At 39.2% G+C, this 288358-nt stretch overlaps 8 protein-coding genes across 10 annotated transcripts; 4 read left to right on the forward strand and 4 right to left on the reverse strand.

The window, feature by feature from the left end:
* Positions 1 to 21809: 21809 nt before the first annotated feature.
* On the reverse strand, positions 21810 to 36757 carry OPN3 (opsin 3). The gene is made up of 4 exons (XM_058802518.1): positions 36383 to 36757; positions 26270 to 26589; positions 25074 to 25325; positions 21810 to 22571 (listed from the first exon to the last, which is right to left on the reverse strand). Exons 1-4 carry the CDS (start codon positions 36732 to 36734, stop codon positions 22302 to 22304), a joined length of 1194 nt encoding a protein of 397 aa, XP_058658501.1. The 5' UTR covers positions 36735 to 36757; the 3' UTR covers positions 21810 to 22301.
* A 7703-nt stretch (positions 36758 to 44460) lies between these two features.
* On the forward strand, positions 44461 to 101784 carry WDR64 (WD repeat domain 64). The gene is given in 29 exon segments (XM_058802522.1): positions 44461 to 44611; positions 45294 to 45424; positions 48237 to 48330; positions 48903 to 49006; positions 51539 to 51568; positions 53807 to 53914; positions 55510 to 55724; positions 56248 to 56382; positions 59062 to 59141; positions 65352 to 65491; positions 75754 to 75855; positions 78518 to 78644; positions 80644 to 80792; positions 81818 to 81941; positions 83255 to 83424; positions 85203 to 85379; positions 86323 to 86453; positions 87722 to 87799; positions 89481 to 89571; positions 91059 to 91095; positions 92426 to 92559; positions 93937 to 94042; positions 95587 to 95648; positions 96051 to 96160; positions 96955 to 97140; positions 100629 to 100722; positions 101368 to 101442; positions 101621 to 101735; positions 101738 to 101784. Coding segments are annotated over 29 exon segments (3303 nt in total).
* Positions 101785 to 104830: 3046 nt separating this feature from the next.
* LOC131556189 (uncharacterized) lies at positions 104831 to 107663 on the reverse strand. The gene is made up of 2 exons (XM_058802644.1): positions 107595 to 107663; positions 104831 to 106143 (listed from the first exon to the last, which is right to left on the reverse strand). The coding sequence occupies exon 2, from the start codon at positions 106124 to 106126 to the stop codon at positions 105281 to 105283; it is 846 nt and encodes a 281-aa protein (XP_058658627.1). The 5' UTR covers positions 106127 to 106143; positions 107595 to 107663; the 3' UTR covers positions 104831 to 105280.
* Positions 107664 to 111014: 3351 nt separating this feature from the next.
* EXO1 (exonuclease 1) lies at positions 111015 to 129792 on the forward strand. The gene is made up of 14 exons (XM_058802087.1): positions 111015 to 111405; positions 113736 to 113855; positions 114764 to 114887; positions 115640 to 115777; positions 115996 to 116208; positions 117545 to 117732; positions 118563 to 118659; positions 119239 to 119455; positions 120359 to 120614; positions 122147 to 122600; positions 123125 to 123226; positions 126329 to 126522; positions 128363 to 129378; positions 129714 to 129792. Exons 1-13 carry the CDS (start codon positions 111245 to 111247, stop codon positions 128502 to 128504), a joined length of 2406 nt encoding a protein of 801 aa, XP_058658070.1. The 5' UTR covers positions 111015 to 111244; the 3' UTR covers positions 128505 to 129378; positions 129714 to 129792.
* A 16662-nt stretch (positions 129793 to 146454) lies between these two features.
* On the reverse strand, positions 146455 to 148985 carry MAP1LC3C (microtubule associated protein 1 light chain 3 gamma). Of its 2 annotated transcripts, none has more exons than XM_058802186.1 (4): positions 148890 to 148985; positions 148189 to 148244; positions 147964 to 148070; positions 146455 to 147002 (listed from the first exon to the last, which is right to left on the reverse strand). In XM_058802186.1, the coding sequence occupies exons 1-4, from the start codon at positions 148912 to 148914 to the stop codon at positions 146792 to 146794; spliced, it is 399 nt and encodes a 132-aa protein (XP_058658169.1). In that variant the 5' UTR covers positions 148915 to 148985; the 3' UTR covers positions 146455 to 146791. The 2 variants fall into 2 exon arrangements, with proteins under 2 accessions (XP_058658169.1, XP_058658167.1); XM_058802184.1 differs by lacking the exon at positions 148890 to 148985 and adding an exon at positions 148332 to 148562.
* Positions 148986 to 171751: 22766 nt separating this feature from the next.
* PPIL4 (peptidylprolyl isomerase like 4) lies at positions 171752 to 190210 on the forward strand. 2 transcript variants are annotated; one of them, XM_058802258.1, is made up of 13 exons: positions 171752 to 171841; positions 172330 to 172397; positions 172485 to 172549; positions 174356 to 174473; positions 176194 to 176336; positions 176662 to 176758; positions 178180 to 178296; positions 179184 to 179308; positions 181431 to 181497; positions 182358 to 182469; positions 183982 to 184098; positions 184701 to 184864; positions 189941 to 190210. In XM_058802258.1, exons 1-13 carry the CDS (start codon positions 171772 to 171774, stop codon positions 190154 to 190156), a joined length of 1479 nt encoding a protein of 492 aa, XP_058658241.1. In that variant the 5' UTR covers positions 171752 to 171771; the 3' UTR covers positions 190157 to 190210. The 2 variants fall into 2 exon arrangements, with proteins under 2 accessions (XP_058658241.1, XP_058658242.1); XM_058802259.1 differs by having other exon boundaries at positions 183982 to 184078; positions 184726 to 184864.
* A 10488-nt stretch (positions 190211 to 200698) lies between these two features.
* Positions 200699 to 209244, forward strand: ZC3H12D (zinc finger CCCH-type containing 12D). Its single transcript, XM_058802668.1, has 5 exons — positions 200699 to 201075; positions 205466 to 205605; positions 206594 to 206828; positions 207455 to 207561; positions 208229 to 209244. The coding sequence occupies exons 1-5, from the start codon at positions 200705 to 200707 to the stop codon at positions 209242 to 209244; spliced, it is 1869 nt and encodes a 622-aa protein (XP_058658651.1). The 5' UTR covers positions 200699 to 200704.
* A 16060-nt stretch (positions 209245 to 225304) lies between these two features.
* Positions 225305 to 285818, reverse strand: TAB2 (TGF-beta activated kinase 1 (MAP3K7) binding protein 2). Its single transcript, XM_058801308.1, has 7 exons — positions 285642 to 285818; positions 245038 to 245227; positions 238266 to 239778; positions 231508 to 231668; positions 230788 to 230881; positions 229461 to 229541; positions 225305 to 227265 (listed from the first exon to the last, which is right to left on the reverse strand). Exons 2-7 carry the CDS (start codon positions 245137 to 245139, stop codon positions 227120 to 227122), a joined length of 2097 nt encoding a protein of 698 aa, XP_058657291.1. The 5' UTR covers positions 245140 to 245227; positions 285642 to 285818; the 3' UTR covers positions 225305 to 227119.
* Between the last annotated feature and the right edge of the window lie 2540 nt (positions 285819 to 288358).

Genomic DNA, 288358 nt, shown 5'->3' on the forward strand with positions numbered 1-288358 from the left:
TGTTGTCACTGGTGACTGTGGGCCCAATGATTAATCATTTTGCACCAGTCCCTTGTGTTCCTGACCACCCCCACAGGACCTATTCAGCCACACTTGTCTTAGTTTGCAGAACCCAAAGCATTAATTCTGAAATCTATAATGTAGTTTTTAAAATTCTTACTATAATATGAAAAAAGTGATTAGAGAAAAGTCTTAATTCAGAAAGAAAGGAATAATAGCTGTAAGTGTCAGGAGACCCAATTTCTTTCTCCAGTTTCTGACTGGAGTTAAGTTAAACTTACCACTGGGTTCCCAGGAATGAGACATATCAGAGAACACATTTCAGAAAGCACATTATCATTTTCTGTAGCACTGAGCAAGCATACCTTTCCATGCCAGTGGGACATCAAGTTTGTTTGGAAAAAAGACATGTAATGCACTTTGCTTTCACATTGCTTTCTGTCTTTAACTTCCCCCTTCTGGCTCCTTGGACCAGACTATTGATCATTCTGCATTCTGGAAACTAGAAACAAACATGTTTCAGGAGCTGCCTTTAGGTTTGTATGAATGCCAGTATGTCTCCAAGTGACCTTCTGTAGAGCAGTCAAACACTGTATTTGCTGCCAGATGCTCTAAGAGTTGCGTTTGTTCATGACACAATGTGGCTGAAGTAAACATGAATAATTTCAGTCAAGCACCATGCATCCTTTAAGTCTTGAAGGAGTATTTCTCACACTGATTTCTGAGGCTCATTAGTACTGATTCCTTCCTCCACAATGGTTGGAGGGTGTCTGAGCCAATATTTATAGGGAATAATATTATCCTTCATCAACTGAAAAAGTGGATAAAGCTGTCTTCAAGTATTGTTCTATCACTTGTCTGCCAGTTTTCCTATTCAGCTACATTTTTTTTTTACTTCAACATCTTTTTTTGAGTCTGACATTGCTTTTCCTTGCACAGCACTTCAGTTCTATATCCACGAGTAGTTGGAACAAGGGTGGTCCTTTTAAAGTTATCATCCATGCAATGGAAATATATTTACAATATGTATACAGACATACTATTATCTTCACAAGTTCTGCCTGAAGGGTAAGAGATCGATACAGAATTGATTGCTTGAAAATGTTTACGCTAGAGTGATCTTCAAACAAACTACCCAGGGCTTAGAAATAAAACAAACAAATCCCATTTGCTGTACCACTGCATCCTCTAATCGGGAGCAGAAGAGAAGGCAGAACTGTTAGAGACAGCCCTCAGTGGTGTGATGAAGTAAATCATTCATTGGGGATTGCGTTTCTTGTTAATTACAAAAATTACTCAGAATACAAGTTATTCCCCAAAACAGGGAAGTAATTACTCTCTTCTGTGAGTAGATGTACCTAAACAGTACAATTTTTCTTCCATAAATATAGATGCTTGAAAGCTGTATGTTCACATTTACTATTATAGAAGCGTGGAATAATTCAAGTTGGAAAGGGTCTTTAAATGTCATCTAGGCTAACATCTGCTGAAATCATCAGGAGCAATCTGACTCAAGATAGACCCCAGAGCAGGCTACAGGAATTGCCATGTAGAAACTCTTATCCCTCTCCTATGGCTACATGCAGGTTAATTAGAGTCTAAATAAGTGCAGAATGAGGCTGGATGACAATGTCTTTGCTAATTTCTGTGTATCCAGAGATACTTTGACTGTATAGAAGGAGAGCAGTGAGCATATCCCTGCCCACAGGGACATGCAATCAAACTGCAGAATTGCTTTCAACAATCATCTGTAAGAATACAACAACTTAGCTCTGTCACCCACTCAAAACTGCACAGAAAAAAGCATCTGTGCAGATACACAGAACATTCTTAATTGCTATTAAAAATGTTCCAATAATCAATCAAATGCAGGACTACATATATATAAAATTGTAGCTCTCATGAGTTCAAAATAAAGCCAAAAAAAAAAAAGACAAATAAAAGAAGAAACAGTCCCTGTTTGGAAATTTAGTCAGGAATTGTACTTTACATCTGTAAATTGCTTTCTGCTCTTTTTTTTTTTTTTTAAGTCTGTAATATTCTGTATTTTTAAGGTTAATAGTCATAATTTATTTACGAAGATGTGGGAAAGGATTTTTTCTTCTTGTTTATCACCCACAAAAATGTGCTGTGCAGTCCATTTATCAGTCTTTACATGTGCTTTTCCATCATCTTCAAGAACTATGAATCATTCCCCACCCCAAACTCCCATTTCTGATGCCCCACTAAATAAAATCTCAAAAGGTCATGTAACAAACCAATCAGTCCTTAAATGAAAACCATCCATGCATGTGCAGCCCTTCATAAACGAAATACTTATAAAATCATACTGATTGTTTTGTTCTTACAGCTTATTTTCGAGGTGCTAATGTTTGGTGCTTACAATATTACTGATAATAGTATAATAAGTGACACACATTTCAATGCAGTAATTTTATTTTGTCAGTATGATTTCTTCTCCATATTTGTGTCTCACCTCTAGAACTACCTCCAAATACTAACAGAATTTTTGTGTAACGAAATAATCATCTACATAACTTTAACATTTTAAGAACAGACAGGCCAAGACTGAAGATATCAAATTCAGCAGCAAAATTATTTCTAAAAAGTCTAACTTTTCAAGCCTTCCAAATAAGTCCTATCACAACTGATTAAATAAATTAAAAGGCTCTAAAGTTCTGAATAATATTTTTTAATATAGAAAATACAAATGCTCTGTTTACCACCATAAATTGTTGAATGAAAAGAATTAAATGACTGCTGTCTTTCCCTCTTTTCAGTCGTTAGGCTGTTAAATAAGGAAAAAAAAATCATATTTACTATAGCAAGATTTCTCAATTATGAACCCTTTGAAGATACTTAGGGATAGATAATTCCCCCAGCAGAAGGCTTAAAACTGTGTTTAAGATAGGGTTCCAGAGACAGCAAGAATTCCGATTATTATATATTCCTCATCTGGTTTTAAGGCTTTTTTTCCCCCATCTTACCTGTTAGCTGTGATGAAGAGAATAAGCAGCCTACATTCAACTTTCTCATGCAGATCTTATGTGAACAAATTTGAATAATACAAAAATTGTCCAATTTTGTGAGATTCAGGGATGATCAGTTACTCCCAGGAAGACAGTATCCCTTGTGAAAGTGTCACCGTTAGAACTGCCCTAGGAATACCCTTTTTAAAGGAAGAAGCAAAATATTCAATCTCAGTTGGGCTCTATTTTAAATAAATTTATTTCTTTTACAGGATTAAGAGCCAGTTAAAAGTTATGAGTAAAGATAGGAAAACGGGTTTGAATCCATTCAATCCCCTTATAGGCTTATTTTCTGTATTTTATGTAGAAGTACAGAAATCTTATTTTAAAGTGGCAAGCACATGAATTACATATGGGGGACACCCTATGGAAAAATGGCAACATTTCTTGTTTTGAAAAGCACTTAGCTTTAAGAATGTACTTAAATTCAGCTTTTTTTTTTTTTTATTTTAAGTGGAAATGAACGCTAACACTAAGTATTTGCTTGAGTGCTTCCCTGAATTGAAGCCAAAACGAAGGATATAGAAAACTAATAAAGAGGATAAAGGAGGAAACAGAATGATTTAAACCCATCTAGCATGCACTCCTGGAGATTTTGTGAAACCTCAATTTAATACCTGTGTATTTCTGACACCAATATAGTAACACCACAAAATAAATCTGTGAAAGCTAAGAAATTAAATTTTAAGACATAAAACCAGCATGTGAACAATAGTTTACTTCACACCCCAGAAAGCCAAATCTGACTTAGGTGGACTAGAAAAATCAGAATAGGGGTTTTCACAAAAGGCATTAGAAAGAGAAATTATATACCAGTGATGCTGTAATTTGTGAAATGGAGCATTTCCCTCTGTTTCATGAAACAAGTAATCTAATGCAGAAGCACATGTCTGCGTGGTTAGTGATGGCTCATTTAAAGATAACCAGGATAACATATGTGTCATTTCATGTTAGTTTCAAATGACAGCACATGTTATAGCTGTCAAAAGAATATTTAAAATTATGAATTATACCATATAAACTATGTTTGTCCAATCTGAAAAATTTGAAGCAGGTGGAAGCAGCACCCATCTTCACCTGATTTCTGAGATCAGCCTAAACAGATTTTTTTCTCTCAAAGGATTATGCTGCCCTGATGCTGCCTCACACCACAGACAGCAGGCTCCATAATTAAAGTTGTATAATTCTTTTCACTTCCATCCCCATTGGATTTCCTAATGCCTGACCTCACATGGCAGAATTTCACAAATTCTATTTCTTCTGAAATATTGGAGCACATGTTAGAAAGGTACAACATCTGCTATCAGCCATGAAAGTTGGGGTGGGTTGTTTGACTTGGAAAGTGTACAAATAAACACACTTCCTCAAAAGCTGAGTTTGGCTTGCAGTCTGAGGCTTAAGGTAGAATTTGGACAGCCTGGTTGGATCCTTTAGTGAGTCCTCAGAAATCAACACAGAGCATCTGTGCTTCTTGGTGTATATCATAGAGTTAGTTCTGCCAATTATTTATTCTGCCTTGCGCTGGGAGTTGAGAACACTCCAGTATGGATGGTTGCACTCAGGGCACAGCCCCACCCCCACACATAGCACCTTCAAATGGAGGCAGACATAATAGTGAGACCAAAAAATGCAGAAGGAAAACAGTCAGCAGGTTGTGAAAATTAGTATATCAACAGGCAACAGAAAATTCATTATGTTTTTGCTCTTTCTAGAAGAATAAGAAAACATTTTGGACTCACCATTTTTCCAAGTGCAGATCCAGCAACTCTCATTGTACCTCTGCTGAATTGCTGACTGTCACACGGCATTAACCATACCACAATCCTCTCTGAGTTAGGAAAGACCTTTCTGATTTGAGCCAAATAGATGCTATTTTTAATGCAGATGCAAACATTTTCAACTAAGACTGTTATTTATGCTTGCACAATTTTGAATGCTGCGTGAGGAGCCCTTTGGGGGCACAAGGCAGAGGGTACTGCCTGAGGCAGAGGCTCAGAGCCTGGCACCCAATGCCTTGGTGTGCAGAGGGAGAGTCAACAGCACCCATGGCCACATGCTCTTGACAGATGGGGCTCAAAATACTCCACAATTGGAAAAACTAATACAATCCGGGACAAAAAAAAACCCACACTGCATAGCTGTACCATTTTCCCACTCCCCAAGAGACACAGGGAAGTGTGGACTGTATGGGTAAGCAAGCTATGGCTGAGATAGACCCTAAGAGTCTGCCTTAACATGGGGCTAAAGGCACAGGCACTAAACTAGTTTGTCTGATCTTGGTGAGTTACTTCTGTGAGCAAAATTCAGGTTACAATGAATCCCAGTAGCAGTGCCTTTGCCCAGCTGAGAAAAGCTCATTTTACTCCAGGAAACTACAGCTAAACACAGCACAAAGTCCCAAGCATAAGGGAGCACACCACACTTTGATTTCATTAAGTATCAACCCCATATTAAGAGGGAGAAAATGCAGCTTTGACTAAAGCTGCATTTTTATGCCAATAAAAAAAGGACCAGTCCATCCTGATAGCAATTTATAGTAGATAACAATACATCCTAGAGAAAATTTTGTCCTGTGTCATCAAATTTGCTGATACTGTACACTGTATTTTAACAATGCATGTAAATGGTTTCATTCAAGAGAATATTAGTCTTCCTTGTAAGTTTACAATTATTTTAAACATCATAAGAAATATGTTCCTTGCCATGTACTTTCACCAAAATACTTATAGAAATTTTTCTTGCCACATAGTATTTTATCCACACTGTATGTAATCAAAACAGCTTTAAGGATATGTCTCTCTCTGCAAATAAGAGAAATTTCTGCAAGTCAGAGAAATTATTAGCATGAAATCAATACCATGCTGTTCTCTTGATTTCAGGGAAAGCTGAGCGAATTAATTTCGAGAATTTACTTGTGAGATACAGTAGGGAAGCTGGGGAAAAAAAACGTTGAATAGTAATAGGAAAAGACTTTTCATGTGCTCCCTGAATATATATCATACCTCAAAAATAAGACAGGTTTCTGTAATGCATGCCAGAGAGCATTACCAAGAGCTTGACTTTTTTGTAGTTTCTCATTCTGTAAGAGAATTTACAAGAGAAACAGAAGTCCTCTTCAGTTTTCTTCCCTGCTTTATTGATTTATGCTGATTTCCTTTCATGATCTTCCCTTGTTGCAAGAGAGAAGTGACCACTCTTAAGATCGACCAGAGACCATCTCCCCACCCTTCCTCTCGGACAGTGTCGCCCTTCCTTCTCACCCTTCTCCTGCAGGTACAGCCATGCAACCTGAAGAAGTGAAGCAGGTGTCAGTGAGACAGAAAATCAAGAGGTTTTACAGACTCCATGGCTGAAAGAAGCTTTGTTTTAACAGGATTGCTTTCCTATTGTAAAAAGGCAAAGGTGCTCTTTGGAAGGACCTGGGACATCGAAGAAAGGCTCAGTTGAAAAGTTTCATATTGCAGCCCATGCTTTATGTGTTTTGGTATCAGTGTCTGTATATAAGCGAGTATTTTGTATATCAGCAATTTTTTCCGACTGCATGTCTCAGGTTGCGATATTTTTATACGTACATATTCATTATATTTCAATTTCTTTTCCTTAATACCATTTTTCAGTTGATTTAGAAATAAAGCAAGCTCAGCAGAGCCAAGATTAACCCTAGCTCAGCATAATAAGAATTGCAATATTTTTTTCCTCACCATATGTTACTGAAATCCAAGGATAGAAAGTATAAACTTAAAGAATTTCCTCTCTCCCAAAAAATTGTAAATTGCCTCACAAAAACAGCAGCTTCCACAGATACCTCTTGCTCTGCCTGAGGAAAATGATACAAAGTCATTGCAGCAAGAGTACCAAGATAGTTAAAATTATTCCACATGTGCAGTACCTCTCCTTTAACTTGTGTCTCACTTCTGTGGCTAAACCTGGTACCCTGGTAAGAGCCCCAGCACAGATCAGCTGCATCAAGAGTGGTGGCAGGGTTGAAAAGGAGAGAAGGAATTTTTTAAAATAAATAAACTCTCTGAATATTGCTCTTGTTTGGGAGCACTTGTAAAATTCCATGGACATCACAGGGAGAAGGTAGGTAGAGGAGAGACTTGCAATTAGAAATAAAAACACAACAGCTTTCTTGGCCTTGTGGTGGAACAGGAGCCAAGAAATAAGAACAGTTCCACTGAACTACTGGTAGAACACAAATACTGCTATGCTGTAATATTGTCCCATTTCATTGTTTCCTCAGTAAGAGCTAAAGAGTGGTGTGGCATGAAGATAATCTGTTTCTCTGGTTATTGAAACCATTACCTAGTAACTGGATGGTAAGACAGAGAAGAAGACAGATATGACGGTGGCAATGAAGAGCACAGCTACAGCAAAGCAATTTCAGCACCATTTTGATATAAAACAATAGCAATCTTCCCTTAGTTATGAGGTCAACATTTAGTCATCCCATGGTATAATTGTTACAAAAGAAAACAATATTTTTACTTCAGCTTCAATTATATCCACAATATATCATTATTTGCTGAGACTGTCAAGCATTTCATAGGGATTAAGAGTGATTAATAAATGCATCCAGACTAAAACAGATTTAAAGCTAAATAATTGAGCATACTTGATTTCCAGGTGGCTTACATAAATTGGTTTAAAAGAGTCTCAAAATAAAAAGAAAAAGTTAATTAATCTAACTTTTACAGCTATCAGACAGTATAAGAATGGGCTTACATCCTCATACATAACTGTGACTGTGTGAATATACATTGTCCTACGTTCAGTGAACCTGGGATTTTAATGTTTTTTGGCCTCTGGACAAGCAGCAGAATTTATGAAACCAGGTGAAATAGATGTAGTAGTGGAAGAGAAAAAATATGAATTTTGCAGTTCTTTTAAATTATGCAATTTAATAATGCTGTTAGGCATTCTAAATTCATTATTTCCACTACGTGCTAAAATTACTGATTGCTTACAGGTGTACATCTAGAATATCTCAGAAGGTATGATTGCATGATTCACAGAGACGGCCCAGGGAGTTCATATGAGGTTTAAGGATGACCTGAAGTCAAAGAACTTCCTTTTCCTACCATCACTGCAACCATTAGCCTGGTGTGTTTTTCTGGTTCTGTCTAAACCTCATTTTTTTTCAATCCACTGCCATTTGGGCTTTATAAGGAGTCTGCTATAGGTCTGAGCAACTTTTGCAATGGGAACTACCCATTTCACTTTTGGCAAAAGAATTTATTTAGTCAGATTCTCCCTTGGCACTCATGGACCAAGACATGCCTAGACTGTCACCAAAGGACTCATCCATTTAGTGCCTGGATGGCTGCCAGCTACCTTTGAAAGAAAAAGTGCCACCACTGAGCTATTGAAAGAATGACTAGGCTTTCTTCCTCTTAAAATATATAAAATAAAATGTGTAATATATGCTTTCAATCATTCTCTCTGTATGAAGTAAAAATTTACTTCAGCAGGGATTTTCAGAGGAAAATGACAAACAACTCTGAGGAGAAAATAGAGGCATACTTAAATTTATGTGCAAACATCTAACCATGGTTTTACAGACAATTTATAATGTCTAATCAGAACTTGGTGCACTAAAAGCAATAAAAACTTTAAATCCTGCCATTTATCCATTTAAATTAAACAATTAAACATAGAAGCCCTTCTGGGGTTTACAGAAATTAAAACCCTCTCCTGAATTCATGTTACTGCAACAGGACTTGGAGGATTGATTTTCAAGGAAATGGAATTGGCCATTGCTGCTTTTAAATGTCAGCTCTGCTTGTCAAAGCACAGATGAAAACCAGAAAGTAAATAGAAATATGTAGTAATATCTCTATCACACTTTTTTATCATTTATTTTTAAATTAATTTATCCTTAAAAACATTTTGGATTTCTTTAGGCTTAACTTTAAAACTGTGGAAATATGCTTACAAGCAGAGATAACTGACTGAATTTCTGCAAACAAAACAAGAGGTGAGTAATAATGCACCACAAATGCATGAAAGTACTCCTTGGATTGGCTCTTTCCTCCACTCACAATGTGGCAGCATCAAAAATATTTTCATTTGGTTATCTTTTAGATCTTTTCAGTATGGATTGATCTCATCTGGAACTTTACCCAGTTGCACAGGTTTAGAGACAGTAAAGTCACTGTTGTACAATCACACCCTCTTTCTCTTTGCTTTACAGACTAGAGAGATCTATTGCATTTCTTTTCCACAGTAAATGGACATTATATTACAATGCCAGGCTGATTATCCATTCTGGCTCCTGGGTCTCTTTCTTGTACATGGGGCTCCCTCTTCCTCCGTGACAGATTGGCCCTGAGCAAGGTGTGCAGGTGCTGTCTGGATATCCAGGGAGAAAAGTGCTGGGCAATTTCAGGAAAATTATCTGATAATTCCATTATCTGGAAACGTTTTCTCTAGAAACTGCAGAAGCTAAACATTTGTGAGAAACAAACCCAAAATTAAAGTGAAGGTGGATGAACAGAATTCATTGTAATCTAGTAACTGTGCAAGTATTTTGGCTACATTCATATCTGTCAAACCTCATGCCATCTGAATAAAAACAAGCCAATTACATAAACTACAAAGAGGGAAAACATGTTCACCAGTCCACACAAGCTTCAGAGGTAGTATTACAATACTACATGATATTTCCATTTATGGTATGATATTCAATTCATATCCATAAACATCCTTAGCCTCTGAAGTATATAATTAAGTAGGATCAGTTTGGGGTATTGGAATCCACATGTATGACCATTTTGCCCTGCTAGGCAGCTGTTGGTTTGGACAATTTCCAGGTGCCAATAGCACAAGCTGCACATGGTTACCAGCAGCTGGCTGTGCTGCACAGTTTGCTTGTTTCTATAACACTGCAGTTTCACAGCAAGAAAGAATCTCAAATACCTATTTACATTGCTTTCTGCTCTTGGATGAAGTTTTAAGGGTAAATATTAATTATTTTAGGAAGGAATTAGTGCTATTCATTGAAATAGAATGATAAGCTGATGACGAGTGTCAACCAGGAAAACTGATCTGGTTGACCCCTCAGCCAAATGGCTTAAGGTTTTTATCTGCCCTTCCCTATGTTCTGGAACACAAGGTGTGGATCTGTGCCCCACTCTGAAGCACTGAAATGCTGAGAAATGAATTTGCACTGTGGCAAAATTTATCATGGCACATCTCCCAAGGAATCCTCCCTTGACAATGTCTTTTAGAGTTCTGCTAGAAAGGAGGCAGATAATGAAGATTTTAGTTTAGTTCCTGTACCTTCTACAGGTCATAAAACTCCTGTGCAAAAAGATGTCTACACTCTTTATATCACTATAACCTGACATAATACAGCAGGAGAACTAATAGTTTTGGAAGTCGCTGTAATTATGATGGAGATTTGGATTGAGTGTCAGGAAGTCTGGGAGATTTCTGATTGTTAGGGAAATAAGAGGATAAACAGATCTCTACATAATGCTGTCCCTCAGTTACAAAGAGGCCCTGGACAAATTTGGTTGCAAAGAAGACAAGACAAGTGAATGAGAAGGGGGAAGGATAAAGGAAAAATGTTTTATTATTAGTGCTGTCTCTCCTGATTCCAGAAGAAGGTCACTTCCAGAGAAATAAAAATGAACACGCTATAAGGTGAGCAGTGAGGTTCACCTGTTATGTGGCAGCAGAGAGGCAGCCAGTGCATGCACTGACTGAAGCTGCTGCCCCAGCCCATCCCCAGGTAACATCCATCAGGAGACAAAGCACAAGGGTGTAGCTTGCTGCAGCATCCCAGGCTCCACAGACAGGCACAACGCTATTCCTGACAGTGTGGAACCCCGGTGGCCACCAACCTGATGGTCAGCTTGGCCATCACAGCTTACCAGCCCTCTGTTCAGCCAACACAGACTAATTCCTAGGTCTCCCAGTTCAGTAGAACCTACCATGGGTTGGCAAGTGGTTTTGCTACATGAGCTATTAAGGAAACTAAGTAAAAAACTGCAGCAGGAAAGAGGAAGTAATGCCCTGTAACATTAGGTCCTGCAGTGTATCAACTGCTCTCTCTATTTCTGAAAGAGACTGATGCCTCCCATTTAATCAGCTCTCTTGAGAACTGCAACACTTTTGCAGGAGACCTCATAAGCTGCTCTTCCCAAGTAAAATGTTCCTGTTGATATTTCTTTGAAATGCATCAAAGAACAGACACTAAAAAACTCATTTTTATCAGGGTTTAGTGTAACGTCCTCACTCTATGGGAACTATGGAAAAAACAAAAGAAAACAGGAAGCAAAACCCAAAACAAATGGACCCCTCTTTGGCATGACTTTTTGCATACACTGGTATTAGGATAATGAGTCAAAAATGCCAAAAAAAATTCACAAATTGTATACTGCAAAAGGTAATGTTTGTTTAGTTGCATACGTTACATAGTAATACCAGCAGTAACTCCATTCTGCTTAGTAAAACTAAGCACCAGATTTTAATCTTACAAAGCCAATTAATGAGTCACTGATCATCACAGAATTAGAAGCAAGATCAGTTGCCCTTTGCTGCCTGTTGGCAGACAACTTAAGTGTTTACAAACCCAGCAGCTGCACAATCAACCTTACAGCAGAATTTCTGAAAGGAATTTCTAAAGTTTTTGTTTATTTTCCAAAGAACTGTTTCATTGCAGCCCTCTCTCACAGAGAGTAATTTTCAGCCTTTAATGGTTTCTAAGCATCAGGCAGTCCTTTCATGTCTCAATTTGCCTCAATTACTGATCCGATCTCAAGCATCACTAGGTCATCTCACCCTCTGTTTTCACTAATCAGCAAGAACAAAAAAAACTAAAACAAGGGTTTTCCTACTCTTGTCTGCATGCCTATAAGAATAGCAACCCATACCAGTATCTTTGTTGTCCTAGTGTCAACTATGACACAACCAGATTTTCTCTATTTTCCAGCTTTACAGGGTCAGTTTAAGAGTGTGACTACTTCCTCAATGTCCATGGTAGGACTCAGCTAACCAGGATGGTACGGAGTACATCATAAAATTGGGCCTTTGAACTTTTCAGATGTAGAGAAAGTGGGGCTCTTAAGCATGTACTTCCTGTAAATCTAAGAACTAAACAAAAGGATCCAACTAACTGGAAAAACTGATAAAATCTCTTCTATTACTCAGGTATCTGACACAGAAGAGACAATACTTCTCTGAGTAATACTGTCATCTAAAGTTTCTGGTCTGGGGATTTGCTTTACAGCAGTTCTCAGCTCCTCTGCTCACCTAGACCTAATACACTTGCCATCCGTTGTACTTTCTTCTGTGAAATTTGGCAATATTGTCTTTGTTGGGTCTTCCCTGTGTGGAGATAAGTCAAAATCAAAGGGAAGACAATTTACAAAATAATTGTAGGAAGATTTTTGCATGATGATCGAAACCAGATTGTCTGCCTTTATTTCTGTTTCAGCAGGGCTTTGAATCCCTAGCAGAGGCCAGCAGCTGGCACAGAGCAGATGACCAGAAGGCTTGATGAGCTAGTGCGCACACACACAGTCCTCTGGCTCATATGCTGGCTAAAGATGCTAAAGCTCTTGACTGACCTCAGTTGGAAGACACTTCTCAGTCACATCTGCTGACCAACCTCTCCAAGGCAATCAGTCCATAATTTGTTTTTGTCAAAATTACTTAGGGTGCTTTAAACAGTCAAAACACAACACGTCTGCAAGTGAAGTCATTCCAATTGGAGCAAACTGAAGCAAGAACACAAGAATCTCTACTAGCAGGTGAGGTAATAGAGATTTCTGACGGGAAAACCTAAGGCAACAACAATAACAATAATGTTGCCACAAGTTTTCATTTATATAATCAGTTGTAAATAACCACAAATAATCACAAATTACCTTTAACGTGGAAAGGGTGCAGGAGACTGAAGCTGCGACTGAGGTGACACTTTTGCCTCAATGCATCACAGATATCAGTACTTACAAAGCAGCTAATCCTTTCCCAGCCTCATTTTCAGTACCCATTAAATCAGAATTTCAGGGACTGGCACAGCACTTTGGTATCTGAATTGCCTCATGCCAGAGCCACTTGCTCACACAGCACAGAAAGGGCAGGAATTGTGGCCTGAAAATACCTAACCAAATCCAGGATGAAAATTCTGGCTCTACATCAGGATCCTGGCTGCTTGCAGAGAAATGGTGAAGGACACCCCTGCACGTGGCTAGTGGCTGCACACTGGCTGTAGCAATTATATTCAAGAGTAGTTTGGTTTTAAGTAACTGTAGCAGTCTCTGAACAGTCAGTCTGTCATATCAAATTAACTACAGAGCTAATATAGGCTTGACAATGTTTGCTTTTCTTTATTTTACTTTAAAAAATAATAATCATAGAAGCCCCCAAGCTGGCCCAGTTTCTCTGTAACAGTAACTCCTGACTGTCCTGTTGCTCTGACAACATAAACCAGCTGTACTCTCTGATGGAGCCCTGAGCAGCCAGAGCATACCAATGAATCTGATCCCAGGACTTGGTCTGCTCCCTGTAAGGTATTATTTTGTATTTGCCAAGACTAACTCAGCCATAAATACAGAACATAATCGTTCTGCATGTGCTGTGGTACTTTTTAGTCTTTGATAGCATCTGCACCAGGGAAACTCTTTTCTTCACAGTAATTGTTGAACTGCATATGTCTGAATTCCCCCATCTGCCACATAGTAATGTGACTGAAGACACACTTGACATTAATATAATGAACAAAGACTAAAAAGCTGAAGCACTTTTCAGTTAGTGGAGTCAAGGATATCAAGGTCTCTATAGCCTGGCTGTATTTCTGAAGCATAAAGATAAGGCAAACATCTGTATGCATTCTTTGCCACTTTGAAACAAACTGCTTCACCATTTTCTATTAGCAAAACAAAAGCCAAGTAAATATTTGAAGATCTTAAACTTACTGAAACAGAGAAACACACAGCCTGCTGGGAGAACCAGCACGCTCCAGTGTGGCTTTGCTGACAGCCATACAATGGCTTGTCCATGGAGCAGCTGGATCCCGCCCTGGCTCTGCACAGAAAAGACATAAATTGTGAAGGAGCCCAAGCATAACTGGAAACAGTAAGATTTGCTTGCACTGTTTCCACATTAAATAAACTGTGCTTTTAAACCCAGGAGCTAAGTTTGGGGACACTAACCATTCAAACATTACCAGATGGGAAGCAGAACAGACACGCTTTCTCACAGGGAAGAAGTCTTTCTTAGCTCAGGGGTCTCTTGATATTGTGGGCATGCCTCCATCAATTTTCTGATAAATTACTGCTCAAAATCATTATTTCTTTACCATTTTTGCTTGGGGTACCAGACCACATCAATGCTCAGGCACAGCTCTTCCTCTACTGGACCCTGGCACACACAGAAGAGATGGGATCAGAGATCCTTTTTCCCTACGGAAATAAGATTCTGGAATCCTACCCAGATCTAGCATAGCACATCACTGACTCAAATTAACTGTCCACAGCAAACAGTGCCTCAAACATCTGGCCATCTGACTGCTATGACCAGCAAGTGCAATTAGCTCCTTTTTTTCTCATTTATCCTTTCTGGGCACCATCAACATATTCATAGAGGAGGCAAGTGGCACTTCCTGCATTCCAAGAGTCTTTTGAGATCGTACCTCTGTTATACTGTCTGCCAATCTATAGAGGAAGGAATTATTTTCGCAATTAACATTACTGTGAAAATCAAACAGAAATAAAAGAAAATTAAAATATAAATTACATAAATTGCCGATTAAAAAACCCTAAGAAAATATGTCTGCTTTCTACGAAGATGCCCATTTCTTTACTTTAAAGCTGCCTGGTCCACCTTTTCGCCTATATCAGACACATTTTTCAACAAAATAATGAATATTCCTTATTGCTGTCAACCTTAATCCAGTGATCTATACTCAGAATCACAGACATTTGATGAAATTTATTAAGTGATACAGAATATATTTATTACAACTAAATATCACAAAATTCTTTTCAGTTTCTTCCCTTTAATTACATGTACCCTACCCCTATCCCAATCACCTAATCAAGTTTTCAATAACTTAGCAAGTTTCACATCCCAGTGTTTATGCATCTTAGAAAGATCTACATCACGCTTGGTCCTTCAAGCTGTCTCTGCAATCAGAAAGAGCGTGCTGGGAATCTCAGTTTGCTCAAATGTGCTTGGATTTGGTATTTGTAAAGATGTCTTGGAACACTTTTCCTCTCCGTCATCATGTAAAAGATTGTTTGTGGGTGCACAAGAAAGGCAATCCAGAGCACAAATGGGGCATCTTCAAAAATCTTTAAGTATTTGCTTTTCTGAGACAGACACACTAGAAGTGCCAGCTGGGATGGGATTCTCATGAAGAGGATAAAATAAAGCCTGTGCAAGAATTTTAATGTTCAGAGAGCAACCAAAAATCTTATGCAAAAAAACTCCTTGCAAATAATCACCAAGTGTTGCAATACTGATTCTGCCCACAGAGATTTAATCTCAAACCAGATAAATTATTGGACAAACTGTACCAGATTAAAACAAGACCAGTCAGTCCTTACTTGTGGGTGTTTTAGACTGTTCCCCAGTAAAACCCTTTTACATCTAGCATTCAATAGTGAGATTCAGTGACGGATTAAATCTCAGTCATTATTTTGCTAAAGAAAAATGAATAAACCTCATATTGAGCCTTTCAACACAGCTCCTGTGTGATCTTGCATTAGAAAGAGGAGATTATTATAGTGGTATCTGTAGTACAGTATTCCCCAAAAACAAGCTGTTCAGACAAGCTTACTTCACCTAAAATGTTACAGATAAATCCAAAATTTCAAATGTCTGTGAAGAAAATGCAACCCAGAAAAGGGGAAACAGTTCTTCATAACCTTTCACCAGAGGTACTAAATGAGATGGTGCTGCCTTTGTTTAAATGTTATTCAATACAACAAGCCTGTGCCTACAAAACCTATCCTTATTGTTTTTTATTCGTATTTATGTTTGTGTGACCTTTCTTTTGTCATTAAACACTGCAAAAACCCAGCCTTTAATAGGGACAGCCCAAGTATGTGTTGTTATCTTCTGTTATATTTCATATTTCTAAAGTCCCATACTGTCACAATCATATTTCTCGTACCTTCTTGGCAATACTTCTTGGGGGCAGTTCTTCACAGCTCTGACTTCTTCTGCTTGTTGCTGCTTCTTAGTCAGGGCTCCTTCCAGGTTCTCCCTGACTGGCCAAGCCCAGCCCCTGTTGTCTTCATTAACTACAGCTGCAGCCCAGTTAAGGACATGGCAGCTGCAGCCCACCAAGAGCAACCAGGGCTTATCAGGGCAAGGCCTATATACAGATATTCAATATGCAATACAGATATTTTACTAGGACTCCTACTATAAGTATGAGCTGATATATGACTGCCTCCAGAGATAACTGCTTCCCTGATCTACTGACACCAGTGCAAATTTTCAACATGCATCTGTCAGAAAAAAAAAAAAAAAATCCAGACACAATAAAATCTTCAAGAAATGCACTGGCATCTATTTAATCGGAAGTTATTAAATTGCCCATGATGTGTTTTCATAGCCATGTGTCCAAAAGAAATTTTGCCATATTGCCCTAAGAGTAAAATAAATCTGGGCTGTTCTTTCTCATTTACATGATTAGCCATTGGCATTCAATAAAATTTAGTTGTTTAACCTTTCTGAAAATGAGGAAGCATTTTCTTATCATACCTGTCTGTGTGAACACAGTCTAAATATGCTGTATTTATTCCAAACTATATTCTATCACATACCTTCTAAGTTTTTCCAAAATCTGGCTTGCATTTTGGACAAAAAAAAAATTTGTGAAAGTTATAAAAAAAAAAAAAAAAAACAAATATTCCTACTTCTTTTTTTTTTTTTTTTTTTTTTTTTGCAGTATCTTTCAATATTTTTGGCAGGTTAGGGATAGTAGAATTAGGGTAGCTTCACTTTCAACAGGCATGCTGTTTTAACATTTTGTGATAGCCTTTTCATCAGAGAGAAAACAGTTCTGAGATTAGCAGAAAAATAGAAGAATCAACAAAAATCTAAACATAATCTGTCTTCACTGTGTTATAAAGTAGCAAATTTATTTTTCTTATTTTGTGTTCATAAAACCTTTATCTGTTGAGCTTTGAAAAAATGCTTTTTGAAAATGAGCAAGACTAAAGTGAATTTTTAATATGAAACACCCTTTTAGTAAAATCCAGTTCAAAACAGTAGAAATGTGAATTATCTTGTCATGGGACATTCTCTGGGAATTAGTTTTTGTCAAGTGATAACATTTGTGCAACTTCTACAGTTCATAAAGTTTAGTGCATTGGGCTGTCTCTGTACATAACTATCACAAAAGAATTATTAAGCAAAAGGAAATGAAAGTAACTTCTACTACAAATACTGCCTTCTAGTTTAAATGTTCTCCTTTAATATAATTTTGGTTTTTCACTTGCTTTGCCCACTGGTGTATCATAGTAAATAATGCAATGATGTTCTGAAGCTCAGAAGCTCATCGGGGCCAGACTCTTTACCCAAATAAATGGTTCTGCTGAACAGCTCACCCATTAAAGAAAGGCCACGAAGCCTTTTGTTTGCTGTAGATTTTAGCAGTATCGTTGTACAAATCTTGTTGGCTTAAAGGCAATCATTTGAGAGGGTACTCTTGGCCAGTCCAAATGATACTGTAATTTAAATGTAGCCTAGTTTTTATACTAGGATACAAATTCTGTAAATACTTGCAAATGCAGCCCAGCTCGCAAAGAGGTGTAGGTAAAACTCAAATTCCTGCAATAAAAATAAAAGTCTTGTTTGGCTTGATAACACAATGGCTCCCTCTGCAGGGTGACACATCTCATCTGGATATAAAATGGTCTTGTATGTAACTGATGTATATCTCAGGCTGTTTCCAATTCAAATTGTCAGGATTGGTGAATCCCCTGTGTTCAGATACAACTGTGTGTTATGTGCAGAATAAATGTATGATATATTAGATTGAAAGTAAGTGCTACCTCACTTGAACATCATTCTCTCAAAAATTTTTCTATGTATCAGTTCTGTTCCCTTTCACACTGCTAAATCCATGATGACCTCACAAACCTCCTTACAATAAGGCAGAGGTCTCAAAAATGTTATGCTTCCCTCTTAACCTATCAGAGTCCACACATCTGAGGCCTTCTTTTATAAAAGAAAAAAATATTGATGAAGGAATATAAAAACTAGTTAAAAATATACAGAGAAAAAATAAGAATAGGAAGGGACAACATTCAGAAAACCAACAATGCTTAGTTACACTGAAAATTATTTTTCTAGATATTTTTATTAGAAATAAAAAGGCATGGTTATCAAACTTTATGATACTTCAAAACTTCAACATAATTTCTCTTTCTGTTCATTGTCTTTCAGAGCTTCTTCCTTTCAAGAAAGGGAATGAAATCTTGAAGTCAGAGGACAGAGATGAACAAACACTCCAAAAAGGAGATATGGTCAATCAAAAATGAAATTGAAAAATCCCAAAAATTTGAAATGGAGTGACTGCAACCAATTGTACTAAGATGAAATGTAGTACAGGGAGAAGGACCAAAACTTGCCCAAATTATTCCCTTTGAAATCCCTAAAATCAGGAAAGAAAGGGAAAAAAAGAGGCAGAAGAGAAACAGAAGAATTGAAATTGCAAAACAAACCAAAAAAAAAAAACCAAAAAACATGACACAAGGCAAAAATAAGGAAAGTCACTGGGATGACCTGAAGTGCAGGAATATGGCCTCAAGCTTGCCCAGTTGATCCTCATTGTAATCTCAAGATTTCATTCCCTTTCCTGCTTCATGCCAAGTCTGGTGCTAATAACATGCCTTCTCATTTGTACCACATATTAATTTTAATTTTGAGAGCAAGAAAAAGGGTTATGTTTGAGCTGGATAAATGGAATGCACAGCCAGGTCAGAGCAGCAGGCAAGGAGGCCTTGGGCATCAGGCAAGTGGAACTCAGAGGCTGCAGCGCTTGCCTGTGGCAGAAGAGAACGGAGATCAGCTGTGCACTTCTCCCTCCTGTTTTTCTTCCCACTTTTGCTGCCACAGAAGGGGGGACAGGGGCATGCACAAGTGCCAGGCAAACCCCAAGGGGGCACCTACTGCCAATCCTAAGTAGCAGCAGGAACAGGCATTCCCATCCTCTGGGACAGTTCCAGCCTCACCCTCATCCTTTTTTCCTTCATGAGAAACAACAACACTCTTAAGTGTGGTGACATAGACTGACAAAATACCTGACTGCAGATATTGTCAAACTGAGATGTTTGCATGTACATCAAATAAAATCTTCCACCATCATAGCCAGATTTTACTCATCTCTTACCTCTGGATATTAGACAAGCAAATTCTGTTCTTGAGCTGAAGGTTGCTTATATAAGCCAAGGATAAATGTATTCCTAAAAGCTGCTCTTTCTGGGTGGTTTAGCACAGTACAGTGGTTGCATATCCATTTCACTTAGCTGATGCAGTATTCTAGCAGGAAACAGCAGCAGGAGACCAATGTTATGCAGGACACAAGCAAAAGTGGTACGCTTGTGAATACTGATCTCCTGACTGATGTAATCACTGTGATTAAAAAAAAAGTCTTAATAGTATAAGGCACAACTCTTCTGCATGAAGTCAGATACATTCAGAACAAATCTAGTTTCTTCTTGGAGCTGAAAAAGGAGGAAGGTCACGTGGTTGTGGAGCAGATCTGTTGCCATCCAGCAGTTTCCTGCCTCCATGGGATCCAGTACAGCAACAGAAGCCCCAGGTAGGTCAGTGGGCACCACTTCAGGATTCATGACAGCCTCAAAGCACAGGGTGAGAGGGGATCCCTTCCCCAGCATGAAGGAGATGCTGAAATGCCTCCCAGCTGTCCTGACACACCAGGTGCTGGGAGGCAACAAGTAAACTGAGGCTTCTGTATTTGCAGATTAAAAATGGTATTTTAGCTAAATCATTATATGTATTTTTCTATTAATGCACAATATCAATGAAACATCTGTAAGAGAAATTATTTGGTTCTGAGGTTATCATGGTACTCAACACACCTGTGATTTCCCTTTGCATGACAGGATCATGAATGCTCTTACCAACTAGTTTATTTAAAATCTTCGTTAATTATATACCCTGCTTATCCCTTCTTATCCTTTCATCCTTCCCATTTTCTCCTTCTCCTATATCCAAGTCTCCAGTTCTGTTACTCAATCAACAACCAATTGTTCAAATGCTAATTTTAATCATCCTTTGCCTGTAATGGGAAAGGTCCAGCATCAGTCTTTCTATCCACATTGTAATAAATTTTCTGTTGTGACAACACCAGAATAGACCAAAGATGAATTTTTAATTTTTTAAAAGATGATGAAACTGCCAATAACTGTGAATAAACTGATGCTACTCAAAGACTGACAGTTACAACACTTGAATTCTGTAGTAGTGTGTGATTTTTGAAGCAGTGCTGCAGTAAGTACAGGAAATAGTTATATTTAAAAGATGAGCAAATAGGACTGCAGCACACTAACTTCACAGAGCCACACTTACAAAGCCAGTGACAGGCTACAAGAAAAAGTTACCCCCAATGGTTCAAGAAATGTAGTTTTAGGTTGTTAATTCAGCCTACAGCTCCAGGGACACTGACACTCAAAAAGGCATTGCAAGGGCATCACGGTAGGGTGCCCACATTGCCAGCTCCACATTTTCTAATCTCTTAATAAAAATTCTTCATTTCATGAAAGGAAATGAAATCTCACAATTTCAAGGAGCGTCATTTCACAGTTTCAGTCATTCCATTCCATTCCATTCCGTTGTTTTCACTTCATTTCAGAATTTCTTTTTTTTCACACTAACCTTTTAGCAATCTTGGGGCTGTAGCTGAGATGCCCATCCCCATTTATGGCCCTGATCTGCAAGGTGCGAAGGCAGAAATGTTGTGCCCCCACTATAATTATCTTGTTATGCATTTTCCAGCCCTGTGAGTGTCCCTGGAACTATCGGTCCTTTTTCTCTCTTGACCCCAACTCTAGGTGTAACGGCATCTTGTCACTGGGGCTGAGCTTCTGATCACCATGGGAGGTCCAGACTAGAAAGTTGTAGGAGCAGCAAAGTTGGTGCCCTGTCAGGATTGCCTTGGCATGCCTTTTCCAGCCCCAGTTTTCCTTGAGCTGTACGCTCCGCAGCTCTCTGGACCCTAACCCAAACCCTAATGGCAGCTTGTCACTGCTGCTGTGAACCCCATCACCGTGGCTGGCCCAGATTCCAAAAGTGTAGAGTGATCAGTCTCAGCACCCTGCTGTGATGAAATTTCTTCATTTCACAAAAGGAAATGAAATCTCACCATTTCAGTGAGTATCACCTCATGAAGTTTTGGTTCATTTCATTGCAATTCATTCCATTCTATTTCAAAATTTTAACTTCGCCTAAGAATTTTCATTTTATTTCAATTTCATTTCACTTCCTTATATTTCCTTTCTTTGTCTTCTCCCTTAATTTCATTCATTTATTTCTTGTTTCACTTCTTTTCATGAAAGGAAATGAAATCTCACTATTTCAAAGAAAATAATTTCATGAAGTTTCAGCTCATTTCACTGTACTTCAAACAGAGTACCTAAGATAAGAAATTTACCAAAACTTCTAGTGTTCCATTTTCATAAATTGTTACATGATTGTCAGTGTGGTAAATATGTTGTACGTCAACTAATAAAGAATCACACACTGTTATTGTTAATTACTCAAATTTTACTTTCATAAATATGAACAGTGGGTAGTTTTTCTTTACAAACTCTCTACTTGATCTTTAGAAAGGCCAACTGAAACACTGAAATACTATAGTTTTCTCAGGTCATAGTACTTCCCTTCAAGCTGTATACAACAAGCTACAATACCAGATCATGTCCTAGTTGGTGGGGAAAAAAATATTTCACTGAGAACAAAATTATATAAATAAGATGTATTTAATTATTCACTGAAGGCTCAATATTCAGAAAACATTAAAATACCAAAAGTTCTGAATGGCAATCATAAAATATGCTTTAAGAAGATTCAAAGTAATGACATCCATCAACAATTTTAGCAGAGATTTCCGTACTGTGACCAAAAGTGAACTACTTGGAGAGCTTCATATGCTGAATCCCTTCAGTATTTCACAGCTTAAGAATGTGGTTTCCTTTGGCAGACCACAGACACTGCCCCTGAAACCAGTCTCCAGCCTCAACAGTCTAGTGGCTGAAATCCAACTCATTCCCATGTCTCTTCAGCTCATCCCTGCAATGGCTTTACTTGGATGACATTTACTTTTGTCTCATTGTGTTTACTGCTGTCATCTATTTGCTCGGTGTCATCACTGGTGATTATAAAAATGACAGAGGAAGAGCTGAAAGTCACTTTCTTCTTTGGCCTGTCCCCTGCCTTGTGAGACATAACTATGGGTCGTATTGGTTTGTCACTCCCTGTGGCTGGTATCTCTTTCATTGTCCTCTGGAATCTCATCAGACGGAAGCACAGGAGTTGCAAAAGGCAGCGTCGAAACTGCAAGAGAGAATAAACAGAATTATCTTCACTTTCCTAAGCATTCATTATCTACAAGGAAGTGAAGGACACAGTACAGTAAAAGACTCAAAATAAGAGACTTCTGCATATCTTCTGAGTTAGTTTCAGTAACAAAACATGCTGCCTTTGTAGAGGGTACTTTTTTTCTCTACATCTGAATAGGATCACTGAGCCAACAGAGGGCACTGAAATGCAACTGAATATTTTACCAGCTACAAGCAAAAGACAAGAGGACTAGGCTCCAAAGTGTGCTATAGGTTTTGTTTCCATATTCAAAAATCACATATTAAATCCAGCAGGGAAAGAATATTCCCACAAACACTTCACAGGAGTATACAGAGGGAAGGAACAAGGGGAGGGAGGGGATACAAAGGGATTTTTTCTTCCTTTTAAGTAACTCCAGGGTCTGGAATTTTAACTAAAGTATTTAATGTCACAGATGTAAAATGAAATTTCAATGGTTAGTAGCACAGAAGTCAAATGTTCCCATTGAATATGGCTGGAACAGAAGTCTTTCAGATAACCAGCGAGTTACCTATGACACAGGAAGTCTGTTCTACTGTGTGACGAAATAATGTGAGGAATTCAGTGGAAGCTTTCACCAGCACACAGAATGGAAATTTGAGTAGTAGCACTGTATTAATTCTCTAATTATGATCTCTCCTTCAACAAAACAAAAATCCAGGTATGAGAGTTAAAGATGCATTCATTCAGTAGCTCCATATCTGCACACGTTTAAAGCATGATGCTTTGGGGAAGAACCCTGGTTCTACAAGCAACCAGAGGGCAACTTCCCCTTTGTTTAATAACCTGTAATAAGAATTGCCTGGAATGTATGAAGAAGACTTCAATCAACAAACCAAAATACCAAAAAAAACCCCAAAACAAAAACAACAAAAATTCCAAACACAACAAACATCCGGGAGCAGGTGGGAAATAATATACATTTTCTCTGAAAAGGAGGTAGGACATCTCTTTTTAACAGCCTTCCATTTAGCTGTGTTAAGGATTACTCAGTATTATCCTGCATGGCCAGTGCCTCTGTTTTCCTAGATATCATGCAAGAAGCAATCTGACATGCCAAGTTAGAACAAGGTTTTGCTGTGGAAAATTAATCCTACTCCGACACAGAGAAGGCAATAGGTCTGTCCTGTTGGGAAAGGAACATAGCTAATCACAAGCTCTCATAGAAGGATCATCTCAGAGAAAGAATGGTCATACAGAAGCCTTGACAACTTCAGAGGTAATGGTCTACCTCAGAGTAGCAGAGAAGTTAGAAAGTACAAGCATGTTAGAACGAGTTCAGATAAAGGAAGGTTATTATAGAGAACTTGTTTCATTATTCCTTCTGAGGGTAAAATAATCAAAACACATTAAGCAAAAATACTATCATTTTGGTCCTAATCTGGAATTAGAGGCAAGAGAAAAAAACTTCACAATGCATCTCCCATAAACGTGTTCAGATGATTGACACATATCCTGCCTGTGTCTTTACTGGCCTTATACCTGGTACAAGTTCAATTTGCTGCTGGGTATCAGAACCCACAAAATGTTTTTCAGAAGAGATACTCAGCCTGACAACTAGGTACAGAGTCAGTGCCAGTGTATTTAAAAAGTCACTCTGTTGAAAAAGCCTTTCTGAACGTGACTGTTGTTAGCTTCCCATATCCAGGATAACTCTGATATTGTGCAGCTATGTAATTGTGGATCAGTCTGCTGGGAAATGAGCTGTGGGGGAAGAACAAAACTGGAGGCCACATTGGAGGCCTCCTGCTTTTACTCAGGAAAGCATTTAAGCTGCCCCTTGCCCTGGGTCCTGACCTGAGCTGCTCTCAGCCTTTGCCTGGCTGCCCCCGCGGCTGACCAGACCCACTGGCTTGGCCTCCTTGTCCCCACAGGCTGCTGGCTGGCCCACGCTGCTGCCCAGCAACTGCAAGCCAGTGTAGGAAATCACAGAAAATTCCACCTCTATAATTGGTTTAAAGGGAAGGGAAACTCAGCAAAACCCCTCCAGCAATCACTCATGGTTTTTTATCCTTTGTCGAGGGATTCCATTAAACTCCAGATACCTTTATACAATTTTGATTTCAGAAGTTTACAATGTGCATGGTACACTCCCCGTATCAGTCCTTGTGTTGCTATAACACAGAAGTCAGAGGCAAGTTTTTTTATTCCTAAAAAATAAACACTGATTATTATAAACTTCCTCTGATGGAATTCTACTGTGGTAAGGGAGTGATTCAGATGAGGTCTTCTACCAGCAATCCATTTCACAGGTAAATTCTCAAAACTAGACATTCTGACACTCTTTCCTGTCCCTTTTGTGATTTAAATGTTTGAATTAACAGATAAGCAAATTAAATTTATGATCTGGTGGTATTTAAGCACCATCAGGGATTTTATTTCTTCTAGATTGTTACCATTTATCCTAGGTGTTGAAATTTCTAAAAAAAATTTCAGAATAAATTTTAATGTACCTACCTTTCTACTCATGAAGATATAGATAACTGGATTATAAGCAGTGCTTGACTTGGCAAAGAAAGATGGGATGATAGCTACTGTTGGAGTTACAAGGTTGCTGTAGCCGTATGTTATCAAGAGGGAGACCACTGCATAGGGCATCCAACAAATAAGGAACGTGGAGATCATCAGGAAACACATTTTAGCCACCTTCTTTTCATATCTTAGAAGTTTGATCACTTGAACTGTCTGGAAATCTTCTACACAGCGAAGCTGTAGAGAGAAAAAACATAGCAAAACAAAACAGCCTTATGTTTTACTTGAACCTGAATAGTTCTACATTTATTTAGAAGAAACTGACTCACTCCCTTAGTTTAAGGCACAGACACCATACACCTTATCTTTTAAACCACAGTTCTTCTGGAAGGTTACATCATGTTTCTCAGATTTTATTCACTACATTAAGTGTAAAAATACAAGCTGAGAAAAAATAGAATAGCTAATTTACTAAAAGACAACAAATCAAGAGATGGAACAAAGCATGCTGCAGTTATAAGTACTTTAGAAAAATAACTTGCCCTCAGCTATTGCATAAGCAAATTCAGTTTACATTAGTGGTCCTTTGTCTGACTACTTAGACAGTCCTGTAGATTCATGGAAAAAATCTTTAGAGAAAAAAAAAATCATAAACAGATTCCTCTGCATGCTTTGCCACGTAGTATGTTACCTTACAATCATGAAATCTCTAAAGCAGAATACTAGGCAGCAGGTTCCCATGTTACCTGAGTCATGAAATACGGAAAAGATGGGACATGAACATAGTCCACAAATTATCTATTCTGCCAATACTGTTGACCATAAACTTGAGTGGGTCCAGACTAACTATCCACAGAGTATGAATCATTAACACCTTCTCATTCTAAGGATTTGTATTGAATTTTCAGGTGAGGATCTGATGTGGATTAGTAAGCATTAGCCCTTCCCTACTTCCTCCCAGTAAAACCACACAACAAACAGACCTCAATAGCTCTCAGCTGGCTCTCTCCCAATCCTACAACCTATCTAGTGGTATCTGACATAGATGAACATCAAATTTTCAAAAGTTTAAAAGGGAAGTGAGAGTGAAAATTTGGCTTGGATCCAACTTTCATATACAGTTTCAACATTTTTTCACTGACAATATTACATTAAGGGAAGTCTTACTTTCACTAACTTACCATTCTTACTGCATGCAAAATATGGCCATAGCAGTAGGCCATGATCCCAACAGGTGCTACTAGACAGCCAAGGAAAAAAAGGAGCACAAAGGAGCTATCATTGGGGTCTTTTGACTTCCAGTCCACTGAGCAACCTAAGCCATGAATTTCCAGTGTGTATCTGTTCCAGCCCAAAAGAGGGGCTCCAGTCCAGGCCAGTGAGTACAGCCAGATGTACGTGATAGCCCGCCACGACCAGGAGAAGTCAATCACCTTCGCATGCACCACCCGAATGTAGCGCTCGTAGGCAAGAGCAGTGAGAGTCATAATGGAAACAATTCCTGTAAAAAAAATAAAGAAAATCAATTAAATTATTCACAAATACTGTAAACAGGACTGCACTCTTCTTGATAAATGTTTCCTTTGCTAGCAGGTTAACTCAAAATGACCTAACTCACATTATGAATGTAACACCAATAAGACTTTTTGTGCATTACTCACTAACTACTAAGCCAAACAGAATCACCAACTTCAAAATACTCAGAGTAGGATGCTGACATCTGATCCAGGATGTACAATGGCTAAAAAGTGGGACAAGGGAAAAAGAGACTAAGCCAACATAGCCATGATATTTTCTGAAAAATCCTTTCCTTAGGATTTTTTCTCCTGAGAAGCTTAGAGGCCTCAGGAACAAAATGTAAATGATGATTATCTGCTGCTGTGGAATGCAACAGGTGGATCTGTCATTGGTCTCATGTGCTTGTTTTTAATTAATGGCCAATCACTGTCCAGCTGTCTGGACTGTCTCAGTCAGTCACAAGCTTTTGTTATCATTCTTTTTCTATTCTTAGCTAGCCTTCTGATGAAATCCTTTCTTCTATTCTTTTAGTATAGTTTTAATATAATATATATCATAAAATAATAAATCAAGCCTTCTGAAACATGGAGTCAAATTCTCATCTCTTCCCTCATCCTAAAACCCCTGTGAACACCATCACAAGCCAATACCTCTTCCTAAACATTACTTCATTCAGTGAGGTATCATGGTCCAAGGTTTGGGGTTTTTCCTGGTGGCAGTTGTTGTTATATGTTCCTTTGGGGTTTGTGGTTTCCTTTGTCTGTTTAGGGCTTTTAAAAGAATAAGCTATCACATAAAACTGAGATGATCAGCAATTAAAAAATCTCTTAGAAACTTAGTGAACTCAGAGTTGAGACTGAAATTAAAAAAAGCCTTCATTAACTGAAAGCAGAGATGCGCACCTTTAATGTGAATAAAATGACTAGAATAATTCCAATCTATTTCAAGATATCCTGGAAGTCTTTGCATTCCAAGAAGAACCAGGAAGACATAGCATTACATTGCTGAAGGTGTCCCATCTGAAAGACATTCAGTTATTTTGAGTGTCCTTTCCTATCTTGCTGCTTTCATAAAAATATCACTCCTTGTTTATTTGTGCACTCTCTTCTTTTTCTGTCCACCTCAAACTCAGTACACAATTATTAACATGTTATGACAGAAATCACACATTATCTTCAGCTCCCAGTACTACCCCATCCTGACACTTTTAAAATTTAATGAAGCTAAGGTATTTCTGTCTTGATTAGAATATAAGGATTTCTATTTCAATGGTCTGTAACACTTGATGATCAAAAACCAAATTGTCCGTCAGGCAACTGCCAAACACCTGAAATCTGTTATGATTCAGTCACCAAGTTCATAAACACAGGCTCCTAAACAACAAAAGAGTGTATTTCACAGCATTCTCTGAGATTATACAGATATCTGTGTCTAAATCTGTATAGATTTTATCTAATACAAAGCACAACTCTTTTTTCATGCATATGCACAGCATTTCCATTCTCCAAGTACATTCATATGTGTCATAAGCTCTAAGAAGGTTAATTGTGCAGATTTCACTACCAAACAGAGAACAACCATTTTTTACTCAACAGGAACCTGATCTCACTTTGAAAAAGGATAAACATTTATTGCAGATAAATTAACAACAGCGCAGAAGGAACAGCAACATGAATTTTAGGAAGACAACTAAGAATAACACAATCTAGAGAAACACATAGCCTCTCTATATTCAACAGCAAAAGCAGTTTATTATTAACCAAGTATCTCACAGTAGGATATCCTTTAGGATTCTTTAAAAAATTACTTTATCCTGTAGTTATGAAAAGATTCCCTTTTTATAAGAGGTGAGTTAGAAACTTTTCTTGATTAAGGGAATTTCCCAGTCTAAAAGAAAATGTGCCACACTGTTTCCTATATCTCTTTAAAATGAAACAATTTAAAAAAATTTTTTTCTAGTTATCTTTCAACTTTCATCATGAAAAGATGTAGACATTGTTGGCAATGAAGTAACCTTTCCCATTTAGTTTTGTAGGGTTTTTTTCCTTGTATAAATCATTGCTGTAGAATTTCACTCTCATAGCTTGAAATTGGACTAGCAAATGTGGGTGAAAAGGGGTTTTCAGTTGGGTTTGTTGGTGGGTTTTTTGGGTTTTTTTAAAATGAAGTTGAAAAGTTCATCATGCCTTTTTTGGTACCTAACATGCTGAAAATACATCGAACAATGCGTACCTAAGCAAAATATTAGTAGGCATTAGAAAATAACTACAGGATTTTATAGGTACTTACACTGGCTAAGGTAAGTGCTTTATTCAATCAAATGCAGTCTACTTCTTGAACACAAGTTAAGGCAACAGGTTCCCCTTCCATGTCTCTTACCCAAAGATTAGGAATTAAAAAAGTTTACCTGACAGTTATGATAGTCATCTACAGACATGTTTATGGAGGAAAATCACATCACTCAGCTAAAGGTTCTGTTAGCTTATATAGTGCACTGCAGCTTTGTCTGAGCAGTGGAGAGAAAGAGCAGCTCCTCAGGATGATGAGTCAGAATACCTAAATTAACCTTTTGCTCCTTACGACCTTCCTTCATTGAATGGTATTCAATGACTAATGCCCCTGTGTGGTCTTAATACTTCCCCATCCCTTTTATGGATGCTGAATTGTAGCCATGACAAAGTAATCAAAAGCTCACATGCTTGGCTGAAAGTACAGGTGTTCACAAGAAATAATTTCCTAAGTCCTTGACATTCTCAAGGAAGTCATTGAATGCTCAGTATCTCTAAAAATCAGTATGTGCACATTTGAATAATGTTCTATCAAGCCTCTTTCAGTATAAAACCACTGCTCTTCAAAGCCATACTCGAATTTTCCTCCCTGAACTGTAAATGGGACCTTGGACAGCCCGTTGGACAGTATGCACCAAAATACAAATCCCTGCTCTGTTGGTATTCAAGGAGCGTTTGGCAGCACGCAGACACTGAGGCAGTAAATGCAGGTTACAGCACAAGATATATATGATTTATGCATGCTTATAGCTGCATTTTTTATGTTTCATTCAGTTTCTGTAGTCTAGTGCAGAGGAAAGCACTGAATTTTACCTCCCTCCCTGCCCCCACTCCTCTGCAGGAGCTTTTCTGGAAATTATTACTTTTCATCCTGAGTTGCATATTTTAATATGATGAAATGTGTGCTGATTAAAAAAGCAAATCTGTTACAGAAAGCCATTATGGTTATTGTTTGGCTATTAGCCCCCTCTTAGCAAAAATACACATTTCAAACCAATTCTACCATTTCCACCTTTTATCAGAAACAAATTTTGTTTTGCATCTCGAGGTACTGGAGATCTACATATTTTGATCCAAGGCTAAGACCCAAGATTCTGAGAGCTGATTTACTCTACCAGCAATTCACTCTTTCTAACTCTTTCAGAAAGACTCTACTGCCCAGTGTTTCCAGAGACTGCATGTCTGATTTACAGATTTTCATCTCAGACAATACCCCTATCTGTATGTGTTGATTATAAACATAAACACTCTTTGTGTTTAGGAACTGCTGCTAGTTTTAGCTCTGATTTAAGCCTGGGCAATTACCCTAGCACAAATGGGGTCATTCCCATTGAAGCTGCAGATAAATGTAGCAAAACTGAAGTGTCTTCTTGGTTAAGCCACTAGTTTGCAATTTCTGTGTTGCAACTCCTCTTCTTCGCCAGCAGCCAGTCATACACAATCAGGGAGCAGTGACAAGCCACTTCTTGTTATTTGGATGTTTATAAAGAAAATTCTCATTTTTGCCATTTTGCATTGTTTCCCCACTGAAATACTGCATTTAGTGTAGATTTTATTATGTAACATATGTGCTAATTATTTCTTCCATATTCTGGGCTTTTTCAGGAGTCAGTTCTGGATACATCATTAAATGCTTCAATCTGCATAGTGTAGGTCATCACAGAGAAGACTGTAAAACACAGCTAAACTATACTGCGTTATACCACACAATGTGTATATTCTGAGTTTATAATCCTTAGTTAGAAGAAAAATATTGCAGTGCCTTCAGAACTGAAGTGTTACTTTCAATGAGTTTGAAGAGTTGCAACAGCTTCTGCCCTCTCTATGCAAGGTACACCTTATTTTCATATTGAGGCCATGCCCCAAGCATGGCCTATAATTTGGCCAGAGGTGATATCAAATATTCCCAAAGTCTGAGCATCTCTGCAGAGCAACTGCAGCACAATGTAGCAAATAAGATCAATTTCTGAGACAGACTGTGGCTTCTGTCAAAGGGTGAGGAAGAGGTTTTACAGCAACTTCTGAGAGCCAGAGAGAAGTTTGATATGAGGATCCATGTTTACCCCTGAAAGAATTTTCTACCAAGGTTGTTGACATAGAAACCAAGAAAGAAAGAAGGATAAGTAAGAGAACCTGCAACAGCTTATTCCAGTAAGCACTTTGTTCTTCCTTCATGACCAATGAGTAAAGTGTAAACTTTTGAGTTTCTTAAGACTGTATAAAAAGCATGCATGCTATAATAAAAGCAGTTTGAAGCCTTCTGAAAATGGAATGTGCTGCTTTGTATTGTCTTCATTTCAACTACAACAAAAAGGCATATTATTTTCTATATCAATTAATCCTCTCCCTACATTCAAATGCTGAATGACTATTTTGCATACCTAATCACAGAAGAAAGCCATCCTTCTGCAACCCCTCCTCACCTCTTTTCACATCTGAAAAGCCAGAAAGCAGAAATTGAGCAGAAGAAATTTCCTGTCCATGGCAAGAAAAGGTGTTATTGCACTCTCTAGTTTTGTACTACAAAATATATAACCAATCTATCTGAATTCAGCAATTAGGCATTGCAATAAGATTTAGGCACCAGCTATTTATCACTTTTAATTTTACAAATAATTTTAACATCTGCATTCAAATCTAGGGAGCTGAAAAATCCCTTCTCTTAGACATAACATACTTCAAGTATATTTTATATGTAGCTGTCCTATAAAATTATGGTGAAATAAATCACCTCTTCCAGATTCAATATTCCAAGTGATTAACTTACTCAGGGAGAAAAAAAAAGCTAAAGCTGAAAGCATGCTGATTGAGCCTCCAGCTATTTGTAACACAAGATCCTAAACTATCTGCTGAGTAACAATTGAAAATGCTTTTAGTGAGATTAAATCGGTGCATATAACATACATGGGTAATGCAAGAGGATGGCACAGGACATCACTGTCACTGTGCAGGGAAGAGCCTTAGATGAACAGGCTGTAACTGAAGCCAAGTCCACGGGACACTCCCAAGCAAATAATCCCTACTTCAGTATTTGCTGGGTGTGGGTGTGGTGGTATCACCTCGCCTTGAAACAAACAAACCTCAGCTGTACACACATTAGCTTTTCACAGGAGAGTACAGTCTGTAAAATTCTTATAGTTTTTCCCATCCTCTAGTTCACATTACTGGAATGGAGTATTCACCCAGATATCAACATTGATTTGGTAGCTCATTGAGATCTAGCTGCTGCATACCAATGGTAATTTGTCCAGGAGGAACATAATACTTTAAATTAATTTTACATTAAAAGCTGGCAGTGTTTATTTTACCCTTACAAAACCAGCTTGCATTTAGGAAAAACAGAGGTCTCTAATCACATTTCAATAACAGTAGCCTTTCAATTGCAAAGAAGGTTTAATGATACAAAGCCTACGCCAGAGTACAGCCTGACTATGCAATCTTCTGTCAAAAGACGGCCTCAGATAAAGAGTTTTGGTGCCTGTTCCTCAAGACCATTCCTGTTATCAAACAGTTTTTCCACTTCTTTCTTCCACTGCACAATTTAAAAGGTGTTCAAACACCAGTACTGGCCAATGGTTTAGCTGCCATTACTTTTAGCTGTGATTTATGCTCGAGGGGTTATGTGTGTAGGCTCCATGTGACAAGAGTAGCTCACCTCAAACCCCTCAGGGCCTATTTCAGTGTACAGGAGGTATTAAAACAGACACTCACTGCCTGAGAGTGAGCAGTACACAAATTTCTCTTGTGCACATCAAGTTCTGACAGCCACTGTCATTTAAAAAAAACCCCTTAAATATCCGTGTGAACCCAGCAGATACACACAAAGGTCACGACGTCCCGACCCTGTATTTCACAACTACCCTCTTATCTGAAGAAAGAAATTATCTATGTCTGCTAACCAAGACTTTTGGGTATGTTTAGCTGTCAGGCATCTTCTCTAGAAACCATAATCAAAAAGCTATGCCTTCAGTGATAGCACACCTCCCAGATATGAGTTCTGTTGCTAAATCAGATAAAGAGATTACACAGATCTCTACTACTTATGGCTTGGGTGACTACAGACAGGGAAAGAGTTAGAAGCATCTTACACTAAGAGAGGGTGGCAGATGCAGTAGGGCCAGCATAGAGCTGACTGCACACCTCCATAGAAAGGTGACCCTCATGGTATAAATACATCACTTAATTGATGTGCAACTATCATATCACACCAGGATGCACCATCTGTACCAAAATAAACACTGGAACTCACTGGAACAAAATTAAATGGGGATTAGTGTCTAAAACAGACAACTGCGTCAGGAAAGCTTAGACTAAGACTTGTCAGGTAATCATTTATGTCATTTTCCCTACACTAATATAAGAGGTGCTAGGAATGGCTTTGAAGTAGAGAAAAAAAAGCCCTTCTTGGGGCCTCTGCTATGAAGACATGTACCTAAACTGTATCTTGACTTCAGACTCTAATGAGTAAAAGAAAATAGGGACTGTTATTTGTGTGATGAGGACAGATGCTCAGTAGTCAAAATGATCAGTTTTACACTGTAGCAAGCAGGTCTCTGCAGCTTCTAAAGGCTCAATGAAAATCTTTCACAGAAAACATAGGCAGTAGCACAAACATCAGGCTCTGAGCTGTGCAATGCAACTCAAGAGCAGATGTTACTACATGGGCTTGTCTCAAGAGAAAGTTATGATAATACAGAGAAGTAGGCTATTATAAGGAACACAAAAACCATAAAATGGTTTTTGTGTTCCTTGCAATACTCTACTTCTGCACCATTTAACCTTTCTAAACCATTTAACTATTTTTTTAAAAGCCATTTATTCCTAGACAGAAAATCTGTAGTTAATGCTGCCATCTTCTTAACTTAAAAGTTTCAGACTGTGAGCATCTGCTTACAGTGTCTAAGTTCCAGATCTCACCACGCCTCCAACTGGCTGGCAAAATGAGAAGCAGTCTCACAAAGAAAATGCTCAATTCTTCAATGCAAAATTACTGGAAGTGTAGAGAGTGCCCTCATACGTGTGAGGGGGTAAAGAAGTTGTCATCATTCTGTAATGAAGGTTTCTGAAAATATAGATGCTACCAGTTTATTTTAAGCACAAATGCCACCTATGTATTTAATCATGTTGAAATCCTTAAGAGGAACACAGAAATACCTTGATCTCAGCTTTCAAAACAAATGATTATTTTTTTTCCATAAACACATTACAAAATGAAAATAGAACCCATGCTAGCAAGAGTCCAGATGGCTAACAGAGTATGATGCTACCTACAGGGCATCATTTATAATTTTTTTTTTCCTCATTGACATGCCCCTGTTTTCCTATACAGGTGGGGAACCACTTATCTTCAAAAGCAGGAAGGAACAATTCTATTTCTAGATGAGAATATGAAAACAATACTGTGGAGGTTAAAATTAGACATCACTTTATCAGGTTATGATTTAGAATATTCAATTATGATAGCCAAGTTAAATATTTTCTATTGCTTTACATGGCAGCTGAAAAAAGTAAACTAAAGCATCATTCCTGAACATTTAGTTGTGAATTTACTATCCACTTCCATATGATCAACTGCACACAAACACACACTTTTCTAATATTAATAGTAATAAAAAATTCTTCCCGATGAAGCACATTTTGGAGGAGGAACATAGCATGAGTAACCACAGGAAGATGTAATTTTACAAACCATAGATTCTAACTTGACTGCTCTCTAGACAAGGCCCATGAATTTGCCTACATTTCTTTTGAAAAAAAAAATTTCTTAAAGAGAGGGATGCAGGAAATCATCAACACTAAATATATTTATAGCAACAAATTACGTAGCATACCTCAAAATAAACAGAAATTGAAAGTCACATGTGATCAAGCAATTTCCTTGCCCATTTATATACCTCATTGTTTCTATTTCTACTATTTCAGAAGATGGTATGAGATTATTATAGTCTGGTTTTTTACCCTTACTATATATCTCTTTTTTGAGCCTTTATGGAAAATGCCTCCATCAAAAAAATAAGTATAATATAGAAGAGATATAGAACAGAACTGTACTTTACATCCCCTGTGTAAGATTAGCATTCAGTAGTCTGGCAGCATCTGTTTGGCAGACAAGTACTTGAGTTCCTCAAGAATTTGAACAGGCTGAGTGATGGAGACCAAACACTATACAAATGATTAACTACATCCTGCACCCACCATAACTTTCAAGACATAAAATTTTTGCTGCACTATGCAGCAGGAGTCAAATCAAGCATGAGCAACCACGCACCTTCACACAGTAGCCCACAAAATGCTGACCATAGAGCCATGTGAAACAAAAGTCACGTACGCAGGAAAGCTACAAAGCTTATTGAAGACTTTAATGTATCACCTCAGAGTCAATTTCAGCATATAGTGCACTGTGATCCACCTCTAACTTATAGATCTCTGCCAGAAGATGTATCTAACATGATGAGCTTTAGATTTCATTACAAGTTAGCCAAACATTTACTTTCACCATTAGAAACACGAGTCTCTTCTTTTGCAGCATCCTTTACTGGTAAAGAAAAAGCAATATTCCTTTTAAGAGGCTGCATGTACATAGCTGGACTGCAACCTATTCTTCTGCAAACTTACAAAGAGTATGTATTCATTTCAGGAAGGAAAGCAGTAAAGAGCTTGTAGGTTTTGAAAATGGAAATAGTGTAAAAACTCCTCCTGCAACGGTAACATTTCACAGAAATCAGTGGTTTCCCAAAGCCCAACTGTGACACCATTATGACTGAAAGATGGTACTCGAATTTCGCATATGGATAAGGAAATTCAAGGTACTGCCTCACACCTCGTAGCTTTATAAAGAGACAAGTTGCAGCACTGAGAAGGCTGCTGGGGAGCAGCTTTCCACCTCTTCCATGGAGGCAGAACACTGCTGACCCTACACCCAGAGTCATACGTGCTCCTTATCCACACAGTGCAGCACTTCCTCCAAAACACAGTGCTTTATGCTCATGAATTCTGCGCGTCACTCGGTCAACTAGAGACCTCTTCTAACAGCGCTCCTGTCCTTTTCCCCACACGTCCCATTACACCTTACACAGGCAAAGGCGGGAGGTAGGAAAACTGATTCTGGAATAATTTCTCTTTTTGCTTCGGGTCGTTTTCTCCAGCACTGTCGCTTTTTTTTTTTACAAAAAAGCGCCGGCTCTCCTCGCCCCCACCCAGCCCCTCGCCAGGGCGGCGCCTGGGGCAGCGGGGATGGAGCGGCTGCGGCCGGCAGGGAGCGGTTGGGGCGGTTGGGAAGCGGGGACGGAGCAGTTGGGGCGGTTGGGAAGGGCAGGGATGGGGCGGCTGGGAAGCGGCAGGGACACGCAGGGATGGGGCGGTTGGGAAGCGGCAGGGATGGGGCGGTTGGGAACCGGGGACACGGCGCGGTACCACCGGTACAAGCGGCCGAGGAACGACTCAGCAGGACAGGGAGGGACAGGCGGCGGCCGCGGCGCCAGCACTCACCGAAGAGGCTGCTGCTGAAGCCGTCCCAGACGCAGCCGGCGGCGTCCCACACCCAGCGGCTCCTCAGGCAGGACATAAAGGTAAGGCTCACGCCGAAGACGGACACCAGCAGATCGCTGAGGCTGATGTTGACGAGGAAGAGGTTGGTGGGCGTGCGGAGCCGCTTGAACTTGTAGTAGAGCACCAGCACCAGCAAGTTGTTGCACAAGCCCAGCATACCGATGGTGGCGACCAGCAGCGCCAGCAGCTCGTAGGTAGCGGCGCTGAAGAGGGGCCGCTCGCCCGGCACCTCCTGCTCGGGCGCCGCGGGCTCCGGGCGGCTGGAGGTGCCCGTGCCGTTCGCCGCGGGCATGGCTCCCGGCCGGAGCGGGGCTAAGGCTCCCGCCTCGCTTCCAGCCCCATCGCACGCCGATGCTCCGGGCAGGAGGAGGAGGAGTCCCCGCGGCCTTCCCGCCCACGGAGGGCGCGCCCTCGAGTGGCTTCGCCCTCGCCTGCCCGGGGGCGTGCCCGGCCCGGGCATGGCTTCTTCTGAGCAAACAGGTCTTGTTGCCCTGTTGCCGCGGTGAGCGGCCCGGTTGTGGCCGGGATGTGGCTGTTGTTTCCTCTTCCTTAAAAATCCTCTGTGCGCTTTGGCTGGGCCACGGCTGCCGCCAGCAGCGCTTCCCTCACGAGGACCGCGTTCGGACAGACCTGCTCCGCCGCCAGCTCCGGGAAGAGGTAGAACCGATATTTAGGCTTCTTCCCCAGATGTCCTGCCAATGAAAACTCCTATTATGGCAATAGTGTCTTCTCAGGAGATTCCCCGCAGTGCTCACAGCTTATCTCTAGGAGTTGGAGCCCACAAAGCGACCCGGCACCACCATTGCCCATGCAAACCTGTGGTGGGAGCGAGCACTGTGTCAGCCATGGGCAAGTAAGACATCCCAGTTTGCACCATGAGGGCGCCTGTTTTACGTGTCTCCAGTGTGTGTTGTACAGGAATACAGTGGCTGCCTGTGTGCAGCTCTGGCTGCTGTTAGGCACGGTGTTCCCTGAGCCCCCAGCCCCTAACAGGGTGTCTCCGAACCCAACCCACCCCGGCGTGTTTCACAGGGAATTTTGCTCACCATGGTTCTACACCCAGAACACCTTGCCAGACCAAGCATTGGCTTTCCTCACGGGAAAACCTCTAGTGTGTTTGCTTTAATATGTGTTGATATGTGACAGCCTTCTAAAGGCCAAAGAAAACTTTCAGTTTAGGTCTATTCTTACTCTAGTTTAAAAAAAAAATCACTTGTGAAAGCAGCAGAATTTTAATGTTTTAGTGGATACATGTCTTGTCAAAAAATAGGTTTTTTTCTTCTCTTATACACAGTGGTATTAAGTGGTCTAGATTAAGCGTGAACTGAGACTGAAAACATGGATAGTTGAGGTAGGTTTGATGTCTTTCAAAACAAACCTATATACAAATTATGGGCTTCTCATGGCAGTAAATTTTATATGACAAATTTCTGCTGTAATACAAGGCAGTAGGAATAAAGTCATAGGTCAGAAAAATTAAACACTTAGGTGTTACTTAGGTTAAAGTACATATTCTTATTGAAGTTAACTTTATTTATTATCCATGTTGTTAAATTTCTCATATACTGATGTAATCAGTAATTGAAAGTTACTTTATAAAGGTAGTTCAGTCTGTTTCTTCATCACTGGTCAACAGGGCTTTTCTCACTGCAAAAGAAGGAGCAGCTTCCTTTCTCAAAATCAATTACATGTTTTTACCATAAAAGCTGTATTTACAGAACACATGACCTTCCAAAATTTCTACTGTAGTAATAGACCACAGTACTTGAGCATCAGTTTTAGGGAAGACATAATTTTGTCTTTCCTCATCCACAAAAGAAATTAACCAGTATGTGACAGACCCTGTGCAAAATTATTATGTCAGTGCATAATGGGTTTGTCACTGCATAACTGTCAAAGCAGTTATGGGTTTGTCACTGCATTCTAAAAGTCTAACAATGACATGACTGTATCAAATTAATGCTACACCTCATTGAGAACAAGACATCTCTATCTTCTGCCTCTTAAGGAAACTCCTAAATTGTGTATCTTTTTATCCCTGCAAAATGAAAGGAGAGAAAAGGTGGTAAGAAGAATGGGAAGAATTTCATGTAGAGATTAGTACATTCCAGATAACATAGTGTCCATTGGTAGATTTCATTATACACTTAGGGTTTCTAAGAGGTATTTCACTAGAGCACCTGTCAGAAATACTCCCTCTAGATGTCTTTGAATTTATGGAAGGTAAGAGAACCTATAACTTGCATTTTATAAAGCTCATATCTCAGAATGTCTGGTTTGGGCTTTTTTGTAGCAAAGCTAAATAGATCCATAGATGTGCAATCTCTCCAATGCTTTGTTTGCAAAGGTCACTGTATTAATACTGTCAGATTGCTAACGTTATTCAAGTGGTCTTGAAACTTCATGAGCAGAGTTCCATTTGCTTTCCATGCAGTGTCACTACTCGTATGAGGCACAACAAAAAGAAGTGTTGTTTTATTGTATCATCAGGTCAAAGGCAAAGCTGGAAATGGAACCTTGACTCCAATTCTAGTGTAGATTCTGTTTTACCTAACCCACTCTAGAACCAATGCAGCTATGGTTTTAATAATCTTCTTAATTCTTTAGTCGGTCCTCTTCTGCTGCAAAAAAGGGTTTTACCTTTATTTTTACCATTGCATGAAAGGATAGCCCAGAACCCTGGAAGTGTATGTGTGTGACTTACTGGAAGTGCATCAAAGTACTAAACGTATGTGTAGCTGAGCTCACGGGATACGTACAACAAGAAGCAGGAATAGGTCCCCAGTCCTGTACTACAAAAACAGTCTCTGAAACTCCCAAGGACTTCCTAGGTCTCTTCTGGAACAATCCTTTAACATGCTGTCTGTTATGCACAATTCACGCGGGGTAGGGGAATGCGTTGGCCGTAAATTCTCAGGTGGCCAACACATGCTTATATGTGCACGAGACAAACCTTAAAACCCAGTCTTGGAACTAATAATTCACAAGTAGAAAGTTTGCAGACGTCTGGTGCTGTCTGCAAAAGTTTATAGTATTTAGTAATTTGGAATGCTTCAGCACACAAGAGCATTGAGTGTTACGTGTTAGAGCTGAAGGTTCTGAAGCACAGTAAATAAACTTTCAAAGTCTCTGCTACTCTCTATGCTTGGGTAGAAATACAAACCACGAATGTGACTCCCAGTTGTAACTGCACCATTAAAAATGTCTGGCCTTTTGCAGTGAGAACATTGTGGAGTGGAAAAAGAGTGCTTTAAGGCATTCAAGAGACCTGTTTCATTTTATGTTCACTGACTTATGTGTTGCTTTCACTCATTTTCTCTGTTCTCTGTCTTTTGCTAGTGTGCCTTTGAAGTCACATACTCTTTCCTATCTTTCCTGACAAGGAGAGAGTGAGCAGGAAAGTCAGGCTTTTGTCTGTATTAAATACATTTGTTCTAGGAATCAGATAATACTGAGGTTTTCATGCCTGTTTTGAATTTTGTAAGCTTATTATTTCTAAGGTCTTATTTCTAAGGTCATGGTATGGAGCCAGAATGCAGGCTGCTCAAAACCAAACCAAACCAAACCAAAACTTCCCAAAAACTCTGGCTAGCTAGCTTCAGATTTTTTTTTGTTTTGTTTTGTTTTTTACAGTATTCTTTCTCCTGGCATTTTTTTTTTTACTTACATGTTGTTTTTGCTATTCTTTAGCCTTAGAGACAGATGAAAGCTGAGTGATTATTTACTGTGCCTATATATAGCTGCAGGATATGTCCACAGGGCAAGTGTAAGTGTGGACAGAAGAAATCTTTCATCTGTTGTCAACCTCTTGGCATTAAAATGAGGCTTTTAATATAGATCTACACTTGTTGATAATGCAGTTTTTTAAGTAAAAAAAAAACCAAAATGCACAACCCTAATGGCAAAGGTTTAAAGCTAGGGCTTCGTCTTGCAGAACTTGTAATCCTGCATGTATAATCTAGTCCATATTGGGATGTGAACTTTAAATCATAAAGCAGGTAAAGTGCTAATGTTGCAAGATTGTGAGAATAGTCTGGGCTGAGAGGAGTGCTTGGCTCAGACACAGCTCACAGAAGCAAGCACAGGTGTTTTCAGTGGGGGAAGGGACCCAAGCAGGCTGTCCTGGGAGGTGGTGGCGAGCAGTCAGAGCATCTGTGCTGCAGTTGGAAGTTGGCTGCAGCCTGTTCTGTGATGTGTGAGCTCTGGTATACCTGACATGTGTACAGAGAGCTGTACTAGCTGCAGCTGTGAGTCATCTCACCTAAATGATCAATTTGAAAGTTAAGTGCATAAGACCAGTAAGATGAATCACCCTCTGAAATTTTTTATTGACTGGCACATAAGATGACTTGAGTAATTAACTTTTAGATGCCTAAGTTAGATGAGATGAACTTCATCTTGTCTAGAGAAACCTTTGTGGGACTGTGCTATGTGTTTAGGAGGCAGATGCATATTGATGCCTCTGTGGCACTTGTTTCTTGCAGATTAGATTAAAAGAGGTGGTGACACATGCTTGTGTCTGCTGACATCATGATGTCCTTGGTTGTACAGACACAGCTCATAGGGCAGGCTGAACTCTAAACTAGCACAGTATAACCATTGTAAGACCAGCAACGCCAGTGTTTGCAACAATAACACTATTAAATTTATTTGTGATATAAACTGGTTTTTTTTAAGGAATAACTACCTTGCATAGTAGTCCATACTTATGCTGCAGCTTCTTGTTAGTGTGACAAATATGAAGTGGCAAACATAAAGTGTTTACAACCTCACTGCCTTGTTGTCATTTTCCAGAACTCGACATACAAATCAATATATAATTCATAGGAAATAAAATTTTTAAAACTATCACTTGGTCATTTCAGCCACTGTTAGTGACAGAGAGGAGCAGATGCACTTTATAGCAAGGAGCACTTGTGGGGTGTTAATATTGAAAGAAAAGTGAAAAATTGAGCCAGTAGAAAAAAAGAGTGAGCTAATGTAAATGTCAACATAATAGTGCCCCTTAAACACCGTTCCACAAAAGAAATTTAATTTTGACAGTGCTAACATTTATTACTTGCCCAGCCCCATACTGGTCAGAGAGTTCAGTCAATCTGAACTGAAGCATCTCTATCCTGATTCAACTTAAACACAGCCAGGTTTAACAGGATGTTTATAAAGAAGAGATAGCAAAGGATGGGTAAGTTATCAAAGAAAGCATCTTCAGGGGCTGATTTTTTTTCCTTTTTAAATGACTGGACTTGACCAAAATTGAGTCAGAAACAGTCTTTTATGTCCCAGAGCCTCTTTAGAGACAACTAAGACCAGTTTAGATCTGCTGTGTGATCGACTTCAGGCTATTCTGAGCCATCATTTTACTTGGGGAGAATTTGCTTTTACATGAGACCACCAGGAAGAGTGACTGGCAGCCTGGTACAGGCAGGAAAAAAGATCTATCACCTTTGCTGTTTGTCTTCTTCAGTAGGTTTGGGTTATTTGTTATGAGACACTGAATTACATGGTCAGAATTTTAAAACTTGCATGGCATTTCGTAGACTTATGGTAGTTATTGAGATAAAGATTGAAAATTACTGATTTTTCAAATGAGGTGCCAATCCTACAATGAACTTGCTGCAGCTGTTCTTTGCACACATAGAGACATATTATTATCTTTGTATCTGAGAATTTCCAATAACTGAGACTAATACGATTATGTGGTAAGACGAGTTGAGAGAGTCAGCTCCTGAATATACATCAATTATATCATATTCCATATCCAGTGCTTTCCACACTGTCAGTAAGAGAGACAGGGAAGGAAATGCTTTTCATTCAGTTAATGCTACTGTAGGGCTACTAATGCAAGGACTTACTGACTCATCAATTAAATATTGAATTTGCCTTTTAGACTTTGCCTATCTTCTAATGCAATTCCTATCTTCTCTACTTTGTTTTTTCAGTCCACTCAGTCATCACATCTTATTTTTAAATTCTACTGTACTTTTTTTATTTTATTTTAAACGTTGAAGACAACAGAATCAACTGGTACTGAAAACAATGATTCCTCATTTGGGGTTTCTTCGTGTTTTCATTATGTTACATAACATGAAGTTTCCACATGGGTTTTTGGAAGATAACAAAACATAGATTTCTGTTCTTGTTTCTCTTTCCTGAGGGTGGATGCTAAATACACTTTATGAACCTTAAAGCACTGATATTGACTGAGAAATGAGACTATAACCTGATGTCATACAAGCTTAGATGAGAGAGGCTGGAAAAATTAATCGACACGAAGCACTGTATAACAAGAATTCAGCTGGAGGCAGTATGTCAAATACACAACTCTAACCAAGATATAGTATCTGACCATCCACTGAGTGCCTGGACACACAAAGGAAATATTTTCCTGGAGAATTACTGTTGGAACAGCAAAAATGTATCCTCAGGCTGTCCTTCCCTTTTCCCGGCATCATTGCTTCTTTTCTCTGCCAAGCTGTTTTCCTTATTCTAATCAATAGAAATGCTCATTGCAGTAGAGCAGAAGTACCCAGAAACTTTTGGATTCTTCCCCTTGAAATTATAGAATTCCAGGCTGTTGGATTGCTTGTGTTAGGTAGCATATCATGAGACACCACTTTCCCTGAAGAACTAGCTATTTCATGCAGAGATATTTCCATTATTTTTTGTAACTATTTAATACCAATTAGTTGCTTTCCCTGTATGTTTCAAAAATGTCATTTAGCTGATGTGCTGAGTTTGTGTGAAGACTACTGCCTTTATTTGTTTTGGTTTTTTGAAGAAATGACTGGAATATTCTTGAAACGTGCCTGATATCAGTCCTCTAGATTGCCATGAGGAAATATAAAATATAATTTCTCCTTTTCAACTACAGAGTCTCCACAGAGCTAGAACTCCACGCTCAGGAATCCAAGAAGGCCTTAGTCAGTAAAACTGGCATCAGCCTTGGGTGAAGTAAAAGCAAAGTGGATCTGGAGATCAGTAGCTAAATTGATCAGTGTGGTCTACAGAAAAGTGAGTTTAACAGATAGTCCAAAATTCACCATTTGCCTGTTCTGGTATAGCTCAGCAACATGGCATCAATATCCTGTAAAGATATTGAAAGTATGAAAAATGTGCATAAGAATCACAATTATATTGAAACCTAAAGGAATGGAGAAATATTCCAGGTAAAAAGACTCCTAGTACGAGAATGTACCAACTAACTTAGTAAAGATATTACAAGAACTGCTGAAAGGAAGCATAAGCCACACAAATAGGCTTAAATTTTAACAGTTTGTGCAATTATACTTTGAAACAAATATGTTGGATTCTCCATATTTTTGTGTCTGAAGATCAACACTTGACACCTTACTACAAGTCGTACTTTAGAACAAAGTTTTGTACTCAGTGTAGTGATAAATGGCTGATATTTATTGATCTGTAACATAAAGGAGGTGAAAGGAGAGCTAAAGGTCAGATTTATTCATGCAATTAATACATGCTCAATGCTCTCCACCTCTTCAGCTCTCTCCCCAAATAAACATTTGGAAAAATGTTACTAAAAGCCTGAGGGGAAATGCCTCTCTGGAGACACTAAAAAAACACCTGGATGTGTTCCTGTGTCACCTGCTCTAAGTGACCCTGCCTTGGCAGTGAGGTTGGCCTGTATGATCTCCAGAGGTCCCTTCAAACCCTAATTATTCTGTGAAAAAAAGCATGAATTCTTTCTTTCACCAATTACATGAGATAAAATGAAATAATCTCACATGCCAGGTTACTTAGTGATCCTGGTTCGTAACTTGGGGGCACTCAGTGTGTAGGATTCTGTGATGTGATGGGATGTTGTGACATCCATAGTTCACTACACTGTTTGCCAGCTCGAGATGCTAAGCTGGGGTCTCCTCTTTTTTATTATGTAATGTTTGGTATACCTCTCATGCAGCTGCATCTCACATGAACTCATGTGGGAGTTAAAGGTGCAAAGCAAGGCTTGGACATGGCTGTAAGAAGATCTCTCTCTCGTCTTCTGTTCATAAAGGATGTCTGGAAAGAAAGGTCGTGATAAGGAGGGTTGCTTTGCCCTTGAATCGATTGATTTCAAGAATGCTTTGGAGCAGTTCCAGAATCTAGTTGAAAAAATGATCATCCAGAAGACCAAGGAGAGTTCAGGCTTGTATACTAAAGATGATGGTAAGAGATACTAATTCGGATGGTAAAGTTTAATTTTCACATGGAGAGAACATATCATAGAGAGATGATAATTTCCTTCAAATTAGTGTTCTAACTGTAACTGTTTGATTTTTACAGGAAATAGAGAGATTGTGCTGTGAAAGTTCTTTTCTCCTTCTGTTAGGATTTCTGGACAAATTATAAGGCTATGGTGATCACTCAGTAAATATAATTAGTGGAGTTGCCACATATAGAAGTTAGCATGATGCTAACTTGTTTCTGTAAAAACACAAACTTGATAAATTATGTAATTACAGTAACTAATTGTAAATAATGAGGGTAAAATTTTGCTTTTCTCAATGCAAGTGGTTATTGCTGCTTAAAAGGATAAACTTTATCCCACACACCGTTCAGGTGAAAATAACGAAATCAGAATTATGGTAAGTAAGGGAAGAAAAAAGAATTTTTAATCTGTTATTTTATCTGTTTCCTGTTGTGAATTGCAAATTAGGTAGTTTTGAAAAGAGCAAATATTAGGACTGATTTTTTTTCTTTTCAAATGCTTTAGTGAATGCTATGTGAGAAGCTGGAACTTCCGTGCTATTGGTATTGAAGGAGAAATAAAACTGGAGGTAGGGTGGATAAGAAAGTAATCTGTAGCTTGCCAGTTTTAAACTGTGTGGACATTGTTCCTCCCATGCAGATGAGATAAATTATGAAAAGTTCTATAAAACCACACGAACACTTTTTCGTTCAGCAGTCAAGGATCAGGATATTCAGGCCTTTTTCAGGAAGATTATAAGCAACCCTGATGAAAGGCCAGAATGGCTTGAGGTAAGGGTTTCTAAAGTTTTCTTAATATGAAAAACTAATTAGAATTTTAAATGATGGCAGTATTTGACTATTGATTGAGTCTTGTTCACAAGACTGTTGTTCATGAGCTCCCAGGCAGAATGAGGCACTCTCTTGTTACTTATCCTAGCTGCCTGAAGCCTGGGTGTGTTCAGTCTTCAGAACTACTTCAATGATGTGCATTGTCCTCAGGCTTCTTGGCAAAATGCAAAATCTGTTCTGATGACAGTATGCCGTTTGTGCTCTGAGGATAAGTCTATCTTTGGCTAAACCTTCAGAAATGCTTCCTCTTTTTCTCCTTTCCTCTCTTTTCTCTTACCTCTGCTTCCTTGTCTTTCTCTTCCCCTGTTCACAGCATAAATCTGGCCCTTACTTTGAATATGAAGCATTAAAGATAGGGCAGCACTTCAGTAGAGTTTTTGAACTAGAGAATTATGCATATATTATTTAGTCCTGTAGATGAATGAGATGTTTGTAATCAATTTTTCAGTCTCTAATATTGGTAAATAGCAAACCTTTGTAAGCAGCATGTAAGAATGAGGTAACTCTGAAAGGGTAGATCCGATTTACCCTCTTTGCATCTATCTGCACGTATATTAAGGATTTCCTCTGCCTGAGTTGCAAATGCACTCTGTGTGCACTCCCTTCCCGGATTTTTAATCTATCCATTTGTAAGTTATTTCTGAATCCACCTGAGAAGATTATCTCCATAGCACCCAGTTTTTCACATTTTGTGAAAAAGTATTTTGTCAGAATTTTTTTAAACATGGTGCTCTTTTTTATTTGCACATGTTTTGAGAAATGAACACCTGCTCTAGAAATGTGTCTTTTATTAAGGTATTTACCATGGATAGTGTTTCAGGTAACTGTTCTTTAAAACTACTGATTCTTAGATTGTTAGAGCCAATCCTTATCAAGAGCACTCATCATCATATATTACTACAAGACTTCTTTGGTTGTTTCTTACCCGAAGACAGAATTGTGCAGAAGGGACATAACTCCTAGCACACAGTGACTTTCCTACAATAGCATAGGAGGCATGGTATATGTGGCAAAACCTTGCTGGACCTAAAGTGCAGCAGGGTATTAGCAAGTGACATGAACTATGAATTCATCAGCATATTTATATTTTATGTTACTCTGGAACATTGTGCTAATATTGGAACCTTGAAGATACCCAACCATCTGTTCCTTGCATGTTATCAACCATGGCTATCAAGTGATTTCCTAATATCATCCTAAAAACTGTATGTTCAGCCATTTCTATTTAACAAGGTTCTGTATGCAAACATTTCTGGTTACTACCTTTCTTAACCGTTGTTTTTACAGTGTCACATTAGTCACGGATTTTGCTCATGTCAGTCTTTAAAGATTTCCTTCAAGGAGGGCTTGGGGCAAATCTGGAAAATAGCTGACAGTCTGGAGGACTGATTGTCCTTTGTTTAGGGTAGCAGAAGAGTAGCAAACTATGTTCAGGCTCCTTAGTTTATGAGAGAAATAAGGAAAGCTCTGTATGTTTGCTTGAGTGTGGATCATTTACTCCAAAACCTTACTGAGTTTTTAATGCAGTCAGACTAGTTACCAAATTACATAATTACATAAATAATTTGGCTACATAATTACACAAGCAAGCACAGTATGGAGTGTAGTAAAAGAGGTGAAGCCTCTTGAGTTTCCTTTTGAAATCTGTGCATGATTTCCTTGGGATAAAATTCCCAGGACCCCTTCTATGAGCATTTCTCAAATTTTACCAAGTGTGAGCTGACTGATGACAGTCTTTTAATATAGCTTGCCTATAAACTTTCTTGAAAAACTAGCTAATAATTTTGTGTATGGAAAGGAGGTAGCTGTGAAGTGAAAGATGAAGAGTAATTCTATGTGAGAATATTTTTTTGAAAGATGTACATCTGAATCTCTCAAAGAATCAAAATAGGAGTTCTATTGTATAAAATGGAAAATACTGAACTAGAATAAAATACAACATTTTGTCTCCCATCCAAAGGGACATTGCTTTTACAATTCAGGAATCAAAGTATATGTAATGTCCAAAATTTGAGAAAGGAGTTTAAAAAATCTGTACAGCTAAGTGGGACTAATTTACTAAAGAAATCACTAAACTGCTTTTGGGTACAGAGCATGAGATTTTTAGGGAATTTCAACTGAAAATTTCACACCCTGGAGCAGAAATAATGTGCATACATGACAATCCTGTGCAGAGATCTTCATCATGTTCAAATGGAACCTTGTCAGACTTAGGGAGATGTCCAAAAGAGGATTTTTTAAAAATTGTCTTTATATTACATTTCTTTTCAAGCACATGGGAATCTACATATCTTTATGGAAAAGCTCTTCTGTGTTGGCTAAACCACTATGCTGCATTGAATGTCTTTGTTTATAAATATGGAGTTGCCTGCTTTGTCTGCCTTTTGCTAGTTTTGGTTTGGGGTTTTTTTCCCCTAGTTGAGGTAGGTAGACCTGGAGAATGGAAATTGAATATGGTTATTTGCAAAGCAGAAATGTACTAACAGCTTTAAAAAATAGATGGGCTGTATTCCTAGAAGCCCTGTGTAAGCTGACTTCTTTACAAACGTTGAAGAAAGATTGTGCCTGAGTATCAGATCTCAGCAGTCTGAAATCATATTGACAGCTAATGGTTAAAGGAAGTAATACTAAGGTAGTTACTCATAGAATATTCAATTATAAAGTGTGAGATAACTATTTGACTTTATGCATGTATCATCAAGAAGTAGTTTTACAATAAATTACTTGTTTAGTTCTATTTTGTTTTGTTTAGATTTTTGGCTGTTTTAGCGGAGAAAGCGTTGGCAAGCCTTCCAAAGAAAGCATGGTTTTGCTTGTATCTGAGAAACAGCAGATTTCTCATTCAGGTGACATACTTCATCTTACATCAAAAACTATATTTTTTCTAATGCAGTGTGCTGCTCACTTTCTTGAAAATAGGGTAATAAGACCACATGTCTGTCTTGGCCCATTCATGCTTCTTCCTCTTCTTCTTCTTTTCCTTCTTCTTCTTTTTCTTCTTCTGTGTTCCAGAATTCATGCATTTTTACTAAACCTTGAACACTCCACTGCTGCATTTCCCAGTTCTCCCTATTCCTAAATTATTTTGACACTATGATTTTTCTGAACAAGACTGTTTATTTATGCAGTTACACATTGTCTTTCTGTATTTTTTGAAAATATGGAGGAAGATGTGGCACATCCAGAGTTATTATATTCATGATATTTAAAATGCAACATGATTAATTAAACCAAGTATGGCATAATTTATAATATCTTGCATTGTTGCCTTGCATATGGTGCCAAAATGCGTTTCAGGAAGAGAAATTGCCCTTACTAATATAGTTCTATTTGTTTATGTTTTCCTTAATAATATTGTTCTGTTTGTTTATGTGTTCAGTTTCCGTTAAGATGAAGAGTAATGTTTTGTCATTGACAGTTGTCAAGAGAAAAGATGTGCTCAAGGGTATATTGAAGGTGCCCCTTCTGCATCTCACAGTAACAGCCTCTCAGAAAGGATTGATAACTGTGTTTAGCGAAAAGGTAATTCTAAATCAAACTCTTTTATTATTCCATTAGCAGTACATAGGAGAACTGAGTGGACTGTGATCTAGCATTCAAACTTTCCCATAAAAAAACCTACATGTCTTTCTTATCAAAGTTAAATTTTTCTATATTTTAAAGTACAGCAGGAAATATACATTGTTCTTTTCAATTATAAACCTACTAGACAGTGTGCACAAGTTGATAGAAGGTAGAGATGTCTAATAATAGACATTCTTCACAGAAATTAATTTAATAGAAAATAATCTGCATTTCTGTTTAGAAAAGGTTTCCCTAAATAAAAAAAATATGCTAGTGGAATTAACTTTTAGATATAGAGTGGAAATCGGAGAATAAACTGTTTTCTACAGCTACTGAAAATATCTAGAATGGACAGAGACAGCTGTTTGCAAGTAAGATTTATTCAATACAGCAACCTTTAGAAGCTTGAAAGTCATGAGTTTCACAACAATCTGCATGACACTGGCTCACCCTTAGTTCCCTCATCAGTAAAGTGTAAGGATATCTGTACCATTATAAGTAGAAATTTAGGTTTAAGATGCTGTTAAACTAAAGTTTGTACATTAATTTCCAGATGATTATATTACTATTTAGTTGTATGCACCTGTAGAGGCTATGAGATAGAATGTGTCATACAGAAACCCAGGTTATCACACATCTATGCTCATTAGTGCTTTACATTTGTACAATTTTAATGCAACCAGTTTCCGAAAATTTATTTCAGGCTATGCAGCAAAACTTTAAAGCGGCATGAATGCTTTTTAGGGGTTTTAGCTAATTGGTGCATAATGCTTATGACAGGAGCATTTAAACCAAGAAAGGACTCCTGCGGATGATTCAATAACAAAGCAGTACTGCAGTTTTGGTAAATGCTGAAATAATTTATTTGAAAGTCTGTCCTCCAGAACATTATCCCTCTTATGTACCTATGAAAAACAATTTCCCAAAGTATAAGATTAAAAACATCTCTCCTCCCTACCCCCTACCTGCCCCTGCTATTTTCAAGTTGAATTGCTGCCTCCTCATAGGCTGGCCTGATGTTATCTGACATCAGTGATTGCAGTGTAAATTATTTTACACCCAGCTGCTTAACACAGTGAATTAGGGACCTCAACTCCCAGTTAGAAATCTGTGTTCTGAAAATGACTAAGCCATTATGAAAGCCCCATGATGTGCCAGGAGAGGATCAGACTGGATGTTAGGAGTAGTTTCTGTTATACAAAGAGTTGTCAACCATTGGAACTGCCTAGGGGAATGGTTGAGTCGCCGGCCCTGGAGGTATTCAAAAGGTGTATAGAAGTGGCTGTTGGGGACATGATCTAGTGGTAGACTTGGCAATGTTAGTTTTACAGTTGGACTTAATAATCTTAAAGATCTTTTCCAGCCTTAATTATTCTATGATTCCATCTGTTTGAGGGCTAAGCAAGGCTTTCTGCAAGGAATGTGGGCCTAATATGACTCAACACCTGTGTACAGCTTTATACCATCAACTGCTTCCAGGTTACTCCAGAATATGAGGCGCTTACGTTGCTCAGGTTCTCAGACAGATACTGCCATGACCAGCACATGAGACCTGTAGGAGTAGGCAGCCTTAAGGACATATTTACTTACTGTAGATAAAGCCAAGTCTGGTGCAGTACATGGATATCCATCTCTTGGTTAACAGTACTCTTAAACACTGTTCAAAGGCTGTCCATGATGACACCTAGAATCTCACTTCCATGGGAAGAAATACTTTGATCCTAGCTTCTTGTTTTATGAAATGCAGAATTGCTGGGATGGATACGAGGTGTTATTGAATAATTATTGATCAGGGGCAGGGGCAAGAAGAACACTCTGTGGGTGTTTCAGGAGGGAAAAGGTTGAAACTGCTTTTGAAAACTTAGTAGTTTTGTTAAAGAACCTAGAAGATAACCGTGTCTCTGCTGGACAATGGTGACACTTTAAACACTTCAGGTTTTCAGCCACGTGTTACGCTGTCTTCCAGTAGTTACCTTTGGTGGAAGGTGCTGTACCAATGTGGTTATTCCTGTGTGCAGCCTGAAGTGCTGCCTCTGCCAGGCGTTTTGCTGGCACTAGTTGATGTGGCCTTGGGCCAGCGTTAGCTTGGGCTCCTATATGATAAACCCATATCAGCTCACAGGAGCTGATGCTGTTTTAGCTGTCAAAAACCATTAAAAGCACAATTCCATCAGAAGACCAGCTGATCTGTACTCTGTATGTTGTAAAAATGAGGAGTTTTTACTTATTTTCCTCACTTCAACATCTCAATGTAGAACCCAAACCAAACCAGAAACTATGAAACAATTGTGAGAGAAAGAGAAGTTTTAAATTCCTCACAATATGAAGAGCAACAGACTGCAGGCAGGTTAAGGATATTTCTCAGATCCTAACTACCTGCTTTTTCAGTTAGCAATTATTGATCTGCCTGTGAAGAGAAGAGATGACTGTTTAGATTTTTAATTTGAGAACTACCTTGTTATTGTGACCATATCTTTCTTGATTTTTCAGATGAAGTTTCTGACAAGCATCAATATTGAAGTAAGTTCTTTTTTGTCTCCTTCCTATTAAATAATTTTAAGTAAAAATCAGCATGTACTAAATTGAAATAAGTAGAAACCGAGCATTATTCTAATGCCAATTCTAACTTTGAGACTTCTGCATAATTTTTCATAGGATACTGTAGGTCAAATAGTTTCAGTTTATTCTTTTCAGTTATTGAAACAATTGAGTAAATTGATTTCTTTCCTCTGATAAATGAAACCTCAGATAAATCCTTCTTTTTTTGCCAAATTATCCTTTACCCATTTCCTTGCCAGAACTTTTTCTTCTAAAATCCAAAACTTCAATTGTCACTGTAAAATTTAAATAAGTACAATTTTAAGTTTGTTAATGAATACCAGTTCTACATTTTGCTAGGTAGATGATTGGCTGCACAGTGTAAACCTTAAAACCTCGTGTGTACCCTGGGAGCATCACTGCAGATTTTAGGTAATGAGCTCCTTTCAGATGATCTGTAGGTAAGAGACATCAGTCTAGCAAAGTGATGTGACCCCTTGTCCAATGTGGGTGTCTTGTGCCAGCAGGCAGTGCATTTTGTTAGTTCTCTCTTACATATTGTGGGAACTCTAAAATGCAATAGAAGTACTCCACAACACAAGCCCTACTACTCCAACTCAGAAATCAGCTCTGGGCCTCAGCTATGTTTAATTTATTGTACTGGCTAATCTGACCTGTGGAATCAGTGCAGACAGGTAACTGTGAGAAATATTCTTGAGAGCAATTGACTTTTGGAAACTTCTACTAGAATTAGAGCTTCTCCTACAGAAGTGCTACAGGAGTGCATTTTAGTCATTCCTACTTAGCTTGTAGGAACTTTCCCCAATTCAAATATACAAAGGTAGGATTTCCCCCAGAGATGCCAAGGGAAAGAAGATGGAAGAAGCTGGAGTGCTAGCCTGATGCTGCAGTGGGCTGCAGGGTCCCTCTCCTTTTTGAACACTAAGCTCTTGTCTTAAAATGATTCCTCAATGAATGTGAAGGGGTTTTTGCTGCAAAAGTAGGACAATATTTGGCAGCTGTGGCGGTGTTAGGACCATTGAAGGACATCTTTGCCATAAAATGTGTGAAAGAAAGGAGGAAAGATAAGAGCCCTTGAGTGACAGGATGGGTAAGAAAATAATGAAAAGGTTTTTCTGGTACAGCAGCCTAGTTTGTCTGTCAAGTATAGTAGCACTAACAAGAGAAATTCTTAGAACCTTTCCTCTGAAGCTGAAACCTGTTACTTTGACTGCATCATCACCTGTTACTTTGACTGCATCATCACAAATTAGTGACAAATTAGTGACTACAAATGTAAAATCTTCTTTTTCAAGCCATTTAGTCATTGTTATCTGACACTATTATAAGGACCTCAAAAAGCCACTGTTAACAAACTCTTCATAAGAATTACCAAACAATCCACAGGGCCTCTGCAGGACTGACATTTTCCACATGTTTATTGTAGTAAAGGGCACAAAAAATCCTTGTAAATGTATTACCACCTGCCCACAGATCATTACGAAGGAGAAAAGCTTTCTCCTGCAAGAGAGCATCGATATCCTCTGTCAGGATTTTGGACCTTTTACACTAAGAGCAAAATCAATGTTGTGTACAACAATGGAAATAAAAGTAGAAGGATCAGGACTCTGATCTATAGTTTGCAAGAGAAATTGTTTTACATTAATACCTGTATAACAGGAGGTATACTTGAACAATTGCTTAATATGGGCATTGTAAATAGTTGACCTACCTATTGGGAGAATTAAAATTATTTACTACAGTTACTTATTTTCGTAAACATTCATTTCAATTTTGTTTTTATAGCTGAAATTTTGAACTGCCTTTAAATTTCTTTTGTTTCAAACCAAACTGTATCCAGGTAAAAGCTTAATCTGCTTTACTATGATGTTTTAGCTTAAGCTTTCGCTGCTCAGAGTGCTTTTTCAGAGTGTCATTCCAGTTCAACTAACACTATATATTTATTGTATCCTCTCCTGTGCAACATTTGTGCCTCTCAGGTGAGTCATTGATAACAGAGGTTGAGCCTGGTGCCTCTGTAACTTCATGTATGAGCTATTCCTGGAGTTAGAACTCTCAGTGGAACTAGACCTAGCATGTGCTAGTGCAGAGTACATGTGATTTATGTGGAAATGGTTTAAAATATGTACTTACGTGATAGAAAAGTTGGTAAATTTACAGAGAAAATCCTTTTCTAGCTACTCTTTTTATTTTCATCAGGATACTGCTTGGATCACTGGATGTGATTTCCTGCCTAATCTGAAATATATCGTGGCTGCAACTGAAAGCACAGTCATTCTCTGGGACTATAAATCAAAAGAGAGCGAGGTATTATGTTGGATCAGACAAATGCCAAAATGAAACCTGAAAGTGGATCAGTCTTTGCTTCCGATATACATTCACATTTGATCTTACAGGATGAAGACTTTTCACTTTTGTTGTTGTAGGAACTCAGTGAAACAGTGGAATTCACACTAAAGGAGGGATACTCTCTACATGCCAAATGGGATTGTTAAAGTATATTAAAAGCTTGGAAGTAAAAGAAAAATTTTACTCTATGGTGCAAACAAACCCCCAAAGAATTTCTTTTCCATGTGTATCTAGTGCATATATGTGCACCTAAAATGTGTGCATGGGCATACATATATCTCAGAATCTATTAGAAATCAAGGAAGAGGTTTTACAAGGAATATAACTAAGATTCTTTTGAGATAACTTCCTGATTTAAGGAATATATTTCTTCATATCCTGTGTTTTGTTCAGGACTTTCTAAGATAAAAAACATTTTGATGTTAATAATGTATGTCCAAATTGTTAAAGTTTTCTTTAGTGTCTTATGCATTTTTGCTGACACATATCTTAGCTTTTTCTTCTTGTTCCTGGAACTTCTCTTGGAAATTCTAAGTTAGCTGAGATGATGAGGAGAAGCAAAGCAATTATTTTTTTAATACGACTTTTTAGGATTTTTTTTCCCGTTATTAAAAGTTTTTGCTTCCCAAGCTCAGATAGGTCAATTTAAGTCTTTTTGTCAATCCAATTGGACTTCTTGGAGGAGGGCTCAAATATTTATTCTCCACCTATTATTCTCCAAGTTCCCTCATTACCTGCAGTGAGGGCTGCAGGTATCCTGTTGATGAATTGGTGCAGCTCTCTTTCAAGACCACAGAAATAATATATGGACAGTCCTATCTCTGTTACATCTCCAATGTTTCTGTGCGACGCAGACAGCATTGATGCAGTTCATTCCTGTGGCATGTGAACAGTTCCAGTTTAGGTTGGCAAGGATGATTTAACCAAATAACAGATGGAGTTGGGCAATAGAAGCAATAAACAATGTAATGCAGGTGACCCTGAATCCCATTCCTGGGCCTTCTAGCAAAATACCACAGTGTCTTGCAACTGTATTCATTCCCACTATCTCTGTGCTTCAAAAATTGAATCACCTACCCATATTAGTACACTTTACACTCCCAGTCTGCATTATTAATTAGGACTCTGGTATAGATTCTTCCTGTGTATTACTGCTGTATTTTATGGTTTGAATTATTCTTTAATTTGGTTATTTCCAATTTTCTTGTAGAGATCATCTTAGTTTTGAACAGGAAACCATATACAGTCATAGCAAATAAACCATCCCATGCTATATGCAGAGATCCTTCCTAGAATTTGTAATTATTACTTTTTCACTGAAATATAAAAAGCTACCTCTGAAACAAAATCTTGCTTAAACCTCTAGGATTTGCTTTTAACTCCTCTTTGTGATGGTCTTCCATGAGTTTCTGATACCAGGAAGCAGCACAGGGGCAGCCTAAAGAAAAAACAATGTCAAGATTTGAATGCTGATGTAGCTAGAAAAGCATGATAGTTTCAATTTAAGGGCCCTCATGCAATGTCTAATAAACTCTCTATACCACATTCCACAGGGTAATGGCTTTGTCATCAAACCAATGAAAAACTGCCTGCTCTGTGTTTCTACGGTGACTATGGCAGATAACCTGGCTAGGGATACTATCTTACTGGGAGATGATAAGGGTTATGTTTATCTGCTTACTATCACCACTGATGACTTCATAATGAAACAAACTAAAGGTGGAAAAGTATCACAATTTAAAGTCATGGACGCTGAATCTTTTGACATGTAAGTTACTTATGATAAAATGTTGTTAGTCTTGCATTATGTTTTGTTTTTAATTTGGATTTTGTTTGCCCTAAGTGAAGGGTTAGCTTCTGTTTCTAAATTAAGCCCATGTAAGTAAAGAAAATAATTTTTCAAACTGCAGGAAGTATGATTTGCTTGTTGTTGCATGGAAGAAGTGCCATCATTTTCAGTAGAAGATTTTATAAGAGATCTTACAGCTGAGAGGATGCAGAATACAATTCAAGGGGAGAATTCACAATTGCTGTTATCCTGTTTGGCAAAGGAAGAGCTTTATTGTGCCCGATGAGATGGAAGCGTGATTGTGACTAGAAAAGAGCATGGTTCAACCCCGATCTTCTCCCTGCTTGCTTTTGAGTTGGAAGAGTGGTTCTGTGTCTGCCCTGGATATTAGCTGTTAGCACTGGTTGTGTGTATAATCTCACTGGCAAAACCCCTGTCCACGTACAGACACACCACAGTAGTTGCTGCTGCAGCCTAATGACTTCTCCATTTATATCCCTAGGCCTAGACGCAAGCTGCATGATGACTGGGTTGGGAAGGTTAAGTATTTTCCTGCCCTAAAACGTTTTGGATCCTGTTCCACAGACGGTATTAATTCATTTGTTTTAGATGACATAAAGCGACTAGAGGACCACTTGTAAGTATCTGACATCCTCTAGAAAACCATAGATCTTCTCCTTTATAACTGCTGGATATCAGTGCCTCATGAGATGTCATCTTGTTATATTGAATCTGCCTTTTCTATTAGCATTGCTAAAAAAACCAAAAAACAGTTGTTTAAATGCTTGGATATTTTTTGTGCTAGCTTTTGATGTAGGAGAGGACTGTCCATATATGTTCAGTACTCAGAACCCTTAAAATATGTTGACAGTGTTGTCTCCTCCAATTTCTCCTCAGCAAGCAAATTTTAGTCAGAAAAATGATTGGTTTCTTGCACATATATCATGTATCCATTCATTTAAAATTTGTACCCAGTCAAAAATAAACCCTACTAAATTTCATTTGCAGTTTTATTTTCACAAGTTTGAGTTATACAAGATTAAACCAAGAACACAATTTATTCTAAGGGCTGTGAAGTGGTTCTACTATGCAGCACAAAGAGGTTATGGTCTCCTTATTTGTGCCAAGTCCTAATTCTTATGGCTCATCAGTGCTATTAGCTGATTTAACTGATTCCAAGCCTAATTAGTCTGTGAGTTTAGAGAATTTCATAGAACAACTAAATAATACAAATTCAGTTTGTTGTAAGAAGGACCTATAAATAATATATAAATAGAACTTTTCATTCAAATGTTTCAAAAGATTGTAAATTTTAGATCAGCTTGCAATTCCTCTGTGAGGTACATCCAGAGAGATTAATAGATTTTTTAAGGCTAGTAGCCACAGTTATTATAATCTGGTATATTTCACATATAACACATGCCATAAATATTCTTGTTTTTATTCTTGAATGAATACAGTAACTTTGAGTTTTATGAGTATTGCAAGTCTGTTGAGGATGGGGAAAGTTAACTATGAAACACTTTTAGATTGTCCAAGGTCACATACTGTGTCAATTGAAAAGCTGAGAAATCCTGTTTGCTTTTGTTGGGAGCTTTGGAAAAATAGAATTAGTTAGAGAGAAAGAAAACTAAGTCTGCAGAGTGAAAAGTCTAGTCAAAAGAGTAGATGCTACCATCATGAACTTCAAAACAGAACATAAACTGCAACTATATCGGTAGTTCTTTTTCATTTCACGCTGGCTATAGTTGCATCTCAAAATGCAATAGATACATATCTCTAAGCAGTTTCTCACAGTAGATAGTTGAAATTATATTTAGACAACTGAAAAATTACACAGCTGTTAAAATGAAATTAATAGTCCTAAAAATATCTATAGATCAAATCACTTGGAAATGTCCATTTAATAACTAACTAGTTCAGAAATGTGATTTATTGGTTCTAACAAAAGAAATTTCCCCAATTAACTTTGTAGCAAGGAATTCTTTTATACTCCCAAGAAGGATGCAATACATCTTCTCTCTTATAGGACTTAAGTTTCTTGACAATAATGGCTGATGAACAGCTACAATATCTTCTTGTAAAGTATCTAAAAAAGAGAGGTATGGATATATCACAAGGTGCTTCTATTGCAAGGCCATGGCTTGAGCAGGACTTCACAGTGCCAGAATCCCTTATTCCTATTGATCTTGGAATAGTATCAAGACTGTCCATTAAAAAGCTTTATAGAAGTATAAAAGGTGAAAAATCCTTAGGAAATCTGTTAGTCATACATTTAAATCAATTAATTGTTATTTTGTCCTGTCAAGAGAATTAAGACTTCTCTGTTAGGGTTCTGTAAAGAAATATTTTCTCCCTCTAAATAATAGGAAGCAAGCAGCCTTTTATTTACACCTGCCTAGTAATAACAAGCTCTTTCATTAATTCCTCAAAGTTTCCAGAGTCTTGTCAGATTTACTGCCACCCCCATTTATGGTTTTCAATATCGATGACTGCTTTAGTCCAGAGTAGATGAACTAATACTTGTCTGAATTTCAAAGGAAAAAGTTAAAAGTATTCTCATTTGGTTCTGTGCAGCCTATTTACAGTGGCAGTCATTGTTTCCTGGGAATGGCAGGTGTTAACCCTGCTATAGCTACATCCAAAATCAATAAAATATTCACTCATTAGTAGCAATGGATGAAGCTTGGAGAGACAAGCAGAAGTTGCTCAAAGGATAAGTTTAGAATCAGTCAAGTTCAGTCTGTGTTGGCTGTGGTTTGAATTCCCATGATTTAGCAGTGAATGTAGCAGAATAACTGTTGAGCTTCAGATACTTGTGATCTCTTCATGTTGCAACACAAAATAGATCATGTAAGGACTATTCATTGTACAGTACATTATAGAGAAGCAACAGAAAAGTAACTGCACTTACTTAATGTAACATTGACATCACAATAAACCTCCATGTCTGAAACAGGCAAACACAATTTCTTTGGTAGTTTTCCTCAGTGATAAACTGCTTTAAGCACACAAGCTTGTGTGCAGCCTCCTTTGGCAACAGCTGTCATTTTAGGAGTCTGTTTGGAGTTTGCCTGTTAAAAGATTCAGGTATGCAGATCAAATATTTATTTCTTTAATGGACAGTGTACTCTGTTCCCGTTTTGTTGATGCCACTATCACTCCAAGTCTCTAATGTAAATCAATTTGCTTTTAACATGAGATTGCATACATTACACAAACAGCTATTTTGTATAAAACAGAAAAATAAGGCAGAATGACTATAGACTGTATTTTCCAATTATTTCTTACATGATTGTTTTATTAATGATTGCAGACCTGTAAAGGAATTTTCTGTCCCGAAAGGAGTAAATGCCTTCACATACTGTGGAAAGGCAAAAGTTATTGTCACTGGAGGTAAGTATTTGGTCTCTTCCAAGAGATTGTTCTTGGGAAAAAATTGTGAATTTTTTTATTCACATTAAATAACATCAAATAAAGCTGAGTTAGCATCTTCAGAATTTCAGCAATGGCTTCTGCCTACAATTAGAGGAAACAGAGGCCTTGCTTTTGATTTCTCTCAGCCCTTGTCTGAAGATATATAATTTCTAACAGGAATGTGTCAAGGGCTCCATCTGGGTTTGATTAAAGTATCATTTATATAGTAAATCAGAAGAAACAGTATGTTCAACTACTGTAAGGTATGTTTCCAAGTCACCATGGCCTCAACCAGGTTATGGACATTATTCCTTGCAGTATCGGCAGAGCTCCCACCCTATTACTCTTCTGCCATCCTTTCATATCTTAAGCAGTCACAATGGCCCATCTTAATACTTTCCATCTGGGGTCATGCTTCCCCAGAGTGTTACTGTTAGTTCTTTCTCCCAAAGCAGACTGCAGAAATGGCACTCTTACATCCACTTCTTCCCTGTTAGCCAATAATTTTATGGGCCTGTCTACTGCTGTGGTCATGTTTGATGCTGCAGAAGTGCTGCTGGAGTATGGCAGCAACCTTGTTTATAAAGTCTGTCTGATCAGGTGGTGCCCTTGAGTGACATTGATGCTGCTTTTCTTCAAGTCTTTATTGTTAAAACTTTGTTAAAAATTGCAATAGCAAACATAATAATTCTTACATCTATATTAAAAAAAAATTTTAAATGGCCAAGACTCTGCTGTCCAGCCTTGATAATATAAATAGCAGTATATGGGACATAATGCACTTCATGTTGAATTGTAACCGTTTACCAAGAGGAAAACTGTGAAAGATATCAAAATAAATATCAGACAGTTCTATTTATTTTCTACACACAAGATTTAAAGGAATAGTTGTAGAAGAGTTATTAGTGGAAATTTTGAAGTTTAGACCTGGAGGAGATACTGTTTACACTGATTACCTTGTTGCAAAAAAAAATAGTCTGAAGAAATTTATTGATGACATAAAGTACGGATGTCCTATTCAACAAAATGTGGTCACTATTTTCTAAAGGTACAAGAGGAGGATTTTGCTGTAATAATAAAACCAGGGTAGAGTGTCTGAATAGGAAAGAATGTTACAGGAACTGGAAAAAATTTCTTTTACACACTGAAAATTCTTCTTCCAGAAATAGCAGAATAGAAAAATCTGGATAAACTTTATAGGAAAATTATAAAAGCTGCATTAAGCCGGACCAAAGGTCTGCCTAATGCACTCAGCGCACCTAGTCAGTGACCAGCAGTAAACACTTGAGGCACAGAAAAGAAATAGAACAATCATGCAGCATGACTTGCCCTAGGTGCATGTGCTGGTTCTGTCTTGCTGATATGTACCACATTTGAGAAAGATTAGTTGAATATAGAAAAGTATATAGAATATAGAAAAAAAGATGTGGGAAAGGACCCATAACAATCATCAGGTCCAACTCTTATATGAATGGCCCATAAAGTGATTGAACTCACAATCTTGGTGTTTATAGCAGCAGGCTCTAACCAACTGACTTAAGTTCTAACTGCGCTATTGTGCAGAGATTTAAAAAGTATATTTTCTATAACTTAGAAAAAGTACAATTAACAAGGAATGCCACTGATGTCTATTAGAGCAAAAATTAGAGTGATGAGATTCAGGAAGAGTCTTCTGAATAGTGGCAGTTGCAGAAAAATACTCTCAGTTTTAAATGGAGCTTGGATTTTTGAAAAAGTTAGATTGCATACTTGTTTGTGATGGTTGGACGACAGACTTAGAATGCAGGTGCTCCTATCCCATCTAAACAGATCCCTAATCAGGATATTTTAGAAGCAGGTGAGTTTTCTCAGCACTGAATTCTAATTTGTTGACTGCACAAAAGTACTGAAAGTACTGGAGTTGGAATCCTGTCTTGCTTGTTCACCCACCATACTTCATCTTGTAATTGAAGGGCATCCTCCTGCCTCTCACCCTCATTCCCAAAGCTTAGCCCTGCTGCTCCCCTTGAGCAGGAAAGGAAATTAATTCTGAGCTGTATTACTGAGAGTCCCAGAGCACAGTGGGAATGCCTGTCCAAAAGCCAAGACAGGGTAGGGTCATCTCTTTCAATTTCCCAGTGAATTAGATCAGTCAGGGCCTACTGTGAAGCTGCACCCCGAATTTAGAATAATGCTACAGTTCTTGAGAGACCCTTCTACTAAAGCCTTCTAAAGCTGAGCTTTAGAGTTCTGTGCTCTGTTAGTAGAATACACTGCTCCCAATGGCACAGCATACCACCGGGCTGGAGCACACTGTGTTTGCCTCTGTATCTTAAAAGTCATCTCACTCTTTACTAATTGAGAAACACACAATGATGATCCAAATAATTGACAGATTTAAATTATTTAAAATGAACATAAGCTAGTCCTGTTAATTAGGGAGTCTGCAGTTTTACCTATATTATACCCTAAAAACAAGAGACCATAAGAGGTAAATAACTCAGGAATCATAATAAATAGATTTCTTGTTGACATGTTCAAACATTTGTAAAAGCTATATTTATTTGTCTCATTTGGCAATTAACATAAAAGAAAAATCCAGCCTTTGATTGCAAGCTCACTTCTAAAGTATTCAGCAGGGGTAAATCTGCTCAGCATTTTAGTAAGCCCTTCTTAATGTTATTTAGGCAGGTGTTTATAGCACAAATGGAATATTACATTCTGTGATGAATTATCACTGTGACTATTTAAAAAGTCATATTTTAACACATTCTTCCATCATTCATTTGTATTTGATTGTGCTCATGAGTTTGTCAGTACTGTGACACAACCTAATTTTGTCTTCTAGATATTTCAAATATATAAAAATGAATAAGATAAAAACAAACCTGTTACTGAGTTTGCTTTTCATGCTTAAGGCTAGATTTCAATCAGTAAAATGATAAACGCGTGATAGCAGCCTAAAATATGGAGCCCAGAGAAGTTTAAAATAACTTCTCTGTGTGGCATTTTGCATTAATATTACACTGAATGGTAAGTTTACATGGTTTTCTTCTTATTCTGTATTAATTTCAATTCCAGCTATGTCTTAATCATCACTTCAGGGAATGACTGCAGTTAAAATCAAATTAGGAATGCATATAAAAGCAGGAGATGATCAGTTTTAAATGATACATCAACTTCTAACTCTATTAGTTCTTCAAGCATGGCTGTTTTCCTGCGAGCAATGAAACAGAAGAAAAGCTATTAGTAATTTCTAAATCTAAGAGTAACAGATTAGGACTGATAAAAGGAGCTACTCTATGCTTGTTCACTTTCCTTTGTGAATTCCTGGAACAAGGGAAGCACATTTTCAGGAATTCCCAGGAATCCCAGTGATAGAAATCACCAGAAGTCCTCTAGCATTAGCTGTCAGAAGCATAGCAAACTCTTTCCTATGATGCCATCTAAATTTAAGAAGAGTGTACAAAGACGGACAAGGAAGCACAAAGAAAAAAAAATAAAACAGACATTTGTCAGTATGACAAGCTAGTTCCCCAGATGTCTGACTTTTCTGAAGAGGTTTTGCAGACATTATAAGGCAAGATAATTCATAAGACATATTTGAAGGAAAGACAAGTTCTTTTAAAGGGTAAGGAGTTTTCTGTGTGGATGTAGCAGCCTAGAAAGAAATCAGGAGGTATATTTTTTTTACTGTCTTTTGAGGATGCCAGGCTAAGCCTAGTATTTCTCCATGCAAATATGTTACTGTTCTCAAGTGAGTTTCAACACCACTGGAAGGCAGACATCTCAGCAGGCTTGTAATACCACACAAATTGCAAAACTGTGTCAGCAAGAGAGACAGAAAAAGCTTTACATTTTCAAAGAAAGTATTTGAGTCCATAACATCTAGCTAGAATAGAGCTGTGGTTGTAGAATCTAACTTCTAAAAGAACCGTAAACATCTGGTTTTATAATTGTTTGTCATGAAAAGGACCATACACAACTGAATCTGTTTTGATTCAAATCACTGATTTCACAAAATCTTTTAAAATTGCTGTTGAATAGATCTTCTTCTTCAAGCTTTTCTTGAATGTGCTTGGTACCAAGATTTTCTGTGTCAGGATTTTGAATCCTGGAGGCATATTTGGAGCATGGAGAGAGCAAATGTTCCAGGGTAGCAGTGAATCTTGGGGCCAATCTGGCATTAGTCCAGAAAGAGAGCAGAGAGCACATCAACTATAATAAAATCTTCCATTATCTCCATATCAGTAAAATTAATCCACTATTTCCACATAAAAAGCAAACAGTATTTTTTAGTGTAGGGAAAGGTTTTCTTCCCAAATGTCACTTATCTTCCTGTTAATATCTGAAGTAGGTTACATGTATTAGTGATTCTACTCTTAAAAGAAACTCTGCCAGAATTAAAGGGCACTATCCTCCCCTTCAATCACTGCTGTCACTTCAGGAATATAAAGAACAGAGCTGTTAGGAAGACAGAAGGGTTCTGTTCCTCAAAAGTGCAGTCAGCAGGTAGTCAAGTTGATCAGATATTGTCAACAGCTTCTTCTCAGTTCTCCATTGTCTTAAGACATGACAGTTTCTATCTGGGGCTGGTAAGGGATATATTGTTGAAGCAATGTCTGATATTAAAACCTCTGATATTAAAACCAATCTCACCAGTCTCACTGGAGGCTTCTGTCAACTGTATTTCATGTCCTTCTTCATGGGAGGTCTGCAAACTGAGTTTTACTCCCATGGACTTATTTCACCCTAAACCCTGACCTGGTCACAAAGGTTCTGCTGGCTTGCAGGACATGTCTGGGACAGCCTGACATAAGAGTTTGAAGGAAGTGAGCAGGGATGTCGACCACATTCTGAAGTTCCCGCATCCGAAAGGGCTTCATAAACCATTTGTGCAGTTATAACCCATTTAGGCTACTTCCTGCCATGCTTACAGCAAATACAGATTGCCTAGGGTAGTTTTGCCTAAAAAAGAATTACTTCCCCTTGAAGTTGCAGGACAGTCAGGTACCTACTCCTGGCCTTCCTTTCCTTTGCAGAAGTTCTCCCTCCATTCTGCTGATACAGCTGTTTGCATAGTTGAATTCTCAGTCACACTTGTGAGCTGGCATAAATCAAAATGGCTTTCTGTTGTAGCTATTTTAAGAGTAGATCATTCCTTCAGTGAGCCTGTCTCATTTAGAAAGAAGCCACATAAACAGCAGAATCAATTTAACTGACAGAACAATATTATTGAATGGAGGAGAAGGGAGATGAGGTGCTGCTAAACAAATCACATCTTGCTGCATTAAGAAGAAAAGGAACAGATTTCTGTAGAGAGAAATTGAGGGACTGACTAATGACAGTAGGTTGAACAAGCTTAAGGAAGATTATTAACATAATTGAGCTGAGCGCTTAACATAATTGAGCTGGTTCTCTTGGGACATATACTTCCTAGTCTGTGGGTTTTTTTGCTTTTTGCTCTTCAATTTCAGCTGAGAGAAAAGTAGAACTCAAGCAGAAGTTTAGACAAAATGTGGCTGTTTAATTTATTGTGTGTCAAAATAAACTGTCCAGCTAGATGCATACAATTCATACAATTGCAATATTTGCCAGGAATTGAAAGTTGAAATACATTTTCAACATCCTTATGTTTTGAAATATTTATGGAAACTATTAGCAAAATAGTACCAAACATTCACCTATAATACAATCAAAGAATATTCCTTAAATTGTAGGCAAATTCAAAATCTGAACACACAAATAAGTATTAAATACCTAATTCTTGTTTACTTTGCTACAAACTCAATCATCAGTGGTCACTTTTTTCTGTCTGCCCTCAAGTTTCATGCCCACTTCTTTCTGGATGTTCACCTTCATCCATAAAGGAGGTTATTCCTTTGTGTCCTGTTGTATTTTTGTTAAAGTAGTCTGCTCCTCTGGGACTAGTCCACATAGTCTCATTCACTGTCCCTGCCATTCCTTTAGCAAAATAAAATGGCTTTGAAAAGCTAATCAGTTGTACATTTTTAATATGTGTTTGTGATTAAATACTGAAACATAAGCTGCAATCCAGCCCTTAGAATGAAAAATTCACATCCTTATGTGGGAGTAGTCTACCCAATTGAAAGGATGTATGAACACTAAGCTTTCTCAATTACAAATCTTATTTGTAATACAAGTTACTATTCAATCTTTCTGACTATATATTAATTTATTTTCTTTCAGGTAATGACAGAATCCTTCGTTTGTGGAATCCTGTTGTTAATTTTAGTCCTACAGGGAAGCTGTTTGGACACAAACATGGTATTGTGGAAATTGTGACGAATGAGAAAGATCAACATGTCATCAGCCTCTCCTGTGCAAAGGTAAAACACTTTTCTGAACCTCAAGGAAACAGGGCTGGAAGAAGGATCCAGAGAAGTCCAGGCCTGTCAGCCTAACATCAGTGCCCCACAAAGCTATGGAACAGAAGATCTGGAGCAATCACACAGCATATACAGGAGAACAAAGGGATCCGGCCCAGCCAGCACAGGTTTAGGAAAGGCAGGTCCTCCCTGACTAACCTGGTCTCCATTTATGAGCAGGTGACCCACCTGGTGGGTGAGGGTAAGGCTATGGTTGTTCTCTGCGTGCACTTCAGCAAAGCCTTTGGGACTGTCTCCCATGGCATTCTCCTGGAAAAGCTGTCAGCCCACAGCTTGCACAGGTGCACCTCTGCTGCATTAAGAACTGATTGGATGGCCAGGCCCAGAGGGTGGTGGTGAACAGTGCCACATCCAGTTGGGGACCAGTCTCTAGAGGTGACCCCAGGGTTTAGTGTTGGGTCTAGACCTGTTCAATATCCCTATTGATGGTCAGGATGAGGGCACCAAGTGCACCCTTAGTAAATTCACAGACATCACCAAGTTGGGGGAGTGTTGATCTGCTGGAGGGGAGGAGGGCTCTGCAGAGGGATCTGAAGAGACTGGATTATGGGCCAAGGCCAGCAGTATGAGGTTCAATAAGACCAAGTGTCAGGTCCTGCACTTCAGCCACAACAAACCCAGGCAGCATTACATGCTTGGGAAAGAGTGGCTGAAAGCTGCCCAGCACAAAAGGACCTGGGGTTACTGGTCAACAGCGGCTGAACTCAGCTGGGAATGTGCTGACATGGCCAAGAAGGCCAGTGGCATCCTGATCTGGATCAGCAAGACCAGGGTAGTGATTGTCCCCCTGTACTCAGCAGTGGTGAGGCCACACCTCAAATCCTGTGTTCAGTGTGGGCCCCTCACTTTAGGAGGGGCATTGAGGTGTTGGAGCATGTCCAGAGAAGGGCAGTGGGGCTGGTGAAGGGTCTGGAGTGCAAGTCCTGTGAGGAGCACCTGAGAGTGCTGGGGGTGTTTAGCCTGGAATAAAAAGGAGGCTGAGGGGAAACCTTATCACTCTCTACTGGTGCCTGAAAGGAGGCTGTAGCCAGGTGGGGATCAGTCAGCCTCTTCTTCCAGGCAACTAGAAATAGGACAAGGGGAAGTGGCCTTACACTGTACCAGGGGAGGTTTAGGTTTAATATCAGGAAGAATTATCCACAGAAAGGGTTGGTAAACACTGGAATGGGTTGCCCCAGGAGGTGGTGGAATCACCATCACTGGAAGTGGTAAGAAACAACTGGACACGTCACTTAATGCCATGATCTGATTGACAAGGCAGTGCTTGCTCAGAGGCTGGACTTTGTGATCTTGGAGGTCTTTCCAACCTAAATGACTCTGTGAAATCAATGTTATAAATTGAAGTAGGAATCTGGTTTTGAGTAAGTACTTCTGATAGTAATTAATTATCACTTTATTTATTTTAATAAAAAAGGTTTAGCTTAAAATTTCCAAAATATTTTATGTTGAGAAACAAGACTAGAGTGCAACTATTTCACATATTATCTTCACAAATGTGACAAAAGAATGCTTACAATAGTAGATATTAATTCTGATAATTTCTGTATTACTTTAGCAACTGGCAGATTTAAAACAGAACATGTAATTAAGTGCTTCATTCAGTAGTGATCACCTGCAAAAATTTCCTACAGTTCTTTTGCACTTCTCTCTTCCTCCCAGCCTCCTAAATCTATAGGTGGTGTTTTTCTGGTGACTCTATATATCATGTTCAACTATTGATCTCTTTCTCACCAGTGTCTTTTACAAGGCTTACTGTTCCAAAGCAATGACCATAAACAGGAATGCTAATAAAATCAATAATAGCACTTATTCCACCAAATATTGCAAGATTCTGCTGGTAAGAGATGGGTATACGAGAAGTGATTGGTGGAATCCTTGTGTTGGTTATTTATATGATTTGTCAAAATGAGACTTCTCAGGAGAGAATAAAAACTGTATGTGCAAACATAAGAGAGAAGTCCCTGAAGGAGTAGTTTTGAGTGGCTATAGAACTCTTTCAATGTGGTCCAATGAAATATTTTTGATATTTAACACTATTCAATATCCTTATTAAAATCTACAAGGATGGAGTGGAGAGGATAGGTACTAAATTAACCAGTTATACCAGACTGGTTAAAGCTGCAGGCCTTGAGCAGAAGTAGTAGAGTTTAGAATGGTCATTAAAATTGAAGGTATGATTATGGAAAATAGCTCCTATAAATCAATGAGGACCTAATGTAATTATTCTGCTGAGGTATCCTTCTATCTCAAAGGTTTCCAGATTTTTATTGAGTTATGTAGGAAATATTGCTGAACTATTTGTCCTGCCTGTGCCACTCCTCTGCTATAATTGCTTACTATTGCTCATTGTGGTGGCAGTAAATACCTCATTTTCACTTTTAAAATCTTATTCTTTAAAAACTCTGCTCATTTCTAAAATTAATACTAGCTGAAAATAAGTTATCAAAATTTCCCATCTTCACATAATCCTGGAGCCATAACCCTTCCCCCTTCCTCACTTCTATAAATCTATACTTGTCTGTTCTGTAGATACCTCTGTAGCTTTGCTACAGGAATACATTACTGTGAATTAAGGAGGGTTTAGGCAGATAGCCTCAAGTTATACATGTAGGAAAAATGAAGTAAGATGTGAGACATGACTTAAGGGGAATGAATGAGCATTAAGATACTTATGAAAAAGCACCTGAGAATAAAGCCCCTGGGGTAGTAAATGTACAAGATCTTCTGAGGCCCTTTGGGGCTTTTCTATTATTCAATATGATGATTTATGATAAAGCAAAATCTATTTTAAAAGTCTATAAGTATGTGGACATGTGATCCTAACTAAATATAGCTGAGTAGTGCCAATGACATCAGTAAGACCACTTGTAGCTGCAAATGAATATATGAAAGTTCGTTTTAATTAAAAGCCATGTGTGTTTAAATAGTGCAGTGAGTTATAAGGCTACAATTACACTTCTCAAAAAAAAATAAAAAGAAATAGACATAAATTCCTAGACTTTCAAGTGCCAGATAAATCGTGTGGTCATAGTGAAAACTATATCAAAAAAGAAAGAATCCCTCACAGAGGAGTCTATATATTGACTATCAAAGTGCTTATCACCCTGTACCTCAAACATGCACTCTAATGAAGATATATGGTATACTAAATAGCAGAAGGAGGTCAGCTATAACAGGATTGCTTCCAGCCTGCTTAGGGCACATTTGTGTTTCACAGAACCAGAAATTATATAAAGGTGTGCAGCTTGTCAGGGAACTTATAATGATACTTTAGAATTTAATTTGTTTCCACCTAAAAAACAAAGACCAGCCTGCTTTTTAATCTGCCTAGCATAAAAAATCAAAATAGTTTTCTATGTTTTGTTTCCATCTTTCAGTGACTGTCATACAGGAAGCAAAGGAAAAGCAAAATAAGGACAGTCTATATATCTTTACTGAAAATAAGTTAGAGACATGTCAATGATCTCATAGAAGCATTGAATACTAGCAAAACAAAATCTCTTTATATAGATTTTACAATATATGTTTGACCAAATAGCAGAACTAGAGGAAAAGCTTAGGAAAATTAAATTAACATTTTTTCAAAACATTCCCAAAATTGAATTTAACCTAAACCATATCCATATTAAAATAAAAGGGTTTTTATTGTGCCACTTTCAACTAAAGTTGCAAAATAAGGTGAAAAGTAGGGAGTAATTTTTTAAAATTAAGATCTGCAGTTGTTATGTTTGTTACATAATTGTTACATTTGAAGATTCAGACTGATGTTAAACTTATTACTATTTTTCTTGAACTGTATTGAAAAGTTCCTTGTCATTGTGAAGATATTTTTGTGCAATGTGAAATGTTCTCACAAGAATGTCTCTGCAGCCTGCATGCAGCTGATTTATACTATGGAGTTCAATGTAAGGGATCACCTTGGCTTTGGTTTCAGATTTGTGCTGCAGCAGTGCATTGCGATCTAAAGAAGTATTGGCTGAATTAAAGGCTCAAAAGCTGCAGTGAACGGTTTAAAGATACCACAAATCTTACAGATCTATTGCAAGAGTACTGGGGGATTTATTTAGTGTTAATAACCCTGGCTTCATACTATAGAACACAAATATATATATTGTGGTTTATACAAAGATGTAAAAATTAACAAATCTGAAACTGTGGTTTCGGAGCACTAGTGAAAAAATTAGAGATCATAGGAGATTTGTATTATAGTGGAAGAGCTAGTTTAGAAGATTCTTAACTCTAACAGTCTGAACATACCACAGCATGAAAAAGAGAGTAGATCCCAGGAGAAGGGAAGGGAGGCATCACTGTCTTAACTTTGTGAGGTAGATTCCAAAAGTACAGATCACTCAGCAGACCTTGGCTCTGTGCAAGCCCAGCTCAGCAATAACAAAAATCTCTCTATATTATCAACCTGTGTCCAGCACAAATCCAAAACACAGCCCCATACCAGCTACTGGGAAGAAAATTAACTTTACCCCAGTCAAAACTAGTATGCTTTACTAGATCAGTTCTGCTTTTGTCAGCAGAAGAAACATCTGAGCGGTGCTGTCTTCTTCTTGGAGCAGACTTCCTGATTTACTCTCTGGCATTTTCACCAATATGCAATACAGCTTTCTGGAGAGCGTTAAAGAAACCTCTGTGATATTTAATCTAACTGAAAACAAGTTGTCCTGAGCCAGTAATAACAAAAAAAATTACCACAACAATTAAGGAACTATTTTAGAATTTGAATTCAAACCATCGTTCTATTTAAGAAAATTAAGATTTCTCTAACTATTCCAGCACATAAGCATTTTGTTTGCTCCAACATTATAAGGATTTCTTGATAGGACTAATTATTAGTAAAAAGTTGTCAGGCAGCTATTAAAAATTTTCAAATTCTCCTGTCACAAAAATTCAACTTATTTTTTTGGGTTTATAACATAAGAATTAGGCAGAGGCATTGAATTGTATATCATTTCTGTATGACTTTTAGTCATATGAATTAATATTTCCTTAATAGTGACATTGAGGAAGAGGGAAGGGCCCTGGCAAGAATTTTCATATTTCTGCGTTGCTGAACCTGCTTTGGAGTATAATATTAATGGAAACAAGTTTGTTTTGATCTTCCAGTTTGTGAATACCTTGGAGATAACAGTTTGCATAGGTACAGTTACAGCTGTATTCCACAGGCATGTCATTTTCTTCAGCAGTTCAGTTACATGAATTTACAAGAAGATCTGAAATACTGATCTGTGTGTTTCTAATCATAGGAACATTCTCTGAGTCTTGTTTTGAGATTTCCCACGATCACAATTGTATGTTAAATTATATACCACAGACCAACATGAGCTACATTCATCGCAATTACGCTTAGAGTGTGTCTGTCTTGACTTACATTTTGGTTGAAAATATTTCCAAAAAATAATTACTTTTAAATTTGTCTGAAGATATTAACTCATCCCTTGTGTCATTGTAACAAAATATGGACTCAGGCTTGCATATATACATGGACTCTTTGTAAAGTGTCGTCATGTTATAGGCATAGATTAGATTATTGGCATAAAAGTAAAAGCATATGTATATGACAGTAAATGCAAATGTATATAACTCTTTGATTGGTATTATTCTGAAGAAGCCACTAAAGCAATTTTCAAGAAACATTTTTTCTAAGATGACTGCCAAAGCCTATCTCTAGATTTATGATTGTAATACCATTGATATTTGTCATGTGGGATCTATAAAAAAGGAATGAGTGATTATTTTATACTGTTAGAACTATTTTGCACCTTTTCTTTGCAAATTAAAATAATATGGCTTTTTCAAGCACTGAAGCAACATCTTTTTTATTGACAAAAAATGCTGGTAGAATACATTAAGTCCTTTAAAAAAGCCAGTTTTGGACTTGGAATTTCAGCTAACCAGCGTCCTCAGATGCTTCAAGATACACTTGAAAGACAATGAATTATGACATCAGTTTGATGTTTCAAGCAGGCAAGGCAAGATTGTCCGGTATAAAGGTACTTGATCCGCCACTAATGCATTTTTCTACAACTACCAGTACTCTTAAGTTAATAGAAATTGCTATAGTTGCTTGGGTTGGTTTTTTCCTGTTGGGCCTAATAAACAGAACAATTGCTTTTACAGAGTATATGGTAATATGAGAACAGTCTGTGGGGTAAAGAAATAACAGAAAACTGACTTGATGCTTCAGCACAGATAGAAGAATATTGCATAGGAAATCTCTTCTGTGTTTATTGTTTTCTGCTCCTTCAGCTGACTCGGTCCTTCATTGCCCCTGTCTCTCTATAGTTTGCCCATTCTTACTTTTATCCTGGCTCAAGAAGCATTTATTACTTCATTTTTTTCATATTACAGAACTGATTTAATACATTCAGGAAGCATCCAGGGGGGAAAGAACACTCGTAGGCACAGGGGCTATTAAACCTGGAGATATGGCAGGAAGCTGTTCATTATCTGAAGGATGATCTTACACTCTGTGGAAACAAGGAGCTAAGGCTAATGGCAGAGACCAGACCTGACCAGCTATTCCAGACTGACAAGAGTTAGTCCAAGTGGAATAGCTCCTGTACTGAAAGGCTGTAAAGCAACGACAGCCATTCTCTCTCAGTGCAGAGTAGGGATTCACAACTTGAACAGTGGAGGCTACAACTCCATGTCTTGCCTACTTGAGTTGTCAGTGGAAGTCAGAAAGCCAAAATTTACTTCACTAGGTGTCTCATTGACCTTGTCTCTCAATATCTCCAGTGATGGGTTTGGTTGAATTAGACCACCTGAGTGAGTCAGAACAACATTTCAGCCTCCAGGCTTCAATTCATTAAAAGTTTTGTTTGATGATCAGTAGGGCTAATATAAGGACTATATTCCCAGTCTATAAAACACTGTACAGTATCATTTGTAAGCACAAACCCCTTGTTTTAAACAAGAGAAATCACTGTTCTTTTGGTTTTTTTCTTTTTAAAAGTAATTTTCTTTTTGGTAGCTAAAGACCAATACACACATTTACACATCACAGGAGAGTAGTGCAATAAGCAGGAATTTCTCATATCTTCATTCTGGGGCATGGGAGAGTTTCATGCCATTCATAATTTCTTTAAAATCTAATGATGCAACCACATAGGCATTTCCTTGCTAAAATTTGCCTATCCTAAAGTAGCTCTGTTGCACACATGTTAGCTTTACTGTTACACAACCTAAGGGTAGATTTTTAGCATTTCAGAGAAGATAAAGGGGGGCAAGATATGTTATTAGTTTTTTCATTTTCTGACTTTTGCAAATTTACTCAAGCCTTGATGTTATCAGTCTCCTGTCCTCTGTCTCCTGATCTGCTTAATATCGGCTGGGCGATATCCCTGTGGGAAGTCATAAGTGTCTTTGTCAGTCTGGAGCTGAGCAGGTGATTGTATCAGTGCCTGTTAGTATGACTGTCTGTCTAAGCAGTTTTGAAAGCACATGATATTGTTATAAGGATATATTTATAGTACAGTCATTTGTCTTCCTGAAAAATGAGAGCAACTGGGCTGGAAACACACTGCTTAATTTATGTCAAACCATTGCTAATCACAGCATTACTGGAACGTACTGTATAACAGTATTAAATTTAATCTAGATAATTTGAAAAAGAGGCACTTGGGAAATCTGTTCCAGTCATCCTTCACAAAAATTATGTGGCCATCTATATTAGACACAGTTTTTGTTTACAGCTTTGAAACCAAAGTTTTCTTATTGCTGTGCCTTTATTCTCTTTGGTTTGTTTGTTTCTCCCAGATATTAAGAATTTTATTCTTCTCTTATATTGCATAAACCTTCAATAGCACTGAATATTCTTCAGACTTCTCATGTAAGATACTCAATTTTCTGTAATTTCCTGTCCCATTTTCTAATATTCAAATCACTCTGTGCCTTAGATAGTCAAAAAAAACTAACCAAACAAACAAACAAACAAACAAAAAAAAACACTACAAAACCCTACAGAAGTCTCAAGGGAGATCTCTTTCATGTAGATAAATACTGGAAGGGAAAGTGTAAAGAAGATGGCACCAGGATCTTTTCAGTGACTCCCAGTGACCAGAACAAAGACAATGAATACTTAAACAGGAGATTCTTTCTTCTAAAGAAAGAAATATTTCTTTACTGTGAGGGAGTCCAAGCACAGACACAGGATCCCCAGAGAGGTTGTGGAATCTCTCTCCTTGGAGATATTTCAAATCCCTTTGGACATGGCCCTGCTCTATGTGGCCTAAATGAGCCATGGTATAAGACAAGGTGTTCTCCAAAAGTCCCTTCCAACCACAATTGTTGGTATTCCATGAAAAAATAAAATTACTTCAAAAACTTTGTCTAAGGTGAGATAATCATTCTAAGATTGGTTGAAGATTGACAGGAGGAACCTGACTGGTTTTTAACTGTTTTGATTCAGGTATCCATGGGCAGCCACCTCTGTCCTATACCTCTAGTTTCCTGTTTCTGAGCCCCACACCATCTACATATCCACTGAAGCTGTTCTCCAGAAGTGTTGAGTGTTATTTTGTCTTTGCAGCAGAGTTCAGGAATGTCTATTGTCAGCACATCCTGCACACAGTACAGAGACAAGACATGCAGAGCATTTATACCCTTCAATAGCAGCACCCAGTAAATATCTTTCAGGCTCATTACTATGTAATTAGACTCATTACTGCATACAACAGTTTGTTTTCTTTCCAGCAACCCTTCAGGTTTGGGAAAAGTAAGTAATTTTCTATACTACCCCATTAATGGTATTATCTGAGAAAGTGATCTGAAATCCTCATAATTTTGTACTTTGTCAAGTTGCTATCTCAGTAAGGCAGTAGATATAGTACTGGCTGCTGCACCACATTACGTTAATGTGATTAGAACTAAATCCTTCTTGCCTTAACCTCACAAATAATCCCATTGACATTCATTTTTTCCTAAGTCTTCTTACTGTGACAGGGAGTTGTAGCACCTTGCAGGATCACCTTCAGGGATCACAAGACACATATAGGCACTCTCTGCAGATAACTTGGGTAACACAGTAAGCAGAACTGCAGTTTGACATTCATGCCTGGTGATTTTTGTCTTTGAGGCCTCCAACGTTCTAGATGAATTTGTGAATTATTTCATTTAGACCATGGAGCCTTAAATGACCCTCTCAAACAAGTGAACAGGGTAGCAAATAGGAGCAGATAAACTAAATGCTTCAACAAAAAATCCACCTCCATTGTTCCTCACTTTTCCTGCCTATGCCTACAGTGAATACTGTGGCTAGCACAACTTCTTTCTGCCCCACGAGTGGTTGGATTTTGGATTTTCCTGCATGAGTGTTTTTTCATAAGTCTTTTTAAAGGCTTTCAGTATCACTATTCTGTAAAACAGAGGAAAGTTGGCTTCTTCAAAAAACAAATATTCTTTAACTTTCAAAAGTATCAGCAGAATGTGAGTTTGGAAGAACTAAAAGAAAGTTTCTGTTTTCTCTAGAGAGTTATTGAGATATTTCCCATAGAACAGTGTTTTAAAGTCACTTATTCTTAACTAGCAGAAACTGGAAGGGATTATGCTTTGGTGGGGGAAGAGGGAGGGGCAAAAGCTGAACTTCTTTAGTCCTTATCTATCTCAGTTAATTGCAGACAGAAAGGAGAACAGGATTTACTTCTTCCAAAGTCAAAGCATATTTCCACAGTAGTGTCTTCATAGAAACCTGGCAAGAGATAAGTGTTCCCAAGCCTGTACATTATTGTCCTGAGAACAAGTAAAAAATTTATTTACCAATTTTTCTGGCCTTATTTCTCATATTTTTTCTATTTCCCTCTGCTCTTCACATTTTAGTTGTTAAGAATGAATTTTTTGTCTTCTGTCTGTCTTTGAGTGTATTGACAAAAATATGAGAGGTGTGTTACTAGTTTTACATGCTCATAAAACAAAGGCTTCAGAGCCAATGGAAAAGATTGCTCAGACTTTTTTCTATGTTCTGAGTTTTAGGGTGTGAAGGAAGGTCGTGCTCAAGAGGAAAATGTTTATGAGTGCAAATATAGGCATTTAAATTTTTCAGGGGATGTCAGAAGGCTCAGAGTGGGTCTCAGTGGCAAGAAGTCCCACTGAATTCTGGGGCAATTTGGTTCCCAATTTTTTATCAGTGTCTGTGGAAATTCCCTCTGTAACTATGTGATTTTGCCATTGGGTTGAAAAATGAATGACACAAGAAGAGCCCGTGAGAACAGAGGGAACTGTTCCATATTGCAGTCCTGGAGAGGATAATAAAGTGGTTTTCTGGGGCTGTTGCAGCCAAGATAAAGAGATGCGGTGTGCATTCCTTGAATGCCCCTGTGTGCCAGATACCAACTGTGTGGAGAAGGCTGGTCACAATGCTCTGCTAGCTCTTAAAAAAGTGTGTCTGTGGATCAAAGCCAATTCTGCCGACAACTAAACCAAGCAAAGTTTGGTTAATTAATGTAAGGTACTATTGTAGAAGTAATGTTGCTGGAATTACAGCTCAGCTTTCCCTATAAAGTTGAAACAGTGGGTTGTTTCCAATAGTATTTGAAGCACCTTCTTTCCACATTCCTTCTCCTCCCTAATATGTTTTGCTTGCTTGTATGTAGTCTGTATTTTGCATTTCAGAAGACACAGTCCAAAAGCACTTTGCCATCAAGAATATGCTCTCAGAGGTTTTCGGGGATTCCTGGTATTTCTCAGGCTGCTGTGGGAAATTCTTCAATAAATAAGTAGGACAGTAAAGTTAGTAGTTACACAACACTCCTAAGGCAACTGCCCCTAGCCACTTGCTAATTTCTAAATAAGCGTGCCTTTTGTTGCCTCTCTTCATGCATGGCTTCATCATGCACAGTCTGTGTGCTGACGTGGATGAGCAGCACTGATGTTGTGTCTCGTGGCCACGCTGGTGATGCCGTGTGTGGGAGTTAGTCATGTGGAACTCATGTTTGTGTAATCTCCCCATCCCTGCCCACGGGCTGGGAAAAGAAGGCAGCCATAAGGCAGGGAAGAGATTTATGAATGCTGCAATGTATCTAGGTTTTTTGCTGTCACTTTAAGTGACTGCATTTTCTTAATGTGCTGCTGGCCTTAACAGCGGAACAAGCAGCAAGAAATAGCATAGGAAGCTCTTACTTATATGCTCTTGTGCTATAAAAACATCTTATCTTTTTATTGCCTTGATATTATATCAAACCCATGTCTCACTTTTTGACCAAGTGAACTTGAATAGTCCATTACACTATTAGAATTGTCTTTCTTCATTTTTGTTTTGTGTAATTTCACTAACACTGTAACATATCTGGGTGATGCTTATGGGAAGGTTTATCTTTGTTCAGTGACTTATTATTTTCACCTGACTGTAGTATCTCCACTTTTACTTAATTTTCAGATCTTACCCCTGTTTTACATGCTCTAGTTGTGAGTGTATCAAAATTGACCTTGGAGATCCACCTGTGATATTGCCCTAACTTTCTCAATTCTCATCATCGATCCTTCTTTCAATTTTTGCTGGTCTACTGTTCAGCTGGATAAAGGGCATCATGATTTTTTCCTATTCATATGGATTTCCTGTTTCAAGACTTCTCAATGACTGTTTTGCTCTTCACAGGCTTTAGAAATTGTATGTCTGAGTAAACTCTGAAATGTAATCGGAAGTCAATCAGAGGAATGTGATGGACATGGTTCTTTTGACTCAGTACTATCTCAGGGAAAATTTATTCTCAGTAAAATGTTCTTTAGAGTCCTTTCTTTTTGAGTTTTCCTGAAAAAAACCCAAAATATTAAGGAGAAATTCTCTTCTACTTAACCTGAAACACTTGTGTATGAATTTCTCTCTGGTGCCAAAGGTGATTAAACACTGACTGATGTATCCATTCCTTTTCTTCTCTTCCTTTTCAGAATTCTGGTGGATCCACTGTAACATCCTTTAAAATCAGGTTGCGACTTTTGTCAAGGCCCACAACACTCAGAGTATTGATGAGTGTTGATGTTGTGTCTTTGTGTTAAAATCCCAATTAAAAGTGAAGCCATCAGAATAGCACAGTTGAATGAATAAAATAACTTGCACAAATGCCTACATACAATTCACCAGTTATGGCAGCTGACTAAGTTGAATCGCAGGCAGATGCAATGACAGAATAACTTTTGAGAGAAAAGTAAAATTATCTTGCAGAGAAATACACCGCACTAAAGGCCATGGGATCTAAAGGCCATACTAAAGGCAATGAGAAATTAAATCATGATTTCTTGAAGTATAAAAAATAGTTGACATGGGATGACAGTAAGTTCAACACAGCTTTTGATCAGGCAGGATGAAAAGCACTGCTAACATACAATTATTCTAGAGTTCAAAGCAAATGCTGTGCTTTCCATTGAACCTGAAGGTAAGAACAAATACATCTAAATGCATCTAATGCTCCTTACAGGATGTAACCCTGACTGTGGTCAATGGCATTTCCTTATGGAGAGCAGAAGAACTTTATATGCATATAAAGAATACTTCTGCAGCGTGCTCTGATCCTGATTTGTTCCAACATCTGCTGTCAGTCAAAGGTTTCAGGAATTTCTTTCTCCAGTGTCCCCTGAAATTCATCTTTGTACTGTTGTACATCATTTCATACTCCAGTTCAAATACAAATTTTTGAACCAGTGGCATTTATCTGTATGTTACAGAAAAGCATGGCACACAATGGAGACATCTTGTCATTAAGGAGTAGAATCAGTTTTTATGAGATCTGGTTCTGCTGTGGACTTCTCAGGTGAAGACTACAAAATTCAGCCTTTCTGTGCATTTTATCCTTAGTAAAATGGGAATAAAGATACCTTTGCTATTTTTCTTGCTTATTTTGGGATGTACCATTTTTAACAATGTAATTTTCATTGGAGGCTATAATATTAATGTGCTAGAAACGAAAGAGTTGAAAATCCAGTCAGGATACAGCACTAGATTTTCTCATCTCTCTCCTCCTCTAGGTTTTTAGAGTGTGGGATATACAGACTCTTTCACCACTGCAGGTCTTCTATGAAGCTCACAGGACTCCAGAAGAGATGAATTCCTTTCCTATGGTATTTGACAATGACCATGGCCTGCTTTTCACAGGTATGTTATTGCAGTTGGTGTGCGAGAGCATGCCCCAACTCTTAGAATCCAATTTTCTTTATGATTAAATACAGCTGAAGTTGAGTACAGCAGTAAGGTATATAAGAATATACAGAATACTGGGAGACAAGGGAATTGCACATTAAGGCTGTCTTAAAGCGGGTTATATATTCAATTTCAATACTGAAAATGGCATGAAAATATGCAGCATGGGAATTAACAGCAGGAACCAAAGGAAATGAGAAAGGTTTCTCTGAAGGCAAGGTGAGCTTCCCACAGCAAAATTAAACTACACAGATTGTTATATAGACTTGTAATTTCTTGAAAGCTGTTAAGTTATGGATCTCCTCCTAACTATTCCTGTGGGACCTGCCTCCTGTTTGGAGATGAAAACAGCAGCATTCAATCTCTGTGGAGCCCTCCCAAGTATATTGAAACTCCTTATTTAATTCTGTGGCTAAAGACAGCCCTACAACCTGAGGTGTCAACAGACACACTGCCCAACTGATTAGGAATAAAATACTGTGGGAACTCAACCTGGGGTTTCTGGGCTGTGTTTCCTGGCTTTGTAGCCAGGAGTCTGACACCTCTGAAGGACCAGGGCTTTGCATTTGTCACTAAGGATTGTTAGCTTTTTATATCTAAGGCAGAGACTCTTGAAATCAGCGCAGTTTGTCTGCCCCAAAGATGCAGCTTTGAAAAGACAGCTTTGAACATGTTCTGAGGCTTTAGAGACCTGACATGTACCAGGAAAATAAGGTAATTGTTTTGGAGACAGCTTTTTCTGTCCTAGGAACAAGGCACAAAGCTTGCAAAGCTTGTCAGATCTGAGAAGACGAATGTGAAACATTTTGTTTTCAGTGACCTGATGGTGTCTACTGAATTTTTTAATCACTAAAGGATACAGATACTGTCTTCATTTCAAATTTATGCTTGTGAGATTTTCAAGGCTTAGCAATGTCGGGAATTTATACCGGTCACTCCTTGACAAAATGAGGTAATTTGCCCTTATAAACAATGGTTCTATAAGTGCCTAAATATTTGTAAAAGTCTGGTCCTAGACTGTGTTAATGATTTCATTAAAAGCCTAAGTCAATGTTTCCTTGCCCCTGAAGAGGGCAAAAGACTGGGCTGTATATGTGTGAATTCATTCTCATTGCTATGTACCTGGCTTCACAGAGGAGATTTTCGCTTAGTAATTCACTGACATTCATAAATCACAGCTCCCCTTCATGCTTCATTTGAGTATTGCCATAGCTTTCCTTCTGTGCCTGTTTCTAAGCTGCTGACCTCTGGAGCTGGATTTATGCCAAGGATTAGTTAATTTCCTCCTTTGCTCTGGGCTCACTGCTGCTCCTCTGCTGGTAGATCCACTGGGATACCAAGGCAGGGATACTGGGGCTGCAGTGGGAAACTGCATATGCACTCTGGCTTCAGAGCACTGTACAGACCTTGTCCTTTCTTTTGTCTTATTGTCCCTGTCTGCCTCTGCCTTTGCAACCCCTGATCTGAGAGCACTGGGAGGTGTTTGGAAAACACCATTCAGAACTGCAGTGCTGTATAGGGAAGGTACTGGAAAGACATCATCATTGCCTGCAGATAGAATTGCTTTATCTCTAAGAAAGCAGAAACCAGAATTTATTTGAGAGACAGATCTCCCAGTTAGAATTTTATGTATTTGGGTTCGTTCCATTTGATGTCAACCAACTCTGCAACTGGAGGATTTATGGCTTCTACTAATTTGCAGTCAGGATGTCAATCTCATCAAAAGTGGGCAGAGGACTGTGTAAGACTGGTAAATACTTGGCTATTGTTTGACTGGTACTTTTTGGGGACAGTGTAAGAATGTTTTCTGCGTCAGAGAATGTGTTCTCAAAAATCCAGACAATATTCTGTATCTTCTTCAGAAGAACTCATGTGAACCCAACGGTTTACATGAATTCTTTTATTTTCCAGGAAAATTATGCTCAAAATGTATGTATTCTCACTTCTTTCGCAGGTTCAGATGTCGTTGATATTTATCCCCTAGCTAATGTGACACAAGATTCAAAAGAGTTGCCTCAGACACATGAGAAGAGCCTCAATGTTCTGCTTTACAACAGGACTTTTCACCAGATTCTCAGCATTTGCACTGAGTCAATACTAAAGGTGAGTGTAAGTTTTCACCCTTTATACTGAAAAATAGAAGTCTCAGCTTTTGTATTCAGAGTAAGTTATCAGGAAATTTGATAAGTTACTAATATTTTTTATTCAAAGTGTTGTTTTTGTGGCTATTTTTGGGGTCCAAAGAAGTGGTAGTCATGGAGCCCATTTGGGTTCAAAAGATTCAACTTTTCTTTTTAACATAAATACAATAATATATAGTAATTGACAATAATCTACAGTACATTTCTACAATAATCACAAGAGGTACTGAGTACATGTAGTTTTCACCAGCTGTTGGTACATTAGATGGCAAAATCTGTAGGGAGAGGTAGAATCTTTTTATTGGGTCAGTTGGTGATGCATGGCATTTCTGTGGAGAAAGGCTTGTGTAATTGTTTTTCAGTTTATACTCTCTCCAAAGATGTTATTTGTCACTGTAAACCCTGCCTTACTTAGACCACAGTGGCTGCAACACTATTACCATCACAGGATAATTTGGAGTACTTGGTGCTACAGAAAATCAGATTCCAGTACATATGAAATCAGTAGCTACTTGAAAAATCCAGTTGCATCTGAGCCATCCCACTACAGTGACCAGATTTTGTACTGGTATTTCATTAAAAGGTGTTGCTTAAATTTCCAAAAGGATTCAATAATGATCAGAGATAGTTGTTTCAATGTTTTTGGACCAAATGTTTATGGAAAGCCTCATTTGTATATTCTGCACAGAAACTATAACTCAAACAATTCTTTCTAGTTAAATTTCTTTTCTTTCAAACCGTAAAAACACTTTATATTTAATATCAGTCTATCTGACTTAACAAGGATCTTTATCAGAGCATATATAAAAAATAGAGCCTCCCCCTGCCTGACTGGCTTCCCCAGAGAGAGGGACATTTTCAGGGAACATACTCTGGTGTTTCAGTAAAAAATTTTGCTATTGGCCATACTTTCTCCTATTACAGCAGAACACATTGTGTGACCACTTTTAGAGGATGTATTAAAAATAACTAATATTATTTTTTTAGGTCTGGGACCTAGAAACAGGATCTCAAATATATCAAATAGAAGATGCACATGGGCTGAATACTGAGGTGACCTGTGCAGCCATTGAAAGAAATGGGGTTTATCTTGCTACTGGGGCATGTGATGGTAAAGCAATTAAATAATTACTACTTTTTTTACCTTTACTACTTTTTGTTATCTTTTTTTTAATGGCATATTACATTAGCAGACAAAACTCTTTGCCTTGACTGTCTCAGTGACAGAATTAATTTTGATTGCACAGCTGTCAGTCTGTAGAAGGGCAGAGTGGATCTTGGTTGGGTTTTCTTTGATAGGTGGTTCACAGAAACATGATTTTGGGCTGCTTGGGCTCTGGTGCTTTTTTAGCCTATTATTCTTTGAAAGACTGTCTTCAAAGCTCTTGGTCTGAAAAATTGTTTCCTCCTAATACTTAGGACATAGATGTATAAATAAATGGCTGCAGATGAAGAATGGTGGTTTTTAAATTTTCTAGTCTCTAAGATCAATTTTACAGTGTTGGAAGTCATTGAACACTAGAAGATTAGATGGATAGATAGATAGATAGATAGATAGATAGATAGATAGATAGATATAGATAGATATAGATGTTTTCTATATTTTTCATGTCTGTTATTAGGGCGTGTGAGTTTTAGGTAATGTGACTACACCTCTCCAATACACAAGTGCACATCGAATTGTGCAGGAAGCTTTAATAATTTTATAATCTGTTAACAAGACAGAATAATTCTTCTTACATAAAAATGTTCAAGAAGACACACCTGAATTTCTAAAACATGTGACACTTATGAAAGCTACCTCACATGGAGACAAAATGATGGCCTTTCCCACACAACATATTGGCTAATATTTCTTGTTTCTACCTGGAAACAGAGACTACACCCTTTATGGATCTTAAGACCACTACAGAAGGTGAATGTTGTCAAGTCTTACAAAAGAAAAGTCACAAGTAAATAATTGCTTGACTTAAGAAAACTCTGTAGCTCCTTCTCCCCAGTAGCTCTCTGGGGTAAATCCATCAATCAGGTCCCTCTGCTCATTGCTGTCACTCAGAGCCCAAAGTCTTCTGCCAGATAGTCCACACTCTGCTCTCTGATAATGTAATTCAGAAACTGTAAGAAGTAATATAAGCAGAGATCTTTTCTCCTGGGTTGCACAAAAAAATAGACATGGAATAAAAGATGGAAAAATTGAGAGGGTAGTAATGTTTTCCATTAAGTTTGTTTGGCCCTACAGCTGCTTTGTTAAGAAACACGCAGTTACAATTTTTGAAAGACCAGTGAGCTAGCTCTAGATATCAAATTGGATTTTCTCTTTCTTTCTCTTTTCCCTGTTTGGTCTTATTTAAGATTCTGGATTTGCAGCACAGTTTATTGCTTAAAGTTCATTCCCTTTTCTACATTTTTGTCATCTCTGTGTAGGAACAGTGAAAATCTGGGAGTTTGAAAGCGGACAAGAAGTTAAAGCTTTGCCTTTAACACAAGACAGTGATGATGAGCATCGTGTGCTGAAGATAGTATATCTGAAGGCTGATGAGGGTCAACATGCAGTTATTGTTTTGGAACAGAGAGGGAAGATAAAAATCATTCAGGTTTTTGAAATATGCTTCCTTTTTCCCACTAATTTCATTAGGTAGCCCCTCATTTCTGAGGTAAAATAGGACTTTTTTATTAATTAGTAGATAAACTTACAGAAACTGTCAAGGAACAATCTATTTTTTCAATGTAATCAACTTAGCTTTTTGCCCTTCTGTCTAGTGCTAAAATGTTTGTTAGTCCATCACTGGTTTCCAGCATTCTCATAATTTTTTTCCTCGAGTTTGCTTTTTCATTTGTGATTGAGGTTTCAATAGTTACAGATCCTTTGAGGTAGCAGCTTTAAAATATTACTGTTGTTACTACAGATAGTGTTTAGTCTATTTAAAGAACTTCTTAAGATGATATTTTGATGAAAGTATACTTTTTTTTTTTAATTAACAGATTAAGACACTGGATTCTTAGGAACTGATACCAAGAAACAAGGCAGTAATAAATCAGATTGACTTGCTTGGCTTGATTTTGAGCATCTACTCTGTGTTCCTTTCAGCTAAAACTAACAGGATGCATTTGCAGTTTACAATAATTATGGCTTAACTTCTCGACAAACCTTATTTCTGTGGAATTACATTCCTCATATTGGAATTTTTAACTTAGAACAAAATTCTGAAACTTTAAAGCAGCTATGTGCAAGGTAGAAAATGTGGGTTTAGACAGCTGATATATTTGAGAGAAAAAAGAAATATACAGGCTCTCATCTCCGTAAATAATATATTCTTTCAAGCCTGCTAATGAAAAGCTGCTTTATTCAAGGTTTTCTTATCTTATTCTGACTGTTTTGAAACACTCCATCACACTACTTGCTCTGCTCCTCAGTGTTATTACTGAAACTATTTAACAATCCATTATGTGTAAATGATGTAAATGTATCCCTTGACAAACAGATTGGTGAGGAGTTGAATCTCCTCCAAGTCTTTATGAAGCTAAGTAGATTAATACTGTTTCACATACTTGCAGAACTACATTTTTCCACAAACATTTCTGTGATAATGAGAAATACAGGTTGTTTTATTATTATCTTTTTTAAAGGCTTTAAATATAGTAGTTAGCAAGGTAAATGTGAGTAGCAGCCTAAAACAGTTGATCCTTTGCAGGACTCTACTACAGATCTCTCAATTTTTAGTCCTTTCCTACAGGTATTTCTTGTTTGACTGACTCAATTTCATAAGATTTACTAAAATCTTAATTATTGCTTCATTCTACAGTTCAAGACATCTATGAAAACAGTAGCAAACCTAAGGAGCTGATTTCAGTAACACTTCTTAAAATGGACAGAAATGTCAATGTTAGAGCAGGAACTAGATACTGGAGGGAATCCGTTATAGTTGGAAAAGTATCAATGCCTCTAGGCACGATGGGGAGGGATCAGAGACTCGGGGCTTTAGCTGAGCTGTAGCTTCTCTTCTCAGGCAACTGCAACAGCCATCACTTTTGCTGGATGTTTTGGTAGATATGAAATGGAGAGTAACAATGTTTGTGAAATAAGCACCTAAAACTAAGGAGACAACTTACTTTAAAGAGGTAGTTAAAATGAGTAAAATCAATAGCTTTGAATTCCACAGCTGCACAGCTTCTAATTTAACAGCAGGTAATTTAAGGGGAGCTGGAATATGTCTAGATGAAGCTTCAGGTTGCAGTTAAGGCATATGCTATGTAATACCTGAAACAGTTTTTGTAATTTGTCAAAGAAAACAAGCTTTTCATACACACTTACTATAATTATGAATAGAGAAATTCTTTCCTTCCTCTTTCATTAAGTCAGTTATTTTAATAGGGTGACTCAGCTCAAAGAGATCTTTATGTCACATGGATGCTTCCTGAGATAATACCATTTCCACAAAGGAATCCAGTTGTGTATCTGTCACTGAAGCCTTCCCCCTTAGAAACACAATATTTTTTTCCAGACATTCGGCTTCTTTGTAACACCAGTTCCATGAGAAATGATAAAGAGGTGAGAAACACTTCAAAGTTTCACAACATTTACAGAAGATTAGAAAGTAAAATGTTTACTGTGCTCACAAGTATTTCATGTTTTAGCTGACAACAACCAAATAGCTGTTTTAGGACAACAACCAAATAATTATTCTTCACTGTGGTCCCTTACAACCTTACACGTTCTATGATTCTGTGATTCCAAACTTTTCAGTATACTGAAATAAATGCGCAGAATAAATCATGTTTCTAAGGGCTATCTCTTCCTAGAAGTCCATTGCATGGTTATCACCATAATTAAGGAGTTTCTCTGGACATAAACTTCACATTCCTGTACAATATAGTAAGTTGAGGGTCTCACATAAACACCTCTAGAAATGACATGTCTTTCCTCCTATAGCTAGGCTGACCTTTAGTAGTAGTGGCACGGTCAGATCAAGCTGAGTGATTCCATTTTCTCCTCTTACTGCTTCAGTAAAATAAAATGGCAAATTTATGTTTCAATTTAACTTGAGTAGTCCACAAGACTTAAGTTCTGTCTTGTAAAATTTCTCTAACTTTGTAACAGGTGTGGATGGTGTTCATGGAAAGGTCATTATATCTCTGTTCAATGACTTCTTCCTTTAACTTGATTAGAATATCTCCACAGATACCTACTCATGATTAATCTTCAGCCCTTACACTTGTTTTTAAATGTTCAAATTGCAAGTGTGCTGTAAAAAGCAGGTCAGGTTGGAGGCCCCTGTCCTCTGCAGCAGGGAGTCTCCCAATACTTTCACTTCCTGTTTCCTCTGGTGCTTCTATATAGTTTAAATACAATAGCATTAAAATAGCATCCCATATGCAGTTGTTGCAGACACTGTCAATTTAGGCATTTTTTCTATTACCAGTTAAAATATTTTACTGTCTGTAGTGTCCTACGCTTACTCCTACTCATTTTTTTCTTTTAATCTTCTTTGTAGACTTTTTTATCTTCTGTGGATATTAAGTGTTTTGATGTTTTACAAGTAGAAGGAGGCAGATCAATAGTTACAGGAAGTGCAAATGGTGAAATAAATTTTTGGGATTTTGAATCTGCCTCTGTGACATGCCTGTAAGTATTACTTTCATGCCTTTTGATCTCCAGTATGTCACACAAACTTTTCAATGGCATACTAGAAATTCCAATATGCCCAAATATAAAGGGTGATTTACAAGCAGGAATTAAAGTAGCAATTTATGTGGGCCCTCCTCCTTCCAACTTCAAATTACTTTGCTGGCTAGTCCTGAGATTGCAGGCAGGAGAAGTGATCAGGAGGGTCACTGGAGAAAGGGATGATGTAACTAAAAATAATGTTTTAATGTAACTCAGCACTGCCACTGAAGGAAGCTCTCACTATGTAAATTACTCTAGTCATGGACTAGAGGCTGCTACTGACATCCTTACTTTGGAAGTTTTGTGTTTGGGAGGACATTTGGAACTAATGCTGCTTCAGATGATAATTGCAGATGTTCTACATTATCAGTATCTCAATCACTGTCCATACTTACAAGACTAGAAGTCACATTCAATGAGGAGAAACCTGATGTGATTTTGGAGGTTTGAGAGTAAAGATCTTTCAGAGAAAGTTACAGAGAGTCATCACAGGATGGTTGCAGATATTCTTATCCCCATTAAGCTGCTACATCAGTAAGCTGAACAATGGCAATATGTCTAGTTAGACTCAGTGGAGCAGCATAGCAGTATTCCTGTGTTAGTGAAAGAATATGTCTTTTAGGACCATACAAAATCAATATTTAACTATCCTACCCAAGAGTTTCACTTCATCCTTCATGAGCAAAATTGGCAAGTTTGTGAGAAAGCGAGACAAGTTTTCTGTACCATGAAAAATAATCAAAACTTTACTGCAGTTCAGACAGTTCAGAAGTGGCTCTTTCTTTATATTTGCTTCCCCATATATGAGGCAGCCAATTCATATTAATGCATGGAAGACAGGAAGGTGAATGTTAGTAGAGTACTTTACCCAGGATTCACATCACTGGTTGAGTGCCAGGAAAAAGGTACATTGCTAACATTAACTTAGTTACTTCACTTTCCTCTTAAATAGTCATCTTCAAGAAAATACTTGGCTGAATGAAATTTTCATCATTCTGTCAGGTACCTGTTTTTCCTGTGACAGGCACATTCTGTATGTCTTGCCCACTGACATTAAACCATCATAATTGATTAACTGATTCTGAAAAACTGTCTACAACTTTAGGTGGCATGCATTCTGGGAAATTAAAATTTTAATTTTTTTTAATTACAAGTTAAATGTGAAACATTTTCTGGGAAATATACAACCTGTCTGATATATCCTGTACAAATATCTTTGTTTTCAGGCGTATAACTGCTGAAGACAATGAGGGCTCTGGAGTCAATGCCATATTATTCCTTGTGCGTAGTGTTTCCTCTTCCAGGTAACTGTGCATTTTATCTTCCTTGGCACAGTAATTTGGTATTTTGTTGTAGTAAAATGATGCAGTGCTTCTCCAAAATAGATTATTTGAATTACGATTTTATTTGTAATTAATCAATTCAAGTCCATACTGTTAATTCATTTTCCAAGTCTTAAACTTTCATAATGCTTGTCAAAAAATACGATATGTTATTTTTTCTACTCAGCTCTCCCTTTTTTCTCTAAATGGTCTCATAAGTCTCAGTTATGTTGAAGAATTCAACAGAAGGTAGCTTTTGCTCAGTATCAATTTTCCAGTGTACCATAACTTCTTTTATCTCTATTTTGTGGCAGCAGACTTTTTCTTTATTTTAAACCTGATAAAATCCTCCTGCTTTTAGGCACTCTCAGCAAAGAGGCAAGCACATCAAAGTGTGTAGCCGCAAGATGCCTCTTAAAACAAGCTAGAAGCTTCCATAGATTGATAGTATTGAATAAAAAGAGAACTTTAGCTAAAAATGCTCATTTTGAAAGAAAGGCATTGCACCTGTACCTCACTTCAGAAACACTTGTCTTCCCATGGATATGCAAAGGCAGTGGTAGCCAAAAGGATTCAGTATGGTTTAAATATTTATGCAGCTTTAAGTTTTTAGCAATTTGACAGCTTTTTTGCTCTTGTGAACCATAAAGCTGCTTTATGGCCTTATGTTGCTTTAAAATCTTCAAGAAGCTTATGCAACTTGATATAAGTGCTACTTAATTGAACACAAATTCTCTTTTTGACATGATAACTTAATGATTAGAACTTGATAACTTAAGAAATCCTAGCTAAATAAAAAAAGGAGTGATTAAAATTCATAAATAGATTTTTTTATAAATGAAGATAAGCTTTTGCTATTCTTAAACAGGAGAATCCTATAATGATTTGGAAAATCATAGTCTTAGGATGTTTTGTATTTACTGGGAAGATACCAAGATAAATTTGTCTGTGATCATACACACACACATACACACACACACATACACACACACAAATGTTCAAGCATGATAGCAAATCTGTAAAATCAAACAATGAAAACTGCAAAGTTATGGCCACCTGACCAAATTTAAGTGGACTACCCCAGCTGTATAGTTTCTAACTATCCCAATTATTCAGATACTCTTGCCAAAAGCAGAGCAGCAGTGACACTAGTGTGTTATGTGGCAAGAACCACTTATTAACACAGTCTGAATTTTTCATGACTCAGAAACAAAAACAATGCAGATCACATCCATTTTTTTTCATTATTTTCTTCCACAAAACTGCATTATTGAGAGTTTTCATAACACTTTTAAAATAAGTTTTTTTTTATTAATTGAAAACTATTTGCAGAGTAAGTACTGTGTAAAATGAAAGGGAAAAAGCCATTGGCAGGCAGTTAATTTTTCCCTTTTGTGCCCTAAGGATGAATACCAATGTTACTTTTCAATTACTATGGATTCCATTAGCTCAAAACTCCTGCCAGGAGAGGCTGGCTGTGTAATATGCAAATATTGCCTAGTTACTTAGAAAAATATATAAAAGCAATAACCCTTAGTCTAATTAGTCTAATCAGTTTAAGTACTATTTTATTATGCTTTTTACTGCTGGGTGATGTTGATTTCCAGGTATCAAATAGTATTTTCAAGAATAGTAGTGATCTTCAATAATTTCTTTCACACAGGAAAAGAATTTCCATGTCCTCTGCTCATTCTGTGAGGAGTGATGCCAGTGCCATTGCAGAGCACAAGGAAAGTTCTTCAGACCTACATGAGGTAGGTATGCTGGTTTGATGGATTTGGTAGCATTCAAAACAAATTTCTGATTTCTTTTTGGTTTTGATTTTAAAATACTGCAACTTACTAAAATAACTCCCTAACACCATCCGCAAAACTAAATATCAAGAATATTGAAGAATTTAGAATGATTAATTAGGAATGAGTTATGAAGAAATTAATAATTAAGAATTATTAATAATTATGAATAATTAACAAAGCTTTTTTAGTTTTGTAAACTGACTGTCACAGTGCATGGATTAAGAATCCTTTGTTAGTCAGCTGGCTCTGTAACATATGGAATAGCTAACTATCAAAGTGTTTGACAGATATTTATCACTAGCAATTCTGACTTTCAAATGGGGGTATACAAGGATTCAGGGGGGAAGGTAAAATAGACAAATCATGAAGTACTTGAATAATATTGAATAATAGCAGAAGCACTTCAACATTGCAGCCACGCTTGCTTGGATACATTCTTTCAAATGAAAGTATCACTTTTTTTTCTTTTTTTTTTTTACCATCACTTTATCAGTGTCTCAATCTGCTTTTTTTTTTTTTTTTTTGCTAAGGATAGCATTATGGGTTTTGTGACACTTTTTTGCCTTTCTATGCCAGAAGGACATGCCATGCTTGCAGAGCAATAAAAATTAAGTAGGCAAAAAGAGGAGAATCCTGCTGCCTCTCAGATTCTTACCAGCATGTTGTTTCAGCAGAACATGGCACTTGGATAGATTCCCAAGCAAACTCTGACTTAATTGCCATCTACAAACTAAAGTATCCAATACACTGTGCTGTGTCGTCATTGGAATAACAAACAGAAAGTGATTTTCAGTCTTTAAAAAAATCCCTGGAAGTCACATACATTAAGCCTTACACATAAATGTGTAGGATGAGATTTAAGTGACTTGTCCTCTTTCTGACACACCTCAAACACTCGAGGCCGCAGAGTTTTCCCTGCCTTATTTGACTTGGCAATTTCTGAGGTCAGTATGCTGATTGCTGTCAGCCTTGGAGATCCTCAGAAGCCTGTAGCAAGGCACAAATGAGGGTTTCTGAAAATTCTCTTACTGAAAATGCAGACATGAGTAAATGTTTATATATGTATAAATGTATTTTTAAACTTCGTTAATTTTTGCTCAAGGCAGTAACAAGACTATATGCATGTTCTGAATGACATTCTCAAAGAGATCTTGGTTACATTCACAATTGTGACTGATGTTGCTTGTCTTGAGAAATTAGGGCTATTGAGCCAAATTGACATTTAACATGCTCCTTAATTCCCATTAATTTTGGTTTTGATTTGTTCATCCGTTGATTCTCTTCAAAAAAGTGTTTCTTCTTTACACTCAGTGGAAATTGGAGAAATATTTGAATAATCAAACTAAAAAAATAAGTTCTTATAATAATTTCAACCAGTGAACTGTTCTGTAATTATATCCAAATTCCACCTCCTAATTATCTTATATTTTATTCGTTTCTTTTAGAAAAATGCAGAAAGTGATGAAATTAATACTGAAAAAAGTGATGAAATTAATACTGAAAAAAATGATGAAATTAATACTGAAATAAAAACAGGTACAGAAAGATGTTTTTCATTCTTTTTGATGTTGATCCATGAGTTCTACCCAGATTATTATAGAAAACAAGTTTGTCAGTTTGTCTGGCAAACACTGTTTAGAGTAATTGGGATATTTTTGGTATGTGGATGATAGATCTCATCATCTTCTTCTCCCTCCTAACTTGCATTTATTTCCCAAAAGCCAGGCCAAGATGCAGGATATGCAAGACTTTAATTGCTTTTTTTCTCCAAATTGACATGATAACACTTTCAGAGTTTGGGAATGTCAACTATACACACTTTTCTTCTACATAAATATTCAAGCAATGAATTATTGAAATAATATAGCAAGAGCCAACTTGGCAAGCATCAATAAATGGGCCTACAGACAAAAGCTGTGAAACTAGGTGAAATTTTTGAAAGAAAATTCTTCATTATGGTGTCTGTCCTTAAAAAATCATAATCAAGAGAGAGCCTGAGTTAAAGCTGTGGAAATGAGTTGGTGAATTTGCAAGAAATAAATCCTCTAGGTTCTTCTGAATCCCTTAGAAATCCTCTGCTGGGAAGCAGAATTTCCCAATAATAAGAAATTTGATCATCTGCAATATGGACTTAAGATCAATTTATTTGGGGGGAAAAGCATGCCCTAAAACTAGAATATTCCTGAGCCTTGTTGCCCAGTTAAATAGACACTCATGCAACGTCTTGTGTCCACTGAATGTCTATGAAGGTCCTGCCAGCATCTCAAGCTCTGGAAAAGTTACAGCAGAAACTCAGAATGGGTCTCTGTGATCATCCCCTTGCATCTAGCAAAAGTTTTCAATTGGAGAAATAAGTGTAGAAATCTATGATTCCAGAAGTGTTAAGTGTCATGTCATTATTAAATTTTATTGCTGAATTCATTGTTGTCTCTAGAAGCCTCATGGAGAGGCTGCACATCTGCCTGGTAGCTGTCCTGATGACCACTGTCCTGATGTCCTACACTCCTCCTCCACTCTCACTTGTGCTTGCAGTTCCTGTAAAATCTGTAAAATCCTTTAAAATGGCTCTCTTCTAAGTTTCCCCTACATCACTGAGCAATAGTTCTGGCTGGTTTAGATAAGATAATGAAGATCCTTCCCATTTCTTTTCAGTTATCTTTATCTATGCCTCTAATGTTTTTAGAGTAATGCCATCTTGATGATGGGCTTTATTTTCAAATGTAATTATTTTTCTAGTGTTTTGTAATTTCTGTGCATTGAAAAGCAATACTAAAACCTTTTGAGAAAATATATGATCATTTGTCTTCCAAAGCAGAAGAAACAACTACCTGTAAGGACACCCAGGATCCAGAGGTGAATGAACAATTGTTGAAGGCTAAAGCAGGACTATCCCCTCTAATGGCTTCTGCTCATGAAAGTGGCTGTATCCGCCTGTGGAGTAGTCAGGTAGCCAACTGAATGTCTTTGGGAAGGGACTGGAACACTGAGAAGATAATTCCAGTAATCTTTGGAAAATTGCTCCTTAACTAGCAATTGCAGCAGCAGATATTTATTCTATCTTTTGGTTATCAGTTTCTTCCACTAACACAAATTAGTTCTGCTTTAGTAACTGCAGCAGGGCTTAATGGCAAGCAGAAAACAAGGAAACATGACTTAAAGTAATTAAAACAAACTCTAAATTTTTGTGAAAGTCTAGAATTTGATTATTCACTCATAACATTTACCTTCTAAGACAGGATGATAGGCAAGGCAGAGTGTCCTACTGTCAGAAAAGGCTAAATATATCTGGAAAATAATGCCAGTTAGCACTAGTAGGGTAACAAACCAGGAGAGAATAGTGTCCTGGTTTGTTAGAATATAGTCCTAACACAGAACATCTCCAACTGTTATGGGCTTGAAAAGCCCATCATGCAACCACATGGCAAAGGCTTATTTGTCATATCACCTCAGATCTAGAAGAATTTTCCAGGCATGTTACTCTAAATAAGATACACAAAGTAAATACAGCAAGAAGGGAAAGTACCATGATATTATTGGTTGATTGGTAATATTGCTCTTTGTGACAGACAGTGGTCATAAAAAGTCAGGCTTTAACAGGAATCCCAGCTAAAGCAAGTCAGGGGAAGAATTTTTTTTCCGTGGGAAGAAAGATGGTGAAGGTAATCTTGCAGATGCTGTATGCAAAAATTATGGTAAATGTATCCAAGTATTGTAGTTGTGAGCTTTGCTGGGTTCTGTTTTCTTCACAGTTGACATATTAGTGTGCTTAGATTCTTACAGCAATCTCCAAATTCATATGCCAGTGGTGTCATCATTGGAATGATTGTCATCATCATTACATGGGTGACAAGATAAGAATCTCCTTGTCAGCAAGACATTCTCCCTCACACCCTCCCAGTCCTGAAGAGGCAGTAATGGAGGAAGTCTGCTGGTGCTAACTTGAAAAATAGAACAAGTTGGTGACGGAGACATTATGGGCCCATTTGCAGCAAAAAACAGTATTTCAGTAGCAAATTAGGGGCATACTAATACTCTTCCATAGCAAATGAGGGGTAAGTGGTGAAGTAGGGGTAAGTGCAACTAGACTGACTTGCCTGAAGAATTAAAGAGTTTGTCCTTTCAGTGTACAAGAGACAGCAATCCAGAATAATACACAGCTATTTTCATCACTCTGTAGATTTAGGAATTTACCTTCTTAGCAGCTTTCTGAATAGATATGAGCTCAGTAATTTTGAATAGATAAAATCAATGGCACTCAAATTCTGATTAATTAATATGTAGGTATTATAAGATAAACATTGTTTGTTTGTTTGTTTGTTTTAGGGAAACTTAATGAAAGAACTTCTGCCATTTGCAGGACGTCCCTCAGGTCCTCTGACAGCACTGTGTACAGACTTCTTCACTAAAATTCTTTTGACAGGCACTAAAGGTGAGTAAACATGTTAGTCATTTTGTTCAGGACAGTCAGTAGGACAAGAAAATATCATGGTGCCAGTGTGCCAGAAATGTGGAAATGATGATCCAAGTGCTGCCAGGTTTTCTCCACCAAAGCTATAATTAAATGATTGTAAAAAGTGTTTTATAAAAGGATGGTAGATTAAAGGTTAGTGTTATAGTGTTATCAGTAGAATTGTTTTCATAAAAGACATTAAAATTTTCTTCATTCATATGCCCTGAATATACTTTCCATCTAAATTATGATGTTGATCCCAAGGGCTAAGAACAAGCAAAAATTTCAATTCCATGGTAATAATACTAAATAAAAAGTTGCATCTTGGGGTGTACCAAGAGCTGTGATTCAGCAGCTCATTGCTAAACCTTTAATTTCACATGAAATCTGACTTTCCTTTGGCAGAATGTTTATGTGCTGTCTGATTCTTCTTCAAACCCTTGGAATCACCCTGGCAATTTTCCATTTCTGTGTCCATCATAATGTGTCACTTTTCTTTTAAAATATGTATTAAAACTGTTTTCTGACAACTTCCTGCTCCTATGTGGTCAGATATTGGATGGAGCAAGGGATTTTTCCCCTTTTCTTTCAAAATTGAGCAATAATTTGACTTTTATACTGAAAATGAGGAGGAGTTTCCACTCCTCTCTGATTCAAATGCGTAAATGAGTTCAGAAAGACCACATGCACTGAACAGGATTTCAATTAATTGTGGAAAAGTATCCACCCTACTACCTATTCATTTGATACTCTCCGTTTGCCTTTTTTGTCTTTGTGTCACTGTGTATTTGCTTTTCATGCTTTCCACACTCTTCTCTTTTATCTGCAGTGCTGCTATCAATTTCCTTTCCCCTCTACAAATTCTTCCTTGTTATAAAAAGGTCAGCTTCTCTGCCTGCCTCCTCCCTTGCTTGCAAATGTACAGTCCTAGAAATCAAATGTGACTGGTATGAAAGTTGGAATTACACAAAACATTCCTCGGTCTTGTAGTAGAAATAAGAAGTAGGAGGCAACTTCATCAGGAGAGGGGGAGTCTAGGCCAGTTGTGGGAAATAAGGAAAGTGGTTCTTTGATACTAGTTTCACATGAGTGCCCTAAAAGGTTGTAAAACATTAAGCATTCATTATGTATGCAATTAATTAAACTCTGTCCATTTTACCAGGATTGAAAACCAGTGTAATCCCCAGGAAGCTCTCATACCTCAGCTGTGCAATAGACAACTGTCATGATGAGATGACTTGTTTTTCACTCATAATTTAAAGATTTACCTTACTTCCATTTCAAACCTATCCAGTTCATGACACATTGTTCACAACTTGCATATGTTTCTTTGCATATTAATGAACGGTCCTTTATTTCTACTCTGAGCTTGACAATAAAATAGTTATATTCACTGTAAACTAACTGACTTGTGTTCTCTGCTTCATTCTGCCCAGTGTCTACTGAGAGTCAATGGCAGCAACAAGTGAAGGTGTAGCACTAAAGAAACTTACTGATGTTTTGCTTTCTCCTTTCTGCAACAGAGGGATATATTTTTCGCTGGAACATGGCCTCATTCTTAGAAGATTCACGAAATATAAAAAATGTAAGGAATTATCTTTCAGATCTTCTTAACTTGAACAGTATACCCAGACAGACAGAAAAAAATAATGCAGAGCTCTACAGGGATAAAAATGTTTTCTGCATATAAATATTTTGTGCTTGAAATAATAATTTGATGCTGTGGAAAAAAAAAAAAAGAAAAACATAAGTAAAATGGTGTTAGCATTATTTCATTATGTTCAAAGAAGGTATATTAAGAATAAATTTATCCATGTTCCCTGGGTAGTGTTTCTACCATATGCCATTTGCAGGCTGTTTCATGGAGGGATTATTTTTTCACCTCTTCTAATTTTCAGAAAGACATGCTGATAAATCCACTAAGCTAGCAACCATGGTGGGGTACAGAACTGCCTCAAATGTGGTTATATTGCTTTTTTCCCCTCAGGCAATAAAGGAGGAGCTATGCTGGAGGGCACATTCTTCTGAAGTGGTTGACTTATTTATTGATGAGGAGAAAAATGTGGTAGCGACAGCATCCGTTGATGGTTCAGTCAGGTATAAAATGACTGACACTTCTTACTGCTGTGGCAAATCAGTTGAGCTATCTTCAAAGTTCCTTTTCTTGCTGCACTTGCATGTAGGCTAGAACTTAAATAAAGTGCACTTAAATAAAATGCACTGGATGCATTTTCTGTTCTGCACCCGAAAGAGCTGGTTTTAATGTAGCACTTCTCTAGAAGTGAGATCTTTTGCAGACTATAATTTTCTTTCAGCCCTTGCTTTACTTTGAATACATAGGTAATGCCTACATAATTTTAAAAGTTGTCTCCTGTTCTAATCCTATTTTAGCTTTCAGTACTTGTTAAATTGACTTGGATCCTAAGCATGGCATCTAATCAATGTGTATGCAATTAGACCATGAAAGCTTGAAGATACTTGATAGACAACTATAATTCCTTCTCAGCTAAAAAATACATTTGAAGGGGTTTCTCTTGCTTTTCTGGAAGTATTAAATGAAGAAATTTTGTGTAGATCCTGCTCTGGTGGCAGCACTTTACTGCAGGAACAATTCAGGATTTTTGTACATTTACTCCTAATTTTCAGAAATACAAACATGAACTGGGGTTTTTTCTGTCTTCTGCAACAACCTTCTGATTTTTTCTTCACTCTCAAATTATTTAAATTATAAAAACAATCTCATTGATGTTTTTTATGACTAGCACACAGAACTCTAGAACAGTGCTGTGGAATTCGATAATGTACGCAAATACTATCTCACTTCTGTTCCACTTCTAAATATATCTATTTTTCTCTTCTGTCCTTTTGCACTGCTTCTACTATGTGTGTAGGCTTTGGCATGCCAGGACTGGATATTATTTTGGTTTCTTTGGACAAGCCAGGAAGTTTGACTTAACAGATACCAGTCGGTTGATTTTGCCTTCTGATGTTAGTGATTTTTCTGCTGTAATTAAAGAGGAGATCAAACATACGGAAAAGAAGAAGATTGTATATCCTCTCATTGTGGACAGAGACAAGTAAGATCTCATACATTTACATACATGTATGGTTGGGGGAACAGTTTTGAAATACGCTTTAAAAACACCTTTCATGTGAAGGTCAGAAAAAATAGTACTATTTGTTATTCAGAAAAATCTTTTCAAAGTTGGTTTTTGACCCAGTATGAATAAATTGTTTCTTTTTTATGGCTTGGTGACAGTCAGGATTTGGTGACGTTCAAGGTTTGAACTCAGTTATAGTGATGACTAGATACTTGTCTCAGCTTTTAGCCTAATTAGAGGTTGTATATTACATATGCTGCTCAGGTTAGCAGCCTGTTACCTGAACAGCTTAATGTGAATAGTTTTGAGCAAAACACAAATCCTTCTAGAAGAATAAACCAAATTTAATCTTTCAGTTTAAGAAATGGTCATCTTAAACTTGCTGGGATGCTATGGATACATTCACATACATGGATAGAGGATTCACAGATCGTGGCATTCTGAAACTGGCATAAATGTGTGTTCAATAGCAGTGTTGAGCTTTTCTTCTAGGTAGAGTTCTTAAGGGAGATGGGTTAGTTACAAGTTCAGTCAGAGAGCCTTGGCCTGTTAGTTTAAGTATATATTTCTAGTCCTGGAACACTCTGGCTCATTAATTAGTGGATTAACCAAGCGAACAGAAATATTGAAAAGGGCATCTTCAGAGGAAATAAACACAGTGTCTTAAGTAACAAAGCAATCCAAATATGGAAAAAAATACTTAGGACTTAAAAAGTCAGGCATTGTTTAGTGGTTAGTTTTCATATACCATGTCCATTCTTAGGCTGCCTTCCAACCAAAGCAATTTGGGGCAATGGAAAATCTCTAGGGTCCTTTACTGTTACCCCATTTAATTTGGTATCCTGCTAATAATTATTATTCCATGGAGTTCTTACTAATATAAGTAGTGTCACTGCAGTCAGAACAGTAACTCATCAATACAGAGAAGTGCTTGGCTGTGTTTGAAGGACCCCTGTGGTTCCTCTGAATAGTCAGCAGCCAGTTTGAAACCTCTGGAACCAAAGATATAATTATTGAGTCAGCTAATCTGAAAGAAACTTTTCATAAATTACATGCCTGTGTCAAACTGTGACTATTTTGAGGATTCTTCAAATATTTCAGTAAAGGAGAATGGCTATCATACATTTTAAACACATTAACTAAACAGACAATGAGCAAGAAAATGAGAAATGCTTAACTATGTAGAGAACTGGGGAAAAAAAGCAGCCACACTCCATGCAATAGAAAGTTTCAGTCTTATCATTCTACAAACTTTGAGTGCCGTCACCTCAAAAGTGACTTGGTTCCTCTGGATTAACTGTACCAAATATTGTAATGAAGAGCTAGCCAACCATCATCCAAAAGGCTGTGTTACTACAGATGGTAGGCTTTGTACTTTTCAGGATGCAGACAATTGTCTTGGAGAAAGTCACTTATCTTTGTGATGCTAGTATAATTCACTTACTGGATAACTCATACGATACTCATCACCAAGATAACGTTTTAGGATCTCAATTACAAATCATGTTATAAGTGTTATTAACAGATATATATTCATTGAATCATAAAATCATTAAGGTTGCAAAATATTTCCAAGATCATCGAGTCCAACATTAACCAAGGACCACCATATTCACTTCTAAACCATATCCCTCAAGTGCTACATCCAGATGCCTTTTGAACACTTCTGGGAACAGTGACTCCACCACCTCCCTGGGAAGCCAATTCCCATGCCTGACTACCCTTTCAGCAAACAAATTTTTCCTGATGTCTAATCTAAACCTCCCCTGGTGGAACTTGAGACCATTTGCACTTGTCCTCTTGTCATCTGGGAGAAGAGGCCAACCCCCACCTGGCTACAGCCTCCTTTCAGGCAGTTGTAGAGATCAATAAGGTCTCCCCTGAGCTTCCTATTCTCAGGCCTCCTATTCAGCTCTTCCATCTGCTCCTCATAGGACTTACCCCCTCAATCCTTCACCAGTTCTGTTGCCCTTCTCTGGACTCACTCCAGCACCTCAACATTCTTCCTGAATTGAGGGGCCCAGAACTGGAAACAGCACTTAAAGTGTGCCCTTACAAGTGCTGAGTATAGGAGAACAATCACCCATAGTCCTGCTGGCCACACTATTTGTATATCATAGTTTGAATATCCCAGAATATTCTGAATTGGAAGGGACCCACAAGGATCATCGAGTCAAATTCTTAAGTGAATGACCTGTAGAACTTTAGCATTATGAGCACCATGCTCTAGCCAGCTGAGCTAGTGACTATGAACCATTCTCCTTCTTGGCCACCTGGCCACAGATGGCTCATGTTCAGCCACTGTAGATCAGAACATCCAGGCCCTTTTCCATGAGGCAGCTTTCCAGCCACCCTGCCCCCAGCCTGTAGTGCTGTCAGGGGTTGTTGTGACCCAGGGGCAGGACCTGGCACCTGGCCTTATTGAACTTCTTACCACTGGCCTTAGCCCATTGGTCCAGCCTGTCCAGGTCCCTCTTCAGAGGTTTCCCACTTTCCAGCAGATCAACATTACCATCCAACTTGCTGTGATCTGCAAACTTACTGTGGGTGCACTCAGTCTCCTTGTCCAGCTCATCAGTAAAAATATTAAGCAGAACTGGGCTCATCAGTAAGCCCTGGAGAACACCACTTGTGACTGAGTGCCAGATGGATTTAACTCCATTTATCACCACTCTCTGGGCCTGGCCATCCAAGTAATTTTTTACCCAGCAAACAGTGCACCCAGCCAAGCCATGACCAGCCAGCTTCTCCAGGAGAAAGGTGTGGGAAAATATTCCCCAAATGTGCACATACTTGAAGAGGCACAAACCCATCTGAGCAGCAGAGGTGCTTACGGTTTAAACAAGCATCTCAGGAGTTTGAAAAATGATTGAAAAATGCCAGCAGGTAGATGGAGTCACATAGAAGAATGGTCTCAGTTTGTCCCTGTAGATCCTTAGCTCGGGTGACCTGACTTATTTTTCTGATTATAAAGGCAACTGTTAATCTGCACTAACAGACACTCCAGATAATTTCTTCTCGTGACTCAATTTGCAAACCAGACATATCAGCAGGGGACACCTTTGTTATGAAAGTCACATTCAGGTGTTCTAGTCAGAACTTAAAGAAATGCTGAAAAGCCATTATAAGAGAGTTAGCACATGACTCTTGTGAATGGTGTTTATATTAAGATTTCCTGCCCTCTACAGGTGACAGCTATACCTGGATTGACAAAATATTAGTGAAGCATTCCATGACACCTATGAAGGTTCTAATATAAATTATATTTTGTAAATATACAAAATCACTTATATTTCAAAATAATTTAATTTTGTAGCATAGTTCAAAATAATTTAATTTTGAGTCATATATTTATATTGTCATAAATTTATATTTATATCCTATCATTTATATTGTCATATATTTATATTTATATCCTATCATTTTGATAGGAATTTCAGGATTTTTCTGTCTTCTACATACAGGTTGAAGTCACTGACCAGATCAGATTTAGAAAAGGATGGAGATGAGGAAGCAGTTCACAACTATAAGTTTTTCAGAGCTCTGGCTCCTGAAAAGGTAGCAAACATATATGATAAATTTATGTTCCATGCGACATATAGGAAATAAAATTGTATATTTCTCATTTAAAAATTATCCATAAATAATATCCATAAATCTTTCTCATTCAATGGACATAGAACAAAAATGTAAAAACAGAGGGATCTAAGAAATGTCTGTGGTTTTCATTCTCATTTTTCACATTGTCAAATTTCAGTTAGAAGGCAGCACAAACTGATTCACTGGTTTAAACATGTAAAAATAACCCTAGAATTTTCTTCCACTTCAACAGAAAACCTAAATATCCTAAGTTTACTCTAAGGATGTGTGAAAATACTAGAATAACAGTGAATCCCTGGTTGCACACAATAGTTCTTTCAGGGTTCCTATGAAATCAGAAGCCAGGAGAGTTAGATTTCATTACTTTGTACATCATGTTCCTATGAAATCAGAAGCCAGGAGAGTTAGATTTCATTACTTTGTACATCATTCATATACTTTGTACAATTCTAATTGAATATCAGTAGCACTCTTCCATCTATACCTGTCTTTAACCTTAAAAGTCATGGGAATATAAAACTTTTCTTGGAGTTGTAGTAAAAATGTCTTCATTACCTTTTGTCTTGAGCTACTAATGCACTCACTTTGGCTTCCCTTGGTCAGGTAAAACCTATGGAAACTATTGAGTTTGAAAGCAAAGAGGCTGGTGCAGTATTTGGGTTTCTTCCTATATATGAGGTAAGCACAAGTGTTTTCTACCTTTTGTGGTGGTGTTCATAGTTCAGAAGCCATTAGCACTTGTACACTATTACAGAGACACACTGACATTCTGCTGTTAATTGTCTGCTTCTCAATTTAATTTTCTAACATGATTTGCATTACTACCTATCCAACTCCAATTCAACTTTGGTGGCAGCTTGAGACTCCAATTGAAGTGAGCATGCCAAACAGTGAGTATTGCAGATGTTTACTTCTCCTGTTCAACCTCATGTCATTAATGTTTTGCTCGGACTGGATTCTTTTAACCAGCCCCAGCCTATTGATTCCCATCTGCCCAAAGATTTGAGTATTGTAAGGTAGTACTATTTTATGGGTATTAATGATCTGATCTATTGCAAGCTGTCTAGCAAAGCTTCCTAGGTTTTTCTTCTATGGAGCAAGATCAGAGTTTTCCAAAGGCTTGTCTATCCCACATATCATAGGATGAAAAGAATCACCCCTAGAAAGGGAGCTGATCCCTTTCTGTAGAGGGTACCTAGAGAACTAACTTGGATCAGAGTTAGATGCTACATGGCTGTTTATGTGGGATTAATAGGATACTTTGCATTCCAGCTCTGCATTCCAATACATATGACCTAATCTTTGTACATAGAGCATCACAGCATGTCAGAAAAAACTCAGGAGCAGTGTTCAAATAGTTGGCACACATGCTATTTTTCTGACCATTCATGTACTTTGGAAATCTGTCTTTTGTTTTCTTCCTGAAAAAGAAAATAAAATACTCTGAAGCCAATGGCACTGCAATGGATTTACAACAAAATGAAATCAGACTTTTTCTGTAAGCTATGTGCACAAAAAGATACTTTTTGTCTTTGCTGTTACAAAATGCTGTCAGTCTGGTGTATTCACCTTAGTATGTTAATTAGTTCTTGAAATGTTTTAAAGGTCTTCATAGGATCAGAGCTGAGAAGTCCAGTCACAAGGGACGGGAAAAGGATCTAGAGTCCATTGAAAACTTGAGTCAAGACAATAAATAAAGTTTCATTTCTTCATTTAAGTGGATTAGCAAATTTCTTTTGTTATTTTTTCTCTATTTTTCTTTTCAATTACATTTAAATCTATTTCATTATTAAGTAGAACATATAAAAAACAGATCTTCTATTCCAATCCTTCATGCAAGGAATAAATTCTAATAAAGCCAGTGTATGAGTATAACTAGATATTGAAAAGCCCGTTTGACTTAATGTATATTTGCTGACAGTTACTGTCTATGTCAAAACTACTGATTTCCTGTCTGCTTCAATTTGTCCATTTTGAACTTCTGAATATTGAATATTAAACTTTTTTTCCTGCCAGATTAATCATAAAGTCAACAAAGAGTTAATATGCCCTGCTGTCTCTGCCGGTTCATTCCTTGCTTATGCTTTCAAAGAGTGTGTTCACCCCTTAAGCCAGAAAAGTGCCTGCTGAACTCATATTCAATTAATTATCCATCATGATTCTGCAAATCTTCTCTTGCATTTCAGCATTCCAGGACAATGTCACAACATGACACAGAGCACAGAACACATTTTCACCCTTTGGCTAAGCATACAAATGGTGCCAAGTGTCTCACCTTAGTGAGAAACAAGGTAATTGCATATGCATATAAGTAGTGATAAAGCATATAGCTAGTGATATAATTACCTACTATTTTGGGGGAAATAGCAGGTTTTCTATAATACTGGTATTGAATGATGCTTGATCTGCTGGCCTTCTTAAAAAAACATTCTTCTCATGAACTGAATATACAATGACTTGCAATTATTTACCTGCCTTCAACTTGTTTCAAGGCTATGATGGATTGAAGGGTAGCTGCAAAATATCTTGTGGGAGTATATTTAAAATCCTTATGATCAGCTGTACCAGATCTGGCAGGGATTATTGTAATTTGCTCCATAGCAGCCTCTATGGTGCAGTGTCCTGGATTAGTAAATAAAAATGTTGATAACACACCAGTGTTTTAGCTATTGCTGAGCAATGCCAGCACAACAAGAAGGTGCTTTTTTTCCCCACACCCAGTGAGTAAGCTGGGAAGGGACACACCTGGGACAGGTATGTACCTGTATATGTATGTGCCTGTATATGCACCATGTAACATCTTCATGGAATGGGGGAGGGAACCAAGATGTTCATGGTTATAGTGTTTGTCATCCCAAGTTGTCTTCCCATTATGTGTGCTGAGGCCCTGTTTCCCAGGAAGTGGCTAAACAAACATCAGTCTACTGGTGGTAAGCAGTGCTTGAATTACTTGTTTTGCTTTGCTTGCACACGCAGCTTTGTTTCACCTATTAAGCTGTGGGTGTAGCCCATTGTAGCCCAAGAATTTTCTCACTTCTGCTCTTCCACATCTCTTCTCCATCCCACTGGGAGAAGTAAGGAAGCAAGTAAGAAACTGTGCAGGCACTCGGTGTCTTCCAGGCCCACCACATTAGCCAACCTTTTGATCAAAACTAAAATCAGACTTGTCTGACAAACCAAGTAGCACCAAATAAAGTGTGGTCTACCATTTACTACCTCTGTTCATCTGACCCATGATTTAGCAGTTAGCATATGAAAGGTAACATTCTTGCAATTCTGAGTCCTCTATAATTTTGAAAGCTACAAAAATCTCTTTCAGTTACCTAAAAATTGCCTATTCTTCAAAGACTATTAAAAATGCACAGTTCAGGTTCAAAGAGATCCTTACCCATTTATTTTGATGCTCATATGTGTTATGTTTTATCATTCATAATGTAATATTTCTCTTTGGCATCGTCCCTAATAAACACCCTAAATTATTTTATTGTAGTTGCAAGATGGAGATATCCCACTTCTCTTCAGTTTATTAACTGACTATTTACTTCCTCAAAACTGACTATTTACTCAGTAATTTCTTTTTACCAAATTTTGAGCAGTGCTAGGATTTCAGAGGTTCTTGATTTTCAAATTATACCCTTTTCAGTCTTGCTTCCTTCTCACTTCAGTTTCCTTTATTAATTGCCCATGTTTTCTAGGAGTTGACTTGCAGTCATGGCTATTCATGCCACTATATCCTCCACTGTGCAGAAACTTTCCATAATGTAGTACTATTGCCAGTAAAAATCAAGTGTTTAATCCTATAGTGAGTGAAATAATGGAGAAGCTCTCAGAAGAGAAAGGAGGGAATCATACTGTAAGGAAAACCATCCAAAATGCATTATGTGTGTGTGCTATCTTTATCAGCCTTCCACCCAGTCACTACCTTATTGTTATGCTATTTAAAGTGTGACAAAGTTGGAGTGCTATAAGGGCTATCAGATCTTTTTTTCATAATTCATTATATTAAAAAAACCTGGGGTAGATCAGACTGTGTGTCATGGCTCAGCATTACTGTTTACTTCCAAACCCTAGGGCTTTATAAGCACCAAATGGAAACTGGTCCTGGCCCCAAACATTTATACAACTATCTTTCTTAAAGGTCAAAAGAAAAGCAGAGACATTTAATTAATTTGAACAGATAATGCACTAAGGCATTGCACAGAATTTATTAGAAGATCAGTTTTTTATCATGAGACTGGAAAGAAATTAAGCACAGGCAAGTGATGCTTGCACCCACTTATCTTAGAGCAGTCATTTCAAGGCTGGGTCTAGTACAAAGGTGTGTGTTAATTTTTGGGTTGGATTTGTTGGTATTAACTGTGGATTTCCTCTATGTTGATGCATTCCTTTGCAGGATGGTTTCTTTCTACCAGCATCCACAATTATACTGCACTTCAGCGTTCCAGGTGAATTAGTTGTTTGATTGTTCCAGATCACTACTCTATTAAGGAAAGGCATCTTAACAGGACAGCCTCTTTCAGCATGGCAGAAGATTGTGTTTCTGCTGGCTACAGTAGTTAGCTTGCCAGAATTTCATTACAGCCCTTGCAAGGGCTTTACAAAATCTGTGACGCTCTTCAGCTGCCCTCACCCACTGGGGCAGCTCAAGCTGAATGGCATCAATGGTGCCAGAACTCCGGGAACCAAAAGTCTTTGTTATGTACCCACCACTATAATAGCTTCCATTATTTGGGCTAGGATTGGATGGAGAAGGCACACAGACATAACTCTTATTTTGTCCTTCAATATATTTACCCAAACTTCTGTTCCCTGAAACCAAAATCTCAGAAGACACATTGACCAGCTGACTGGCCAGATGGCTAATTGAGGAATCCGATGCAGAAAAGACACCCGAGTTAAGGGACGTTTTTGAAAGTGTGTAACCTAGTTCTATCCACCTTTCAGGATGTGCTTGTCCATGGATATCCAGAATTAGGCCCCCTGACATCTGTGATTTTGCAGTGGTCAAAAATCCCATATAGTCCTCCCAGGCCTGTTCTGCTTGGGGAATTCCAAAGGAGGCTTCTTCCTTTTCCCTGTTAGCATCCATCTTGAACCTCTGTAGGTGATTTATGATGATATGTGGGAAGAAGCCACCAGTAATTTTGTTGATTTCTTCAGCAAGAGCCTGAGCCACCTCTATAGTATACCTGTCTTGTTTGGTAGACACTTTGCATTTCACAGCATTTTGAATACTTCCAGGAGGACAGTCATGAGAGAAAATACAAGAGGATGTCTTCTCATCCCAACAGGCGGCCTCTCGATCAGGGATGTCTTTAGGTTCCAGTGACCCACCATGTGGGACAGAGAGAATGAGGTTCATGTTGCCCACTTGATATTCTGTGAAATTATTGTAACCAAATATAACATCTTTGGTGCCAGTGACTTTCAAAAGCAAAGGTAAAATGGAAAGGAGGAATAAATACATATTTTTATTTGCCTCTAGAAGACTCAGCAATATGGAATATATCAGTACCTATAGAAAAGCAAAAAACAGACTATAGATTACTTACAGCTGGGAAAACATGAGACTGTTCAGCTACTATTGGCATAATTAGTTAATGATTAACCTATTTTAGTTTTATTCTACGTAGCACAAAGAAGAACACTTGCATGAGAAACAGAAATTAACAGGGCACTTAGTATGGCTAAATGTAACAGATGCAAGGGAAATGGTAGGCTACTGGACCTCCCCTATTTCCCCAGAAAGCACAAACAATATTTGATCACCCTATCTGATTCCAGAAAATCATCTCAGCAAAATATCTGATTTTTTTTTTTTTTTGCATCAAAGCCTTTTTTTTTTTCCATCTCTAAAATGTAAGAAAATTCTAACAGAACTTGATAAAACATCTGTATGCCATTGACCTGTATGAAATATCTTTTGATTATCGATGTGGTTATACAAACTGGAGGCTATGCCAGTCCAGACCAGCCCTTGTGTGACCAGGCTTGTGTGAAATAATGAGACTGATAAAAATTGATTGCTACTAAGCTCTGTCTCTAATTATGCTCCAGACTGAGTTACCTTAAGGCCTTTATAGATAGGTATTATTGAATGAATTAAGTAGTGACTCTTTTCTTTAGTTTGCAAGTCTCCATTCTCTTCAAGTGACCAAAGATATTTTAAAACCCTCGCTAATTTGCCATTTTTTGGAAAGCTGGAATTTAACAAGATGCTGACAGGTCTCTCTGATTTGAAGAGGGCAAACTGCCACTGAGAGGGCATTGAGCACTGTGCAAGCACCTGCCATCAGCTGCCTACTCTAAGAAAGGGAATAGGCAACTTCACCCAAATAACACAGCAAAATATTATATTCCTGTTATGAGGGAGTGAGTGCTGCTGGATTTTTAGAGACAATTTCTCCTGCCTACTGCACTGCACTCTGAGGAGCCTGTACCTCAGAGTGCATCTGAGGTAAAATAAAATGTTTATCTTCTGCTCTTTTTTCTGGGCTGAAAGTCCCATAAAAGTCTGTGAGCTGGAATCAGATCTCTGAGAATCTCAGATAGTTTTTCTGGTTTTGACAAAAGAATTTTTTTGTTTCATTTTAAGCTTTCATTTAAAAGGTCCTTTTAGTTGAGCTACTGGCTTAAAACAAGATTTTATCCAAGGCCCGGTATGGTTCATGTTTCCATAGACTTCCCTGAAACACAGACATTCACCTGCTAGTTAACTGCATGCTACCAGAAACACTGAGGAAAGAAACGCTGTCAAACATTATTCAAAATCCCTTTTCTCAGAAAAACAGACTACATATGCAGAGTGTGTAAGTCTAGGAATAGCTTACCTGATGTGCAGAGGGGTCCAGCACCAAGATAAATAAATCGACAGCAACAATTCACCTGTCCCAGGAGGAGTCGAGTTTGTGCGTCTCAGGCTCTCTGTTAAATAGGATGGCACAGCTGCTCCTTTCCCACAGCATGCTGAGCTGTGTGTGGTTATCGGCAGCAGTTCGCTTGTTGCAATTTCCTGTTAATTATTGCATCAAGCTGTTAATGCTGTTAATCCCACTGGATCATGCCTTAATGATCTATGGAGAGAGAGTTCTGGACAGACTTGGAGAGTCTGGAGGCAACTGTGTTATTGTGAGGTAAAAAAACAAAGACAAAAAAGACCCAAGAGTAAATTAAAGTGTAGTAATGACTGCATGACTAGTTTGAAGATTTACCTACAAATTAAGAGTTTTTCCTGCCTCTGCGCCTCCGAAAGCGAAACTGAAGTGCCCTTTGCACTCGGCTGCAGCTGAGGCTGTGTCCCAAGAAGCCTCTAGGGGCCAGGCTGAGCTATGCCGAGGCTTCAGCAGCACCCGCATGTGTGATTTCACAACGACAGATCACAAGGGAGAAATACACACTGGGATACCAGAGTTTAGCATGCTTTCGTTCTCTATACTGACATTACGTGTCCAGAGATAAAAAAAAAAAAAAACTTGCCACAAGCAACACAGCCACACTTAAGTTCAGAATAGCTGCTAAGCTAATATAATCAGCAGATACCCATATCAAAACTATGTTAACTAGATAATCTAGGTTTTTAATGACTTTACTAACACTATTCATATAATATTTTCCAGATGAATGAGGAGCTTTTAAAAACATTTCCTCTGCTACTAAATATGGTTTGAGGATGTCGTCCTCTAAACTTCTCTCAACTGTTCATGAATTTGCTGGTGGTATTACAGTCTGGCTTCTTAGCTAAGCTAAAAGAAACTGTGAAAATATATAGTCCAATAACATAAATTTCAATAAAAGACAGATAAAGGGTGCAGTGAGTGTAATGCTGCCACCTATCAGAGAAATATCAAATCCTTTTCTAAGAAATTGATTACATTGTCCAACTAACTTCCAAACCAATTTTTTGAGATAAAAGTGATCAACTTCTTAAGCAGTGAAAACAATATAGTTGCAGTAATAAGAAATTCACTGAAATTTCAGAAAAATTAATGTAAACCAGTCACCCAGTCTACTAATATCATCAAAGCTGATGGTCTGATTGTGAGCTTCAGCAAAGTGCTGGTTTTCATTCCAAGGATTTTAATTTTCTGCACTTCCAGCTGTGCCAGACACTGCATGGAAGGAAGTTTAGTAAAAATCTGTAAGATGTCCTTGCCCATTGTAGTGCACAGTGGGGACAAATTTTATTTTACTTTACTTATCTCTGTAAAGGCTAGATGCTTACATCAGACAGTGATCCTATTTCCTCTCTTTAGGAGAGCTGTGTTGAGAAAGAAGCAGTTCTAGAGGTACTTCAGTGTCTTTATCTTGGACACCTATCTCAAATTTCTATTAGGGGTCAACAAGGCTATACACACAATAGCTCTTCTTTTTTTATTACATGACAGAAAACAGTTGCAAAAAAACCAAAATGTTTCTGCTATACTTTCTACTTCAAGATCTCTTTAAAATGCATTCTGCCAGTCACTATTACAAAACTGCTTAAGGAAAGAGAAGAATACACAGCAGAGATTTGGCATAGTAATTTCTAGTCTTACCAGTTCTCCTGATACAGGAGCTACTTGTGAAAGAATTCTCTATATTAATACAAGTCAATTAACCATGACGCAGTGCTGCTTCCTTGTTTCATCTGGTACCTATGGGAAATAAAACTGCAATGCTACGGTATTCTTCCAGGGAATAACTCACCAAAATGTTACCATCTGACTACTTTCTTTCAAGAGACACTGTTGAACTTAAAGATCGGTAACTTTCGCCAGTTTTAAGTCGAGATGGCTCTAGTGAAATCAACAAAGCCTTTGACATATAGTATCAAGCTTCTATTATTTTATAGAAGTTATGAGATGTCATGAGGGTGGGTCACACTGGTTCATACATGGCTGAAGACATTTGTAATAAACTGAATGTTAAGGCATGCTGTGCTAACTCTTCCATGTCAAAGTATCCTTCCTTTCAGGTGAAGGGACTGAAAAGGAAAATCAGAGCCGGGCAAGAGTTCTGTAGTGCTGGCTTCCTTCAAGACAAGTTCATTGGCTCCTGTGCTTCTGACTCTGAGCTTCACCTTAACTATTTTTAATTTACAGAAAATAGTCCAAAGTGTTTTTAATTGAATTGCATGCAAGACTTTGAATGATATTGGTACATTACATTATCTACTCTGATTTCTGTTCTTCCCATGAGCACAGCAGTTTGATAGAAAAATAAATGTCAAAAGTGATAGAAGAACATATTATTAAGAGAAGCGAACCTAATCCAAATGGATTCTAACTGCAGTTGGATTTAAAACTTGTGTAGTGTGTCATGTGTAGTCAGAATCATGGAGTGAAAAAAGAATTGGCAAAGTAGAATTCAATCAATATTTTCAACATTAAAACATCTTATGCTATCACTGTGGCCTAGTTATTTCTATGCATTTCTTAGCTGAGAACTTGTAATTCAGATGTGCTCTTTCCAGAATGCACTGAATTTAAACTTTGCTGTCCACTGTCTGGAAACATTGTTTTCTACACTGCTGACTGTGTCATCCACCTCATTGCGCCAATCTCAGAACTGCACAGGCTTCCAAAAGGCATGTAGAAAAAGAAACTTATACCTGGTAGATATTGGCCTTCCAAAGGACATACAGAAAAAGAAATTTCTATTTGGTAAATATTGGCCTACATTTGCATCTTACTGCAATTTTTGTTATTATTTATGCAAGCAAACCCTTACGATAACTGACAAGAAAAGGAACCTGTATCACATAATTGTAACTTCGACCATCGGTTCTTACACTAACCCCGGGGTTTCAGTGCAGTAACAATATCTGTCCTTCCCTTGACCCTCGGCAGGCAGAGACCCGCGTGAGCCCCTCCCTGCCCCTCTCCTCTCACGGCGTTGGCTGCAGTCCACTGTCCTATTAAAACCCTGGGAGGCCTTTTGATTTCTGTGTATTTAGCGTTTATAAATGTCACGTTCCTGTTGTTATCCACGAGCCGTGTCCGCCGCACGCCGGCCGTGAGGAATGCCGTGAGGAATACCGTCACCAATGCGCTGCCCCCGCCGGCGCGGGGCACCATGGGGATCGTAGTTTCCGCACGCGGGGCGGGGCCACGGCTCTCAGCGCGCGCTGCTTGAAAGCCCCGGGCGGCGGCCGCGCGCTGTGGCCGGGCTGAGCCGGGCCGGGCCGGAGGAGCCGCGGCTGCCCCGGGAGGTGCGGGCGGGTCAGGCCGGGTCTCCGCGTCCCTCGCCTCTCTCTCCCTCTCTCTCCCCACTCTCCGGGCAGCACCGACCCGCAAAGAGGTACAGCCGCCGCCGCCGCGTGGGGAGGCGGCCCGAGCCGGGATGCGCGGGGGCAGCCGCAGGAGCTGCTGGTGGCCCTGGGGCCCAGCGCCCCGGCCGTGAGCTGAGCCGGCCCTTGAACAGAGATCGAGAGCGAGCGTCGAGAGCTCAGAGCGCTCGGCTTTGCCTTGGCTCCTTTCTTTGTTTCCCGCTCTGCGGCATCATGGGCATCCAGGGCCTGCTCCAGTTTATCAAGGAGGCTGCCGAGCCTTCCCACGTGAAGAAATACAAAGGAATGGCGGTAGCTGTGGACACCTACTGCTGGCTGCACAAGGGCGCCTATGCTTGTGCCGAGAAGCTGGCCCGGGGGGAGCCCACGGATATGTAAGTTTTTCTTATGTTTCGCTCTCGGCCCTTTCGCAAACTAAGGTTTTGTCAACTTGGTGTTTCTTGAACTAAAAACTAATTTACAGAAGTTTCGCTTCTTGCTGTTGATTCTGAATTCTGAGTTGAACTCTTTAGTAATAGAAGTTTTTGGCGATAAATAAACAGCTTTCCAGTTGTGCAGAATAAAATTTTTAAAAGTATATATTGGGGGAAAACTCTCAATTTTGGTTTTTTTTTTTTGTTAGAGTGTTAAGAGTACGCAAGGCTGTATCAGTTAGGGTTTTTTTTCCTAGCATGAGTTGCTCTCCACTATAATCTAATTTCTCTGATGAAATTCTGTACGTGGAATTCTTTTCATTTCAAATTTAATATTATTTTCAGACATCTTTTTTGTAAGCAAAGAGACTTCGTAAATACTTCTGTGACAAAGGTTATTATGATATCAAGGAATTTTGAGAGATGTGTTGTGGTCTGAATAAGGTCTAAGATTTTTTGCTGAACATACTATGCTCTTAGTTAAAGTAGCTTTTCTAAATCACGTTTACACGTTTTTAGGGAAGGAAATGCACAAAAATTGTGGTCATATTTCAAATTTACCTCCACACCTTAGATCAGGTTTGCATTTCTTGCCTATCTCGGGAAGTGTGGCTTGAACTCTTGTTTTAGATTGGATATAGGTAAGGCTGGAAGGGGCCACAGGATGTCATCTCATGCAGGCTCCCTTAGAGAACATTACTTGGGGTTGGGTCCAGGTGGCTTTCCAGTGTCTCCAGAGAAGGAAGAGACTCGAAAACCTCTCTGGCCAACCTGTTTCCGTGCTTGGTTACTTGCACAGCAAGGAGGTTCTGCTTATATTCCAGTGGAATTCTTGTGGTTTGGTTTCTGCCTGCTGCCTCTTGTCCTATTGCTTGGCACCACCCAGGGGCCCTTGGATCCATCAAATGTTTGATGGGAGATAGGACAGACTTGGTGCTTTGCAAATGGATTCAAATATTTGCTGCTGCTTATGTTAAGAACTGTGCAATTTCAATCCAACCCTGCCTTGAAGGTAGTGAAGGTTCCTCAGACTCCTGAGATAGGATACACTTCAGCTGAGGAAAAAATTCACTGTCAGGAGAAGTAGTCATAGGAAACTTTGGAATGGTTGAATTTGAATACATAGGTACTTTATGGCCAAATCTTATTTCCATGCACATATGATCCTAGACTGGCACCTTAACTATAGTATAGAGTTCTTTCATACTTAAACATTCATCTGGATGAAAGTTTATATAGCTACAGTGCTATTTGTGCCTGTCTTTGAAAAATCAGTTATTTTTCTGTAGCTCTAAATCTAGTTTCTTCAGTGCTTGTATCCTTGCATTCTAAATGCTTCTAAATCCCACTCTCCTTCTCCTCCCTCTGCTGATGGGGTTGCTCTTGCTGTTTTAAACAGTGTCCTTAAAATAAAAAAAAAGGTTTTTTTTTTTCCTTTGGGCATTGGATCTGCAACGTGCTTGCTTAGTGTTTACAGCATTTCTTAGATTCTAGTTCTGTGCTGCTGATAAAATGATCTCATACGGATCTGTAGAAATAACAGGTAGGAAGATGAGAGGTCTGAGGGAATAAATAACATTTGGAACACCCAACAAATATTTTTTCAAGGGATGGGTTTGAAGGCAGTGGCTGGTTGCCTCCTGAGCCATATACTATCTTCACAGTTTTTAAAGAAGGGAAACTTTTCTGACTTTTGGAATATTTTCAGTGCTGTGCCTGTATTTTTAGTATGGGAAGATACAAATGTATTTCTTGTCCATAGGATATATCCAGTATCTGGAGGGAAGAGTAGATAGTTCTACAATGAGAGATTAAATAACCCCATCACTTCCAACTCTACAAAAGTACATTTAGTCTGCATTTCTGGGGAAAGGCAGACTTGTGCTGGTCTGCTTCCTGGTTCCCTGGCCATGGTGAATTGACTTGCTGAAAGTAAAAAGACAATCCATGTTTGAACTGGTCAAGTTTTTGTCGCTATTGAATCCCAATGTAGCAAAATCAACAGAATTATACTCGAATTCTTACTTCATTTTTTCTGGGAGAGAGGAGCAGTCAGCCCAGTTCTGAATTGGGAAGTGGATTGTTTCTCTTGGTAAAAAAATCAACCAAACTGCATTCAAGTGTTCTTAGTTTTTTGTGATGCTGGGGGAATGTACAGCCTGTTATGATTTTTGAACAATAGTTAGTCCTAAACTTATAGTTCTCCTTTCCTGCAGCTGGAAAATTGTAATAGACTTGTGATAAACTTTATTGTTAATCTTTTTTTCTTACTTTTGTTATTGTTGATACAGTTATGTAGTTTTCTGTATGAAACTTGTTCATATGCTCCTCTCATTTGGAATTAAACCAATTTTGGTATTTGATGGATGTACCCTACCCTCTAAGAAGGAAGTGGAAAAGGCACGACGAGAGTAAGTACCAAACTGTATTGATTTGCAAGCAAAGCAGTTTTATCACTTCAATAAAAATCAAAAACCCTCCAGCTAGGAAGTAAGTTCTGGTAAACCCCTCTGCAATGTTGTGTGATATTTTTTAATTTACCTATAAATCATACAAACTTCTTAGAGGTTTTATTCCAAAAATAGAGATGCGCTTCATAAATGAAAGCCATTTTATAAAGGAAGGAAGTAAGCCTTTGAGCAGTAGTTCCTGTCATATCAGAGGCTGTTGGTTAACCTACACTTGTGATCTCTGGACAAAAATATTTTTTCCCAATATAATTTTATTTCAATATAGTACCCCTGTCCTCATCTTTCTCTACAACTAACTAGATAAAAGTTGTTTCAAATTTGGATTCAGGTCCCTATAAATGGGACTTTTCACTGAAGCTATGAGAATTTTTCAGTAGTTATTTATGAAGTTGTTATTTATGAAGTTTTTCAGTTGTTATTTATGAAGTCTCATGAGACATGTGCTTTCTTCAGCGTGAAATGAACAATTTCCGATTTATGAAATTAAGTAAATTAGGTTTTCTGTCCTCTAAATCAATAACTATCTAGTGTCAGATACTCCCAACTCCCATTAAATCTATTTTACTGCAAGCTGAGTGGGTGCACTTCTTCTTTTACACTGCTGATTTCAGTTCCTATTTGTCTCTGTTTCCTGAGAAAATATTACCAGTTCCAACATTAAAATCTGGTTGTCCTTGTCAATGCAATGATGTAGTTATTCTTTTTTTTTTTAAACTATGCAGTGGCTCACATTTGGAAGGTGTTGCAATTTTCCCCCCTTTCTTACCTGTCTCTCTTAGTCCCTTCTGCTGTTTGTTTTTTAAGTGAACAATAATCTGAGATTGGTGGTATTTTTGTTTTCCTTTTAGGAGGCGTCAAGCCAGTCTTCTGAAGGGAAAACAATTATTGCAGGAAGGGAGACTGTCAGAGGCTAGAGAATGTTTTGGGCGAAGTATAAATATTACCCATGCTATGGCTCATGAAGTTATTAAAGTAAGTTGTCAACATTATTGATAATGCCAGTTAAAAAACATCTCTGCAATAGGTAGCATATTCTACTCTTCATTTTTGTGGCTACATCACTGCATATTATATATAGGAAAGAAAAGTATTCCCACCTGCTCACTCTGTAGTTGACTTGCATGTTATTGGATTGTGTTAGGCACAATTAACAAGCTTGAAGTTTATTATGCCCATTTGTATAAATAATGATGTGTCAAACAAAACGCATCTCTTCCCATCGCTGTGAACTGAATTTGAACCTGTTTTACTTTTGCAGCACAAAAAACCCTAATTTTTTTGCTTTTTTTTTCCCCTTGTCTAGTTTCTGAGCATAGACTACAAAAAAAAATTGACTCATTAAAAATTGTTCTAGTAGTTTTTTGCTATACTTTTGATGCAGTTATAGGGTCTTCATCAAAAATTATTAAGTTTGTTCTAGTACTGTTCTCCTTTGTCCAGAATATAACTTGCATGAGTTCAAAGCTGTCAGCTGTGGTCAGATGCAGTGGCAATAGTGTTATAGGAAAAGTTGTTTTTGTAAACCATATATAGACCTAAACTGCTTTTAAAGTGGAGTTTTTGAATACGAAGTATTGGACTGTCACTGGGGGCAGGATGGGTGTGTGATTGAAAAGGTTATGGTTTTGGCTTTTTAATGTAGAGGTTTTTATGCTTTCAGATCTCTTAGGGTAATTACTGAAAATTAATGCAAAGTAACTTGTATGCTTCTTGTTTATGTACAGGCTGCACGGGCCCAGGGAGTTGATTGTATTGTTGCTCCTTATGAAGCTGATGCTCAGCTGGCTTATCTTAATAAGATTGGCATGGTTCAAGCTATAATTACGGAAGACTCTGATCTTTTAGCTTTTGGATGTAAAAAGGTATGGAAGAAAATACTAATAACCTTTACCTCTTGCTGAGATCTGAAAAGCAGGGTTTGAAGTTGCCAAATGTGTTTGATGTATGGATTAACTCTTCTACAGCAAATGTGGGAAACAGAAGAGATGAAAATAGAACTTTGCCTCTCTGTTTCCACCAAGTGCAGTGAACCACCTTATATGGGTGAAAATGATTGGTTTCACTTCCTCTTAATTTTCAGGTGTTTCTGAAAATCGACAAGTTTGGAAATGGACTAGAGATAGATCAAACTCGACTGGGAAACTGCAAGCAGCTTGGAAATGTATTTACAGAAGAGAAATTCCGCTACATGTGTATTCTTTCTGGTTGTGACTACCTCCCTTCAATTCATGGAATTGGGTTAGCTAAAGCATGCAAGTTACTAAAATTAGCCAACAATCCAGATATTATAAAGGTAAACTCAGTTTTACTTTGTGTTTTGTTTTTTGGCAGCCTATATCAGTATATTTGAAATTTAACACTGAACTGAAAATATGAAGCATTCTTGTCTTCCTCCATTTTGAGGAGAATACTAAAAAGTATTTTTAGTATTCTTAAAAAAGATGCTGGCCTAAACTTACTCAAGTGTTGAAGCTGATATATGTTTATAAGAAAAATACCAGAAGTCAACTTAGGTAAAGACTTGTTTTAATCCTTCGAAGGTATATTGTGTTTGAAAGGAAACTTAATTTTTGGTAAGACTTTGATATTTTTCATACACGGCCCCCTGCTCCCAATTACTGCTTTCTTCTACAGATTTTGTATTTGAACTGCTCAATGAACTGGAACTTCTGTATCAGTACAGATTTTTCTATGTGGGGGAGGGGCAGAGATTGGGAATCCTATTTCTTGGCATATGTATGGATATGGACATTTCCATATTAAAAACCGTATGGAAGAAAAGTGTGATTTGATGCAAAACAAATTAATTTGGGGTGGGTTTTTTTCTTGTCCAATGTATGAAGTTAAAATAAATCTTGTATTAGGAAATAGAGAGGCTAAGAGGGTGGAAATGACTACTTCTGTATGGGTAATAAGGGAGTGGAGAGGTTAAGGGCGAATAAGAATAGCTCATGGGTCTGTCCTGAAGGCAGGTTAATCTAATCCATAAAATCATTTTAATATGCAGTTAATTAACTTAGTGTGTTATCGTCTTTCTTAAATTACTTGTTGTATTTTATCTTTTTCTCTCACAGACAAAGTACTATGATTTTTAATTTTAAAATGTTTTGTATCATATAGAGCAGACATCAAAGTAACTGGTTTTGCTTTTGAGGAAGTAAAAGGGGAACTTTGCACTTTTCCCATGCAAATCATTATTTGCTTTAATGTATCTCTGAGCAAAATCCCAGAGCTTATTCTGGTTAGTTTTGCTTTTTTTCTATTTTAAGAGCACCCACATATTGCTTATATGTCCTGATAATATGAATGATAAAAAATTGATGTGCATTAGTTTAAGTAAATACACCTTAAGGAGATTGTTTTTCTGATCATATTTTGTATTGATTGATTTATTGAAGGACGTATAAAAATTGAATTGTTATTTTTGTAATTGTAGACAATTTGAGTAGGAAAAGAATGTATGAAGTTCTAATTTCTTTCCTTCCCCTATTTAAGTTGAATCTGCTTGTTGCAGTAGGAGACTCATTCTACATTTAATTACAAGCAAAGATAATTAATATTTGAAAAGTATTTAACCTTTCACTTAACCTGTTAAAATGACACAGTTGAGTAATTTCTTTTTTTGACAGGTTATCAAGAAAATGGGGCAGTACTTGAAGATGAATATAACGGTACCAGAAGAATACATACAGGGTTTTACGCGAGCTAATAATACATTCCTGTATCAGTTAGTTTTTGATCCTGTGCACAGAAAATTAGTTCCTCTGAATGCATATGAAGATGATATTGATCCAGAAACACTAACTTATGCAGGACGGTATCCTTTGTGTTGAAAGGGCAGAATGGGGAAATAAGAATGAGCTGATGTGATATTTTACAATTTTCATTGCATCTGTGATGTACTTGGATTTTTTTGTTGCATCCCTGCTTTGACTAAAGTGTCTTTACTGCAGTCTTAAACTTTTGTGGGGGTTTTCTTATTTTCTCCTTTGCTCTGATTTTATACTTTTTTTTAAGTGCAGGGGGTAACTAAATGACCTATTATTGATACAGGCAGAAGTTATTGATCTGGTTGTTTTCTTTAGAAAGAAATTGTTTAATACAGTTTAAATATAAACTGACTGCCTTGTGGCTGTCTTGAATTTTTGCCTGTGTTGTGTGTTATAATCTCTTCCAGTTTAATTCTTGCAGTTTGTGCTCAACTCAATCTCTAATCTTAGCATTTCCTTTTATACCAGATCCCACTTCCTATAGAAAAGGTAGCATTTTGCCACACCTATGCAGTGTAAATTTCAACATGTAAGATTAGGAAAATGAAGGAAGAGAGGGAACTGTAAAGTAGTTACTAGCTTTGTATGTTCAAGCCCCCTGACCTCTGGCATTTGCAGAAATTAGGAAGGAGATAGTTACTGCCTTGCCTGCTGATAATTGAAGGGTTTAGTATTGACTTGCATTATTTGCCAAAGGCTGCAGATCTATTACAATTGCTGTTACATCAGATTGACTAGTAGTATTAATCCTTCAGGTTAATATTCTAGCCGTGCTTTTTAGCCAAAAAATGGGAAAGCGTCTGTTCTAACTTTCACGGTGCAGTTGTTGAAATATAATGTAACATTCAGATATTTTCCTTTACTATGATGGGAGCAGACATGTTGGTGATGATGCTGCTTTTCAAATTGCTATTGGCAATGTTGATATCAATACAATGGAACAAATTGATAATTATAACCCTGACACAGCACAGGTAACATCTTTATTGTGAAGTTAGATATTAAGAACTTGATGTGGGTCTGAATGTTAGTGGGAAAATGTGATTGAGTGTTGCTGACAAATGAGTTGTCAGTGAAAGCTATTGTGGTATTATAGAAACTGTGTGCTCTCACACACATAATTCTCTTTTTTTTAAGGTAAAATTTTATTTTTCATGGCATTTAATATCTGTTTTATTTTCAGACTTATTTGCTAAATCCTTAAATTTACTTACAGAAGTAACTGGTTTAAAGAGAAAATTCACAGAGAGTCTTGGATTTCTTCCAAGAAAAATCTTCAATTGTTTCCTGAATAGAAATAAATTTTAAACTTTAAATTTAGTCTGAGATGAGCAGTTAGTCACTTGTGCCATATTGAAATGAAGACATCATGGGAGAACAACAAAAACTATGAAAAGCATGAGAATTGTGGGAACAAAAAAAATTGGTTTTTGTGGACTATGTCACTAGATGTACAAATGTCAACATTTCCTTCCTTGTATGCTGAGTCAAGAAATCAAATATAGAAGGCAAAATTATAAACCTGTGTCTTGGTTTTCAATTGTTTTTTGTAGCCTGTGCAGCAGAGAAGTTGTGGCTGGAATGACCGACATGATAATCATGTCAATAGCATTTGGAGCAGAGAGTACAAGTTTGGCCCAACTGAAGATCCTGCTCCTCCTAAAATACACTTCCCAGAGAAACCATTAACCAAAGGCATGGAGAAAATAATTAGTGTTAAAGGACTAAAGCTTGCAGGCAAAGAGCTCTTGTCAAAAAGGCCAAGGAGTGGTATGTTTCTATTAAATAAGTGTATGAACAACAGTAGAAGGCTGTGGGAAAAGACTTTATCTTGTACTTTATGGTATGAGGCTTTAGAGGCTTAACTCTTGAATGTTATTGTCTGTATTCTGTTTTTAACAAGCTACAAGACTAACAGGCCATAATATTAAAGTCTATGTGATGATTAAGGGTGACAGCAAACTTTCAACAGGACTTGATCTTAATCTTTGGTTTGCTATAAAACTCTGGTGGTATCAAATTCAGGTTATATTTAATATAAGCTGTATTTTGATATAGTTTTGGTTTTAATTTCTATCTTGAAATGGCTTGTGAAGAAGTTAAAACAGCTTGTTTTCCTAGCATTAATATTAGGCCAGACTGAAAACCAAGAATGTTTTCTGTACTCAGACTATGCTCTTTATGCCAAATTTTTTGCTTTCTCTAGTGTATCTGTGTTATCTCATCTTCTATGCCACCTGAATTATATGTGCTCAGATAAACTGTGGGCTTGTAATAGAAGAAGCAATTTTTATTCCTATTGTGCTTTGTTGTTTTCCACTGCTTCCTTTGCTTTCTGATTATACTGCTGGGGTTTTCTTTTTTTCCTTTGGTACTCCTGGTATCTTCCTATTCCCTCGCTTATCAAAGTCTGTAGGTAGTTTAGCAACCTGCCTCTAAATCAAATGTAGTTTCATTGTAGTTGTTCTGCCTTCACTCCATCTATCTTTTCACTGAGTTATTTTTAAGGCAATGTACTAGAAAACAATGGCATTAAAGACAACTAAACTCTATTTCCTTACCAGACCTTACTAATATTTTTAAGCCTGTGAGACTAAATATGCAATGTTTTGTTATCTCATAACTGGTTAATTGTAGAATGTACTATTACAGTGATGCTTAAATTGTCTTTAGATTCAGAAGAAGTCTCAGATGGAGATCTGTTGAAGCAATATTCATTTTCAAAAACAAAAAGAATCAAGAAGGAGGATGATAATGGTGGTCAAGCACAAAAGAATGTATCAGCAATACAAACCCTTGATTCTCCAGCAGTTTCCATCACTCAAGAAAACACTAACTCCCTACCCAGAGTTAGAAATAAATTTGCTTCATTTTTACAAAAGAAAAACAAAGAGAAGGATGCTGTAATTATTCCAGGAACAAGAAGCAGGTATGCTTATGTCACATGTTTTCATAAGTAGCAAAAATACTGTTTGCTGAATGGCCCGAATACTGAAAATAGGAAAAATGCTACCTCAGACTTTTTATGCAACTGTATTGCATCTCAGCCAAGATGGTGGATTCTTTGTGCTAGGCATGCTGTCTTTGGGAGGACAGATAATGTTGATTTTTTTACTGCTGAAGTGAAGACTGAGACTTGAATGTTTTGGTTTGGAGTGGACCTTAAAATCATCTCATTCCAAACCCCCTGACATTGTCAGGACACCTTTTTCTAGACCAAGCTGCTCAGAGATCCATCCAAACTGATCTTGAGCACTTCCAGGGGTAGGCATCTGCAGCTTCTCTGGGCAACCTGTTCCAGTGCACCACCACACTCACATTCACCACCACCACACTTCACAAGGTGAAGAATTTCTTCCTAGTATCTGATTTCAGCCTCCTTCAACTTAAAATCATTCCCTCTTGTCCTGTCACTACATAGCCTTGTGAAAGGTCCCTCTCCTGCTCTCCTTTAGGCTCCCCTGTAAGTACTGCAAGGTGTTATAAAGGTCTTCTGGAACCTTTTCTTCTCTAGGCTGAACAGAAAAGCTTTCTCAGCTTTTCTTTATAGGAGAGGTGCTCTGCCTCTGTGATCAATTTGGTGTCTCTCAAGAAAATATTTAATATCTCTAGGTATCAAAATTAATTAGGAGTTAGCTGGGGTTTTTTCCCAGGTAAAAGACATGTGATATATCTCAAAAAACAAGGATAGCTACTTGTAGCAAATATATAAGCAGTCAATGAATTCATGGACTTAAGTTGATGGGGCTTTTGGTTTATTGCAGTAAAGCTAAACCTGGTCATACTCAATGACAAATATCTATTCTTATCCCATCCCATTCAGCTGACACTGCTGATCTCTGCAGCATCACTTTGAGAACAGGGACTTTGTTAGGTTTGGGGTTTTTTTTCATTTAGTCCCATTTGGTCACATCTACTTGAATTTGTTTTATAAAACATTATCACAATTAGGTCTATTATTGTGTAATTTTTGTCTTGAATAATATGAATATTGTTGAGCGGTGCAATTTTGCAGAGCAGTCTTAATGCCTTTGTTTTAAAGCACACCTTTCTGAGCTGAAAGTTTTGGAAAGCTTTTTTATTGCATGAAAAGTTAAGAGTTGTCACTGCTGATAGGTTCTTCCCTAAATCTGTGCTCAGTATTCTGAGGAACTGCTGCTATAGCATAGAAAAAATGTAGTAAGGTTCTATTTTCTTTGATAAGTGGTGCTGTAGTATTTCACTACTAGCTTTATCATCTTTAATTAATATAATCTGAAATTTTGTAGGCTTTCTGGATGTTTTTTTGTTGGTACTTTTTTGCTTAATGTCTCCCTGAGGGACTTCTCCTGTTGCCAAAATAATTTGTCTGCAAGTATACCTTGAAAATAAAATTGATGGATAAAAACGATGCAAATGAGTATGTCATCATCAATAACTTTCTTCCCCCTTGCTTTCACCTTTTTTTTTTCCCTTTTTTAGGTTTTTCTGCAATGGTGCAGATATGTTTGACAGTAGAGCAAAGAAGGAAGCCGGTGATCTAAGTCAGGATGCTGAGCAGGACTGCCAGAAACAGGAAACAAAACATGTAGCTGAAGATATTTCTAGATTTTCAGAAACTGAAAAATCATCATGGACTATCTTTACACCTCCTGGAAAAATGCAGAAAAGTTGTTCCCAGGGGTTTAGCAGCCTCAAAAGTAACTCAGGAAATCTTGGTCTACCTCACACTGTATTTTCACAGCAGTTTCACCAACAGAGAAACAACTGCATTGTATCCCAGGAAGATCAGATTAATGTGGCGGTGTGTAATGAATCGGAGGAAGAGTCCTCCCCCTTAATAGAACTGGAACAGTCATCACAGTCTCATGGGTCTTCTGGGCCATCAGAATGCAGTTTGGAGTCTTCAGAAATCCTGCAAGTGTCCAACAAACAGGTAAGAAACAGGTAACAAAAGGTAAGAAAATTAGACATTGTTTCAGTATTTGTTTTCACTTCAAATTATAAAAGAAATTATTTAGTCAAGTCTCCTTTACAGAATGGTGCCCTAGAGATGATGTGGCTTGTGCTAACAAAACCTATCTCTACATAGAATCACAGGATGATCATATTCTTTCAATGCTTAACATAATTGTACAGAACGGATTGACATACTAGCTTAAATAAAATGTATTCTGTGGTTTTAGTTTGTTTTGAGTTTTCTGCTGCTATCACTGCAGTGTCTCATAAACACACCTGGTAGGCAGCCTTTTGTTCTCTGCTTTTAGTCCTTGAAGTGCTTTCAGAAGCATATGCATGCCTTTGTAGTGTTGCTTGCTAAAAGCCATGTTTTTGTATGAGTTCTTAGAACTGCTGAAAATGTTGTAGCCCAAAGTATATATATACATGTAGCTATGAAAGCATATATTATGTTTACAAAAAGACAACCTGTTTTAAAACCAGATCTATTTTCTCTTGAAGGAATCTGATTCTAGTTCAAAACTGAATGATGATCAGTGTTCTCTGTCTATGCCATTTTCTGCTGTTCAAACTAACAAAAAAAATACAATCATAAAGACCAAGGTAAGAACTCTTTTAATTTTATGAGCTTTACTAAACCCTGAAAATCAGTTTTTACTAGTTCATTTTAGAACTTGTAATGAAAGATTTAAGCAATGTAAATGTTGACAAGGCAATGCTTTAGTCTTGTTCATCTACCCTGGAGCTGGGGTGAAATATAACCACCTATAATTGATAACAGAGTTGCAACTTGTTTGGGTATTTTAAACACTTCAGTGTAAAGTAAGCCAGGGTAAGGCAAGAAAATCCATTAAAGTTCTGTGATATAAATTGCAGTAGTGTTCAAAGTCCAGATATAGTCTCAAGATGCAACTGTAATTTGACTTCTCTGTGTTTGCTTGTATGTATGAGAATAAACTTATGTTCCTTGTTTGTGGAACATTTCTAAGAGCTTAATATATTTCTCTGGTTGATAACTTCTAAGACTTTAACAGCTCTGACTCCTTAGCCATTGTCATTAGAATTGACCAAAAGATGTAAGAGGCAGACGTTTTCCATGTATGCCCCCTAGTAAGTTTTTGTGTAGACAGACTAAAAATCAAAAGCTTCTCTCTGCCAGACAAGAATATTGTGTATTTTGTAAAATAGTGACATCTTGTGGTTATTGTTAGGAACTTAATTGTTCAGGAACAAGTTACATTTGTATTTTGGAGCACTTACATTTTTCCTGCTTTTTTTCAACAAGACTGAGCAAGGAAATCATCCTGGCATTCAGAATTTTTATTGCTTTGGTTTTTAAGGCTGTGTTTAATATGTTTTACATTATTTTGCTCACCTTAGAAGGTATATTGGGAGAGTGAATATATTAAATATTGGGGGATCACATTATGGAAGTACTGATGTGTAGTATAAGCATCACATAAAAACAGAATTTCAGCATGCTTGGAGCCCTTCAGAAAATGAAAGCTGCTGAAAATGTGTGAGGACAATAGGGTTAGTTTAAAGCAAGTAGCTGGTAGGAGGATTTCCATCACTTATTGCCATGGTCTTGAGTTCTCTCTTCTTCTGTTATGTACTGGGAATAATAATTATAAATAATTACATCAGAAAACTGCTTGGCCAAAAAGTAATCTGACAGCAACAACCAAAAGATCAGTGATGTGGTAACTTGGCCCCACCTAGGCTCTTGGGCTCCTGTGAGTTGTTACACCAGTGAGACCATGGGAGAGCAAAAGGCAGGGATAAGGAGCACCACTTTTGGCTCAGTTTTCTCTGAAAATTTATTAAAATTTTGTTAGGATGTTCATTAGGATCCTGCAAGTGTAAAAAAAGGGAAGTGTGTGCTGGTCTTAAATACAGCAGAAAATACTAAAGGGAAAAATGAATTCCAGATTTAGGGAAGAAGCAGTTAATCACAAAATGCATAATTTCTTCTGATTTTTGTAAGCTCAATATCAGCTATGTAGATTTACTTAGAGGAATTTAATAACTGGGGGAGGCAATCTGAAAAGTTTGTCAGCTCTTATAGTGGTTCCAGTCCAAAATAGGCAGTGCTACGTACTCAATTCTAATATCAAAACTAGTAGAAGCTTTTTACTAAAACGTGTCTGTGATACAGAGCTCCCTAAGACCTCATGTTTTTTCCTATGATACTATTTCAGCTGTGCTTTTTACGGCTAACTATTTTTCACAATTACTGTGAGCTCAGCAAAGAGTCTAATACTGATAATAGAAAAGAGCATTCTGCTCTGGCTTTAAATTTCTTAGCATACTTTTGGGATAGCTAAATAATTTCTAACTCAGATGTAATTCAGAACTATAGGGATACGTAGGATTTAGGTGCTTTATTTTATTCTTCCTAGTATTCCTGTTCCAATTTTTAGCTCACATTCTAGACACTTTTTTTCACTCCTTGGAATACCAAGGTCTGCCTAATATATTTAGGTAGAAACAGTGCAATTTCATTAATAGAATCATAGAATCATTAAGGTTGGAAAAGACCTTTGCAGTCAGGTCTAGGTGTCAATCCAGCACTACCATGTTCACCATTGAACTGTATCCTGAAGTGCCATATCCACGCAATTTTTGAACACTTCCAAGAATTGTGATCCTGCCACTTCTCTGGGCAGCCTGTTCCAATGCTTTAGAAACCTTTGCAGGAATAAATTTTTCTTAATATCCAATCTAAACCTCCCCTGGTGCAACTTGAGGCCATTTCCTCGTGTCCTATTAGTTGCCTGGAGCAAGAGGCCACCCCCCACCTGGCCACACATTCCCTTCAGGCAGTTGTAGAAAGCGATGAGGTTGCCCCTGAGCCTCCTTTTCTCCAGGCTAAACATTCCCATCTCCCTCAGCTGCTCTTCATCAGACTTGTGCTCCAGATCTTTCACGAGCTCTATTGCTTGTCTCTGGACTCATTCCAGTGCCTCAATGTCTTTCTTGTGGATAGAGATCAAAACTGAGCACAGTATTTGAGATGCAAAAAAGGAGAAAAATATAACAAATGTGTGTGGTGGGGGGATGGCAAAATGCCATGATGTTTCAGAAGGAATTAAGCTATGAATTCTCTTTGAAGAAAAGGCTGCTGAGATGTTCCAATTTAAGTCTGGTTGTATTTAAGAGAGAGATTCTGGCCAAGCACAGCTTTTCTGAGCTTCTGGTATAGAAATTGGATAAGAAAGTCCAGGTAGAGGTTTAATGATCCTTGGGGTCATCATACTGTTACCTGTGCTCTTGCTTATGGCTCCATCTTCATGAAATCTGAGTGAGACTCACAGGGAGCAATACCAGAGAGCTGATGCTCTTAAAATTCTGAAAGGTGGCATCACATGAGAGCACAACAAATAGTCTTCAAACAGATGAAAAAGTAACTATTCAGTAGGTTTTAAAAACTGAATTCAAAATAAATTAGTATTTACAACCTTTATATAAAGGCTTATAGAAGTGGGTTTACCAGTTCTTATAGCTGCAGTATGTCATGTGTTTGAGATACCATTTTTTAGATTACAGACTATCTAAATATACATTGTTGTGGCATTTCAGGTTGCATTATCTCAACACAATGTAAAACACTTTATTTTTTTGATTATAAGCTTTGCAGCATGATATCAGTTGCTTGCAGGTTGTCATTTTAACCATGTGCACTGCAATATCAAAATCCCACAGGTTCCTGGATTACGTAAATCCAGTAATATAAAGTCACATATGGTAACAAAGCTCAAGCCATTGATACCAGCTAAAGTAAGTGGACTAAGCAGGAAACTGTCACCTGTGCAGAAGAAAAAGGACTGTGATACTGAGAATAAGCTGGGGCTGCAATCCACTCTTGGAGAACTCTGGAAAAGCTTCCAATTTAAAAGGTGAGTTGCTTCAATCCTTTATTTAGTACACTGCATGCTTTTTTCTCAAAGAAACAATTTTCAAAGCAGCCTCTATACATGTTCTCCATACAATTCAGTAAGAAAAACAGTGCAAGATTAGATATTTTCTACTTAGGATTTATAACTTTCTAAGCTTGATGTAAACATGAAGCGTGGTTTTTCCTAAATATATTTTTATAATTAGTTTTTTCTTTCTAACCAGGCAAAACTCTAGCTGAAATTTAATTAATTTTATTGATAATTACATTTAGTTTACCATAATTGATATGAAAATCATTGCCATTGTTTGGCATCAAACACCAAAAATAATTTATTGACCTAAATGCAAAAGCTGCATTCAAGTTGCTAAATTTAATTGAGTACAATATGGCTTCTGTTTAACTCCATGTCACTCACATTTGGAGATGGCTGATTGTCAGAACTATTCTGCTTTCAAGATGACAGTGAACGGATGGAATATTTCTGTTAGCAAGGGTATCTGGTTACAAGAGGCATTCTTGCACGTTATAAAATTCTGTTGCTTTCCCTTGTGGAGATGACTTTTCTAACTTGAAGTTTCTGCAAATAGCCTCAGGGTTTGAATTTTAAGGGCAACTATTATTTTTAAAAAGTACAACAGAATCTGAAGAGTAGTTATTCTGACTTGCACTATCTCCATGGGCTCAGATTAAAAACTTCTGGTGGCAAAGTGTTCCCAGCTTTAAGTAGCAATCTCAACTTTGAATAAATAAGATTTATTTAAATGAAATTATTTTCACTAACTTGAAACCAAATGTGAGTAAGACAGATGTATTCTTTGCACTGAGTAGTAAATGTTGATATTGGTGAGCATGTGTTAATTCAGATGAATGTATTTTAGTACGTTTGGGCCTTAGGGTAGGTTATTGTAAACATATAACTGTTTTCTGTTTTAAAAGTATGACTTAAGGTGTTTACACTTTTAGAAATCTTACTTTTTATTATCTTTCTTATGCGGTGTTAAAATGATCAACAGTTTCAAGGAGGAAATGAAACTGGTTTTGTATTAATTGCTTGGCCTCTATTTGGGAATGTCTGACCAGGGTTGCTCGCAAGGAGAAAATTCATAAATTTGGATTTACCAGAATACAGGCAGATAGACCAGTGTGAGCCTAGGTGGCACTCTGCTGATGGTTGCAAGACTTGGCTCCCACCATGCACAATTTATCCACCCAGTTTTGGTTGGTTTGGTTTGATTGGTTGGTTTGTAACCTCTGGCTGTTTATACTGGGGATATATATTTTTCTATTACTTCTATGTAAGCAATAATTTCTTAGCTTTTAGGGGATTTTTTTTTTCTCAACATATTTCACAAATTGGGCTTTCTACTGCTAGAACTTGCTTAGCTCTTTTTTTTTTTTTTCAGTTTTTAAGATGTTTCTAAATTAGCCTTATGTTTTAACAATTTTTACCTTATGGCAAATACATCCTGTGGGACACTAACCTGTTCTGCCTCAATGTCAAGGCTCACAGGATATATATATATAAAACTACACTTATTCAGAAGACCTAAATGTTAAGGAAGCAGGTACAACCCCAAGCAGGATGGGATACATACAGTCTTGCATAAGTAAAGCTAACAGCTATCATTCTGTCACTTTCAGTGAAGTTGTTCAGTTGTACTAAAATTGAAATTAAAACTTTGCATCAGAAATTTTTATTTTTTACTTATTCATAGGTGTAGTGGGTAGTTAGGTGATGGGTCTTGCTTTGTTTTAACCTGTATATTCTTACAGGCCTGTGGTTAGAAACACAAAACATCATTCTTCAATTTTGTTTTGTCTTTGGTTTTTTTGTGCAGAGAGTATGAAAAACTTCCTTCTTGTAGAAAGTCAGATCCTTTGTCTCCAATCAAAGATAATATACAGCTCACTCCAGAAACAGAAGAAGAAATCTTTAATCGTCTGGAACATAGTCATGTTCAAAGAGCTATATTCCAATGAACTGCATGCTGTTCATGATGGGATGAATTTTTAATCATTGTCAAAATTTACCTTTTGTATATTTCATCAATATATAGAAGATGCTTTGAAAACCAGCAATGTACTTTAGTCTGACTAGTGATTTATCATCTCTTTTATAAAAGCATGAATTCAAAGGTACAGTTCTATACTGACTGGAATAAAATAATTCAGATTCCTCTGTTCTTTTATTCAAAGTCCCCATGATAAATTTTTCTCCAAACACTTAGTTGCCCCTGGGCATTTGCATGTCTCATGTACAATCCAAGTTTCCACAAGAGCAGCAGAACAAGTTTGTGTCTTAATTTGTAATAATTAATATTTTTTGCCTCTTTCTTTTTTCCTCTTGAGGCTAATCTGGCTTCACTACAGATTTAAAGCTGCTGTTAAGTGTGCATGACAGTCTGCAGTATACTTCCAGCAGTCTGATAATTATTTCTTTTCCCGGTAAGGTAAGATCTGCTCTCTTGACAGTTGGCTTTCTGTTTGGTTCAGTCATGTTGGTGGTAGGAATAACTGGGGGAAGGAACTGCAGAAAGGAGTGTCACAAATATCTGGTTCCCAAATTGTCACATTAATAGGATGCAATAAAAAAAAATAATGTATTCTTCTGTTTACCATTTCTGTTTCACATTTATGTTCTTCTCCAACTACAGACACCCAAAATGCCAGTCCTCACAGCTAGGGTTACAAAATAGCATTGTCAGCACAACAGGCCAAGCTTCAGTGTTCAACTAAAGGAAGAAAATGCAGGAGACTAGAGCCCTTGCCGTGTTTGACCATGAAATACCATGAAATAGTATGATGGGATTTCAGGTTTTTACCCTGCAAATCAGGATGTGAGTCACTGTTAAAGGTATGTTTGAAACGTTCCTATTTTTAGGAGTACAGCAGGTACAAAAGAATGAAGGTACAAAAAGATATCTTAACCTATGAAATATATAGTTCCATTCCTGAGATTAATGCTTTCCCTCAGCCTTTGAGCTTTTTGCAAGAGTTTCAAGTTTGAAATGACCTATGAGAGGTGGAGGTTTTTAGGTTGCAATGTGCTTTTTTTCCTCTCTTAAGAGAATTTCCATCTATGAAACTGAAGTGACCACCTGAATTAAATTACAAAGAAGCTGCTTAAAAGAAAAATTTGATCCCCAAATTTGTGGGATCAGCCCTCTTATTTCTACATTTGTGTTGAAGGTATGGGATACAAGGAATTGAAGCAGTGATGCTCTAGGACAGGCTTTCTCTCATATGTGCACCACCAGAAAGTCCCTACCACTGAAAAGCAGTATTTTAATGTTGACCTTCAGAGAGGACTATCTCAGGTATGATGTTACAAATGTAGGCCAGGGATAAATGTTTGTCTTTCCAGTCATAGAACTGTTGCCTGGGATGAATTTTTATGTGTTCCTGCAAATATAATAAAAATGACAGAATGAGTCTTTGAAGGGAAAACCAAAAAAATAGTCTATTTTCATCCATTGCTTATTTATTGGTGTGGGAGTTGCAAGGTTTTTAGTACAGTACATCCTTGCTATTTTCCTGCCTCTTCAGTCAAAGGGCCACTTGTTCCTGCTTTAGTGGATCATCATAAGAGACAAACTACTTGTTTTTGTGCTAGCAAGGACAGGTGATTTTAAGGGATTGTCTTTTGTGCAAGGTATACTGTATGTTCTTAAAGCAGATTTCTTAAAAATATTTTTGTATAGTTCCTGATATGTGTTTTGGAGATCTTGGGTATGACTTCACATAACAGAGGCTTCTTTTCAGGAGTAGAGGCATCTGATACATTACATGTAAACACATGTAACATGTGTAAGCATATAGTAGCATTTAAGTTTTATACTTCTAATGGGGAGTTATTGTGTTGGTGTTTGCTCTGTGGAAGGTACAATAACATAAATGCAAATGAATTGGTGCAAGACTTTATTCCTAAGTTTAATAAGGTAGGGTAATATTCCATAGTAAAAATTATTATGTATCAGAATAGGAGAAATTATTACAGGTTGTGATGGCCTAGGGAGGATAAAATATAACACAATGAAAAGAAAAAGGAAAAAAAATACAGAGGAAAGAGAGTTTGGTGATTTTAAAAAAGCAGGCATTTAAGAGTTGGGTAGTTGGAAAACAAGTGAGTAGAAGGAATTGAAAGCAAATGACAAACAAGGCATGACTGTGTGTTGCTTGCTTTATAATCTCATAAAATAGTAAATATATCTTTTTAATATCTATTACTAATATTTCTAATTTTATTAGCAGGACTTCAGAGTATTTTTACAAAATTGATGGCATTGCTAAACTATATTAAAAGGGTAAATCTGGCCCAGAAAAACTGAATTTACTAATGGTGGTCTAATCAAGCTTCACTTTTGAAAGTGCTGGCTGGCCATTCCTTCATCAGAATTCTCATATAAATATGCAGCATCGCAGAGAATTAATGTGAGAGTGTGATCATCCAAATCCAGTCATGGTTTTGAAACTGTAGGTGACTTGTCCAAATTCAAATGAGTATTTCTGCTTAAATCTTTTTATTCCTTCTCACACAAATTAATACAGTCATTTTTATGAATGCATGTGAATAAGGATGTTTTGAGGTCAATTAGCAGCTATTATCATCATTTTTTTAACAATTAGCTAATTCTGTTAAATGAAAAACAATTGTAGATATTTCACCTTACCATTTTTCTCCAATGAAGATGATTTTAAATTAGCTAATGCTAACTTTAGTGTAATAAAATAATTTTCATTAGCAAACACAATGACCTTCAATGTTCACCTGAATTACAATGAACATTTTTATTTAAGTTTTACGTAGAACTAAATAACATAAGTGTTGATTTTAAAAGAATTTCTAGTTTAATTATCGAGAGCACTGACTTCTGAGATTATGGTTGCTAAATACAAGAAACCATTGAACATTTTTGATGGGTTTTTGTAGGGGGATTTTTGTTGTCTTTTGGTTGTTTTGTTAATAAGGTAAATTGCTAAACAAAGTTGAGTTCAGTTAATGGTCTAAAATCTGATCAAACTTAAGCTGGATTGTCCTATGTCCAATATTATATGTATGTTCACAGGCTTAAATAAGCTAATATTTGTGTTGGCTTAAAAGTCTGCTTCTTGGAGGTCAGTCACAGTAAGAACATCCATCTTCTCACTAAACTATAAAAATGGTACAATTTTGGAGGCTTCTGTGGTTTGTCTTGTTTTTCTTGGTTTCCTGTGTCTGGCATGCACATTTTGCCAGTGCCAGAATCCTGAAGTGTTATCAGTTGCACAAATTTTTGTCTGACAAGAAAGACCAAGAGACTGTCAGTTTTCTTCATGTTAATGTGGATTTTGCCCACTTTGATTTCACAACATTTAATAGCTTTAGGCATGCAAGAACATTATGCTCCTATGTTCTGGTCAGTATTTTTAAGTCAAATTTCAGCTGGCTTTGAAGAAGAAAAAAAAAAGGCATACCTACTGGCAGTGCTTAGCTGAATAAACACAAACTACATATAAATATCACCATATTTGTACTAAATGCATCTTTTGCATATCCTCAGGTTTCTTTTTTAAACAATTCTTTAAGACACATAAAAGCTTTGCATAACAGATGAGTTAGGGTTGTCAAAGTATAGTTTTGGGGTTGGGTTTTTATGGTTTGTGGTTTTTTTGGCTGCCATTATTCTATTTCCTCAGCAAAAACAACATGAAAGACTTCCCTTCTTTGCTCTAGCCCACATTTTGATTAATTTATATATTAAACCACCAAAAAGCTTTCTTACCTGCTTTTTAAGCCAGCAGTGGTAAGTGGAGAGAAGGAATTTTGTGAATTTTCTGGAAAAGTTATAATAGCCTGCAGTAGCAGTTTCCCCAAAACTAATGATTGTTTGGTCTGTCTTCAAAACAGTCCACTGAAGATTTCTGTAATTTCCCAGGTTATAGATTATTATTCTAATCTTATTTACTCAACCTTGAAGTTAGTTCACTGACATCATTACTTGTCTTCAAGGGAACACTGACTACTGAGCTTTACAGCTAACAATTTCTGTTTTCATTCCCTCTTTCAGGTTTTAGACTTGTTTCATAATGATGGCATGAAACTGGAACAGTAATTTAAAATATACTTATTCTACCTCCCCTCCTCTACAGCAAAGAACAATATTTGATATGCAGCCCCACTTTCATTTTCCCATGCAAAGTTATACAACTATAACTAAGCACTGAGACTGTGAGACTAGAAAGTTCTGCCTTACAAAGTTCTATTTTACCTGAGACTCACTGACTTCTGTGGATCAACACAGGTGTTTAAAAAAATCAGCCAAACTTGCTGAATTTGTTTCATGTTTGCCCAGTACCAAGTGTAATAGACCACTGACCTCTGGTGAGTATTTGAAAAACAAAATCCTTCAAATTCTGCTGTGAAATCTCATTAAGGTCTGTTCCAAATCCTCTTAATTAAATACAGCACAATTTAAGGCAATACAGCAAAGTAAGAGTAGGGGAGGTGTTGCCAATTAATATTTGGACTACACTGGTCTAGACCATTAACTAAGACTATTTTCATAACCAAATATAAATAGTAAATAACACATTGCTATATTAAAGTTTAGAGTCAATTGTGAAATCCAATTAACAGATGTTCAATTGCTTTTCATGAAACAGTGTTTCAGTCTAAAAGTACAGAGCACTTTATTTTGTACAGTAAATCAGAGCTGACTCCTGATTTGCTGGCATGCCTTGTAATAAAGGAAATGACTTGTTAGGAAACAAATCTATACCTGAACCCAACTTTCACAAGACAAGACTCTGAACATACATCTTCAGTTAAACTGCTCAAAAAGCTCCCACCAACTACCACAAATTTTAAGCCAAATAAAGCAGTTCTGGAATACAAGCATTTTATGCAGAGTGTGTAAAGTGCTTCTTCCACTCTCCAGTAGCAGGAGTACTGTTTTGGGCACCGTACTTGAAAGAAAATGTAGACACCCTGGAGACAGTCCAAAGAGAAGTAAAAAGAATGAGCAACAGTCTAGAAGGCAGTATGAGGGAGGGTGGAAGGAATTGGCATTGTTTAGTCTAGAGAGGGGAGAACTAAGGAAAGATGGGATGTCAGCCCATAAACAATGAACACTGTTTCTGCAAAACAGAAAATATCAACTACAGATTGGGAGCCAAGCAATGAAAAGTACACAGCAGGGGACCTTCAAGCTTGTGGCTAGAGTAATTTCCTTAAATAAATTGGTAAAACGCTTTAAAAAGTTTTCTGGCTACGTTTCATTTTCAGTTTAAAAATTAAGTACTGGTATCTGCAAAGATGTAAAGCACTAGTAAACTGTATATAAACTGTAACTTCTAGGCTAATTCAGAAGCCTTAACAATAAGCTTTCTAGGATGTCTGGAAGATTGTATTTTATTTAACTAGTGCCTGCAGTAAGTCATGGCCACTTAGCATGACAGGATGCTAGTTGCTGAATGCAACTGAGTTGTACATAATTAGTGCAAAGTTTATAAGTAGCAGGACTCTATTTTCATTTGGGTTTTTATTTCATTTTTCAGACCAGCAAGAACTGGTCCCCCTGGGGTAGAAGTGGTTCCACCCCAATTTTTAATAGAATTCCTTTCTTCTTGTGGACCACTGAACAGAGATGTATTAATTTTGCTCGCAGTTGGTGTAGTCAATTTTGTGTAAGATCTGACCCTCTTTCTATTCTGAGTCTGTAATGTTTCCAGAATTGAAAAGTGGCTTTAGAAACTTCTAAACCAGCTGTTATGAATCTTTACATGGTCAATGAGGAAACTGGTTTTCCCTTTTGTATCAATATTTAGTTCTGAATGTTTTGGACCTGAGTTTTCAGCCCTGTCTTCTTTCTTCATTCCTACTCCTTTTCTAGGGATCTAAATAATAAATTCACTAAGTATAAGTAAACCAGAACATTACATCTAGATATGCACATTGAAAAATCATAAAATTAAAGGATATTTTAGGCTCATATCCTTCTGAACCAAAACATGGAACTTTATACTTCTTGTGCAGGGAGGAGTATTTATATCGCTCGCATTTATTTTATTTGTGGTTCTAGAGACCTAGTAACTTGGAAGAGACCATTTACCAGTGATCTGCAAATGCATCTAGTCAGAAAAGAGGATCAACCTGTGCTTCCCTTCCCAGAGGGCTACTAGAAATCATCAGATATGGCTGGTAGAGGAAGTTACTCCATCACAATTGTATTTTACCTAATGTGTTATATTGTGCCATACCTTCATAACTCCTTAAGGATAAAAGTTTTCCGAAGTACTTACCTGCTTGGCAGAATACATACAACTGTAGTGAGAGTAAATTCTGAGTTGCAGTCATTTAGCTTTTATAGGTCTCAATAACAGATCTCAAAGCAGCAGAGGTCAACAGTACTGTCCTCTGTTTTTAAATAGGAACTCTCTTTGGCCTGGCTTGGAGGATTAGCCAGTGTTTTCCTCTCAAACAGTAAGAGAGTGAAAAATAGCACATAGATACTTTGAATCACAGTTCTGCACTGTAACAGCAAGACCTCATTCCTGAAAGCACCTTGAAAAGTACATCAACAGTGAAGCTTGATTATAAGACTACTAATGTGAACTGCAGGGGTCACAGGTCAGAAAGGAATATTATAAACATACAAGCCCAGAAATGTCAATTCATAAGATTGACTGTAAGCTTAAAATCAGCTTTTAGGAGATCTAGGAACACCACTGCCTCTTGATTTATTTTAGGTTCTGCACCAGAAAAGCTAAGCAAGAGGAGTTAAATAATAGGTATGTGTAAAATAGAAGAGGAGCAATGTCCAGCCAATTAGAACTTGCCTCTAATTCCAAGAAAAAACATTCACCTCATTACCCTTAGCAACTGGCCCTGATTGCATATAAGCAGGTGATAAAACTATATTCTTTGAGAGCAGTTACATTTCAGCTGGAGAGCAGAGATGCACGTTTGTTCTGTACAATAGTAAATGAACAGACAGCCCAAGAATGCATCAGTGCAGTGAGTTATACCTCTAAGCCTCCATTGTCTGCAGTATAACTTATAAAGCTGCTTCTGCACTTGAGACATGTGCCTAATATAGCTGTGGGTGAGAGTGTCTGAACATTCCTCAGCTGTGCCTGCAGCAGGAGGAGTGCAAAAATGTTGAATCTCCCACATTTATAGCTGTTGTGAAATGCTGGCATGCTCTAGCAATCAGCATTAATACTAGAGTTTGTTTTGTGGATTTCTTATTTAAATTACACTAATTTAAGTTTGAAGAACCTAAATCTATTTGTGATGTGGATTTAGATGTGAGCCTGCTTGTGTCTGTGTGAATGTTGGAGATTAAGAAGTTGAACTAGGATACTTCAACTCTTAAATACCTGTGGGTCAACCTTTAAATATTGCACATGTGTAATTAATATAGTTATTATATGCTGCCTTCCTGGGCAGCTGCAGGTTGTACAAATGTAGGTTATGTGTAGGTACAAAAACAGATGATATACACTGGTTTCTATGATGCCACTGAATTCACACATTCCCAAGTTTAATTGTCAAGATAAACATTATAACTTAATAAAAATGAAAGAAAAATGACTTCTGAAGTGAGGCACTGCAGTGTATTTTCATGTATGTCATAAACTATTTCAAAGAAATCACTAGCCAGTGAAATCACTGAATTGGCTCCATTTGTCCTTTTACAAAAACAGATTTGGTGTTGTGCACTGAGAAGTCTATTCCAGTTGTGCTGCATGAGAATCCATTATTTATAATGGACTTTTAGGGGGAGGTTTTTTCCGGGACAGATTAAATATTTGGACTTCAGGACTGTGGGAAACCACACATCAGTTACAATGACTGTCTGTTGTTTAATTCAGGTATTGGCCTGTGTCCTGGGGAGCTGCAGCACTTGAGGACTTTGAATGTCATTCAAACCTACCTTAGTTCTACCCATCAATCTTTCCTAGACCCTGGCTTGACTGGACCAGACATTCTGGCTCACAAAGTGTCTGTGCAGCTTGTGGAAGGCAAAATAAACCCTGGAAAGCATGGTAGAAAAGATAATTGGTGGGGTCTTATTTGTATCTATACATGTGGCCCACTAAAGGTGATCTCCGTTTGCTCGAAAATAGTAACATCTGGCAGATTTGTTTTCAGTCAGAAATTTTATTATTCTTATTTTTCTTTGTGACTGAATTTTTTTCAAACAAAATCTTACTGTTTTCAATTGTAAAGTGTTTGAAATTTGCAAGAAATTTTGCTTTGAGCAAGTCACAATAAAGCTGGACATTTCAGAAAATATTTAGGGAGGTGATTTATATTGGGTAACAAGGGAAGGTAAATGCTCCAACTAATGCATTCTATCAATGTTATTTAGCACTCCTATGAAGGAGAACTCTAGAAAATGACCTTTTGCCTCAGCTTGACCAGATTGTAAAGGTCTGGCCTCGTTAATCCAGAATGCTAGGTTAGCCTTTGTTCTAAACTCCCTCTGATCCATAAGAAGATATCCTAGGCCATTGTTGTGTGGTTGCTTTAATCTCCCAGATGTCTGCACTGCTGCCAGAAAAGATTGGCCTTGTTTTTTCTTCTCTCCAGTAACCCATTGCCTTTTGCCTGCTGGTTTCCATGTTCTACCTCTAGTGTGCACCTAGCAGCCTTTTGAATCAGGCCAAAGAACATTATCTGTTTGAAAACTAGTATCAAGGAAACAAAAAAAATCAGTGCGCTGACACACAAAGGTCATACATTCATCTGCTGGACTGAAGAACCCATTATCAATTCTTCCTGCAGAAACTATTAAGGAGAGAAAATTATTTAAAAAGAGTAGTTTAGCCATCTCTTATCCATAGGTAAAGTAGGTGGGTTTTATTCCCAATGCCTGAATCATTCTCTTGACAATTCTTTGAACTTTCTCCAAGTTGCAACATTAATCCTGAAGTGTACTCACTAGACTGAGTGTAGCAGCAGTCATCCCATTGCCAGGTGCAGAAGTAAAGTTAAAATTCTCCTTGTACACATATCAAAAGGATTGTATTAGCCTTTTTTTTATGACTGGCAACACATGGTGGCTACTGTATGAGTATTCTCATATTCTTCAACAAGACAAGGCCCAGCAGCATCTCCTGTAGTTACAGCTTTAGCTGGATTTTATACATGACTGTTCTGTTACAACTGTATGTGCTCACCTTCACAGCACCCAGTAGCAGTGATCTCACCTTCACTTTTTATCACTGTCTGTCTTGCCCTGTAAAATATTTACAGTGAGATACTTCTCAATCATTGATACTCTAATTGTAATTGTGCCATTGTGCTTCTTTTGAACACATAGAATCCAGATAGAGATCTTCCATGTTTCAAATGAAGAACAATATGGGAAGGTGGGGCAGGGCCTAAAAATCTCCTTTCCAATACATAAGTAATCCATGGCACATGGGCATTGACATTCTTCCCCTTCCTTTTCAAAGAGCCTTTCATCTGTGAGGAATATCATCTCTTTCTGAGCATTTTCTTCTTGAGCTAAACCACCTCAGTTTATGCAACTTCTGTCATTCTAAATTTCTCCTCATCATCAATAATCTTTGAATTCTCAAGCGGTTCACATTCTTCTTGGAGTGCAGTGCCTAAACTATGCACAGTATTTCAGATGAAGCCCTGCTGTTGTTGAGTATGGCACAGAACAGGCTCATGTCACCCATCTTGCAGGCTCTACTCTCGGTTAGAAATCTCAGTATTGTGTTTGTTTTTCTCACAACAGCATGATACTGTTGACTTCTGCTTAGTTTGTGATTCAGTACATCCCATGGGGTCTTTTAAGAAGAAATGCCACCAGCCACTTCTTTTCCACCCTATATTTATGCAGCTGATTATTCTTGTCCTAATGTGGGGTTTTACATTTATCCCTCTTGAATAGTACCCAGGCAGTGATGACAGCCCTCTTCATCTCTTCATTCTTCCTGTAAGATCTTTGCCAACATTTTTGTGTTTCTTATTGCAAAACCCACAAGATACACAGCAGTAGCTATTCTGTGGATTTTTTTTTTGCCTTTGGATTCATATCTTTATTTGTTTAGAAGCATAGTGAGTAAGGGTTTTAGATAAGCACCGGCTCTATTAGCAAGTACTTTGTATGTGGACAAGGAGACAAGAGAAGAAACTTCTCAATTTGTGAGGTAAACTCCATAAATTCTGATTTGTTTAGCCAGAGATTAAATGCAGATGTGAAGCAAACAGCATTAAGAAGAAAAAGACAGGAGCTGACATTGGTTAAACCTTTGTAAAATTCCATGACGTCAAGCAGATGATTCGAATTTCGGTCAGGAGAAAGACCTCCAGCATGTATGGATTTCCTTTGTGTTCCCTTGCAGTGCAATCATGACTTCTCGTGCAAAGTCATCAAGGAATTAGATATAAAGAAAGCATCTCTTCTCAGTACTTTATAGAAATAGGTCTTTATACAGTGTTTAGCTCACACTTAATAAGCCGAAATAACTCTTCAGCAATTTATGCTGGAGCCAAAACTGGTTCTGAGCACTCCTGAGAGTATGGCAGAAATAAGAAAATGTGTGTAAGTGAAAGTATCATTCAAGGTGAGTCTAAGCACTGTTTTTATATCACAAATACTTTTACTGGTAAATGTAAGTATTTGGGCTTAGTAGCTGATTAAATTTAGCATATTTGCTTCAAAATACAAAAAGCTCCAGGATTTGTTTTGACCTCACTTGTACAGTTTTGGAATCACTGTTCAACTACTCTTTATTTAAATTTAGTAAAACCAAAACTGGGACAAAATGGGAAAGATGCTTGTGTTTCGAGCACTGAAATGAGCCTGAGCCTTGAATTTTGGCCTGCTCTAGATGCCAGGGTTTTGTTAATCTCTAATTCATTTCCTCCAGTAACCCAGAAGCAGACCAAGAATAGCTTTGAAGCCCCTATTTTTTTATTGTTTGTATAATGTACCATTGCTCCAAAAATCATAGTTATTGATTAAGGTTGTGTAGCAGACTTCAGTGAGGCATTGACTTTGATAATCACAGAAATATAAGAAACAGTATTCGTAGACCTAGTCACAGGGTCAGAAAATACAAGTATAGAGAAAAATTCTGTCTTATTCAAAGGATTTTATTTTCAAATTTCCTGATACTCACCCTGCAACCTAGACTCCCTATAGCATTAATCTCATAAAAACTGAGGGTTTGTTAACAGATTTCCAGAAGTATAGGCCCTACATCAAAGGGAGAAGATATACACACACAGTCCTGAAGGATTAGGTTTGCCATATGACTGTCTTTTTGAAATTCAATTTGACTGTAATATCCTCCAAAGAGTTTGCCAGCAATAACCTACTGAGCTTCAGAGTCCATGGATAATCAGGTGATGTTGTACTCTTGCCCTTCTGTTTGCTAACATACTGAAGGCAGCCTTGATTTAGTGTTTTCTTACATCAGTAAGATCATAAAACATAGTCCTACCAGAAGTGTGTGTATCTCATTTATATGTAACCAAAATACATCCAAAAACCCTACAAAACACATAAAATTCTGTGCCGAGAATTAGCAGAAAGTTCCACCTGATTTTAAAATGAGATGTCTAAAATGGAATAACCCCTCTTTTGGCTTTTAAGTGTTATCTGAGTGTGTCTTGGAACACATTTTGCAAATTTTTATGGCAGTTACACAGGTGTAATTAATAGTCAAAAAGATTTTTTTTTTATTCATCTTTTCTCCCATATAATATAAATTGAGATTTGGGTTTTTCCTTTTTGACAAACCATCTTAAGTAAAATTATTTGATGGGGAAAAAATAGTTTAGTTTGAATCAGGAAACAAGATACTTGGCAAAACTATTTTGAAGAAAAACTTTCCAGAAACTTAAACATAAAATCTTTCATGTCTGCTAGAGTGCTTGACCTTTCCTTCTCTCCACTTGCTGTGGATAAATGCTTCCTCCCATGAATTGTAACATGGTAGCTTTAGCTCTGCAGCCTTTATGGCTCCAGCCACTAATTTCAGTGCCTGTCCCAGCTTCTGCTGGAACTGCTTCATTTATTTTATAGGGTTTTGCCTAAATTTTCCACTAGTAAAACTGTAGCCTCTCAGAGATCCTGCAGTTGCATAGTTTATTTTCAGAAAGAGAAGGTAGGCTGGGTGTTTACTTTGGGAGCTGGGTTCAAGCCCCTTAGCCACACACCTCTGCTGTCACTCTGGGCTTTACCCTAGCTTCTGGCAGCAGAAGATAATTTGGTGTGCTGGGTCCAGGGAGACAGGAGCTGCTGGGGGTGCACAGTGTGGAGTTTATGGCTCAGCATCTTCAGGGAGAAAAAGGAATTCTAGGAGGGTCTCCCCAGTTCTTTATCCATTGAGTTATAAGGACGCTTCTCTGTGAAGCACATGGCAATTATTTTGCCATACTTGCTCAAGTCCAGCTGCCTTGGATGTCAGAAACAAAGGAAACCTTTCTGAAAGGCAGGGTATTTGTGTAAGAAGTCCTGACATAGGCTAGCCTGCAGACCCATATAATCTTCAAGGTCTACCTGTACCAGCAGCAGTTCCACCCTTCAGTTTCTTGTGACAACCCTCCTCTGCACCAAACTCCTCCTGAAAATTGTCACCTCTCACCAGCCTGCACTGCATGGCATCCTGCTTCTTTGCCAAAATCATCTGGATGAGCTGGGACATGAAATTAGGCTGCAACATTAACCTATCTTGTACCTCTAGCAGAAATGCTTCCCATTGCATTAACCCACACAGCTGTTCTTCAGCTGATTCCAGAAATTTTGTCTCCACAGAATTCACTGGGAGTGGGGGTTACCCAAATAGCAGTAATGGCTGCAGCCATCTCATTGAAACTGCTGCTCCAGCTCTGACAGAGGCTTGGAGAGCTGAGTGACTGAGGCACAGCCAAATTTTGTGGGTTCAACGTAGACTGAATTACAATAGCACAGCAGCTATGAATTATCATGCAAGTTTGTTACATGGCAACTAAGGTCATATTATTTATAATTTTCAGCAATCTTGGAACCTGTACCCAGGTTCTGCTAGCACAGAAGGCCTGGTCCCTTTCCAAAGAAAGAATGGGAACAAAGTCAGTGTGCAAGAGGATGGCTGAAAGAACTGAGGTTTAAACCAATGCCAGCTGCCTCCTAGGAAAATGCCATTTCTCCTGAAGTCTCTCTTGACAATTTTGACAGGTTTATAGCAGAGCCAATATAATTTCCAACAGCAAAATTATCTTCATAACCCCTGCAATGCCTGGATTACCCTGACAGTCTAGACAGCACAGATGTGTCTGCACTAAGCTGGTGATTCTGCCCTCACCTGCAGCACAGCAGCTGTTTTCTCTATTGATGGCTCTTTTATTCTGTAGGTGACTAATGCATCAAGCTGCTGGAAAATGAGTTAATCTTCCTCAGCCAGTCAGCATTCAAATATGCAGCTCACATCTCAATCTGATTTTTAATTTTTGAGCACAGATGCAGCATTTCTAGGGAGAAGGGTCAGACAGAGACCATACTACTATCCATCACTTGACATGAAGTTTTTAAGTTCTCAGAGTAAGGGCCAAGCTGCCTTGTGAAGTAGTGCCAGCACCAAGAATAGAATTTCTTTATTTGCCATGTCTGCCTTTCAGCACCGTTGTGTGTGGTTTTTTCCATAGACAGAACTCACGTTTTGTTCAGGAAAAGGCTATAGCCGCCCTCCATCTGTGAGCACGTGTTTCTTTCTCACAAGTTCTCTTTGTAAGCTAATGGTTGTAATAGTCACCTTAGTGAGTTCACACTGAGGCTCAGGCTTTCCAGGCAGTCACAGGGAGGCTTGTGAAGAGTACATGGTTGCAGCTGCTTTGGGTGGGAGCACTGATATGCATGCTTAACCCCCTGGCTCACTCCTTCCCCTTTCCTCACCCATTGGTTAGCTGACCTAAAAATTTCCCTGGAAATTTATTTGTCTGGCTGTAAAGTCTTGGCTCTGTTTTTGAGAATGAGAAATAAATTTTAGGTCTACTTAGGCATGTCTTAGTCAACAGGATCAAGGACCATGCAATCAATAGCATTTCTGACATAAAACAGGTTTGAGCTGAAGGTCTGATTAAGATCCAGACCCTGCTGTTATATACAGAAAGAAAGTAAAGGCAGCGTTTTGAAATATTTGCAAAGATAAACACCAGCAGCCAAGCCCACCCTGCAACAAATCATAGGCAGCCTCATAAAGGCCCTTTACAGTCCCTGACAGACATGATGTAAGTGCGGAGTGGCCCAAGCAGCCCCTCCTCAGTCCCTGCCTGCCCTGGAAGCTCCATGTGTACCCAGGCAGGCACACTCCCTCCCTACGAGGGTCTGCCACTGCAGGAGAAAGGACAGTGCTGCTTTTTGAACTCTGGCATTGAGACTGGCCCTGGGTTCTTCAAAACCCACCTGGACTGCACTGCTCCAGTTGTGTGCCATAGGTACATTGCAGTCACAAGAGAGGCACCACGTGAAATACAGGAGGCAGGGAGTGATAGGACTTTCTGGGGACAAGCATTAAGGGCATTACTAATTTCACTCATGTCCCTCTAAACTAGGGCCAGACTTATTTATTGTAGGACCTATTGTAGCCCTTGCATATTGTGGACTGTACAGGAATGAGTAGTAGCTAACTTAAACTTCCTAAGAGGCAATCTAAAATCATCAGGGGAAAGAACTGGGTAGAGCTAATACTATAAAGCAACAAAGCACCTAAGAAAAGCTAAAGAAACTAAGCACATGTATATTGTTGCCTTTTTTTTGTTTTGGTTTGGTTTTTATAGGACTTGGCTTTTTCTCTTATGGGATGATTCAAAACTATGAAAAAAGGGGCTATTTTAAGATTCAGGAGATGTGTCTCAAATTATTTCTGGAACAGTGGTTCTTGAGGGAAGTATGTACACCATTACTAGTTTTGTATATTGGCACTGTGACATATGAAATCACATTTCTTAATCTCCCTCAAGGAACTCTTGAAGGTTTTCCATGGAAACCCTTCCACTCTCCCCTGTTCTACTTCATAGTGCATAGATTAAAACACGTTTTCAAAAATGTTTCTGTTCTGCTTAGGTCTTTTTGTTTTCTCCCTATAATTTCTCTTCAGGTTTTCTTGAAAGAATACAGCAGGGCAGTTTGATGGTGAAGGTAAAATATTCTGCCCTATTATCTCATTTTACCTTCTTAATTTATGGTATTTCACCTAAACAAAGAAACTTACTTGCAGCAGAGGATACCATCTGTCACTTAGTGTGTGTAAAATATTAAAATATTTTTATCCTGAAACTACCACCATCTGGAAATAGTTATCATGGGAAAACAGTAAAAAGCCCATCTAAGTTCACAAGTGTTATTGCCTTGAACAAGAAGATTAGTGTTCCCATTCATTTATTTATTCTACCAAAACATAACATTAAGTCATTTTTAAATCCAAACAGTTTGGAAAGCTTCTGATGTTGCTTATGTGTGCTAAAGCCCAGGCTGATGTTATCATGTTTGCCTTGCAGCACCAAATGTCAATTTGCACGCCATCAAGCATTGTGCACAGGTTGTAGGGGGCTGCAGGACATACTTCCCTCAAGGACCACTGTTCCAGCAAGGCTCTCATACCACTCTAATATTCCATATCCTGCAGGTTGGTTTATATTTGAAGCCAGAGCACTGAGCATCTTCTGGGATTGAGCTGGTATTCTATGGAAGAAACAGAAGTATCCTCAGAATGTTTTCTGTTCTCTGGTGGATATCTTTGATATTTATGAACACAAGTCCATATCATGAAGATAAAACTTTTAAAAATAAATGGCATCTCTGCAGTCTCTTGTTACATTAGTGGCACACTGGAAAGAAGCATAAAAATCTGCTTAACACAGCATTGTGTCCTTCATTGAAAAAAAAAAAATATACCTGTTTCTAATCAGTATTTGCTTGAGTAAATATTAGCTCTCCAAACAGCAGCTACATGGGAAGTAGCTGCAGCTATGTCAGTCGCACATGTCAGTCAAAGTTTTTCTGTTTTTCTAATCCTTGTTCTTTGCACTTCAAGAGAGAAGAGGTTAAATTCAAACCTTCTAATCATACCAAGGCAATTCCACAAGCAAGACAACAGAATTATTTGGGCATGTAACCCCTAGTTTATTCTTTTAAGACTTCATGAAAACTGTCTTTGATAGTTAATATCCTAACTTCTTCAAGTTAGGATAGGATCTGATAGAAAAGCAAGTCTATTGCTGTTACCCAATGATGCTTTCCCAATTCACACGACTTCTTTCTAGGTTCATCAGGCCAGTTTAAACAAGTTTATAATGATGCTCTTTACCTGCAACTGACCTTCTTGTGCAACTTTTTTGGCTGGATCTGTGACTCAGCCTGTAGACACCATAGCCTAATGTTATTAAATGCTGGAGGGATCAACACTTACACCTCAGCCACTACATTACAAGCCAAAGAAAGTTGGCTGTCAGACAAAATTGTTCCAGCCAAGAAAACGTAGTGCTTGTCTCTTCATGCACCAAGCATCACAGAGGACAGGAAGACAGAGGAGCCATTGAAGAAAAATATTAGCCCAACTCTAGACTGGCAAGAGAGCTTGAACACAGTATCCCCTTGCTCCTCCCACCCCAAGGTTCCCACAGCTGTCCAGCATTTCTGTGTGGTGCTGCTGCCAAGCAGGTGTCTCTGCTTCCCTGAAGGGCTGGTGACAAATGACTATTCAATTTCTGCAATGGAAACTGTTTCATTACAAGTATAAGTGAAATATATCCAAGAATTGATGCTGGGATCCCAAAGCCCACGTTTTTATAACCTATACCATCACAGCCTTATCCTTTCCACAGGTCAGTTCAATGATTTCTTTGTTCTTCAGCTCATGAAACACAAGTTGGCAAACATCACTTCCACTACAGCAGGCACTCCTCTAAAACCCCTGGTTTAGAGGCTCAAACCCAGGTCGGCTCAGAACTTCAAGGATTAATGCAACAGAACCACTGCAAAAAGCTTACACACACATTCCTTCCTTATGCATAACTTAAATACTGTCAACACTTCTTTCTTTGCAGTCCAGTTATTCCTACATTAATAATTCTGCAGTTTAGTACTGAACAGAAGAATTGCATCATATTGTAACAATTTGACCAACCCTAAACTGAGGCTGCCAGAGGTTGATTAATAAACTGCAAACTGTGACAGATTTTTAATTACGTGTTGTTTTTAGTTGATCATGCATGATCAGAGCATTTCCAGCTTTGCAACACATCTCCCACATACAGGGAAGCCAGCTTGAGCTATACTTCAGAATAAGGCTCAAGTGTTCCTTTAATACATGTTTATAGGAACCAAGCCTGTATATTAAGATAAATCCACATTTTACTACATGGTATTTTTGATATTTTCAACATTTTCCAGAAACACTGGACTGTCACAAGGCACATGTCTTGGCTCTGCTGTTGAGAGAAGGCTCACTGAAGTGCTTCAGGGTACCTGACAAGCAGGTGCCTGTAGGGGATGGATACAACAGTATCTAGAGTAACCATGCTAGCAAAATTCAGTAGCAAGAAAATAACTCTTGAAACTTGATTACCCTTCAAGTCCTGCTATCTGCATTTCAGTTAATGCTGACTAGCAATTGCGTTGCTTATTTAAACAAATAGTTATCTATACCACAGACAGTGTTTTCTGTAACAGCTGAGTTTATTCAGGTGTTGAACTTAACACTGCACTGGCACTCCTATTCAATCTCACAGCCCAGATACCTACCTTAATGAAACTTTCATAGCTATGGTTTTGCTCATGGGTGACACAATTTAAACTTTGATATTTCATTGAAGAATTCAGAGTAGCTGTGCAAGCAGTGTTTATTTAAAAGGCATTATGCTCAAATTCCCAGAATTATTATAGGGTCTTCTCCTCGACAAATTTTTAGTCTTTCCCCAGATTAAAAGTAACAGTCAACTCAATACTTAAAAGGTTCTTTATTTTTCTCTTAGACTTAGGGCTTTCAGAAAACCTTAAAAATCAGTTTCACAGTAAAGACTGATATTGCAAAGCAGTGGGGGTGCAGTTCAAAAGACAAAAAAACCTAACCCATAGTGTCTTCAAATATAAAAATATATATCCAAATTATTACCTAGGGAAAGCGTACCACCATTTCTGTCTTAAGCTGGTCCTGCCAGCTTTTGGGTCATAACTCCCACTACAGAGCTCAAGAGCTCACACTGGAAGGAGCATCTCCAAGGTTTGTGTCACAGGCATGATTCAGAGCCAACTGCTTTGCTGCAGCATATGAACCCAATCTTAGATTTTCTGAAAGCATTCCACAGTTTTCCCTTGGGCAGTGGGTAACAAGCATCCAAACATCTCCTGGGAAGCATAGGTCATATACACAAAGCCATCTTCATCTTTGTAGTCCCTGTACACTTCTGCCATTGTCAAGGACATGCTGGCTAGGCTTTTGTTGTTCACCAGCAGGTAGAAAGCTTGTGTAGCTGTCAGAGCCATCCTGCTTCTAATTGAAAAAGAGAGGAGAAAAAGAGGATTAAACATTAGCAAGTTGCATGTGGTTTCAATTTCAGTCTATGACATACATTAAGCAGAGCAGTTGCATGAATTAGGGACAAAAAAATGCTGTGTAAAAGTATTATGTGATTTATTGTCTCTATCAGCAGGAAGTTAACTGGAAGCTCAAAGGCCTGTGCTCTGAGGTAAGGCTTACATGGCTACACCAAAGGTGCTGGGCATGGGCTTGGAGTTCCCAGTTACCAGGGAAAAGTGTGAATAGAAACCAAAAGCTTCCATAGTGCAGATTTTGTAAATTATTCCAGTTCCAGTCTGTTACACTTACTGTAAAGTCTATCTTCAGAAAACAAGTCATTTTCAGAGACATTACATGCAAGGATTACAACCTAAATTGTCCAAGACCCAAAAGCATCTTTTACAGAAGTTACAATCTAGAAAGATCTTTTTCTATACTTTAAAAACTGTACTGAAAAACATAGCTTTCACATTTTGTCAGAAAATACCACTGAATATTTTGAATGATTTCTTTGCTGTAATGTTTCATAAAGAATAATTTGGCAACACATTTCACTTCACTGCCATTCAAGAGCTGCTTTGAACTAGAGCAAATTCAGCTAGGTGCAGTAAGAGAGCAAGGCAGTGACAATCATAAGCACAACACAGAGCCCCAACACCCATTGCATGAGGCAGGGAGAGAGCAGAACAAGAATACTATATAGTCTTTTTTCACTACAGTTAGGGAGAAGGGAGAGGACTGTGAACCCAAAAAAGACCCCATTTTCCCCAATAGTACACCTGTCTTTGAACCCTTGCAAGAGAGGGAAGCCATTACATTACTAACACCTTTATCCTCCTACCCACCGAAGGAAGCAGCACTCTAGGAAATGCCTTCTTGGGCACCAGCAGCCAAGCCCAGGTGCAGCTCCAGCCCACCAGTATCCACTACCCACCTGATGATGGTTATGAACTGCGCCATGGTCAGCTCCTCGGGAACCAGAAACTTGGTTTTGTCCAAGACAGGAAGGTATTTCTCTTTATGGTATCTCTCAACAATTACCTGTTTAATTAGAGTCATGCTTAGGAATACCTAAAATATCCAGGTCCCTTGCCCTCCCCTCACACGCTTCTTTCCTTAAACAGCGGCAACAACCTCCGATAACAAACCAGAGACTTACCGGGATTTTTGTCGGGAACTTGGCTCGGATCCCTGCTACTTCTTCCCGCCGGGTGGCTGCGGAGCAGAGGAGAGAAGAGACGCGTTATGTGTGCGCGCAGCCCCTCCGACCCGCGCAGCGCTGCGCGCCCCCGCCGCCCCTACCCAGACTCTTCCGGAGCTTGAAGGGCCGATCCGGCTGCGCCCCGGGCGCCGCCCGCATCCTCCCGCCTCGGGGCCGCCGCTGCGCCCGCGCCTCGCAGGACCGGGCCTGCCCAGCCCCGCAACCAACGGGAGAAGCGCGGCGGCTGATCCCGCCTCTCCCGGCTGTCCCACAGCCCCGTGCTGCGCTCCGCCGCCGTGTGCGTGCCGGCGCCCCGAGGGGTTCTGCGGGCGGGACAGCGCGGCGCTTCGTGAGGGGCCTTTGACTGCCCCGCCCAGTGGCTCAGGGGTGCGGCTCAAGGCTGGAGTGCCCCCAGCTGTCTTCCCTTTGCACATGGCCAGCCTTCGTCGTACCGGCAAACCGCTTTCGAGCGATTCACTTGGTTTTAACAGAGAACGAAATAACCTACCTCACACACACAAAAAACTCCAAATACCAAAACAACCCATCCCCACTCAAAAAACCAACCACCCACCCCAGTCATTTTTTCATCTCCTCAGGTGTTGCCATCGTATTGCAGGGGTTCCATACTGCTATCACCTATCACAGAAGTTTCATACCTTTTTGGTGTTTTCTCATGGGCATCTCTCAGAGCACTGACTCTTTCTTCTTCACAAAATATCCAACTAACTCTAGCTCCCTTCTCAACCAGCCACCCGACTCTTTTATAGCACTCTTCTTCTCACTGGTTACAGCTGTGGCCTGTTAAAGTCAGGCCTGTTCCTAATCTCTGATAATTGGCCCAGCTGCAACTCCTTAGGTGTAAGATTATTTCCTACACTATTTTTATTTTCTTATATTCTATCCCCCTACACTCAGGCTACCAGACTGCTTATTTTCTGAATGACTTGAGAGCTGAGTTTTAGCTCTGGTTTTGTCTCTGTGGCACAGCTGCGATTTTAAGAGGTTTCAAGCAGACTTCAAGTCCATCTATTTGGTAAATATGATTGGACAAGTTCCTTTTGGATTGCTGGTTCACCTGCATTTGCTTCAGCTGTCAAGATGGCTTTGCAGACGAACATGGCTCAGCAAGGGGTAAAGTTGACTCCAGTCTGGTGGTTGTGTTTATAAATCATTTCAGTGGGGGTCTGGAACTGATCCTTATGACTTGTTTGCTTTACTTATCCCTTTAAAATACAGGATTTTTTGTTTTATTTGATCTATCATTCTGATGATGATCTAGTTGATGTGGCATGGTTAGAGACATGGTTTAGTGGTGGATTTGACAATGCTCGTTAATGGATGGACTCGAGGATCTTACAGGTCTTTTCCAATTTAAATTCTATTATTTTACCAGGCTAAGGGCAACTGGAATTTGCAAATTTTTATTAGTTACAGTCTATTAGCTATGGCAAAGTCAATGACTGTCACCCAAGATAATTTTGAAAAGGAACATCTTTATTAAAGTGTGTGTGCACTATCTATGCATGTGTCAGGTTTTCAACCAGCCTCTCCAGAACAGAGTTTCCAGTAGCTGCAGTCCTTAGTGCTGCTGAGCTGTCCCTTTCTCTTGATCTGGAAGCAATGAGCATTAGCCGCAACACAAGCTCCCCCACGTGGCAGAACAAATTTTATTTTGCAGAGTAGACACTTGAGTTTGAGGGACTCATAAGCAAGAGCTCTGAACTTTGAGAAATGCCTTGAGCCTATTCTGGAATGGTTTGGGTACAGCTCATCCCTATGATTTGATCTTTGCACGAGGGCAGTTAAGCACAGGGTTTGGCTTGAGTAGCTGTGTCCAGCTTAAGGTCTTTTGAGTGGAGGTGAGGTGACAGACTGAGGAAGCCTGAGGGAAGGAGGACGTGTGCCACAGAATTGACACAGTGCGATAACTCAGTATGGTGAGTTGTATTTAAGAATATCAAGAAAAAGAGGAATAATTTGAAGGGTAAAGAAACAGCAGAGGAACAAAGCCTGTAGGATACAGGAGGATGTGTGGAGACCACAGAGCATTTCTTTGGAACTGTGGTCAGGCGTGGGGCTTTCCAAAGCTGTTCAGGAAGTGTATCAGTTCTTCCACACCCTCGTTCTGGTTTCTGCCCAGTAGATTCAATAGAATGATCCGTGATCCACTTTGTGTAGAGAAGAGGGAACCTGCTACCCCAGTGCTCTGCTTCCTGTGTCACCTCTCACTGCAGGTGGAGTACAAAAGTGTGGCTCCACCCAGGTATCAGCAGCCTTGCTCGCAGGGAGAGGTGCTTTCTCTTCATGTTCATAAACTCCTATGGCAGCATCTAGAGAGGAAAGTGAATACCTGATAAGAAGGTGAGCCAAAGAAGACAAATTCCCAGCAATCCTGGTGATCAGTTATGGCTGTAATGTCTGTGAGAGCTAAGAGTGAGCAAAAACCCAGGCTTTTTTGTGCCATGTGCTAATGAATAATGTAAATGTGTCACAATTTCTGGAGGTAGAGGGAATGGGATGTCCAATGTGTCTGCATAGCACTTACACTTTTTACTGCAGTGAAATATCCAATTTCAGACCTAAATGTGGAATCTATTCCTTCTTACATCCTTTCCCTTGGAAGATTTTCTTAAATGCAATTTTGTGTAGAGAATGGAATACTCAGAGGATCCTATTGATACAGAAATGGAAGGACAAAAGGGAATTATTATTCTATTTCTACCTGCTTGAATGTCCAAAGCCAACACTTACAGGCATCCTGTAAGTGCCTGAACATTAAAGCACAAACTCAGAGTTCTGTATCTTATCTAGTCCAGTTTCATTGCCACATTCACAGCCTCTTCCAAAACCCACGGTCTACAGCTATGTTGATGAATTCTCATGTGTCCACTGTCTCCATATGGAAGTGATCTGCTCTGCAAGTGCTCTCAAACAGTCCAATGTGTCCCAGGGACTCAACAACTTGGCCAAAAGCAGGAATCCACTTTTGAAAGTGCTGTGAGACTTCCACTGCTTGCATCTGGATCTGTGAGCTACTGTGGAGGTAAGGGTCAAGTTATCTGTAGACTAACAATATAAATATGAATGATACAGTGTTAGAGGGACTGAGATTCATTTATTTAAGCAACCTAACTGAATGAGAAGAGAAGCTGCAGCATGATGTTCCTAGGGGAAAAATGTGACTTGGCAAAATGAGGGTTTATTTGTTGCACTGCGAAAGCCTGTGAAGTTCTACAGTATTATGCATGCTTATCTTAAATACTTGCTTCCATAAGGGTTGTAAGTGAGCCATGAGGCTGTAAGTGAAAATAGGAGCTTTTGAAGAGCCCTCAAGCAATCAGGCTCAGCCAAACAATTTAACGGGTTTTAAAAGAGACATTGTAAATATTTGCACGCTCCCTGAGCACAGGTAGTTACGTGACACAGAAGCAAGCCTCCTCTTGTGGATAAGCCTGACGTAATTGTGTGCTAGTAACTAAATTTCTGAATTCATAAGTCTTTTTATCAAAAAGCTAGCTGGACTATTATTATGTTTAAGGGAATGCTTAGTACTGTACCTCTGTTTTTGGTTCAAACTCACCCACTAATAAGACTCAGATTATAAACTTGTCTCAAAATGCTGAGATAAGTTCAAAGGTCAGCTGTGGTATTTCTCAGCTGATTGGTGTATAAGGCTTTATAAGTACTTTTGGCTCTTTTTCTTTGTCTCTGGATTTTTTAACGCTTATATTGAACCTCGGTCATAACTCTGATGATTTTTTTGTGTAGTCACAAGGATTAGAAATTATTTATGTTATTTTTAAACCAGAGATTACATTACTGTTTTCTACCAGAGTTTGAGATTTTGGTTTTAAAATGTCTCTTCTGCAAAAGAAACTTTTCGTTAGACTCAATAATTCTCTCTTTACCTTTATGCCTATTGTTCAGCTCATTGATGGAATAATTTCTTTAAGCTAGTATTTGGATTCAAGTGCACCAGTTGTACTTTTCTCAAGTGCTCTGTCTTTCATTTCAAGATTTTTTAAATCACTCTCAATATTAATTAATTAAATTTTCAACCATATTGAAAGAGCTGAGCTCTAGTGGCATATCCTCAGTAGTGTTTAAGTTCTTTCACCTGTAAGTCCTCCTGGTTTAGCATTTTAAATTTTACAAGAATTTGAGACCTAAATTCTCAGTATTTTTCATTGCTCAAATTGGTGATTCTGACTAGACATAAAGCCAAAAATAAATCAGTGACTCTTTTTGAGAAAAGCTGGTGTGAGCTGGCAACCTGTTGGTCAAGGTCCTCTCAGGTACATTTTTGACTTTCTGTTTCCTGCTGTACCAGTGGTTCACTGGCTTAATGCCCTACAGGGGCTGAACTCAAGGTCTAGGCAAATGTTAAAAAGAGAAAAACATTCTTGGATCTTCCTTTCCTATCATCTGCTCTCTTGTTATCGTTAATAAGATGCAATGTTTTATGCTTTCTGTCTACAGAAAAAAACAGAATTGATGTTGTTGTTACTAGGTTGATGTTTCCTTGATCATCTCCTTGAGAAACTACAGCAGTGTTGTTCTTGTGGACTGAAATTATGGGACACAATATCTTTCTTATCTTGTTGTGTCTGCTGTTTGACGTGGTAGAACATTTGCACTCTGGCTTGCTGGTTTTAGTAATGCTCCTACTGTGAGTACGGATCTTGGTGCTGGTGCCTTGGTGAGAAGTAACAGCATCAGTTGCTCTGCAAATATGGATATAAAACTTACTCTTTGTCCAAATATGATCATAATGTTGTTTGAAGTGGTTTTTCTTCCACATAGGGCTTTAAAGTATTTTGTCCAGGGTAGTTCAGTTCTTTTCAGAACTTTGGCTTAATGTCCAGACTTTTCCTGGCCTGCTTGTTGAGGCTCCCAAGAATGTGTCAGACAATACTAAAAGTATCCATTGGGTTTTGGTTTGTAGATACTGGAAACTAGTTTCTATTTTAGCCTCCAAAAACGGTGTTATAACTGACAGGCAGTAGAGGGGTTTTAAAAATAGCTTCAACATGTCACTGTGAAGCTGGCAGCTTTGTTGTTTGATCCTTCTTACAGAAGGGTCAGGAGAGTCAAGCTCTCTGTCAAGGTTGAAAGCCTCATCAGGAGAACAGTGCCAGAGTTTCCAGGAGTGACTGAGACTCCTTGGATACCTCTTTTCTCAGGTAGATGTGTAAGAGGCCTGATCCCTTCTGCGAAATTGTTCTATCCTTAATGAAAATCTGCACTCTTAGGGTTGCCCCATTTAGGTACTCAGAAACTATGGCTCTCAGGACTTGAAGTCCCTTTTAAATTATTTCAGCAGAAATGTCTAAGGCTTAGACCTGTCCAAATCCAAACACTGTCGGAAAAAAAGTCTAAGTATAAAGGAAAGATTAGATTCCTTCTCTACAGTGTCAAGACCGTTACTTTGTTTCAGAAATCTGTTTTAAAGGAATTTTTTAAGTTGTTAGGAAAAATGCCAAGATTCATGTATGTAAAAGAGACGGATGTTGCTCAGCTATTTTTGAAGAGGGACCCCCAGATTACTATTCTTGGTGGCTCTACTGAGCCACCTACTCTACTTCTGTGATCTTGAACAAGTCCTGGGAGTCTGGCCAAGCCCCTGAGCCATATCACGTACTTGGCTGCATAACAAATACATTGCAGAGCTCAGCTCATACTCATGTGCTAGGAACGAGGCTCTGGAGAAATGGGAACAATTTATTGGATATAAAAATGCTGACAAGTGCTATGGACTGATATGGGATTCGTCCAAATCATAGCCCAAATGTGTACATTAGCAGATGTCTGCTTCAGGAGTCTAATTGGGTTTGATGAGGTCCAGAGCCCTGTGTTCTTAGGTGCTGTGTATGGCCAGTGGAGAGAGGGAGAGAGAAGCTCTTGCATTTGGAAAGCAGGTGACTTTCACTACCTGTATGCTTTCAGGTTCCCTATCCTCTTTCAAACAGTATCTTGAGAAGCAATGCAGTGCCAGTTTCACAGTGCAGCTGACAAGAGCCGAGGTCAGGAATAGATCTGCAATTGTTACTGTTGGTGGTTCTGGCCGTACAGTGGCTGCCAGCACCAGAGAATGGCCTTTGCCCTGACACCTCAAAAGGGAGACTCTCAGAACAATAAGAATCTGCCTGAGAAATGCTGCTAAAGAGAATTTTTTCCCATGTTTTAAATTAAAGATCAGGTAAAGCAGATCTGAGATCTGATGAAGGTCTCATCCTATAAAAAGATGTAGATAGGGTAGATGTGGTGGCTGGCAGTTGTGGAATATTGAATGGCTTCTGTTAGTAACCTCAGGGAGCCCATACAGAAGGATCAAATGGCCCAGAGGATTGGTATCTGGATCACTCAGTGCTAGGTTTCTGATATGGATCCTTCATGCTGTCAATATCTCAGTTTGTCTGTGATGAAGACCTTTGGAGCAAATCCATGGGATAGTGTCACTTTGGTTTCTATAGTGCCCAAATAGCATCATTTTTAATAGAGGACAAGCAGCAAGTGTAAATTTTCCTCTAGTTTTAAAGAGGACCTCTCAAACACAAGGTTGAACCACACATTATTTTATAATGGTGAACCACACCATTATAAAATGATGGCCCAGAAGGAGCCACTGAAGTTGCCCACAAGTGGTTGTGGACAAATGTTAGGTTCATGGACCCTCCTGAAAAATGCAAATCCTCTCCCCTCACATGCACACTTGGCTGTTTGCACCAGCATGATGGATCTTTTATGCTGCTACCTAAGTCTCTCAGGCTCAGCAGTAAGATGTGTTCATGTCTGAAACTATCTCTGTTTGCAGGCTGGGGATTTTCATTCAAACTGAACAACTCCGAGATGGCTGTGATCAGACTGCAGAAGGACACATTAAGCTTTTAGACAGCAAATCTAGAGTTGCCTCCATTACTCTGTCTCAATAAATCCTTAAATATTTAATCAGGTGCTTTTCTAAGTTTATAGTATTCTCTCATTCAAAGAGCTTTTCCTTTTTTCATTAGTTCTTCATATACTGTCTTTCTTACTTTCTCTATCTGTGAGAACAGTGTCTTGCTACACTGAATTATGTTGAATATTATCCTGAAATATAAATACTGCCGTGTATTTCCATGTATCACTAAGAGCTTATTGGGAAACCAAGTTAGCTTTGCAACTGCTGAGGCACTTTTTACTGAGGAAAATCAAACCAAATTACTCAGACTGACTCTTGTACCCATCCCTTATGTAGCATTGACTCCATGCAACTGTTAAGTGCAAAATCTGAAAATAAATGTTTTATTAACATAAGAACTCTTCTTGCCCTTTAAATTTCAGTATCCCTGGTGACCTGAGTTAATTCTGTTCTTTTGATTAGACCTTCTCATCTTACAATAAAGAAAATACATCAGACATTGCAGATTTTTTGTGTGCATACTTGTATATGTAAATATGTATTATTATACATAATTCTAAGAACATACTTATACACACAGATATATATATATATAGATAGATAGATAGACATATAGGTATATATATATCTATATATGTGTGTGTTATTTCTTCTTTTCCACTGACAATATGAAGTCAGATACACACAGTGGATTAAATAAGCTGCTTTGGAAGTAAATGATACTAAATGATTAAACAGCCCAGCTGTCTGTGGTCAAATGCAGCATCTCACCAAACACTTCTCCAAAATTAAAATTCTTCCAAGGCATGATTTATAATTTAGACCCATAAAAAGGTTTCCTGGATAGCATTATTTTCCCATGTGTAATGTGGTTCTAAATCTACTTTCTGATCCAGCTTTCTGCAGTTGTCTCTGAAATGGGCTTGGTGACAGATGGTAGCAAACTGCCTAAAGATGAGTAGATATTTTGACTCTCTAACATTCATGTCCAGAGTGGTGAGTTAGTGTCTAGCATGGTAATGTCACAAAGAGGAAGTGGGCTGAGAGAATTGCTAATCTAGAATTACTTGTGCTGGACTCACAGGAGAAAAGCTAGGCAGCCAACTGCTCAGACTGATTCCTCTTATTCCATGAAGATTTAAATCTCTTTTTAGGAGAGATTGTGTTCAAGCAGAACACCTTTTGAAGTTAGTTTTTACCTGAACAGGAGCAGGATCCCTGTCCTATGCACATTAAGTCCCACTGGTGAGGATACCGATACGTGAAACTGCTTCCCTCTCTCGGGCCAACACAACCTCCAGTGCAGTGCAGTTTGGTAACTGGTGGTGATATTCTTACCACTAAATTCCATTGACCTGGCCATCTTGCCACTTTTGCCACTTTTGTATGGCTCTTTTCTTTTTTTAAGTTTCCCATAACTGCAAATACAGGAAACTAACCTGGACAGTTCCAGCCCACTGTGAGCTGGCATTCTGGCACCAGGCAGAGATCCTGAGAAAAAGATACTTTTGTCTACCAGTGGAGAATTGGCACAGAAGGGTTTGCCTTATGTGAAAACTGAGCTCTGAGACTGGATTAACTTCCTAGCTGTGTCACAGTCAACCTGGGTGCCTTTGGAGCCTCTTTCACTTCTGATGGAATTTCCAACAATATCTACAAGAAAGAGGTGCCAAATTTCTCAATGGTACTTAGTGCAGTGATTAGCACAACATTACTTTGTCCTCATTTGGAATACACTTAATGTCTTGAAATCCAAAGAGAAAGAAGTGGATATTATTATTTACTATGCTCAGAATTATGGATATCCTATGAATATTCTCTCTAGAAGAATGATCTTGAGAAGTTAATTTCTCCATTAAAAGATACAGCTGCATGTTATGACTTGTGCATGTACTTTTACATTATGGAGAAGGTAATTTTGGCCGATTGTTTGAATAATGAATAAATTCAACGATACTGAATTCAGACACCTAGTAATGATGGAAGAGCAAAATTCATCAAGATAAAACTTTACCATGAGTTATTTTCTGTTTCTGAGAACTGTGTAAACTGCACACACCAGTGAGTTGCCTGGCTGACCTACAGCCCTTTCCATGCAGATGCCATGTTGGTGTCTCTCTCCCTCTGCCTCAGGTCTCTTGCTGGTGGCAGCAGTGATCTCCATGCAGCATCGCCGACATCTCAGTCCAGTCACCTTCCAGTTTGTGGCTGTGGCCAGTATCAGTGGCCACCTGTAGCCAGCACTGCATTTGAACCCTGCCTTCCCTACCAACCAAAGTTGAGAACACACTATGGAGCTAAATGGACCTTGGGTCTGACCCAACATTTTGTCCTAATATTACTAAAATGTCTACAGGAGCATATGAGAACATGAAATCATACTTGTCCACTCTCTGCCATTTGAAGTGCAATAATTTCCCGAGGCAGGGATAGCAGACATCTTTCTATGGCTCTGTCCAATAGCATTTTAATTATGCTGGTATAAACTGAAGTATTTGCAAAAACCTGCTAGCAGTGATTCCTACAACTTAGCCACACATGACACGAGGAACCACCTCCACTTGTTTATTCTAAACCTTCTGGTTGTTAGTAGTTTAATCCAATGATCCTTCATTCTGGTACTTAAGGAAAGGACAATCATCCCTTGTTCACCCAGTCTGATGTACAACTCATCTTTGTAAATGTTCCTGAAGGGTGAAAACAAAACACTGATTTTATTCTTGAAATAACAGTTGAAACCAAATATTTTTTACCTTGGATGATCAAATTAAGCAACAAGAAGTGATCTTCTTTATGAAGCTTGCCCTGTTCTTTAGCTTCCAGATAAGACTGTTGATTTAGGTACAAGTTGTTGTTCCCGTTTTCTAAATTTGAGTGTCCAAGTTAGAAGAGTTTTGCATACTGTTTGATTGACTTTTCAGGGTTATTTAAAAAACAAAAGTACATAGGAGGTTGCAGTTTTCACAATCAGCACTGACTCAGGGCCATGAGAAGCAAATCTGCAGAGGGAGAAGGTGGAATTTTTCATATAAGATGTTTTCTCACTTTATCCACACTGCAACAGACTGTAATGAAAACTCAAACTCAGTCAGGCTCTGGCTCTGGGCAAACCTACAGGGGACATTTGTGTTTGCTTGATAGGCAGAAAATCATTTAGAGGCTGGGAGTTTATTTCCTGGAGTCACTGAATTTCCAGAAAGATATGGACAAAATGTGAGTATGTTCCAGAATTATTTGAGCTTCATTATTTGAGCATGCAGTGAGTAATATTTTTTCCTACCAGAAAAATAGGGCTGTAAGAGGTCTTCCTACATGAAGGTCTTTAAAAGACACAGAACATTTTTTGCACAATACAGAATATCAGATGCAAGTTCAAACAATCCAGGATATACGTGCTGCAGCCCAAGGTTCAGGTATGGTTTATTTAGGATAATTGCCCAGTAGGATAGCTGTCCCTTTCTAGAGTGCACTGGAAAATCTAAAAGTACTAGAAGTACCATCTTGTAAGATTTCTGAGTACCTCTGTCAAGATTACAAATACCTTAAATTTTCCCTGGCTTCATAGTCAGTCAAAAATAGTCAGACTACAAAAATAGTCTGCTAGACCTCAATCTCATGCCTATGAGTAATACTCTTACCCCAGAGCTGGACTGCTAATTAAACAAAAAAAAAATCCTTTATATCTCCAAAATAATATAGCTGAATACCCACCTGTTACAGAATTATATATGTTGATAATGGATTTAATTCATGGGGGGGGGTGAGTATTACTTGCATTTTCTTCTTAGTGTCAGCTGCGTGCTAAAGTGCTAAAGACCCTTCTTGTGCTGGGTGCAAAACATACCCTGTACAAAAGGAACATCTTGCCATGGTTTCCACCCTGAGCAGTGGAGAAGTTTGTTGTGTTTGTAGGGGGCAAACAAAACAGTAAGATGTCTTTGGGCACTGCCTCATATGGGACAGTGGTTTTGGAGTGCAGCCAGCTGAAGCTCAGCCACTCTCAAAACATCACACTTGAAGAGAGACCAGAAAAAGATTCCTGACACTCAGGTATGTTCTGGGAGTTTCCATAAATTGAAACTTCAATTCCCATTGTTCTTGTTGCTATCACAACTGCACAAATGGTTCTGTACCCACTGCCTTTCTCCTTTGTGTTGTGAAAATTGGTGCCTTACACAGAACTTCCAGATGGAAAGATTAGGTTTAGTTTCCTCATGGAACAAATTTCATTTGAGAGAGTCCGTGTTTTACAGTCTAAAATTTCTTGTTCTTGGTGAACTTTTGCTGAATGTCCAGAATCCTGAAGTTACCCCACAGCCGTCCCCTGGGGGAGAGCCAAGGAGTCAGAGGGTCCGGGAAGCCCCAGCCTTCAGTGGTGCTGATACCTGGCTTGGCTGTTGGTAATAGAGGAAGCTTAGCTGAGCCATTCCAGTGTCTGAGCAGCTTCCTGCTGACTGGGAAACTGGGAAGAATAAAAAGATTTCATCTAATTCACACTGAAATCAAATCTGAAAAAATTAAGTTTCCAGTTAGCAGGAAACCCCCTTTCCTGGCTGTCCTCCTTTCTAACTTGGATGACTTCATCCTCTTATCTAAACTCAGAATGCTTGTGCTTCTTACTTTGGAGTTTCTGTACACAAAGGAAATATATAAAGATAGTGGGTTATAATCATTGATCTAATGAGAAGCACAGAAGACAATTACCTACATTTAAATTCCTAATGTGTTTCCTAACACTGTTTCTCTCTAAATAACTGGATAAATCAGACTAGGTTTTAACAGATGGTGTTACATATAGTTCCAGAAACAAATAATCTGACTACTGTAGTTGGAAGGGAATGTACTCTGTCAGAGTCTAGACAGGTTTTTAAATCAACGAATCTATAGTTATAAATCTATACAATACATAGGCCAGGAGCAAAAGTTAGGTCTATCCCTCTCACATGTAACACAGGCAATGGATTTTTTACCTGTTTTTCCCCACATTTATAGCAGCCATTCTTAGAGCAGGAGGCTCCTGCAAAGTGGTGCGGGTGGCTCTTGTGGGAGAGGACAGAGGCCTTCCATACAGCAGGGGAGGAGGAACTGTAGAAGATGGAAACAGCTTGGCCCCTGGCCAAAAGCTGCAATGGTTTGTAAGTTCAGCAACTTTATCATCCTGAGATTGAAAGTGAAGGACTCTTCCCTCAGGATGCTTATTAGAGCTCCCAACAAAGCTACGTGCTCCTATGTGTTTCGGTAATGGGACTGAGCTGAAGGATTTTGATGAAGCACACTACCATTCACTAGAATTAATAATCATATGGAATTCCAAACTCAGGTAAATAATTTGGGCATTGGTTCTGTGTTGCATTGTAATTTCCAAATCATCATTGCTATGTCCTGTTCACAATACTTTGTAATTCATACTTCCCTATCTCCATGTTCCACAATCCTTTGGGATCTGTCATTCTCTTGCCCTCTGGATGTAACCTACTTACCACTCTCCTGTTGCTCCATCAACCTCTTCACTCTTTGAATACTAACTATTGTTTATGTATTGAATAGTAGATGGGTTACGTATTCAATTATATCCTTACCAATTATTTTCCATTTCATTCCATGTTGGTATATAATGCTTTTTCCCCCCGGATATTCCAGTTCCTTTGATAATAGCTATTATTATTCTTGTAAATTATATCTTGCATATAAAACAAAACATTTTGTACAGGTGTTCCCTTTAGCCAGGGGCACCTGGATTTGAAAGGTCCTCCATCAAGATTCAACAAACATAGGTTAATCCCACTGTCACAACTTTACATGAGCTCAATTTTCATGAAAGAAACCAGAGGAAGATAGAAATGATGAGCAACAGCTTAAAGAAGATGTAGCAAAGATGTAGCATCTTTTTATTAATCAAATGACTCTACATGCAAAGAACACAGTCTCTGTTCTGTGAAATGACACAATGTAATAAAATTAATGTAATCTGCAAAGGAAAAGACATGGCAGAAGAAAATATTGAAAAGCAGTCACAATAGCAGTTCAGGTTAATGAGAACTAACACTAATAACACTGGTGTAACTGAAACTTCTCAATAGCAGTCCAGCAAGTAGAAGCATTTGTATAAAACAGACAAAAATTAAGTATTTTGCTAGGTATTTGATCTTATTCGATTTCTGGAACACATGTTGAGAAATTATAACATGTATAAATGGAGAAACACCATAAAAATTTGATTATCCTAAGGGTCTGCCTTGGCATATTTACTGGAAAGGAAGTTATAGGAGAAATGACAGCCAATACTTGTTTTATTACTTTCATTTGAGTACTGGCACAAAGGAAAAAAAAAAAAAAACAAAAACAATCTCAATCCTGGAGTTGTACCTGTGGTTTTTTAATATATTCTTTTGAGAGTTTTGCTCCACCTGACCTCGAAATATTTCACAAGAAGACACAGTATATTTTCATGAATGCCGAGGGTACACCAACGATGCTCCCATTCAGAGACAACAAAAACAGACCATTCTCAAAGATCTTGGAAAGGCTGGGTGATGATGGCTTAAAATCCAGTTGACAAACATGGAAGGTTAGTGCTGGATATGAGATACTAAGCAGATTGAGGAGAAATGCTGATTTATTATTGATAATTCATTTATCAGTAACAACTTGAAAAAAGGTATACAGGATTCTGGAAATTTATGCCCAGTCTACCTGATGAAAAAATCTTTAGAGCTTTCTTGTAGAAAAATACAAAATGGACACAAGAGGCGCATCTGAACTGACAGTTTGAAAATGTCAGGGATGAGAGAAAGCAAACACCTATTCCCAGAGGCTCTGATGATACCAGGCAAAACTGCCAAATAAAACTTCTAAGCAAAGCCATAGGGCAAGACTTTCTCCAAAACAGGTCAATGACTATAAACACATGGCTTGTGCTTCTGGCACCTTCACTTGAAATGAAGAGCAGTGCTCAAACCAGAAAGAGTCTGGCACAGGTAGGAAGAGCCTCCTGTTTCTGCCAACAAGCCACATGTTGGCACAGACAGACTGCAAACCATTGCTAGCAGTAAGAGCTCAGCAGGCACTTTTTCTGCTTTCCATTGCAGCTGTATGAGTGCCAAAGAGAAGGCAGAGTCAGAAAAGACTTCAGCAGTAGCCAGCATTTTATCTGCACTTTCTGGAGAAAGTCCTCTGGGGAGGGGGGAAGCACCAGATCCTGACATTTTAGAAGTAGCTGTGGTGAGGTTCTCTAACAGGAAATGTTTTATGTTATGGGGTTAAATGCTCAAAAATGTTGAAATTTATACTAATGCTCTGTTATAAATACTTCAAGATGAAGTATACTCTATATTTGTGTACAAAGAGGTATGCATGTCTGGCACTTCCCTCAGTTCTCTGTCATAATGGTTACTTTTCAAGTGCAGAAGGTTTGGCAGTCAAATCCTTAAGCTCGCAGGCACTTACCCTGTTGAGAACAACTCTTACACCTTTAACAAGACCAAATTTCTTTCTTATTTCCTTGTCATTATCCCAACGTGCTTTTTCATCATCTCTTTTATGCAAGTCTTCTTTGGATAGGAATGCAGTCTTGCTGAGGAACTGAAATGGGAAAGAATAGAACTTGACTATCAGGAAGTGAGTGTAGTCATTTTCTTCCCATCCCAGTTTATTTTCACAGCTTTTTTTCTACAGTGGCACGTACCTTGGGCATGTGGCTTTGCAAGAATTTAATTCAGGAGGGATCTTGCATGCCAGCCCTTTTCTATTCTTCCATTGTTACTTTAAAAAATTACCACAATGGCACTCATCACCTGTTTTCAAAATCCCAACCTTCTCCCTTGAGAAATACCTTGCTATTAAATTTGGCCCTACTGTTCTCTAAATAGCAATGGGCCACAATGCTTTTGTTCTGTTCAAATACTAGAAAAATCTTGGTATAACTCAAGACGTATTTTTTTCTCAGCATTATGTAATTATATTTTTTAAAAGAGTGAAGTCTTATAGGCCTGCAAGCCTTAATTTGATTTCCTCTACAGTGATCGTATCCGCTGGACTTTTGTTTAACTTCCCCAGAAAAACTGAGAAAAAACAACTCACTCATCTTGCACAGCCTGTTATCAATATTCCGAATACTGCACTTTGCATTCAGCTATGTCTAACAGGGGAGCAATTTACTGTTCATACACAGAGGCTCACCTGATCATCATGGGTTACCACCTGCTGCCTTTTCCCAGCAAGACAGAAGCAGTCCTCGGCCTGAGAGATTGTAGTCCTCTTGTGTGAAGAGAAATGTTTTTCATTTGATGTTTTCTTTTGGGCTGTGGGGGTAGCAGAGGCTGCAAGACATTTTATGTCCTGTTTCACAGCATCCTCTCTCAACAGCAGTGGACGTGAATCTTGGAATGTTAGCTCACGGACAGAACGACATGTAATGAGACAAATTATGGTCTTCATAAACAACATATGGTGGCCAGATATTTTCATTTCTGCTGCCAGGTCTTCATGCCTCATTACGTATAGAAGGTAGACTTGATGATTATAGATCATCAGAGCATTTCCCTTAAAGAGAGGAATTTCCGGTTGCTCTCCAACAGGACTAATAGATGAAAGTGTTAACATAAAATCCTTATTCTTGATATTGGTGAGTGACTTTAAAACTTCTGAAACAGCACTGTTAGATGACTTTACAATAAGAGGATAGAATTTTGCTTTCTTTTCATCTGGCTCTTGCACAAGCTCTTTCATTGGGGTTATTTGGGAACATTTCTCATCTTCAGGTACTTCAGGACTAGAACAGGGTCTGGTTAAATCTGGGCTGCTTGGTATTAAAGACTTTGAAAAATTGTGCCAGAAGGATATGGAACTCTCTTGCATCTTTATTACTGGCCATATGTAAATTACAGATTGTGTTTCTGTAGCTTGCCTTGCTTCAGAGACCCTGCTCGCTGCAGCTACAAGGAGTTGCTGTAGTTTAGATGGGAAAAAAGACAGTGGTATTGATGTGACTTTGGCTTGAGGTGGTATCTCTAGATCAGTTTTTACAGTCTGTGCCTTTGGTTCTTCAGTAACCTTAAGAGGATCAGAGATTTCGGAAATGGGTACTCTGTCTTCTTGGTTAGCATGACTTAGTGAGAAACCTCTTTGCAGAGAGTGCGTTGCAGCTAAGTTTTCATTACTCTGACCCTTAAAATCGGTTGAGAACTTTCCTCTGCCAGCAGAGGACACGACACTATTGTCTAGCACGTTGACATCTTCCTTGCTGCTCATTTGCTGATCCTCTCCCAGCAGGGCAGATGGAGCCCTGGTATCCACCTCCTAACGAGCGCTGTGGTTTGACTCAATGGCTTCTGTACACGTCGGAAAGGCTTCTGGAGGAAAGAGAATGCAAAAGGACTTTCGGCAGGTCTCATCTATTTTCACCTCTTTCCTGAAGGGCTTCACTTCTGCAGCCTGACATGCTTAAAATAAAAGTGGACAGAAATTAACATGTGATTACATGTTTGTAAATGCAGACAGAGATTTTTCTTCGTTACCTCAAAGAAAATTAATAAACAGAAACATGTTTGTCATGTAAGTATTAAACACAGCTCATCCAGCCAGTAGAATTTTTCTGCAATAGCAATTTGCTGTCAGATACTTCCAATGTTGACTTAAGTTGGCGGTTTCTGCTTGCTTCTGTAGGAATTTACCCAATACTGCAAGCTGCTGGTGGACAGCATCTATTTTGTTCAGATGTAGCACTCCCTCGTGTCAGAAGATATAATCTTCTTAGACAGAACACCACTGAAATCCATGCACATTTTTAATAAAAATGGTCTTAACCAAAGGCCTTTACAATCAGTTCTGTACTTTGCTTGCAGAATGCTTTGACTTCAGCATTCAACCCCAGCCCACCTTACTCTCTGCTGTAGCAGAATCAGACCCAGTAGCTTTGTCATGGCTTTTAATAAAGATGTAAAATAATAAAAAAAAAAAAACAAGTTTAGATGTTTATCGGATACATATTACAATCTTCTAAGCACCAGCAAAACTGTAAAATGCTAAACAATAATAAAAACATAGTTGAATATACAGGAGAAGGAAACATGAAATTTAAATTTGTATCCTTTGTAAATTTGAGAGAAATCAACAAATTAATTTGAATTAACTGCTGCTTCTTCAGTGGTTATATTCTCCTAGGAATAACCTGCTCATCTTATCACTACAGACTTGATTTTGTAGAAAGGAAACATTCACACTCACATTATTTGCATGTCAATCACACAACTCTAAGGTGTTTTTTAGCCTTCTTAAGCATTAAAAACCACCGTGAGTTTCACCTCCATAACTGAAGAGGTTCTACTACTTAACTTACAAAAAGAAATGTAATAAAGACAAGGTCAGCAAGCCTCTGTTTAGGATCATATAATTAAATTTTTAGAGTCTTTTTATCTAGCAAAAATGAATAAACTGGAAAATAAAATGACATTTTGTCCTCATCTAGGCCGTATCTCCTGCATTTATGATGCATACATCAAGATGTAATCACCCAGTTCCAGGACTCTAATCAAGAATCAGAAATAATTATATCAATTGTTATCAAGTTATTTGAATAATCAATTGTACATATAGGAGGAATGAGGCCTTCTGTAGAAGCAGACACTAAATCAATTCCTTTGCTTTATCTGATGAGCAGGGGTTCTTTTGTTCTGCTTTTTCACCTCTGATATTAAGGGTTTTTTACTACATCCAGCACTGCAGTGTGATAAAGCTAGGGCCAGTCTTCTGATCTAAAAAGTCTCTTGGCATCCTAAAAAAAACCTAGAAACCTAGAGACACAGCAATTAAACTAAAATTAAAAAAAAAAAAAAAGGTTTATATTTTTGAGCTATAAAAATCCTGGTTAATTGTGAAGCCAGCTGAAAAAGAGGCAAATATCACTGCAGAAGAGAAAGTCTGATTCTCAGAAGTCATAGCTCAAATGTGAAAGCTCTGAACTAATTGATGAAGTGATGGAGCTCATCTAATATAGTCTCCAACTTTGATGATTAATGTACTGTACCTTACAATGCACATCTTAATGTGCAGTACTGACCTTGGTTGTGTCATTTTGTGAATCCTTGAGTTTAATATATTAACCCTTGTGTCGTGGGGTCACAAGATTCCCAATAAGACTGAAAAAATAATTACTATATTTACATGCCTTAAAATGTCCTTATTTACACTCAAAAAAACATCTGAAAGAAATCCTTCTTTCTTCTCCCACCTTAAAAGTGGCAGCCTGCCAAGCAGAATTTCACACTTAGAAGCTGAGCAGCACAGATTTCCCCATTACTTTGATTTCATGGATATAAACCTCTTCCATCTGAAGTGGTCTCACAATCTCATTTTTATGCCTGTGGCTCACCATTGCCCTATCTTCACCAGAGATGAAGACAGCAAAGAGTCTTAAGAGTAAATGAGTAAAGTTCATATTTCACATTTCCTTATTTTTGATAAAAATGTGTCATGCACATGCAAGGGGTCCTTCTAGCCCGGTCCCTGCCTCTGATGGTGGCCAAAAGCGAAGGCCCACCAATAACCGGAGTAGAGGCCATGCACATGGTGACAATTCCCTGGGTGTCCCCCGGCTCTGAGAGTGGGAGGCACAGGGCCCTCCGGAGCCAGCAAGGCTCTCCATGGGTTTCCTGCTGGCACCAGGCCCTGCTGTGCAACACCCTCAGTTTTCCCACCAGCTTTGACCCCACAGTGGTGCCATGGGGCTCTGTTTGGGCTCCCGGTGTGGGGTGAAGCCTGGCTCAGAGCAGGACAGCCAGGGTGGGCTGGAGGAATGGAACAGGGGGCTGAGGCTTGGTTACCATTACAGCCAGAGCCCAGGCACCGTGCTGGGAGTGCAGCCTCCAACTGCAGCAGCAACCGGGGGGGGGGGGGGGGGGGGGGCAGGGGGGCAACTGCCATAGCTGCAGAGAGCCTTCCAGAACCTTCCAAAGGCTGCTGAACACATCTTCTGCTGACTCATGGGGGGGAAAAGTGGGCAGGAGACAAAGAGGCCACTCACCCAGATCTTCGTGTGGCAACAGAGAGAGTTTATTCCCCAGCCCTTCCTTATGAAGCCAATTTCAAAAGGCCAGTCTGGATACTTCCATTGGTCTGATGCCTACGCCCCTTCAGGGTCCGGCCAGTGACATCCCAGCAGCCTTGGGAGCGATGTGACTGGGCCAGGCCCCTGCCAGTCAGCCCAGGGGCTGCCTAAATCACACTGTGCTGTGATATATGGCAACACCTCACCCTTCTGTCTGTATGAATTTGTAATCTGCTCTCTGTCACCCACCTGCAAGGGCCCTTTGCAAACGGGGGGACAGAAGACAGCCTGGGTCTAATTTGCACTGGAGCTGCAGCATTTACATCCAGGATATGCCAGGCAACAGCTCAGGTTAGTATTGGTCACAGGTTTGATATTTATAGGTTACAGCTTACCTCTAAAACCAAGAAACTACTTAACTTTTAAACCATTTATCCCTTAGAGAAAAACCCAGCTACTAGAGAAAACAATCTGCAAACAGAAAAACAGTTTGTAAACAGGAAACATAATTTGTAAGCAAATCAAGCCCTTATATGAACTGACACTTCAAGAGTCCTTTCCATGAGATAGGTCCTTGTGATGGTTCTTGAGAGGACATCAGGATAAGCAGACATATCCAGCGTGTTCCAGTGTCCATTGAAACACACTTATCATAGGTTTAGGCAGCTGATTATCATAGTATTATTGTGCTGTTAATATGATTGGTTGAAACACGTGAGAACATGATGCTACGTGAGACTTAAAGGGGAAGGGGGAGTGTACATTCACCCAACCTTTTCCCCTTTTTTTCTTTGTATTAATAATTAAAAATAGGAGCAAAAATATGGACTTTGAACAGTATTAATGAAGTAGGTGTTGCTGAGGGGGTCTCTTTTTCACTGTGAGGACATGAAGGAACCTCTTCTGCACGAGGCTTTCTCATTTATCTCAAAGGGAAAAGGATTTAACTTTTGTGAAGTTTGTATACAAATATATTTTTCTTAGAGGTTTTCTGTATTTATTTTTAAACAAGCTTGTGTTAGTATCTAGTCCAAACCAAAATTTTTAACATGAACAACTTACGAATGATTGAAGAAATATTGGTATTTAAATTTTCTAGTTAATATGGTAACAGTGCAAGCAGTATTAATAGATGACTTTTAGGTTTTTGGTTTTTTTTTAAATGAGGACAGGTGGCAAATTCTCAGTTAAAAAGAGTTTTGCAACTGAAATTTGCTTGTCATATTTCTAAATTATGCTCTATGTATGCTTTAGTGAATTTAGAATGTTAGGACGATTATATTCTTTGAATCTTCCAGGTCGATCTAGATATATTACAAGTAGAAATACAATGAGAAAACTTATTTTGATACATTCTAGGATCTCTTTAATGCACTGTAGCCCATTTCTGAGACAGAAGCACAATACTTTCTTGGTAACTATCACAGACTTAGTTATCAGAGGCTTATTAATTTTTGTTTTAGCTAGCATAAACAACAATAATAAAGATTGTACTGTGAGTTCCAGGACATACTTCTGTCCTGATTTGAAAAGACATGTTTCTACTAAGGAAGGCAGGAGCCTCCCCTGAACTGGCAACTGTAAACCCCCTCCCTCCAAATTGTTATAAATTTGAAATTAGGAGGGGCTCTCAGCCAAAGATATGGGAGCAGGAATAACAGCTCTTTATTAGGGAAGAAAATTTTAAAAATAAAATAAACAATGCAATAAATCAAAACAACACTGACAGAGTCAGAATACAACCAGAAACCTTGTTGTTGGTAGCAGTCCAACTGGAATTGTGGCTGCAGTCCTCCTGGAGTGGCACATGTCATTCTGATAGAGCAGTGATCCTGTAGAAGTTCCTCTTAAGATCCAGTGGAAAAGACAGCTGCTCCTCTGGGAATCCAGTGGAAGGGCTGTTCTGGTGTCAGAAAATCTCAGATTGTATCCATGTAGGAATGCTTGGTTCCTCTTTGGGCAGAGCATCTCACAATGGGTTGCTGTAACTTTATCAGTCATGCAGTGACACTCAGTGGCACATTCACAGCAGATGTCTCCCCAGGGGGAGGTTTGGTTTGTGGAAGAGACAAAGAAAACTGCCCAATTTACAGAAGATAACTACCACACCTCTAACAGATGGCAAACAGAATACACATTGCCTTACAATCCAGGACAACATCTTAGACTGTTGTGCGGTTTTGTAACCCTTGTGTGACACTCCTTCAATATTTTTACCCTTAGCACAAGTTATTAGTCTGTTAGAGTCTGTTGAATATGAGACCCTTTCAGAGGGGGACTGTGAAATTTCATTGAGGTTTGAGGGGTAGAAACTTGCTCTTTGCTTTTTCACTGCCCATATGCAGGGAGGTGCTGGTTTCCTACTGGACTTGGTGAGAGGGTGGCCCTCTCTTAGCTGCTGTGGAATGGCTGTGCCATGTGGCCAGCACCATCTTTTTGGGACAGCTTGGTTGCTGGTATTCCCACAGCACTGCATCCCCTCACATTTCCTTCCACTGCTCTTTGCTGGTTGGGCCCCTGCAGGGGCTTTTCCCACACTCTGCTTCTGGGTTTTGTGTCTGCAGCTCTTCTCAGGGGCCCGGGATGGCAGCTCTCCCTATGGCTCACCAAATGTGCCCCCACCTTTCCTGGGGGAGCCCTGGAGGCTCTGTCTGAGCCCTCCCCATTGCACAGCCTGGCCACAGGGTCTTGCATGGTCCTTCAGATGTCCCTCTCCTTGTCCTCCAGCCAGGGCCTCGGTGGCTCTGGAAGGGGAGGCATTAGCAGCCCCAAGCCTCCCTCCTGGCGTTTCCTGAGCACTGTTTCCCTTGCATTGTCAGGCAGTGATCAGGAGTGGGGGCAAAAACAAGCCCTGTGGCCAAGGTGAGCAACAAAGACTCTGCCCCTGGCACGCCCCTGCCCATCCTAGCCCGTGCCATTATTCCCTCCAGGACCCTGGGTGACAGCCCATCACTTGCTCTGCTGCCAAGGAGGCTGCAAACGAGGTGTCCCTTACCTGCACTCAGCTTGGAGAGGGGACAGAAGGTTTCAATATGAACCCTCTATCTGGGTTTTCCACACTGATTTGGGAATGTGAAACAGCATGTCAGACAATGAATAGATGTTAGACTTCATATTGATTTTTTTTTTTTTGCCTGCACAACAGTTTATTTAAATGCCTAGCGAAAAAATATAAAATTTATTTCAGTGGGTTCTTTACCAAGTCCTAGCGTATCAAGCACTTGCTCATAATACACTGTGTTTATTTATCTGTTTCAGACGCTGAACTTGACATATAAATATGATATATACTGCAATGATTTTGAAAAGAGGTGGCTTACTTCAGCTTGTGACAAATCCTATTTGGAAACAGTGCATAGCCTCCAAGGGGAAACTTGAAGAACAGGGAAGGGCAAGCACCCCTGTACAGCGTGAGAGAGTAAGCTATGACCACATGCAGCATCAGAACAAAGAACACCACACAGATATGCTTGTGGGCCTGCAAGGCACCAGCCAAAGTGTGCACATGCCTCAGAAAAATATAGGTTTGTAGTGTTTCCTGCGAGCAGCTATGCCCTGCCAGCATGCCTGTGCAGCTCAGCACTGGCACTGGAACGCATCATCTGTGTCAGATGGCAGCTCTGTGGGTGTGAGGTGCCCTGCACAGCTCCTCAGTGCGTCAGCGCATCCTCCTGTGCCTCTGCTGTCAGGGTTCTCCCACCACCCCGGGCTCCAGGACACCTGAGGTGCTCAGTCCGACGACAAGCTGGCTGTGTCCCTGTTCTTGTAATGTGTGGTTCTTAGCAGCATGTGGCACAAGAGACTGAGTGGACTGCCTGCACTCCTTGAGCAAGATTTTTGGAGCCTTGCAGCAACCTAGAAGGGCATTAAGTAAAGCAGATGCTTGCAAAGTTCTATCTAGTGGACCAGAATTAACTTAATCTCATTATTTCTATGCACCTTGGGTAATTGAACAGATGGATTACATTCAAATATCTTCCTTTTTAGATTATTCCAGTTATTGCAGTCCTTAGCTGATGCCTGCTTCTCATTGATTTTACACTCACTTACTAGATACTTCATGGTCACCAGCTATGTGAGGAGGACGAGAGAATTATGTCTCTCAGTGGTAAAGTCTGATGTCTGATGTCTCTCAGCTTGGGTCTGCCAGGTTTTCATGATTGTAAGTCCAGCCTCTTGTGCTTGGGCACAACAGTTCAGAATGAGTCAGTAGTTTACAAGAGCATGGGCTGAGGGCTAAGGACCGCTCGGGGAGACGGTGGATTCCCCATCCCTGGAGGTGTTTAAGGAACGTCTAGGTGTGCCAGTTATCTCTCAGGTCGGACTCGATCTGAAAGGGAGGTAGGTCTTTTCCAACCTGGCAGAACAATCTGTCTGAAAGTATACCAGGATCTTACATATCGAAGAACATCCTGCTTTAACTTTTACACGTTCCACATTTTCCACCGCCGGCGCCCTCAGGCCTGCGGGGACCCATGGCCCGCCCCGCCACACCCCTGAGAGATCCTCCGCGGGGTCTTCCGCGCCGCCAGGGGGCGCCAGCCGGGCTGTGCTGGGCTTTGCCGGGCTGGGCCGGGCTGTGTCGTGCGCGGCCATGGCGGTGCTCCTGGAGACCACGGTGGGCGACCTGGTCATCGACCTGTACACGGAGGAGCGTCCCCGCGGTACGAGCCGAGCCCGCCGGCACCGCCTTTCCCCGGCCCTGCCGGCACCGGGCTCGCCCCTGAGCCCCCCGGCCCCGGCTTTCCCCTTGCGCGGGCGGGTGGCGGCCTCGCTCGGCGCAGAGGCCGGGGGTGCAGTCAGTGCTCACGGCCGCAAATGTAATATCTGTAATATCTCAATCGAAGGGCTACCGTGAGCTTCTTTCTCAAGCGTTTGAAAAGAAACGAGAGGGAAAGGGAGGGGGGAAGTATGTTTCTGTAAAACCAGCCGTTTTTAGGGTTCTTTGAATCGCTGGAGATGGTTTGTAGGAAGGGAGGAAATGTTACACCTCTTTCGAGCATTTCTCTCAGTGTTTATGGGCTGTACCCTGATAAGTCTCGATGCAGTCTGCTCCAAAAACACTTTTCAGCACGTTAAACTAGGGCTCTGTTATATCCATTCTTATTGTATCTGGAGTTTCCTTTGTAAATGTTGCTATGATTTCTTGCAGCTTGTCTGAATTTCCTGAAGCTCTGCAAAGTCAAATACTACAATTATTGTCTTATTTATAATGTACAGGTGAGTATTCTCAATTCCTTGTTTTTTTGGTTGGTTTAAATTCACAAATATGAAAGCAGTATCTTATGTGATTCTCCTTTGTGACAGAGGGATTTTATTATACAAACTGGTGACCCCATGGGAACTGGTCGTGGAGGGGAATCCATATTTTGGTAAGTGTTTATGTATAGAAATTATACATAGATATGTGTGTGTGTATATATATCTCAACAGAGTTTGTGTAAGGGAGTAGGAGTTCCCGGTTAGATTGTCTTCAGCATTCTTGGGGCAGAATTACTGGTGAGAAATAAAAATGTTGATGCATAAGCTTCTTTGGTTTTCATAATTAGATCCCTTTAAATTTCTATGCTGCCTTTGGCCATTCACTGTTTTTTTTTTTCCTGGACATTGTTCTGTCTCTGACCATAGAAGTGAAGTTACAGGTAACAACTTGTACATGCATTTCTGTTTGTTTAAAAGCTGGCAAATAATTATGTTTGGTAAAAAAAGTATCATGACTAAATGCTCTGTAGAAGACAGAATCGATTAGCAGGGTGAATACATTTATTATTATAACAAAATATACTAAATTGAGCATGAGTGGAGCATAGAGGCAATACTTGATTTCCTCTGTATATAAGAAAGTGATCCCCTTACTTATTTGAGTTTTAGTCATGTTGAATGTTTACAAATAAATCGCTTTTCTTATTTGTTTGAGAAGTTTTCAGTGGTCAGGGAAACAAGAGTTGAAGAAATCATTCAAACAGCTAGGATGGAGTTAAAATGCATGTGTTCTGTATGATTCATTTGAAATAGTTATTAAAAGTAGGATTGAAGTTACAGAGCAGAACTAATTACTGGGGAGTTGCTGGGGAACACAATTTACAGCAATAAAAGTGTTCAGTTGGAACAGAGACAGTGTTTCTAGACTAGTGCTGGCTTTTGTAAGTCAGTCTGTCAGTGCCTCTTAAATACAAAGCGTGGAGCTCATGGATCCATGAATCACCTCTCCAGTGGTTCTGGAAGCAGTGTACCTGTGCTAAGCAGATGAAGTCTAGGTAGGTAAACTTGCCAGGCTTGCCTGTCTCTGCACACAAGTCAATTAAGTTTATTTTGATATGATACAAGTCTCCTAAGACTTACTGGTATGGCAAATTGGGAAGAACAGTGTGATGAGAGTGTCAGATCCTGTCTGGCAATAGCATGGAGAAGGTCAACTCGTCTTTTGTACCTGTTTGTTTCTGCTGCAGTGCATGGAACTGGAGTTTGTGTTCTTGCAGGCAAAGTTTAATTTGAATCCTCTCTTCATAGAGGCTAGCACCTGCCTAGGAGAATGAGTTTAAACACAGCACTGTCCTTACATTTGGGCAAATATGGTTATTGATCGTGCAGCCGTCAGTTTGTGGAATGAGACAAAATAAATGATAGCAGAGTTAGATAAAAAAAAAATTAAAAAGAGTGCAACAATTTGCCATATCCTGTATATCCCAAATTACTGTATTCAGTCCTGTCTGTATGATGAACTGATTTTGCACATAGATGTCCCGCTTTTCTGTTTTTCTTGGGAGATAATTTTTTTCATGTAAATAACTGCGTTTTTACAGTATGGAATAACTTATTTTTGCAGAACCTACTTAAAATGTACAGTTCCTTCATGCCTCAGAAAAATGCTGCACACTGTACTTAAAAATATATAAGTATACCCTTCCCACCCCCCAAAAAAGCCTCTGTGAAATGTCCAGAGAAAAAAATTGTTCTTCCTTGTAATATGGAAGGAACATAACTGTAACCGTGGAAGTGTACAGGTCCATAAATATGTTCATGAGTGCAATATAAAATATAGGTTTATTTGAAGGCCTAATGTAATTGTGAAATGTAAAAAATTTTTGAGATGTCATTTAGAGTTTTACAATGTTTGGTTAGCTCACTTTGAAAAATTAATTTTTCTCGTAACATATCTGTTATGTATGTTTTTTTAGTCAGCTGTATGGTGATCAAGCCAGATTTTTTGAGGCAGAAAAGGTGCCAAGAATCAAGCACAAGAAGAAGGGAACTGTGTCCATGGTGAACAATGGCAGTGATCAGCATGGATCACAGGTCAGCACTGTGTTAATACTCTGATGTGATTTTGCTAATGTACAAAATGGTCAGGAAAAAAAATTTCTGTAGTTAAATGGAAGTGAAAATTAAGGAAACTGATTTTTGAAATAATGTTGACATTTTCTGGTTATGACTGCGTTAGTTTGGAAAGTGAAACCGTATCACAGTTTCTCCTGTATGGTTACTTGAAAGTGCATTAATAATGTAAGTTTACAGTTTTACCCCAGTGCTGGTATAAAAACAGTTTTTGAAAGTGGTCTTGTTCTGTTTGCTGTTCATGTGCACAAAGATTTTGTTGTAGGTAATTATTGTTACTTACTTTTTAAGGCTTTTTTTTTGTTTTTAAAGCTCATAGAACACTAATATTTCTGAATTATTATTATTTTAGGTGCATTGTCACTTCTAGGAATTAAAATGCCTTGCTTTTAATATCCATATATTTTAATTTTTAAAAAGAGGGATTTTTAATAATCAAAGAACAATTAAAAAAAAGGTAGGGTTTTATTCGAGCTAGACCTTGTAAAATATACAGGTAATTATGGTGCTTCCCTGCATTGTATGTATAAAATGGCATTTTGGGGTTGGGGTATTTAGGAAAAAGAGATGACAATAATATTTGTATTTAAGATACAGCCTGCTAGTGTATATGCAGGCTGTATATGCATACCCCATGGTTGGGGTATTTAGGAAAAAGCAATGACAATAGTATTTGTATTTAAGATACAGCCTGCTAGTGTATATATAGGCATGTGGGAATGAATGCTGATCCCAGGTTATTGCAGCTTCTTCCTTGGGAAAGAAAAATTCCAGAAAGAAACTACATGGAGTTGCCTTACAAGTATAGTGTAGTTTAGTGTAACCTTTACCAACTGCTAACCAATCTTAACTGTGTTGTAGAGAGAATGAGGAGTGGGATGTTACCAGTCAGACTGTAAAGTGTGGGTGCAGCAGTGGTGTCCTGTTATTTGTGCATATCTGCCTCTTCCTCCCTCCTCCATTGCCAAATGCTCTCTATAATTTGTTACTGAATTCTCAGCTGCTATCAGTGTTCATAGTTTCAGTTTTGCCTTAAGGTGGAAGATCTGATTTGTCATAAGATACTTTCTGGTACCAGTTCAAGTTGATCTAAGTCAGTGTGCGTTAGTTCTCTCAGTGCTGCTGCATCCTGTTTTTCAGGAGAGGGGTTTGTGGGAAGAAAGGAAAAAAGTGTGGATAGAATAGGTAAAGATAGTAGTTAAAAGTAGTACTATGGGAGTTAGGTGAAGATAGTAGAGGGAGTTTCTGCCAAATTTATGAAAAAGTACCTGCCAAATGCTGCTTGGTGATCGGGTGATTTGAGCTCAGCTCACAAGGGGTAGCCTTGCTCTTTCTGTCCTCTCCCTTTCATCAGCTGTGATGCCAGTGACAGCTTTTGCTGGTCTTGCTCAGCAGCCCTGCCCAGCAGAGATCTCTCTGCTCCTCCAATCCCTTGTGCCTGCTTACCAATTCACAGAAGGATCCTGTGCTGCACCCACAGGCTCCTGCACAGGGAGATTGCCTCAGGCACTGGCTGTGAGCTGTATGTTCGCTCACCATATTTCCAGAGCAATCTTCTACAAAAAATGGGAAGATGGTTTTTTCCCCCACTGAATTCAGTGAGAGTGTGTTAAGATTTTTTGAAAAAGTACAACCTGAATTTTTCTATTTACTGTTTCTACTTTTGTATGTTCTTTTGTAGTTCCTCATTACCACAGGGGAAAACCTGGATTACCTTGATGGTGTGCATACAGTATTTGGAGAAGTGACAGAAGGCATGGATGTGTTGAAGACAATTAATGAAACCTTTGTAGATAAGGATTTTATCCCATATCAAGATATCAGGTGTGACTGCTTTTAACTTTGCTTTTTGAGGAATACATTACTATTGAATGAATTTACTTCTTTTGGAAACTAGATTAATATCATGCTATCTTAAATCCTTTTTATTCCCCCAGTATTAGAGGCTAAATAAACAATAAACAATAAATAAACAATATTTAGCCATGTTGCCCTTCCAAAAGCATCAGTGCTAGAATCTCCAAGCACACGGGATATTTGGCAGTTTGGGATGCAGCTGAGATGTAGTGGGGCTGGTCTGGTGTTAGTTGTGTAAACCAAGTTTTACTTGCATGTAACCAATGCTGATCTTGACTTTGTTTTCTCTAAGGATAAATCATACAGTAATTTTAGATGATCCCTTTGATGACCCACCTGGGCTGTGTGTTCCTGATCGCTCACCAGAACCTACAAAGGAGCAGCTCGATGTGAGTGTTCACAACAGGAAAAGTTGGAAGAAATAATTTAAAAAGTTTATCTCAATTAGTGTCCAGCATAGATTTGGCCAAAATAAGAAATCAGTCTTCAAGATTTTGTGTCTCAAATCTATGTCCTAAGAGAGCTGCACATTTTTTCATGCAGAAGGTGTTCTACTGTGCCAGCTTGAGTTCTGGTATGTCAAATGCTTGTTAGTTATTTGGGGCTACTGCTGAGTTTAATCAAATACAGCTCCTTAACCTTTCAAGAGAAGGATAAAAGCATGACTTGGATGCTCCCCCTGTGGCTCCAGTGGAGTTGTGTTTGAAAGCTGTGTTTTAGGTTTCTATTTACAGTGTAGATAAGCAAAACATTCAGAATATTCAATGCTAGTATTACTGGTTTTCTGTATACTCTGGTAGAAGACAAAATATAACTAACATTTATTAATATTGGAATGGTTACTGTTTTTTTCCTTTTAAATGTGAATAGGTTGTGTTTCAGTGGAAGTAATCTTGGTCATTCTTGAGTTATATGTGCAGGCACACATACTGCTCTGGGGTATTTGTTCAAACAGAAGGAATTTTATAAAAATAATTACAGTTATTAGTAATTTACTCATTTGCAGTTAGAGAAATTGCTTGTGAGATTATTCCCTTGTATGGAAACAGTTGTTTCTAGTAAAGAATTAATTAGCTAGAGAAAATATTGTTCATTTTTTACCTTAATAATACAATTATAAGATTGAAATTGGGGTTTCATAGTATGTGTGCACAGTGGTTGATCTCTGATATGCTTTCAGCTATGTTAAGAATAAGGTATTTAGTAGCTCACTGCCAGCAGCATAGAGATGTGAAGACTTGTACTGAGTTTTTTAGCCTGTCTGAGGATAGGCATATCCTCCCCTTTTAGCACAGAAATGTCTGTAAGAAAGGCAGCATTCTAGAAATGCTGGTGAGGATAAAAAAAAATAAACCTCAAGTCCTGCCTAGGTATAGATGTATAAAAGCAAAATTATTATTGTGCTATGCTCTATTTAATGTCTTGCTAGACACAACAAATATTTGCAGTGTTCCTTACCTTCATTTGTGGCAGGAGTTACCTGGATGAGTTGACACTTGTGGTGAGCTGTTGAGTGGGTGGGTATATAGAAAAGAATTTAGAATACCTCACTGAATATGGTTCAGACTAGTCACAGAACTTCAGAAATAATTCACAGTGCCTGAAATATGAGGATAACATCCTTTTTTTCTTTTGTTGTAGTCTAAGTGGGAAGGACAGAATGAAAGCCCAGTTCTGCAGACATGCAGTGCTTAAGCATGTTTTGTGTCTTGAGGGATGAGGGAAGAGGTTGTCCAAGTAATAGTTGGAGAGTGAGAAAGAGTTTTTGGCCATGGTTTGGTAATAAATATCCTTTTCCTTCATTTTTCAGAGTGGCAGAATAGGAGCAGATGAAGAAATTGATGACATGAAAGGACGGACTGCAGATGAAATAGAAGAAGTTCAGGCAGAAAAAGAAGCAAAAACTCGTGCAATTCTTTTGGAAATGGTGAACATCTTTCTGTATTTACCTTTTAGATCTTATTTCCCTGTGTGTGCATGCTGTTAAGTCTAGGAGGGTATGTACCATTTATACTTGAAATTACCTGTCTGGTGATGATGTGTTTCAGAATCTGCTATTAAATATCTCTTTTACAATGAAAGGATTGAGCATGAGCACTCATGTTGTGGTTTTCTGATAAAACCAGTGATAGTTCATTGTCAGAGTGGCCAGTGGAGGCTTTCTAAAAACTTGCTAGAAATTCATCCAATTTAAAAAATGTAACAGATATAGTATGCTGCTGGAATACCTGCAGTCCTGGAAAAGGTTCAGCCTGTGTGGGAGAGAGCTGAGCTAACTTGTAATGAACTCCTCTCAGTGATAAACTCCATAGTAACAAAAATTGTAAACAGGCTTTGAAGTCCTTTTTTTTTTTTTAAGAAAAAAAGTAACTAAAATATACACCCTTGAGAGATTAGTGAATCCATCTCACTTCCTTACAACTACCAAATTCAAATTTATGGTGAACAGTTTGCAGCAGAGACTTATTCCAGGATCAAGCCAGATCTGGCCACAGTGTTGCAGAAGATTTGTAGGGACAAAAAGGGTGCACTTTCACCTTTTGGAACTGTCTGTTTTTTATCCTAAGACCAGAAAAAGCAAAGTAGAACGTATTTGTGAACTTTCATGAATTCCAGCAGTGGAATTGCAAATAAATAATAAATTTTGGGTGCTATAGAAAACACTTTTTTGTGTCACACTGAGTAGCAAAAATATTTAATAAAGTTTTGATTTTATGATAGGAATGTGAGATCACCCAAAAAATGTGTTCCCAGTGTGCTGTGCTACCTACTGAGAGCTTTAGGCCTAAGTGAGGTCTTCTTTCTGTATCCCAGGTGGGAGACTTGCCAGATGCGGACATCAAACCGCCAGAAAATGTGCTTTTTGTGTGTAAACTGAATCCTGTGACCACAGGTGAAGACCTGGAGATAATATTTTCACGATTTGGTCCCATCAAAAGGTAATTATAAAAGAGAAAACCTTCTTTGTTGAAATTGAACTTGATTCCTCCCAGTCTGTTTGGCTGTAAAGGAGTAGTCTGGTGTCTCAGGAGATTTATGCTCTGTTTGGATAGAGACCACAACAATGGGGATACAAAGGCAGATCTAGCTAGATAAATATCCTGCCCCAGGAGTGGTTTTAAGGAAAGCCTAAGGAAGTGTAGGAACCAAGAAGGCATGTAACACTTCTCTTTGCCCCCATCCTCTCATTCCTTCAGCAGTTTTTATGTCAGATGCTCAATGAGCTGGATAGAGTCTCTGGGATTTTCTTTCCTGTGGGAGTATTTGTGGTTTGGGATAAAGCACCAAACATCTGTGGTGTCTGATACACTTCTTGCAGGTGTTCCTCATTCCTGCTGCCCTTCTCAGTTTTGACCTTGGCTTCTGGTAGTTTCAGCTGATTCCTCCTAGTACTGCTACCAAAAGACCGGATGGGCAGTGAAATCTGCTTTCCTACACTCCTCTATCCTACACCCCAAAGTTATTTTTTCTCCTTGCCTAGAGCACTAAGCTACATATTCATGCTTCTTCATAGTACAGACTTAATTACCTTGTTTTGCTCTTCTTGTCCTTTTCCTGTTCTTTTGTTTTCATCTCAAGATGACAGAACCCGAACTGCACACAGTTTTGAGGAAATTACAGATTTGTAGTGGAACAGTTTTGTTCTCTGTTTTACTCTTAACTCCTTTTCTAGCGAATGCTAAAGTTGTTTTTTTCATTGGGGTTTTTTTGGGTTTTTTTACAATATACAGTTACGATTCAACCCATGCTTATCTTGCTGCATGTTTATCGATGCAGAGATGTTTCTTATACCCTTTCTGCTTACTTTCCCCAAAAGCTTTTGGTGCAGGAGTTTATTAGAATTTGCAGAGGGATTTCAAAAGACTTCATGGAATGGATCATCATCATCATCACCACACATGAGCATGTTGACTCTGTTAGGGCATTTCACTTAAGTTTATTCAGGCGGTCTGGCGTAGGCCCTGTGTATTCAGATGGATGCTAACTTTGTTCTGCTTAGAGTTTCTGGCAGTTTGTGCAGTACTGGCACACAGGTCTGCAGGCTTCCAGATCCCAAACTACACTGTCTGTGTGTGGGGGGGAAATTTGCGTTGTATGCTACTCATACTACTCCAGTGTCATTTCTCTATGCTGTAAGGATTTCTAATTTTTTGGATCTCTGTTAGAGTTGTCACTCTTCTGCAGTCCTTCCACTTTCAGATAGGTTCTCTGAATAATCCATGAAGGAGGGTTCTTGCACAAAATCATTCTGCCCTCTGCTGCTAGGAATTCCTGTAGCTTGTCTCAATAGTCTTATGGTCTACTTTTTTTTCTTTTCCCTCCCAGATTTTTTTTCTTTCAGCCTTGATCATCTTTTGATTCCGGATCCTGATTTGTCACTTCCTTTCTACACGTCTCACATTATTCTCACCTTAATGCCACATATCCTGCCCTTGTTGCCTGCGTGCCCTCCTCCAGCATCCTGTAGTCAGAATTCTTACATTCAGTACAAGAGTTGTGCAATACTGATACAATACTATATTCTTCCCATTTTGCACTACTTACTCAATACTTTCAGGCTTCTTATTTTTGCCCAGTGACCTGCATGATAAAAAGTTGGGCTGCTGAAGAGGTGCTTGCTAAGAAGAGAAAGTTTGTCACAGGATGTTTGTTTAAACTTTTGCTTAAAATGACAGAGAAAACAGAATGTGGGATTTCTGATCTTGCATTAGTGAAATGCAGAAAATTAGAAACTCAAACAGTAATGTTGGAAAATATATTTTGTTTCATTGTTTAGAAATTCATCTATAGTTTTGTCCTTCATGGTAACTGCATGTGAGTTCAGTGTAGTTGCTCAAAGCAATGTTATTGCTTTGAAAAAGCAAAAATGCAATCATGCATTTTTTTCTTGCAATAGGGGATCTCAGAATCAAGTGTTTTAATACCTTCAAGGTGTTTAGGTTTTGTGGGTTGGGGTTTTTTGGGTTTTTTTAACTTATTTGTCCTTTTAAGCAGTGCTTTCCTACCCTACATTTTTTGCTCCAACAGTGTTAACATTTTAATTTCCTATCATTTTTTCAGTTGTGAAGTGATCCGAGACTGGAAGACTGGTGAATCTCTTTGTTATGCTTTCATTGAGTTTGAAAAGGTATGGGTTTTAGGTATGAACTGTATGTAGATCCTGCTTGTAAAAGCCCCTTTTTGGTATACTTCTATCTAGGAAAAACACTGACATCTTCAAGTGTGGAATAGTTAGTGTTTTCTCTTACTGAGAGAAACTATAACTTAGTTATAGAAGTTGTGGGTCCTAAATGAGTCAATATGCAAGTCTGTCTCTGTGTGAGCTGCCAGTACAAAAATGTACTTAGACTGTCTTGAAACCAGTGAGAGGGGATCAAGTCCTTTTTTCCCCCAGAGTGCATTAAGTCTTGGAAGAGTTGAAGAAAGGAGTGCTAGGAGCATGCAGCATAGAGAAAGGAGGGTGTATGGAATAAGATGGATCTATGTTTTCAGTGGTTTTCTCTTCTGGGCTTGTAAATGATGCCCACTGTATCAACACACTGCTTAAGAGTGTTGGCTGTGAGATGGATGGCAATAGCTCTCTTGGTGCTGGGTAGCTTTATGTGTCCTGGTATCTCTCATCTGTGAGGACAACACTGGAAAATGGTCTCACTTTCCTTTAGACTATTTATGTAGTTCAAATGGAACTTCTATCAGTTGTTCTGTTTTCTTTTTTTTTTTCCCCTGAGTGTGTTACATGTGCCAAATATGTAGCTGGATGGGCAATTTTTTAAATACTGAAATGAGCTGAAGAATTGGGAATTGAAATGCTGATAGTCAGAGAAAGCATAACTATTTCTTTTGAAATGGTACAATTCAAGAGCTATGGTGCTTCAGGCAATTTCAGAAAGAAATGTGTGCCACTAAGCAGTTGAATTTCTGTGTGAGCTTTTCTGTGAATATTCCTGTGAAATAATCATGACTCAAGATTTTCCTGGTTAATATCAGGAGGAAGACTGTGAGAAAGCCTACTTCAAAATGGACAATGTGCTGATAGATGACAGACGGATACATGTGGATTTTAGCCAGTCTGTTGCAAAGATTAAATGGAAGGGAAAAGGTAGGTATATTTGCAATTCTTTGATCCTCATAACTTAACAAGCCATGACTTCTAAACTAAGCATTATATAAAGAGTTAGGAGTTTAAATCATCTCATCTTCAGGCATATAAATGTTTCTGGTACTGTAATAAATAGAGCCAACACAGTTGTTAGTTCTTCCCTTCATTTGTTTCATTAGAAAAAGTAGAAGGGCTTCCTACTGTTACATGAGCATTGCATTGCCACTGATTACCTTTTTGGCCAATGTCATTTTGCCACTAAACATTTTTTTTGTCTCAAATTTTGGACATGATTTTTTTGATACATATTACTTACTAGCAAAATAATATGCCAATACATTGTTATTTTCTAGTTTCTTTATTCACTGTATGACAGTCAGGTGCATACAAGAAAAAGTCAGTATTGAGGCCAGGGATTTCTGTTCTTCACCCACTGTAGGTCAAATGTACTGCATGACAGATTGTGTGTTACATAACCCAGTTTCAGGTGTTTGAGGATATTTTGGGAGGAAAAGGGTGGTGGAAGAGGTGGATGCAGTGGTTATTTGAATACTGGGGGCATGAGCAGAACACTGGACTTGGAGAGATGCCTGTGCATTGCATTGGTGACATTCTTGTGTGTGGTCTTCTGAAAATGCAGTCAGCCCTCAGTTGTTGGTGCGCAGTGTCTCCAGGTAGGGTTGTGGCCATGAGCGCAGAGATGCTGGAACCTGTCCTGCACAGAGCTGCGATGACTCTATTCTGTCTATACCAGGTGCTGTAGTGCATCCTGTATTGACTGCCTGTGTGGGAAACTTTACCTGGGGTCTAAATAGTCCAAAATATTGGAAAGCTAACTGTATTGTCATCCCGTGCTTACGTGTTACCCCAAAAATGACCTTCTACGCTCGGCGGCAGTTTCTGGCCTGGCCAGCGAGTGTTGCAGTTCTGGGCGTGGCCGGGAGAGGGCAGCACGCTGCCGCGGTTCGTTGATGCGTGCATTGGCGCTTCCGTGAATGGAAGCTGAAATCCCTCGTGTTCCTCTTTAAATCTGGACGTGAACATTTTTAGTCGTAGTCTTCCGCTTGAATTCTTGAGCTGTAGCTGTCTCAGAGGTTTCCCTCTGTGCAGACCAGAGCAAAAAATCATTTAATAACGAGAACAGTCTGTGGGCTTTCAGGGTAACACAATTTTAAGTAGTGTGATGTAGGACCTGTGATAGAAGTGAGACTAAGCCAGTTGCTGAATCCTGCTTTGTGATCCTCTTTATGTGTTGTCTCCACTGGACATGAATGAGCAGAAAGCTCGGTGTTGTTTAATGGGATCTGCAAGCAAGAGAAGGACAGAACATCCCAACTTGTCCTACTCTTTTCTACTCTGTTATGCAGATGTCTGTTTCTGGAACTGTATCCTGCTCTGGAGCTCTCTGTGGTTATAAAGAGCCCCCTAAATCATCATCAGAATTTAAAGATAGTTGTGGATGTTGGTTGTGTCTGTGGTTAGAGTGAAATGAACATATTTTTTTGCGGACAGGTGGGCGGTATACCAAAGAAGATTTCAAGGACTATGAGAAGGACCATGACAAACCTTCGAAATTTGCTCTGAAAGAAAAGGTTAAACCAAAGCAAGAGTATCCTTTTCTTTTCAAAGGTACTTTTTGAATTAAGTAGAATTTATGAAAACAGCCTGGAAAAAGCCTTCTTATTTTTAAAGCCTGCCAAATGGGTGTTTGCCTTCTAGCTCATATTACCATTTGGTGTTTGAGATGGCATTTAATATTTTGTGGTTTTCACTTTGATGAATTTAATCAAATCAAAATGTGCTGTTTCACTTCCATGTTGTGTGCAGGTAAATAATATTCCTAGTCCATGGCCCTGGAATGACATATGGCATAACAGAGTTCCTAAGTAGTTTCAGAGAGGACCTTCTGCCTCCGAAATGAGGCCATTCTAGTATTAATATTAAATCATTCTCTAAGATTATACTTTGCTTGTGATAAGCATGAGAGAAAACACCATAGGTTGTTCAGATATCCCCAGGTAGATAAGAAAGGAGAATGCAGCCTGGCTGTATTGTTTAACAATACAGGACAGACTTCACTGATTTTAGCACAGCTGATTTTTTTTTCAGTGTCTACAACTGTGTTCTGACTGAAATATGTGTTGAGTCTTGGTAAATGCTTGTTAGATAAACAGGGATTGGTTTGCTTCCTGGGCTGTTGTGTTCTGCTCCTTACTTATATTGGGAAACAGATCTGTCCTTAACCAGCACCATCAGTGCCAAGTATGACCTTGTGCTGGATGAGGATGTAGAAGAGTGTCACACAAGTCAGTCACACTTGGCTAAAAAACAGAAAAAGAAAAAGCACCACCACTCTGAAGATGAAGATGATGACAAGAGGACCAAAAAATCTAAGGTACTTGACTTTTCATGCATTAACTTTATACCTGTTCATTGTTTTCCTCATAAAAGAAGCCAGGAAGAAAGTGTGATATTGGATAAGGACACAGCGTGCAAAGTCCTGTGTAACATACAGCAGCTGTAAACCTGCAGAAGGCTGATGTTAATATTTGATTATGAAAGAGGGTTTCCTCATGAACTTTTGTAGCTTGGCAGGTCTAGATGGTTTTTTGCCAAAGCATCCTGAAGAGGCAATGTAGCCTCTCATAAAGTAGGGGATCTTCAGCACTTTGAACCTGTTGTTCCTAGTCATAAAGTAGTAGTTAATCGTATTTCACAACTGTAGACTATGTCTCATTTCTTGCCAGACCATAATATGTTGGGTTTTTCCTGTGTGGAGTTGGGAGCACAATCTTTTTGTATTTAAGTGTCTTGGAAGTGTTTGTGTAAAAACCTTCATGCGGGTTTGCTTGCATCTGGAATGTGCAGGCCTGTGGAGCTGTGGAGGACAGCACAGGAGACAGCAATTCTGTCATTCATTAGTTCCACTGCAGCCTGTCAGGACAGCATTCCCACATTTCTGAGAGCTTGGGATATTGAAGATGAGGTGTTTTGTGGAAACGAAGTCTGCAGTGAGAATGTGGAGCGTTAATCACCACTGAAGTGAGCATTAGGAAGAATTGAGCTAAACTGGAAAAGAAAAAAACCAAACCCCAGTATTTTAACAGTGCAAGCTTTATGAGTGAGAACAAAGCTGTCTCTAGCAACTTTGCAGAAAGTGAAAAAGTTTCAGCTGCAGCAAATAAGGCTGTTGTCCCATCCTGCATTTTGAGCACTGCTGAAAGTTTTGGGTACACAAGGCATACATGAGTCTGTTCTTATACATCACTTCTTGCTGAAGTGCTTGAAAATTATTTTTCTCATGAACATCAGCAATTAAAATCTTGCAGTGCCAGCAGTGAGCCCTATTGCTCATTCATGGACCCTTTTTTTTTGTGTCACTGCACTAATTCAGTCAGGTTCCTTTTGAGTGGAGGGGGAGAGGCTTGTTCAGGTAAGTAAAGTCCTGGCTGCAGTGTGTGCATACAGGAGGTGTGGACTAATGTTGGTTTAGAATTTCTCCTGTCTGTTTGGCTGATGGAAACTGTTGCTTTAGACTTCTTGAAACAGGTATTTTTGGCGGCAGTCTTTGTTCCTGATGGTTCAGGAGTTACACCCATGGAGCTGGCCAGTCATGCATTATCAGCAGAGAACATTTTAAAATCATTTAGAAGCCTTTACCCCTGCAGGTGGCACAAGTGCTGGCAGCAGTAGGTTTTTAACATTTGTTCTAAACCGTTGTAAATGGATTGTGAGACTTCATAGCACAGAAACATGAAGGAGAACAGAGGGATTTTTGGTGCTATTTTCAAGTTCTGGAATAGAACATATTCTAATGCTTGTCTGTGTGATCTCCTCTGTGTTTACATGTATCTTTTTGTGATTTAGTCACCTGCTCCTGATGTGGTTTGTTCTTGTAATCTGCTGCTGCTGGGTTCTGGTATCTTCTTTCCCACAGCTTTCTTCTCTCTTAGTCACCTTTACCCATTTTGCTGTAAGTAGTTCAGCTTTCTTATGCCCGAAATCACAGATGGAGGCTCATGTCTATTCTCTGATGGCAAGCATCATAGTTCCCTCTTGGAGCTGTGAAAATTAATTTCTGGGAAGAATTTTTCTCTCTGGATTTGAATATCCTTGTTAGTGTGTACTGTACAGTAGGCACATACTGAGCAGTGTTTACTCAGTCTCACACAGACTCAGTATTTCGGGAATGGCCTCTCTAGTGAAATCTGTTGCTAGCTTAGGTGACAAATCCTGCTTAGCATATACAAATTTTAATTTTGTTTTGTTTTTTACCATTCATACTTTGGGCATAATATGTGAAACTAAGGGGAGGCAGACATGTTCCTGAGGTGGAATATATTCAGGGGGAATATGAGTCCAACACAAAGCATAACAGCATGGAAACTTTAATGAATGGTAGTATTTTTAATATAGGCAAACAAAGCATTCTTCCTTCACCCTATTTTGCAAATCACTGAATGTATTTGAGGTAAGAACTTTAAAATAAAATAGCAGCAGACCTTCCACAACTCATCAGCCAAAGACCACAGTAGCCATGCTTCATACAGAAACTTCCACCATGAGTCCACAGTGTGGCAGAGATTTTAATTAAGAGAGATATGGGGCTTATAATGGGAAGTTCTGGCAACTGGAGCTGCAGTTTGTGTTATCAGCTCTAGCTATGACTTGAAGGGGTTTTATTTTCTCAATAGTTTCCATGATGTTGAGTTGTTTTTCTGTTCTCTTGCTGGTGTTACTTTTTTTCTTTAGTATATTTTGACTCATCCTTTTCTTTGTCTGACACCCATTTCCTGAATCTTCAGCCTGTGTGTTGATGTTTCAAGAATATATTTTTGAGTCTTGTGCTGTTTGACTTCATCACAGTGGGTAGAAGAGGTAGGGTGCTGTGGCTTGCTTTTAGTAAGTAACAGGATGTGGGTCTGGGGCAGGAGGGTGGGCTGCCATGTGGGTTTGTGGGTAGGATTTGGTAGAGTATTTCTGAACACAGGACATGCTTCTGCCTGAGATCTGTATTATGACTTTGTTTGCCTTCCAGTTTTCTGTTTTTTCCTGGATTTTATTTTTTAAGAGAGCTGGATCTGTGAGGTAGTATGGCCTATCCAATAGATTTTTGCAAGACATAGGGACTTCCCAATTTCAGATTGCTGTAGTGCATGGTTTTGGCAGAGGTACTGATTTTTCTGGTTTTGATTTCCTGCTTTTACTGCTTATTGGACACTGTTCCCTTCATATTCAGGGTCAGGTTTTATCAAAATCTCCCTCCAAAAAAGGCTCTCTCTATTTGTTTGCTCCTTTTAACCTTTAACTACTGTGTTTAATGTATGTAAGAGGTGGCATGTGCATTTTACTTCCATGGCCAGGATATTTCTTGCTATTTCACCTGGGACTGCTGTTTAGTCAGATATTACTTTTGGCAAAATCAGCCATGAACTTCCAGAGAAGCATCTTTCCCTCTTTCCTTATTTCCTTCCTTGTGTGTGCTCCAGCACAGTGCTGGATTAAGAATTGGGGTGATCATCACTTACTCAGTGACTGATGAGAGGCTGTGGTCCTGCATTGAGAAATACAAATTTCAGCAGTAAGAGAGAGCCTGCTGTTAAGTATGAATCTTTTTCTTCCAAGAGAGTGTGTTTTTGACTTTTGGGCATAAAAATTTGGTTTCAAAATACCATTATTTTTAGTAATCTAATGTGTTTTAAAAACTGACCTTTTTCCACACCAAAGACTTTAAAATGAAAAATCTTATAAAAGGGGAAATGTAACTTAAGCTGGCAAGAAATAAAGATGCCATTCATTCTAGTAATTCAAATTTCACTTTTTTTCCTTTACATTGTGATCATATTAGGTACTGTGGTGACCTTGTTGTGTCACTTTCAGACTTGCCTTGAAGACCTGTACCTTAAATGCTTTTGTGAAGGTCACTGTTGGCATTTAACTCAATGCTTGTATGACTCTGATCCTTTCAGCAAGTTGTCCTTTTCTGTGGCATCCAACAAGGGCCGTTTGTCTGTAGTTTGAAATGTTCACTAACCTGTTCTTGCCCCCACTAGGCCAGTAGCCTTGTCTCCAGTGTTTACTTGGTGGATTGTCCAACTGAGTCTGCCCTGCCTTTCTCCTGTCCCTCCCATGTGCTGGGAGGAAACTCCAGCAACAAACCAGCTAGAAGGCAGCCATACACCAAGCCCACCATTTGGTTTTCTGACCAATATTTTTTGTCTTGTTCCTGTCTACCCCTCCACTAGCATGTCCATTGTCTGATGTTTACCCAGGCCTTGTCACAGAGGGGCTTGAAGCCTCTTGGCTTTTTCAAACACATGGAGAGTGAGGCCTTTGGGCACAAGAGTGCATCATTTTGAGAGTGGATAGACAAAGCTCTTACAAGTAGCTGGAAGCATCACTGAGACACTTTGGTGGATCCAGATTTTAAAATGTGTACTGAAATAAAGCACAGTAAAGATGTGGAACAGGCATTTAGCCACCAGTGAGATTACTGTACCCAGCAGCAGCAGAATGTTTTTGTTACAGATCAAACCTGTGATTATTTGTGTGTCTGTTTATCCAGAGGGTTTGTGTTGCTTATTGTAACCCTAATACTTTCAGCATTATCAGTGTCATTCTAAAGGTGGTGTTTGCTCTGGGAACCACCCCAGTCACTGGCTTTCTGCATAAAATCTCTGGTTAAAGTAGAGTTTTTTCACCATTCTTTTAAATAAATGAAGTTTTCTTGTTGGTACATGGAGTGTAGGTTTTAACCATACAGTTGTGAAGGCTGCTGTCATGGTACATCCTTAGAAAAATAATATCTGAAATGAGGAAAGAAATGCTGTGCAATTTAATGCAGACGTTCTTCTTAACTCATATTGATCTGTGCTTATCAGTATTATTATTATTAAAACCCCATAAAATTGTACCTCTGTTAGCACATACAGTGATATTAAACTGTCAGCTTGTTCATTTTGCTGAAGCCTAGAATTTAGGCTATTAAGAATTATTACAGGTAGATCTTAAAATATATTATGCATCTGCAGAGCAGTGGAATGCCTGTGGGGCTTGAACCAAAACTTAATGGAAATATTTGCATTGCTTAGGTAAAAAAATCAGAAATCCAAATCTAGGTTACAGATCTGTTTGATGCTTGTGAAGAGTTTAATAATATCCATCTGAATGGAATCCCTATATAACCAGTTTTGCCAAAGCTCCTTAGGCAGTACAGGAAGCATGCCTGACAGCCATGCTTTTTTCTATAAACACTGACAGAAACTTAATTGTAAACTTACCTTCTTCAGATGGTTTCAGAGGGGTATTTTTGTGTTACCTTCTTCAAATCATTGTGGATGTGAATCTCTTTAAGGTACTACCAGCTGTAACTAAGGAACCTGCCATGCTCAACTTTTCTCTAGTTCACTTCGTGCCTCTGTGTGTTTCCCCTCTTGTTTGTAACTGCATTTGTGTCCAATTCCCTTGGCAGGACTCTGAGAGGAAGCACGAAGAGCGCTGCAGGGAGAGGACCAAGGGTGAGAAGAAGGACAGGCACCGGAGCCGCAGCCGCTCTCAGGACAGAGATTACAGCAGGCAAAAAGACAAATACAGAGAAGACAGCCGAGTGAGAGACTGGGATAAAAAAACAGACAGAAGCAGAAGTCCTAAGAAATCAAAAGACAAAGAGAGGTCCAAGTACAGATGAAGGACAAGTAAAATATGGAAGGGAACTAAAATAATAAATTCAACTTTTTTCTTTTGTGTTAGTGTTTTTTCTGTAATACTTACTGTAGTGTCTGACTGCAATATGCAGGAAGATTTTACAGCTTGATACCTTTCATTGGAACACGATCTGCTAATTCTAAAATTCAAGATGAATCACTGCAAATTGTTCTGCCCTGGAGTGCCTGTGCCTGGATAGGGTATGTCAATGGACTGTGAAGAAAGATAACTTCTTACTGATTCTCTGGGAACTCTGATATTTAAGGAACATAATCAGCTGAAACTATCCCATGGCAGAAAATTCTGACTAGGCAGGCCAGATAGGATGGCTGTAATCTCCAGACCTAAGATGAGCCGGGATACTGAGGGTATTTAATACAGGAATGTGCTTTCCAGCAGCATCTGCCCTGTCTTTGCTTTGGTAAAAACAAAGCTGGAGTCTAACATATTTGGTGCTTGTGGTAATTAGAAAACAGAACAAAAAAAAAAAACCCCACCTTCCTGTAATGTTGAAAATAACATAGAAAATGCTGTAGCAGAAGCATCGGCTTCTTCACTTTGACGTAGCTGAGGCCTGTTTGAAGGGGAATGCCTTGTGCTTTGAGGCTCTTTGTTCCTTAGTTGAAGGCTTAGAAACCAGCTCCTCAGTTTTCTATTGGATTCCTTTACTTGAAACAGCTTAAAAATGTATGTAGACTCAATTGTTTTATTCTATGGATTTGAGTAAGTTTGAGACGTATTTTGATGTCACATGTTATATTTCCTTTAGTTCATTGTAGTCTTGAGCTTGAGTCCAAGACTTAAAGTGGGCTTGACCAAATGCAGAAAGTGTACTTGGCTAAGAGGCTGCCTTTTGATGAATCTCTTACTTTTGTGTCCTTCAAAGCATAAAACTAGAAATCCAGGGCTTCCACAGCTGTCTCCTGGCACAACATTTGTAACTGCCTGAGACCCTCCAGGGGCCGGTGCCATCCTTGCAGAGTCTGAGTGAGAGCCCTCTGTCCCAGAGGAGAGGTAAAAGGGAAGCCTGTCCCTGGAAGTGTCCTGGGGAATCTGGGGCTGAGGACTGCTATTCCTGTCAAGAAAATTTCTGCCTTCTGTCTGGGCATAACAAGACTCCAAGGAACTGTACCAGGTCAGGTGATGGTGCCTGTGGAGTAGTGCTGTGGAGGCAGTAGGTTGTCTCAAGCTCCTCCTGCTCTTGGCCTGCTCTGTTAAAGAAACAAGGATTGATTGTGCTGTCATACCGTTCTCAGTTCTGCTGTCCTTCTCCACACAACATTTTAACTTGGGAGAAGCACTGGCCAGATTTGACAGGGATGTGGAGTTAGTGAGGCAATTGCATTCTTGCCTTCTTTAGGAAATGGCAGTCATAGGAACACACTAAAGCTTCCAGCTGGGGAGAATGCTGGATTCTTGCTGAACATCACAGGTTCTCTTGTTTGAGAGTTGTGGCTTAACATCACAAGGAGTTTCAGCAGCCATTCTAGGCTTCAGCTAGCCCTCAACCACCTCAACCAGTGGGCCATACAGAACTTACCAATGTTTAGAAACAAACACCCTATTTCAGGTGAATGTGCTCACTTTTCTGTGGCAGAAATGGCTTTTCATTGCAGCAGGTAAATGCTTAAGAACTGAAAGTTTAAATGAGTATTATATGGAAGTAAATAGTCCATTTTCATTGTTGGCCAAAGAGTCTTCAGAACTAAGGATTAAAAAATCATCCACAAGGTTTCAAGTTTCTCATTTTCAATATGTCTTGGTGCTGTTAAAAATTCACAGTATCTTCAGATTAGTGAATTCACCTGTTTATATTTTTTAGGAGGAAACTTCCAAAGGTGGTTGTTCAAAAAATAAGGTGATACTAAATATTATATTTAAATTATTATATATTTTAAAATATTATATATTTTAAAAATAGGTGATTAAGTGACAGTATAGAAGCTCCCAATTTGGGAGCAAGTACTTAATATTAGGGCTGCATTTCTAGGCTAGTCTGCTGACACTGGAGGGGTCTCAGTTCACCTGGCACATGGACAGCAAAACACTTGGGTTAGATGGGATTTATTCCTCCTATTATTGTTGGAAATTATGGTTGTGTACATGGGGTTCTTCTGGGAACGGCAGGAAAAACATTTCCTGCTGTGCCCGTCCAGTCAGAGGTGTTGGAGTGGACAGGACTTTATTATCTGGGAGCTGAAGAGTTGACTTGTTTTAATCTAATGAGAAGTCACACTTCCCTGTCATTTGATTTTCATCAATGTTTTCTCCAAACTCAGTTTCACTATTGACCTTTGGTGTTTGTGGTAGTTGAAAAACAGAACCAAAAACCCACCTTCTTCTATAATATTGAAAATAGCATTGAAAGTGTAGCAGAAGCATCAACTTCTTCACTTTAACTTAGCTGATGTTTGTTTGAAGGGGAACACCTCATGCTTTAGAGCTCTTTGTTCAGTGGTTAAAGGCTTAACAACCAGTTCCTCAGAGTTTTCTATTGGATTCCTTTACCTGCAACAGCTTAAAAATGTGATGTAGACTAAACTGTTTTGTTCTGTGGATTTGGGTAAGTTTGTGACTATTTTGCTGTCATGTGTTGTAGTTGCTTAGTTCTTGGTAGATCCCTTGAGTTTGAGACCAAGACTTGGAGTGGACTTGGCCAAAACCATGTCATGAATAGGATCTGGTGGTAAAGCACTAAAGGCAAGTGGGAGGAGGGAAGGTTGCAACAGACATGTCATGGACATCACACAAGTCAGTGGAAGTAGCATAAATGTTGTATCCAAGTGGTTGGCATTGCAGGATGGGAGTTACCCAAACCCAGTCGTGGTACCCCTGTACTCTCTGCAGATAAAGCTCTGCCTGCTTCCTTCCACTTGTCAAAACCACACCCAACCCTAACAACCACACAAGCAAACCAAACCAAATTCTCCCCCACTTCCCTCATCTATTAGTTATTTGGACACGCATTTTAAAATTTCCAAGAAGTTTAGAACAATTTCTGTTTCTGTTGCTGCTGTTATCTTTGTCCACCTCATCCTGCTGTAGCCTGATTTTTTTCATGTAAAACTTGTATGTTGTTGGCAACAGGATTACAGGTTTTGCTTGTGATCTTCCTGGAGCATGGGTAATGTCTCTCCTTTTCTGTCAGTCACCTCTTGCACACAGAGGAGGTGCAAGCAATTTGAAAAATGTTAAATTACTGTCAGATTTATGTAAATATCTGCTTCAGGGTGGTATTTTTGTGTAAAATGCTTGGTCTGGCCACTGATGGAATGTGCTTTTTCTCAGTGAGCAAGCCACTATCACTTTGGTTAAATGTGGCAGCTGTGTCAAAAGGCACCAGCAAACTATGTGTTGGTTTAGGTCTTACAAGCTTACAATAAATCATTGAAGCTGAAAGACAGTTCCAGGAGCCTTCTGAAATCTTAACCTGAACGGCAGTAAACTTTTGAACTTGAAACTTCTTTGGGACTTTCTGACTCTGTAAAAGGTACTTTTTTATTTCAAGCCCAGTGGAAAACAACTTGAGTCATAGCAGTATCTTGTTATATAAAAAGAGGAAAAATAGATATTTTAGGCCAGCCAAGTAGGGATCCTGCTACATCAGACATTATGGATGGGATTGCAATTTTCCAAGCAGTTACCATTGTTTGCATTATTGGAATTGGTTTTCCTGTTTTTTGTTCTCTCTGTTCTGTGGTCAGATGGAGTGCTTGCTACACTGGCATAGTTTTGGGGAAGTAGGAAAGGTGGTCATTTTGGCAAGCATGTAGAAATACCTCTTGTAAAGATAGTGGCTTTCTGCCAGTGTGAATACAGGATTGCCTGTCAGGAACTGAGCTGGTACTCTAATAGAACCAGCTAAGTTAGTGATGTAGCTTTTGGGTGAACACCTATCTCCAAGTCAAAATTTTCAGTGTCTCCAGCAGGGAAAGAAATTCACTGGCAGAAAACATCCAGATTTCACCTAGTAGTAAAAAACTGTAATTAAAATCAGGAGCATAGCTTATACTGTTGAGAGAGCTTCGCTTGAGGGTCTGACCTGAGCCTTCCTGAAGGGAGTAGGGAAATACTCTCACTTGAAGCAGGATGGAGAATATATTAGTTCCACAGAAAAATATTAAAAATATTCCTGGCAATAGACCTACATTTGATTTAGCACTTGCTTTATTCTGACTGTGTTGTGTTCTGCTGGTTAGGGGCTAAAGAATTTTCACTGTGTTATTGTGGCAACGTGCTTGTTTGGTACACAGCAGGTAAACTTTTCAGATGAGGAAGAAGGTGATAATGTTTTTCTCTTGTGCTGATGCAATAGCGACCGTTTCCTTTAGCAAAGCAAATACCTCACTGAGGTGTGTAGAACAAAACACCTGAGGTGTTGCACAGAACCAGTTTCAAGAGAGTGGTTCTTCCATGCAGGAGTGGTTTTTCCATGCAGGAGTGGTTTTTCCACCGGGAAAGTGGTTTTGCACAGGGAGCCTTCCTCAAAGTCGTGCTTGGTCGACTCTGTAGCCTCCAGGAGCTGCTGCAACAAGGCTGCCCCACTTTGAGACTGGCAGTGATTGTGTCTGGTGCAGGTCTAGTTGTTCCACAAACCAGTAAATCCTCAGTCCTCAGCACTGAAGCATCCATTAGGGGGGAGATCTTCCCCTCTGAAAACTTCTCCTTCTCCAGCTCTTTCCCTCTTGAGCATAACAATAGCCTTGAGCAGCAATAAATCCGTGCTGGGAAAACTCAGCATGCTTGTCAGCACAAGGGAGCACAGCAGAGAAAGGAAATGTCTATAAAACCACAGCCTTTGGTGCTCAAACGTGTGTCTGTGCTGGTGAGTGAAAGGGTGTGAGGCCATCTGAAAAGTTGAGTTGTTTCTCATGGTCTGCTCTCTGATAGCTGGTGATCACCTGGGTGAACAGGCTTCAGGAATTGGCTGAGGGTCTTCCTGGCTGCCTTCAACTTGAATGATGGTGAAGTCCTTTTTGCTTATGGTTTTTTACAGTAGATGGGCATGGTCATTTCAATAGAAATGAGATTTCTTTTATCTAATTGGCTTCTCTTTTCCTTTTATAATCTCTGGTTTGTTCCTATTTGGGCAGTAAAGCCCCTATTTTACTGAGAAGTAGGGATTAAAACAACACCACACAATGTAGTGTGCTTTGCTCTGCTGCCTGCCTGGGTTAGAAATAATGCATAATTTTCTTTCCAGTGGCACTGCTACGTGGTGGTCTTGTGACGAGGCATGGGGAATTGTGGAAGCTTAAATGGAGCAGAGAAGATCCTTCCTCTCCAGGGATGTTTGGAGTTTAGGTTGGACTTGATGATCTCAAAGGTCTTTTCCAGCCTAGTTCATTCTGTGATTCTGAGTCCAAGGAGTGAGGAGTCAAAGGTTGTTCTGCTCTCACAGCTGTTCTGGGCAGCAGGGAGCTAACATGTGTCTTTAGCTGTGGCTCTAGGAACACTTCCCTGTTTCTGTAGCCTTAACCTGCCCAGCTTGGTGGATCAGAGGAAGAGTTGTGCCAGAAGTAGGGTGGAGGAGGCTGTGTCCTGCCCCTTTCTCCTGTGACTGCCTGGGCACTGCTTTACACAGTAGCAGGGCATCCTGGCTCACAGAGAGTTTCCAGAGGTCTGGGTGTAATGTAAAGGTGTCACCATCACTTGGAAAAAGCGAGGTGAGGCTTGCAGCAACCAGCAAACTCTCTTTGGGTTACAGGATACCACTACAAAGGCTTTGGCCACCCTGCTTACTCCCACAAAGTGTGCAGGTAGGGGATTTCTGACTGGGAAAGGTCAACCCTACTCTGGTGTGTTGCCTCCTGACAGTGGCAGAGGTTCTCTCCTTCCACAGCACAGCACCTCAGCCATCCCTCAGGGCAGAGGGCACTGCACATGCAAGAGCTGTCTGAAGCATCCAAAAGGTCCCAGAGGTTGACCCCTCTTAGAGTGTCCAACCCTTCTCGCTGCCTAAAATTGGATTTTGGGTGTATTTCTTTGCAGTGAGGTAAGGAAAAAGCAGAGGAAGACCTCAGGTTTCCATGAAGAAGTGCCTGTCAGACTTTGCTGTGGACAGGCTGAGCAGCTCTGAAGCAGACTTTCAGTTGAGACACCAGCAGGCTAAAGGGGATTGTTTGGATTTTGATATTTCATTGAATTGTCCCAGAGCAGGTTCCTTCAGACATGGAAATGTTTGAATGAGGCTTTGCAGTATCAGGTACTAAGCAAAATGTTGATTTTTTTTTTTAAGTATTTTCTTCCACATTTCCCTGGAGGTCAGGAATTTGCCAGATGCATGGGAATGAGGCTGTGCTAACTTGGTACAGCAACCCTGGTGGAAAATTTTTCACTTGACCCGGAATTCATATGCAATGTTCTCACTGCCCAGTGCTCTGCATCCCTGCTGGAGTGAGTCTGACTAATTTTTGCCTGTGACTCAGAACAGAGATGTGTTGGGAACCTCTTTTATTTTTTTTTTCCTTTTGAAAAATGAAGTGAAAGTTTATCAAACTATGGTTATATGAGACCATGGCCTGCCAAATGAGGAAGTAAAACCTTCCTATAAAATGAGTTCTGCCCACTGCACTTATTTGCCTCAGTTACATCAGCCTTAACTCTCTAAATACAAGCTGGTGACTTCCTTGTGAGCCTGCTACTGCTCTGAGTCCAGCTTCTGGCTGGAGGATGGTGGGACAGCACTTGTGGGCCACAGAAAGAGCAGCTGCCAGGTAAGGTGCAGAGCGAGAGGGGTTACCTGTGGGCACAGCTGGAGCAGGGGAAGGTGGGGAAGAAAAAGGCAAATCTTTTCTTAGTCATCAATGTCTGGTGTTGCTGTGAAGAGTTTGTGAAGAGTTATGTGCACCTTTCATTTGTGAAAATAAAAACTCTTACTTTTCTGAAGGTAGAGCAGCCCCACCACATGGCAGGGCTCAGATGGGCAGTCAGTCTTAGGTGGTTTGCAGAGTCATTCTCAGGGGTGAAGGAGGCAGAGAGTGAAGTGGTCCAGCCCCAAGGTGTGAGGGGCAGCACTATGGTGGCAGAGAGCTGTAGCTGTGCTCCCTGTGCTGCTTGGCAAACACTTGAACTTTAGAGATGTGGCACCTTATCCTGCTCTGCCTTGACCAGTGCCAGGTCTGTCTGAGGCTGAGGCCCCTCTGCCTCTGCTTGGGCAGAACTGGCCTTTGAGGGGCTTTGAAGAGCTCTGTGATTCAAACTGGTCCTTGGTTGTGGTTCTGTGCCCTGAGGCTGCTTCAGGTGCTGATCTGGTCAGAAGAGGAGCAAACACCTGGTGGAAGGAAAAATCATTCTTTAAAGTCATTCAAGATGTAGTAGTTACCACCACTTCTTTGGAAAACTGTTCTCAATTATAATTTTCTAATCTTAAAAATCTGTCAAAATATACCAAAGGCAGAAAAACATAAGAGGTTTTTTGATTTTTTTAGTCAAAAGTACTCATTGAAATATTAACTTTCTAAAATGTTAAGACTGAAATGGAATTTTGGAAATCTGACTGAGGCCATTTCTTCTGTGTGTGTGTGTGTATCTGTAAGAGGAGTCACAACAACACAGAGTGCTTTTTAAGCTAGAACATAGGATGGGCACACCATTTTCTGTGGATAAAATTTTCTATTAAATGAGAAGACTTTGGCTTTCAGTGGAGTGAAAACAAAAACAGATTCCAGTGGGATCAGCTGAGATGAAGGGAGGAAAGTGGCAGCAGGAAATCTAGGCAGTTTGCAGATGAAGGTCATGAAGTTTATAAATGGAATTTCACGACGTGTTTGTGATAGCAAAAGCTGGACTCGGCGATACACAATTTCTCCTGGTGTCATGTTTTTATGCTGGTTATAAGCAGTCAGCTGACATGCTGGAGTTGGGCACACTCCTGACTGTTTACTAATGTGTAAGCCAGGGATTTTATTGCCCTTTAATTCCCCCTTGAGAAGGGTGACCTCAGTGTTTTCTGTGACCAAGGCTTCCATCTGTTTTTCCAAATTATTCTCTCTGTGGTGAAAACCCTGCAGTGTCTGTATCACCCATTTATGATGTTTGGCCACACTGCAGCACAAATGCAGTGGTTAACTTTACAGAATTGCCACGCTGCTGGTGATGGCTGATGCTGCAGCTCATCAAGGCCAGGCTCAGCGCTGGAGCTCAGCGCTTCCCAAGCTCCCCAGGCCAAGGGGATTCACTGCTGGCACAGAGGGACCAAGCCTTGCAAAAAGAAGCCAAGTGTGCAGACATGGACCACAGGCTTGCTGCTGCCTGGGATGGAGCCAGGAAACTGTTGTGGTGAACAACTTTCATCCAGCACCTGCTCATGTGTGCTGGAGGCTGCAGGGTGGATGTGGCCCCTGCCCCCTCTGCAGCTGGTAAAATTCTAAAGGATTGAATCCAACGTAATTTCAGGTGAAATCCAGGGCAAACACCCATGCAACACAATGTGGTGCTAACATGGGAAATTGTTCTGATAGTAAAAGGGGGAGAAAAAAAAGAAAAAAAAAGAAAAAGCATCAGAGTAGACAGAAGTACAGGTTTGAAAATAATAGTAATGGCAATTAAAATATGTGGTAAATCTTTTCAATCTGAAGATATAGTAAGAAAAGTTTTAATTATCAAAAATACATTTTTAAAAGTCTAGGCATTTAAAAAAATGAAGTAGCACACTTTAAGTAACACACTCCAAACTTTAAGTGTTTGGAGCCACTAATTGCACACCTGGAAGCAGGTTTTACTGTGCTGCTAGCCCAGATGTGACTGCTTCTGCTTTATTTTGTTACATCAATGTATTTCAGCTCAGACAGTAGCTGTTCCAAAGATGAGAAAACATTTCAATAATGAAAAAGCATTTTAATTTTCATCTGTAGTCCATGAATTAAAAACAAGGATTAGATGCAAAAAATGTTACAGGGATCATTATGAGGAAAACAGTCACTGACTAAAATAAGCAATGCTTTAGATGGAAAAATATACATGGTGACTGTTTTCCCCTTACAGTTTTGACATATTTAAAGTATGTTTTATTTTATTGATGCTGTTTGTCATTTTTAACCGAGTGCCAGATTTCTTCCAGAGAGTACCTGAAATTTATAAAGCTACGTAGAAAAGTAAAAATCAAAGTTTCACTAGGTGAAGTTATAACTAATTACCATGTTTTCCTGCTGAACTAATCAGTTTTAAATTAACTGAACCCAGTGTAGATTTCTTCCCCACAGCCTGAGAAGGCTCTTATGCCTTGGGGAGGAGCTTCACTCTGAATCCTCTCCCACTGCTTGTTTCCAGTACCTCCATGCCTTCTTCCACATGGTGTCAGCCTCTGGCTCCCGGGGTGGGCACTGCTGGGCAGGGAGTGGCAGGCTGGGAAGGGAAGCTGGAGGGTGGGATGTGGCTCTGGCTCTGGTCTCAGCACAGAGGGGTTGTTTGGTCAGATAAATCTGCATCTGACTGCAGCCAGCAAAGAGAAGGGGGCCACCCCAGCCACAGCTTTTAACCAGGTAGCACCAATAATTTCAGTGATGTGACAAGAGATGCTTCAGTGCAAGCAAGCCAACAGAGACTGAAGGTGTTTGGCTTAACAGATGAGTGGTTACTGTGTATGTTCTCCTTGTTGGGCTTGGGCTGCTCTGGGTCCCCCTGACTGTGCTGCCCATCACCTTCATTCACTGGGTAGACCAGAAATTTACGTGGTGCAATTCTGGAGAATATGAAGTTGCTTTTTGCTACTTTTGCACACTTATTTCTGAATTACTTTGACAATAAATGTAAGTGAAATTGAAACCTCTTTCTGGATCACCTGCTTCAAGGCACTGTCCTGACAGCTTTCAAAAAAACAAACTGCTTCTCTGAAAATAAAAACCCTCACCAAAATAGCAAATAACAGGAAAAGAGTAGTCAGGCATCATTAGAACTGATGAGTGACAGAATTTCAGAATTTATGTCTGTATACACACAGACACATAGTAGAAAAGAGGAAACTATTAAAAAAATCTGTTTCCAGGTACTTTGCAAACAGCATGTTTCCTTAAATCACTGGATGAAATTTGCTATGCTTGTTAAGTTGCTATGGCATCTGAGCCCATCCAGTAAAACTTGACAGATATTTATCTGGGGCTGAGGAACCACAGAGCAGATTGAAAATCCCCTTTGTGTCATTTCCTGTGAGATAAGTCTGAAGAACCAACTCATGCATGCAGCCTGTCTGCGCACAGCAGCCTGGCATCGCTCACCAGTCAAGTGACACCTGTCTGACATAATGCTGGGAGGGTGACGAACATCACATGGGACACTCTGCTGCTTTTATAGTTAAGAGCGGAGCAGAAAATGCTTTAATGCTGAGAGAAGGCTGGGCAGTCTCCTCAGAGAGAACACAGCTAATCTGCTGGCCTCTGCTGTGCTCTAGGCAAAGGATTGAGATGATTGCATGTTCTTCCTTAATGCTTGTGTTTTGTTGTTGCTAATCTTTCCCTCCCTGAAGCTGATGCCTGTGGGACACGGCTGGGAAGACAGGATCATCAGACTTAAAGGAGCATAAATACTTGCTAAAATGGCACTGGCCGGTTCAATTTCCAGCAAAGCAGCACCACCGCAGTCCAGAAAAGTTTCTGCGGCAGGAGTGGAAGTGCACCAGAGCAAGATGGATTTTTTCTGCAAGTTGGGCTATGGTAAGCAGGACATCTGCAAAGTGCTGGAGAACCTGGGCCAAGAGGCCCTGGAGGATGATGTGCTGAAGGAGCTGATTCGGATGGGGAGCAAACCTCAGGCTCCAGAGGACCAGGCTCAGCCTTCCCAGCTGAAGCTGGTAGCCCGTGGGTCGTGCAGCACCTCCCCAGGGCTGAAGTGGCCTGGAGAAGATGAAAGTGATTCTTCTGACTCCCTGAGGCCCATTGTGATCGATGGCAGCAATGTTGCCATGAGGTAAGCTCATTTCCTGAAAGGCACCTCGCTTCCTCTGAAGCTTTGGACTTTTAAAACTGATGGCTTGAAGTGTGTTTTTCCTTCAGGTAAGAGGTGCATTGATGCATTTGATGTATGAACTATTGCTTGTTCCTGTTCTTTGGCTGATGCACAGCTTTTAAGGACCTGCTGTCTGGATGCCCATGGACATGCACATCACATGCAAACACTGGCTGGCTCTGCATTCTGACCTGCTCTAAGGCAGCCTCTGCCCACCGGTTCTGGCAGTGTCTCCCCCTTGGAGCTCACCAGTAAATTACACACCCTTTCCAAATGGGCACCTAGGATTTCTAAACCTGAGATGTTTCCAGGCAAAATCTAATGAACAGGCAGACAGACCACCCAACTAATCTAAGGAGAGGGGAAATAAAGGCAGGTGGCTGTGGTTTCTAACATTATCACAGTTTTACTGCTTTGTCCTGCAAGTAAATTCCAAAAGTAAATGGAAGCCAAATAGAAAACCAGCTAAAACTGTACAAGCTGGGAACATTTCCAGGTTTGTATAATTTTTGTTGGATTTCTATTTGGCTTCTGTTTTAGGTAAATATCAGGGCATTGATAGTTGACTTGTATTGAATAGATTCGTTTCCTCCTCAGTCAGTCTGTTTCTGGGAAATGTCGCATCAACCCCTGCTGGCCAATTACATTTCCTGAGCACAGCCCTGGCACTGTCAAAGTGCTCTTACAGGTGGGGAGCGTGGCATGTCCCTGTGGATGGGATGTCCCAAGGCAGCAGTGCGCTGGCCTCTGTTTATCCAAGCAATACAGAGCCAAGAGTCCAGGATGCACTGGCTGTCCATCTGTTTTCTCTGTAAACTTCCCTGTCCACTCAGCAGGGCCAAGCCCACCCCTGCAGGCTGGGACAGGGCAAAAGAAGGCTTTCTCCTTCTGTTGGCCATCCTGTGAGATGAGATGAGACCAAATCCCCTCTGGCTGGAGCGAAAAGTGGCCAAGCACATCCAGAGAAACATGAGACTAAGCAAATTATGCCATCTTGTGGGTGAAGGGAGAAATCCCAGACAAAGCCAAGAGGTTCCCTGCTCAAGGCAGCTCACGAGGAGTGGGAAATACAAAACAGAGCAAATTTGTTTGGCCTTGTCTGGGCCATGAGCTTGGTAGCCAGGTGTTAGGATCTCCTGCCCTGCTCTGCCTCTTCACCCCAACCCCTCCTCAAGGTGTCTTTCTTGCCTCTCTGCAAAAAAGCTGAGCCCCCACTCAGGCAGTGTGGCTGGGCTCATCACCCACCCTGTCACTGTGCCAGGGTCAGTATTACCCATGGTGGGCCCTGGGCTCTGTTCTCAGCTCTTCAGGCCCAGCAGCTTTAAGTTTCAGAAAGGCAAAGGTTTTACAGCTCTTCTCAGACATCCCAAACTCTGCCTTGATAATGAGTCTGTGGATGGTAGAGGAGACTATGGAGCTTGTCAGTTCAGCTGGTACTGAAAGGGAGCAGCTGCTTTCCTCTATTGGATGCCTTTCAAAGTGGTGCTGAATGGCATTTGCTTTGGCCAATGGGGTAGGCCTGGTCAGTGCTTTCAGCATCCTTGCTTTAATTTTTCTGGATTGCTGCTGACTGACAGAGAAGGACTGTTTGCAGATGTCAGGGGAAAGGGATGTTAGGTTCCCTTGCTAAGGAAAACTCCATTATCATCAATACCAACAACCATAGAAGTGCAGCAGAAGCAGCAATTTAATAATGAAACAATAGAGAAGTTAGAGCTTCAAGGGGCAGTTGTCCGTGTGGAGAAAAGCATCTCAAGCATTTACATTTATATCTTAGGATTGCTGGAGCATTTTGGAGTTGGCATTGAGGACCCACTGTAGAACACAAGGTTTTGAAAAGGAGTAACATGCCCCAGGGTAATAAAGGAACTGGCTCGGCAGTCTCCAGCCATCAGTCAGCCTACCCAGAGAAGCTGAATGGAAAATGACCTTGCCTTCAGCTAGTCTCACTCATCAGATATCTCAGTACACTTGGTGTTTCCATCAGGTGTAATGAGAAATTTTCTCTCCTGCCAGCCTACCCATGGGAAGTTGAGCAAGGCTGGTGGAAAAAATAAATGGAGTTGTATTAATAGAAAAAGGGAAGTGTCATAACCATATTCACTGCGCACTGCTGTCTCCCCTAGTGCTTACACTTACACCTAGTTTTAAAGCTGTGGTAGCCACAGAGGCCTGCTCCTAGGCCTTTCTGACAAAGCTTTGGCTGATGTTGTGTCATGACCACAAGGAGACTGGGCCATTTGCAGTTTTCAAAAGGAGTTGGTTTGCCTAAACTACCTCCCAGGGAGCTGGAATGGCACAATTTTAAAAGAATGCTAATGATGGATTAACTGCTGGAGTCACAGAGATGCCAAACTGCTGCTCCATTTTCTGAGAGATGGGCCCTGCAGGTCTGTGACCCTGTGCAGTATACCCTGTTGCTGGCAAGAGGCAGAGATGAGACTGAGCTATGACAGATCATGGATGGGTTATGGCCCATGGACCCCAGGGTTTTGTAGGAATGGTGACTGGCAGGAGCCAGTGTGTGCCACAGAGGGAGGGTGGGAAGCTCTGAGGGCCCTGCTCCATTGCACAGCAGTCCCTGGTGTTCCGTGGGGACCTGCAGCCTGGTTCAGGGGGTTCAGCCACAGCTCTGGCTGCAGCGGTGTGGCAGCAGCTGCATCAGCTGATAATGAGAAGTTCCAGGTGCCTCACTTTCCTTGCTCCACTCGGCCTTTTGGCTGACCCACTTGTGCTTGAGTACTTCACTTTCTGCACGGGATTATACATACAAGTAGCCACTATTTAAGAAAGATGTTGCTGAACTTGGAGTCATGGCATCAAAGATGTACCTGGACCGCCATTTAAAGGCAGTTATATGAAAAAGTCACTCAAAGTTCCAATTCAGTAGTCCAGATGATGTTATGAATATCCTGGAAAGATCCCATCCTTTAAAACCAAACAAAACAGCTGTTCTAAAATGGAGATTAGATGTGTCAAGCAGATCAGACCATTTATTATTGCTAAGGGTTTTGAATGACTTCCTATCGCCTTGGTAGCTCTTGATAGGCAGCCAGGTTTCTTCCTACAAACTGTGTTATTTTCGTCTGTGGTCACCATTTCAGGACAGAAACTTTTATTGGGTGTAAAACCAGCTTTGGTTATGAGGCTGGTGTAGACAGATCCTAGAGATGAATCCCTGGGAGGGTGGTGGGAGACTCATTTAAGACTGTGGCATCGCCCTTGACTGGTCTGTCAGTGCAGGTGGGTGGAGCAGCCAAGGGAGTCATTCCCAAGGGCCTTTGTAGAAGGGAAAGCCTGAGTGAGACTGGCAGATATGCAGAAAAGTCAAAGTACAAGGATGAGCATTCTGTAGATACTGTGAAGGCATTTATCCACTTAGGATTTTGGGTACAAATTTAAATTAAATTAATTTAAATTAATTAAATTAACCAATTTTTAAATTTTAATTTCCTTGTGCAGAGGTGGTTAACAAGCTACCTTCCTTTACACATACACTGTGCTGCAGTCAAATTTTAGATAAGTGAATGTCAAGCAGTAGGAGCTTTCAGGGAAGGTTTAGGGACATTTAGAAGGATGTCACCCCCAGCTGTTTTCCTTGAGGTTATTTTCTGTCTGGTACTGCATACTGAATTCTTCAGAACCCACCTTGCTGGCACTTCTAGAGCACTTGTCTTAGGGCTTTCCTACCTCTCTGTGCAATGAAGAAAATATCCAACAACTAGAGGAAGATAAAAGTGGGCCTGAGGTGCCTGTGGCTATCTCCACTGATGTCTTGTCCCTTTTTTGGTTCTCTGTATTTTCTATCTTTCTCCTTTTTTCTTCCCCCTTATTTTGTCTCATGTTTCCAAAAAAGATCACCAGTGGAATGCCCTGTGATCACACCTTCAGCCATTGAAATCTCCAATGGCCCTGTTACCACAGAAGAAAATTCCCACATTTTGTTTCTCACAGGAGCCTCACAGGTTTCTGCTTGTGCAGGAAGAAACTCTCACCCCTCAAACACCTTTTTCAGACAAGGCATGTGAAGGGTTTTACAAGGCCTAAGATCTTGTTGGTACTTTAGAACTTAAGTCCATCCAGACACAGATGGAAGGAATAGGCTTGGATCACAGAAATGGGAGATAGGATACCTCTATTTTTAAGTATCCAAACTGTTTCAGATAAATCTTTGGCTCTGCTGGAGGAGCTGTTTGGATCTGTCCCACCAGGACACCGTGCCAGTTGTTTTCTTGGAAACTGGTGAATGACACAAAAGCTGTTTATTTTGCCTTTTCATTACTGGCTCAGTTCAAGAGAACTTTAAGCTTCATGAAAGCTTTGCCTCATCATCCTCTCTCTTTCTTTACAGTCATGGAAACAAGGAGGTGTTCTCCTGCTGGGGCATCCAGCTGGCGGTGGATTGGTTCCGAGAGAGGGGGCACACTGACATCAAGGTTTTTGTCCCACTCTGGAGGAAGGAACCCCCTCGACAAGACAGCCCCATTGCAGGTAGGCCACCATCCTGGGGTAATTTGGCAGCCATCAGGTGCAGTTTGGAGACAGAGGGGCTGTGAAGAGCCCGGTACAGTTGTTTTTCCTGTAAAGACAAGCACAGTGCAAGTTGTGTACCAGGCCTCCCTCACTTGAATGAGTCATTAATTCATTGCCCCATTCATGCCCCTGGCTAGCAGCTAAAAGTGCTTACAAGGCTTTGTTGCACTGCTTTAAACCTTCTGCTTAACAAGCACAAGGTGCTGCCAAGCTGAGTTAAAGAAGGAGTTTGTCAGCTTGCAATGAGTCTGTGGAGCCTTTGAGGCCTGCCAGGAGACAGTGATGCTCATTACTGCATGGCTGCTATCTGTCAGCCTGCCACCCAGCACAGAGGGTGCATGGGCTCCCTCCCCTTCCAGGAGAGGAAAATGCATCAGCAGAAATCTGCAGAGGGGAGTGAGACTCGGTTTGTGGGGAAATATTTGGTCTGGAAATCAGCCAGGTTTGTGCCAGCAGCTTGGTGTCTGCAGATGAGGCAGATCTGCCTTCCTGCAGAGGAGGAATGGCAGGAGGTCAGAGTGTCCTCAACAGCAGCAGAAGTTTATTTATGTATTTTATCACACACATTTTATCTCCACGCAAAGCTTACATCAGGGCTGGTTATGAGCCTTCTGGCATCTAGCAGGGTAAAAAGGGCACTGCAGGGATTCAGTATCAGACTCTGGCGTAGAATTCAAGGCATTCTTTTACAGATAAGACTTAAAAATCAAAAAAGGATGTCTCAGAATTTACAGGTTCAGTAAAACCTCTTTGTAAATAACCTAATTTTCAAGTTGTCAAATAACCACCGTTTGAAAATTGCACCATGATTTTCCTAAAGTGCTGAAATATCTTTAGATTGTTGTAGGTTTCTAACAGATGTTTGAGACCTGGTCATAATTTATTAATTAGTTCCTCTTTCATTTCTTTTACTTCCCTCATCTACTTCTGCCAATCCCCCCACCAGATCAGCACATCCTTGAGGAGCTGGAGAAGCAATCCATCCTGGTGTACACCCCCTCCAGGAAGGTGAAGGGCAAGCGGGTGGTTTGCTACGACGATCGCTACATAGTGAAAGTCGCTTACCAGAGCGACGGAGTCATTGTTTCCAATGACCACTACCGGGATCTCCAGAATGAAAACCCCGAGTGGAAATGGTTCATTGAGCAGCGACTGCTCATGTACTCCTTTGTCAGTAACAGGTAGGGGATGATGGTGTTATAGAACCTGGAATTTAAATATTATGGGCCAGCATCAGAGTACCTCCCATCAGTAGCAGAATGCATGAGCCTTTTTATGAAAGGATTTACTGCAGCTTTTCTTATCTTGTTTCTTGAGTGTCCTACTCCCTCAGCTTTGGTCTTAAAACCTCCCATGTCACTCTTCTATGAACTTTTGAATGGCAGCATTAATGACCAGCTTTGCTTCTTTCCAATCCAATTTGTGATGTTGAACCAAGGGCTGGTATCTTTTAATTTCTATTTCTTGTAAGAAGCAGAATGAAATCCATGAGAGGAGGTTGGCTGGCAGTATTTTTAATTCCCCTACATGACCAAAAAGGACTTTTCCCTGTGTTTCTGCAGTCATGGCTTGCTAGAAGAGACAAGAAGCTGGTCTCTCTGGCCCTTCACCATCCCTGCTGAGAGAAGGTTTTCATTCTTCCACCATGCCCGCGAGGCTGGGCTGAGTGCTCCTCAGTCTCTTCACACTAACCTCTCTTCTCTCCTGAGTTTTTAATAGCTGAGGTGTCCAGGGGAGATGCACTTCACTGAGACATCCAGTGTGCACAGACCTGTGCTCACATCCATGGCTTCTTTTACTTTTCCAGGTTTATGCCTCCTGACGATCCATTAGGCCGGCACGGACCCACCTTAAGTAACTTCCTCAGCAAAAAGCCAGTGCTTCCTGAGAAAAAATGGCAGCCTTGCCCTTATGGTGGGTTTCTCCCCATGCTGTGAAGTGCCCCCTGCTTCCCAGCAGTGCTCTCTCTCAGCCACATGCTGTGCTGCTCCGTGTGGTGAGCACTTGGGCTGGGCTTGCTCCAAGGTGTGAGTGATGCTTTTCCCCCTCCTGCTTGAGTGGCTGCAGCCTCAGCAAAGGCAGCAGATGTTTGTGGTACCTCCATCCCTGCCTGCACACAGCACCCATGGGCACTGTGGCTGTGCTGGTTGTCCTGCTCACACACACTTCTCACCTGGTGGAGTGGATTCTGCTGCAGCACTTGGGAATGGCCATCCAAACATTTTCCCTCTCTCCCCTCCTGACAGCTCCCCAGCAACGAGAAGGTTTCTCAGAGATAAGTCCCTGTGCCATTTTTTAAAGCCACCTTTTGCAGCAGCAGGCCTCTCAGCCCACTGGGTGCAGGAACTGAAACATGAATATCAGACACTTCCAAAATAGCTGAGACTTCCTTTCACTGCTGCTTCACCCTGCTATTAATATCAGCAATATTTAAATCTGGAGTCAACAGTACTGAGTTTGAAAATAGTACTTCCTCTTTTTCTGTGTTTATCACACCCAGTGCTGGGGAGAAGTGATGTGTGCATTAATTGATGTTGGTGCTAGTGACAGCTTCCTGTCTGATTTGTTTTTATCCTTTCAGGTAAAAAATGCACCTATGGCAACAAATGCAAATTTTACCACCCAGAGAGACAACATCAAGCTCAGCTTTCGGTTGCTGATGAGCTCAGGGCCAAAACAAAGGTCCCGTTACCCCAGGGGAAGGAGGAGGAGAGGTGTCAGTGCTCCCCTTGTGACGCCTGCACAGAAACTCTGCGGGAAGCCCGAGGCTGCTCGGGGCCCTCCCGCTGCCCAGGCCGGTCCCAGGGGGGCTGCTCGGAGCAGACATCCCGTACCTGGCCCAGCAGCACCGGCTCTGACCTGCGGAGGGACCCGCGCCTGCCGCAGCCAGAGCCGCTGCTGGAGAAGATGTCAGCGGTGTCCATCCGTGCGGACACCTACGGCTGCAGCTGGTCCCGCTGCACCTCTCGGGACAGGGGCGTCACGGACAGCCCCCAGCCCTGCTCCGACCTCAGGCACAAGCTGCTCTCACTTCATCCCCCTCGGGGCTTGCAGCGCCCCGGCTCTCCCGGGTGCCCTTTCCAGCGAGGAGCGCTCCCGGCCGTGCCCGGCGGGACGTGCCCGGAGCGCGGCTGGGCTCAGGAGCGCCCGGGTGTGCCCGGAGCAGGACACGGGAGCCGCTGCTTCCCTCGCGGTGCTCAGCACGAACAGGCCCTGGAGAGCCAGCAGCCTCTGCTGCGGCAGTGCCCAGCTCTGTGCCCTGCCCGGCTGCCCCCGTACGGCGAGCCCCATTCCCATCCCCATGCTCAGCCCCATCCCCACGCCCAGCTCCAGCAGCGCTGTGTGCCCGGCCAGCCCCCGGGGCAGCCCGCCCAGCTGGAGCCCAGCAACGGAACGGGATTATTCCAGAACGCCCATGCCTACCCCAGTGCCGCTTACAGGGACTACTGGCACACCCCAGCTGCAAATCCACCCTCTGCCCAGCAAATAAACATACACAGGGAGCTGTGCTCCCCTTATCCGTACAGTGGGATGAGCCAGGTGATGACTCTGTACCCCAGTATACAGGATAAGGGCACTGGAGCACCTCCCCTGTGAAGACAGGCTCAGGAAGTTGGGGCTGTTCAGCCTGGAGAAGAGAAGTTTGCATGGAGACCTCATAGAAACCTTCCAGCATCTGAAGAGAGCCTACAAGGAAGCCAGAGAGGGACTCTTAATCAGGAACTCCAGTGACAGCACACAGGGAGATGGCTTCAAACTGAGATGGGGTAGGTTTAGATTAGATTTGAGGATGAAATCCTTAATTGGGTGGGTGGTGAGACACTAGAACAGGTTGCCCAGAGAAGTTGTGGATGCCCCATGCCTGGAAGTGTTTAAGGCCAGGTTGGATGGGGCTCTGAACAGTCTGGTCTGGTGAAAGGTGAAAGGTGTCCCTGCCCATGGCAGCAGGGATGTTGGAACTGCATGATCTTTTATGTCCCTTCCAAGTCAAACAATTCTGTGATTCTATGATCTTGCCGGCTGGACTTTAATGATTGAAAGTCCATTCAAATTTGTGAAACGTCCAGAGCAAACCATTCCCAATCAGCACAAGTCCCAGGGCAAGAAGATGCTGAGGCTTAACTAACTGAGGCTTATCTGAGTCTTAACTAACTGTTTTTAGAGGGTGTTATGGCAAGGATTACAGCTGCTCCAGGAATACAAATACAAGCATCAAGTCAAGGCAAAGGCTGTCACCCACAGCAGTGGAATTGCATTCCACCTCCCCTGAAAGAGAACAGGAGGGCTCAGGGTTACTGGGCTGCCAGCATTTGAACCTCACTGGTGCCTGGATTGAGGATGGCACAGATTTTCATTAACACCCTGAAACACTAGATGTGATTTTAGAGTCCAACCTATGGTTCAACTTCTGTAAAAGAACTGTGCTTGCTCAGCCAGCACAGAAGGTGGTTTGGCCTGTTCCCTAGCACAGGGCTGTGCTCCTGCTGGAAGGCAGCTCTGGGTCCCTGTCATCACCTGATCCAAGTCCAGCTCGCTGCCAGGGAGCTTTCAGAGCTACATCTTGTGCTTCTAAAGCCATGCTGAGAGCACGCAGAACCCCCAGAGGGGCTGGAGGTGCACCAGAGCACCTGAAGGAAGACACAGGTACATTTCTCAGAAAAGGGACACACAGAGCATAAATAAAATCAGGGAAGTCATCTTCAATGTAAGTCCTGGTGTGGACTGAGGGCTTGGGGCTGGTAATTAAAAAAATCCAGAAGTCCAGATGATGCTAAAGAGAAAAAAAATAAAAAAGCTTGAAAGTGTCTCCTGCACAAGTGTCTCCTGCACTGAACAAGAAATCTATTGTTGACTTAACTCTCAACTACCAAATGTGGCCCCATAATGCAATTATACAGTAAACCATGTTCTGTTAGGACATGTTTGATTTCCAGTAAGCTGTAAAGCTGCTAATCTCTGTATCATTCCACCGAATGCTTCAGGTTCAATTCAATTAGCAAGGTTGATCCTGGAGGCTTTTTGGCATTATACCAAAGTTTAAGTATGTCAGTATGACATGTTTTAAAAATGTTTTAACACATTATAAAATGTGTTCTGTAACATCTATAACACTTTGTCCTCAATAATATCTTCATTTTCTGGGTTTTACTTATGTGGTGGGGGGTTTTTTTGTTGTTATTTTGTTTAGGTTTTGGTTTTGTTTCCTTTTTTTCCCCAGTCCCAGTCATCTTAGAACGGATGCTTCAACATTCAGGTGGGATTTTCAAGCTCTCTGACCCTACAGTATCTCATTTCTCTGAAGTGAGTACAGGTGATTAGTTCCAGGCAGGAATTAAACACAGTCCTCAATGAGAAGCTGGAATTCTGTTGCTTCTGCAAAGGTAGCAGTAATTTACCCTTAGTGACATTATCACATGATGAATTTTTTGAAAGCTGTGATAGTTTGACCTGTTTGCCTCTGGAAACCACCACCAGCTTTTGGTTTTTTGGTGTTTTTTTTTATGATGGTGTTTGAAGAATCTGCAGAAAATAAATAAACTGTGTCTATTTAATTTCTTATGCCCCTATGGTTGGCTCCAAGAAACAGCAATTTGGATTTTGGAGGTATAACTTATATTCATAGAACATGACTGTATTTTCCATATCTCCTATGCATTATTGGAATGGCTTACAAATTTATCCACTACATATTACATAAGGATTAGAAGTTCTAACAAACCAGAAGTTAAAACAAAACTATGGAATAAATTCTCTGTGACATACCTCAAAAAATACTGGAGACAAAACGTGATGCCAAGTGGAAAAATACCTTCCACCCAAACAGAGCAAGTTCCAAATGGCAGCATCCAGAAAACACACACAGAGCAATGGAGCAGGATGTAACTGTGCATGTCAACATTAATTTTCATGTCTGGCATGCACGTTACATATTTCAATACACAAAGCACTTAAAAATCCATGGGAAAATTGGCACACTGCCTTTACATGGTGCCCTTGGCTTGCTGGAGATGTGCATGAACTTTTCTCCTTTTCCTTTGAGGATGCACAGGAATTTGGTGGTTGTTCAAAGCCCTCTCAATGTTTAATTTTTTTCCTTTTAATTTCTGTCATATTTACTGAGAATCTTTTTGTAAAATACATAGAATGTGTGCTCTGCTGAGAAAGTGTCTGAGAAAATAAATCAGACCTTGGTGCTAAACAGAACTTGATTTCTCTTGGCTCTTGTGCTCACCAGAGGGTTGTTTCTCATGGGGATTTTGTTGGAAGGGCAGCTCAGCAGCAGCGCTGTGTCACTGCCTGAGGAGCTCTGCTGCTGGCCAGGAGCCCACAGAAAGCAGGGAGTGCTTCCCTGTTCCACCACAGCACGAGCACATGGGGCTCAGGAGCTCCTGCTGCAGGGCCTTTGGCACTTTCCAGAGCAGGGATTTCTATCTGCCTTTGTCGGCCCCTGGAGCAGGGAAAGGGCTGAGAACAGAAGGGAGGCGGCAGCTCTTGGACACAGGGCTGAGAGGCTGTTGCTGTTTGGTGTCTGCTGAGATGCATTTGAGGCCAGCTCTCGCTGCCAAGTTGCAAATGAGCCCATAACTCTTAGGCTCAGAAAGCCCTTGATGTTCTTTGCTTTTTGGTTGTCAAGGCTCTTTTAGAAGAAGCTGGAAGCGCTGAGAGCAATGTTCCGGGAGATGGGCTGCTTTCCCAAGGGAGACTTACAGAGCTGCCAAGTTCGTTTCAAGAAAAAAAAGTCAGGGAAAAAAAAAAAAAACCAAAAAAAAAAAGGAGACAGAAAAAAATCCTTTTACTTTCTCTACACTCAGCCCTTCCCCAAAAAGGCAGAAAGCCAGAGACACCCTCCCTTGCAAGGGGCTAGGGAAACTAAACACAAATATTTCACTGAGAAGTCTTGGGTCAGCCCTGCAATAGCTCCTCAGCATAAGAAGGGGGAAGGAAGGAGGGTGCTCTCTGCAGTCCTGGGCACCCCAACACATCTCCCACCACCTCTGCTAAAATACAGAACTCTCTCCTTCACAGAACATAGGTGACAAGCCTACTCATGTGGTGAGCTGAGGTACCATAAGAATTAATGCCATGAAACAGTCTATAAAGCTGATAATCTTGCTGGGTATCAAATACTTGTATTTGCCAATTATTCTGAGAAGTCCTGGTAATATTTTAACTCAGTTCCCACAAAAACTGGCACAATTTATATGTAAATATTTGAACTACTCACAAAAAATTAAATAGAACATGACTTCTCTCTGCCTTAAGAAATGTTGGGAGGAACAAGGCCTGTACTTCACCAAGTGTGGCAGACCCTTGACTCACTCATGGATACACAAGGCTGCTGTGGGATCTATCTCCCATGCACTGGGGGGACCAGGATGCTTTGAACCCTTGAGAAGAGTTTAATACTACAGCACCATTAGCATTATTGAGCAAGTGCTGTGGCTTGCAGTTGATAGCAAAGGGATTTTTTAATAGTATTTTAGCCACATCCCTTCTCCACCCCCAGCTGGGCTCACTGCCTTGAAGTCTTGCAGCAGGCTCAGAGGAGCTCTTCAGTGAGATGTGCTGATGTGCTGACTTTGCAAATGCAGCCCAAAGGACACGGCAGTGGAGCAGAGCAGGGAGAGAACACAGCCCATGTGAGGCAGTGAGCCACAGAGCCAGGATAACCCCTCAGGGCTGGCAGTGCAGGCAGGAAACTGGATAATGTGTATGAATGGTGGCATCAGGATAGTTCATCCTAACCACACTTACAGCTCCTCCTCTTTCCCTGAGCCAAACTGTTTCCTCATCTTCCCTTTCTTCTCCCATCCTTGCTGGGCTCAGGATTTCCATTGCACCTACAATTCCCTAGTTTGGGCATTGAAGGCAATTACTAACACTGCTGGTTCCATACAGAAGACAAATGGGCATCAGCACACTTGATGGCAGAAGAAAAAGATAAACTAGGAGCAGGCAGCAAAATACGGATGGCATAAAAAAATGCCACACTGGACAAACAAGTAGATTTTCTCAGGAAAATAACAAAAAGTCATTAAATACAATTAATGAATAGTAGAGCTTGAAGAAGCGAGTACTCAATGTCACACGTGGTAGGATGAACCTTGTTCAGGAAAGGACCTGATGTGCAAAGTAAGGCTGAAAAAGGTGACTGCCATCCATCTGCACACTTGCAAGACAGAGCAAAGCAGGCCCAGCTCTCCTGCAGCTCTCAGCTTGCTGAATTTAGAATCTGTAATTTAATATCTGCAGAGACTCCAAACAACTGAGAAAAGTGCTAAATAAGAAGCAGCATCAGCGGTAGTAACCAAATGAGCTACAACACTGAGCACAAAGTCAGGACAAAGATAACTTCACCATCTGGTGATTTTGTTTCCAGATTAGACTTTGTTTTACTGCAGGAATTAAAGTTCTCCTGGCATGGTAGGGAGGAGAGCTGTGCAGAGACCAGAACTGCCTACAAGGACTGAAGAACAGCCAAGGCTTGCCAAGGGGGCAGCAGGAGAAGCCCAGAGGAATTGTGATGGCTTTTACCACTTGAACTGGTAAACAGCAAAATGCACTTCATTAAATAACACCACATTCTCCAACTATAGGGAAATCTAAATCCTAAGGAGTGCCATGATGCCCTGGCAAAGGTTGCAGTCCACCTCCCTCAGTGCTCTAAAACTGGAGCTAAGGAAAATTTAGTAGAGAAGCAGATTTGTTATTGCCAAAATATACACAACCATTGGCAGACAATTGTAAGTGTTACTCAAAACCATCATCAGAATGAGAAATACTGAGTTCTCCCCACAGGAGGTCCTGTTAGGAAGAGGCTGAAGCGAATACAGAAGCTTGTAAAAATGTTATTTCCAGCAGGGAAACATTCTCTGAGAACTTCAGCATCTGCATATCCTTTTGTTCATAACGTAATGTATGACATGTGGTGGGATTTGGAGCCCTGGCTCCACTTAAAGAAGCAGATGTAAGATCTTTAAATCTTTAGAGCATCTTTCCTAGGTCATATTTAAGCCTTACAGAAGGTGAAAAGAAGTGAATACCAGTTTAAATTGAAGTAAAATAAACAATATTATGGGGAAAAGGGCAGAGAATCCAATTTTCTACATCAGTAGAAAAAATAATCAAGTTATTTCTGTTATTTCTGTTCATCTTCTATGATATTGATAAGCAACTCGGGATGGTATTTGGGAGACACTGGTTTAGGGCAGCCTCTGCACTTTGCTCTTTGACGTTCCAATGTTTGAATTTGCCCACAGCCAAATGGAAGCCTTCAGGGAACGTCCCGCAGCCGACATCCCTAAACATGCACCCGTATTTCTAGAAAACACGGTGGCCAAGTCCGCCACAAGGTGTCAATGTGGCAGCACTAGAAGCAGGATTTGCTGCTCCGAGGCCGCTTTGACACACGGCCGGTGCCGTGCGCTCGGGGAAATCCTGGCAGCAGGAGCTGCCCCGGGAGCAGCAGCGGGATCTGCCTTGGGAGCAGCAGCGGGATCTGCTCTGGGAGCAGCAGCGGCATCTGAGAGCAGAGGGAGCTGCCCGGGAGCAGCGGGAGCAGCGCCGGGACCCGGCGCGCCGCAGGCTCCGCAGGACGGGCTCGGCCTGCTCGGCACCGACGCTCCCCTGCCGGGGACCCGGCCTGAGAGGGTCCCGCAGGCCGAAAGAAACGGCCACGGGTGAGGCTCGATCTCACCGGCCGAGCCAATCTGGTGCCTTCTGTGAAGGCCCTGGGGAGCTTCTCCTACGTTACCCCACATTGGATCGTTCCTATGTCTGTCCCTATGTCCCTGAGGCACTCCCTCCCATTTCCATGATTGGCCCTTATCCTTGAACTGCCCCGAGGCCGGGGTCAGCCCCCGGGCCCCTGGGGAGAGAGAGCCGGGCCCTCCATCCCTCCATATGTGTGTGTCTGGGGCCTGAACATCTCACCGCGCGGCTGAATTTAACATCTGTGGATATTATGCAAAGGCTCTTTTTGCTTCCTTACCTTGGACTATGCCAGCAGCAGTTCAGGCTGCAGCAGCCTCCTGCGAGCTGGAATCGCGGCGCTGTTACCCCGCCATACACGCCTGGCCTTGTCTCGCGGTTTGTGCCCAGCGGCCCTGCAGGGCTCACAGCAGCTCGGGCGGGCTCTGGGCCGCAGCAGGGTCAGGCTGCGGAGCACTGAGAGACAAATGCACAATAACAGGTTTCAGAAAGGGCGCATTTTACAAAATTTACCCTTTATTCCTTTTCTTTATTCTCCCGTCACCTCCAGTTCAGGCTGTGGCTGCCCTGCCATCGGCGGCTCAGGATTTATCTTGGCCGCGGCCCAGGCGCTGCTGCCAGGCTTTCCTTTCAGGGCAGCAGCCCTGGGAAAGTCACTCGGGGTTAAGTTTAGAGTTCCAGGTTGGCACATTCTTAACGCAAGCCAAAAATAAGTGTGAATGGGGATCAATTTTATGAATTTGCTGAGCTGCCAATTATATTTTAAAGCTGAAATCTGAAACTAGGTTTGCCAGTGGATAAGTATCACAGCCAATCCTTAGGCAGAAATTAATTGAAAAAATACTCTGCAAGCCCAGATAGCCTCGCCTTACAAATGTTATCTCCCATGTCTTTCCTGGTGGACTTTGGACATTGGCAGTCAATCAGAACACAGGGGATTTTAACTAATTAAGTTTATTGTCTTGTATGTGTCAATCAGCAGTTAGGTGGATATGAAACAAATATTCCCAGCATGCGACTGTAAGGCAGCATGGGGGGGTGGAGGGGGAGATGTAGGGGGAAACTTCTCCCAGAATAAACCAGCACAAGCTCCTACTGCATTCCTTTCTTTTATACCTTCTTTCCTTGCATTTTTGGGGAGCCTTGTACAGTTGCCCAAAGCCAGGCAGTTGGGTTGTGCTCCTACATCTCAACAGAACTGAAAATAAAATTCTCCACTCACCAGGCAGAGGCTGGATGTGCAACTCAGCACTTGGAGCCCTGAGCTCACAGCCATCTGAAACCTGCCTGCAGCCTTGTTTCTAAGCTCCTTGCCAGAGGCACAAATAACCCTGTGGGTCCAGCTGTCACATCACCAGTGAAGCAGCAAAACTGGCTTGAAGGCAGGATTTCCTGATGGAGCCTGTATTTGTCCACAAGCCAGCAGATGATTCCCAATACTGTGCCATACTCCATTTCATTTCTCAGGCCTGCTTGAAATGCTGCATTTGTGGTGCCCAGCTCTTGGTTTTCAGGGCTCAATACAGTTTTGAATGCAGTTTATCCCATTTCAAGGCAGATTTACATCAGAGCCATTAGCACTGATACTCAAAAGTTACACATGCTTTCTAAAATCTGCCATATGTAAAATAATCCGTGAAAAACAGAAGACATCCCCATCCTTCTTGAACAGCTTCTAAAGCAAATTTTCCAGAGGACACAGACAAATTTATGACATACAAATTGTATAGGTCTTATTTATAAAAATGTATATATATACAAAATAAAATTTTATTATTAAAATATGTGAAATAATGTATAAAAAGCATGTTCCATTGTATTGACACTGAGCTGCAATCCAAAAGGACCAACCTCAAGTGCTGTGCAGTTTTGGTCACCATAATATAAAAAAGATACAGAGCTATGAGAAAGCATCCAAAGAAGGGCCTTGAGGATGGTGAAGGGTCTGAGAGGAAGCTGTATGAGGATCAGCTGAGGTCATGTGGTCTGTTCAGCCTGGAGAAGAGGAGACTGAGGGGAGACCTTGCTGTAATTATCTTCAACATCCTCACAAGGCAAAGCAGAGGGGCAGACAGTGATCTCTTCACTCTTGAGACCAGTGACAGGACCTGAGAAAATGGCATGAAGCTGCATCAGGGGAGGTTTAGGCTGGATATCAGGAAAAGGTTCATAACCCAGAGGATGCTTGGGCACTGGAACAGGCTCCCCAGGGAAGTGGTCACAGCTCCAAGCCTGACAGAATTCAAGAAGCGTTTGGACAATGCCTTCAGGCACAAGGTGTGTCCTGTGCAGGGCCAGAAGTGGACTTGATTCTGACATGTCCCTTCCAGCTCAGCATATTCATGATTCTAAACACTGAGTCTTTTGCTGGAGCATCCCCAGGGTGCTGCCATGGCCCAGCCTGGAAACACTGCCCTGCAGTACATGGCCTCTGAAGTGCAGGGTAACCTGCCTTGAGAGCAAAGGCTCCCCCAGGCTGGCCGTCACACGATTCAGAAGGAAGCTAGAGGCACCAGCTTTGCTCCTGCCTGCCTAGGGACCGAACACTCTACATTGGGTTAAGAGTACAACAAAACCTTGCCAGCTCAGGGGTGACTCAGCAGCTTGTGTGCATTACATCAAGCCTTGCATGATCAAACACACTAGCAGGGAAGTCAAGAGAAAATGAGGAAACACTCGGTTTGGGAACTACCTGTGGCTGTAATGTGGTATAACCCCTCACAGCATGGCAGCAGGCTTATCTCCTCCTGACTGGAAAGTGCTAAAAGGGCAGGTAAAGCAAACTCCATTGACCCAGGTACTGGAGGCTTGTGAAAAAACATCTGGAAAAGGTCAGCAAGTGTGTTGGCTCACGTTAGGGCTAAAGGACATTCAGAGAGAGCTTAACTGTGCCTGTGTCCTGACAGCTGGCAGGCACCCTCTCAAAACACCACACAAAAACCAACAGAGGCAGCCAACAAAACCTGCAGGTATGGAGCAGCTTTTGTAGCTAAACACACAACAGGAGGGCTTGGGGTGAGGGAAATCCCACACAGAGCAGGCCCAGTCAAACATGAGTGACGGCTGATACTTTAGAGGATCACACAGGAGTTGCTAACAGATGAATAATGACTGACAAAACAAGCTTCTGAGCAATCTCATTTATGCCACCTACCTCAAGCCCTCAGTCACAGCTTTTTCACTGGTCTGTTTTATTCATTGGTCTTTATAAGGTTGGGTTTAAATGCTTTTACTCTTAAAATGAAAATAAAAACAATTAGGTCATGGCAGTAATAACAGCAGGAGCCAATTGTGATGTGAAATGAGCTGTGTTACCTTCCTGAGACTCATCTGGAGTCATAAAACCAAAATTCAGAAAAAAGTATTAATCACCGCTTGCCAACGTCTTCCTTTTGGCCACAGAAGTGAAAGCCCTTCCACACTAGGCAGGAAACTGCAGTTGTGACCAAGTGATGGGCAATGCCAAGATCAGCCATTCCCTGTCAGCCCTAGGGTGTGCCATTCCGGTGCCAAACACAGGATTCATAGCTCATTAACAGCTCCACAGAGAATGGGAGCATCCTGGAGTGGAGCCCTGTAAACCAGTAACAAGGACACCTCCAGCTGGGCGTGATGCAATCCCTGCTCTGAAGCATTACTAATGCATTTTGTCTCAGTCTCATGAGATGAATTTCACATGTGAAATGAAAAGATACTGAGCTGAAATCACCACATGGCAGCCCAGCACCTCCTGGGCCAGTATTATGACTAATGCAACTGTTTCAAAATCCAAGAGAAAAGCATGGCTGCCATGGGGTGGCAGACTGATGAACAGGTGAGATCTAGATGCTGTCTCAAGCCTTGAACTCAAGCACTGTGTGCAATCAATTATCAATAGGTTCAACCCTACTGCCAAATACAGGGATTGGTCCAGGAAAGAACAGGATGAAAAGCCAGGAAATTAAATGAAAGAGAATGAAAACCAACATGAGGCAATAGATCAGGAGATGGATGACACTTTTCTATGGAACTACATAAGACATACCTTTGCATGGCACTTACCTTATGTCCACTTTGACCTTGGCTGGGCTCTCAAAGTCAGAATGCAAGTTTCCAACCTATCTCTCTCCATCACTCAATCCCACTGTTTTTTTCAGGAAGCACTGAGAACTGGGACACATGACAATTGCCTTGAAAAATGATCGAGTCTTGTTTCTTCAGAGCAAACTCCACACTTGGGAGTGTGGAGCTTGGTGGCCACACTGTGGGGCTGAGAGAAAAGCACTTCCTGGTGAGATCCATCAGGACAGCTGTAGGGTCCATCAACAAAAGGAAATTCAGCCCCTGGCCATGCTAGCTGGTTGTTTTGTTTCACTTAGTCCAGAGTGCCAGGGCCAGAAGTGAAGCTCATGGGGGCAGAACAGAGGCCAGGCAGGCCAGCATTGGTTTCCGTACGGTTTCAGAAAGTTTAAGCCATTTAATTTTAAAGTATCAAGCTCAGCAGGAAGAAACCTCCACATTACTGATCAGTATTAAAGAAGGAAAGCTTTTGTTACATCCTTCAGCTCATAAAGCATTACAAGGCATTTTCTTTCTCACATACAGGGCAGGTGTGCCAAGGATTATGAAGAGCTCCCAAAGCCCAGCATCACGCTGCCTTTCCCCCTCACCCCCTTAAGCCCAGCAGCAGCAGCAGCTCAGTTGGAGTGACACAGTAAGATTGTCTACTGAATGGCCCACTTCTTCAAAACCTCAATACTCAGGAATATGCATAGTAGAAAAGATGTGTGCACCTCCAAATGCTTCCTCAATTGCAGCAGAATTGTACAACAAACACTGCAAGAGGCCAGACTGCTGCTGTGGATCAGACAAGGGACCTGCACAGCTTTCTCCAAGGCACCAAACAAGTCTGTGACATCAAAAAACAAGTTTTGTTTGATGCTTGTGGGCATCAAACCACAAGCCATCAAATTGCAAGCTGGGTGTCCAGTGACAGCCTCCAACATCCTCTCCATGACAGCAAACATGAACTATAGACATTGGATACCAAAAAGTTTTTCTTGCAGGCATAAAAGATGCCACATGACAATCTTTTCATAATATTATCAGGTATCTCTGTCAGAAGACAGTATATTCTTTCCTCAGGTTACGTTTAAATTTTATTTCTGGCCCCAAAACACAGAGGGAAGAGAAAGGCTCATGAACAAACCCAAGAGATAAATCCTACTTCTAACCCAAATTTGCATTGTAGATACTGGATGGATGCAACAAAACATAGGAAACTTGGCCTGAGTGGTTGTTCAAGTCTCTAATTAGAGATGGAGAACACACAAAAAATCCTGGGGTCACATTCTGCACACTGCCAAGGCACAAGAACAGAGCATCTTTTAGAAGCTGAACCAGTGACACAGCAATATTGCTGAGATGGACAAACCAAGGGCCAGGCTGGATTGGGCTATGAGCATCCTGGTCTAGTGGAAGTTGTCCCTGCTCATGGCAGAGGGAGTTGGAACAAGATGAGCTTTAAGGTCCCTTCCAACCCAAACCATTCCAAATTCTCCAATACCTTTGGCCAAATGCCTTTTAAGGCCTAAATGGTATTTCATGCTTTTTCATAGTCCACAGGCTCACAGCCAGCACCAGCCCCAGAGTAGAGGGATGGGACACAATGCACCCAAACATGTCCTCCTTCCAAACAGCAGCTCCCCAGATGGAGCAACAGCAGCTCTCTGTGAAAATAAAGTAAGACACAAAGCAAGTACAAACAAGAGCAAAGCTGCAAAAAGATTCTGTAAAAAAATAAATCCATCCATCCATCCATCCATCCATCCATCCATCCATCCATCCATCCCTCCAATTTTGTACTACAGAAGATACTGTGAAATAGCAAATATTAAAAATAAATTTAAAAGTCAACAATCAAAAAAGGGCCCTCAACTCACTATTTACAGCTAACTATGAAGTAGAGAGCTGCTACCATGAATAAGTAGATTGTAAATGAAATATTTTTTTATATCAGCTGATGAGAGACATTATGTATGTGCAAACATTGCTTTGCTTGTAATCTTAGGTCAACATAAAACCCGCTATAAAAAAAATTGTTAAATAAAAGTTTTTGGGATGGTAACTTCTGTAATCAAGTTTTCATTACAAACACACATTCATTCTCTCCTCTGAATCATGTTTCCTGTCACCTCAGAAGAGCTATCAGTACTTGTTAACCTCTTTCAAATTTGCTTCTAGATTTACTGCCTGAGTTAGGAAACACCACTTTTACAGGTTTACTGTTGCAGTACAGTGGTGCAAAGCTAAGCCAGAATTAATGATGCACGGGCTGTTCTTCCGAGAGTACAAAGTGTCTCTTGTAAGGAATCAGTGTCCAACCTCCAAAACCATGGAGGCTGAATTACCCCTTTCTACATGCAGGCACCTCTTCACTTTTGTGGGTAAGCAGCTGTGTACCAGCCAGATGAGGAACTCCAGGGACTCACTTCCAACTGTCCTTTCCTCAGGAAAACCTTGTGAATTTTTCCTTGGCACATAATGAAACATGGCCAGGGCAAGACCTCAGTACACAATGGAGACATGGCTGTCCTGTCAGCAGATGCACAGTGCTGACATCAGCATTTCTCTCATGTAATGTCCCAAGTTCCTGACTCCAACAAACCCTATCCAGCTCTGAGGCCTTCTGCTTGCCACATTTTATTTTGCATGTTACAGCTGGGTGCAGGGAAAGCAAAACCACTTGCTTCTGGATATGGAGAACAAAGGGCACAGCATTCCTCAGTCCATTTCCTTGATGTTTCCAACACCGCATTCTTTAGCCTTGGACCTTCAATTACTTGCAAGGGGAACCTGAATTAAGGTAAAGTTTATAGGCTTTATAAACTGATAAGTTCTGCTGATATCTACTAATACTAAAAGCACATTAAAATGCTTAATATGCAGCATCTCCATTTGTTACCACATCAGCTACATCAAAATTATTTTGGCACCATGCTCCCATAAACTGTGAAAAAAAGCAGTCATATAATTCAAAGCTGTAATAATGCACCCCCTTAAAAAGTGGAAGGTTTTTAAAGCAACTTTGAATGCTCTAGTAGTACCCAAATTGAGATGTTACTTTTCACCTTTAAAATCTGCACTCACCCATATGATAGGGTTTTATTATTTTAAATGGACTTGCAAATCATAGACAGCTTGAACCCCGTAGATAATCAATTGTTTTGGCTCAGTGTCCTCCATAAGTACACACAGGTATCTGCAAATCAAATCAATAAAGAGAACAGGACACTGGGAAAAATAATCAGCTAAACTCATGCCTGCAGCACTGCACTGGCTGAAGATTGTTATATTTTGATTAAATATTAAAACATATTTGCATTTGTGATGAAAGCATAATTATATGCACTTCTGGAAATTAACGTGTGAGGTCTTGTCTGAAGCAAGAATTTCTGAGACACCTACTCAGTGCTGTCTCTGAAGGCAGCACTGTTTGAGTTCTACTGTAGATGCTATCCATACAGAACTGCTCACAGAAAAAAACAAATTAATGAATCATATAAAAAAGTAAAAATTGAGTCTGATCATATAATTTTCAATGCTCACCACTACTCCCAATTGCTCCTATAGCACTTAAGCTTGATATAGAGCCTGAAGCTCGCAAACATTTCATACTAACTCTTCCTGTTCTCTCTCTGTACTTTTAAAGTAGTTTACACAAAATATGAACCTCAGAAGGCATTCTGGACAACATAAAATCAAAGACTGTTCCTCAAAATTAGCAATAAAAGAGCTATTCAAGCAGTCAGGCTTGAAAAAGGAATGCACTGTAATTATTCCACTCTGTGCCAATGAAAGGAATTTAAAGTTTAATTTGTATTTGCTGTTCAACTTATCATGGCATTTTAAACAAATATGAAATAAAATATCAAATTATTTTTTGCTAAAGTTAGAATTAAACATGAGTAATAACTGCTGCACATTCACAAGTTAACATATTCTGTTAACTGTACTGAAAAGTTTCTGCCACTGCTTTGTAGCAATATTCCTATTTTAGAATACCAAAGGAGTATTGAAAAAGAGTAAATAGTAGATTTCAATAGATTACTTTTCTCTAATATCTCTTCTACATCCTTAATCAAGTCTTCCTTTAATTTGTGTCCAGACTCCATATACATTGAAGTGAGAGGAATTTGACAGAAGGAACATAGTACTGATAAGGACACTTTTCCCCCAGTCATCTACAAAACATGCTGAAGGTAGACACTTCAGGACCACAAAACGGATTAAATTCACATAAATAAAGGAAATAGACAGGCATGAATACTGACCACACAGTTTTAAAGCCAATCTACCATTAGCTTGAGACTGAAGATATTGAATTTCACAATTAAACTGAATTTCACGGGTGCCACACCTGGTCACACTCCTGGACAACAGAATAGCTCTACTGATTGGAGACTGCACAAGACAAAATGTTTTCTAATATATTTAGAAAGTAGCAAGGTGCTAGCTCTGTTTAGTTGCTACATTTCTAAAGTTATCCCAGTTTTGAAACTTGACCAAGTGATAATGTTAAGCATTCACAAAAAATAAACAGGAGCATCTCTGAAAGCCAAGAAGGGTACCCACTTCCTGCTGTATATACTTTTTTTTTACAGAGATCCCTGACAAAGACTGTACAGGAAAGTAAAAAATCATAAATCAGCATCCAAGATAAAGTACTGACATCAAAACACAAAATTTAACCTTGCTGCATTATTTTTTTTATGTTCCACAAGGAAAAAAAACCAGCAGTGAAATCTAGTTCTAGTTCATCCTTCAAACCCAACCCATAATGACACACTACATTGATATGCCACTATCTGATGATATAAGCGACCTGGAGTACACAAAGAACATAAAACTCTTGAAGGGGAAGGTAAAAGTCTGGGATAGACACTGGAGATACAATTTCTCTTACCCTACTGTTTCAGGATCAGTTACTGAAAAGTCTGTCCAATACAAACTCATGTTGAGCAGATGGCTCTGCACACCTAGCTGGAGCAAGGATGTAAGTATTTTTTTCCCCTTCAAATTCAGGGAAAAGATCATTTATGCATTTCATAGAATGAGCAGGATTATATCTCAGCTATTTCTCCAAATATGCTCTTTCCTGCCCTCAACTTTCCTTTAAAAATTCAGTTGCCCCCTCACTCCAACCACTGTTTCTTATATTACAGATTATGGCACACTAGTTGAATAATATGCATTAAGGATTTTTTTTTTCCTGGATCTGTAGCTAACTTTTTTTTGCTAAATCAGTTTATAGATGTCTCCTGAAGGCCTTTTATACAGCATCAGTATGTCTCAGGAAAGCTCAACTCCACATAACAAATATCTGCTTCGACAGGGTCCATGTGGGAAAGACATGTCAAGGAACACTCCACATCTCACAGCATTTATATCCATAGCACCAAGATACAGTTTAACCATATTCATCCTTAAACCGTGTTTATATCAACATTAGTTCATCATCTGTCACCACAAAGCAGTTGCCCATTTTGATTTAGAAAAGCATTTTTAAAATCATGAACCCCAGAAGCAGGAAGTAAAAAGGGACTGTGTCTAGCTTATTGCTTTATGAATAAATGAGTGGGTCTTTGGTCAGGAAACAATCTCCTCAGTGCAACTTTATGAAATACATTCCTTATGCTCACTGAATTGGAATTAAACAGAGTAACGCATGGCAGGAGAGACAAGGTTCAACAAAAAAAAGGCTTAAATAAAAACTCTGGTCATAAGAAATCAGCCTACTTTTAATACCGTTAATGCTTATTGCTCCGTTGAGTATTCTGTTGCTCCACAGCATGGAAAAAGCAAACAAATCACAAAAGAAAGCATTAGAATATATTTTTTTTAATTTTTATAAATAACTTATCTGTTACAAAGGCAGTTTACCCAGCTAAATCACAAAACCATCAACTCAAGATATCCAAATTAGGTTTTATTAATAAACAGGTAAAAACTGATTTGTCAATCTTCACATAGAACTGCAGATGAAGCTGAAAAACAAGGCCTCATTTTATAAACAAAATGCATTGAATGCAACTGCTTTGGGTCTACTGCCTAATTACCTGGGATTGACATTTTCTTCCCACATAAAAAAAATTGCAAAGCCTTCAAAACAAAGGCCTCTGTGCATTCACATAGATCACTTGTAAAACTCCTAATAAAAGTGTCCACTGGCGGATGTTTACAGTGGGTGACAGTCTACTTTGTCTCTTGCTACATGGTTAGCACTCCCTCCAGCCTCACACTAAGTGCTGCTGCTACATAATTCTTTGTGTGCCATCTTTCATGCATATTGTACTGGAATTCCATTTTCTTGATCTTGGTTACATACATCCCCGATCATGTGAGTATTTTCCTTAAAAAAATAGATCATCAAAATAAAAGAGATGCTTGAGGTTGCTTCAGTGTTCAAGTCTGTTTGATTTCTCTTTTCCAGCCTTTATTTCAGTTGTCCTAAATATTGCTATCCTTGTTTTCTGTAAATATGAGACTTCACCACAAAGTCAGGTATAGAAACTGGCTGCCAAAACAGGAAAGCATTTAAAGTCCTTGAACAAAGCCGTATGATGCTGCTGCTGTTGATTTTGGCACTTTAAGTACTTCCCCAATGAATCTCTCTTCAGGAGTCTGCAAGACACCCAGCAGATGAAGCAAGCTTAACTCGGATGCTGATCTGTTGGTGGGTTGAAAGTTTCCTAGTATAGTTTCCTCACAGCAGACAAAATGCTCCCTTTGTGTCACCCACCGTAAAACTCAGTGTACAGAGTGAACTATATGCGTGAACTCTTCCAACTTTTCCTGCACTTTTACCACGCTGCATCTGCAGGTCTTCACAGATCATCAGCATTTACAAGAGCAATGTACAGAACGAGCAGAGGAAAGCTATTTTGTGCATAGTTTTTTACTAATGCTCTTATTTTAAGGCATTGCTTCTCTCAGATAAAAGCTTAAAAAAAGGGACATGATCGTGCTTAATCACTTAAAGGGAAAAAAAGAAAGTTAACAAAAAGACTATTACACTATACATACAGAAGTACAAGAAAATAATAAAGGTGAGGAAAGGAAATCACTTAAAGCAGGCTCTAGAGCTATGTACAGTAGGAAAAGCTTTGGGGTATTTCACTGTGTGTATTGTACAGACAACGCATGCAGTTTTTCCTTTTCATCTTTAGATGTGATTGTAATGATTTCTGGCTTCACAGAGATGTTTTCAGGGAAGACAAGGCAAAGAGTACCACTGATTTGTGAAGTTCTTCCCTTTATCAAAGGCACTATGTGGCAGCAAACAGTTTAAATATTTAAACCTTGTTCCTTTTAAGATTTCCTTTGTGCATGTAGTGTTTCACTGAAAGCTCTGAAAACAAAAACACTAGCACTCTATTCCTTTCCCCTGTCAAAATTCAGTAGTGACACTGGGGCAGAGAAGAGGATGGGTGACACCCAGGCACTGAACACGGTGTGTGTTCCTGGTAATACTGTACATGGTTCAGGCAGCTGGCGAGTCTCTCAGCAGATTGCCCTTCAGCTGATCAGCGTCAGCTGCCTGTGACACAGCTCTGAGGTATTGCTTGCTCTGTGGGCTGACATTTAACAATAGCAAAACACCATCTTGTCACACCTTCCATTTTACAAAACCCTATGCATAAATGCTTTTTTTGCCCCCCAATGCCTGGACAATTCCTTGTACGTTTGCTATGGTTTTAGGGAAGGTAATGGGCCTGTTGGCTCAGAAATGCCTGGGCATTTCACACTGTTCACAGCGATTTAAGGCAGGATGGTTTAAAAAAGTACAGGCGGTACAACTCCATTGAGCTCCCTCATCTTCATCTGTGTCTGGAACAGTCTTTGGTGTTTTCACAATGGACCTCTGATCTGTGACATGGAAGAGATAAGATAAGCAGTTACTAACTGAAAACAGCATAGAAAGAATTTTGAGATTTTTTTTTTCAGTAACTGAGAACAATCTTGTTCCTCTGAGAACAGCACAGTTATTAAAAGTGACAGAAGCAGCTTTTTACCACCCCCTTGACTACAGCTTGATTGTAGGTAAGCCAAAAGGCTCAAGGTAAAACTACAAAAATCAAGTTTCCCATCCCTTAACTCTGCTTTCTTCCCTTCCCTCAGTTCAAAGCTAAGGCATAAAAAGGAAATAAAATTTGCAAATTAATCAGCACAGGAAACATGGATTTAGAAGATTTAGAAGTCTGAGGTCTATGAAGTGGTCTAAAATTCGTTATGACAAGAAGTATGTGCTTTGTAACCCTTTGACATGTCAAACTTTTTGATTCTAGAAAGAAGGTAGCAGTTCTTCAAGCCAGCTCAGCACGCAGACGTACTAAATAAAAAACATTGCAGGGCTCTGTCATGCTACAGAGTAATCATCCCAGCAATACCAACACATCTTTTTGCATGATGTGTTAGACAGTAATCTTCAAATATTTTAAGAGAAAAGAAGAAGAGAGAAAAGGAATGAAAAGGATGAAGAGAGAGATGAGTGACTTCTCAAGTTAAGGGTTCCCCAGTTTAGGTAACTGTGAAATCCTTTCAGCCCATTATTTCATCTGGAAAACATCTCATCAGCAATGGCAATTGCTGCAAAATGACAGCAAGATTTCCATAAGTACAACACTACTGATCACAGCACAAGAATTATTTTTGTTCTTTTGTGAACAGCAGTAATTCTGTTTTAAGTGAAATTCTGTTTTAGCTACATGATAGCTAAATTGAAACTTAAAATAAAATTAAAATTAAAGTTAATGAAGAACTAAGATACAGCAGTGACACTTTTTTTAAAAAAAAGAAGAAAGGTAATTGACAGAGGGACTTTAGAGCTTATAAACCAATCAGGGTCAATTTTATATTTTCAAGATAGATTGAACAAAACACTTAAATTTGGGAGTTCCTAAAAGATAAGCCAATAAAAATGTTGACAACAAGTCAAAGAAAATTAATTTTTCTTCTTTGATAGGTTAGTTTTTATTTATTATAAAAGGAACTACATAATGACAGAACTTGTAAGTTCTTCATGGTTCAGTTGTAAAATGTGTCTAATAGGAATGTGTTTGGATTTAACTTTACTCGGAATTTTAACTACCAGCTCAGGTAGTAGAAGGATAAAAAGTGCTTTATAAAGTATGAAAAACAGTATCAGTTTGGAAGTGCTGCAAAAGATCTGCGGGACAAAAAGTTCAATTTATCTAGACCATTTTACAATGCAGAATTGTCAGAAATGTCCAAGATGAGATTCTGTAACAACAGTTACTGCACACCCCAAGGACAATTAACTACACGCATCTATATTATGTGGAGAACTTCCAGGACAGAAAGACTGCACAGAAACACCTGTGGATTATCTCCATGTTTTGTGAGATGGTGTGCCTAAAGTCATAGTATAATGATGTTCCAAGCAAGCTGAATTCATTCTCTGCTTTATGTAAAACACAAGAGGTAATTGTTCAGCTTTGTTTGACACCTTGAGTGCAGAACAAGCAAGTAATGTGCACACTAATGATAAATAGAATGCTTAAGAGTGGCTAATACTCAGCAATACTGACTCCCTACTGCTCTGCATTACTTTCCTGTTCAACTACCTAGAACTATATTTACCAATAGTCAGAAGAGGCTTTCATGTAACTTGTTAATAGAAATTCTGCAGTAACCATGAATTCCAGTGAGGGTAACCCACCTGAGTTGTTACTACATGTAAGTAAATCTACTGTTCACTATGGATAATGGTGAAGTCATCTAAGTGAGTTTCATTGGCCCCTAAGCAATGTACCTCATGCTCATTTTTAAAGATGGATGCTTCCATTACATAAACTGCCTTACAATATATTATTCATCTTTAACATAACCCATTTAATATACTTCTCTTTCCTGAACGTATGAGTAGAGAGGAAACAAGAGCAAACAGAAGCATATTTACTGCCAATACAAATAAAATGTGAGGTTTGTATGCTTTTGAAGTAATCTATTTCAAAATCAACACTTAAGATTTGTAAATTAGAACTTGGTATTAGATACAAACCAGGTATTTGTATCAAATCCAAATTTTATCAATACAATACCTTTGGGTTTTGGTGGCACCGGACCAAGAAATCCAATATTATCGTAAAAATTATGAATAGCGCTGGGATTAAAATGTGGTCCTAAAAATAAAAAAAAAAAGTGCAGCAGTTTAAAAAAATAAACTTGAGTAGGAAGGCATATCAGTTTTTTCTGGCAGTAATTCTATAACCATACTATTATTCACTTATCACCTTTTATATCAAGGTGTCAATACAGACCTAAGTGAGATATTAGTGATTTCAACAATACACTTTAACAAACTTATTGCCCAAAATATGTAATATAAAGTAAAGTCAGAGACAAGCTCTAGCAAACTAAACTCCTTTAAAGGTATCTTTTTCTGTTACTCTTTAAGATCATTTTATTAGTAAATCATATCTGACTTTTTCCAAATTGCAACTATACTCAGAGATATCTTACCTACTACACAATGTATTATACAGGCTTAGAATTAAAACTCAAGAGAAAGTTCTAAATGCAATTTACTGTAACAAGCAAAAAAAAAAAAAAAAATCACCCACTACTCACTCTATTTAAGGTCAGGCTTTCAGTGTAGCATTACATTCAGCACACCTGTCTGCCTTCTCCTGAACTGCAGGTAGACTGACTTTTGTGTTCATGTGTGGAACTCATGTCCCAGCTGATCTAACAGCTCACTGCTTCTGGAGTGGGAAGCATCAATTCCTTCCCTCTCACTATCTCAGTTCTCCCTTCCTGTGCCTCTCCCTCACATCAGCTACAGCAAGCTTTTCCAGCAATGCAAGTTTTAGCTTGGCTTGTGAACAGAATCAGCTCTGCAAAGAGTCTAAAAAACAAATACAGAGGCAGAGCTAAGTGGCAAGAGAGAGAAGCAGGAAGAGAGAGGCTTTCTTGCTGGCAGTTCTTGAACTGGCTCAGCTGTCTCATCATTTCACCCCCATGACCAAAGGCTTTGTCCCTGCAGACAAAGAAAGCAGAGAGCACACTGGAAGTTACAACCACATTTTATATTTTCTACCTTGAGAGACTAAATACAGACAGAGGTGGAAGACAAAAGAGAGAGATGAACACATATGTATAGATGTATCACTCAAAAAACTTACTCTTTCTTTGATACACAGATAATCAGATTTGTATGAAATAGGAATGACTGTGGAATTAGGAAAATCATATGGCCGACAAAAACAAGAGGCTTTAAAGACAGTTACTACCATGGTTTCACTCACACTAATGTGATGATTTATCAAAAAGTATGTATATCCATCATTTATATGGACGTTTTTGAAACATGTAGACAGTGAAAAAAATCAACATTTACAGTTACTGATGTACTAAGACATACTGTACCTCTTGCTTGAAAAAGATCAATCTCTTTGGTTAGGCAATCTATGTCTATCTGCAGCTGTCTGTTACAACTTCTTAACTGTTGCATTTCTTCCAGCTGAAAAAATAAATCTGCCTGTTAGACAAATTTTCCCAGTTTATGAACAGTTATCATTCACGCACAGGTAGACAACATTTAATTATTTCAGAAATTATGATAAAAGAATCTTCCCTAATGACTACCTTTCTTTTAATCCAAGCATTATCTTAGAAAAAGCTTCCAGACCTACTGAATATTTCTCTCTCATCAGACTTCAGAGCAGACTGAACAACTCCAAACTTCAGTCAGGGCACAGCCAGTGGTCTGGTCCACCAGATCAATGGATGATCATCTAGCACTGAAAACTGGTTCATTAATTAGTTTCTTTGAGCTCAGTATATGCACCAAGACCAAAAGTACTTGGTGTGATAACAGTATGAGTATTAACTTGTAAGGACTATCACGCCAAACCTTTAGTGACTGCCTGTAAAAGCAGTTCTTCACAAAGCAACTAGCAAGCTGCAAGCTTGTGGTTAAATGACACATTTTTAGTCCTTACTCTGAACTCCACTGTTCACCAACTTAATTCTAACTATACTGCCTGTCCCTAGTATATTGTCAATATACGAACAAGTCTTCCTTCCATTTATTGTGCCAGACCACACTTGTGGTTAGGTTTATACCCTACAGATGTTTCAACTTACTGATGGAATTTGGGAAACAGAATTCGATCTTTTCAGGCGCCTTCGTGTTAGATTATTCTCCATTTCATTGACCTCTGATTTTAGTTTATCCAACTTTTTCTTTTGAACCTCAAGTTCTCGTTGAAGTCGCTCCATCCTGGCCTTCTGGTGTACCAGTAAAGCTGCAATACATAAAGTCCCATTTTATCTACTTTATTATCCTTCACATGGCAACATCAGATTAAGAAGCAAGTTGGCACTCTTTTGGGAAAAACACTGAAAAAACCACTGCTACAGACTGCTTTTCCAATTTCCTCACAAGAAAAACTCTGCCATAAGACAGAAAGTGCTGTATTTTTGAAAACAGCACAAGCTAACTACAGACAAGCAAATATGAGAAAGCCATACAATGCAATAAATGGCCATGCAAAATTTAACTGTAATCTTAAAAACCGACAAGACTAACTACCCAAAGGCAGGAACAAATATTTCTGTGTGTATTCATCTTAACTACTGTAAAACAGGTAGCATGAAGAGGATTTCAGACAACTGCAATATGGAGCTCTGCATATGCTTATTACAATTAGGATTGGATCCAGTGTTCATCATAGTACAAACCATCAAATGATACCAAATCATAAATAAGCACACCACTAGCAAACTGATACTTGTCAAAAGCTGGACTGTATGTCACTTTACCCCTAAACTATGGTGCAGAACCATTAGCTCAGCTTCTAATTTCTAACACTGGTTACTATTTGTAAAGCAAAAGGCACAAGGAGACCTAATTTAGAAACAGTGAAGGTAGCAGAACTTCACAGTTTCAAACCACAGTTTTTTAAATGTATAAAGAACCTAAGTAGCAGATGACACAAATTCATGCAATCTAATGAGTTTATTTCACTGAAGGCAGGTTTACTATTAAATATAATCAAAAAAGTAGATATCACTGCTCAAAGCAATAACCATCTTCTATAAAAATGTATTTAATTAAATAAACTAAAGAATAATTTTAATTTCTGCACAGCCATTCATTCATCCATCCACTAGTAATTCCTAAACTGTGATCATTTTCACAGACTATGTACCTTTATATCACCCTGGAAATTATAAAGAAGTAGCAATAACACGGTATTTTAAAAAAGACTGAATTTGCCTTACAAAGTCTTTAAACCGAACTCCAGCTGGAACATGATGTTTAACTCCTCACAATTTCTTCAGGTACCAAAAAATTAGAAGCACTCAAATCTGGTTGCCTAGGTTTCCCAAATAATAGCAGAGAAAAAAAAAACCCCAAAACAACATCAAAAAGATGGAACGCTCCACATCTCTGGCAACTGACTTCTCCTGCAGATCCTGCCTGCTCATTCATTCATTCACACATTGCATTTTGTCTTCCAGAGGTTCTTTAAAAGGAGGAACCATGCCAAACTATTTTTGAACAGTGTTACAGACCATACTGAGATCCAGCCTAGGCTTTTGAGTCACAAATGTTCACAAGATACTGAAATGACACCTAGCTTCTGCTACATTTTATTCAAATCACAGAAGTTTTCATAAACGGACACCTTTACTTTGGGTCACAGTAGTTGCACTACAGTAAAAATTGTAGCTGTGCTCATATGTAAAATCAAAACATAATAACTGAAACCTCAGTATAAAGATTTTTGTTGAAGACTTGAAATTATCAGGTAAGTATTCTCAGCAGACAGCCTCTCCTCTTGAAAAGCCTTTTACAAACAGAAAATGAAGTCTAAAGAAAGGAAATCAAAGACTATTTCGCCTCTACTCTGGTAGAGAGTGTACAAGTCCTTTTTCTTTCTACGTTTTATTTCCAGTTTTAGACAGTCTCTTCTGTTTTCATTACCTTGGTAAGCCTGCTAAGGCAACACAGCTATGCTCTACTGCCCAGACCCAGAACTCCTCAGACATGTCAAATGGTGGATGCAGGCTGCTGCCAAGTAGCCAGTGCTGCTGGATGTGCCAGGTGAGGAGCATTGTTACCAGAATATCAGGTTGTATGGCATGGCCTCAAGAGTTCAACTATGACTAAACTTTGCCTGTGCATCCCTCATCTCCTTTTTTAAACTACTTTTGTAAAGAAAAAGAACCCAAGATTCCTCATTTTGATGTTCTCCCACTTGTGTGGTTTAGAAATTCAGCTGTCAGTATGGAACTGTACAAGGAGGAGAAGGCACTGATGGATGCCCCCAGCATTACTACATGCTTTTCATTTTCATGTCATGTCTGGAAAGTCATGCACTTTATTTTCCTAGGAACTTTGGGACTACCATCTCACAATTTCAAATCCCAATAGGTTTTAAAAACACACACTAAAAATTACCATTGCAATTAAAGAAGAATCACTTGACACTACTGCGCTATCCTTCTACTTATTAAAAGTAACTTTGATAAGGAACTTGAAAGATTGGTGTAAGCAGAGACTTTCATATACAATTTGGTAATTTTGTTTTAATACCAATTTGGTAGCTGCAGGAAAACAATGATGGGGGAAGACAAAACCGTCCTATTTCAGTGTTGTAATTATGAATGGAAAGCCGTAATTTAAGTATTCAGCTCCCTCTAGCGTTGCTCAGAGCAACTGAAAACGTTTTCTCAAGTGCAAACAGGGTATTTGGCACATTTAGTTTTTTTATACTTCTGCATGTTTGCATTCAGCAGAGTACAGTACACTTCAATGCCCTGGCAGATGCCACTGTTTCCTCTGACAACCAAAGTGCACATTTTCACATAAAAGCTGTATATCATTATAATTACAGGAAGGAGCATAAAAGTCTGGAGGACAGAAGTTCACTCTTCCTCTCCCAGAGACCTTCTCAATCGGGCACTAAATATACCTTGAAGTTTGTAAATGTATGCATAATTGTTTTCTCAAAGACTCTGTGAATGTGAATTTTAACGTTAAGAGTATATTTTATCATTTTAAATGTTTCTAAGATAAATTCTAATCTAGGAATACAACGATTTCACCCTATCCTATAGACCTACACAGTTTTAAAATCTCTTAGTTTGTCAGATATGGAGGGGATTTCTGACAATGCAATTACACTGCGGCAGGAGGTTCATGAGAGTCTCACAACTTATGCTTGGGCATGTTGTCTAAACCTGAAGCTGCACAGAATTCAGTCATCTGATATGCAACTTTAATAGTTCAAACTGATTTCTTTGTTCTGTCTTTTCAATACTCTCTTCCCCTAATTTTTTAAAGGAACATCAGTGAAGAGTGGGGCCTGATATACAGAGCCAAATATAAGGTGGTATTTTTTCTTAGACCATATGGGCTCAGAGCCCCTTGGTGCACAGGCCACAGCTGTATCTTATTCAAGTCTTTTTACTTAAACATCTACGAGGACTGGCTAAGAATGAAAAAAAGTTGTTTCCTGCAGCTTTATTTAATTTTTTTTAAGTTTCAAAGATCTCCAAGAAACCAAAGCAAGAGCTGTGCAAAATATTAATTTACTAATCTAGTTTATAAATTAATTTATTTACTTTAAAAACAGAGTGGCAAGAATTGCTAAGCAAACATGCTTCCACATATATAACTACAATTGGTACCAATGATTCACTCAACTTTGCACACCATCCTCTTTCAAGTTGAAGAAAAAATTATGAAAACATCAGTCAGTCAAAGGCGTATAATATTTAACCAAAGGACTTAAGTTACCTAGTAAGAAAACATGCACCTAGTGATTTTATTATACAATTATGTATTTTCTTGAGAGGTTGCCTTCTCTTTACACAGATGGAAAGCGATACCCAGAATGAGCAACTATTAAATAACTGTTCAGCCTCACTACTCATCACATGACATGCATACATCACAAAAAGGTATCTGAGTACAGCATTTTCAATTTCTAACAAGATTCCAATTTTCCATCCATAAGACATGTTATACTAAACTAAATTACACATTGAAATCCCACTTAACTACTTCATATTAATAAAACTAATTATAAATTGTAATCTCTACTAAGTAATGGGAATATTCCTGCACACTGACAGAAGTGATACTGAACACATAAAAATGCATCCTCTTTTGGCTGTACTTCTGGGCATACATCTAGCATTATTCTTCTCACAGCACCATAAATTCTTACTGACTTTAACAGCAGACACATGCACTCGACACTTCCACAAGTGACTCCTCAGTATCTCAAACTAGAATCCTAGAAAATGAGAAACATCCCTCAGCAACCAGTTCTGAGAAGTCTGGTGACAGTGAGTTTCTCAGGATGACAGAGTAAGTGCCAGAGACACAAGCAAGCATTCCAGGAAAATGACATTGATCTTATCTGAGCTGTACCCACTCCTTTACACATTCTGTAACCTCCAGGTTTGGCAGCAAATAAGACAGATCTGGGGCAGCCTTCTACTACCCACTGCAACTTTCTTGGGAGGGAAACCAGAAATATCATGGAAGGAGACTGAGGTGCCTACACACACAGCAATTAAGCAAAGCTTCTTTCATGGCAAGCAGCAGCACCTACAGAGAAGTCAAACACATCTTCTGTTCTCCTGGGCTGGACCATGTATATAAATGTAAAATAAATAAAAAGAGCAAAGGAAATTTCATTTGACATCAAAGCAACTGCATCTTTCACCCCAAGGTTTCTTTTTCCCCAAGCCAGTTTCAGTTCTCCCTGCCAAGATAAGGAGCACTCTGGTAGAAAGAGAAAAGCTGATAAAAATACATCTTTCTCTAATCATGGCCAGAGAAACTACTCATCTTCTCTGGCTAAAATTAAAATGAAACAAGCACCTTGCATGGAAGGATTCTGGCAGTCTGGCTAAATCATAAGCAATTTAGAATACAGAGAAAACATGAAGTAACTCAAATCCCTTTTTGTATGCAAGACGAAAAAGAAACCACTGCTAAGTATAAGAAACATGTTTAAAAGCAACAGTTAGGACTTCCAGATATCAATATCATACAGTAAGTCTATCACAGACTTCTCAACTTTACAGATATTAATTAATAACAAAAATGTAAGAAACACTGCACTTCTTGCAGCAGAACTGGAGCACACATGCCAGAAATCTCTACACGTAAAGAGCTTCAGGACTATTAAGTGCACTTTCTAGTGAAGGACACAGAAGGATGGTGATTTCCTGAGGTCCCTAAAGTTGTACCAGCCCACATCATAGATCTACACATCATCTAATAGCTGCAGCTTGGCTTCAGGAAGAGCTGGGCTCCACAGCAACTATGAGGTCAATGCTTCTGGAACTCTAGGTTGTGTATCAAGCTTGCCTGACCTTGATAAACTGAATGCTGACACCTGCAGCTTGCGGAGAGGTCACAGCGGCCATCACTACCAAGGGTACGAGAGATAAAAAGGTAGAACTGGTAGAAGTCAGTGCCCTCAGAAAGGAAAAACAGACAAAAGGGACAACTCTCCAAAATGAGCAGTTTTATCAAGCCCCTAAAAAGTATCCAACTTGCTTGGGAAGCAAGTTCATGACCTAAAAGACTGTTTAAAGCCTAAGGACAAGATTTCAATTGCCATATTTCTGGTATATGAAGTTTTCCAGGACTAAGACTAAAACAAACAGCTAAGTCTCCCTCCAAAGTAAGAAATGGAAATATGATATGGGGGGGCAATTTTTTTGCTTACCTACAGATGAATTTTCTGAAGTTCTTTATGCACTGAACATAAGAGAACGTAAGGATGATTAGCTTTTTGGTTTTGACACATAACCTTTGGAAACTCTTGAGTTAGGATTAACTATTCCTCACTAAATATAGTTATATCCAGAAGCAGTGCACAAGCTGGAATAATTTTTTTATTTACTTCATTAACGTGGTATTCCAGATGCAGATCTGGCTTCCAGTGTCCTGATCACTGTACTTACTTACAAAAAATAAAATGGCTAAGTTCATTTGAAGAATGTTTACACTGGTTGTGCAACAGGCCAGTTTTTTAAATTCAGAATTGTTTGCTAGGTCCAGAGGGGACCAGTGAGGTCAAAGACAAATTATTTTGACAACCTATTGTGAATACTGCTTAAATATCCTAAGACTCATTCAACATTTTTATGTAAAAAGCTCACAGGAAGGTTAATAAACCATTAAGTTGGTAATAAAAGCATGCAAACCCATGAAAACAGAAGAAAAAGATTAACAGGTTATCTCGCTTTATCACATATTCTAAGCTTTACGCCTCCATTACCGCTGACCCCTTAAAACAGATTACTTTGGTTTGGTGTTCCTTTTCACATTTTAAAATGTAACAGAAGTAAGTATCAAGACTTCAAGCATTTTATTGCCAGGAACATAGTAGGAAACATGGAGGCCAGGCCAACACTTTGTGCCATTAATTGCTTTTGAAGTCTGCTTTTCTTTCTTCTTAAAGAACACTCACAAAAAAAATTATCCAATGTAAACAGTATCTCAACAGATTTAAAAATCTGATAATGGAATTGTAGCTTTAAATCACTAGGACAAGTTGAACAAACTAGATTTTTCTTTCAGAACAACATAAAAATGAAGATGGTATGATTCCACTTCATTAAACAGATAACATATCTACTTAAGACAAACAGAAGAATATCTCTAAGTATTCAGTTACATGTCTTTACCATAAAAGAAATGTATGAATTGCTTATAAAATGCTTTTATTTATTTAGGAAACACAAATCCTAAAATTAAAGACACTGTATTAACATCATAAAGGTTACTAACTGTTTCCTGTTCTGCAATCTACACACTGAATTGACAACCTGGTAAAAATCTCTGCAATTTATATTAAGAATATTACCTTGTGTGTAGGCAGCATCATCAGATCCCATACTCAATTTCCGTGCATCACTGATCCTATCCACATGTGCTAAAACAGGGTCAGTAAGATGCTGGATACCCTCTGGTTCAACATAGTGATCAGGAAGGTTTAGAAGGTTTGTAGGTTCAAAAGTTGGGGATACTACCCCTGGGGAAACTGCAGGGGGCTTATTTGGAGAAACTGTAATTTTAAAAGTATATTTTGTGTTAGGCTGAGTAACAACCACTCGAGGAGAAGTTGCAGTGGTGCTGTTGCCCACTGCTCGACTCTTGGGTGGATGGTGATGAATAAATGCAGGACCCATGCTTACTTGACCAGACATATTCCTAGCAGTAGTAGATACTCCAGGATTTGTGGATATGAAAAGCGTGGGCTGGTTCCGCACAAGTTGATCATCTCCTGTTGTGGCATTTGCTGAAATGTAGACCTTGGGCTGACCACGTGTGATCACTTCATCAGTATTTGGAGGACTGGCCGATATGTAAACAGTGGGCTGACTTCTACTTAATGTCTGGCTATTGAGGGAAGAGGGAACGGTGGAGGTGCGAGGGCCAGTTGAACGCAATTTAGAAGAACTGTTTCTTTGTGGCGGTTCAAGTTTGATTTCAATTTGATTTTTGCGAGGTCCTGTGGATATATTTTGAATGTTGTATTGGCTATGAGCAGAAGATTGTGAGCTACCAGATGAATGAATCATAGGTGCTTGTGGAGTAGTAGGAGAACTGATAGGCATGTACACATGAGAAGTCTGGTGGCCTTGCTGGTTTGGCTGTGTTGAGTGTTGCGATGAGGTATGTGGCGTAGTACTGGATGTAGGAATAGTAGTCCAGGGACTTGGCTGTGAAGTCTGGTAGACTTGCTGAGGGTGCATGGGATTAAACTGAGATGCCCAGCCTGGCTGCTGCTGTGTTTGCCGAGCAGTACCACTAGGAGCTGTGATGTAAGGCCTAATATAGATAGAATTTCCCTGGGGACTGTTAAGTACAGGAGGAGGTACACCATGTATGTGCAAAGACGTTGGGGTATTGCGACCAGGCTGAATGTTTGGGGCTAAAGTTACCATAATGGGGTTGAATCTGGGTGTTTGTTGAGACAAGTTAGATACTCCTTTGCTGCCTAGGTGAAATCCAAGATGCTGCCCTGGATTAGAAGCACTAACTGTATTAGCTATCCCAAAGACATTAAATCCTTGTGGAACCTGTGCAGGTGCTGTCTGTGGTTCCTGCTGAAACAGTTCATTGTTGGACTGACTGGTTTGAAGGTGTCCATCACTAACACTGTGAGCTAGAGTCCTACTTCCATTCATTCTACTTCCTTCTCTTCCATGGTGATAGACATTCTGTGACTGCAAATCCAAATTAAGAGATGTCATGTGATTTCGTAGTCCAGGAATCCCAGAATCATCCGAAAAACTCAGGTCTCCTTCACCGTAGAGATATTTTGTGCTCTCTTGAGAGAGAACTGCACAACAGGCATCCAAATTATTGTTATTCTAAAAAAGACAGATGAAAGTTTGACATTACTGATAAAATACTGTCACAGTTATGTATGAATACATCCAATCACAACTGAAAAATGAACAATACAACATCAGATAGAAAGCTTTAGGTGGCTGGCTAGCGTAGCTGCTCTATACACACAAGGGGCTTGCCTGTGAAGCTCACTGCTCTGGGAACAGTGACTGAGCCAGTAGCACCAAGGGCAGAGTTCTGCATTGCCTCTGAAGCAGCGACAGGGAGATCCTGCACCTTGGAAAGCTAGCTTTATACAGTATGATACACCTTGGATGAATACCTTCCCTATTCCTTCTCAGTTTCAGACCATCTTCAGCAGAGACCAAAGCTCTGGCTTTAGGGAGGAAAATGACAGCAGGAATGGATTCATAGCATCTGCATAGTATTGATTAATAACTTAAAAACAAAAATAAAAACATGTTTATTTTAAATGTTTTCCCAAACACTTCAATACCAGTTATGCATTACCTCCTGCTGAAAACAAAGTGAATCTTATGAAGAGAAGAAATACACAGACTAAAGAAACTGTACATGACTTCAGAAGAAATGCAAAAATTCAGTTTATACAAATACATCAATGACCATTCTTTTGTAAGATCAAAACTATTAATTGAAAACCCAGAGGACATTTGTATTTTCATTTTAAATCACTGCTTGCAAAGCTTTGAAATACTTTTTATTTGTACCTTTTAAATCTAGTAATAGGATGACTTGGAACAGAAACCACAACCTAGCTAACTCTTTTTTCAAGAACATTTCAGATGCAAACCGCTAATCTCTTCTCCCTTTCCACATGTGTAATAATATTGTACTCTAATCTTCCCAACTGAGTTTCCTACATGAGGATTGTTAGAAAGAGTGAACATACATCAGTGACCTAATTTCTTCATACTGTGCACCATGCTTATCACTTTTCACACAGAACCTCCCACCCCTCAAGAAATAAAGGTTAATACTTTCAGCCAGAAGAGCACCTGTTCAGGCCTACGTCATTAACACTAAATAGGTGGCAAATCCATGTCGCACAGAGAAACAGTTACTAGAAAATATGCATGTGATCAAGGAAAAAAAGTGCATGTGCCAAGTAGCAACGTTATCAGTTAGTTAAAAAGTAACACAACCAGATAAACTGATTCATGCTACATGCTTTCTATTTTGTCATTTTTGTTAAACTAGCAGACATTTCTCATTCTTCAACCACTATGAAGGTGACAGTGTTGTGCAGCCATAGCAAGACTATCTCTACCTCACAGATGTACAAAAAAAAAAAGAAAAAGGAAAACAGAAGTGGGAGAGGGATGACAAGGCTAAACTTCACCCACAAAACCAAAACTATGTGTTCATACAGACCAGATACAGTTCTGAATTCTTCCAAATTAAAGAAAAAAAAATCCCAAAAAAACCCTAGCCACAGAACTTTTTAAAATGACAGGATTCTCTAAAGGCTATCTATCGAGCCAGCGCTATATATTGCTGCAAAAAAGTATTCAGCGATATGAAAATGGATCAAATTGATGATACACATATTGGCTCTAGTTTGGAATAAGCACCAGAGGATGAAGTAATCAAAGGAAGTTAGTAGTGAAGAAAGGAAACACACGGACAGAACAGTGGTAAGATAAGAACAATAGCCTGGTATTTGTTGCAAAGGAGAAAAGGGAGCCAGAAAAGGGAAAAAGATAGGATGCCACAGAAAAACAAGCTAGAAAGATCTCAAAGGCAGATTTTGCATGAAGTGAATTAAAATTATTAACAGAAAGGCCAAAAATACCAAACCAAAAAGGAACAGGCCAAGCTTGCAAGGCCCTTACATTCAGCTTGAATGCATTTCTTTGGACAATTTTTTTTTCTTTTTTAAGACCGCATCCAATCAATTCCAAAATTTCAGTGACGTCAATGAGAAAATTGGAGAACTCAAAGGGGAAACGGGGGCACATGGAACCCCTGGCATCTTCTGGCTGGCAGAGGCAGAGTTTCAACCGCTTCTAGCTCTTTACAGATCAGAGAACCGGTTGATGGCAGAACTGAGCATATTCCAGCAAAACAATACCCCTCATCTTATCTCTGCCCATGTCCCATTTGAGTTTAAAATGTTGGCACCCTGAAAGAGAAAGAAAAAAAAAAGAAAGAATAAGAATGTTGGAGGGAAATGAGGAAGCAAGGAGAGGACGTAGACTTGAGGAGCAGGTACAGAATGCTCCGGACACAAAAAACAGAATAACAAGGAACAATGTCCACTGACTGTGGGCACTGCAGTGACTCCTTTAAATGAGAAGAATGGGAGATCTGAATGCAGGAGGCTTGTTGGGAAGAACAGAGGGATACAAAACTTCTTAGGAATATTTAGTGCTGTCAGCCCAAGACCTTTTACTACCTAGATTAAGCTGGTTTAGGTTTCTTCCTATTAGCTCTTTGGTGGTCCTCTGCTGTTAGCATGCTATATATCGTTTAGGTATTTCAATAAAGGGCTATTTACCTTGAGGTATTTGCATATTCTCTTTATCCCTAATTTTTTCATTATAAACATATAATGCTATAAATCTTCCTTTAGAAACAAGCTGTGTTTGTTTACAAGGAATTCATGAAGGATGACTGAAGTATCTGTACATTTTTTCTCCACAATTCACAGTTATCCAAAGAAATTTTCCTTGTAATAAAAGCCTCATCAATAATATTATAAACTGCATAATTGCTTATATTCTTTCAGATTCTCACTTGGGGTATGACTCCTAGCTTAAAAAGAATTTCACCCTGACATACGATGGCTGCACATAAGGTACTGTGGGGACAAGGCACTTTGTATACCAAATGTCCTCAAGTACTTGTCTTTGATCTGAAATACACTTATTGCCTTTCTTGGAAATTCCTTCCACTATGTTCAGCTACAAGGTGACAGAACTCAGGATTCAGATACTGTTCCAGCAGCATTGAAACATGCGCACCAGAACTCTCAAATTCTGCTTTTCAATCTTTCCCATCAGTCCAAATACAAAATTTGTTGGTTTGAAGAGGTCACGTTAGGCAGCTTTTATAACAACCCCAAACAAATCAAAACACAACAAACAAACAAGACCCCAAGCCAGAGAGTAGCAAAGCTAGAAGGTGACTCAGAGAAACCAGAGCTCATGAAATTTCAAAAAAACACCAACATGACAGGATTTTCTTGGTGAGTCTTAGTTCACAAAAAAGGCAGCTTTCCAGTGTGACAAATTAGTTTAACAATACTGCACACACAGAACATTAATTACTTTAGACTGTTTTTGAAAGATTCTCTTATGAAAGCTGACTTAGAACACTTCCTCAAAATCTAAACCCATCCCCATAAATCTGTCATATGGGATACACAGTATCTTTTCTTCACAGTTATAAAACTCTTTTCATTTAAAGAGATCCACTGTATTCAATGTTACGAAGACCGCTGACTCTATTAAAGACAAGCATTAGTTTTTAAATTTATCAAGAATTACATTCAAAAGATGATTACTGATGCATTCACTCCATCAAGTCTACAGACCTTGCTGAACAAGCAGCTCTCGTGTTCGAAGAACAAAACTGTACTTGTAGTATAGAGTCCTACAGGGCACTAACAAAAATAGCAGTGTACAATCCTGAGAACAAGTACAGGCAATTTATACTCTGGTTCAGTTTCCATTTCAGCTAAATAATGAAAAAGAAAGAACTGGAGAAAGCTTGAAACTTCATGAGCCCCAAGCAGAATTTTGCCACCTTGCAAATCAAAGCCAATTTTGTTGATGAAATGCACTTTTTACAACTTCTTATTCTAGAAGGACCGGAGAGTCGTGATAAAGTCTTGGCAATATGAATGTTAAATTGTCACAGACACTTTTCCCAGCAGTACGAACACTTTATTTGAATGCATTATGTGTGTGAGTACATATACATATGTAAGTATAGAAAAATATGTATTTCATACATAAAAATACATATAAATAGCAAGACAAAAAATTAGGATATAAAGAATGTTGAATCATAACCACAGTTGTCCTAGCCACACTCCAAAGAAGTTAGCTTCTGGGAAGCCATAACATCTTTTTTCCTATCAGTGTATACTGATAATCAGTATGACTACTTGGATAATTCTCTCATTAACCAGAGTAAATCAAATGTTGAGTATCTTAGAATAAAAAAGAAAATCAGCTATTATGGATGCTTTGAATTGATGGAAAATGCAAAGCAAACACGTCTAAGCAACACAGTTAAATAAGTCAAATCTACCAACATAAGTTAACTCCAGGCATTTAGGTGTCCCTGTTGGGCTTTGAAGGGACATTAATTTATCTTCTGAAGTAGCTAACATGATACAGAACAAGAAGCTGAAACAAAATATGGTATGTGCTCTGATAGTAGCAGCATTAAAAACAGATAGCTGCATGTAGAAGTTGAGAATATGCAGCTTTAGCACTAACTACACAACTGGTCAAAAATGATTTTTTACTATCAAGCCCAACAAAAATCCAATAATTAATTACATAAACTCCAAACGTACAGCAAAAAAATGAAGCCCATCTGGCAGCCAAAGCCCTGGGCAGATGCACACCAGTGCCTCACCCCTGCCTCTGGTCTAACACTGTGGAAGGGAGGCTACAAGGACCTCATCCTGCCTGAGAGAGCCCGACTTGGAACACCTGGCTGTGCCCACGCCACACTCCAGGCTTCCTGCTGGAGAGGGCACCTAAGGCCACCAGTGCTGGCTCTGCAGGCCAAGGGAGCTGGGAATGGGAAAGTATTGGTGCCAATCTGCATGCAGGCAAGGGCCCACCTTTAAGACTGATGGAGACCAGGTAGCAAAGTTTCTTCTGGACCTGCTTCAACACTCAAATAAAAATTAAAATAAAATTTTAAAATGCTGCTCATAGTAGCATTGCCTTAAATTGTCCCTGCTGGACTCAAGTTGGCTTTGCATCCCTCCTTTTGCCACAGTTAGTTTTGGCTGTTGAGATGGCCAAAAGTCATGAGCATACTGATTGGTGAGACAACAGTCTCCATGCACACACCAAATATTGATTTACAGCCTGATTTACTCTGGACCACCACTGCATGGAAAAAGAGAGGCCAATTTAACACTTTGCTTGCTGTGCAATATAAAGGAACTGGTTGAGTATATTTGCTTCATTTATAGAGAAAAAGAAAAACATCTGCTTTCAAAGGAGACGCCCATACAGAAAGCTTAAATTAGCAACATTGCTTACTTGTACAGCCATGAACAGAGCACTGACCTGTAACATGCATCTGGACACAACACCTTCAGGTACCTCAGGAAACTTCTGTCGCAGGTCATGTAAAACCTGAATATCAATTTGCTGGCTTCCTTGGGCCATTCGTATCTTGCCTGGTCAGGATTGTTTTTCAACAGGCAGTTTTAGGCCTTAGTAAAGGGAGTACTCATCTCTTCTGTCCCAGCATTTTCTGCAAGAGAAAGGAAAGCCTTGAGACACCAAAAGCAGGCACTTCTGATGTAACAAAAGAACACCCCACAAACTGAAACACACATACAAAATCCTTTTTCAATTATGCAGCCAAAGTCTGTACTTTATGTTGATGTTTTCCAATGTGACATTTCTAAGTAATTGTCCTTCACACATTCATAACCTTGAAAATTGCCCCTTTATAGACACATCTGACAGTCAGTTTCCTTCTATCTTTGTTTTTATACTGATATTATAAAATACATTAAGAATAAAAAAAATACATTCTTTACCAAAGTATTAAAATTATTTGGTTTAAAAACAGTATTTTTAGTTATTTTAAACACAACTGAACACAAAGTAGTCCACACCAAATACTGGAAAATAGTGTTCACTTGACTTTTGAATGTACCTGCATTTTTACCTTTACCATCATTGTTTTTGTTTACTGTCAGGATATTGTGGATAGAAGTTCAATGTCTCTAAGTTTCAGAAATTACTAGCAATTGTCTACTTGGTTTTCACCCAACATACTTCAGAATATTCTGAAATTATTACTAGAAGGAAATAACACTGCAGGCTTCTTCAGCTAATTCTGTTCCTGCTTTGAAGGAAATTATGAAAGCTATGAATAAGACCATTTCACAATCACCAATCAACACATTCATACAAATGATCTGTCCAGACCATATGATACCTACAGGCATTTACCAAGAAGAATTTCTACCAATAAATCTTCAAAGAATGCACCTGTGTGTTAAGCAACAGAATGGTATCTTCTTCATATAAACTAGTATTATAAATAAATATGGTTCATAGAAACCCTGGCATAGTCAGCTCCAATGAACATTTGCCTCTTAAATTAGTAAATCTTATTCAAGCATCTCCATGAATTTTATTCACTTTCTCTGCGGCAGCAGTAGAGCAATTCAACAAGTTACTTAGTCCATATCTCACTAGAAGTACATGTGTGTTACTTCTTCAACAGTTTACAGTGCTGGGCTAATTTAAGCAGTGACAAGACTACTGATCTTGCTCCTTCTTTAAAGAAAAAAGGAAAACACTCTTCAAATGAAACAGCTAAACAACTATATTGTTTATCAAAAACTGTATTGCAATACTTCTCTAATTAAACTTCAAACCCAACGAGACCAGAGCAAATCCACAAAACCAGAAGATTCTATTAACAAGAAAACTGGTTTACCCTAGTTCAGTATCAAATGCCACTTTTCCACCCCTCTTCTACAGAGCAGTTCATTAAACTTCCTGCTAAATTTTTAATTCCCCTCAATCCTCCTAAGATATCTTAATTTTTTTCCAATTTCTCTAGCCTAGAATGGCAAATTCTATGACCTCGATCTCAAGTTCCCTGGACAGTACAAAATTTTTGTATTTACTCTTCATTTAAATTGTACCAACAGAAAAGCACCTTCACAGCTGTCACAGCAAAAATTCTGTTGAAAGAGATTCATCCATGTAGTCTATTCAAAAAAACACAGAGAATAAATAAAAACCCCAGTACTTTTAACAAATGCTCCACATTGTCACCCCAGTGCTTCATTTCAATAAAGTATTTTGTGTTCTAACTCATTTTTCAATGTCTGAAGTCTTAATAAAACACACAATGACCACAGTTCCCATTTATTATTCCAAAGCAGCAAAGTATTGTAACAATTACCTTATACTTCAAAAGTGCTACAGAAAAACTTGTCTGCATCTTCATGAGGTGTGAAATGATTCATGGGTCATCATTCAGTGTTTGCAAAGTTCAATTATTTGTTGGTAGCATGCAGAACTTGGGAGATAGCTTATTTTTATTTTTTCTACAGTACTTTTAAGTTTTGGTGGCTTAGCACCGAGCAGATGCAAGCAGTATCACTACTAAATTTGCTGATAAAGTTTTGCACGTGTGCATCAAATGTCTCAACATAGCAAAATATTTTTACTGTAATATGGGAGGAAGTGAAGCAAAGAGGCTCTGTCCCCACTATTTTACCTCAGAGAAATACACTCCAACACAAAGAGAAAGATTAGTTTCAATTAATTAGTTTCAATTACAATAGGCAACTGATATGGCTTCACTGACAATTTAACATATGAAAAATGTATCATACGAATATGAAGGTCTCATTCCAATCATCACTTCAAGAAGAAAAACCCACTAAAGAGCTCAAAGATATCAAAAGATTATTAATAAACTCAACCTTAAGGAAGGCTGAAGTGAAAGGTCATGAGGTCTTTTGAGGTCTTTCTAGTAAAGACAGATGAGAAGTTTTTATCCCAGTTCCTGATGTTGCAAGAAGCTACAAAAAGGACTCAGGATGCATCTCCAGGGGCAAACTTAAAGGAACTTAAAGTTACTTTGACAGATGGAAGCTTAAGGGACAGACAGACTGACTGTTGTCAGTCATGGAACTCAGGATCATGCAGAATATTGCCAGAAAGTTACATATGCAAGTGGAAAATAAAAGGCATGAATGCAAGAGTGAACAGCCAAGACTGCCAGTAATTAAGACTGTAGAAGAAAAGGGTATCAACAGGAGGCAAAAGAAACTGCTGGCAGCAGCATTTTTGCTTCATTCAGAGACTCTGGCATAAAAATCAAGGCAATACAGCATTACAGAAGTAATCAGAAAAATCTATTCAAGAAATTAATTATTGGAAGAAGGAAAATTCAACACTGGTGACTCAGAGAAATAATTCTTCCCAAAATCATTAATATCAGAGTTTAATTACAAAGGAACACTTCTAAATACTGCAGTACAATATAAAGTTATTCTTGTAGTAATGCCCATTTACTAATAGTTTTACATACTGCTTCTAGCTATAAAAAACCCCTCAAAACAACCCCTTCAATGTGACTTTATAATGTTGAAGAGAGACAGAGATCCCAGTACTCATTTATGCCAGAAATCCAAAGTAACCGGAAGAATTAATTAGCTGTGTTCTTTTTCAAAGAGTATTGGCATGATCCCCAGACAACTTAAAAGGCCTGGCAATTGTATCATGATGGAGCTCCTGTTGAAGCTTTATTCTGTGAAAACTATTGAAACCAAAGTAAACAATGTGTCATCTCCCAAAGACTACTCAGAACCATGAGTATGAGACAAAATACACTGCCTCTTTTGTTTATGAAAATATTCAAAGACAACTTAATGTGAAATATAATTCAGATGCCAAATACTAGGCTGTTAGAGTGCTGAACCAGTGCTAGCTAAATACATAATTTTTCAAGTCTCCTTTCTTCTGACAGAGCACATGTTTAACATACCACAGACAATTCTTCAATACAAACCTTAACTTAGTATATCACATTGACTTTCCACAAAATACTTATAAAGCAAGTGTTTTTCAGAGTAGATTCTGCCAACATGGATCTTATGAAATAATTAAACCTGACAAAATCTAAACAGACTAGAATGTTATCTGCACTTCTCGTTCATTACAAATTTTTTCCTACTGCAACTTCACATGCAGTCCATGTCACAAAAAATATCAAAGATAATTGTGCAGATTTTAACATAACTGCTGTAGTTAATAGTTCCAGTTGGAGTTATGATGCCCTCATTATGACTGAAGTCCCATTTATGGTTAGCTCCCATTTGGGAAACAGCCTTTGTGTGTTCAAGAGAACAGCTTTTGAAAATATGCAGAACACTGCCACAGTGACCAGCATGCCCTTCACCTTCTCCAAACTCAAATAAATGCAGCCTTTATATCTCCCTTGTTAGTTCAGCTACATCTAGTAAGTAAATTCCTCATGTTTTTCTGTGGTTTTAATCTGATCACATCTGATCTGTGCTTTACTCACTTGGTTAAAATGCTGTAATCTATCCAAAAGCTTATTTTAGAAATCAGGCTGTAAATATTTCTTAAGAGAGTGAATGCAGAAACAAGAGACCATTTTCTTGTAGCATTTATGGTGTAGGATACAGACAATGTGCATAAAAGACTGCTGTAATGACAGGAAATCAGATGCAGCAAGTTGCAATGCAAGCCTGGTAGAGGTTGCTAAACCAACAGCAGAAACACACAAGCAATTAAAAAGGTGACGGAAAAAATCCCAAAACCCAACAAAAACCCCAAAATAAACCACCTAATCCCTCTACACTTGCCTAAGGCTCCTTCGTCAGGACTAAGACACACAGCCTGTGTATCTGTGCATTGGGTAATTCCAAAAAGTAAAATGATCTTCACCCCTCCTCAGTCCATGCTTTTTTGAGCCATACCTTCTACCTTCCCCCATATATTTAGCTACATTTTTTTCTGTTATCTTAGCCAAACACCTATCCAGGCAACAAGCCAACAAATATTACGAAACTTCTATGGGCCCTTTTTTCAGCCTGACGTTTCACTCCAATAATTCAACTAAAGACTAACCTTAGTTCACTTTCCATTGAGGGATTCTTTACACTGGATTGCTTCAATGACAAAGTATAGCTGATATTAATATTGCTAGCATTTCTTCCAGCTTTCTTTAAAAAATATAATTTCCTCTCCAGTCTACAAGATGGGCAATCACATTATAAATATATGAATCTCTATCCACAGAAGACCCCTTCTAAGCAGGATCTCCATTCCTTTGACTGTAACAAGGATTGCAAGCTTATTGCCAGTTTGTACCTACTTCTGTGTTAACACTCCCATTAAAATTAGAAGTATGTTTCTGTATTCCTATTGCTTAGAAAAAAAATAAATCATTAGACAATAAATGCCATATTGTTCTCTTGCAACCTTCCTCTCCAATCTCTTACATTCCTATTTCTACACCTATTCTTCCTTTTCTTCCTTACTTATAACTGAACATTCTTGTTAAACATGAGACTAGAAATTTACACTGTATGTGTGCCTAGCAAATGGAGGGGGGAGAAATTAAAGAGTTACCACTGCATGTAAGGCCAACTTTCCTTACAGAAATTGGTTCCAAGCTACATGCAGGACAGCACACTTTTAACTCTGTCAATGACACCTTGCAGGCAGGAAAAAAGAAAAACCCAAGAAAAACAAAACCAAAATTGTCTGGTTCTCTGAGAAACTACAATACAAAAAATTAGAAATTAAACAGCAAGGAACAATTAAATTCTTTCCTCCCCATCTAGCCCTAATAGACTTTTTCTGAAAGCCTACATGGAGCCAAATATCAGGCAGCCTGAACACAAACTTGTTTTCTTAAAATTAAAATTTAGAGTAATTTCGTAAGGGCAAAAATATAGAAACAAGAATATTCTACCCCAGAGTCCCATATTCTTTCTGCAAAAGAGATTAAGAAGTGACAGAACAAAATCTAAAAGCTTACACTAACATCACTAACACTTTAAATGCATATTTTAAAAAAAGTGTGAGAACTGCATGATGGAAACAGGTTTATTAAATATTCCTAGTATAATTTAATTGTTCTAATATATTATCCAGCTTTCCCATGGCCAATTTGAACCATTTCAACAGTTTTTCACCAGTATCTCTGCTTAAAGAATAGTATTATCAAATCCAGATGTTATACTTCACTCATTGCCATCCATCTCTTAAATAAATAAAGAATGAATAAATTTACCCATCACAGTTAGTTTCCCATCTCATCCTCAACTTACTATACAGTGAAACTTCCTTGTAACTGTTTGCCACATTTGTACTCTACACTGTTCTGAATCCAAACAAGAACACAAAGGACATAAACCTGATTTCATTGCATGATCTCAAATTTGAAAAAAACCCCCCAGAATTGCGAATAAGCATCACTAAGAGTTTTCCCCAAGCACATTACTGAATTATATCAAACCAAAAGACTTCTATCAAATAATTAATGATGAGCAAGGTCAGAGGAAAATAGCAAACTCCAGAACAGTTCAAAGAAGTAATCTGTTCTTAGGGAAAATTTATTTTAAATGACCATACCAGGAAGTAATTCCTACCTGGAAGCAATTCCTACCTGGAAACACAACTTGGTATTTTTTCTTCCTCCAAATTCATTACAAAGAGTAATTTCCAGAAATAAAATTTATTTAACACATTTCATGATGTCTTTTAAACTCCTGGCCGGAATAACAATGTACTTTAATGGGTCCCACAGCAAAAGTGCACACATGAAACATTTAAAGAGGTTTAATTTGTCAGGTATTCCTTGGAAACTATGAGCAGTTACACAATTTCTTTTTCAAGGGAAATTAGTTGGGTTGTACGCTTTTATTGTTGACCAAATAAAAAAAAAGGGTTTGGTTTTGTTCGACTGTGAATTTTTAATTCTTGCTAGTTCAGTAATGCTAATGCACACATTAAGGGATCCTACTAATGGATTTTACTTAAGTTTGGTCTGGATTTTTTTTCCCTTTTCCTTAAGAGAATTAATTAAAAACAAAGCCACCTTCCTTTACCGCAGGTCATTCTGTCAATTCTATAAAAGCATAGCTGACCTTTTCACAGCTCAGCAATATGCTGGCAAATCTCATACATAAGAAGCACATTGAAAATGAAGTTTCTCAGATCACAGTAAAAATTTCCTCAGGAATATGGTTTTGTTAGAGAAAAACCTATCACAACAGTTGAGCTTGCCTTAAGCCACCGTTAGGAGTTGGCAGCTTGAAATTTGACCTGTAATCTTTGCACTGGATGTTACCAACAGAAATTCACATCTGAAAGCTTTGACATTTGTAAAAAGGGTTTAATTCATTTTTACTGGAGATGAACTAAAGGTGAGGAAAGCAAAACATCTCTAAGATAGCTGAGAAGGCATTTTCAATTCTTCCTACACTTATTCACCAAGGCACACCCAACCATTTAAGAGCAACACTTCTCATGTGCTCTCCTGTCCACAGTTCTCACAAGACCCCTAAAAGCTCTACATCACTACCCACTAAGTTATACTGGAAATATACGTGAAGATAACAAAATCAGAATTACATTACAAATTCTGAATTACATGTGTATCTTAAATAAAGTACTTGATGAAAATCAGAATTAAAGTCCAAAAATGTTTTAAATCTATCCTTATGAACCATTTCCTTCACCTTAGAAGCAATCATATGTTTTGTATGAGTCTTGTAAAACCCGTTTCATGGCAATTGTAGGATGTCATATGGAAATGAAATACACAAAACTAAAATTGCATTGCATCATCTAGTCAGGATATATTTTAAAATTATATTAATGAACTCCACAGTAACTCTAAATTCTGCCTGTATTATGATTCCAGTCCTAATATTCTTCATGTCAGTTTTACCTAGATAATCAAAGCTCTCTACCTCTAGGAGATTTATTCCCTTTTTTATTATGCAAATGTGTACATTTGCTTCCATTTGTCAGTTTCCCAATGAATGAAGAACCCATTGTTAATTCACAGGAAGGTCAAGTAGCAAGCATTAATTGTCACATCCCCACCTGTGATTGTATCAGGTTTCTTCCACAGACTGACAATATGAGAAAGCTGTTAAGTATTTTATTTTCTTTCTGCATACTTAATTTATATGTTGCTGCAGTGTAAAGTTTTCATAAAAATTAATCCTCTATGACCTCTCTGGAGTCAAAAGCAGGTGTAGCTATTTTGAAGAGTATGCACTATTTCCAGCGCAACTGTTCTAAGAGCTGAAGGAAGAGAAAATAACTTATGACAATAAAAATGCCAATCAGAGAAAGAGGTAGGAAAAACTCTTTAAGAGGCAGCCCTCATTAAAAAATCTCAGAAAAGTAACTGAAAACAGTGACAGTCTACAAAGAAACATGATTAAACATTTTTTTCTTTAATTCACTTGACTATATCTCCTTTAAAATCTGCTTTTGATTTATGACTGACAAAAAGATACAAGGACTTCCTAAAATGAAGCAATGATTTTGAACAAGCAGTTGAAACCTAACGAGATGCTATAATCTCTCACAGATTCTCTGATCACAAGTGCACTAATGTAAGAACATAAATATCCTGCTGAGTCAAAAAAGGGTCATTTTAGCTCAGGGTTGTTTGCAAGAGTGGCAACAAAAAGCAATATTCAGGAAGAACATGTAAGCCTAAGCCTTTTTTTAACACATTCCTCTCATTCTCTCCGTATGTACATGTACAAATGTGTGACTGAGGAAACTTGAGAGCAGTGCCCTGCCTATTCTCTCCATAGACCTGCTGATGATGTATTAATCAAATTCCTTTTCTTAACCTACTGAAATTATCTCCTTCTCCAATACATTATGGCAAAGAATTCCAGAAGTTTAGTACTCTGTGCATTTTGAAATAACAATTCAAAATCAACTAAAAGATCTTCCTTAGACTTTTTTCAAACCTCTTGTCCTACAGGTCCTGAATGAGTGGTACACAGTTCCAAGCTGCAGGATTTTGTAATGGTTCTGCACTCACCACCTGCATTAATTTTCAAGCTTCACTCATAAATCCTCCTACAATCTTCACCTCTCCAAACTGGTAAGTCTGTCATCTAAATGCCTCCTTGGAAGGCAAGAGCTGTTGCCATGATTAAAAATAAAATAACATCCTCTCAGTACCTTCTCTAACACTAACATATGCTCCCTGAAATACAGGGACTGTAGCCCTTGGTTCTCAGGGGGAGGGCTTACCAGGGCTCCACTCAGGAATGACACCATTTCTCATGTCCTCAGTATCTTTCTGATGATGCCCAATAGCTCTGCTGGCTTTTCCACCTGCTCCTGAACATGTTATGAATGTAGTACCTATACCAGTTCAGATCAAAATCTTCCTTGAACAAACTGCCCCCAAAAAGCTGTAGATGTTCAGGGAGCTCACCAGTAACCCACTGCCAACAGCAGCAATAAAATGTGTATGAATGACAAGTTGAGTAGCTTCAGGAACCTCTATAATAGCTGACTCTGGGCCAAAGGGGACTATCCTGCAGCGTAAGGACACAGCAGCTCATCTCAAAACCCCTTGGCTCCAAACACCCTGTCAATAGTATGACACCACATTCCAACTGACCTGGATCTGCAGAGCTTGCAGACTTCTGGCTCCACCACTGGAAACCAGTCCAGCATGACTGGCTGCTTCAGAGCTGCCAATCTGAACTCCAGAATCATCAGTCCCATAACAGCTTCTCTGAACCCAGGGAAGATTCAGCTTACACTTGCTAAGCTCATATTTTAAAATCTTCACATAAACGAAATAGACATCTCATGAAACTAGAATCATGACTCCTAGCAACCTACACATTTAGCAGTAGTTTCTGATAGTGATTTCCCAATTTAAAACTAAAACAAGACAGCACACACACCAGATACCAAACCTTTCAGTGAGAGATGTACAATTACTAGTGAAGAGCCATCATGGGATATCAGTGTATAGAAGTGGGCACATAGGAAGGACATGATGCTTTTTATTCTTTGAAGATCACATGATCAGGAATATCTCTGGTTTTCCCAATGTAAAGCTCTATTACATTATATATATTTTTAAATCATACATAAACAAATTTTTTTTGGACACAGAAACATGACTTAGAGAAATAAATTTAGATAGAAACAACTTGAAATTGCATTTAACCAAGCATAAAGAGACTCAAATCTGCATTGAAATACTGAAGAATAAAAACATTGGTGGTTTTCATAGTGAAATTCCACATACCTTAACTTTCATTCTAAAGAGAACAGCAAGAAGTGCCATTGCTTCAATTCAGAGCTAAGTAAGAGTGCAGTTAACACTACACCCTTTCAGTGACTCAGAAGACTGTATCAGAGAAACACTGCACACCTAGCTGGCCTGAAACGGCAATAACTCAGATTTATTAATGAAAAAAAAAATCTTCAATTTCATTATTATATTGCCAATTCATCAGAGAGAATGAGAGATGAGAGAATCCAAAAGGCTAAAGAAATGCAATTACATGCATGATATATAATGATTTTGTTCTAATTTATAGTGACCTTTATAGTGACCTACAGTTGTTGCATGTAAAATTACCCTATTGTTTGTCACATTTGCACAACACTGCAAAGTCTGAGAGTGAACTTTGTGCCCTTTTAGTATGTTCCCAATGAAAATATTACCATATTTTATTAATATTCACATGAGAACATAAACATGTTGTGCCATGTTTTAGCAGCTTGCCAGGTAGTTCAAATTCTGATATGTATTTTGGGTTATTCAGTTCACAGCAGGAAGCTCTGGAAAGCCTCTGTATCCAGGCAAATAGCTCAACTTCAGCAGTTCAATACAGAAGCCAACAACGGCATTACAAATCTCAGAGCTTGCATTATGTAACCCAATCTTCCAGTGGTTTTGCTGATGACTAGATTGGTATTTGAAGGACTTATTTCAGTGGTTCATACTGATACTAAAGCAAGTACCTCTAAAAATGCTGAGAAGTTCCATTATCCTACAAGCATAAGCCAGAATCAGAGATGAAGGGATATGACAGCATTTTAGGGAAAACATTCCAGAATCAAATCTCAATGATTGCCCACAGCCACAGTCAAAAACTCCTGAAGATGAGGTAATAATTTTAAACTAGAAGAACATATATTTAGATTGGATATAAGGGAAAAATTATTTGTGTTGAGAGTGGTGAGACACTGGAACAGGTTGTCCAGGGAAGTTGTGGGTTCACCCCTCACTGGCAGTGAACAGGTTAGGTGGAGCTTTGAGCAACATGAACCTCTGAAAGGTGCTCCTGATCTTTCAAGCCCCTTCAGACCTAAAACATTCTGTATCCATGGTGTCCAAACCAAGGACAATTAATTGGATTTTGATGCACTTAAGTAATGCCTTTAGAATTTTTTTTCATACGATTATACGATGTTGCTGAAGTCAGGCTGTATAGCAAATTAAATGCATGCGATTACATTAAGAAAAACATACAGAAATCCCAGCAGCAACAAGGCATGCCGACTGTTGTCTTATTCACATTATATTATGTGTCCTATTTTCTAGCATTTGCATTACATGTTTCCCTAGAGAAAAAAAATGGCTAGTGTATAATATTGGCCTAAAATGCTGTTGATAGCACACCTAGTATATAGAAAGTGAGAAACAAAAAAAGCAAGTCCCAAATAATTTCTAAATTATGGTCAATCTTTCTTATTGCTTTGACTGAAAACATTAATTTATGGAAAAAACTCCTAAGACATTACATTTGCATCTTTCTTTCCTTCTTAGGCACACATAATGTACAGGCTATTTCCTGATCTTACAAGGAAGATTTTCTAAGTATTTGTCTGACTTCATGGAACCCTTCTCTATTCTTTACTTTTTAACTTAAATGTCTATATTCTTAGTTGTGCAAGCCCCATCCATACAAGGACTCATTTTGTCACAACCTGGTCACTGCAGCACAGCCGAGCAAGAGCAGCGCCCACTGTCAGAAGACAAAGAGCTGCAAGTCACATGCCAAGAAAACCTGGTTCTCAAATGTTTGTGTGACCATAAAAAGAAACAAAGCACACATTTCAAGTTCAGGTCTAGCTGCACCTTTGACACTCTCTCCAGTTATTAGAAATTTAAATCAAAACATATATGTTCCTATTTGGAAGATGTTTACATTTGGCAAGTATGGTCTTTTTATTATTTTTCCCATGTTCCCTTTATGTCTCTTGAATGTGACTAAATGAGGTAAGTAGGTAACTGAATTATTGTTTGGACAAGCAGATGGAATTCAAAAGGTGTCAGTACAGCCCCCCCGAGTGACCAATACAAGTGGCCAGAAATTGTCTAAAGGTTGACAGTTCAGTCCACCCTCTTACTGAGGACAAAAGTGTAAGGTTAACTATAAGGATCTAAGGGAACATACAGGATATGAGGCTAACTCTTGCTATAAGCAGGAGCTGGGAAAAAAGAAGTCCAGGTCTGGAAAAATGATTTGGAGGAAATTATCATCTCTGCACTAAGATTTAAATTAACCTTGTTTTCTTAGTAATTCCCAGAATACAGCCAACCATCCAAGAGACTTCTCCATCCTTCATTTAGTCTATTGCTCTAAAGGTTGTTACTAGTGCAGCAAGGGCATCACTACTGGCAATGCTTTTGAGTGCAGCTGTGGTACTGAGCAGAAACCTCCCCAGGCCATGGAGGGAAACATATTTTACTAAGTTTCTAACTCGGCCAATGAGATACAATAACATTTCACGCAGCAAGAGAGGCCTCTAGCTTGAGGAATTCTCATTACCAAATTTTAAAACTGAGCTTCTAACAGTAGGTATATTAGACTAACAACAATAATTTTTAGGAAAGCATTTTAAATTCTCATTTCCTGCTGCAATAAGGCTACTATGAACAATAATATTCTTATTAATATTGCTGCTGGGTCTTTGCTGCCTTGTAGCCATGTTAGGTACTGTTCATCATATTCTACAAATGAAAAGCCAGACCAACATAGTAACTGAATAAAAGGCCTCAAAAAAGCATGACTATACCAAAGTTAAACTAATATCTGTGATACTCTGAATAACATGTAACTAATGCCAGCTCAGTCATATAATGACAGCCAAACTCCAGCAGTAGTACCTTCTTTAAATATATCTTATTTTCCATTAATTATGTTTCCTTTGTCTCTAAAACCAGTGTGTATTGTTCAATAGTTGACATATCTACTACAGAACAGCCTATATTAATGGTGACTTAACTGAGAAAATGTTTTAAATACACATAAAATCACATTACTTGTGTAGAAAAAAAATCATCATGCACTGGGAAGTTAAGAGTAAAAATATTAGTAACATCACAGCTAAGCCTGATGTGATTTCACACATTGCTCAAGTCCCACCTAACATCCTGCAGGAACTCCACAGTACTGCCGGGAAGAGAGCTGCACACTGAATTTAACACACTGGAACACAACCAAAGAGACAATTTCTCTCTTATCATACTCCAGCTCATTCATCATCTTTCTCTTGTCTTGCAGTAGGCAAAACATTACATTTCTGAATTGTATCATCTTCTAAACACTCTTATCAATGCAGTCTCCTTGTTGATCTCATTTTAAAACATAGCAGGAATTCTAACTTGTTGAAATAACAAGAATTTTTCCAGGTCACAGGGTCAAAGTCTCTGATTCCCCTTACGCTAAGCAGGCACTTTAGGAAGAATATTAACATTTTGTAAAAATTTACAGCAAGGGCTCTGTCATCACTTGTATACAATGCACTTGTATACAAAAACCTCCATTCAGCTTGCTGAAGCCACATTCATACAGTATTTCACTATGATTCACTGGCTACTTTGAGAATGCCTGGTTTACACAAAACATCACTCAAAAGAAAAGTGAAAAATTCCTGAGCAGCAAACTGGCTTTAGGGAGATTATCTGCTTAGAGAAAAGCAAAGATACCAAAGATAGCTCAAGCAATAATATTCTGAGCAAGTCTGTAAGCCATCACAAGTTACAAACCGTATGATTTAAGAGCAAAACAACTCCATTGCCTTCCATCTTCAGTGCTCTTTCCCGGACACTACAAACAGTTACCTGTACATCCAAATGTACCTTTGACAGCACACACAAATGTAGTTGGAAGTTTGGTGGTGGAATTTGTAATCCCATTTCCATGAAAGCCACAGCACAAAGCATTTAATGGATCAGCAATCCATAGCTGTGTGCGCAGCACTAGAAGTGGAAGAAACAAGATGGTTTATTTCTTCCTAGCTGTCATGTACAACCATGAGACCACACAACTTCCTCCTAGGAGGCATGTGTTAAAATACACCATTTACAGAAAAACTGGAAGTAGCTTTGGACTGTTCAAGAAAGCATCAAACAACAGAAAACAAAAAATCTATTTCATATACACCAGACATAAGTAAGTATTTGAACAGTTGCTAAGCAGCAGCAGGCTGTGTGCATCACATCAGACTTTAATGTTTGACTGATATGTTAGAGACAGTTTTGCAAAATCATCTATCAAATTTTTTAACTATTTAGCCATATTTCATCCAAAGCACAGTCTGAAACCTTACTAACAAGCACTACAGCAACTCACACAAATATAGATGCTGTCGTGTCACAAATAATGCACATCTGTGCTTTAGTCCTCTGGAGCAAAATAACAGACAACCAAATAACAGAGAAAGCTTTTAGATTTTTGGCAGGGACCTTTTCCCCTATGGATAGAACAGGCTGTCCCCACAAAACTGGTATTTACCAAACGTGGCTCGATGATCAAATTACACTTTCTCTGGTATTCACAAAGTAGTGAATGCATGTGTCACAAAAAGCCACAAGAAATCCACAACGATGAAGAGTAACTTCAAGTCTTCCCTTTACTTTACAGATACTCGTTTCAGAAAGCACTCTCAATTCCATTATCTATATGCAAAAAGCCCCTTATTTTTTATATTCATATTTAAGTAACAAAATTTCACTCACATTAATTCAAATCACTTAAAAATATTCAAGTAACACAAATAATTAGTCCAGGATGGTAATGATACTGATTTGAATGTCTCAAAAGCTGGACCTTTCTTTTCATTAAGACTGCCAAACTAGGAGCATAATTTATGGCAAAATCTATATGCATGGAAAAAGAAAACAATTAGCTGCCAAAGAGTGAATTGTGCTCATTCAGATTAAGGACTCCACAGGTAATACTCATCTCACTTTTCTTCTTTGTTCTTTCTTAATTAAAAAACAAATAAATACTAATGCAAACAGTTGAAGTTTTACCAAAACAAAATATTTAACTACCCTAAGCAAATGATACTTCTAAATATTTAGACAGAGTCTACTGGCTTGAATACAAATGAAAGCTGGCTATTCAGCCAACTAAAAGTTTTCTATCTTTCAACTCTTCAAAGTAATTCCAGAAGTAACACTCTGGCCTACTTTCTTTTGGAAAAAAAGTAGGAAAAAAACCCCCTTTCAATATCTATGTCTGAAATCTCTATGAACCTTTTCAAATCAGGAGTAAAGGCCACTCACAGTTCCAGATGCAAACAGTGAAGCTCCAGAGCTCAGATTATTAGATCTGTCAGGTGCCTCCTGTGGCACAAGGCCCGTGAAGAAGCCACCTCAGTCAGGAAAGCACAGAAACGGCTCCTTTAGCTTCCCTGAAGACCACAAGTCCTCAACCACTATTCTCACCCACTGTGAGGGTACGATTTTCACATGAATCTTCCTATGAGAAGACTGAAACCCAAGTTAACTGTGTGGCAGCAATAGTCAGCCTTGCATGCTCCTTTACTAATGAAGTGCTTGCAGATTTAGGGTGAAACTACATGAGAAAGCTGAACAGACCAAAATCTTCAGTATACCTTGCCTTTCTCACCACTCTGCTCTTAGACGCTGCGATTCTGCCCTCTTTCTTACTCTGGCCATGGTATTTGTCCATCTCTTCTCTGGGACAAACTGAAGAGATCAACCTATTAGAAGGTAATACCTTTCTTTTTTGTTGGATTTCTCTTTGTGTTTCAGCAGCAATGAGCTGCTGTATAAGCTCAAACCATCTTGGATACATTCAACTGTAACACATCCAGCAGACTGGAAGATCCCATCAAGCAGAAAGCCTGAAAATGCCTTCTTCTGAAATCAAAGATTTTACTGCAAAACTGAAAGAAATAATGAACTAGGCTGACACAAATTGCACCTGCTTTCCAAGAACTGTAATTAAGATTCTGAATTACAGACCCTGTAAGTATGGCTAGACCAAAAGCTGAATTGGAGCAGGGAGTTATGGGCCATGTGCTGTTACTTCAACAGCCAGCATTAGATCAGTGCTATGACTGGATCATTTTTATATCCCATTCCTATTAAAATCCTATGAGACTACATATTAAACCAATTCTACACCTGGAACAGGTAAGGAAGAGCAGTGACTGCCTAAAAAAAACAAAAAAGCATTTCTAAGAGACATGTAAAAGTAGATTTTAGGAAGCAGTAATCTCAATTCATGGAGCCCCAAAAAAGCTGTAACTATATAATCTAAGGCTGCTCTGTCTCAAAGCCCTTCCAACAGCATCCCAGCCAAAACAGTATTGATCTAGAATGTTTTCTAAACTTGGGCCTATGATTCTTGAATACTCTGTAATAAAAACCAACTCTACCATCATAGAATCGCTGATAAACTCAGGTTGGAAGGTACTGACAGAGGTCAACAGCTCCAAACACTACTGAAAGCAGGACTTGACTTCAGGTTTAAACCAGGTGCACAAGGCCTTGGACAGTCAAATTCTGAAAAATCCCAAGGATGGAGATTCCACTAGGTTTCTGGAAAATCTCCTCCACTGATTAATCACACTCACTAAGAGCAACTTATTTTCCTTATAAACAAGGAAAATTGTGATTTCCCTTGTTGCAGTCTATTACTTGTCATTTTGTTTGCTACCTGAGAAAGACATTCCTGTCCCATCTTGCCTGTAATTCTGTACATCAGTCCATCTTTAGAACTCTCTTCCCCACATGAAGCATGCTGAGGTTCCTCAGCCTCTCCACTTATGTGGCTAACCATCTTATTTCCCTCAGCTGAAGTTGCTCCCAGCTATCAGCATTTCTTGCAATGGCAGGCTCAAGGCTGTCAGATGCACCCTCGCAAGTGCTGAAGAGAAAGAATAATCACATCCTACAGCATGCTGCCTATGCTATTGCTTATGTGCACTTCAAAAAGCCCTTTTGCTTATCCTTCAACAAGTTGACTTACTGAGAAGTACATATTGAGAAGCCCATTCACAGCTGCTGTTTAAAAGATGCTTTTTCAAAAACAAGGTTAATTAACTTGATGCTTTTACAGTGATTTTGCACCAGCAGTTGTATTACAGATCAAGTAAAGCTAGGTATCTAATAAAAAACAATAACTGGCATAGAAATACTTTTTCTCTACTTTTACATGTATAATACACATATCTCCTACATCTCACTCTTCCACAGAACACAGAGAAAACCATTCAGATTTGACACCTGCCTACATAAGAATTGGGGGAAAACACACAGAGAGAAATTAGAGTTATGGATCTGAATAAGCTAGGAAGAAGAGCAACAGGAAAAATTATGGACCTCAGTGCAATTTGTGACACTGAGTCCAAATTAAATTCATACATCTGTGCCAAGTATTTGTTACTGTTGGGCTCTATGCAAATCCTTAATCAGTAGCTTCTGTGAGTCCCAACACTTTTTTTCCAGACCTTTAGATCCCTCTCCACTAACTAGATGCTTACATACCTCGGTGGAATTTGGTTCCATTTGAGTAAGACTTATTTTTTTTTTAGCCCAGACACATGTCCTCTCTAGACATCACAGAGAACACATTTAAATATTTGAAACTGAAATTTTAAAATGCCAAACTTCTTAATGCCAAAAATCAAAGCCACTGCTAACGTTATTTGCACAGCAGGAAAGTTTTGATGCCAGTACAGAGAGTGGAAAAGCTTTTTCAATATCATATACAAGTTCAGAAAAATTTGTCAAGCTCCAAATCTTCCCATGTCATCACAGCTGGCATATCTTGTTCTGCCTTCCTGAGAAAATGCAGGATGGCCATCTATTGGCTATAAGAACAGTAAGCCTTGCAAATGGAAAAGCATATAAGCATCAAAAAGGGCTACTGTGAGTTGCTACTGGCACCAGTCATTATGAAACTAAGGAAAAAATAAAAATCCAAACCAAAACCAAATGTTTTCAGATGGACTTCTTGATTTTCCCCTCACTGCCCTGAAAAGTGGCTCCTCACCAACAAGGAATGGAAACTGCTACACTTTCCATAAAACAGAAGTTACCACCATGTTGCAAATAAATGGTTAGCTATTTTAAATGAGGCGGTATAGTTAATTCCTTACGTGGAAATAAAAAAGAAGATTAAAAATATTTTAAATGCTCCGGTTTCCTCTTATCCTATTATTACCCTATAATTCCAGAGGGTCTACTCATTAGTCTAAAGACTGTCATAAAATCCCTTTTGATCATTACACAAGAAGTCCTCAGAACAAAAGCTTGAATGTCCTTCTACTTTACCCTAAAAGCTATGTTCAAGCTGTAAAAAATGTCAGTGATCGGTCACTGGAAATGCTGTATCCTCATTTTGACACTGTCAGGGTACTCTTTTGTACATCTTAAAAAAGCAGTTCCCTCAGTGACTGAACCACTGAGGAGCCCTTTCCCCCACTATTATCATGCAGTAGTTTTAATAGCACTGCCCAAGACATCTTTACCCTTTCACTGAGAGGCACAGAGGACAGATACAGCAGTTAAGGTGTGACAGTAACCAACTGAATCACACTGGGACAAATTCTCAAGACATCACAGAAAGAATTCTGACCATACTGTGCTCTTTTATATCAATGAGAGTTAGATACGCTTACAATGCATGACTGATTTTAGGCTTCCAAAGAAGGCACTGAAGTTGTCATAATACAACACAGGTTATAATAAATAAATTAGTAAATCTAGAGCCATTTAACTTCACGATGTTAAAGTATATTCTGAAATATTTTCACTTCTTTCATTGTTTCAGCTATAGTAAAATCAATCCCTTTTTATCAGCAGTGAGTCCTAACAGGGTTGATAGCTCAGTCAAAAGAACCCTAAATGCCACCAACATCACCAACCTGAGAGGCCTTGTATCTTTCAGGAACAAAACAAAACATATTCTAGAACAATAAAAGCTTCTGTTGACACTCCATTTCAGGCATATGAATTTAGAATGAGGAATTATGAAATGCTTCTATGCATGAGTTAATAGTAAAATTAGTATGTGTAGTAGTAGAATAAAACATATCCTACCCACTATAATGTTTCATAGCAAAAACTCATCTAACAATTAATTACTTAAAACTCTACAATATATGTAACTTGCCTTTTAAGAAAAGTATTCCTTGTATCTCAATTCATAAGAGATACAAAAAAAAAGCTCTTCCTGTAACTTAAAATTCCATAAAGAAAATTCCATTACGAACAACACTGGATGTTAGCAATGTATTTCTTATAGATTCAGCAAAGGAAACCACTATTAATTACAGTGAAATGCATTGCCCATACTCCTTTTTCCAACATCAGGGGAAATTCTGCATGAGTTGTCTTTACAGCTTCCCAACTACTGCATAATTTTCTCAAATATCAGTGACTGGAACAATTTCACTCCAGCACAGATCAGTAAGCTTACCCTTATATTAAAATTTCTCTTCGGTGCATAGGAAAGCTACAAATAGTCAGCAAAAAAAACCTGTCTACAAAGAACAGATTTGTGCTTCCTTTCCAAGCCACAAAATGTAGAAGTTTAGGAGCTGCTTCCCCCCCCCCACTTTAATGAAACCTTAAACTTTGCATAATTAGAAAAAGCTCTTTGCAGTTGTTGCCATAGGGACAGTGAACTCCTAAAGGAATACACAAAGCACAAATTTCTACTGTAACATTATCTTTGATTTCTCAATTGATTTGTAATTGCTCGACTTTAACATTATATGATAAATACACAATTACATATATGGGTATTTGTAAATGGAATTGAGTAGAAGGCATTACAAAGACTCACCACCAAATGAAATAAATGAAACTGTTTTACAGCCACACAAGAGCTCAGGTAGCTGCCAACTTAGAGAGTAAAAACCATGAAATACTGCAGCATTTTTTTTAAATCCTAGAAATATACTGTTAGGTACACATGGCTAAAGGAAGCCCACCTTAGCAGAATGATACCTGTATACAAAGAAATGTAATATCAGCTCTTTTATTCTACACTGTATACTATGCATGCCAATATGCAAAAATACAAGATTAAAAGTAAAGCATCACAAAATTCTAACTAACTACTCCGAGTAAGGGAAAATACTTGCCATCCCCCTCACCCATTTATAACATGAGACTGAGAACTGAAGCTGAATTTAAAATTATTTAAAAATCCAATCAGAAATGAAATTAAAAAATTGAATTGTGTGTGTACAGGACACTTGACAAGCAACACGAAAGCCAAAGTTTCAGGACAAAGAATGAAAGCATTTTTATGCTTTCTTTCCCAAGGGGACCCATAGCTACAAAGATTCAGCAAAGACCCACAGCTACATAAGAAAGAATTATTATTCATAGCATATTATCTCCTGAAATCTTAAATCTGTTCTTCAGATCTTTAAGTTTCTTATCACATCTACTAAAACACTGTGAATTTCATTGCTTCTAGGACTTTCTGTTGCTCTCATCTTCAAAAATAAAGGCTGAATGAACTGCAGGAACACCAGTATTTTTGAAGATGGAAGCGACTATCTCAGCATTACATATATTCCAAGCAGACAGCATAAAAAAGCAGAGGATGTCTTCATTTTACAGTTCTTCAATTTTCTAATGATCCATAGTAGTTCAAATCAGTTTATATAAACAGCAACAAATTTTACACAGAACTGTCAAGACAGGTTTTATAGACATATTTTGCCAACATAAATACATCAGAGCAAACCCCACAATTATAATTTTCTCCATTCCACAGTCAAACCATGCTAACAAAAGCTGTATCTATGTGAAGAATATTTTGCCAGCATAGTACAACTGTACCTAGAACACACAGATTAAGCTATAGTTTCATAACACTTTTTCCACTACAGTACCAGCTTAAGCAGTCCTCATTCCTCAGCTGTGCTGGCACAACTGTTTGTGCAGCTGAGCAGTGAGGCCGGTCAGGGAATCAATCGAGGTTAAAAATAATATTTTTCTGATGGTAAATTCCACAATCTGCTCTGCTGCAAAGCCACCTGGCACATTAACTAGTTACACCAGCACAACTGAGGGGCAAGGCAGGAATAAGAAGCTAAGGTCAGGACAGCCCATGCCAGTGCTGACATGGAAAGAAATGCTCATGAAACGACACTCTTGGTCTTTAAATGTTTTGGCATTCCCAGATTAAGTGCATTATCCAACTACCACAGAATAAAAGGGAATACTAACTACTATCTTACAAGTATGTTTTAAAAAAGAAATAATAAGGAGGTTTCCACCTACTTTTGAAGAAATTCAATGCAAGGGTTACAAGAAATTCTCTTCGAAACTCATTTAAAACAGAAGTTTCAAACTGCCTCCCCCCATTCCCTCACCATGACAATTTCCTGTCTGTGGAAGAAGTGTATTTTATCATTTACTGATTCTTTCACTTGTTCACACACCAAACTTGATCTTGGATCTCCATCCTGCAGAAAAAGGGGCAAAATGTAACTGCATTTGTCCTCTTAACAAATCCTAGGCAATGGAAAAGGAGGGGAAAATAAACTGTTAACTATAATTGGAACAACTGTCTACAGCCCCTTTGTATGGAAGAAAATTATCTCTGCTCTGATACAGTAACAAGAATAAAACAATACAACTCACCTCACAATACTGGTTATCCTATTTCTGTAAGGGCTACATCCCAGCTCCTTGGTAAGATTTTAAGCTTCTGTAGCAAAAGGACAGGACTTTCCTTCTGTTAGTGATCCACTGTGCTCTAAGTTTATTCAAAAAGCTGTCTACAAGGCCATGAAAAGGGATGAACTCTTGTTGGCTGTGCTCTTGATATAAGCACTGTCTATACTGGGCAAAGGCTATTGGCATACAAATACTCAGGTTTGCAACTACACGGATAAAGCTTCCTGACAGAAGCTGGTTTAGATCATGTTGGCATGGCATGGAGCCATACTCTACACACACAGGGAGCACAATTTGTGTCTCACACTCAAAAGAAGCATCTCTGGCACACAACCTTCTACTTCCAGCTGGTTACAGCCCAATTTTTGAGGGTATTGTGGTTAATATTGAAAGAAAACAAGCTTTTACTTTTTCTTAAAAGGAAAAAACCACTAATCCTGGAAACATTCTATTATTTTGTTTTATACCTGATGCACACATACATATTTCGCACTTAGGCAAGTCTCTGAACACACATCATAAAAGTCAATAAATTAAATGTATCATTCCAACCATTTAAATTTAAAATGTATCAAGAAGCTATATCCAACTTTTGTAGCTTCTTTCTATGAAATTGCTTCAAAGCATCCATGAGACATTTTTACCACTATTAACTTAAAGAATAAATGTATTTTTTCACCTGTTAACTTCAAATGTTTATCATCAGATTTAATTCAAGATACAGTTCAGAATTTTTGCTAAGAAATACTGTAATTGAAGAATAAGCCATATAGTACTGATTTGGAAGAATTTTTATCACCAAGTACACACTGTACTCTAACCAGTCATGGCTGGGCAGGGTACTTCTTAGAAATGCGTCATGAGGAACAAGCCTTGTTTAGTATTTTGATTCTTTATTTACCTCCCAACAGATACTACAATATGGCAAATCAGTAAAAAAATACATGAAAACCTGCTGACTCTGGACTAATTAAAAAAAAAACAAAACCAAAACAAACCTTAAGCAGAAATGACTCTAGTGTCAAACACAAACACAGGCTTAATTAAGTTTAAGACAGAAGTCTCCTCTCACCTGAATACAACTTAGCACAGGATCAGTCACGTTGGAAGGCACCACAGGGTCATCTGGTCCCATCTCCCTGCTCAGGCAGGATCATCCTAGACCACACAGCACAGGATGGCATCCAGATGGTTTTTGAATGGCACCAGGAATTGAGACTCCACAACCTCTCTGGGAAATTGGTTCCAACGCTCAGTCACCCTCACTGTAAAGTTCTTCTTCATGTTCAGGTGGAACTTCCTCTACATCACTTTCTGCCCTTTGCCTCTTGCTCTATTGCTTATGCCCTCCCAGGAGTTAAGGTTGTGCACTTCCAGATCTATTTTAAAAGCATGCACTTCTTCAGCAATTAAGAAACACAAAAGAATAATAAGCAGTGCATTTGTCTTGCCCAAATGACCCCAAACTACCGACCATCCTGTGGTATAACTACAGGAGCCCATATCACGAAGGCAACACTACACTGAAGTTTTGAGACAGCAGTCTGGCTTCTCATCTGGTCTGAACACCCCTCTTCAGGGGTCAAGTTTCACTGCATTACTGTTACAGTATAAATTCTGATAAAATCATGGTCAAACTGTAACCTGTGGGAGCCCATAAATATACTTCATTTAGGTACTTCTTCTAGCACCTTACCTGGTCTTGTATTACTCTGATAAAGAGTCATGAATTTTGATGTGACCCAATATATCACCCGACACACATACTACCTGTTCACCTTGCACAAAAAGTACACAGTTTATTTAAAAATACACATTTCCCCATACATATGTCTCACTGTACCATTACAGTAACACAGACAGGCTTAACCCAGACCTTCTCAGAAGATCCTACAATGAGTAGCTGAGCAAACAACAGCAGCCTGCTGTCACTCAGAGGGGCTCCTTTCTAAACACCACTCCAGAGCTCTTTTGACAAGTGTCCTGCACCACATCTTGTTATACAAAGGTCTGAGAAAAATAGTTTAACAGTCACTATTATTATTATTATCTATTAAAAGCTAGCAATCTACCTTCAGTGAAGTTTCTTCATCTATTTATCATTTACCAGCCATTTTTCCATGCCCTCACACCCCCAAGTCAGCCCAGCTCAACAGGTTGCTGCTGCCACCTGCTGTAAAGAGAGCTTTACTCTTCTTTCTCCATCACAAAAACTTCCCTGAATCTTCTGCTCACTGGACACTTGAAAAGGGGAAGTCCATTTGCTAGGTGACCAGAAAGGGACTATCTGGCAGTCTGAATTTGTAGCAAATGGAGCTGGTTAGTAGAGGTACCTGAGAAGTGCCAATCCAAGCCCACGTGTAGGGGAAGATACACTTCTTTTGCTAACAGGAGGGAATTCTTAGACTGGCACTGTATTATTTCCAGTGACAGGAACAAGCAGAATGACTGCTGCACTCTCAAAGCCAACCAGCATGATGCTTGTTATAAATAAAGCCACCTACTGTTATCATCAACAAAACTAACCATGTCAATGTTGCTTACAGAAACCATAAAAAAGTTGATTTCTCCAATCCACTATTTTCACACACACATTTAAAGACACTTGGGCCTTTGAAAATAAAGCTCTTAGCTGACTTTAGGCACCTTCTAGAATTCTTGGTCTTGTATCCCTTTGCAATGAAAATCTAGTCTGAAGTACTGAATTAATCTGAAGTAAAGATCACACATACTTGATTTTAAGCTTTCAGTGCATCTCCAGGGAGCTGAAACAAACGACTCCATTGTTAGCAACTCAGCTAATACCCATCAGTCTGGTAAAAGAGCAGAAAAACAATTCATCTGTCCACTAAATTCCTTCAAATTTGACTTAAGCCTCCTGAAGTTGCAAGTGAAGTAAGGCATGAAGCATGAACAAAGTAACTGAGTTGTACAGGTATCTGGTAATTCATAAAGATAACTTCCAGAGTGCCATGGCAATGCATTAGCCTAGACTGGTACTGCATCACTCAATTGTGAAAGCTCCTCAGAGCACCAAACATTCCTTTGCGTAGTTTTACATTTTTAACTTTATAACAAATGTCATTTTAGATTAATTGTAGTCATCAGCAGCATGAAGCTTACTGGAAATCTTTGGAATTCCAGTTTTAAAAGTAAGAAGCAGTCATCAATATAGACAACCACATATAAATGGGCTCTGGTTTTCTGGAAGACTTCAGAAGAAAGTCAAAGAAGAAAGAAAGAAATTCTTATCAGTACAATTTATTTTCCTTTGTTTCACTTTGTTTCATTCAAAATAATCAGATGTTAGGCCAGCTATGTTCTTCAGTCTCGAAGGACAGAAGACTGAGGTTTAAGAATATGCAAATTCTAACTTCAGTACTGGGCAAGCACCATACAGCTCATTGCAAAACCACCGAAGTTTCTTCTCCTACTTATTTTTGTCATTTCTTCAGGCACATTCTGCCAGGGAACAATAAAATGTATTCAGAAGCCAACACTTTAATTACCCGATATTCCTTTTTGTCTAATCTCATATCTGTTAAAGAGCAATCTTCCCACAGTCAGCAAGACCAAACCAGGTAAAGACGTAGTGTGAAATAGGTCTGGGAATGTAGGATGGAAGAAAATGCTAAAACAGGTATAGAAAGAACACAGCGCAGATTCCCTTGTAGAACACTCAGGTAAATCAAGAAAGGAGGAGAAAGGTCCTGAGAAACAACCCACCAATGAAAAAAAAAATCTTGCATAGCAGATACCCAGTTTAAACAGCAGATCTTTGGAAAGGGACAGATGAGTCAATAATGCCTACTACAAACAGGCTTTGACTACCCTCTGTTGAATTCCTTTAAAATATATTGCTACAAATCCTATCAAGTATTGTATCAAACTACAACATTCTCAACACAAAAGTCCATATGCCTGCCTACAGTGACTTGCTGATCCGGTTCTTAGCAATTTCATCTGCTCTTGAAAGGTAAGTTTTACTGCCTGCTCTGATAAAATTTTTATCTACCTAAAAACATAAGACTCCAGCAGAGTAAGACTCAAACCTCAGGCTCTCCTCCCTCTAATTGCAATAATTTTCAACATCTTAATTTTCATTCTTTAAGTCCAAGCTGCCAAGAGAAAACTGCTACCTACATGAAGCTGCACCTTTGCATTTTGCATGTTGGGGATAATAAAAACAAGAAAGTCCCTTTTTCTGCCAAGGAAAAAAGTAATCACACATGATCCTAACCAAGAAAAGAGGAGTAAAAACTTCAGACCAGATTATCAGAAAACACTTCTCCATGCACACACAGACTCATGTTCCTCACTCACTATTTGCTCAAATAAAATCAAACGCCTGCTTTTTATGTATGACATTAAAGGTAAAAACCCAAGTACCTGAAAGCTATAATCACGGTCCCTTAACAAAGCAAAGATACTTACAACATCACTCTCCCTAAGAGCTGAAGAAAAATGAAAGGAAAAAAAAAAAACTTCTCCCTTATGAACATCTGTGCAAGTTGGGCTTCTTAAAAAAAAAAAAAGTTAAAATATTGGTGGCAAGAAACTACCAATTCCTTTAACTCATTTAAAAAGTGAAGAAATTCAATTAAGAGATTCAATGAATTATTTAAGCCTAACTGAAAACCACTTTGTTCAGAATATCCAGGCAGAAAATTAGGTTCTCAAGCTTTTCAAAGAAAATAGCCTCTTGCTTGTCCTAATGATTCACACATACCATATTTCCTTTACTCAAGAGCATCTTCAACTAAAATGCTTCAGATTACAGATAAAACCCATTTCAAAACACTCACAATTACACTTCAATCCAGAAAACAAAGACAGCATACTAAAATGTATATGTGTCACGGTGTAAATTTTTCATCATACAGAAAGGCAGAAGTGAAAGAAAATAATGTTTTTTGCTAAGGCAAAAATTTTGATTGCATAGAAAATGATTGGCTAATGCAATCAGTCATATGCTTCTCTCATTTTAATAAAATATAAAGCAGATTTGTTCCAACAGAGGCAAATCATTTTGGTTATTTAAAGGATTTGGGGACATCTCCACCCAAGAGTTTATTCATACAGGTCATCTTTTGAGAACAGCAAGCTCAAAGATACAGTAATAACCAAACAAACAATTAAAAGATATGCTTGATTGAATAGAAAGTTCTTCAGTTTCGCGCATGGCTGTACTTCACTTCACCCATATTTTCCTGAGAAAATGACTACAATTACTAAAGAAAATTCCTTGAATTTTTCCTGCAGGCTTCTAATCCAAAATAAACTCTCCTTTTTTCATTTTGGCATGCTTTAAAATTTTTGCAATTACATGTGGAACTGGGACAGTAGGACAAGCCTCAAGGAATCATCAAATGCAAATCTCTCACTCTCTTCTGGCATGACCACCAATACCTTGTCCTGCACACTCCAAAATGGTGAAATCTTTTATGGTTAACTCCCATTCCATAGAGGTGGGTAGGTGAAAAGAGGCTAATGAGCAAAGAAAAATATCCACCCATTCTTTGGAAGTACACCAATCATTTTGAAAACACTTGCACTTTTCATAATATAATGACATTATTTATCACTAACAAAGAGTCAAAACAGTAAAATGTGTGCCCACTATCAGACACTCGGGTACTCCTTAGAAAGCTCCGTGGTCCTAATTCCCACAGAAACAGATGCAAGCAGAATGAAAGGTCTGAAGGAGCTGGGCCAAGGAATATGTAGTTAGATAACCAGGCTGCCAAGTACCATGAGATCCAATTTCCCTCCTGTTCCCTAAAGATAAACCAAGTAACTACAGGACAACTTCTACTTCCTTCTCATTGACATTTGTGACTCACCTTGAGAAACATCTCAGTTTATTTCATGAACTTTGAGATTTGATTTAATTTCCCAGCAACCCTCATGGTACTGTCTCCTGATCAAGGAGCACAGTGGATTGTGTCTCACACACGCTTTCACTTCTGGGCTGATTGAATACTTTCCTTTACTTCTGGGCTGGCTCAGTATTTTCTTTTCCATTCTTCCACCCATTACAAAACTCAAACAATTTCTTTAATTGATGGGAGAGGTGCCACTGGTAAATCCAGTGTTTGCGTAAATACCTACCCAGACCGTCAACAAAATAAATTCCTTTTTCATCTTAATCAAGGATTTCACTTGTTTACCAACATATCCTTTACTTATAATATTTTAATGACAGTAAGGCTGGGTATTTCAGCCACTCCCTAAAATGCTGTTCCAAACCAATACTGCCACTGTCATTCCTCCTGTTCTCAGGCATGCATTCCCCCTCTCCCTCCCCTCCTGTGAGTGCCCAATTCTGGCACTCATCTGATTCTCCAGCAAGCCAGTTCATGAAGCAAAATCAGAACAAGGAATAATGTCATGTTAATTCTTTGCTAGTTTAGCTTTGAGTCAGATTAATGTCAGGGTGAACACAGGGAAAGAAGCAGAGCAAACTTACACTGATCTACAAATCACACCCTTAACATTTCCTAAGGACAGTCTTGGAGACGGGAGAAAAATCAAGGTTCTCTTCAACACTAAATCATACTTTTCTGATTTTACATTATCTTAGCACTAGAATAAACATTGAAATAGTTAAAAACCTAGCCCAATCACACAAAGCTGCTTCTGGCAGCTGTTACAAACAAGCTACAATGTAGGCCTGTAGGATAAGAGAAGGAGGAAACATACAAGTTCTAGAGAAGCTATACAAAGGGTAAATAACAGCAAACCACATCCTTCAATTGATAGCAGCTATAATTGGAAACAACTCTGTCAAAACACAGCACCTGAACTTACAGGCAGCAGAGAAGTTTCAGAAAGATTGGTAGGACAACACAAAAAGAGAACCTCCCACCAAGAGCTGGTGAAGAAAAGACCTTTAGCTATTTAACACATTATGACAAGCAAAAAAATTGCCCACAGAACTCCCCTTTTCTGACAATCCTCTTCTCTAGAAGGTCAATTGAGATCCTTAGATATAAAGGGTGTCCATATTAGGAAGAGACTCACAGCTGGGCTGCCATAGTTTTAGGCTAACAAAGCTTTACTTTGTATCTGCAGTTATCTTCACCTGTGAAACTACACTGGCAGAAATCCCTGGGGTAATAGCGGAGGACTTTTGACAGCTGCCAGAAAAAAGGGGGAAAAGAAAGGGTGAAGTGTGGTAATGGAAAACTAGTTGTTGTTTTCTCTTTCTTCTCTATTAGTTCCCAAACCAACACATATAAGGACAAACCCAAGAGCATCACTGCAATATCTGGGAGGAAGCCTCTAGTTTCCACTTATTTTCTGCCAAATTTGTAGTAGAAGAAAATAAACAAAAATCCAGCCAAAAACCTCCACCAACACTAAGATGAGGTAACGGACACTGATAGGCATGAGTCGAATAGAAATACTCATGGTGGTGCCCATACAACTTGGTTTTCTTGTTGCTTTTCTTCCAAGGCCCTATCTATCTGATGCCCAAGTAGAGAAAGTAACAGACAGATATCTAAGCAACTATTCCTCTAGCTCCCAGTTAGCTTCCCATACTTATCTTCTAGAATAAGATTTAGACTTCTCATCAAGAAACTGATAATAGATAATTTTTAAAATTGCTATTTCTGTAGGTTCCCCATATTTCACTATGAACTGTCTTCAAGGAAGATAAGAGTGCCAGTTGTTCTCCATCCTTTTGTTAAGGAAAGGAAAATGTGATCACTGCACTTGCTGTTATGTAAGGGACTAATACCACTGATCTTTTTTTCTGCATTTTACTCCAGACAAGACTGGGGGAAGGGGATTAACAAGGAAAGGGGAGAGGAAAACCAGGAAGAGCTGAAATGTCTCCAGCATTCACAGCTTCTCAGTACCTATTGTTTCCTGCTGTTACAACCTTTAAAAGACAACTACTAACCCTTTTACAAAGTAACCTATCATCTACGTTTTTCCTACGTAAAATTCCTTACAAGAACCCTGTCAACAGATACATACTAACAAGACAACTAGCTACGCAAAAGGAAAAAATTAACTAAGTAACCTGCTCTGAAAAAGGCGGACAAGGGAAAAGTAACAGGAAAGCTGAGAAAGAAAAGATGCCTCATGGCACCAGGAGAGTAAAGAGCTTTTAGCCTTCTAAGGTCTTCCACTTTTTCACATCACTTGGGAAGAAAAAGAATCCAATGGCAGCAGTAAGTTTTACACAAGACTAAAATTCACATAAAAAATCCAGAGGACTTGCAATTAAGATTTCGTCCTTGCGTGATCCCTATTCCGAGCCCTCTCTGTAAACCATGGACAGACAAGCAGAAGAGAAGTGTAGAAATAAGCAATTTCTACTCAGATTTTGACTTCCCACTGTGTTTTCTGGGTATTGTCTGGATATATTTACTGGATATTAATATCAGCTGACAGCCTTTTATTAAGGAAAAAAAAAAGGAGGAAAATATAAAAAGTACATACAATTAAGAAGAACTGTTAAACCTCAATGTTTCTCTTCTAATCAGAGATATAGCCAGAGATTGTGTATTTTCAGGAATCTAAAGAAAGCAGAGAACTCATTTTATGAAAATAAATATTAAACAAGAGCACGGTGAAAAAGTATCTCTGCTAGTCCGGACATCTCTGCACAGCTTTGACATCCTAATACATTTCTTGCATTTGCAACAAAGATAAGAGGCCTGTTAATAGAAGTAGACCGACTTTTGAAAGATAAAATGAACAGTGTCACACAGATAAAGCAGCAAAGGATTTGTAACTATTTAGCTCTGTATTTCACAAGAATTCCATTTTTATTCATCCCAATTTTTCTAATGTTTGTCCTGCTAAAACAATAAGCTATAGGTTACAGGCAGCATTCTTTAAAGGCAGGCATAATTAAAAAATGCAAATGGATACTTCTCAGAGGAACTGGCAAGAACCAAAGTATTAAAAAAAAAAACACCTCATGCTTTAATTTTGTGATATCACCACAATTTCCCCCATAAATAAATAGCAAAGTACTATTCCTTCCAATTACATTCTAACAAGAGGTTCAGAAAGGATGATAAAGTAGTGACAACAAATTTTTAAGTTCATAAGGCAAACAAAGCTGCACTGCTAGGCTTCTCCTAAAACAATTTAAAATCCCAGTCAATCCATGCATACCAAAAAACAAAGCTACAGCAGCAGAGAAGGTGGCAATAGTAAACCAAAATGAGAAAGGGCTTTTGAAAGCAGTGAATTCGACAGTCTGCACAATCACTGCAGGCATTCTGCAGCATTTATTGACATGACAGTGTAAGGTGATGACTTGCCCTTATCACAAACAGGCAGCAGCTTGAAGTCACACAGACAATGCCGAAATACTGTTTTGTCCAAGACTCTGGAAAACTTCAAACATAAAGACAAATTTCTTTTACCTAACAAGATTCCATGCTAGTATAACTCTGAATATTTTTCTAGATTATGTATTCCTCTGAAACTATATTATGTTGAGGCAAGTTGAAGGTCTCAATCTCATTTGCGTTGGCAAGAATTTCCTCACTCATTGATGGGGAATGGAAAAATCCTTCCAGAGAGCTGTCCCTGGCTCTGCACTGAAGAAACATAAGCTTCAGTTTGGCCTGTTCTTTTGGCTGGTTTCAACAGGAAGGAAGCCTGTAGCTTCATCAACTCTGCTAACTCCATTAGGTGGTACTTGAAGATACTCTCTTGTCACAGCAATACTACTGGCAACCAAAATCCCTAAGAAATCAAGCAAAACCAATATAATAAACACAAGCAAGAAAACACAAGAGAAAGCACAGCCTAAGCTTTAGCGTGAAGAAGTTGTTGGTATCTGCCAGCCAAGAATGTGAACATGCAGGCTAGATTAGCAACTACTGCTGAGTTCCAAAGTCCATTCAAAATCTGCAACTGAAAGAGAACACCTACACACTACTTTTAATTAACCCATCTTTAAATGAAGATTTGTATTCATTAATATGTTTGAATAGCAGATTATAATTTAAGAGATTCACTAGTTTTGTCTTATAACCACTAAAGGTTATAAAAGGCTCCAACTCCAACAAATAATGCTCCCTTGTAGTATACAGGCAAAGCATGAACATCATTACAAAACATCTGTTTTGCTATCCTAATTTAGCCACATTTTTCCTCAAGAGTTCATCAAGTGCTGCACCTTTCCTCTCAATCTTTCTCTTTCCATAGTTTACATAACTCATTGCACTTACACTTACCTATTAGCCACACTTTAACTAGTTTCAGTGGAACCTGAATTTCCTACTGCACTGCAAAACTGAACTACAGCATTTAAAGATCAGAAAACCTTAGTAAAAACCTTTCTTATTGACAAAGAGAAGACTGCTAGGATTCTTGCAGGCACCATCACTTAAAGCTAATTAAAACACAGCTGTTGAAAGCATTTAAGGCTCCTTGATTATGTGCAGATAAAAGGAAAAAACTACTGTTAGCACCTTTCATCCAGGTAGGTCACTAGTGAAGATTTTAGTGGTAGAATCCACATATATGTGTTCTGTGGTGAAGTTAGTTGAACTAATTAAATTAGTTCAACTTATGAAGTTAGTTCTACTTTTGAAGGGCTAGCTTTTAATTTACACCATTTCAGTATTTCAGCTGGTGACTGTGAACAGCTGCAGTGCCACAGTGAGTAAGGATGAATCCTTGAGCAGGTCTTATTTCTCTTCATAGGACCACTCTCAGGTCTACACTTTCATCATCCACAATACCAGCTTAATTAACTCTTATTACTTCTATGTATCTATTCTCCTGCTTTTTCTACCATATCTCAGAAAAACCTATTTGTGGGCTCTGAGGAAAGGATGGCAAGTCCATGCCCTGTCACTGATGTAGCATAGAACAATCCCCTCAGTGTGAAGTTACAGGAGGCCACCAGACTGATCCAGCAGCTCCTCAGCACCCAGGACTTATTCTCAGCCCAGGAGATCACCTCAGTTTAACAGCAATCTGGTTCATTTTCTAACCACCCATACAGAAACTGCCCTGGCTCACAGACAGATGAGGCCAGAACAAGGGAGCAGCTGCTTGTGTCAGTGAAAGCAGTCTTCTCTGTTCAGTCACAGCAAAATATGGCCCCTGACGCTCATGAACACTTCGTGTTCTTCCATTTTTTACTCTAAACCTCCTATCTCAAAGCCATTTTTTATATTACTTCAAGAGTAATTAATGTATGAAGAATACTGACAAAATAGCGAAAGCAGTCCTTTCATGGTGGCTAGGGCTATTTTTGTATCAATAAACCAAAACAACTCACTCAACATTGCAGCTCTTCCAGAAAAGCAGCACCATTCTGCACATGTGACCACACTACACCTCCAATCTCTGCGTGCAGACTGCTGCACCATGGAAGGATGACACTTTCATCCATCCAAACCATGCAGCCATCCTTGGTACCTTTCCCAGCTTTGACAAAACCAATAGCATCAGAACGGCCAAGATACCACATTGTCAAACTGATATTTTTCCTCCACAGGATGCGTATGAGAGCCCTACTGGCAGAAACTATATTTCCTTTCAATCTGGAAACCACAGGGGTTTTCAGCCCCATGCAGGGGAAAGAAGAAACAATTAATGGGTATTTTCTCTGAACCTTGCTGCTTAACACAGGAGACTGGAAAGAACAGGAATTTCCACAATTCAAATGACAGCTTTCACCTGCTGCTGATGATTTATTTTATTCTCCCTCACCAGATATTGTGGAAGAGGAACAAAAAAAGTGTTGCACTTTACACATGGAAAAGAAAGATCAACATGTGCTTCTTGTAGAGGCACAAAAACTGGCCCTCTAGCAACTTTTTTTACATATATGTTCATACTAAGTTTTAACTCAGATAAAAATCAAAATTAAATATGTATTTTTAAGAAGTTGCTTGTGGTCAAATTTTCCTTGTATTCAACTCATTTTCTGAAGAAATAAGATGTTCTTATTCAGAGTGAAGCCCCAAGTGTGTCACAGATGGGATCCACTCTGATAACCTTCAACTCTCAGCTTTGATACACCAACTTCTACCCTAAGCAGCTACCAATGAATACAAGCTAGTGAGGGTCTAACTCAAGCAATGTCATACCTCTTCTATGAGTTTTCCAGGCAAATATTAAAAGTAATGTCAAAACATCACTAAATGAATTACAGCTATCAAAGACAGTTTTAATTAATTTTTAAAGACTGGAACAATTTTAAAATTACCGGAGAACTAACAGGCCTAATAAATGAAATATAAAAATACTTTGCTAAATGTCTTTGTCTAATCCAATATATGTTCCTAGGTAAATAAATTCATTATTCATGGGACTGCAAACTCTTCTAGGACTGACTTATTTGATAAATATTTATACACTGCCTTGCACAAAAGGGCCTAATACACATTAAACTCCAGTCAATACAATATAATAATCTGGTATTGGCAGTTATTACAGTAAGACAGTTTTAAATACACAACTTTTTGCATACAAAACAATCTTATCCTCATTTACCAAAGACAAGAGTGGTACTTAAAAAAAAAAAATGGAGAGAGCAAGACACCAGATTTTTTTACTGCTTTCTACTTATCAACCTAAAATGCCTTTATAAGCACACTTTTGCTGAGCCCCTGGAGATTGTCTGTTCCCAGGCTTAAGGCTGTTAGACTTAAGAAGGCTCTTTAGGAAAGATAACCTACTATTCCCTTTGAAAAACAAATGCTTGTTCAACAAATGGAAGTTGCAGTTTGAACCAGTTGAGTGACTAGAAAGAAATCCAAGTACAGAACTCAGAATTTTTTTTTCTATCATTCTCTCAGGAAAGCCTGAATGAAGCAGGGGAAAACTTAGCAATGATACTGTGAAGAAGAGACAAAATGGGAATGAAATGACAAGTGCTGAATGAGTCTCTTAAGAAAGATTAGAACAAAAAGAATGGCAAAGTCATGTATAAACAAGAGGGCACTAATGCTTCAGCTATAAAGTATACATCAGCATGCCTAGGCAAGGTAAATGGAGAGGATACAAATGACCTGATTTCTTCTTTTCTAGTTCCCCTACAAATATGATACAATGTCAGTAAAGTGGTTGAAGGAAATAAATTCTGCATGACACAGATATTTCAAAGAGTAAAGAAAAAATAAACAGAAAAACTATGAATGCTGTAAAAAGACAGGAGAGTACTGCAAAGAGATGTGAAGCACCACAGATGCAGGGAGGGGCAACCTCAGCTCTTAAGACTTTAAACTCAACATGAATCAACAAAAGATGCAATTACAGACCACACTGTACAACTTAAATATTTCTTTAATTGTGTGCCTTTCCCCCCTATATATAGGTGAAACAGTTAATTTTTTTCTGCCTGGGGAAATCAGGCTTAGGACTTACACATGGAAAGACTTTTCTGCATTTCTAGCCTTCAGTACAAAACAGAAATCAATTTCCAGAACACAGACAGCTTCAAGAAGAGAGATGATTTATCTGAATGTACATGTCACTCACAGCTTCTGAGGCATCAGATCAGTAACTAATGTCTGTGGTGTAGTTAAATTTTGAAACATACTGTATTTTTTTAGTTACTTCACTAAACCTGTCTTATTTACCCTGTTAAAAAGGGCATTTGGAGAACATGTTGATAAACTGATGGATCAGCATGGGATTTTTACACACAGTGTAATTTCCTTTGAAAAATGCATTATAAAGCCCTAGCTTTGACAGTCTCTAAGAGTTACTCCCTAAACATATTTATGCTTGATCTTTCCACAAGTCACTTATAAAAACACCTGACAACAGGAAAGTATATTCATGAAAAATAAAGACAGGCTGCAGCAAATAAAATTAAACGGTTGCTGTTAAAGAGTATTTCCCATCTGCCAGTGATTTCTTACACACTTTTACTAGCACTGTGGACAAAAGAGAGGCGTACCAGGCAAATACTCATTTCTAGACTCAAAAAACTCCATAAAATCTTTAGTCTGTAATAAACCTATATTAAAAAACAAGTAATTTCAGGCTTACTAAAACAATTTGATACTACCATGGCTCACCTTCACAAATAAATCAGGGAGTGCATCACATGTACCATTGCATGCAACAGCACACAGAGACATGACTGAAGTGTACTACCACCATGCAACCAACATGTAAGTCACATTATCTAAAGAAACTCTACCTATACATGATGCAACAATAAAACAATGTTTTTGATGGTGTATTTTGAGAAAAACATGTATGTCTTACACACTTACGTAACTCCTCCCTTACTCATGCACATTCTTGCCCTGTGCTGCTTCACACACTGTGCCAGTCTGGGCACTCCTGTTGAATCAGACCCACACAAACACAAGAGCAGCCACAGCTCAAGAGACTCTGTCATGAATGGAAGCAACAGTATCACCAAATTTTTTTTTCAGTCTTCATCTTCTTAAGAACCTACTTAAATGTGATTTTTGTTCAGGATGCTGTCCCAGACAGTGCAGAAGTAATCAAGTCCCGCTTCCCACAGATTTCTCTGTGTCTCAGCCATGCCCTTGTGCTCCGATCAGTCACATTCCACCTCTATCCCAGACATCCATTATCTTACCACTCTCTCCCAAGCACTGGCCACAATACACTTAACCTCTCACATCCTCCAACTACTGACTGGAGAAAGGAGTACAGCACCTCACACCTGGTTCTTACCCCACAGACAACGGGGAGCTAAGTACAGGTAACTGCTAAATTCATGCCAAACCTTCCCCTAAAGAGATGATCTTAATGAAGCCATCAACTCTAACGAGTTTAATTTCTGTTCAACATTATTATAATGTAAAACCTTTCACACCTTGACCCTTGGCTAATTTCTCTGCTGAAATTTTGATGAGCTCAAAATTTACTGAGACACAAGATTAAATGAAATATGATTGCTCAAGATTTGTGACTTTAGAAAAGCAAATTAAAGAGAGTTAATCACTACACAAATATACAAAACCAGCAACTATTTCTTAAAAAACCCTACAAAAAATAGGTGCATCTCAACATTTTATCCACAAGAGAACAGCTGATTCTGAACTCCCAAACTGCAAAAATTTATTTTCTAGCATGTCCAATTAACTAAGGCTTCTTAAAGAAATTGCATTTATGTGTTTTGCTTGTCCTTTTAATAACTACTTGCATCCTCTGATTATTTTCAAGTGCATTTTAAAGGAATACAAAATCCCATGGATAAAAAGGGTTCTACAACTTCTGTGAAAACTGGCAGCTTTGTAGAAAAAAGTAACTTGAAATCATGCTTTCAATGAGAGTAAAAGCAGGTTCAATTCTGCCTGCTCCATTGGCAGCCCCAGAAGACCAGCCAGCACCACATGGCACCAGATTTGATTAATTCTGGAACAAGCATAAGATACTTTGCATTGAAGTGGTAATCTACCTTAAGTAAATCATCAAAGCAGTGAGCATATAAAGTGGCTTTGTCCTATTTTTGGCAAATTCTAGCAAACCTAACAATATGACTACAAGGTGTACAGTCCTGGTTGCTTGGGTGATCACTTCTAAAAAACTCACATTTACAATCTACATTTTTCTTCTGCCATGGAGTATTCCTAAGGTAATGATTTTTAAACACTAAAGGGAGTACAAGGTTTAAATCCATGCTGAAACACTGATTTTTAAATAATGGAAAAATTAAATTCTGTTCATAGTACAACCCCAATCTGAATGAGTTTTAAACCACTCATCACTAAAGACAGTGAAATCTGATCTTCATCTGTGCTTAGAATAGAAAAGAGCTACTCATTTTGCACACTGCTACAAAAACTGGTTCCACACAGCATTTTTCTAAGAGTAGAATGCATATTTCAAACAAAAAAAAAAGTATTTGTGTGGTAAAATTGTCTGACTAGGTATTAACTTACAATTTTTTTAGCACATTACCAAATTATGCTTGACTTCTTGCAACCAACAAAAAAACCCCTAATACATTCTAAAAATATTATGTATTTAAGTATTCCTTAACTGCACCTATGGCAGCAAGTATATAGCAAGCGATGCCGTTCATTCAGCAATGGTCATGTTCCAAGAATATCATGATACTACACACAAACCCCACAGATCTTTTAACTTTACTTATGTCAAGCTATTTCACTTGGTTTCACTAGAATCCAATTACTACCAATTAAGGAACACCACCTAAAGGCAGTGTAACAGAAACCAGAAAATTCAGTAAATGTCTGTAGAGCATTTATAGTAACTTTTTGATTGAGAGTTTTACTTACTGATCAGTTCAATAAAAATAAATTCCTAATTTTATTATAATTAGGATAAATGTCTACAAAAACTTCTGTCAGGGAAAGCATCAATATTATGTCAGTGATTTTTTGCTAAGCATTCTCAAGAGAGGGTGAAACTGAAACAACTATTACACTGAAAAACGCCTAATGACATTGGAAAGTTTATAAAAAAATATTATCCAATCTGACAGTTTTCTTGCTTTCACAGTTGCATTTAAATTTGTGAAATCCAAACCAGACCAGGTTGCAAAGAAGGGTTCAAGATGCCTTGGAGCATCCAACAGCATTTCTCCTCCTTGAAACAGAAAGCACACACTTGCCCATTTGAGATAACCTACTACACCAATGAAGTGAGAAAACCCAACTTGAATCACTGTACACATTCGTGGTAAAAAAGTTACCTTTCATGTCAAACATTTAAATATTTGAGTTTTGAATACAGCTTTAAAAAAATCCAGTTCTGAATCACTGGAATTTTTGTTCTGTTTTCTGTAAAAGCACCAACAGTAACATGGTTCAGCATTCCGCTTGCAGCAGCTCAGAAAAGATCAGCCTGATCCCGCAGTCCTAAATTTACAGTCATTTCATAAACTTGACGTCACGTCTCACCAACTTATTTCTTCCAGTGTTTCCAACCATGGAGATCATGATAAGGAAGGCAGCACTTGCAACAGGATGAACAGTAACACAGCTTTATGTTTCAAAATACACTCAAACAAAGAACTAGTTCGCCAATAGCTCTTTAAGCTATAATAGCTATAAGCTATAGCTATAATATAAAATATTCTGGCAAGAATATTTTTTTTCTGAGAATAATCTCTTGAACAGATGACAGGTTTAATTCTACAAGACTCAAAAAACACAGTTACCTATAACACCAAAAACCATTATAAAACAACACAAGACCTTGGCCTTCAAAGCAACGCCATGGTGCAGAAAACCACTATCTTCTTCTGTTCTGTCACTGCTGGAAAAGAGAAGTTTCCACAGGACACTGTCATAGGAAGAGTGCCCATTTTCAAGAATTGTATTATTGTATCAGCACACACAAAGGAAGAGAGTAGAACCATTTGACTTCTCTTGTATTGAGAAAGATAATGGTTTGCATTTCACAAAGATGTGAAAAGCTGGCATAAGCAAAGGTAGCATGGCAAGATGGCACTGCTCCCACAGGTAATGATAGGGATGATCTTTATCAAGTATCTCTTAAACACAAAATTGGGATGACCCAGACTGAGTACCTCCCCCAACCACCTTCCTTGCCTCTTCCCCTTTGGAGGCTCTCACCCCTGTGAAGCAACACGAGAAAACCACCCTGGTCTTCTCAGTTTTTACAAGAAATTGAGACTCAACTGAGGCTTCATTCTGCTGCAGCACAAATCAAGGTACTATCTACAGTTAAGAATACTGAAGTTTAACACATGGATCACAGTCACAACTGACTGAAGTTTTCATTTAAAATGGAGAGCAGGACTCACTGAAGCTGATGACATGTCTCTCCTAAGGTGTCAGTGGAACTTCCCTCTTGCCAAAAGCAGGTATCAGCATATAATTACAATTGTAATTACATACAGTTACAACAGTATAGGCAAAGAACAAATAATTGAAATTTGTATGTGAAACACAAATGCCCAATTATCTGGCAAATCAATAGCTAAGCTGAAAATTATTCCTGATTTCAGCAAATTGTAGCCAATAGTGAATATAATGCTATTGCTACAGCATCATTAGCCCTCCTTATAAAGTAGTGTACAAGCAGTACCATTTTGGTGGGTAAAATCATGACATGAACTAATTTGGACAGTCTAAGACTCTATCTGACTTATGCTGATGTTTAGAAGGCATATGTGAGAGTATTGAAAATTATGTGCAGCACCATTTCCAGCGTTCTACAGGTGAACTTCAGAAACTGCTTTATCAAGTCTGTATCAGATATCCTAAACTTATGACTAGAAAACCACATCTGAAACCCACTCCTTGCTAACAAGCATCCCTATGGAATTCCTTTTTTATGTATGTGCTTACCATCATTAATACAGAAACACAAGTCTTGGGAACAAACCAGGCCCTGCCGAGCCACCAGGCACAGCACAAAGAACACCAGATTTCTGCCCTGAAGGCCTTGCCTACATCTAACAGGACTGAGCATTCAGACTTTCATACGAGCCTTCCAATGAATGAGACAGAGTACTACACACCTCCGCAGAGCGTTCCCACGTCTCTCAGAGGGACAAAACAGGAAAAGGGAAGAAAACGAGAAGCGCTATGCATCTCCCCTCTGCAAAAGCCCTCTTATCAGAGCCATTTCAAGAATGTCTACTCGACAACTAAATTGACTCGAATAATGGAAACCAACGTCCCAAATATACTATATATGGAATCGAGCCCAGCCAGCCCCCGCAAAGACACGGGGCACCAAAACCTCCCACCTCAGACATTCGGGTACTCATCCTCAAATGGCGGAGTCTCGCCCAGCGCACTCACACCTGTCACCTGCCAGGCGCCGCGCCAGCCCCTCCCTCTCTCTCCCCCTCCCTCCCGCAGCCAGGCGAGCCCGCTGGCAGCTCCCGCCCCTCCCCGGGTAGCCGCAGCCCCCCGATCCCTCCCCGCGTCGGGAAGCTCCAGCGACTCGCGAAGGAAAATAAGTTTCCATCTCTCTCCGAACGCCCCGCTGCGCGGAGCCTTCCCGTCGCCGCTCTCCCACCCCGCCCCGGCACGCCGGCAGGAGCGGGGTGCCGGGGCTGCTCCCTCCCCTCGCACAGGCCTTCCCCGTCTTCCTCACCCTGGCACAGCCCGGGGCGCGCTGAGCGGCCGCGGAAGCCCCAGGCCCCCCGCCCCTGCCGGCCCCCCGCGCCTCTCCCTGCAGCCCCCCGGGGATGGGACCAGGAAACCGGCCCGGGGAGCCGCCACCAGGCCCGTCTCGGCGGGGTCAGCCTTACCCTGCTGCCGCTTCTCCTCCTCCTCCTCCTCCTCCTCCTGCGCCGCCGCCTCCCCCACCACCACGGCAGCAGCCGCCGCCACTACCGCCGCCACTACCGCCACCAGCGCCGCCGCCGCCTCCGCCCGGCAGGGGGGACCCCGCCGACCCGACCCTCTCCGCAGCCTCCCGCCGCCGCCGTTCCGCTCCGCGGGGGGAGGAGGCGGAGGAAGGAGGAGTAGGAGGAAGGAGGGCAGGGGGGTCCGTGCTGCCGCGGCGGCGGGCGGGGAGGGCTGGGGCTGGGTGAGGGTGTGCTTGCGGTGGCTGTGGCGGCGCCGCTCCCGCTCAGCCGGAGCCGCCGCTGGGGCCGCGCGCCGCTCCCGGCCCCCTCCCCCCGCGCTCTCTGCGCTCCGAATCAAAATAGAGCGACAATATGGCGGCGGCGGCCCCAGCATCGCGAGACCGCGCCGCGAGCGCTAACGGGGATCGCCGCGCGCCAATGGGCGCCGGGGCGGGCGTGGGGGGTGGGGGGGAGGGGGGCGCGCGGGCGGTGCCTCCGCCGGCTCCGCCCTCAGGGCGGGGCGAGAGCGGGAGAGGGAGCGGGGCCGCCGCCTCAGAACCGGGACCCCGGCGGGACCGCCCCGGGACACCGGGATGAGCGGGAGCTTTCAGCGGCTCCTTCCTGCTCCGCCGCCACCGCCCCGCCTGGCCCGGCGCCAGAGGAGGGAGAGGGGGAAGCGGCGGTGGCGCGTAGGTGGGCTGCCCGCCTGGAAAGCAAGCAGGGTGTGAATGGGCTGGGGAAGGAAGGGCAGCATCTGCAAAAGGAAAAAAAAATCCAGGGAAAATTAATATTAATTAAACCCTCTTCCTCCCGCCCCCCCAGTTTATAAACAAAACGGTTATTTCGAGGGAATTGCCAGACGCTTTCTCTCAGAAATAGGAGTGCTTACTCCACATTACTCAAAGTACGTGATTTCCATCATCCCTCTGAGGTAGAGCTCTGATTAATCATCTCCCAAAAATGCCGCCAGGCGAACGGGACCCGGTATGCTGGTGAATCCCTCTTCCCCTCTGAGCCCCACCAATACCCTGGCTCAGACCACAATATGCATCCTTAATTTTAGTGGGGTGTCCAAGTAGGTCTTTATATTTCGGTAATTTGGGAAGTTTCAGCTTCAATGAAAAGACAACTTTCTCATTAAAAACATCCAGTAAATCAGTTGAGTTTCAGAGTTGTGATATCTTACACTATCTACTCCTTCCTATATTTGCTTTCTTCCTGCATCTCTTGAATCATCCTCCTTCATCCCTGCAGTGAGCAGGTGCTGCCCATGTTGTATAACAATAGTCCATCCATCCATCCATCCATCCATCCATCCATCCATCCATCCATCCATCCATCCATCCATCCATCCATCCATCCATCTTTGTGTCAACTTACTTGAAAAAATACAGACACAAAAGTCAAACACAGAAATAATTTTAAAGTAATCTTTATTATCTATAGCAGAAAGAAATTGCCTGAAGCCCTGTAACCTAGAATGGGACCTGGAAAGGAATGGGATGTGCTGAAGCTTTCATGTTTTCCCACACAGTGGGACTAGGCTGGAATCAACAGAGAGAAAGGTTTTCTCCACCACCTTGATTCCCAGAGGCACCAGTGGTTTCCCACAGATGCCAGTGTGTGAAGGGTACTACAAAATGGGCAGGCCATAATCATCTCAAACCTTAAAACTATCCCTTGCACTATCCATTTCAGTGGTGTGACAAGAGAGAGCTGCACTTTCTTTGTAAGACTCAGCTGTTAGACTGGCCAATTAACAATTGCAACACTGAATGACAGAGACTAATACAAAATCTAGCATGCTGTACCAGGAACTAAATTACTCATGACAATTGAGGCTAAGTGTTCTGTTAGAAGAAATAAAGACAACCTTGCCATTGAAACAATGGATATTTGCAGAAATGATTGGAAATGCATTTTCTAAATGAAAGCATTAATAAGTGAAAAAACCCCTCTCAGCTACATTTAGTTAAAGCTGTCAGAATCCCAAGGGAAGCTACTGCAAGGACTGACTGCTTGGAGTAGGCAGGGAGAGAAAATACCAAGGAGTCTAATAGTGAGTTGTTATGCTGTGATGGGGGGAAAAATAGAAAAAAGGGGAAGAGGAAGACAGCTTTTTTCCCTCACAAAATGTGGAAATATAGGGGTGGGTGGGTGTGTATGTACATTCCATTAAGAATCAGTTGCTTTCATAAGCTGCAACAGAGAAGTCTGCAGTTCTTTTGTACACGAGCAGCATGAAGGATGGAATGCCCATGTCCAAACCTTATTACTCAGCCTGTCTTGTGTCATGCTTATACAGAGAATCACTGAGATTTGTTCGTTAGTTGTAAACAAAATAGTATTTCCCCAAACAGACAGAAATTATTGCAGTTCATTACAGCCATAATGGGTATTGGGGCACCTAGAAAGAAGGTGCAGTGGGAACATCAGGTCACAGCTGTACCAGGCACTGCCCCACTCCAAGTGTTTGGGTGCATTAATGAAACCTTTCTCTTTTGCCACCTGTGCTGTAGACATGTTATGTAGGCATGGTCTGCCTGGTCGTTGCTCAAGCACCCTGCTCTTCAGCTTTCCAGCACAACTGTTTCAAACTTTGTTAAGCCATTCCTGACCTTTCAGACAGATAGGATAATAAACTTACATGAATATGTTTTTTGCACAAGAAACTCAGT

The sequence above is a fragment of the Ammospiza caudacuta genome, chromosome 3, assembly GCF_027887145.1.
Source record: "Ammospiza caudacuta isolate bAmmCau1 chromosome 3, bAmmCau1.pri, whole genome shotgun sequence".
NCBI classification, from domain to species: Eukaryota; Metazoa; Chordata; class Aves; order Passeriformes; family Passerellidae; genus Ammospiza; species Ammospiza caudacuta.

What these genes read in the sequence shown, in the direction of transcription:
- OPN3 (XM_058802518.1), bottom strand. Translation starts at nt 36,734, where the DNA reads ATGCCCGCGGCGAACGGCACGGGCACCTCCAGCCGCCCGGAGCCCGCG. An exon ending in CTTCAGCAGCAGCCTCTTCG is followed by an intron (nt 26,590 to 36,382) that starts GTGAGTGCTGGC and finishes TTTTTTTTACAG; the next exon opens with GAATTGTTTCCATTATGACT. An exon ending in TTTTGCATGCAGTAAGAATG is followed by an intron (nt 25,326 to 26,269) that starts GTAAGTTAGTGA and finishes TTCTCTCTACAG; the next exon opens with CTTCGCTGTGTAGAAGATTT.
- LOC131556189 (XM_058802644.1), bottom strand. Translation starts at nt 106,126, where the DNA reads ATGAACCTCATTCTCTCTGTCCCACATGGTGGGTCACTGGAACCTAAA.
- EXO1 (XM_058802087.1), top strand. Translation starts at nt 111,245, where the DNA reads ATGGGCATCCAGGGCCTGCTCCAGTTTATCAAGGAGGCTGCCGAGCCT. An exon ending in ACAATCCAGATATTATAAAG is followed by an intron (nt 116,209 to 117,544) that starts GTAAACTCAGTT and finishes TTTTTTTGACAG; the next exon opens with GTTATCAAGAAAATGGGGCA. An exon ending in TGCAAGTGTCCAACAAACAG is followed by an intron (nt 122,601 to 123,124) that starts GTAAGAAACAGG and finishes TTTCTCTTGAAG; the next exon opens with GAATCTGATTCTAGTTCAAA.
- MAP1LC3C (XM_058802184.1), bottom strand. Translation starts at nt 148,389, where the DNA reads ATGCGGGCGGCGCCCGGGGCGCAGCCGGATCGGCCCTTCAAGCTCCGG. An exon ending in CAAGCTCCGGAAGAGTCTGG is followed by an intron (nt 148,245 to 148,331) that starts GTAGGGGCGGCG and finishes TCTGCTCCGCAG; the next exon opens with CCACCCGGCGGGAAGAAGTA. An exon ending in CAGTTCATAACCATCATCAG is followed by an intron (nt 147,003 to 147,963) that starts GTGGGTAGTGGA and finishes TTTTTCAATTAG; the next exon opens with AAGCAGGATGGCTCTGACAG.
- PPIL4 (XM_058802258.1), top strand. Translation starts at nt 171,772, where the DNA reads ATGGCGGTGCTCCTGGAGACCACGGTGGGCGACCTGGTCATCGACCTG. An exon ending in GTATCCTTTTCTTTTCAAAG is followed by an intron (nt 184,099 to 184,700) that starts GTACTTTTTGAA and finishes ATTGGGAAACAG; the next exon opens with ATCTGTCCTTAACCAGCACC. An exon ending in AGAGGACCAAAAAATCTAAG is followed by an intron (nt 184,865 to 189,940) that starts GTACTTGACTTT and finishes TTCCCTTGGCAG; the next exon opens with GACTCTGAGAGGAAGCACGA.
- ZC3H12D (XM_058802668.1), top strand. Translation starts at nt 200,705, where the DNA reads ATGGCACTGGCCGGTTCAATTTCCAGCAAAGCAGCACCACCGCAGTCC. An exon ending in ACAAGACAGCCCCATTGCAG is followed by an intron (nt 205,606 to 206,593) that starts GTAGGCCACCAT and finishes TCCCCCCACCAG; the next exon opens with ATCAGCACATCCTTGAGGAG. An exon ending in ATGGCAGCCTTGCCCTTATG is followed by an intron (nt 207,562 to 208,228) that starts GTGGGTTTCTCC and finishes TTATCCTTTCAG; the next exon opens with GTAAAAAATGCACCTATGGC.
- TAB2 (XM_058801308.1), bottom strand. Translation starts at nt 245,139, where the DNA reads ATGGCCCAAGGAAGCCAGCAAATTGATATTCAGGTTTTACATGACCTG. An exon ending in TGTCCAGATGCATGTTACAG is followed by an intron (nt 239,779 to 245,037) that starts GTCAGTGCTCTG and finishes TGTCTTTTTTAG; the next exon opens with AATAACAATAATTTGGATGC. An exon ending in CTGTTTCCCAAATTCCATCA is followed by an intron (nt 230,882 to 231,507) that starts GTAAGTTGAAAC and finishes TTATTTTTTCAG; the next exon opens with CTGGAAGAAATGCAACAGTT.